We start from the raw sequence: 279,018 nt of genomic DNA, 5'->3' as shown, positions 1-279,018 counted from the left end.
CTAGGTGGTAACATCTGATTCCTCTGTGTGACCCACAGGGCCCTTTGGGGTTGTGTTTGGTCGTTTAGGTTGGCATTGTCGCTAATCCGGGCCCAAGGTGGACTCAATGGTGGACAGGACAGGACGGGGCAAGACATCGGGGTTACAGGGATGACTGGTAATCCCTTAGTTTTATCTTGGAGATGGAGAACCTTCAGCTTCAAGAAATCCTCAAAAGTACAGAGGCCTTTGCATTCTCTGTACTGCAGACAGATACTTTCCCTCTCGAATTGTAAGCTTGAGGAATACCACTGCAATACTGTATCAGTCCCTTATAGGTGTGTGTGGGTGTGTGTGCTAGAGATTGAACCCAGGTGTTCTATAAGTCTGGAGCGTTGTCTATGGAAGCTTATGTCCTAGTTTGTTTCTCGATTGCTATGCTGAAACACCCAAAGAACTTGGAAAAGATAGCCCATAGGCGCCCTCTAGCTGTGAGAGTGTGTGATCTGAGCCTCCGTTTCCTGCATTGCCCTTGATAAATGGATGAGCAGGATTGTCAGACAACCATATCCACTGCTATAGTTTGAGTATGAAGTGTGCTCCCCCGACCACAAAGGCTTACCCATCAAAGGCTTGGTCCTCAGCTGATGGATCCAATCATTGAGAGGTGCTTGGATCATGAGGCTTCTGACTTAATCAATGAATTAATCCCTCCAATTTGGTGGCATTATTGGAAGGTGGTAGAAAACGAGCAGGTGGCAGTTAGTTGAAGGAAGTAAGTCATTGGAAGAGGTACCCTGGAAGATATAAATGCCTCGACCCCTTCCTGTCACCCTTTCTGCTTTCTGGCAACCATGTGGTAAGCAACTTTGTTCTGCTACACTCTTGTCATGATGCTCTGTCTCACCACAGCCAAGAAACAAAGGAGCCAGCTAACTGTGCACTAAAACTTTTGAAATGTTGAATCAATGAAATTTTCCACCTGGGTTTGGTGATGCAGGCTTCTAATATCAGGAGGCTGAAGCAGGAGGATAGCAAGTTCAAGGTTTACTGGGCTAGATAAAAATTTAGGGATAATTTTGGCCACTCAACAAGATCTGGCGTCAAAATAAAAAGGGCTGGTGATGCAGCCCAGCCAGGAAAAGCTTGCCTTCCATGCACACGGTCCTAAATTCAATCCCCATTACAGTAAAATAAATGAATACATAAGTAAGTCTTCTCTTTTAAGTTGCCTCAAGTGTTTATTACAGGGACAAAACCCTGATAACCCTATTGGGCTGGCCAAACCTGTGAGGTATACACCTCTCCCTTCTATTTAAATATGTCATTTGAGGATCAAGGATTGGAGGCTTCCACAGCCCAATTCTTTTTCCTCATCTTCCCAAGATGTGAGCACCTACTAAATTGTTTGTATCCCTCGTTGTATCCCATGGCCTCTACTTGGAGGACACTTGTTGACACAATTGGTGCCAATAACAGTCTGAGAAAGCTGACTATAGGGGAAATAAGTTAGTGACTCACTGTCCCCTGGGCGACGAGGAGCCCGCTGGGTAGCATGTGAATTGCCTTGTATACAGAGGCAGCTCATCAGTCAGACTTTTACTGTCAACAAACTGAGACGAGATTATGGTGATATTTTATTTGTACTGAAATGTGATTTTATTTGTATGTTAATAAATAAAGTTGCCTGGGGGTCAGAGCTAATAGCAAGCCATAGCAGAGCTGGCTTTGGCTTTAATTGTGGCACATGCCTTTAATCCCAGCACTTGGTAGGCAGAGCTAGGTAGATCTCTGTGTGGTCAAGGATACAGCCAGCATTGGAGACACACGCCTTTAATCTCAATACCAACCATAGAAAATCTGGAGGTCTGTACAAACAGGCAGTGACGAGGCGGTCATGTGGTTGGGTTTACAACCAATGAGAAGGCAGAACAGAAAGTCTATATAAAGACAAACACACAGGAAGTAGGTCTCTCTTGGCTGAAGAGGCTAGCTGCAGCAGGAAGGGTAAGGCTCTTAGCTCTGATCTCTTGGCTTTCTTCTTTGTATTGGTTCTGTGTTTCTTATTTAATAAGACGGTTGGTTACTTCTACACAAGATGATTGGTGCAACAATGTGAGCTTTAGGAAAAAGAGTGTATTTGTGGGATATAGAGAATGCTCCACCTGCTGTTCAGTTGCATTAGCACCCTATTAAGGGATCATGAAAAGTTGGAAGCTGTCAATAAAATGTCAATATTGGTGTGAAATCTGGTGCCACTTTGGTAGTTGGTAGGCACATGGTCTCTCACAATAAGAGCAAAGGAAAAGCAGTGCCAGAGTGTTCACTGACCTCTAGCAATTCAACCAAGTGAATCTCGGTTGAACAGGCTTACCGCAACTAGGCCATGGACTTAACTTGTGGACTAATGCTTGGGACTGTGGAGTGGGCAACCAATGGATGTTCTTCAGTATTTGGTTGTCCTGACTCTTCTGAAATGATTTCAGAGCATTCAAAGGAAGCTCCTGCCTCACTAAGAAGAGGCAGCACCCCCAAATGTTCATGAAGACTCTGTAGAGGTCTCCCCCAAGGGGTAACAAGGTTCCCTTTGCTGTGTGTCTTTATCCTTTCTCCTGGTTGCCATAAGGGACAAGATACTCTCTAGCCTACTAATAAATAAATTATACAGTAGACTGCTGATTTGGACTGACCTCCCAGGCCCCAACAGACCAGATCAAACCAAAGTCAGTCACACTGAGGTTCCATGTCACCAGCAAAAAGTGGGGTGTTTATTTGACCTGAGAAACTGGGAGACAAGTGTGATACCCAAGGAATTTCACAAGGATGAAGGCAAATAAATCAGGAAATGAGCAGGGCAATGGTGGTGCATGCCTTTAATTTCAGCACTCGGGAGGCAGAGGCAGGCGGATCTCTGTGAGCTTGAGGCCAGCCTGGTCTCCAAAGCAAGTTCCAGGAAAGGCGCAAAGCTACACAGAGAAACTCTGTCTCCAAAACAAAAAACAAAAAAACAAAAAAAAATCAGGAAATGTTTCACTGTTCCTCAAATTTCTAAACAGTCTTCTAATAAAAAAAAAAACAAAACCCAGAGCCAGATATTGGGGTAAATGCTGAAAGATCAGACAGACAAAGGAACAAGCCACTGCCATGTCTTACCCCTTGGACTCCTCAGCCTGAAAAGCTCTCCAGTCAGAAGGCCTTTAATTCCTGTCTCCTTACACCTTATATACCTTTCTCTGCCCATCCATCACTTCCTTTCTAGTGCTGGGATTAATGGCGTGTGTGCTTCCAAGCAAAGGCATGAGATTTCAAGTGCTGGGATTAAAGGTGTGTACCACCATTGCCTGGCTCTGTTTCTCTCCTAGTCTGAGTCAATCTCATATAGTCTAGAGTGGCTTTGAACTCACAGAGATCCAGACCGATCTCTGCCTCCCGAGAGCTAGGATTAAAGGTGTGTGCCACCACTGCCTGGCATCTATGTTTAATCTAGTGGCTTGTTCTGTTCTCTGATCTTCAGGCAAATTTTATTAGGGTACACAATATATCACCACATCTCACCAAACAGATAGAGATAAGACAGGTGCACCAATGACCTAATTATCTACGCCTAGGGAAGCTGGCTGTTGACAATAAAGGCAATGTTATGGTATATAAATTATTGGCAATAAAATCGTTCTCATTTAAGAAATACTGGTTAGGTAGAATCTCTGGCTCAGTTAATAGACTGTTCGCCTAGCACTCACAAGTCCCCGTATTTGATTTCCAGCATAAACCAGGTGTGGGGGCACAATACCTTTAATCCCAGCACTTGGGAGACAGAAGGATCAGAAGTTCTGAATTACCCTTAGTTACAGAGTGAATTTAAGGACAGCCTGGGCTACACGAGACCCTGTCTCAAAAAGCACAAATTTAAAAAGGGTGTGTGTGTGTGTGTGTGTGTGTGTGTGTGTGTGTGTGTGTGCTAGAGAGATGGCTCAGAGGTTACAAGTGCTTTTTCAGAAGACCTAATTTTGGTCCTCAGTACCCACACTGGACAGTTTACAACTGCCTGTAACTTTAGCACCAGGCTACTGGATGCACTCTTCTGGTCCCTGAGGGCATCTGCACATACATGGCATACATATGCACAGACGTCACATATATATGAATAAAAATAAAAGGTAAGTAAATAAATAAATAAATTAGGGGCTATAGAGATGGCTCTGAGGTTAAGGGTGCTTGCTGCTCTACTAGAGGATCACAGTTAGGTTCCCAACACCCAAGTCAGTCACTCAAAAACCTCTGTAATTCCAGCTCCAGATCTGAGGCTTTTTTTTGAACTCTGAAGCCACATGTACTCACAGATGTGTACACACACACACACACACACACACACACACACACACACACACACTTTTTAAAATAAAACAAATATTCAAGAAAAATAAAAATTTTTATTTATTAATTTTATTTTGTGTGTATGGGTGTTTTGACTGTGTATATATATATACGTGTGTGTGTGTGTGTGTGTGTGTGTGTGTGTGTGTGTGTGTGTGTGTGTACTACATGCCTGGTGCCTTTGGGGTTCAGAAGATGGAGTCAGATTCCCTAGAACTGGAATTACAGATGTTTGTAAGCCACCATGTGGGCACTGGTAACTGAATCCAGGTTGTCTGTAAGAGCAACAAATGCTCTTGAGTGCTGAACCATCTCTATAGGCCCTAAAACAATTTTTTTGAATGGAGATGAATTGGCAGTGTAATTCAGTGGTACAGCAATCATATAACATGTGTGGAGCCCTAGCTTCAACCTCCTGTGCCGCAAAACACACAAATACATACATACATGAAAAAAGGGGCCGAGTGGTGGTGGCACATGTCTTTAATCCCAGCATTCAGGAGGCAGAGGCGGTCAGATCTCTGTGGTCCTGATCCTTGAGGCTGGCCTGGTCTACAGAGCAGGTTCCAGGACAGGCTGCAAAGCTACACAGAGAAACCCTGTCTCAAAAAAACAAATCAAAACAAAAAAAAATTGGAAATTTCTGTTTCTTTCCTCATATCTAGAACAACTTTAAAAAACTGAACAAAATATATAATACAATAGCAATTCTCAAGTTATTGAACAACAGAGAACCAAGGATAATGACCTTGAAGATGGAACGTGCATAAGGGAGCCCACCTTATTTTTATGTCACCATGACAAAACGTCATGATGAAGGAACTTTATAAAAGAAAGTTTTTAATTTGTGGCTCACAGTTCCAGAGGGCTAAAGTTCATGATGTCATGTTGGGGAGCACAGCAGCAGCGAGGCAGACTGGGGGCTAGAGAAGGAGTTTGAAGCTTATATCTAATCCACAACCACGAGGCAGAGAAAAAGAGTACTGCGAATAACCTGAGTTTTTGAAACCCCAAATCCAGTCCTCAGTGACACTCCTCAAAAAGGCCACATCTCTTAATCCTACCCAAACAATTCCACCAGATGGGGACCAAGCATTCAAATATATGAGCCTATGGGGGCCATTCTTGTTCAGACTATCACGGAGCCCTCAGATGATGCCAACTTCTACTGTGGAAAGTTTCCAGGCCATGTCAAAGCAAGAGAGCAGTAATGAAGGAAAATAGATAATGTGGATTATTTAATAAAGATTAAATACTCTGGGCCTTCAAAAGTTTGGTTGAAGTGAAAAATAAGTAGAGAAACCCCAGACTGGGTGAAGATATTTATAAAACGTCTTTCTAAAACAAATGTAACTACTCAGTTCAACAAATGGAAGGCAAATAACCTCATAGTTTTAATTAGTAAGAAATTAAAAGAAAACACCTAAGCACTCACCACCTTAGTCATTGAAAAAAAATTCACATTATATCTGCAATGAGATACCTCTTCTTAGCTGTAGATTGGTCCAAATTAGAGATTTGGAATGTTAAGTGTTGGTGAGGAGGTGAGGCAACATGAAATCTCACACATCTCTAAATGGTACAGCCACTTTGGAGAGCAGATTGGCAGTCTTTTATAAACTAAGCATTTGTTCCCCTAAAATCCAACAATCCTACACCTACATATTTATTCAAAAGAAATGAAAACATATGTCCACTCAAAGACTTGTACTTGAATGTTCAAAGCATTTTTACTTATAATAGCCTAAACTGGATACTCAAATGACCATCAACAGGTGGGAAGTTAAATTATACTCAAGGCAATACAACTCAGCAAAAAGATAACACTGATGGCTAGACATGGTGGTGCACACCTTAAATCTCAGCACTCATTAGGCAAAGGCAAGTAGCTTTCTGTGAGTTCAATACCAGTCTGATCCACATAGCAAATTCCAGGCTCCCCAGGGCTACATGGTAAGACTCTGTCATCCATCCCCACCCCTCAAAATGCTGATGCATGCAGCAACAAATGTGTGGTTGTTTTCAGCTCTGCAGTCAGATGTCACCTAAGGATTCAGGGGGCTCAAAGTTCACTAGGCATTACCCACTTCCAAGCTTACTGAGAGAGAGGGACAGGATTTAGGTCCTCTATCTGGGGACTGGGGCCTATGTTCCTCCTGACTATGAATATGCCAAAGCTGACCTCATTTCCTGCTCTGCCATCTGTCAGCTCACATTGAGCAAGGGGCTCCATCAAAGAACAGAAACATCAGATATGCTCATAAGACTTAAGCCGATGGCTTTTATGACCAAGTCTGGTGATTCCTTGTCACCCCAGGGATATCATTACAATTTGCTGGCTCCAGATCATACAACAGGAAATGAGTTCTAAAAACCAGAGGCAGGATCGTTGGAAGCAACTTTGGAAGGCTATCTATACCACTTTCGTACTGTGTGTCTCCATTTATAAAGTATGAAAAAAATGACAGAAATTCTACTTTAAATGTTTTTTTAGACAGGGTCTTGCTGTGTAAACTAGATGTCCTTGGACATGCTATTGTAGACTAAGTTGGTCTTGAACTCTACTGCCAAAGCCTCCTGAGTGCTAGGATTGAAAGAATTCACCACCAAGCCTAGCTAGAAAACCTTCTTTGACTTCTCCAACATCAGCATACATAGTCAAAGAATCCAGGTCCAGAAGACAGACTAACGGTAACCCTTCCTCACAAGGTGCCCCAGGGCAGCCACAGAAGTTCCAGTCTGATCTCCTGTATATTAAGTCTAGTGTTGGATCTCCCTAGCAGCCATTTTTAGGAGTTTTTGTGACATAGACTCAATCATGCTCATATCTAGTGTAGAGTTTTTCTCGATTGATTGACAGCTCTTTTGTTAGAAATGTTAATTTGTGTCTAACATTTTCTATCATGTGAAAGACTTCAAAATGTCACTTTCCTTTTCTTCTTCTTCTTCTTCTTTTTTTTTTTTCCCAAGATAAGGTTTCTCTATATAACAGTCCCAGCTCCCCTGGAACCTGCTCTGTAGCCCAGGCTGGCCTCAAACTCATAGAGATCTGCCTGCCTCTGACTCCTGAGTGCTGGGATTCAAGGCACGTGCCACCACCGCCCAGTAAAATGTCACTTTCAAAACAAAATTTGAGAATAGAATTCAAACTTCTCTACATTAAATTCAAGTAATGGTACTTTGATGCCTGTCTTGCTCTAGGCAGAAACAAATTTCTGAGTGTCCCAGAAAACTCTTCAGTGGTGCTTGAGATTGAGATTACCAAGGAAATGACAGCTAAGCCCTCTTCTGAGTGGACTGCATGCCTTCTTTGAATAGACTATAGAGTTTAGTCTGCTCCAAGTATTTTGTACGTGATCCTTTCTGCCAAGTTTTTCCTGCTTATCCACATGAACAATCTAACTAAAAATCACAGGATTAATAATTACACTCTAGGCTCAATGACACTCTATTTGTATCACTGTCATTTTTCTCTATTTAGTACATTTTCCCAGGAAAATAGCAAAGCAAATTCACAATTGCATCAGACAAGGACTTTAAATTTAAAGAATGTAGTTTCCTCTTGCAGGCTGTGTGACTCACCTCGACCTCCTGGGGCCAACCTGCTGCAGTAATGGGCTTAGGCCAGCTCACACTTGTTCCCTCCCTTCCCATGTGCTGGGTGCACCAACAAAGCGATCATTGAAACCTATGGCAAGGAAGACTGCAGGCCAGTCATGATTGTTGAGCTCCCCGGAAGACCATTTCTCTGTGGCTTTATCAGTGCCACAAGGGCCTTGCTATTCACAGATAAACTGAACTGGTGACTCCTGTGGCTGCCTAAACAGGCAGGATTTTCAACCTTCCAGGTTTCCTGCTCAGTCCCATTTGGGGAGAGCAACATGCCTCCTTGCCCAGAACAAAGAGATACAGCAGTCATTGCCAAGCAAGGGTTCTCAATAGATTCTACCTGATTCATGTCAAATACATAGTAATGGAGGTGTATTAGTAGGTCTCATTTATCTGACAAAATATCTGACAAGGGCAATTTAGAGAAGGAAGGGTTTATTTTAGTTCACAATTTAGAGGCACAGTCCATCATGGTGGGGGAAGCTTGGCAGGAAGAGCAGCTCTAGCTCTGGTGTCAGCAGTGAGGTAGCTGGTCATGGTGCATCTGCAGTCAGAAAGCCAAGAGAGATGCTTGTGCTCAGCACTTTGCTTTCTCTTCTGTTCTCTTCTATTATTCAGCTTGGGACCCCAGCCTATGGAACGGCGCCACTGACATTCAGGGTGAGTCTTCCATTTGCAGTTGAACTGTTCTGAAAAATACCTGCCTAGAAACTCCCAAAGGTGCATCTCCTAGGTGATTCTTAATCTATCAAGTTGACAAGGAAGATGAATCATTGATGCAGATGCCTGAAGAATGAATAGTGAAGGGATCAAACAAGTAGGCTTGAACTCCCAGTTTCTTTTTCACTACTGTTCTTTTTTTAAAGATTTATTTGTTTTCATTTTATGTGTATGAATGTTTGCGTGCACATATGTTTGTGCACTACATGTGTGCCTGGTTGGGCTATGGACCCCCTGGAACTAGATGGTTGTGAGCTGTTATGTGGATGCTGGGAATCAAACCCAGCTCCTCTGCGAGAGTAGCAACTGCTTTTAACCACTGAGCCACCTCTCCAGTCCCACTTCACTACTATTCCATCAGGGTAGCAGGTCTCCTAATCCATACTCTAAGTGCACCAAGACTAGAAGAGGGCCTTCTTGAGGTACTAGGAAAAGAGCACACACTTCTGAGATGGGCAGCCGTTCTGTGATAGAGGCCTTGTAGTGGCAGACAGTGAGTGGGGCTCTCCTCAGAGCAATGACGGGAGTAAAGTGGAGTGGAAAGCCTGTGAAAACAATCTGTAGTGTCTTCAGAGGAAAAAGCAGGCCGAGCATGTTAGAAACAGCCTGAGACTCTAACAGACACACAGGGCCAACTCTCTGTTTCCTCTCGGGTGGGTATGCTCCATGGTTGTCTTTCCCAGTTCCCTTAGTAGAGCCCACATGGCGAGGAAGATGGAAAGATAACTAGTTACACATATTGGCCACGAGGAACCAAACCTCAGAAACTACTTTTCAGAAATCTTGGTAGGAACAAAGTTTTGAAAGCTTGTAATCCCAGGACTTGAGGGGAAACAGGATGATCAGGGTCTCAGAGTCATCCTTGGCTATATAGCAAGTGGCCAACCTAGACTACATCAAGCAAAACAATAAAAAATGTCTAAGGAATGCCTTGTGCTAGAAGCTCCATAACTCATCTTTTTCTATACATCTCTGTCTGGCCAGTCATCCCCAGGGAACTTAGGCCACTTGAGTTTAAGACATTCTTGCTACATTCATTAGGCTGGATCTAAACAACTCATCTTCAGCTTCAGTCTCCCAAGTAGCTGGAACTACAAGTGTAGTGTACACCATTGGTAGGCTGAATCTGCCCATTTTTTAAAAAATGTTTATTTATTTTTATGTGCATTGCCTCTGTAAGGGTGTCCAGTCACCTGGAACTCTTGTTACAGACAGCTGCGAGCCGCCATGTGGTTGCTGGGAATTGAACCTGGGTCCTCTGGAAGGAGAGTCAGTGTTCATAACTGCTGAGCCATCTCTCCAGCCCTGAATCTGACCATTATAAAGTGTTTTGTGTGATCCCAGGCACCCAGTGAGGTCAGTAAATGAGGCTGAACAATGACTAAAGTTTGTGGTTAGCTTTTAAAGGGAATCCTCCAGGGCTGGAGAGATTGCTCAGCAGCTGAAAGCACTGGACCCAGAGGACCCAGGTTCAATTCCCAACACTCACATGGCCACTCACACCTGTCTGTAACTCCAGTTCCAGGGCTTCTGACACCTTCACACAGACATACAGGCAGGCAAAACACCAATGAACACAAAATAAAAACAAATTATGTATCTTCTTAAAAAGGGGAATTCTCCAACACTTCGTAGTCAAAAGAGTTAAAAATGAAAAATATGTCCAAGGAAGAGCACACTAATTGGTTATCCAATAGCTAAATGATCGTCTCTGAAAACAAAATACAAGTAACATTATACAGACTGAGCAGGTTATATTTAGGAATATATATGTATACACATGTATACATATTTGCATGTAACAACAATTAATGAAATAGAGACCATAAATTTGAAAGAGAGAAAAGAGGAATATATGTGAGAGGTTGGAGGGAGAAAAGGAAAGAGGAAAATGATAGAATTATATTATAATTTCAAAAGTAAAAGAGGTAATTTTTTAAAATGGAAGATGTGTGAGTCTTCTGCTTTGAGGGTCGATGTCAGTGTCAGGAAGGACGTGTCCTAATTGGTGTGGACAGGAGAGATGGGGCCTGACCATCCAGACTCCGTTATTAGTAGCCTCTCTTGTTCAGTAGGGTTTTTTTTTTGTTGTTGTTGTTATTGTTTTTTTGTTTGTTTGTTTGTTTGTTTTTTTACCGCAGCTCAGAGACAGTCAATAGTACCAACAGCTTTCTCTCTCATGGGGGAGGTCGTCGGATGGAGGGTGTCCAGGGAATAGGATGCTTTCCAAGTGCACAGCAAGCAGCTGATGCTACTAAGTGTGTGTGTGTGGTGGTGGTGGTGGTGGCGGCGGGGGGTGGGGGAGGGGGAGCAGGGGGAGCTGTTCCCTGATAGAGAAGATGACTGCTTCAGGGACGCCCCCTGCCTAGGCAAACCAGGCCTGAGACCCCTCAGGAACTGCCCAAGCAAGCGCCACCTCAGGAACACTACCTGTCCGACGAAGTCCACCCAGGTCTTGCGCCCTAGTCGCTTGTGCTCCGGACAGACACGTGGAGGAACCTGTTTGTTGACAGCAGGGGCAGCAGTTGAAGGGTCTGGGGCGCCACACTCCTGGCGGGCAATGGAGAGGACAGGGAGCGCACGCGAGGCTTAGGGAGCGCAGCGGAGCGACCACAGGGTGTTTTGGGGCGCGCAGGAGCCTCCCGGGTGCGGCGGGGCGCGCAAGCGGGGGTGGGACTGGAGCGCGGGGCGGGGCGGGGCGGGGCGGGGCGGGCTCGATGATCCGTCCTTCCCTCGAGCCCGCGCCACTCTCCTTCGCGCTCCCGCCCTTCTGGTGCCGCCGCGCGGCCACAGGCGAAGCAACTTTGCTCGTGCCGGGGCTGGCCGGACCTGTCCCGCGCAGAGTCCGCAACGCCATGGACGTGTTGGGTTGGCTGCTGCCATCGCTTCTGCTGCTGGGCGCGCAGCCGCACCACGGCGCCAGGTGAGCGCCTCCCGGGCCGGGGACGATGTGGGGCGGGAGGGACTCGTCCTTTGGCGGGCGTCCTCGGCGGGGCAGAGTTCGGAGTTGCCAGGACCCTGAGTCTTCACCCCCAGGTCCACCCAGGTCTGCTTTGCGCGCGTGCTGTTCTTCCAGTTCTGAGGACCCCGCCGACCTCTTTCTGATGCCTGGGTGCTGTCCGTCGTCCCCGGTGCTGAATGCTGCGCTGCGGGGCGGGTTTGGAGCCTCCAGACCAGGTTAATATGGACAGCTCTCTTCATCCTTGGCCTTGGCTACTGCTCACTGAGCTGCTTCTTGCCCCCCTGGTGCCTTTCCAGGTGCTGAGCTGAATGAAGCTTGGCAGGATGAGCTGAGGGCAAAAAGAAGGGAAAGACTTGAGAACTGGGGGGAGGGGTGTTGGGGGTCTGCCCTTGAGAGAATCGGGAGTAATGACCATCCATTGCCTCTTGCTTGGATGGACGCCTCAGGAATGTTTGTCCCATCCCTGTCAGTAGGGCGGAGGCGACTGTGTGTCTCCTTTCAGGAGTCGCTTCAGAGTTTACAGACTGAATCCTGACTGCAGGTGAATGGCATCCAAGTAGTTCCATCACATACCCACCATGGAAGGAGACTATATTCTTGGGGAAGAAGGAGAACTGTTTTCCCCAGAGCAAGGAGAGTCTGAGAAGGAAAGCCTTTTGCTGGAGCTCCCTCTCAGTAGCCTCCAACACCTCACAGTCCCTGTCTTCTTTCTCTGCTCTCTGGAACCTAAAACCCAATCTTGGTCACCTTGGTCACTTTGGGCAGAGTCAGCTTCCATGAGAGTCATGAGTGGGGAGGGGTTGTAAAAATCATTTGGATGAAGAGGCAGTAAATGGTCCAAACAGGTCTCTTGTGCTCTGGACTTGATGGCTAACTAACTGACTAATGGACAACAGATATGGCTGCATGCCAACTGTATTTTGGCCATAGGTATCCAGGAAGCAGGTCATGCAGGTGTCTGAGTTTCTCTGTTGGCAGGTGGGGACAGGTCCAGAAGGCCTAGGTCTGGCTACAAATGTTATAACTATGTTGGAGACCAGAGAATGGGCACTGACCGTGAGCCTCTGATCAGCCGGTGCCCTGGAAAGGGCTTTGTTCCTTCTTAGTCTCTGTGGGCTTTATTTCTCTTCTTTTCAGAAAGGAGGGTTAAGCAAAGTAGAGCAGCTGAAGCTGTGCTGTCTGAGGTTCAGGGGTCAGATGATGGCCCTGTCCATGGCCACATGGCCAAGAATCTGAAACTCAAGAGGCTCTGACACCCCAACATTTTAGTCTGAGCATGATTCCAAAACTCGTTTGGTGACAAATCCTGTCCTGTGCTGAGATGAAGCTCATTTTGTGTCTATTTATTCTATTTACAGGACCTATTTATAGGTTGCTTGCTGGGAAATTCTCCAGACCCCTCCCTCAAATCTGCATGTGTAGCCTATCCCCTTCCCTAAATTTAAAAAACAAAAAAGAAATTATAAACCCTGGCTTGTGTGAAGCTTCTGAGGTGTTGGGTAGGGGGTTGTGTACCTGTTTTCTTGGGCAGAAAAGCTGAGAGACTCAAGCCTGCGACTTGTCATTATCCTAATCTTCTATGGAACAGCACCATGCATGAAGTGGAGGATGCCACTGCTCTGCCCAGCTTCCATTTCATCCTCTAATTGAAAATAGGTATTGTCTTGTCGTATTTTAAAAGTTTATCCTTAGAAGGCTCTGCCCAGACTTCTTCTTGGCCTGACAATAACACAACATGGAGCAGTGTGGCAGGGCTAAGGGATGTCTCCAGGGTGGAAAGGAGCCAAAGACACAGCTTCCAGCTCAGTCCTTGTGGTGACCTTCATGTTTAGCAAGGTGCTGACCATGCAGGGCCTCCCACCCTCATCTATTCTGGCCTTTCTACTTTAGACAACTTCCCCTCTTCTCTTAGTCTCCAGATTCTCTCCTCAGTCTTGACCTCAGTGGTTCTTTGTGGGAAAGACTGTGTGATAGGGAAAAAGTGTATATGTCATATTTGTGGGCTGGGCACAGAGTGTGAAGACCTGCATATATAGTGGGCACTGAGCTTGTCAACTGCACACCCGTGTGGGTGTCCCTCCCAGGCTGCTGGCACCTCCATCTCCCTGATGCTCACAGTGCGATGGTCGCGATACTCTTCTTTGCCTTGGTAACTGGGATGCTAGCAAGGAGCATGCTGCTCTAAAAGTGGAGCTGTGGGATCCGTGGGCTTGTGTGTGCGCAGTGGATGCATGCTGCAGTGAGGAGCATCCGCTGCCTGGCTCAGCTGCACCCACCTTCCCTTTCTGTCTCCAGAGGCATAGGGTGGGTTCATTTCTCAGTGGGGGAGGAGGGAAGGAGTTCCCATAACACACCAGAAGTAGTTCAAGGGGGCAGCTAATATGTTTTCACTGCATCTGCTCTGCCTCAAGACTTTGAATCTCTAAATCAAAGCCTGATAGGTGTCTGAGTCTCTCTGTCCATTTATTCAAATAATATCCCAATCTCAGGCTATCAATGGTCTCCAAGGGAGCTTGGAAGAACCAGCAGCTCTCTGCCAAGATACTTGTAACTTAATAGTAAGAATGGAGACCTTTCCACCCCCTGTTATGTTCATTGAGTGAAGAATGTGTGTACTCCCTGCCCATTAGCACACCTGCTCTATAAAACCTGTCATGAGCCAGTGAATAAGAGCATCGCTGTAGGGACTGTGGGCTTCAGATCCCAGAATCTGGCAGGTAGCTGAGCCTTCCTCACACCCTAGTCCTCTGTACTTATTCACAGCTGGAAAATGGGAGCCATTTTCCCAGCAGGGAAGAGACACAGGAGTGAGTGAAGTCTCCTCCTTTCTTGCTCCTAGAACATAGTTAAGTGCTTACTTTCATGTTCCAAGCAGATCTAGGATAAGGAGAGAGGAGAAATATGCACACGTGTGCCACTGCCCTGAGACTGCCCTGAGACAGGGCTAGGAAGGACAGTGTCTCCTGATGGCCTCATTCCACACTGCCTAGATGACATCTGGGTAGTCCAAAAATAAAGCCCATTTCAAGTCCCTTCACATCTGGCCTTCAGGATGACTTCCATTTGCAGTCCTAATTGTACTTTGTTAGAGGCTAGGGCTTAATTTAACTGTTTCATACCTTGTAATCACACTGTCTCATCTCCAGCTCCATCTTTCACTCTGGGGGACAGCTAGGGAGCAATCTTTCTCTCTCTGTTTGGAATAAACAATAGACCCAGACATTTTGTCTTGTCCATCATGATGGGCTAAAGTAGTAGTACTTGGTAGGCCAGAGATTTGAAAAATTTTGTTAGCTAGAAAATTTGATACCAAACAACTTCTTCAAAGTCTGGTATATGAAGCAGAAAAATGAAATATGGGATGGAAAGTGGAGCCTTGGACCATCTGCTACTGGTGCCTCCCCAACTGGGGAAGACTTTAGGGCTCCTAAGACACACCTAAGAGTAAATAAAGTCATGGTCTTACCATGTGCAGAGAAAGGCAAAGCTCTGTCTGGCTCCCCAGACCACTTTAGCTCTAACAGAACTGTGTAGGGTTTTGTTGTTGTTATTGTTTGTTTCTTCTCCCTGCCTCCCCCTCATTTTGGTTCATGTAGCCCAGTCTGGCTTTGAACTCACTATATATCTGAGGCTGGCCTTAAATTCCTGGTCCTCCTACCCCCACCTCTGACATCATAGGCATGCGTGTGCTACCATACCTGACAGAAGTGTGTGTTTAAAATGTGAATTTAACTATGAGACCTGCTGTTCAGAATCCCTGCCCTGACTCCAGATTGAGGCTTTTCCTGTCTCCAGGGCCCTTCATATCTACCTGTGCTTTGCCATGGCCACTGATCATGTCCTGTTCACAATCCAGAACCTCTCTGTCCCATTGTCACTTTCTCCAAGAGGCTGCCCCTCTGTATAGCCTCCAACCTAGGCAAAAGAGATCCTGAGACCTCACCTGTAGAATTAATTATTATTATTATTATTATTATTATTATTATTATTATTTTGGTTTTTTGAGACAGGGTTTCTCTGTGTAGTTTTGGTGCCTGTCTGGGATCTTGCTCTGTAGACCAGGCTGGCCTCAAACTCACAGAGATCCTCCTGCCTCTGCCTCCCGAGTACTGGGATTAAAGGCGTGCACCACCGTTGCCTGGCTAGCATTTTTCTTAACACCACTTGCATTGTCTCCTCCCATGAGACTGGGCCCTCTGCCTAACCTGGGCTATGACTATCTCTCTGTGGCTCAGCCTTAGAGAGGCGTTGCTTGATGGTCTGGAGCGATGGCTCAGTTGGTAAAGTGCTTGGCACATAAGCATAAGGTCCTGAATTTGAACCCTAACACATAAAAATACTGGGGGGAGAGAGAGTTATCCCAGCAATCTGAAGGTACAGACAGGATCTCTGGGGCAACCAGCCCCTAGGTCACCAATGTACCTTACTAGGTGTGTTCCAGGTTACTGAGAGACATTCACATAGAGAAGCAAGCAATGTACAGAGGAGATCCAGGCATTCAGTACCCAGGAGGGCTGAGGGGCTGTTGCAGTGGCCTGATGGGGCGACCCAGCAAGAGGCCTCATTTCTGGTAGTGCCAGGTAGAGCTGGATCAGACTTTCTCCAGCATCCCAGACCAAGGCCCTGGAGGCCATATCCAAAGTTACTCTCCTGTCCCGGGAATAAGATGGTCAGAGTAACAAGAGGTTCACTGCGTGACTGGTCTCTACCGTTAAGGAGATCTGTTGGTTCTTGTCTTCTTGAAGGAAGGAATTCTGTCAAGAGACAGACAATTTAAGTAGAAGTTTATTTAGTAAAGCAAGTAATCTAAAAGAGACTAGAGCTGGCCGCACAAAGGCAGAGAGCAGCTCAGTGGTTGGGGATTGTGGATTTTAAAGATGTTTTTTATGAATATTTATGTGGTGGGTGGTATATTCATGGGAGGTAAGATAACACTTTTTCCCTCCCAAATCATGGTGGGCAGGATCTTCCTTTTAGGATATTTCTTCTCATGACTTGCACAAAAAGGAATGTGTGAGCATCATAATGCAAGAGATATTATAATGACACGGGGTCTCTTGAGGATGCAGACCCTTTGTTTGTGCACATGTGTGAGAGAATGGCCTGGTGCTTTTGTTTCTGATATACGGGGAACAGCCTCACTGAACCTTCCAGGGTATTTAACTACAAAGGGACATTCTGACCAACAGCAGACAATAGTCACCAAGATGGCAGCTACATTTTCCTCCGTCACCTCACGTCCAGCTCCCTGCCTACCTAGTATTGTTCCCACGCCTTTTCAATGGCGGACCACTCCCCTGGGGGCAGGAGCACAGCACGCATTAGTGTTTCAGGCTGCCACAACACATTACACAAACTGGGTGGCTTCAAACAACTGAAATTTTTTTCTTTTGTACATCTGAAGGCCGGAAACCCCCAACCCTCTGGAATGTCTGTGAGGACAGTCGCCCTCAGCTTCCCTCCTGCCTCTAGTGGCAGCAGCAGGACTCAGTACCCTTCATCTTGTGGTGGCACCACCCAGCCCACTTTGTCTTCACCCGCCTTCCCATCCCCGCCATCGTTTGCTCTTGTTTTCTCTGCCTGCCCTTCTCCAATGTGGCCTTTTCCAAATTACTCTCACAAAGACCTTCTTCTCAGGCAAGGTCCCAGACTGAGGTTTCAGGTGGAAACAACAGCTGGGAAGGCAAGAAAGGGTGGAGGACTTGGTTCCAGCAAGCGGAAGAAAGTATGGAGAGGCTGCTTAAGGCTCCATGCTCTGGCAGTGTCTGGGTTGGTGACAGGATGGGTCCGTCTGCTTCACAGTTTTGGATCTGTTGGAGGGAAGTCTTCACTGCCGCCTCAGCAGCTGAGGAGTTCCCCTACACTTTTAGGGACCTCAACAACTCAGGCCAAGCTGGTGTTTGTTGCTTCAGCACAGAAAAATTTTAGCACTAGCCAGTTTATTAGGTAGAGATGGAGATGGTAGGCACTTATTTACTTAGAGACAGGGTCTCATTGTATAGCTCTGGCTGGCTTCACTGTATAAACAGGTTAGACTTCCTGAGCTCATAGGTATCTGCCTGCCTCGGCCTCCCGAGTGTTGGAATTACAAGGCCAGATTTTATTACCGATATTTTGTTTTTGTTTTGTTTTTTGAGACAAGGTTTCTCTGTGTAGCTTTGCGCCTTTCCTGGAACTTGCTCTGTAGCCCAGGCTGGCCTCAAACTCACAGAGATCCGCCTGCTTCTGCCTCCCGAGTGCTGGGATTAAAGGCGTGCGCCACCACCGCCCAGCCTTATTACCGATATTTTAATATAAGTTTAAACACGAGGATTGAAAACTCACTCAGAAAGAAGGCCATAACTAGTGTGTGCATGCATCCCAAAATCAAGCAAGGGAAAGTAAAATGTACAGGTGTCTCAAGGGAGAGTCTCAATTAATTGTCTTGACATTAGCCATAAATACCTTTTTTATTTTTTTGTGGCTTTCAAGTTGCATCTCAAAAGGTTGCTAAGAAGCCTTTTTTTCTTTTCCTTTTCCTCTCTTGGCAAGTGAGATTATAGGGTGGCTCAGGCAATACCCTGGATTATAACCTGGGAGGTAAAACCAGAAGCCACCAGGATCACACAAAGGGTTTAGGACATGTTCTTTTCCTGTAAATGGAGTTTCTGAATGAGATTTCTAAAAAATTGCAAATTTACTGCTGGGAAGAAAAAAGACCTTACACCATTGTTAGTTGTATGGAATTCTCACTTCTCTGCTGGCTGAGAAGCTTCAACTGCATTCCAGAGTGAGTGGGCTCCTCTCTTCTCTCATGTCCCCAAGATTTTCCCTGCCTTTCTGTCCCACCTAGTAGTTCTGCTGGGAACAGCAAGGCCAGCACAGGCTGTTGTATTCACCTGCCCCCAGCTGCTTCAATGTCAGGCCGAGTTCTAGGTGTGCATGGCCACCTGGAGGGTTCGGGGTCCTCCTGAGAGGATAACGGCCCACCCAAGTTTCTGGGTACCTCTCACACTTCTTTCTCTCAAGCCACATCCAGGGAAACTTTGCTGACAGGAAGGCCATGTGCTCTTGTTGGGTTGGGGTCCTCTGCTCTGGGGACAAGCCCTGGGGATTGGGACACAGGTGATTGATGGCTAAGCCTTTGGTTTTCCTCCATGAACATGTGGAGGAGGGGGACTAGGGAGATCCTCGAGGAGCCTGGGATCTCTGCCTATATCATGAGATGGCACAGGGGACAGAAAGGTACCTAACACTGGAAGGTAGCAGAAGTATGGAGGACCTCTATGCTGTCCTGTGTCTTGCCTAAAGGGCACAGTGGGGGATGGTACTTGCTTTTCCTTGGCATGTGTGCTGAGGACAGTGCTCCACCCCCAGGCCCTGGTGCTCTGCCTGCTGTGACCAGTTGACTTTGTGTTCCCAGAGCAATGAATGACATCGGGGACTACGTGGGCTCCAACCTGGAGATATCCTGGCTCCCTAACCTGGATGGCCTAATGGAGGGCTATGCCCGAAACTTCCGACCAGGCATTGGAGGTATGGGCAGCTGTTGGGGGCAGGGGCACAGGCAGGAGGATTTGCTGTGGGTGTGGGTTCTAATGGGACTAGTTTGGCAACTCCAGGGGTTCATTGGATTTCAAGCCCCAGCCATCTCAGATGGAAGAGGAATCTCCCCAGGCACTGTGGGAAATGTGTACCGACTCCAAGTTCCCAGAAAAGGCTTTGGCTGTTCCTCTGTCCTGTCTGTCTGGGCTAGCCTCGAAGGACAACTGGGGTGCCAGGCTGCGGTTTCTACTACAATAACCTTAGCAGGCCCCTGCTTCTTACAGGTCCCCCTGTGAACGTGGCACTTGCCCTAGAGGTAGCCAGCATTGACCACATCTCTGAGGCAAACATGGTAGGTGCCAGTCAATACTGCTCCCTGGGCTGTAGGCTCCAGGAGGGCAGCAAGGGACAACAGCATCAGTGCTGGCCTCCTTCTCTGCAGGAGTACACCATGACAGTGTTCCTGCACCAGAGCTGGCGGGACAGCAGGCTCTCCTATAACCACACCAATGAGACCCTAGGTCTGGACAGCCGCTTTGTGGACAAGCTATGGCTTCCTGACACCTTCATTGTGAATGCCAAGTCTGCCTGGTTCCATGACGTGACTGTGGAAAACAAGCTTATCCGCCTACAGCCTGACGGTGTGATCTTATACAGCATCCGGTGAGCTGGGCCTGCCTTCCCTGGCTGCTCAGGCACATACCCTCATTCTTTCAGGACACAGAGACATGAGTAGTAGACAGTGTGATGCTCATTGTACCCTCTGGCTTTCAGAGCCTGCTTAGTGGGCATTAGCTCCAGATGTTACAGGAGGCAGACAGGTGTTTTTGTTTTTTAAGTGAGGCTAAATCCGTATACTACACATTCACCATTTTACAGGGAACAGTTTAGCACAGCCGACCTCTGTAATCTTACCCTAAACTGCCTTTGTGACATTCAGTTGCTCCAAAGGAAGGACCACTTTCTGGGGTGCCAAGATGCCTATCCACCGAGCAGCCACACTTCAGCTTTGTGTACGCATGTTTGCACGTGTATGTGCTGTAACACATGTAAGGAGGTCAAAGGTCAACTTGTGGGAGTCAGTTCTCTCCTTCCACCAGTAGTGACAAAGGCCTTCACCTGCCCAGCCGTCCTATCAGTCAGTTGGTTTTTGAGACTCGGCCTCATGTCGCTCAGGCTGACTTTGAACGACTTACTATGTAACCAAGACTGACCTTGAACTCTTGGTTCTCTTGCCCCTCACCTCCCATGTGCTAAGACTGCAGCTGTGCACCACCACACCTGGATAGCCCGAAGACCTTGGCCACCACCCATCCTGCTTCTATCCTCACGGATTTATGGGTATTTCTCGGAAGTGGATTCATATGCTGTGTGGCCTTCTATGTCTGGCTTCTTTCAGTATTGTGTCTTCAAGGTTCATCTGTGCTGTAGCTTGTTAGTGCCGCCTGCAGGGCTGAATGGTAACCCGTTGCATGGATGGACCCCATTGTCCATCCCCTTATCTGGTAATGGATATGCTGCTCCTACCAGGTGCCTTTAAAAATTGAGGTTTCAAGGCCGGGCAGTGGTGGCACACGCCTTTAATCCCAGCACTCGGGAGGCAGAGCCAGGCAGATCTCCGTGAGTTCAAGGCCAGCCTGGGCTACCAAGTGAGTTCCAGGAAAGGCGCAAAGCTACACAGGGAAACCCTGTCTCGAAAAACCAAAAAAATAAAAAAAAATTGAGGTTTCAAAAACAAACAAACAAACAAACAAACAAAAAACAAAGGCTGGGCGGTGGTGGCACATGCCTTTAATCCCAGCACTCTGGAGGCAGAGGCAGGCAGATCTCTGTGAGTTTGAGGCCAGCCTGGTCTACAGAGCGAGATCCAGGACAGGCACCAAAACACCACAGAGAAACCCTGTCTCAAAAAACAAAACAAAACAAAACAAAACAAAAACAAAATAAAAATTGAAGTTACCATTACTTTAAAAAAAAAATCAAGAGTTTTGTCAAGTGTGGTGACATTTGCCTTTAATCCATGCACTCGGGAGGCAGAGGCAGGTAGGATCTCTGTGAGTTCAGGGCCAGTGAGTTTCAGGACTGCCAGGGTTCAAAAAAACAAAAGCAAGCAAGCAAACAAACAAACCAAAACACAAAAGGATCTAGAGATTTACACAATAATCTGAATGTTGGTCTGTCCTGGAAAAGCAGATCATTTGGCAGCATTGAGCCCACCCCGCTGGACTTACCACTGTCCCTCAGGCTAGTACCGGTGAGCCCACCCCGCTGGACTTACCACTGTCCCTCAGGCTAGTACCGGGGGAGCTGAGGCTGGTTCTTGCCTCATAAACCTGTAACTTGGACAAATAGTCAAGCATTTTGAGGAGAATAGAATAAATGAAATCCATTTCTTGGTAGTTCTAAAGGCAGTTACAAATATCTACTAAGACTACCCTAGTTTTCAGTTTTTGCCCAGATGCCAGAATTATGCTAAACAAACCCAAGAGGCAGCTGGAGCTGCATGTGGCTCTTGATGAGCAGGTGGCTCCTCTGTGTTGATGCAGGGGGATATCTGCTGTCTAGGGGCAGGGGACTCGCCAGCTTCCAAAGGGCACCATGACCTCACCAACCCACTTTGCCTATACAGCATCACCTCCACAGTGGCCTGCGACATGGACCTTGCCAAGTACCCCATGGATGAGCAGGAGTGTATGCTGGACCTGGAGAGCTGTGAGTGCCCTCCCCAAGGTGGGGTAGGCCCTCCCCAAGGTGGGGTAGGCTCCTTTCTGTTTGGGGATGTGCTGGCTCCTCCAGTGGAGCAGGACACTCAGGGCTGAGGCTGCACAGCTCAGGGCCAGGGCCAGGCTGACCTGGATCAGAGCACAGGGAAGCTTCCAGGATAGGGCTTCCCTATGAGCCAGTAGTCTGTATAGGAGAAGCCCAGGCTGAAAGGCCTAAGGGAATTTAGCCAGCACAGGTGGAGAAGAGCCTAGAAAATCTGACTGTGGCAACCAGGCTCTCCTAACACAACAGACCTGGGCCCCTTTGCATCCTCCATCAATGATGACTCCGATTTTGTCGGCACCTCTGGACCTATCAACCTTCTCAGTGATGTAGAATACTTTGCCAGAGCCAAGGACACTTCCCCAGCTGAATCTGAGTGGATGAGGTCTCCGTGGCTGTCACCTGGTCAGCCATACTCCTCAGGCTCTTTATGTAGATGGGGCATGCCCTCTGAGACTGCCAAGGGCTAAGCTAGACTGTACTGCCCGCTGGTGGGCTCTCTTACAGATGGCTACTCTTCGGAGGACATTGTCTATTATTGGTCAGAAAACCAGGAGCAGATCCACAGGCTGGACAGGCTGCAGCTGGCCCAGTTCACCATCACCAGTTACCGCTTCACCACGGAGTTGATGAACTTCAAATCGGGTAACTTAGGGGCATGCCTGTGAGCTGCCTGCAGGTTCCTTGTGCTTTATAACAGAGCTGCCAGCCAGTTCTGAGGGCTGAGGATGCAGCTGGGAAACTGCTGAGTTAGGCATTAACTGAGTGTTGCTGGCTGTGCTCACATGGAATGGGAACACACTGCTATGCCAATAGCCAGGTCTCTGCCTTCTTATTCCTGGGATATGTCTTCCCAGTACTCTAGGCTTAGAGAGAACATGGAAGTGGGTATTATAGGCCCTTATCCTTAGGACTAAACCCCTTCCTTGGCCACCTTTCCTTTCAGAGAGTGCATATGCATAGAGTGGGGCAGAAGGCACAGAGATGGGGGCAGCTACCCTGCCATTAGCTGGACAGGTTGCTCAGAACCAATTCAATGAACTTGAGCCATTCTCTTCTTTGAGTGACCCAACATCTTTGTGGCCAGACCTATGGCAAGGTATGGAAGGTGGGTTTTCTAGGATCTTCCATCTGAGCCTCATAGTGGGACAAACAAACAACCAAGTCTGCTCCCTGACACCTGTGGGGTAAATGGAGTGGTGGGGGGAGGAGTTGATCTGACAGTGGGTTGTCTCCACAGCTGGCCAGTTCCCGAGGCTCAGTTTGCACTTCCAGCTTCGGAGGAACCGGGGTGTCTACATCATCCAGTCTTACATGCCCTCTGTCCTGCTGGTTGCCATGTCCTGGGTCTCCTTCTGGATTAGCCAGGCAGCGGTGCCTGCCAGGGTATCTCTAGGTATGGGGCTTCTCTCTCCTTCCCATGAGCTGATAGAAGGAAAGGCTATACAAGGACCACATCACCCTGATAGCTGTGAACTAATCCCTTGGCCTCTAGACCTCATTCTGTCTGCCCTGTGCAGTGGCCAGTCAGAATAGGGTTAGTCTCGGGAGCTTACGGTGGGAGTAGAGGGCTGAAGAACTCCCCTCTTCCTGGGACCCAGGCCCTGATGGATAGGGTGGGAAAGAGATGGGAGGGCTCCAGCAATGGCTTCCCTTCCCACCAGGCATCACTACTGTGTTGACAATGACCACACTCATGGTTAGTGCCCGCTCCTCCCTGCCGCGGGCTTCTGCTATCAAGGCCTTGGATGTGTATTTCTGGATCTGTTATGTCTTTGTGTTTGCTGCCCTGGTGGAGTATGCATTTGCCCACTTCAACGCTGACTACAGGAAGAAACGAAAGGCCAAGGTCAAGGTCACAAAGCCAAGGACGGAGGTGAGAGGTTGGGTGGGCTAGTCTCACGGTTCAGAAGCAAGGATGAAAACAAAAAAAACAAAAACAAACAAAAAACGAAGATATATTTCTACCTGGAACAAGGGAGCAGAAAGAGCTGTTCTTCTGCTGGCCAGCACTGAGAAGGTCACTTTTGACCCCTGAGTCCCTGCCCCTGGGACTGGCTCCTGAGCAGTCTACTGTAGGGTTGCGGTGCTGATTGCTAAGCATAGACAGGAATACTCCCATTGGCTTGAACAGGGTACTGTACAGAAGCCCTGGTCAGTCAGGGTATCCTCAGCACCATCCTCCTGTCTCCCCACCCCACCCTCTGCAGATGGATGTGAGGAATGCCATTGTCCTCTTCTCCCTCTCGGCTGCTGGGGTCAGCCAGGAGTTGGCCATCTCCCGTCGTCAGGGCCGTGTCCCTGGGAACCTCATGGGCTCCTATAGGTCTGTGGAAGTGGAGGCAAAGAAAGAGGGGGCGTCCCGCCCAGGGGGCCCAGGAGGCATCCGTTCCAGACTCAAACCCATCGATGCGGACACCATCGACATCTACGCCCGAGCTGTGTTCCCTGCAGCTTTCGCAGCTGTCAACATCATCTACTGGGCAGCATACACCATGTGACAGCAGTACAGTGGCCACTTCACTCGCCCCGCTGCTGGCGTGGTGGTGGCCAGAAGCTCCTGGAGGAACGGCCCTCTCTGTGGGTCTCAAGGTGGGACAGAGAGGAAGCTGCAGCTTCCTGAGCTTCACCTCAGCTTTGCCCTAAAGACCAACCAGCGTTTCTTGCAGATGGAGCAGGATTGGTTTTGCACAGCAGGCCACAGCTGACCTGACCCTGAAGCTGAGCCTGGTACTGCTGGGCCCATGGGAGCTGTGAATTTTTAGACTCAGAATGATCCCGATTTCTAGGCTTCTGCTCTGTGGGACCAGGATCAGAGAGAAGGAGAGTGGAAGTAGATGACCACTCTCGCGGTGAACTGGGGGAGAAGGGCATTGCAAGGCCTCTTTGGTCCCAGCATGAAATAAAGCCTTGCCCTGGCAGCTGGTTGCTGTCTTTGTTGCACACGGCAGTTGCACTGTGGCCTTCTCTGCCTATGCTTCTTGGCCACAGGGCTAGATAAGAAGGAGGAGGGTAGGGACAGCCTAGGGAAACCCGTAAAATCTAGGGTAAACATGCTCTGTGTGCAGGGAAAGCAATGGGGTCGGGTCCCCAAAAGGAGGCTGACTAACAGGATGACCGTGGGGGAGGGGGTCTGGGAAGGAGAAGAAGCAGTACTGATGACACCAGCCTGATGCGTTGGTATCTATCCTGTCCCTGTCACCGGGCTACGTTGCAGCCATTTTCACTAAGGCAGACGCAGATCTGGGAGCATGAGCTGAGAGCCCCAGATTCCAGAGCCACACACCTTTGAAATGGCTTCCTAAAAATCTCAGAACTGGGAACACATCTGGAGGCAGGGAAGCTCGGGGTAGCATCCCAGAAGATGAACGATGTGTCTGTGTCTGAGACATCAGTAAAGGCAGAGATGCAGGAACCTGGGGATGGTTTAAGAAGTCATTACTCCCTTGATCACCTGGTGGAGGTTCAGACCCAAGGTGCCACTGTGGTGCCTTCTTGGATGAGGTAATAGAAACTCAGAGGCCACCTCAGGCCCTACAGACACCCCTTAGCTACATCCCACAGCAGCCTGAAGACCCCGAAGCCATCGGAGCATGTGATAGGCAGCTGCTAATAAAGGGGTCCAACTTTCCCATACACTGAGTCTTCCATGTAGAAGGAACAAAGGGTACAATTAGCAGAACAGCTTTTCATCCTGGGTCTGCTCTAGGGTCCTTCACAGTCAGCAGTTAGTAACTTAAGAGGTGACAGAGTCAGCCAGGCCCACTGCCCTGCTTAATCAGGTGGTGCCCAGACCATGCCCCATTGGTCCTGTGGCACCCTTCTGGTGGGCCCCCACTCTATACCATTAAAGAGCTTGGAAAGCGACTGTGTGAACCAGTTAGTGTCCATAGCAGGACCTGGCCAGTGGCCCTCCACAGCCCCAAACCATTGTAGGTGTCAGTATCATGAAGTCACTCCCAGGTTCATGAGGGACACGGGGCTGCATTGTTCTCAAAGGGCAGAGGAAGGCATTGGCTCCCTTGGCTCAGACCACAGACTAGTGCTCATTCTTTGTCTCCATCTCAAAGACCCCTGACCTAAGGACTCCTCCTCCTGGGACCGTGGCTGCTTGGTGCCAAAGGATGAGGTTGTGTGGCTTAACAGGACATCCAAGGGTGGGAGCGCTGAGCTCTAGTATGGTCAGGAACTACAAAGATAGAATGGGCCTAGGAGCCAACAGAGAGCTGGTGGCCAAGCAAAGCCCGATCTGGGCCAGCTGGCATCCCAGCTCCTGACAGCAGGAGAGGCAGTCCAAACCCAGCCATCTTGGGACATCCACAGGGAGGAATATCCTTACTCAGGCCCAGGGGCAGGCTTTCTCCCCATCTCTGCTCTTGAAGCTTCCTACATGGCTACTGTTTCCACCTCTACAGGTTCAGAGAGTTGCCCGAGGATGAGGACCCAAATCCTAGATGATGCACACTGTAAACAACCCAAGACTACCTACTGTCACCTCTCACCTTAGTGCAACCTAGGTCCCACCCCCAGGAAACCAGGCAGGGTCAGCTCCAGCTCTCTGGGCCTCAGGCGAGGGGTGGGTGGGTTCAAGTTTTCAGAGCTGCTGAGGTCACCTGGACCCAGAGGCCAGCAGCCTACTCTTCTCCAATTGCACAACCTGCCAGCTTCAGCACCCGCCTCTGCCCTGCCTCCTGCCGCCTGCAGTCTGCCCTCTTTCTGCTGCATGTACCCACGGGGAGCTATTTAAAGCGGCCTTTGCGATTGCCTTGGGCACCCACGCAGCCAGGCCCACCCGGGCAGCAGCCTTCGCCTGATTCTGCAACCAGCAATCACTCCCTCCAGCCTGCAGGCTGCTATTTCTGCCCACATGTTTACAGGGCAGGCGGAAGGACGGGAAGGACTGATGCTTTTCAAACACCAGCCTCTGTTCCGGTGGTGAGGGCAGGAGCTGACTGAAGGCTAGGGGTGGATCAAGGGCTGCAGCTGAGAAGAGCCAGCTTGGAAAGAGGATGTCAGTGCCTCCTGCCTGTGATGGCACCAGGGACAAAGGATGAGAGGCAGGAGGCTTTTCATCCTGGCAGGGATAGCTTCTTCCTCTGCCCCAGGCTGGAGTGCATGCTTTGAATGTGGGCTACTCCTCCCCAAGGCTGGGGGCTGATAGAGCTAAGGGGGCCTGGATGTCAGGAGACAGAGCCCTCTGGCAGTAAGGACTGGACAAGAGCCCAGGTTCAGAGATCCAAACTTGCCCTTCTCCTAGTGGTGGTGGTGGGCAGACATGCAGGGTAAAAGGAGTCCACATGGAGGGCTGACTTTTAATATGTTCCTCTCAAGCAGAGCTAAGACAAGTCTGGGGCTTTTTAGAGCTACACACCTGTTCTATCAGAGCTATGGAGGGCAGAAATCCTAAACCTAGGAGTAGGTAGGCTTGACTCCTGGGAAGAATCTACCATGACCTCCCTCTGCTCCCCATGCTGCCTGCACTTCTTGGCTTTAAGATTTATCACCCGCCAGGCGGTGGTGGCGCACACCTTTAATCTTCACACTTGGGAGGCATAGGCAGGCAGATCTCTGTGAGTTTGAGGCCAGCCTGGGATACAGAGCGAGTTCCAGGACAGGCTCCAAAACAGAGAAACCCTGTCTCGAAAAACCAAAAAAAAAAAAAAAAAAAAAAAAAAAGATTTATCACCCTGACCTCTGCGTCCATCATCACATGATTTATTTCTGTCTCCCTTCTTTCTTACACAAACACCTGCCACTGGACTTAAGAGCTTCCATACTTGAGTATGGTTCATCTTAATCATAATCGTATATCTACAAAAATCCAAAGAAGCCACATTCTGAGGATCTGAGTTTGAAGCATTCTAAGGGGAAGTTGTTCAGCTCAGTACAGATGGCAACCCCAGAAGCAGGAGACATGGAATGTAATGTAGGGGGAGAAAGGGAAAGAGGAAAAGCTGGAGTGTGCTTTATGGCCCGGGGCAGTGAGCAGCGATCACACAGGGCATCTGTCCGCCATCTCCAGCTACCGCCCATGAATGACTGCCCCAGCACCCCAGTGTTTACAAGTGAGCATCCCCAGTGTGGCACTACCAGAAAGCAAGAACTGGCCCCTCAGCTGCTGCTTAAACTAGGTGCAGCCTCAGGATCCCCTGCACACCCCTCAACAATGCTCACGTATGCTTAGGTACCACGTTAAGCCCGTCTATGACTGGCTGCAAGGTGGTAGCTGTCATTGTGACAACATCAACCAAGAAAGACAACGGGAGGCTGATGAGATGAGCTCAGCTATTCCTTCAGTTACAGTAGCCCCATGGAGTGAGGCCATGCCTGGATGAGTCAGTTCCCTCCCCACCTACTCCTGGGGAGCAGTGACACATGCCCTTCCAGGTGCTGGCCTTGGTCACCTTGACCATACATCAGTCACTAGGCAACTATACCTATGGGAGTTCGTAAGTCCTCTAACTTCCACACCTTCTCTTCCCAGCTTCTGTAAGTCTCTCATGTTAACCCCCAAATATTGAGAGCCGCTGGTAGCAAAAGTCCATAAGAGCATACAGCAGTGACAACTAAAGTTCAGAAGGTCAACCTATCAGAACTAAGGGTTCTGTTAGAGGAAACAATCATGCAAGGTGTTATGGAATTACTGCCTTTTGAATGAACTGGCTGTCTCTTGTTGTGAACTTCTTGTGCAATAACAGCTATGATTCTCCCCATTTACCATGATCTCCATGTCATATGTACATGTAATCTCACGATTGCATCTCAATCTTGGGCACAACTTTCCCTATACATTTGGGGTAATTGGACAACTGTCCCAGCTGTGTTTGTTTTTCATAACATATATCTGGCCAGGGCCATTCTCCAGACAAAAGTATTTCAGCAAAAATACCTTTTTCCAAGGACAAAACTGCACATAGGTAAACATTAGCTCATCTCACTCACAGATAGAGAAAAGAACCACTAACAATTAAATCCTCAACCCCTCACCTTCACCGTGGGTTATTTACATAAGACCCTAACTTACTAGATTTACTGCTCACATTCCTGGGATGATATTTTAGCCATTTGCTAATTACTGAGTTAAAGCAGTTACTTCCCACTGACCCAAGGAGATTGCCTATAAGGCCAGACAAGTGATAGGTGCCAAGCTTCTTTCTCATGCAAATTAAGTTTTTATTCCTCCTCAGCCAGGTGCTATTCCTAGATTTTCTCCTCAGCAATTACTCTGAGCAAAAGCGCTTTTACTAATCAAATACTACATGCTCTGACAGAGGTTGCTTAGCCACCTAACATATGTCCCCCTCCCTATCAGAAAGCAGCTGCAGCTGGGACTAGTAGGAAAAGTGGCTCCAAAGACAGTTTACTGTCTAGTGACTTACTGACCCCTAACATTCTACCTAGCCATTTATAGATTATAGTTTGAGCACATAAATTCCCTAATTGATCTTAGCCTTTAGTTGACCCTACCAGAGAACTCCCCTTTAGTCACTCCCCTTTTGGGTTGTAATTGGAAGCTGACAATTAATTGCTTTATATGTGGGTCCTTATCACCTCTCTCTGCGACCCTGAAAACTTCAAGCCTCGCATTGCTTTACCAAAGAATTACTGTGTGGGTATATATACTGGTTCTCTGAGAGCACGGGGAGGATTGGTGGAGAAGAACAAAGATGAGGACGGAGATGGAAAGAACTAGGTAGAATGATGAGAGAACAGCAGAAGGGACTGAGAGCAGGAGGGACCGAGAGGAGCTAAGTAAGAGAGCAGAAAAGAAACTGTGCAGATAGAATCGCCATAGAAGAATAAAGTGAATGGACTAAAGAACTCAGTGTGCTTAGATTCATTGAATATCCCTCAGATTAGAATCCTCAGCTGGTTGGTAGACTCTTCCGCGGACCCTGGGAGCAAACAATATAGGCTGGACCTAATATTGTTCGCATTACCAAACCACCGAGACTCTGGCTTGACTTCTTCTATCGTAGATTTTTTTTTCTACAGTTGGAGAAAATGTGGGAGTCCACAGAGGTTTCCTAGTAAGATCTGAGCTTGCTTTACACAGCAGGGCTGTATTAGGAGATGGCTGGACCATGTGCAAGGTCACCAGGTGTCTGGAATGGTCTGCACTCGGCTGTGCTGGGGGGAGGTCTTTTGCTCCATCCCTTGGCATTCCTTTAAAAACCCTTTAGTAGAGACAGAAGGGGCTGGTGGATTGAGACCCAGACCCTCCCAAGGCTATCCTGTGTTTTCTATCTGTCTCTCTCTATATATATATACTTCTAAATACAAATTCCTCATTTCTCCCTGCTCAAGAGTACCCTGGGGGAATAGGAGGGAGCCAGCCTCCCTCAAGGAAATAACAACAGGGCTCTGCTATTTGAAGTATACTGGGAACCAGGATTTGACCCCACAGTGGGCCCACAACCTTTTAGGTTGACAATGAGACAGACGTGGGTGAGGACCCCATCTGTCTGTCACTTGACATTCATTAACCACCATCACACAGACAGCAAAACATGTTGGCTCAGCTCAGAGCCTGTATCTGAAAGCCCTTTGAATTTCAGGTGACCTCTCCAAAGGACACATTCTGACAAAAAGCAGCATGGAAAGGCTTTAGGGGATCCCCATCACTTATGTGGGGAGGTATTGTGGGGTCCTTCTCTAAGATGGTCAAGCCTTCTCTTGAACTAAGGGCTCTGTCTTAGTTACTGTTCTGTTGCTGTGATAAAAGATTCTGGCAAAACCCAGCTTAAGTGAGGGGTGTGTATTTTGGTTCACAGTTCTGGAGGGATCTAGCCCATTATCATGTCAGGAAAAATGTAGCTAAAGGGAGGAAAGGCATGATATCAGGAGGGAAGCTGGCTTATACTATATTCATACCCAGGAAGCAGAGAGCAATTGACTCATGTGCTCAGTCACTTTCTACTTTTTATTCAACTTAGGACCAGGACTACAAGGAATAGTACTACCCACAGTTGAGATAGATGTTCCCACATCAGCTAATCTAATCAAGGTAATCAAGGGTCCTCCAGCTCTTTCTTTCATCACCATAACTACATCCACCCTATCCTAGATGGTTGATGCAGCTATGGCATATGGCAGAAAGAGGAAAATGACCTCTCTGGCCTCTTAGAAACCTTATCATGGGCTGAGCCTGGTGGCAGAGGCTGATAATTCCAACTATTCAGGAGGCCGAGGCAGGAGGATTGAAAGTTCAAGGCCTTATCTGGGCGGTGGTGGTACACGCCTTTAATCCCAGCACTTGGGAAAAAGAGGCAGGTGGATCTCTGAATTTGAAGCCAGCCTGGTCCAGGGACACACAGAGAAACCCTGTCATGAAGCAACACACACACACACACACACACACACACACACACACAGTTCAAGGCCCACTTGGGCTACAGAATGAGTTCATTACCAGTCTGAAAAGTGAGAAGAGGGCTGGAGATAAAACTCAGTGAAAGACCACTTGCCTAGTAGTATCAGTGAAGCTCTAAGATTCACCCTCAAGTATTACAGGAAAGGACAGAACAGAAAAGGAAGGAAGGATGCTCTAAGGAGGGCTTCATCCTCATGATTAACACATCATGAAGCCCCACTTGCAAATTCTATCCTACTAGGCATTGATTTCAACCTATGAATTTTGGGGGGCATATAGATATTCAATCTATCGGTCCACCACAGACCCTTTCCTTACATCTTTCCAGGTGCTCCAGTGTCTTTATTTCCTGCATGCTTCCTATCATGTCCTAGCTTCAAAGGCCCACTAAGGTGTATTTGGACTGATTCCACCTCTATGAGAAGTTTAATTCCTGAGTCATACATGAAGGATACCCTATTGATAAGCCCTGCCCCACCCATCATCCTCTGAACCACTTGCATAGCTGACCCCTGGACTCTGCCAGAGCAGATGGCTCAGGACTATAGTAATAACAGGCTGTTAGCCAGAGCAGAAAGTGCTACACCCCTGTGTTCAGGCTGTGCTGAGGACGGGTACCACCTACTGTCTTGGATGCAGTGAGAGACATTCAGACTTCTCTCCTCCAGAACTTTGAGAGGATACGTTTGTGTTGCTTTAGATCAACTGGTCTGCAGCTATTTATTGAGCAGCTGTAGACAATCAAGGCAACTAACATTGTTAAGCAGGGCATTTGTGGGAACTTCAGCCTGGAGAACCTCTCTCCTCTACCAGTGAGGTAAAATCAGTAGATTCTTTGAGAATTACTCCATCTGGACACCTATCAATCAAACTCACAAGACTCCTCTGGGTCAACAGTCCTCATGATCAGTTCTTGGGCCTGATTTTCAGCACTGTCTGCTCTCTGGCTGCTGGAGAAAAGAGTATCTTTAAATATGTCCTGGAGAACTTTCTGACCTTCATGCATCCCTGAGGCCATAGCTGGCTACAGCACCAGCCTCAGGGAAGGCTCTGTAGGCTGGCATCAATCACCTCATGTCCTACTAGTGCAGACCCTTGTTGTCCTTGCGACAGTGACATACCAACTCCCTACTGGCTTGGGGCTACTTTGAGGACCACCCATCTTAGGTCAAGAGTCTCCAGAAACAGAGGTCTTTGAGACCTGTAGAAGTGAGGGAGGGGGAGACAGAGGAGCAATGACAGTGGGCGCCACAAATGTTCCAGCCAAATGCCATTCCTGTCTGTGACGGTTCGCTCCTGGGATGGCGAGAAACTCACAGGGCAGAAGTAGGGCTTCTGGATTAGACACTGCCCACACATTGCTTAGGGACTGTCCTCCAGCTGCTCTGAACTGTAAGGATAAGGGATGAGGCACCAGAACATCTATAGCTAAGAAGTCATCATTTCAGTATAACAAGTACAACTCGGGGGAATTGAGCCTGCCTTCTCTTGTGGGATACATGCCTTCTCATTAGTTGAGAGTTCTAATACCTAGCAGCCTAGAGTACTGGCTCTGGAATAAGCCTTGTGTCTTTTTTTTTTTAATTTAACTTTATTTCATGTGCATTTATTTTGCCCACAGTACTAGGTTTCCTGGAACTGGAGTTACAGACAGTTGTGAGCTGCCATGTGGGTGCTGGGAATTGAACCCGGGTCCTCTGGAAGAGCAGCCAGCGCTCCTAACCGCTGAGCCATCTCTCCAGCCCCTATGCCTCGTGTCTTACTCTACTACTGTCTCTATAACCTTGAGCAAGTCTCCCAGGACCTCAGCATCTTCATTTATTTAATGTTTGGATTTTAATCCTCCAGAGACCCCTGAGTTGAAGGCTTTGTCACCAGTCTGTGGCTCTACTGGGAAATAGTAAAAATAAATTTAGGAGGGAGGCTTAACAGGAGGAAATGAGGTTCCTGGGGGTGTGCTCTGTCCTGTCTCTCGGTGTCCTGGTTGCTATGAAGGAAAAGCTTTGTTGTACCATGCTCCCTGCTTGATGCTCTGCCCTGCTGTAGGCCCAAAGCAACAGGATCAAGCAACCATGAACTGAAACCTCTGTGAGCCAAAATAAATCTATCTCCTTTGCTTTGCTTTTGTTTTCCTGCCAGGCATGGTTTGTAATACCAGCATTCAGGAGACAGAGACAGGAGGATTGAGGGTTGAAGCTAAGAGCTTCATTTCTTCGGCTTTTCTGTTGAGATCAGGCCATTACTCCATGTTGTTATAAAACATTGTTTTGTTTTTCCAAGCTGTGTCTTACCCTGAGAGACTTGTTTTACAAGCAGCATTTGATTTCAGTGTGAGTGTAGCTTCTGAGGCAGGAGGACACTGAATGTTGTTATGCTTGTAAGTACCACTTGTCTATCACCACCTGTGAGGTAAAAATTGATAAGTGACTTATTCCCAAGAGTAAATTAAACATGGTATCACACTAAACATTCACCCAAGCAAACTTAGACCATGAGCATAGGGGCATATTAAAATTGTGTCAGGAAAGCCAACCTGATAACTTATCAAATATACCACATTGAGAGAAGGTGCGGCATCCTCACTGGGGTCCTGTAAAGAGGAGGACATCTCATACTGCAGTGGCAATGCCCCCCCCCACATGCCTGTCACCTGATCGTCTAGTGGATGCTTCAAGAGACCATCAACCAGAGAACTCCCAACTGTCCCAGGGGCTTCAGCTTGGCTCTGCTCTTGCTGCTAACACAACCTTCTCAAACTGTCATCTGTCCAACTACCCAGTCATCAGTCATCTGTCTGAACCCAGTTCTGTTCTTTTGTTTGTTTTCTAACCTCTGTGTCTTCTATGGTCCCATCCCTCAGTTTTGCAGGTCTATTCAGCCTTAAGGGGGGAGTCAAACCTGTGACCCTGAGGTTTGTCCCTGTGGCAGGGCCGTTAGCTGCAGAGTTCATGATCTAACTCATAGAGATGCTACATGTCTCTGAGTCTTGTGCCTTTGCCACCAGAAAGGCCTTTTGGAACCCCTTGGGCTCTGTCATAGCCTCTTTAACCCTTTTATAATGTGTGTGTGTGTGTTTGCACACACGTGCGTGGGCGTGTGTAAAAAGATTTACTATGTGATGTGTACTTTGTATCTGGGAGTTAATATTAGTAATTAAGTTATAAAGAATGTTTGCTAATAGTCAGCTATCAAGGGAAATCAGGACTACTTAGCAAATTATAGCCAACAAAATCAACATAACTTGTGAATTTATTAATTATTAAATAAATTCAGACATTGGGGAAAGATACCAATGTATCTGTCCATCTATGTTTCTAATATAGTGTGCTCATGATTGCTCCATAGTGAGTTCCAGGCTACCCTGGACTACATAATGAGATCCTGTGTGAAAAATCCAAGCTGATTTTTTTTCAGGCATTTTGTCACAACAACAGGAAGACAGCATTTCCCATAAAACCAGACAATATTGCTTCTTCCTCACAGCGTCTAGAACATTGTCTGTCTCTTGCTGCCACTCAGTGGATACCATTTATTTTTATTAATTGACTCAAGTCTCCTTTTTAAGTGCCAATAGCCTTTGGGAAGAAATGCAGGAAGATGGGCTTCTGGCATAGATCTGACAGGGCACCACTGTGCATGGCAGGCTTATCTACTCTGGATGAGACAGAATAGCCCCCACACCACATGTGGGGAATTCAAGACCCGGAAAGGTTGGGGTAACTCCTGGCCGTGTGGCAGGAAGACCCGGAAAGGTTGGGGTAACTTCTGGCCGTGTGGCAGGAAGACCCGGAAAGGTTGGGGTAACTCCTGGCCGTGTGGCAGGAAGGACTCTGGTGTAGCTAGAGTTTTCCTGCCTGGCCCACGGTCAGGGCAAATCTCTCTCACCTGCCAGTCCCACAGCCGCTCAGACCCGACCAAGTAAACACAGAGACTTATATTGCTTACAAACTGTATGGCTGTGGCAGGCTTCTTGCTAACTGTTCTTACAGCTTAAATTAATCCATTTCTATAAATCTATACCTTGCCACATGGCTCGTGGCTTACCGGCATCTTCACATGCTGTTTCTCTCATGGCAGCTGGCAGTGTCTCTCTGACTCAGCCTTCCATTTCCCAGCTTTATTCTCCTCCTTGTCCCGCCTATACTTCCTGCCTGGCCACTGGCCAATCAGTGATTTATTTATTGACCAATCAGCAACACACTTGACATACAGACCATCCCACAGCACTCTGGTCCGTCTGGCTCTTCACTCCTGCCCCCTCTGTTCATGTCGGATGAGGATCATGTCTGCATGTGCCCCGCATTTACAAGAGGCTATTAACCCCTTGTTCTGGGACTTCCTCAGTTTCCTTACTCTCAACAGCCCAAAGACGGAAGTTCCATGCAGCTTCCTTGGCTGGGGGTTGGGGTGTGGAGGCCCTGAATTCATATGCCTAGGATTGCCCCACAGCTGTGATGTCTAAAAGAGACAAAGGAATCTACATTCCTAGGAAGTGTTCACAAGGCCACCCTGTCAGGGGAAAGGTAAAGGGGCCAGCAGGCGGCTCCTGACCTTGGGTGATATGAGATTTTGATGACCTGCTCTCTGCAAGAGAAAGCTCAGATGCTTCCAAAGAGAGAGACACCTGGACACAGCCAAGCTGCAAGGCCTCAGTCTGGAGCCTCCCTGCAGAGCAGCAGCTTCTCCTCCATCTGCTGGTCTGCTGGAGCCAGCGCCACCCAGCAGGGGCATGCCTCCTTACGTCCTGGCAGGGTAGTTCTTGCCTGGCCCAGGGCCACGTGTGGGGGTGGGTTTATGTGTTCAAATGTGCAACCTTCCATCTCAAAGGCCATAGGCTACTGGTCATGTGAAGTCCATGGTAGCTTTGGGCTCCCCTTCATTGCTTGCCACAACCACCTCCCACCTGGCCATCACAGAAACTTGCTGACAACACATGGTACAAGAGCTGTCTGTACTTCCAGGTCTTTCCTTGGGTCCAGTCCCCAAGGTGGAACTATCAAAAAGATGATATGGATGCTGCTTAGGTTCTGCTGCCTCTGTTAACTTGCTTTATAAAACTAGTACCTAGCAGGGAGCTGGGAAGTGGGGCTTCTCCCATCCCACAGCCTGGCCAGACCAGAGGACCTCCTAGACAATGTCTGGCTGTCTGTGCATCTACAGCCTGCCAGCTTGACCCAGGAATGGTTCATACATATTCTGAGCCTGAGCTCGGCTTGGTTGACGGCCACCCCACTGGCCCCAGGCAGCTTGATACCCAAGCCCCCAGAGCTCGGGTTGCATAAAGCCATTAAGGGGCTCAGGCTGGGGGCTGGGAAACCTTTTAGCATTCTCCTGTGATTGTTTGAGTTAATGTGACTCTATTTTCATGGGGCTAAAATAGTGCATGTAGTCCTGGAGCTGTTGCCGTCATTGCCATGGTGACATGGTTCTGGCAGAGCCTCCTCATCCTCCACTGGGTCTTAAATAACCCCAGTCCTCAGGAAGGTGCAGTGGGACCCAGCCTGTTTTCAGAGGCCTCCAGACTGGTGTAGCACAGTAATCCCTTGTGTTCTTATGCTCGGACAATGCCCCTAGCCTCTAACTCAGGCTTGGATCCTGGTCCCAAGCAGGCCTCAAGGCAGGAGGAGCCCCACTCTGTGCTCAGCCAAGGTAGAGAAAAAGAAGTGAATATATGTGTGTTGCACTGTTGTGGCCTGGAATACCTGCAGGGACCTTGAGCCTCAGCTCTGCTTTCTATAGCCATGTGACCTTGGAACAGGTCCAGTGCCTCTCAAGCCTTAGGCCTGTACCCTGGGAGCATGTGACCAAGAAACAAGTACAGAGCCTCCCAGACCCACAGAACAAAGTCACAACTCCACATCCGAGGGAGATGCTAAGGCCCCAGAGCAAAGGGAGACAACTGTGCCCTGTGCAGGATATGGGCCTCTCTTTCCAGTTGGGCTGGTAAGTATGTGGGAAGGCTCTGGTTTGCTGTTAGTTACTTCACAGTCCTTCTTCCCCTTCATCTAGCTTTTCTTCTCTCTAGCTTCTTGACCCAGCAACCCACAACTTTTCTTAGCTCTTCTGCCTTTGCTGACCTAGCGTCACCCACACTCAAAACATCCAGATACAGCACACACACACACACACACAGAGGAATTACACATACACATTACACATGCAGGGGCGTGTGTACACTCAGTGTCATAGGGTCTAGAGCCCACAGGTTTTTATTTTCTGAAAAAATGTTTTACTTAAAGAATTACGTAAAAACAGGGCTGGTGTGATGGCTCAGAGGATAGAGGCACTGGCCACCAAGCCTGACAGCCCAATCTCCCTCCCTGGGTCCCACATGGCAGAAGGGGAGAAGGATTCCCACAAGCTGACCTCTGACCTCCACATGTGCAGTGTTACAGGTACACACCCCTCCATACTACACACACAATAAACAAATAAATAAGTGAAAAATTTTAAAGGATTACATAATTTAATTTGGAGAATTGCAAGATACACAGGGTTCCAGCTCATCCTTTGACCACAACCCCCTAAGTTAATATCTCACATAGCCATGGCATGTTTATCAGTACAGAATACCTAACACTTCCATACTATTAAGGACATACTTTATTTGAGTTTCTCAATTTTTGAACAGTGTTTTTTTTTCTTTTTTCAGATTCCATATTGCACTGGCTTATTTTTCTTTTTTCTTTCTTTCTTTTTTTGTTTTTTCGAAACAGAGTTTCTCTATGTAACAGTACTGGCTGTCCTGGAACTCACTTTGTAGACTAAGCTGGCCTTGAAGTCCCAGAGATCCGCCTGCCTCTGCCTCCGGAGTGCTGGATTAAAGCATGCACCACCACACCCAGCTCTGGCCTATTTTTTTTTTTCAACAAGTGTATTGACAGCCTGTTTCGAGGTGAGATACACTTAGTACTTGACCTCTTAGGAGTGTCACACTGCATCCTGAGAGCTGGGATTGCAGGTGTGTACAACCATGTCTGGTTCATGCAGCGCTCAGGGTTGAAGCCCAGGCTTTCTACGTTCTAGGCACTCTGCCAACAGAGCTATATCCCCAGAAGTATTTTATGTTTAGTTTTGATATAAGTATAAGGCTATAGTATAATTCTTTGCAATAATTTCTGGGAGAGTTTTAATAGAACAAATTTCTGGTGACATAGTAAATAAAAGCCAAAATACTATTTAAATCAAAAGAACAAAAATTACTTTGCTTCTTGTGGTATTATTGAAAGTCGAGCTTATGACTTCATTATGAAAGTCAAGCACTCTGCCACAGAGTTACATTTCCAGCCCCACATTTTTAGTTTTTACTGAGTCAGGATCTTATTAAGTTGTCCAGTCTGGCTTTACATTCATTGTGCCACTCAGGCTGCCTTGAACACTCAACATTCCTGTCTCAGTCTACTAAACAGGTGGGATTTACAGGCTTGCACCCAGAGGCCTGTCTTAGCAGTCCATAGATTTAAAAAACAAAACAAAACAAAACAAAAAACCCAGGGACGATCAGCACACAAAACTGTGCTGTGGAGAAAAGGACTACAGTTGGAAGGACAGATGGCTGGAGAGACAGAACTGAAGACACAGGAAACATCCTATGAGCCTGGAAGGTGAAGAAGTAGGATTGTGTGGGGATGGGTACACAGAGCCCACCTGACAGTGTTGGGAGACCAGTCAGCCATAGCTGTGGTCACTGAGGAAGTAGGACACGGTGCCCCGCCTCCCAGGCCAGCACCAGGATGGGGTAAGGAAGAGCCAGGCCCTTCCTCAGCGGCGTCCCTCTTGTGCCCCCTTCTGGAAATGCTTGGTACTACACTTGCCAGTGGTGGACATCGCCGGCATTGTAGGTGAACCGCAAAGTCGAGACAAAACTGGGTTTGGACACATAGAACTTCTGAGGTGTTCCCCAACCATTTCACCCACTCCCTGTCCTCCTCTTCCCCGCTGCTTCCACAGACTTCCCAGGGGCACAGGCCTTAGCATGTCTATCACGTCCTTCCCCTGTAATATGTTGTTAGGTTCCCATGCCAGCCTTTTCCAGGGCCTGGTCACACACCCTACAGAGCTGCCATCCATTTAGTTAGTTAGTTAGTTAGGTTTTGGGGGAGGATTTTGTTTTTGTTGTTATTTTGTTTTTATGACAAGGATTCTCTATGTAGCCCTTGTGCTGTGGGATGTTCTGTATGGCAAATGTGTTGCTCTGATTGGTTAATAAATAAGACACTGTTTGGCCAGTAGCCAGGCAGGAAGTATAGGTGGAACTAACAGAGAGGAAAATTGAGGGAACAGAAAGGCAGAGGGAGAGACCTGCGAGCCGCCTCCATGACAAGCAAGATGTAAGGTACGGGTAAGCCATGAGCCATGTGGCAACTTATAGATTAATAGACATGGGTTAATTTAAGATAGAAGAAGTAGATAATAAGAAGCCTGCCATGGCCATACAGTTTATAAGTAATATAAGCTTCTGAGTGATTATTTTATACATGGGTTGTGGGACTGTGGGAGTTTGGTGGGACCTGGAGAGAGGCGCTCCAGCTACAAATGGCGCCCAATGACTCGAGTTTCCACCTTAAACCTGACAATATTTAATAACCAATTCAAAACGGAGCTAAAAACAACTTCTGCGGGGGCTTGGTGGGACCTGGAGAGAAGCGCTCCAGCTACACCCTTGGCTGTCCTGGAACTCACTCTGTAGACCAGGCTGGCCTTGAACTCACACAGATCCGCCTGCCTCTGCCTCTCTAGCGCTGAGATCAAAGGTGTGCACCACCACACTGGCCCTGCCATCTGTTTGTTTACGTTTGAGTGTATTTGTACGTATGTTGGTTTTCTATCAATTTGACAAAGCTTGAGTCATTCTGAGAAGAAATTTCAGTTGAGAAAATGCCCCCATTAAACTGGCCTGTAGGCAAGCCTGTGGGCATTTTCTTTTTTCTTTTTTGAGACAGGATTTCTCTGTGTAGCCCTGGTTGTCCTGGAACTCCCTCTGTTGACCAGGCTGGTCTGGAACTCAGATCTGCTTGCCTCTGGATTAAAGACATGCACCATCACAGCCCTGGGGTGTGGGGCATTTTCTTGATTGCTGATTGGTGTGAGAGGGCCCAACCCACTGTGGGAGGCACCATTCCTGGACAGGTGGCCTTGGGGTGCATCAGCAAGCAAACTGGGCAAGCCAGGACAGCTGAGTTCCTCCATTGCTTCCTCAGGTTCCTGCCTTGGCTTCCTCGATGGACTCTGACTTTGAACGATATCTAAAACAAATAAACTTTTGGTCACAGTGTTATCACAACAATAGAAAGGAAACCCTGACCATGTGTACTTGTGTGCTATTGAGGCAAGGTTTCTCCCTGAACCTGCAAGTTTTCTTGGCTGGGCTGAAAGCCAGCAAGGCTCGGTGTTCTTCCTGCCTCTAACTTTCTCACAGAGCTGGGCTGGACAGCCAGTTTGTAATGTGGGTGCAGTCCTCATGATTGTGCCGCAAATGATCTTAACCACTGAGCCACATCTCCAGTCCCACAGAACTGACAGGGGCCAGTCTCTACTGGCATGCAGGTTGCATGAAGAGAAAATCCTGGCTTATGACTGCACTTAATAGGACCTCAAGCAACATCCGATGAATGAATGAATGAATGAATGAATGAACGCAGTAGTTGTCACATCTGTTGGTTTCTCTAAATCCCATGATCCCTAACAGAGAAAGGAAACATCTGCTGAGGTGCCTCCCTCAGCTGAGTGCCCAGCACCTGTCAGCAACTGCTCTGGGCCCTTCCTGTAGCAGATGGGTCCCTGCCAGACACACCACACACACACACACACACACACACACACACACACACACACACACACACACACGCAGCCCGCTCAGGTCAGCTTCACATCTGGAAGGGTGAGCAATGTTTCCCCTCCCCCACAGACTCTGTGAGAATTAGCTACCAGAGACCCAGAGGGGAGCCTGGCCAGGGTCGAGTCATGCCTCCCGGGGAGGTGGGAGAAGCCCTCACCCACACCTGGTGGAAGTGTCTACCCTGTTCCTCTGTGGTTTTATGTCACAAGCTACAGTCATCTGAGGGGAGGGCACCTCAATTGAGAAATTGCCTCCCTAAGATTGGGCTGAAGGCAGGCCTGAAGGACATTTTCTTAATTAGTGATGTGGGAGGGTCCAGCCCATTGTGGGTGGTGCCACCCCTGGGCTGGTGGTTCTGGGTACTATAAGCAGTCTGAGCAAGCTAGTAAGCAGCACTCCTCCATGGCCTCTGTAGCAGCTCCTGCCTCCAGGTTCCTTCCCTGTTTGAGTTCCCGCCCTGACTGCTTTCAATGATTAACTGCTAGATGAAAGTGTAAGTGAAATAAACCCTTTCCTCCCCAAGCTTTCTGGTCATGGTGATTCATTACAGCAATAGTAAGACACCTCCCATAAGCTGGTCCCAAGAGATGGGAGTGAAAAAACAGACAATTGGGTCCTCCCTACGCAGCCGGGCCTCGGGGAAGGGGCTTCATTGGCTAACTCACCTTCTCCGAAACTGAATCTGTAAAAATCCATTTCTATTTTTACCACCAGCTAACATTCTTCATTTGGGAAGCAGTCTGTGTTTGTGACTATGGGAGTATACAGTGTCTATGGAAAACTGGGGAACCACAGAAACTGTTGGAGGTGGATCTGAAAGGATCTGGCCTCACCTGCCCAGCCAATTCCCTCTATCTGCCCTGGGTCTGCTTCAACTCACTGGTTCCAAGGGTCACTTCCACACCCTTCCCATCTTGGAGGGAGTTCTTGAAGCCTGCCATTCTACCACATTGTGACTGGTAATGGTCTCATGTCCGTGGAAGCTGGTGGTAACCCTGCCCTCCCTTGGTGGACAAAGCCTGAGGCCCTGGAGCCCATGTGGCCCCAGAAATCCCATTCATTACAACTGGGTGCCAGGTGCCTGGAGAGACCATGGGAATATCTAGCCAGAGAGGGGAGTCACCGGTCATTTGGGAACAAACACTGTCATCTACTGCCAGGCAATACACCGACTTCATTCACAGGGGAAACCTGCAGGTCCCTTCACCTTGGAGCCTCACAGGTTGGGATTTTGACTGTGGGAATTACAGCTATGACCTGTCCCCATAGGCCTGGGGGTGCTTTGCTTTGCAAATACCAGCATCAGGACAGGAAGGCCAGAGGGAGGGATGGGTGGGTTCTAGGGAAGCTTTTAGGACACTGGGATTAACCCTAGGGCTCTCAGTCCTTTGTTCTGATGACAGCCTTTAGTATATTGCACACCTCTCCTGGCCCCCCTCTGGCTGTACAAGGTCTGAGACTGGGACCTGGATCCACTGCCCTTCCTCACCCTCATGGAAAACAGAGCCCCTCCAAAAGCCAACAAGCCCAGCTTTGCCTCACCAGGACTAGAGGCTGTCAGTAACCCCAGTCTCCTTTCCCAGAACTGAGGCTCCCACAGAGACTCCCTTGGCCAGGGCCACCCAGGCTGGAAAAACTCCCAATGGCTTCTGCTATTGTGTCCAGTGGGACCTAGTTGGGGGACACACCCAGTAGCCCATCCTGCCTACTGGGACATGACTATTCTGTTTCTTCCAGTGGTCAGCTGGCCAGGGAGGAAATTCTAGAGGTGCCATCATCTCTCCTCATCAGATTGCCTCGCTCACCAAAGGCCTATCTCATTCTTCCCAATACATCAGGGAGTACCAAAAACTGTACACTACAGTGGGTTCCAGATGGCTGCGGGGACAAAGGTAGGACTCTGCATGGGGAGCTGTACTGGTGGCCAGCAGGACTTTCCTAGAACCACGATTGGGGTCCCAGGTCCTGTGAGCCTGTCTACCACGGTTTTCATTCAAGAGCAAGGGCGAACAACTGAAGACTTTTAATTATAAAAAAAATAAAATAAAATGATGTGTGTGACTGTTTTGCCTGCATGTATGTATGTGTACAAGTGTGTTGGTAATCGTGGAGACCAGAAGAGGACCTTAGATCTCCTAGAACTGGAGTCTTAGATGAATGCTAGTGCTAGCAATCGAAACCTGGGTCTTCTGGAAGGGAAACCGTGCTCTTTACGATTGAGCCACTTCTCCAGTTTCTACCAGAGGCTTTTAAACGCTGGGCTACAACCCCAGCATGGACTGGTTTGTTTTTTTTAAGAACCTGGACACTGTACAATGGTTCCAGCACAGAGAGGGAAGCCAAAGGATCATAGTGAACACAGAGGGAGGTCTAGGATTAGATTGCAAGAACATGTTGTGTGGTGATATTGTGTTCCCCAATATATTGTGCCCCATAATAAACTTATCTGGGGTCAGAGAACAGAACAGCCGCTAGACAGACATAGAGGCCAGAAAATGATGGCACACATACCTTTAATCCTAGCATTCTGGAGGCAGAGATCCATCCAGATCTCTGTGAGTTCAAAGCCACACTGGAAACAACTAGGCATGGTGACACACACCTTTAATCCCAGGAAGTGATGACAGGAAGCAGAGAGGTATATTAAGGCGTGAGGACCAGGAACTAGAAGTTGTTAAGCTTTTAGGCTTTTAGCAGCAGTTCAGCTGAGATTCATTCCGGATGAGGACTCAGAGGCTTCCAGTTTGAGGAAACAGGATTGGCTGAGAAGTTGTCGAGATGAGGTTAGCTGTGGCTGGTTCTGTCTCTCTGATCTTTCAGCACACACCCCAATACCTGGCTCTGGGTTTGTTTTTTTTAATAAGACCTTTTAAGATTCATGCTACAATGTTGAAGGTGAAACTATGAGAATTAGCAGGGGGTATGTAAGGTGCTGGAGGGGACCGGGGTTGGGGGTTGGGGGGGGGCCTTTGGTATAGAGCCTTTGGAGGAAAGGGATATCCATGGTTGCCCTGGGAATGAGGATGCTAAGGGAACTTTCAGGAGCATGCAGGTAGAAGGAGGCCTGGAAAGATGTGGAGGAACATGAGGCTTGGTCAGGGCTTGGAGAGCATCTGCTTGAGAAGCCACCAATATCTGAGGGCCTGGGCACCCAAATTGACAGGTCATGTGACAGGGCATAGCAGTACTTAATGAGTCAAGAGGGTCACAAGTTCTAGACCAGTTGGGGCCACATAGGGAGCCCTTGTCTTAAACAATCAAAAATAAAAAGTAAAATATAAAGGCTGTGTGACCAGAGGAAGTAGGTGGAGCTTTGGAGAATAGCACCCTGTAGCTGCCTGTTGCTGTCAAAAGTAAACTGGGCACGGTAGAGCATGCCTTTAATCCCAGCACTTGGGAGGCAGAGGAGGCAGATCTCTGAACTCCAGGCCAGCCTGGTCTACAGAGAGAGTTCCAGGGCTACACAGGGAAACCCTCTCTCAAAAAACAAACAAGGGGCTGGAGAGATGGCTCAGAGGTTAAGAGCACTGCTTGTTCTTCCAAAGGTCCTGAGTTCAATTCCCAGCAACCACATGGTGGCTCACAACCATCTGTAATGAGATCTGGTGCCCTCTTCTGGCTTGCAGGGATATGTGCAGGCAGAACACTGTAGACATAATAAATAAATAAATCTTTAAAAAAAAAAAAAAAAAACAAAAAAGTAAAAAAAAGTCCGAGCAGCAATGCCTAATTCAGACCTGCCATCTTACTTGGAAGACTGAGGCACACAGATTGACAATCCAACGTTGGCCCGGGCAGTTTAGTGAGGTGCTGTCTCAAGAAATAAAATAAATGTTGAGGAGCTGCAGTTGTGGGAGTCTGTGGGAGTCCAGCTCCTACCTTTCCCACCTTTTTTAGGGTTCTTAGGAGGAGGAGAGAGGGATAAGAAAATATCAGATAGAAAGAGAGACCTAGATGACGAGAAGAAAGATAGAAACACAGGATAGCTTCGGGAGGGCCTGGATTAATACCCAATAGCCTCACCCTTTATTGAAAAGAAAGGGCTTTTTATAACATGCCAAGGAGAGAGGCAAAAGACCTTCCACTTTCAAGATCAAAGCACACCGTACAGCCAAGTACAGGACCCTTCCAAACACCTGGTAACCATCCCCATGACCAAAGCACCAATTATGCAGCCCTGCTAGGTAAAGCAAGCCCAGATTCTCTGAGTAAGTTCTCACTAGGAAACCTCTGTGGGTCTCCACATGCAGTGATGGTTCAGTGATTAAGTGCACGGGCTGCTCTTGCAGAGGATCTGAGTTTGGTTCCCACACTCACATCGCATCTCACAATTGAGTGTAACTCCCGTCCCAGGGTGGGCCTGATTCCCTTTTCGGGCCTCTTCAGGCACTGCATCTACGAGGTGTGCAAATACACACCAAGACACATGCTGGCAAAATAATATGCATATACGTAAAATAAAACTAAATCTTTAAAAAATAAACAAAACAAAAAGATAAATAAACAAAACGTTGAAAAACAATCAAGGGATGTAGCCTGTGGTAGAGTACTTGCTTAGTATGTGCAAGGCCCTAAGTTCAGTTCCCAGTACTAAGATAAACACATGTCTGAGAGCTCAGTGTGGTCGCATACATCTGTAATCTCAGCACTTGAGAGCCTGGGCTGCATGGTGAAAGTCTGTCCTATAACTTTTTTTTTAATTGAGAGTTGATGGTTATACGTATAGCCTTGGAGTGAGTGGTGAAAGTGAGGTGGAGCAGTGTTCTAAAGCAAGCAGAGATGGGGTGAGGATAAGGAGTAGTATACAGCTCCGGGAGACTGTACAGAGGTTACTGAGAAACCATCAGGTTTAGAGTCAAAAGGTTTTTTTTTGTGTGTGTGTGTGTGTGTGTGTGTGTGTGTGTGTGTGTTTCTTTCTTTTCGAGACAGGGTTTCTCTGTGTAGCTTTGCGCCTTTCCTGGAACTCGCTTTGGAGACCAGGCTGGCCTCGAACTCACAAAGATCCGCTTGCCTCTGCCTCCCGAGTGCTGGGATTAAAGGCGTGCGCCACCACCGCCCGGCCGGTTTTTTGTTTTTTTTTAATTATCTGAGACACTCCTGGGATGTAGCCCAGACTGGCCTATGGCTCCAGGTCCTCCTGTCTCAGCTTCTCTAATGCTGGGATTACAGGTGTGCCACTATTTTTTTTTTTTTTCTTTAAAGGACGAAGCGTTTAAAAAGTACTTGAAGCTGGGCGTTGGTGGTACATTCCTTTAACTCCAGCACTCGGGAGACAGAGGCAGGTGGATCTCAAGTATTGGAGGCCAGCCTTGTTTACAGAGTGAGTTCCAGGACTAGGGCTACACAGAAGAACCCTGTCTCGGGGAGTGGGGCGGGGAGTAGGGGGTGTGTGTGGCAGCACTTGAAGTAGATGACCAGCAGGCTGCCAAAAGGTGTTTTCTAGTCTTGGATCCTGTGTTCTCCCTAGAAAACACCTTTTGGCAGCCTGCTGGTCATCTACTTCAAGTGCTGCCACACACACACGCCCCACTCCCCGAGACAGGGTTCCTCTGTGTAGCCCTAGTCCTGGAACTCACTCTGTAGACAAGAAGACTAGGGCGGCTGCGTCTCTTCGGCCTTCCAGGGTCACCCCAGTGCCTGGCACCAAGAAGAACCAGGGACGTGTGGAATGTAAAACGAAGAACTAAGAATGCCTTGCGATTGGCCAGATCTGTCCGGCCGACAAGTGAACTGGAGCAGAGGCAGCGAGTGTAGACAGGCTTTCCCTGTCTGGGATGTCTCCCGGTGCAATTGGGGGGCTGGGACCGGAGAGCCAGACCAGCTAGCATCTTGACTAGGTGCTCAGCTCCTTGCGGTCTCCGGGATCCCGCAGAGTTCACACGCCGAGGGTCTGAAAGCGCCGGACAACTTGCACCTCCAACAAGTTTGCCTGGCTTTTCGGCACCACAGTCCCAGGAGACTCAGAAGGACTGTGCCGAGGGGCCAGGCAGTCCCTGGGCAATACAGGTCGCCGCTCGTTGCCGGGCAAAGCCACACCGCGCGCGTTCCCATTGGCCGCAGGTGGCCGCGCTCCGCCCGACAGGTAGTCCGTCCTGTGCGCTCATCATTGGGCCGCGGCCGTGAGGCCCCCCGAGGATTGGCTCAGGTGGAGGCCCCGAGGAGCTTTCATTGGCTACAGGTGCCACCCGCCCCGTGGATTGGCCGTCTAGACGGCCAGGTTCCGCCCCTGCCCAATGCGCCCCCCGCCCCGCACGCCTCCCAAGTTCCGCGGAGTTGGCGCGGCCGGCGCCGTCGGTCCCGCGCTGCGCGCTCCCTTCCGCGTTCCGCCGTCCGCCCCGCCTGGCAACCCGGCCCTTTGCCGGGGCCGCTAGCCATGGCCCGAGCGACCTGGACGCGGCGCTGACGGCGGCCGGCGGAGCGCGCCATGCCCAGCCGGACGGACTCCAAGATGGACGGGAGCGGCGGCCGCGTCCGTCTGAAGGCTCACTACGGCGGGTGAGCGCTCGGCGCCCGACGGTGGGCAAAACGGGGCGCGCGGCGGTGGAGCCCTGGGGCCGTCGGGGGTGCTGCGCGCGAGGGAGGCAGGGAGCTGCTGTGGTGCCCTTGAATGTGGCCGGAGGGAAGCCTCGAGGGCGGGGCACGCTCCGGGTCTCTGTTGCTCTCTGGGCGCGCGCAGTAGGCCGAGTTGTTGCGCTCCTCGCCATGGTCGCAGTTGGTTAGGGACTTTAAGGACAAACTTGCATGTCAAAAGTTTTCATCAGATTGTGAAAACTTCTGGTGCATTAAAAAAAAAAACCCAACAAGATTATTTAAATCGGTCTCGGTTTAAATGTAAGGAAAACCTTTGAGCCAGGTGAAGGCATCCACAAGAAGAATGCCTGCCCTTGTGGGAACATAAGGGCACATTTTCGTGACTTTTGTTTGGGGGACAGGAGAACTTTTGGAGATGTCCAGAAAAAATACGGTCCTACGCTGTCTTTAAGGACACGAATGATGGACTATTCCGTCACTTCCCTGGAGGTGGTTTTGATGGCTGGCCTCGGTCCTGAGCCCTGGATTCCGCCTTGTTTTTAGGGGAAATGGAGGCATTGGGCACTTGACAGTGGTCAGTATGGCTGCCCAGGAGCATTGAGTGATGGGAGCGGAGTGATGGAGCCTGTGTTCTGGTGGCTGGTCAGCCCAGGCTCGCCTGGAGAATCCCATGATCTTGTTGCTCTGATTGTGTAGACAGAAGGCGGTGGAGGCCTAACGATTTGACTGCTTCCAATGGTGCCGGTGCCGTGTCTCCTGGAACTGACTTGGATACTCCCAGGTCAAGGGTCGAGGGTCACTGCTCTTGGAAAGGAGGAAGGGAGTGGAGTGGAATGCTGGCCCTGTGACTGAACTGGGCTCTCGGCATTCCTGAGAGTTTTACAGAGTGGCTGATCCCAGCCACAGAGACAAGAGGTGATTCCTTGCCTGGGCAGAGGTTTGCTTTCCAGCCTGAGGGACTACCTGGCCCCACAGTTTGTTATGGAAATATTCCAGACAGTTCCCTCTCACTATGGCTAACTTCTGGCGATCCTGGGCTTAGAGGTGGGGTTTCTGCTAGAGCCAGAGGAAGAAAGATCTCTGGGGGACTCGCAGCCGCCCCATCTGAAGATGTCAAGTCTGCAGCCTTGACTCAGGCCTGCAGTGCCCCTGCTAAAAGGGACCGCTTAGCTGTGTCCTCAGACTTGTGGATTCTGTAGTGAGCCTGTTAATGCTGAGACTGTCCCTTCTGCCTGGAACCCCCAAGCTGAGCAACACATGTTCAGGGTTGGTTCTTTAAAGCCCAGGGCCTTGGGAATGGGATCCACCCTTCCCTTAGGGCAGCTTCAGCCACTACCTTGGGGTCATGGCTCACCTTGAACAGTGTCCCTGTCCTGGACTTGTCAGTCTTGCCCACCCCTCCCTCCCTTGTGCCCCTGGGGAGCACTTTGGTTACTGGCAGTGTAATTCAACCTGTTGACTCCAGTTTCCTCAGCGGACAAAAGTGGAGCCCCCCCACCCCTTCCTCTCCCTTTCCCCACCCCTTCCTGTCCTCTTCCCTTTCTGCCTACTCCCCCACTCCCCGCTCCCTCTGTACCCCTCTCCTTTCATCTTCCCCTGGAAGGGGCTCCTTTCCAGCCTTCCTCCCCATTTACCCTGGAATCGGCCAACTGGGTCCCTCTCTAGAGCTTGAGACCCTGGGCAGTGATGTAAGAAATGCAGAGATACTGTCTGAGCTGTGAAGGTTGGCTGTGTTTGGGGGGGGGGGGGGAGTTCTCTCCGGGAAGGCAGTGTTCTGGGGGCATGGGGTAAGATCAGCCCTGAGGAAGGTGACGGAGCCACAGCTGAGTCATAGATACAGTCCGGTCCTTAGAACAGTAATGTGACGGCCGTTCGCCCTCCTGTTGTCCCTCGGTCCCTTTGAGGCTTGAGATCAGAGTGCTGCCACCAGTGGTCACCTCTGTTTGGGGGGTGTCAGGCAACACCGTGCTCTCAGGGGATTACAGGTGACATTCAAAGTGGAGGTGCCTGCTTTTCTGAAATTTCAGACATCACAGATGGTGGGTCTTCCCTCCTGAGGCTCTTGTTACAAACTTTCATGTTGGAGGGCCTGCTATGGTCCTTGAAGGTGCAAAAGTCAGGAATGGGTGGTCCATCCAGGCTGGTCCTAACTTCTGTGAGACACTCTTGCTTAGAGTTTTGTCATGAGGCAGGTTCACCCTTCTGACTCAGGTGAGATGTGACCAGGGTGGTAGTTCAGCTTCATGTGGCACCTCCAAAGCACCGAGGTCTCACACCTGTCCTCTGGGCACTGAAGGGTGTGGGTGGAGGATAGCTTCCAGTTGGGTTCAGGCAGAGGTCCAATGTGGTTGATATATTGTGCACCCCAATAAACTTGTCTGGGGGTCAGAGAACAGAACAGCCCTAATATTAAACTTAGAGGTTTGGCAGTGGTAGCACACGCCTTTAATCCTAGCATTCCAGAGGCAGAGATCCGTCTGGATCTCTGTGAGTTCAAAGCCACACTGGAAACAGCCAGGCATGGTGACACACGCCTTTAGTCCCAGGAAGTGATGGCAGAAAGCAGAAAGGTATATAAGGTGTGAGGACCAGGAACTAGAGCGGGTTAAGCTTTTAGGCTTTTGACCAACTGTTCAGCTGAGATTCATTCTGGATGAGGACTCAGAGGCATCCAGTCTGAGGAAACAGGATCAACTGAGGAATTGGCAAGGTGAGGTGGCTGTGGCTTGTTCTGCTTCTCTGATCTTCCAGCTTTAACCCAATACCTGGTTCCGGGTATGATTTTATTAATAAGACCTTTATAAGATTCGTGCTACAGTCCAAGAGAGGGATTTCAGACCTGATTTCCAGAGTTCCCAGTTGCAAGGCTGGCCAATGCTGAGTATGCTGGGCAGTGTGGGCACTTTGTCAGGGTGACATCAGGTGACAGGTGCCTGGGGATGGGGGCTTGGTGTTTGGAGTCTCTCTGTTCCTCAGTTTTGTTTCCTGCCATGATTCTACAGGCTGTGGCGAGTAGGATCAGGATCAGTTCCTGTGGCAAGTGGCGGGGAGGGGGGCCTGTGCAGGGGTTGGCTGGCTGGTCTTGTAGGAAAAGGGGGCAGCTGGGACATCTCTCCCTGGTCCTACAGAGTGGGTGAGATCCATGGGCCAGGTAGGACCCTGAAGGCCCTGCTGGTTTGTTGGGGGCTGGGTAGGTGCTCTGAATGTTGTCAGTGGACAAAGACTTTGTTTATAGGCAGTTGTGTGACCCAGTTTAGATAGCCCAGTGGGGAAGTGAAGGGGTCAACAGCAACCCTGGCTGGCATTTCCGTTTCAGGGCTTTTCAGGTTTCCTTCCTAAGCCTTCTCTCCATGGATGTGAGACATGAGTTGATTTTTACTGCAGCGTCAGTGAGGGTGTGGTTCCTGCTTAGTTTCCATGGAAACTTGTTGCCTGCCCTTCCTTATAAGGAGTAAAGGGGAGCAGCCTGTCCCCCCCCCCCCCACTTTTCATTTTCCTCCTCCATGGCATGTCTCTGAGCCATCTCCTACTACAGAGGTCTAAATCCTATTTGGGAATGACAAGATAAAAGACAATGGCATTCTGAGATTTGATTTGCCAAGAAACATTCCTTCCAGAATTGTTACTGCTACACTGGGGTGGAGGTGGGTCAGGTCCTACCAGGATGTTCAAGAGCTGCTTTAATTAATCAATTATTCTCCTCTCCTTTTTCTGGATGACATGCCCTGGTTTTCATCTTCAAGGTTTTGGGGAGAGGCTTGACTATGGTGTTTTACGCAAACGAAGCTAACAGATTTGTGTCTGCATCCTGGAGTTCTCTTTGGGTGCCCAATGATGCGGTTGCTTGGCCCCAGGCCTCCACTAGGGGGCACCTTCTGTCACTTTAACTTGGTTTTCTATAGAGTCATGGAGGTCTTTTTTTTTTAATTATATTTTATTTGCATTGGTGTTTTGCCTGCATGTATGTCTGTGTGAAGGTGTCAGTTCTTAGAGTTGCAGACAGTTGTGAGTGGCCATGTGGACACTGGGAATTGAACCCAGGTTCTCTGGAAGATGAGCCATCTCTCCAGCCCATGGGGGGGTCGTTTTTAAAACTGGTCACTGGTTCTATTTTGTGTTGGGGGGGGGAGGCTGTCATATTGTCTTTGGGAAAGATCTTCATTTTTTTTAATCAGTAACTTGGCTAACTAAGCAGCGTTTGGTCGGATTCAGATGTGATCCCCATGACAGATATCCCTGTCCTCTTTGTCCCAGGGACATCCTGATCACCAGCGTGGATGCCATGACAACATTCAAGGACCTCTGTGAGGAAGTGCGAGACATGTGTGGCCTGCACCAGCAGCACCCACTCACCCTCAAGTGGGTGGACAGTGAAGGTAGCCCCAGTCTTGGGACGGTCAGCCTGAGCTCCAGGGCTTAGGCTAAGCAGCCTCCCCCAAGTACAGCTGAACTTGTTAGAACCAGCTACCTCAGTACAGTGGCTGCAAATGAGTGAACAGGATCTGAGACAGCACTGAGAGCAAGGCAAAAGGGGGTGCTCCTGCTGTGCGGGGTGCCTCGAGCTTGCACAGCGCCTTCCCTGACTGTCCCTCTCCTGGGGTGTTCTGGCAGCCGCTTTAGGAAGGACTAACTCTTCATTTCAGTTTCCCACCTCTTGATCTCTCTCGCTCTCTCCTCCCCACTTTCTCGTCTCTCTTACTTCGTCACACCCTTTTCTCTCTTCTCATCTCTCTCTCCTCTTTCCTTTCTCCTCCTCTCGTCTCTCCCTCCTTTCTGCCCCTCCTCTACCTCTATTGTTTTCTCTGTGTCCCTCTGTCCTTGTCTCTATTTCCTCCTTTCTCCTCTTTCTCTCCCACATTCAGACTCATAGAAAACTGGGTTGAGATGGGACGGCCAGGAGAGACCCCTTTTCACAGCTGACAGATTAGGCAGAGCACATGCACACGCCGCTCCTGTTTCAGCAGAACTACTGGCACATGGGCTGGCTGTGTGCATCTCTGCATCCATCGAGACTTTACCTAGGCCACCTAGGAGGAAGTTCTAGGGCTGCCTAGCAAGCTCTTAGAGCTCCCAAGGCTTTGTGTGAGTGAACATGACTTCCTTCTGGGGATTGAAAGGTTCTTTTTTTTTCTTTTTTTTGGTTTTCGAGACAGGGTTTCTCTGTGTAGTTTTGGTGCCTGTCCTGGATCTCGCTCTGTAGACCAGGCTGGCCTTGAACTCACAGAGATCCTCCTGGCTCTGCCTCCCAAGTGCTGGGATTAAAGGCATGCGCCACCACCACCTGGCGATTGATAGGTTCTTACATGGGACACTCAGGTCCCATGAGGGGAAATTAACTCATTGGTTTGGATGGCTGTTCTGGAATCTCCCACCCCTGCTCAGTGCTGATCATGAACAATGAGACTTTGAAGTGCTGAGTAGCTCAGGCCTCTGCCTTCATACTTCTGTAGCCTCATTGGTGCCTCTTGCCTCCACCCGCTAGGTGACCCATGTACCGTGTCCTCACAGATGGAGCTGGAAGAAGCTTTCCGGCTGGCCTGTCAGGGCAGAGATGAAGTGCTCATCATCCATGGTAAGTGAGAGATCTAGAGCAGACTTTTCATCTGTCCACTTAGTCTGTAGAAACAAATGGCCTATCTTAGTTTGCTTCCTGCTGCTATGGCAAACACTGTAACTGAAGCTACTTGGGGAGGAAAGGGTTTATTTAGCTTACACATCCTGATCACAGTCCGTCATCAAGGGAAGCTGGGGCAGAAACCTGGAGGCAGGAGCTTATGCAGACATACCTACCCAGGGGTGGTATTGCCCACAGTGGACTGGGTCCTCCCACATCAATCAAGAAAATGTCGCACAGACTTTCCTAAGGGACAATCTGATGGAGGCATTTTTTCAGTTGTAGTTCCCTTACCCAGATAACCCTGGCTTGTGTCATGTGTACAAGACTAACCAGAACACAGCCTGAGGAACTCTCCTCAATGATGGGATCTTTGTCTGACAACCTAAGGGTTGGGAAGCCATGTGGAGTCTGTCACTATAAAACCTTTTGATGGAGCTGGAGAGATGGCTCAGCGGTTAAGAGCACTGGCTGTTCTTCCAGAGGCCCTTTGTTCAATTCCCAGCAACCACATGGTGGCTCACAACCATCTATAATAAGATCTAGTGCCCTCTTCTGGCCTGCAAGTATACATGCAGGCAGAACACTGTATACATAATTAATAAATAAATAAATCTTTAAAAAAAAAAGAATTAAAAAAAAACCTTTTGATGTTCTTATGTGCTTTTAAAAGTAAATTTATGGGATTGAAGAGATGGTTTAGTGGTTAAGAATACTTGTTGTTCTTGCAGAGGACATGGGTTCTGTTCCCAGCACTCACATGGTGGCTAACAACTGTCTGTAACTCCAGTTCCAGGGGGATCCAATGCCTTTTCTGACTTATGCAGGCTCCCATGAGCATGGGGTGCACCCACATTGAATCAGACACACACATGCACATAAAAATAAATTTACTTAATTAGAAATGTATTCTTGTATTCATTTATTTGTGCATGTACGGATGTGCATGGATGCCACAATCCATGTGTGGAGATCAGAGGACAACTTACATGAGTTGGTTCTTTTCTTCATGATGTGGGTCCCATGGATCAAATTCTGTAGCTGGAAGTTTCTCTGGTCCCACCCAGCCCCACAGTCCCTCAGACGCTTATAAAATAATCACTCCGAGGCTTATATTAATTAAAATATTAGCTAGCTCTTTCATCTTAAATTCACCCATTCCTATTAATCTGTGTGTTGCCACGTGGCCATGGCATTGCCAGTCTGTTGGCATCTTGTTGCTCCTTTGGCGGCTGGCAGCTCTCGACTCTGCCCTTCTTCTGTCTGTATCTCTGCTTCTTTTTCTCACCTGGCTGTAAGCTTTCTTGCCATAGGCCAAAACAGCTTTATTTATTATCCAGTGGGAGTCACACATTCACAGCACACAGAAGACATCCCACAGCAGAACTCAGTTCCTCAGGCTTGATGATAGGTGTGTTTACATACTGAACCATCATGCTGACATAGAAACTTAAGTTTTGCCGAGCCTCATGGTGTAGGCTTGTTGAGAAATGGAGGTAGATAAACTGAGAAAGTTCAAGACAGACTTGTGCTATAGAGTTAGTGAATGCCAGCTTAACAAGACTTTGTTTCAAAATAAAAAGTAAAAAGGGCCAGGGACGTGGACCCTGTGGCTCAGTGGAAGAGAACCACCTAGCATTCTCAAGACCAGGTTTAGTTCCTAGTGCAGCTTTTTAGAGTCAATTTTTAAGATACTTGCTGTCCTTTGTTGTGTCTGGGCTACTTTATTAATGAGAACTGCTAGTTTTCCTTTGACAACTCTGCCCTCCAAAATCCTTTTCCCTGGAACCTTACAAATGGGGTTTAGCATGGACATGTTCTCGGGATTCTGAGGTTCTGCTGCGGAATGTCTTCCTGGTCCTCAAGGGGTCTGTGGGGAACACTTTGGCTCAGGGCAGGACTTTCCCCGAGAGACAGTGTTAATGGCACAGTGATCACTAACTTTATCATTTTGTTTCTTTTTATCCAGTTTTCCCAAGCATTCCAGAACAGCCAGGCATGCCTTGTCCTGGAGAAGACAGTGAGTGTTCAATTTTTTTAAAATGTAATTTGATTTAACTTTATGTATATTGGTGTTTTGCCTGTATGTGTGTCTGTGCACCACATGAGCCCTGGTGCCTGCAGAGGCCAGAAGAGGGCATCAGATCCCCTGAAACTGGAATTATAGTTATCAGCCACCATGTGGGTGCTGGGAATCAAACCCAGGTTCTCTGCAAGAGCAGCCAGAAGTCTTAACCACAGAGCCATCCCGTCAGCCTGACTGCTCCATTTTATGTATGTATGTATGTATGTATGTATGTATGTATTTATTTTTCAAGACAGGGTTTCTCTGTATAGTTTTGGAGCCTGTCCTGGAACTCACTCTGTAGCCCAGGCTGGCCTCGAACTCACAGAGATCCGCCTGGCTCTGCCTCCCAAGTGCTGGGATTAAAGACATGTGCCACCACCGCCTGACTCCAATTTTAAATTTCCTTTTAACATGTGCCAGGTGCTACAGGTAGAACTGCTGATCCATTATGTCAGGGCAGTGGGTGAGTGCCTTGTGTGAAGCAGGGCCCTGGGACCCAGAGTCGTTTACCTTGGTGAGGAATCTAACTGCAGCGTGAACAGTACTGTAACTCAAGAGCTCTTTGCACTTTGGCTGGCTCCCTCATGGTTTCCGTGGATGTGATGTGGCTGACTGGTGCTTTGTTGGCAGTGGGGGAGGTGAGGGTAGGAGGTGTGGTGGGCTTGGTTGTGAGGTGGCATAGTAGAAGGCCCTGATTTGTCCCATGAGGAAAATGCCCGGGTCAGAACACGTGGACGCTGCACCTGTGCATCTGTACCACCGCCTGCCCCGTGCGGACCATCCGGGCCTGGAGTTCTTGTCCTCTCCCTGTCTTGTGCTGATCTGTTCATTTCCCCCTTTTGGTCTGTTGGTAGGAGATGAGGGAAGCAGGTCTCAGAGTGGTGTTATCCAAGGGGAGCTTTGTCTTTGCCTCTGATTGTGTCCTGGAGACCATGCTTAGGTGTTAAGGGGTGGCACGGTCCTGGAAGTGACAACTTTGGCTTACCTGGTCAGTGAAGGAGAAGTACCTGAAGTTGCACAACCCAGTGTGATTAGAGGGAGGCGGGTGCTTAACCTATGTGTTTTGCCTCTGGCGAGAAGGGGAACCAGCCCAGGGACACAGGGTAGGAAGCCAAGAGAGAATATCGGTCAGGTTTGTATGTGTGTATATGGGGGTGTTGCCTAAAGAGGCCTTTGACAAACTGGGTGGTGTGGAACCCAGGACACGGAACCTTCCAGCCCAAGTCCCAGGCAGCCTGTGCAGAGTTCTTAGGATAAGTGGCCAGCGTGTTGTGTTTCCAGGTCCTGTGGAGTACTCCCTGATGCTCCAGACCCTCCCTCTGGGGTGCCCATGTCCCACGGAGGGACAGGTATCTAGACAGTATATCTTTTTGTTTGTTTGTTTGTTTGTTTGTTTTTGTTTTTCGAGACAGGGTTTCTCCGTGTAGCTTTGCGCCTTTCCTGGAATTCACTTGGTAGCCCAGGCTGGCCTCAAACTCACAGAGATCCGCCTGGCTCTGCCTCCCGAGTGCTGGGATTAAAGGCGTGCGCCACCACCGCCCAGCTTTAGACAGTATATCTTTATGAGTATGTAAAACAATAAAATAAGGCAGAGGCTGGTAACATGGCTCAGTTGTTGCCTAATGACCTGAGTTCAATCCCTGGAATCCATGTAAAAAAAAGCAGAAGACAGCCAGTTCTACAGAGTTATGCTCTGACCTCCAGACACACACCGTGGCACACATGTACCTGTACTCACACACATCATACACACACATATATCACACTATGGCACCCATGTACCTGTACTCACACACATCATACACACATGTACATCACACTATGGCACCCATGTACCTGTACTCACACACATCATACACACATGTATATCACACTATGGCACACATGTACCTGTACTCACACACATACACACGTGTACATCACACTATGGCACACATGTACCTGTACTCACACACATCATACACACGTGTATATCACACTATGGCACACATGTACCTGTACTCAGACACATCATACACACGTGTATATCACACTATGGCACACATGTACCTGTACTCAGACACATCATACGCACATATACATGCTCACACAATAATAATAAAGTTCTAAAATTTAAAAAAAAAAAAGAACAAAATAAAGCGGCTCAGGAGGGAAGTTGAGGTTTTCCTGTCTGTCTTATTCCTTGACTTTCACACTGCTCGTCAGCAGGTGTGTTTCAGGTGGTGTCTGTATGTTACCTGGATGACTTTTTGGTTGTGGTGACAAGATTGTGTTCATATGTTCTACCTTATATCACGAGAGTCTCCGTGCGGCCCCTGTGACCACAGGGCAAGAGGGTAGCCCAGATGTGTGTGGATGCTGTAGGGAGGGTGCCTTGAGTTGGTGGGATGTTGCCATACAGTAGTGTCACTGGATGTCAAGAGCTTGGGGACTCTGCTGAAGAGTAGAAGTCGGGTGTGACAAGGTAGGTCCATATCACCCTGTGGGCATGCAGGAAATGTGGCTGACCTGGCCACATGAGTAGGTCCTTGAGATGCTTGCTGGGGTGGCTCAGTCTCTGATAGACACTCAGTTTTGTCAGAACATTCCATAGAACCTTTGCTGAGATCAGAAGGTCTTGAACTGAGCACCACAGAAGATGATTGACAAGCCAGGGGCCTTCTCTCCAGCTTATGGATCATGCCCTGGCTGGCTGGTGTACTGGGGTGTAGAAAGGCTCTAATCTCTCGGGGCCTGGAGTGTATGAAGCAATAGGATCCTGAGAGAGGGTCTCCCGGTCTGTGTTGGTGTCCTGTCTCCCCAGTGTGTAACACTTGCCCCTTGATGTCTGTTCCTGTCACCCAAGGGAACTGTGTGACTTTGCTGCCTACAAGGACCTTTGTGTTTATAGTTTTGCTGAGGGTCAATGAAGAGGCTCAGCCTGGTGGGATGTAAATGACAAGGGTGAACCTCCTTGAGTTTCGTTAGGACAGTGTGAGATGGACGGACAGACACATGGATAGATCATAGCCAGCGGTGGATACAAGTTTGAAAACTTTGAAGGACCTGGTTGACATGGAACAAGGGAGTATCTAACTGAGCGTGCCGTGCTGGCCAGTTGTAGCAGGCCTTTTTGGTCTGCCAGCCTCCAAATCATGACATTGAGACTTATTAATTATGAAAGCTCGGCCTTGGCTTAGGCTTGTTTCTAGCTCTTATAACTTAAATTAACCTATTTCTATTTATTTATGTGCTGTCACATGGCTCATGGCTTTTTTACCTCTCTTCCTGCATGTCCTGCTTCCTCTGCATCCGGCTGGTAACTTCACCTTTCTTCTTCCCAGACCTTTCTTCTTCCCAGACCTCTCTGTCCAGAAGTCCCGCCTATACCTTCTGCCTAGCTATTGGCTGTTTAGCTTTTTATTAAACTAGTCACAGTGACACATCTTCACACAGTGTAAAGGGATATTCTACATTTCCTCCTTTTCGTCTAAATAAAAAAAGAAAAGTTTTAACTCTAACACTGTAAAACTATATACAATAAGAACAATTTTCAGGTAAGAATTACATTTAGGCCGGGCGGTGGTGGCGCACGCCTTTAATCCCAGCACTCGGGAGGCAGAGCCAGGCGGATCTCTGTGAGTTCGAGGCCAGCCTGGGCTACCAAGTGAGTCCCAGGAAAGGCGCAAAGCTACACAGAGAAACCCTGTCTCAAAAAAAAAAAAAAAAAAAAAAAAAAAAAAGAATTACATTTAAATGTCCAGTTCATTTGCATTTGGCAAATTTAGAAAAAATACTCCGTTATCTATCCTAACTTAGACCAAAGTTTTATACCCAAACCATTTCTTGTCACAACTTGTATTACCATCCTAAAAAGGTCTTTTTATACCTTAAAACGTCTTTTTAGATAAATAACTTAAACTTTTATGTTTCTCAGCCTTATAAACTTTACATCTCTTTTGTAAGTTTCTTCAACTTCTGAAACTATAGAAATGACAGAGACATTTGGCTGCCTGGACAGTCACCCAAGGTTCCTCTGCAATGTTGGGGCATCTGTCTTCAGCCTACAGGCCTAGAATGTCTGACAAACTTTTCTGTGAAGCAGGAATTTTTTGAAGGACTGTCCTACCTTGTCTTGGCAAAGTTGAGCAGTTGCTTTCTTTTGTGTCCTGCTTGTTCAATTTGGACAGCATACTGTTAGCAGTCAAGGCAAGGACAGTTTCTTGCCCAAATGGCTAGCTTTCGCCACAAAGAAAGCAAACTCCATATGGAGGTTCTTCAGTGCCCATCATCATTTTTTGAAGTAAATTGGTGCTGCCAGGAGCAGATATGTCTCACTGTCATGAAAGCCTTATGTTATTAAAACAGAATTGAACTCAGGACCTCTGGAAGAGCAGTCAGTGCTCTTAACCTCTGAGCCATCTCTCCAGCCCCCTATTAAAACATTTTAAATGCCATATTCCGTAGGTCTTTGAAGTGTTTGAAGATCATCCATCTATCTAAAATGTATCTCTGTGTAATCTTGAAAACATACCTAACATGACTATAAGTTTGATGTTATAAAAAAACTATTAACCTGCCTTTTTTCTATTATCCTAAATAGCTTTCAAGGACTAAAACTTTATATTACATTTTTAAATGAGCTGCATAGGTACAATACCTAACTTCCAGCCTGCTTTCTGTCTCTGTGGGTTTGTCTGTTGGACATTTCATATAAAGAGACTCACATGCTCCACGGACTTATGCCCAGCTTCTTTCTCTCAGCATCATCTTGAGATTCTTCTGTGTTATAGCATGTTAGCACTCCATTCCTTTTGTTTTTTTAATTTTTAAATTTCTGACAAACACATAATTAAGTTTTGTTTTGTTTTGTTTTGTTTTGTTTTTCGAGACAGGGTTTCTCTGTGTAGTTTTGGTGCCTGCATTGGATCTCGCTCTGTAGACCAGGCTGGCCTCGAACTCACAGAGATCCAACTGACTCTGCCTCCCGAGTGCTGGGATTAAAGGCATGTGCCACTGCTGCCCAGCCCATACTTAAGTTTTTAATTACCCAGTTTTTTTTTCTTTTTCCTTCCTTCCTTCCTTCCTTCCTTCCTTCCTTCCTTCCTTCCTTCCTTCCTTCCTTTCTTCCTTCCTTCCTTCCTTCCTTCCTTCCTTCCTTTCTTCCTTCCTTCTTTCTTTTTTATTTCCCCTGACATGGAGATCTCAGTAACCCAGGCTACCACTGAATTCTTAGATTCATGTTCCTGCCCCAGCTTCTGGAGCAGCTGGACTGCAGCATCCTATGCCTGTGTTTAACTGTGCTGTTTTGGTTGGTGAGTGTGAGGAGCTGTTTGTATACTCTGGATCTTAATCTCTGGTCAGTGTTGATTTACAAATACTTTCTCGTTCTTTGTGTTGCCTTTTTTGTTGAAAGTTCCTTTTGACTATAGGCCATGCTTTCATAATTAATAAGTCTCCATGCCTTTTTTGTGAGCTGGTGCCCCCCCCCCCCCAATTTGTCTACATATGGAGTCCAACATAGGTCCTGTATTTTTTGTTTTGTTTTGCTTTGGGTTTTTTTTGTTGTTGTTGTTGTTTTTTGTTTGTTTGTTTTTTGGTTTTTCAAGACAGAGTTTCTCTGTGTAGCTTTGGAGCCTGTTCTGGTACTTGCTGTGTAGACCAGGCTGACCTTGAACTCACAGAGATCCACTTGCCTCTGCCTCCCAAGTGCTGGGATTAAAGGCATGTGCCACCACCACCCAGCAGCTCCTGTATTTCATGTCTGGTAAGAGTCTAACTTTTTCTCAAATTATTGAAAAGATTCTCCTTTCCCTGGTAAAGGTCTTGTCATGCTTGGTTTTTCATGTATATGAAAAGATTTGTTTCTGGACTTTCTGTTTGTCATGGTTTGCATATGAAATGCCAACCATAGGCCCAAGTGTTTGAAGACTTGGTCCATAGCTGGTAGTGCTGTTTGGGGAGCTTTTGAAACATTTTGGACACTGTTCCTAGAAGGCTTAAGTGGGGCTAGAGCATTATGGCTCATCAGGTTCTAGTATGAGCTCTCTGTTCCCTGGTCTACCAAGGTATGAGCAAGTTGTCACACAGTCCTGCCGCCATGGAGCCATCCATTACCATGCCTTACCCCACATGGTGGGCAAAACACACCTCTTCTCCCTTACATGGTTCTTATCTGGAAAGTGGTGACCAACCTCACTCACTGTCCACTGGTCTGAGCATAAAGTGACTGATATGGTTACTGTAACCTTGCAGTAAGGTTTTTGTTTTATTTTTTATCCCTTTGAGACAAGGTCTCATGCAGCCAAGGCTGGCCTCAAACTTGCTATGTAGCAAAGGATGATCTTTCTGCCCCTTGGATTATAGGTGTGTGCCCAGATTGGCAGTAAGTTTTTTTTTTTTTGCTTTTTCGAGACAGGGTTTCTCTATGTAGCTTTGGAGCCTGTCCTGGAACTCACTCTGTACCCAGGCTGGCCTTGAACTCAAAGATCCACCTGCCTCTGCCTCCTGAGTGCTGGGAATAAATGGCGTGGGCTACCACCGCCTGGTGGCAGTAAGTTTTAAAGGCAAGAAGTGTGGGGTGCTGGGCATGTAGCTTGGTGATGGAGTACTTGTCTGGGATGTGTAAAGGCCTAAGTTCAGTCACCAGTAACATACACACACACACACACACACACACACACACACACACACCACACACACACCACACACAGAGTCCCCATGCACTCTGACTTGTCAAAATTGTTTTGATTTCTGGGAACCTTAATATTTCATTTTTCTTTTTTTTCTAAATTTTAAATTGGGATTTTTTTTCTTTTTTTTTTCTTTTTTTTTTGGTTGACTATTTAAGATACTGGATTTTGTCAGTTGGTTGTTCTGTACCTATTGAGATGATCATGTTTGTTTGATTTCAAAATTCTTGTTAATGTGTCTATTACACTGACCAATGTTGTTCTTTATTTTTATTCACATGGGGGTGGGGTGGGGGTGGGCATGAGTACAGGTACCTGTGGAGGCCAGAAAGGTCAGATCCCCTGTTTTTGGAGTTACAGGAAGTTGTTAGCCACCTAATGTGACTGTGGGTGATGGGAACCGAACTTGGGTCCTCTGGGAAAGCAGGAAGTTCTCTTAACCACTGAGTCATCTCTCCAGCCCCAAACCGAACAATTTTCTAATTTGAATTTTCTTTGGATCCTGTGAGTAAGTTCCTCCTGGTCGTTATGTATAACATTTTTTACCAGGTGGCTAAATTTGTTTTGCTAGTGTTTTTGTTGTTGTTGTTGTTTGTCTTTTTTTCTTTTTAATGGTCATTGATGCTGGTCATGAGATTCAGGGCCCATTGGGATAATATAAAGACATCCATCTTGGACTTCTGACTTAACCACATCTACAAATTAGGTCTTACCAGCAAGTTTTAGGGAAAGGATATGGGTACATCTTAGTGGGCACATCAGTGTTCAAGCACCCTCAGTTGGTGGCTACATTTGAGGTCCATTTGCCCTCTGCACCTTGTAGGTTGGTGGGGCTGGTCTGACTTCTTTCTCCATCCCACTTTGTGGGTGGCCTTACACTGTTGTGCGGGAGGCTGTGTGTGACCGGGGTGACCATGGGGCACTTGGTGGGGGTTGGGTCCCTGGGGGTTCTGAAGTGGATGTCAGGTTCGTGCAAGGCAGGAAAATCTTCCAGGTCTGTGTCTTGACTCAGTTCAGGGGCCTGTTTGTTTCTGATGAGCTGCTGTGGTTGCTGTCCTACCTGTTCATGTGCTTCCTAGAGACCGTCAGAGCAGTGGCAGCAGCAGACCTGGGCAGGTGAGGCCATGGCAGGAGTGTGGTCACCAAAGGAAGCTGAGGTGGTGATCTGTTCAGAGAATAGCCTGAAGCTGTTGGGGCATGATGTGTGTGTAACCAGAAGGTGCTGGGAACAGGCTGAGGGAGTGGCTCAGTAGGAGGGTAGTGGCCTGGTCTTCAAAAGGCTTCGGTTCCATCCCCTAGTATTGGAGAGAGAGAGAGAAAAAAAAAATGAAGTAGTTTGGTATTCATGTGGCTACTGTCTTATAGGCTACCATTTGTGTCACATGACTTTGGGCAGGTAGGTGAAGTGTGTAGTGCCTCAGTTTCCCCCTCTCTAAGTGGGGACTATGAAACTAATGACATTTAAAAGGGTATATTCCTGTATTCCCAGCACTTGGGAGGTAGAGGACAGGAGGATCAGAAGTTCAATGTTATCTAATGAGTTTTAGGCCAGCCTTGACTAGTCTACATGAGATTCTGTCTCAGAAAAACAAAACAAATAGTCATAAAAACAAAGGAGTCACTGGAACATGCTCAGGGAAGCCAATTCTCTCTGATAGTTTGCTGTAATAGTCACCTACCAGCTGGTGATCAGGTACAAATGCGAGTTCCCCACCAAGTGCCATTAAACCTTTGCATAGTCCTCCCCTTGGCCTGGAGATGGGGAGGAAGTGAGCCAGGCTCAGGGTATGTGGGAGTTATGGCTCACCAGGTGGTTGGCAGGGAAATTGAGGTAGATCTTGGTGGGCTGTTGCCCTGAGCAAACATTGCAGAATCTTTTCCAATTCCCCGAGACTTACCAGTATTTATAGGTAGGCCTATTGTTCTGTTAAAAAATCTACTTTCATTCAGACGTGTCTCAAATAATTTGCAACAAATTGAGAAAGCTGCTTTTGCACCTAAAATAGGCTTCTAGCAAAATTAGCAATCAGCCCATTCAGCCTGCATTTTCTAGAGTTTTTTGCAAAACTGGATATTTTGGGCTAGCCTAGAGGAGAGAAATTGGCCAGACAGTGTTTGTGATGTGGTGCTAATTTTTATGTTAGACACATTTTTCTTGTTGAGGTCCATCATGGATGTCATGGTTCAATTATTATATAGTTTTATAATCTTAGTCAAGGGCTTGCAAACTTTATACTACAGGACCAGTAACTAAATATTTTTGGGCTTTGTGGGCTGTGCAGTCTCTGTGTTAACCTACAGCTCCTGTCACTGTATTATACTTCAGTGAGTATCCCAATAAAAATTTTACAGACACTGAAGTCTATTTCAGATATATTCATGTTTTTCAAAATATTATCTGATCAATTAAAAGTGTAAGATTTTTTTTTTCCGAGGGCTGGAAATTTAGTCCACAACTTTGTACAAACTAGGCGAGTGTTCTACTATTGAAATACACTCACAACCCTTGGGGGTTGGTTTGTTTGTTTTTGTTTTTAGACAAGATCTCACTTTGTAGCTTAGGCAGGCTTTTCATTTGCAATCCTCCTGCCTTAGCCTCTCAAGTGCTAGAATTACAGGTCTGCTACCACCACAACTGGCTCAAGAGTCGTTCTTACCTTGCTTGGCTAGAGTACTAGGTGCTGTGCTCTGTCATGCCTTGTTTGCAGAAGAGGGGCCGTAAGTACCATGTTTATAAGTTTCACATTTTCTGAAGTGCCTTGCGCACAGCTGGTCAGCTGCCGAAAGAGGGAAGCTTTGTCCCTGGAGGAGCGGGCCCCCAGTCAGTGTTTGACTGAAGGAGCTGAGATTTGAACCCAGAGCTTAGGCAAACAAACACAGATCTCTGAGTTGATGATATTGTGACGCAAGTGTGTAAGTACCAGTGTGGGAGGCTTGGGGGTCAAGCAGTCCGTCACTGGCTCCCAGTCTGCCTGGCACACTAGGTTGGCTGTCGCCCGGCAAGGCACAGCAAGCAGAGCATGTTAGGTCCTACACTGGGCTATGGACCACCTCCTACCTTGGCCTGCGTATGTGTGGTTCCAGGCCAGTGAGAGCTGCTCAGGTCTCTGGGAACTTGCTTTCCCCTGTTTCTACTTTGGCTATTACCCACTGTCACCCTCCATGTGGTGGGGTCCGTTTAGTGGATGCACTTACAATTTGCAAAGGCCATTTGACCTAGGATTTGCCTGCACTGAATGGCTCATAGTCCTCCCTTCCTGAGCACAGGACAGTCCCTGGGTGCTTGTGACTATTGGGCTTTTGTGTGGAGTCCATCCTGAATGCATATCCATTGCCATCCCTGGAGTTGCTGCACCCAGAATCCCAGCCTGGGGCTGATTGGGAGGACCTAGCCACCTGGGGTGATTTCCAGATGTGACATTTTAAAGACTACTAAGTATGAGCCCTCCTTGGCTGGGCTCTGGCTGGCTCTCATCCTGTCCGGCAGGCTCAGTACAGAGACGCTTGTTTTCGTGTGACGTCAGCTCCTCCGTATCCATGCCGTGTTTTAGTTTGTGCCTCAGCTGCCGGCTGTAGCTTCCCAGGGGAGCCGGGTACCACCCGGGCCTGGAGACATGAGGAGACATGAGGAGGCAGAGATGTGAGAGGCGGGGAGCAGGACAGCCAACCTTCTATTAGATGTCTGCTCCTCCAGCAGTAGCCCACCCTGCCTATTGTCGATCTGGAGACCCACCCTGCCTATTGTCGGTCTGGAGGCCAGGGGACGCAGCATCGGCTCCTTAAAGGGACGGAAGATGCCTCCTTGCACGCCCACCTTCGGTAGAGCATAAAGAATTCTGTGCTGAGGAGGCAGCAGAGAAAGCCGGTGAGTAATGCACGACTCTCCTGTGGATTTTCCGCCAGGCCTGAGGTGGTGGCGTTGCAGGCCTCACGAATGCAGTGGCTGAGGCTGTGGAGCACAAGTCAATGCTTCAGGTCTCATCTCGGCTCTGCCACAGCCTGCGTGTTGCACAGATGTTCCAGCACGGAGTCGACTAGGGCAGGGATGCTGCCGCAGCATCTCACAGCGATGTCGGGGGAAGCACACCGAGAGGCTGTTGTTTTCCCTGGTGACAGGTTTTCAGAAAAATAAGCCATAGCGAAGCATGCGGAGCTGCCTCTGCAGCTGATGCGAATGTGAGGGAAGGAAATGTGCACGGATGGTATGTGCTGGAGGCCTGGGGAGGGTAGCTGCTGCAGAGGCTGGTGAGCGAGCCCTGGGAAGCCTCCAGCGTTGGGAGTGTTGCTGTGGCTGGGCTTTTACAGCCTGGAGTCTGTGTCATGGTCAAAACGAACATGCATCTCTGTTGCTTTCTTCTCACCCTGCATTGCTGCAAGTGGATGGATCAGTGGGACCACAATGGTGAGGTCTGGGCTCCCGCCCGGCACTCCAACAGCCGGCACCTGTTTCCATAAACAAGTGCATCTCTGGCTTGTAGTCTTCCAGGGGCAAGCCTGCCCTGCCTTTCTGAGCTGTGGCTTTGCACTGGCAACAGCCTCGTGCTGGAGTCTGGGTGACAGGAAAGGCACTGACGTGCACCGGGGTCCTCGGATGTCGGCAGGCAGCGCGGCCTTGGTGCCCGGTTTTCTGTCCTGAAATGGTTGGAGGTAGATTGAGATGGGTCTGAGGGCTGAACGGGATTGAGGGTGAGGGGCATGCATGGGAATGGGGATGCCTTTCTGACAACCATTTTGCAAGGTTTTTTGCTTTTTTGTTTTTTAAACAAAAACAACTACCAGTTTCCCCTACCAAGCTGGCAGGGGCCTTGGGGCCTGGAGAACCAGGCTGTCAAAAGGTAAATCTCCCTCATTTGGAGTGTGCAGGCAGACACCCCCCCCCCCCGGGGGGGGGGTGGATATAGCGTGCCCTTCCCCCAGGCATGGGCTGTTCGATGCAGCCAGAATGGGTCTTAAGGGTGGGCTTGTTTGTTTTGGGTCCTTGAATTATAAAATGTGACCTGTGGATGGGTTTGAGAGAAGAACAGCTAGCAGGGGTGTTTGGGAGGAGAAACGAGCTGTGTCATAGTTTTCCGGGACGTATAGGTGTCGTGGCCTCTTTCTGTTTGTGAGACTGCTTGCCCGCAGTGCATAGCCAACTTGAACCCTCAGCAAGTGGACCTACAGCCGGGAGACTGGCCCTGGGTCTTGAGATCTTCCTGGTGGGTTTTGGCCCAGTGTTCCTTGGTAGTTTTCACAGAACCATGGTCAGGGACAGCTTGCAGGAACCAACGGGCCCTCCCCGCAAAGCTATCACTTACGGATGCTGGCAGAACACAGAATGGGTCGTGACTGCATATTACCTGTTTCTGTGTCTTGGCCAAGTCTGCATAGAGACCACCCTCTTGTCTAAGCTGCATCAGCCTTCAGTGGACTCCTTTTCCCATGTCTTTGTAAAGTTCAGCGGCACCAGTGGTTATGTAAGAAGTTAGCTGTGAGCTCCGTTCTTGCCTCCCAGACTTGGTCCCTGAGCCTCAGGCCGCTGTCTTACAGCACTTGCTGGCCTGACTTTCATTCCTGTCATGCAGGTCAGAGTGCCCATGGGGTCCCTGGAGCCCCTACGGTTCATTCCAAGAGCGGCAGGTAGGTTCCCCAATGGCTTCAGACCTCCAGCTGGGGTGTAGGAACTATTGGAGTTTCTCTGTGGGGCCAGTGAATGTTCTTGGAAGTTTTCCCACATCATGTTGTCTAATCTCTGATAGGTCTGTAGAGTGACCACATGAGCCAAGGTCTGACCACCAGGAGGACTGTCCAGGGGTTTGGGCTCCAAACTGCTGGGAGTCCTGATAGAGTGGTTATTCCCTTTGCTGATCTGGATCTGTTGTGAGGATGTACTGAGCAGAGACCATCTTGGGTAAGAGGAGCACTTTTGAATGGGCTGTTTTGTGGGGCAATATCTGAAGAATCCAGAATATTTCATTTTTTAACTAGTCCCTTGGTATCCTAGGCATTGATGGTTCTGGCATCATCTTGTTCACTTACTGCCCTCTTGCTATCTCGTGCCACAGGGCCTTTGCTTATACTGTGTCCTCCCTTTCTGGTAGGATAAATGGTACTATGGCCATAGTTCCCACAAATTTACTTCCTAGGAAAGTCAAGAACCCCGAGGAGTCTTGCTCTCAGCTAAGGGGTCAAGCAGGGAGCAGGCTCAGTGTGTGTTGCTTTAAGATGGATCAGAAAAGCCTTGTCCAAAGTGAGCTGTCTCAGTCTGTCACTTTTTCAGTTCAGATAGATCTGAGACAGCCTGGCATCCCCCTGCCCCCGTATGTTTGGACACTGGTTTATTTTTAGGACTATCCTAAATATGTGGAGTAGGGCACCTCATTATGACAAGCTGCTTTCCTGCTTCTGTCTCTGAGGCCTCTGCAGAAGCTGCCAGATTCCACCCCTCTCCAGGTGGCCACAGGGAACCAGGTGCCGTTTGAACAGAGAGACAGGTGTATGACAGTGTGAGAACGTTTCCGTCGCCACGCTGTGACAGGAGGCTGCCTCAATTTCCATTTGGTTCTTCATTGTTTTGTTTTGTTTTTACAGTGTGGGGGTTTGAATGTGTTCTGATCTTGTGTGTGTGTTTGTGGTGTGTGTCTGTGGAGACCAGAGTCCGCATCAGGTGTCTTCTCTTTTGAGAGAGGGTCTCTTACTGAACCTGGAACTCATCAGTTTATCCAGGCTGGCTGGGCAGTGCGCTATGGGGACCTGCCTGTCTCTGCATCCCCGGCACTGGGCTTGCTACTTCATGTGGCTGTTGATGTGGGTGCTGGGAACCCAGACTCAGGCCTTTGTACTTTTGTGACAAGTACTTTACCAACTGACTCATCTCCTTTTCTTTTTTTTTTTTTTTTTTTTTTTTTGGTTTTTCGAGACAGGGTTTCTCTGTGTAGCTTTGCGCCTTTCCTGGAACTCACTTGGTAGCCCAGGCTGGCCTCGAACTCACAGAGATCCGCCTGGCTCTGCCTCCCGAGTGCTGGGATTAAAGGCGTGCGCCACCACCGCCCGGCTTCATCTCCTTTTCAAATGTCTCTTTTGTTGGAGATTCTGAAAAGTCTGGTTTCCAACAAGATGGAGCCACCATATGCTGGCAAGCAATGAAGTGTCCGAGTGGGATACAGGCTGCCTCTGGCTGTCCTGGTCGCGGTCCCTGGACCATGGCCTCGATTTGCTCTTCGGTAAAATAGTGTTGAAAGCATCAATTCACGATGAGCAGAGCAGTCCCGGTCAGAAAACTGTTCTGGTGAATGCTCATTTGTAAACTCAGCATTGTATATTATTTTTGCCTGGTTTTTAGGTTTGTTTGGGTTTTCTTTTTTTGGGGGGGGGGTGTCTCACTGTATAGTCCTGGACTATCTACTCAATATGTAGACCAGGCTGGCCTCAAACTCACTTCTGCCTCCTGAGTGCTGGGATTAAAGGTATGTATCAGCATTCTTGGCTGTAACTAAATGTTTATATTGAATATGCATATTTCTGTTTTAGTGTGCCTGGAAAGGGACAGGACCCCATTTCTCTCAACCCAGTCTGACCCTTATTTCTTCTTGGGATCATTTCGACCATGGCAGTTTCTTTTTGACATTTATTTCCAAGTTTCTATGTAACACATTTGTGTAGTAGACTTTTTAATCTAAGTCAGTTCTTGTTTGCCATGCTCCCCAGTTCAGTCAGTTCAGCTCTCCCTGTCTTTTCCCCCACCCCAGTATGGTTGGGTCTTTTGTCTGTTTGTTGTTTAAAGATTAGTTTATTTTTATTTATGTATATAAACGTGTATGTGTATGTGTCCCATATGGATGCAGTGCCCAGGGAGGTCGGAAGAGTGCATCAGAGCCCCTGAAATTACAGTTAAAGACAGTTGTGAGCGGCCATGTGGGTGCTGGGAACCAAACCCAGGTCTGCAGGAGCAGCAAGTGCTCTCTAGCTTCCCAATTACTGTTTAACCAATGCACACCATTAGCCGTACAGTTACTTTCCCATTTTTAGAAAAATTTTGGTTTTCCTTGGAACATTCTTGATTTGTCTTTCAGAGTTTTGTTTTATTTTTACTGGTTTGGTTTAGACAGGGTATCGTGCATCCCAGGTTGGGCTCAGACTGGATGTGTAAGTCAGTCGAGGATGACCTTGAACTTTGGATCCCACTGCCTCCATCTCTGCCAGCTGAGCTACATCCCTAGCTTCTCTCAGTTTTTAAATTTTAAAAATTTGTTATTATTGTGTGCCTATGAGAGAGATGATGCATATGATGGGGGGGGGCGTTAGTGTGCCACGGCACATGTGGAAGACAACTTTTTGGAATCAGTTCTTTCTTTCTACTTTTTTTTTTTATGTAATCCAATTTTATTTTTTCTTTTGTCACTTATAGCAAACAATACTTCAAGCCAATTCTGTGGTTCTCCTCACTGATGCTTTTGAGAGAAAAAAGAAATAAACTCCTATCCCAACTATGGTAATGAGTATGCCTCAGTTTCTCAGCCTGTAGGAGCAAGCCCTTTGTCCAGTCACTTGCCCTGGCAGAGTCAGCACATGAGGTTAACAGAAACCCTTTCTTTGCATACTCGTGCTAAAGAAAGAGTTCTTTCTATATTTTTGTTTATTGTTTTATTGGTGTCTGGCTGGGCTTTATTTTGATGGTGGTCATTTTGGTTTGCTTGTTCCTGTCTTTTTTTTTTAATTCTTCTCTCATATATTACAACCCACCCACAATTTCCCCAGTGTGGCATTAATCCCAGCACCCAGAAGGCAGAGGCAGGTAGATTTCTGTGAGTTCCAGACTAGCCTGGTCTACAAAGTGTGTTCTTTCTACTTTTGATGTGGGTTGTGACTCAAACTCGGGTCTCCAGCCTTGTGCAGCGACCCACTGAGGCATTTCATCAGATACTTTCAGCGTTTTTGAGAAATCCTGTTTTCCCATTGTGGGAGCCTTCCCTCTGTTTGTCCAGTTCTTGGGCACTACCACCCGCCCCTTGCAAGTTTCAGGACCTTCTGAGCCCAACCCAGAATGCTGCCACCTCCTCTGCTGCCTCTCTTGATCCAACTTGTCTCCTTTTCCTTTCTTGGTATGACTTAGGGTTGAGGGACATTCCAGAGATCCAAGGAGGAGGACAGGGGTGGTAAAGTTTTAAATTCTCAAAAAAAAACCTGTGGTGTCAGTTCACCTACGTATAAAATATGTTTATGATGACCCTCACGTTAGCTTCTGGCTTACCGTGTGATTCAGAAGTCAGGCATTTTGGAGGGTATGTGGGGTATGTGGGGTGTGTGTGTGTGTGTGCTTCTCCTCAAGGATTTTAGTATCTTTTTACTTATCTGTGTGTTCTCAAGTTTCTTGGTAACATCCCTTGATGTAGGGCTTTTGGGTCTATAGGAACTTTGAGGGAGGACACACATGCTGTTTGGATGTAAGAAGCTTCATAGTTGTGTTTTCTTGCATGACTGACTTCCTTTCCGCTGTCTTTAGGGGTCCCCTCTGGTCATTGGTTGGGCCTTCTAGACTGGTCCTCCAGTCTTCCCTGTCTCCTATCTCTGTGTGTCTTTTTTTTTTTTTCAGGTATCCCCGGTCTTCTTGCCCAAACCATCCCTTAACTCTTCACATGCCATCCCATCCCTCCTCGGGTATTTTGTAGAATCTTGATTTATATCCTAGGCTGCCCCAGTACTTACTGTGTAGGCCAGGCTAGCCTTAAACTTTAACAGTCCTCCTGCCTCAGTCTCCCAAGTGCTGGGGTTTGCCGCTGCTCCTAGCCCATTCTTACCTTTGAGCTTTCAAGAGATCTTTGATTTGTCCTTTTTAAAATCCTGTCCATCTCTTGGGCTGGAGATAGAGCTCAGTTAGCATGTAGGTGTCCTGAGTTCAACCCTCAGGACCCCATGAGACTGAGTGTTATGTCGCACATCTGTAATAGCAGTATTTGGGAGGTGGAAGATCAAGACCCCATATTGCAGTCAGTTGTCTCCTGGCTTTTCTTGGCAGGGACAGTTTCTCAGGTGGGCTTGTTTCTGTTTTGTGAGAATTAGAAGGTGCTGGCTGGGTGTGCGACACCCTCCAATTGGGTTTGTCTGGTTCTTTCTCACCTAGTCTGCTCAGGTTTGGGAAGGAAGACTTGGAGGTGAAGGGCCACCTTGTCATCATCTCAGACTGTCTAGCATCCACACAGCTCAGCTCTGCTAATGTCAACCACCTGGCTAATGTCTCTCCACCAAGAAATGGCCCTCCCTGCTCCTCACTGTGTAGAAGGATGTTGGCACAGCCCATGCACAAGGTGGGTCTCAGTGTTCTTCTTGAGAGGGGAGGTGCTATACACATGACACTCCATCTTCTGTGTGAGAATCTTGTCTTTTCTCCCATGTACTGATTTGCTGGATTTACCTCCTGTCAGAGTGTCATGTTAGAGTCCGGGTTAGAGTCTCCTACATGTCCTACCACCCCAGGTGACCTGGCCTTGGGCTTTAGAGCTACTTCGGGTTTGCTCTGATGGATGGTGACGGGGCCGAGCAGACACGGATCTCTGGGTGGATGTGGTGGCTTGAATGAGGATGGCCCCCATAAGCTCATACGTTTAAGAGCTTGGTCCCCAGTTGGTGGAATTGTTTGGGAAGAATTAGGGGGTGTGTCACTGGGGACAGCCTTTAAGGTTTCAAAAGACTCCCTCCATTCCCAATGCATGCCCTCTCTCCTCTACCAAGATGTGAGCTCTCAGCTGTTCCACGGTGATGTTCTCTGCCCCTTGTCCCTTCTGTTCTGGATGCCTTTTCCTCCTGAGGATATGTGTCAGGGAGGGGGGATATGCGGCTTCATGTGTGTCCAAGTGTGCGTAGAGAGGCTGCAGGCATCCTGAGTCCTTCAGGACAGACTTGATAAAGCTCAGCCTTGGAGCTGCTGTTTGTCTCGCTGCCTTAGGCCAAAAGGCAAGAGGGGAGGATTGGCTTTGAGCGGGGACTGTTTTTAATCATTTTGTGACTATAAGACACTTGATTAAAGTGTCCGTACTTGGTGAGTGTTCAACACAGACTGGGAGTCAGGAGTTGTACTTGTGGCCTGTCTCCCTGACTTAAATACTTCCGCCAGGCAGACTCCAGGCTGTGTACACAGACGGACTCAAACAGTCGGCCACCAGGGGTAGAGCCTCATCTCAGGGGCTAAAGACTTCAGGGAGGTGACTGGCTTCCCTCTGGTTTATCACCTGAGGACCCTTGCCTGTGCCTGTCACAGCACGTCAGGGTTGTATCTGTTTGGTTACATGGACTGTCCCTCACCTTCATAGCACTTAAAAATCTGTACGTAGGTGGGTAGGGGGTTCTAGGGGTGGCCAGCTGGGTGGCAGGTGCCTACCTCAGGTAGCTCCTTTGTTCCTTTTATCTTTTTTTTTTTTTTTTTTTTTTTTTTTTGGTTTTTGGTTTTTGGTTTTTTGAGACAGGGTTTCTCTGTGTAGCTTTGCGCCTTTCCTGGAACTCACTTGGTAGCCCAGGCTGGCCTTGAACTCACAGAGATCCGCCTGGCTCTGCCTCCCAAGTGCTGGGATTAAAGGCGTGCGCCACCACCGCCTGGCCGTTCCTTTTATCTTTTGTCTCAGTCGGTTTGGAGAGGGAGCTGCCTTCCGACTGCCATGCTATTGAAGTCAGTTTTAAGTTCCTCAGACCCAGTTCTCCATGGCACACTGTAGGTAGAGTTTTCCTGCCTGGCTCACAGTCAGGACAAATCTCTCTCACCTGCCAGTCCCACAGCCGCTCAGACCCGACCAAGTAAACACAGAGACTTATATTGCTTATAAACTGTATGGCCGTGGCAGGCTTCTTGCTAACTGTTCTTACAGCTTAAATTAATCCATTTCCATTAATCTATACCTTGCCACATGGCTCGTGGCTTACCGGCATCTTCACATGCTGTTTCTCATCGTGGCGGCTGGCAGTGTCTCTCTGACTCAGCCTTCCACTTCCCAGCTTTATTCTCCTCCTTGTCCCGCCTACACTTCCTGCCTAGCCAATGGCCAATCAGTGTTTTATTTATTGACTAATTAGCAACACATTTGCCATACAGAACATCCCACAGTAGCACACTCTCTCCTGTAAGACTGGCCTAAAAAATCTTTAGACCCCTTTGAAATTACAGCAGGTCCTCAGTTTATAATGGGCTTGTGGGGCCCATTGTACAACCCACTGGTGGCACACCCCTAAAACCCCAGCAATCAGGAGGATCGAAAGTTCAAGGCTACCCTGTGTTGCAAAGGATGAAACTTTAAAAAAAGAAAGAAAGAAAGAAAAGAAAAGGAAGAAAAAGAAAAAGGAAAAAGAAACTTCAAATAAAAAGTGTTTTTATTTATTCATTTTAAACGTGTTGCCCTAGGATTGGAGAGATATCTCGGTGGCTATAGTACACAATAGTACACATTGCTCATGCAGAGGACTTGGGTTCAGTGACTAGTACCCATATGGTAGCTCACAGTCATCTTCTTCTTACCTCTTCTGGCACCATGGTGAACATACATACATGCAGGTGAAATACTCATACACAAAACTAATCCTTTTAAAAATCTATTATATATTTATATAAATAACATTAATAGAATCTGTTCTCTTTTTATTTATTAATTTTTGTAGTGCAAGGGCTCAAACCTGGAGTTTTGACATGCTAGGTAAGTGTCCTACCACTGAACTACACCTCAGCTCTTTTTACATTTTCTAATTTGAGGCAGTATTTTCCTAAGTTGCCCAGGCTGGCCTTGAACTCTTGATCCTCCTACTTCAACCTTCCCAGTAGCTGAGATTTCGGGCCTTTGCCACCAGACCTGGCTGTACAATTGTTTTCAAGCACAAACAAACAAAAATTAATGACCACCAGGAGCAGATAGATTCTTGTTCCTGCCTCTGTGTCCAGTCTGTTTTAGATGTTGGTTTCAGTTGGAGTCGAACCAGTATAAGAAGCAGCTCAGAGTATTTTAATCCTAGATAAATAAATGTGGATATTCTTTGGTGTTTCTCTAAAACCCGCCTGTTGGTTCCTGTAGGGTAGTTCAGTATTGGGGTTATTTCTCACCTTACCATAGAGCCCAGGGCTCAGTCTTTCATTTGAACAGGCCATTAACGTGTTGGCATTTTGGTCTGGGAAGGCGGCACTCTCTGTAGGCCTCACCAATTCTGGCAGTGCCACAGAGGGTTCCTCTGCCTTCATGAGAGGATTCCATCTATTGCCATGCTCACTGGACACAGTGTGAACTCATGGCTCCCTCACAGGATCGTAGCGATCTAAGGGTCCCCATACCTGGCTGAGCTTAACCAGTTGCCTCTGTCCATCGTGTTCCCACACGTGTCTGGCCACAGATGTGCCATCCTTGTGTCAGGAGTCTGCAGCTCTATAAAGGTCAGCTGAGCCCTGGGGACTATGGGTAGATGAGCTGGGCAGTGAGGCATTCGGAGTCATCTGTCCCTGGGTCCCATCTCACACAGGCTACCCAGTCCTGTGCCCGTGTGGCTACACCCCATCACCAAGGAGAGCCAGGCACAGTGTGCAGGGCAGATGTCATAGGTAGGTTGTAGGTGGGGGTCCCCTCTCAGCTGGTCTAGGAGTCTAAATGAACTCAGGGTATGCCTTGAGCCAGGACAGTGGAAGGGGCAGAGGACCTGGATACCATGTCTGAGCCTTGTCACCCTCAGCTTAGGTTGTCTGTGGCCTATGAATAATTGCAGGCTGTGGAATTGTAATCCTTGGGAAATATATGTTCTGGCAAAAATGTATCAGTAGCATTTTCAAAATCCTTGCATACTCATTTAAAGAGAAGTCAAGGATGTTGAGTGCAGATGCAGTCTGCCCTTCAGGGATGTTCACAGTGCACTGCACAGCTGCCCTACCTGGAGCCATGCTAGGTGGCACATGCAAAAATTCCATGTTCTGCACTGCACTCAGAAAACAGGCCTCTTACCCACTGTCCCACTGCTTGCCAGCCAGAGAGTCCGGGATCAGCTTTCAGTGCAGCCAAAACCCAAATAGCCTGCCACAGCACTTATATTTCCCCCGTTTGCCGTGCATATACGACTTTGTTTTTGCTTGTTTGTTGTTTTGGTACTTGACACAGTCTTGCTAAAAAGCCCAGGCTGGCCCAGAACTCCCAAGCCTGCCGAGCACTGGGATTATAGGCTATATATTCGTTAAAAAACAAACAAACAAACAAATCACCTGTCATCTGTCTAGATGCTTAGAGCCTACATGCATAGTGATTCTGTATCAAGCACGTAGGAACATCTACAAGTGCAGAGAGCAAGACTGGATGGCGGGGAGGCTGCTGACCCCAGTTCCCTGCCCCCTTGGCAGTGTCAGTATTGTGGGGTGGGTTTTCCAAATCCTGCCTGGCTGCTGTGGGCTTGCAGAGCAGATTGGGTTTCTCTTCTGCCTTCACTTGTATTGTGGTAACATTGTCTGTCATTCGAGGAGTTGATCTTTCTCTCCTCCCTGTTAAAAATGAAAACTAACATTAAGTCAGGATTTCGTGTGTGTGTGTGTGTGTGTGTGTGTGTGTGTGTGTGTGTGTGTGTGCCTGTGGAGATCAGGGAACAACTTTCAGGAACTGGTTCTCTCCTTCCACCATATGGGGATTCAGTAATCGAATTCAGGTAGTCAGTTTGTAACAGGTGCCTTTACCCACTGAGCCATCTCATCTGAGGCATTAATTTCACCATATTTAGCTGGTAGGAGCTCCCTTCACAGCCCGTGTGCATTGACATATGTTTCTCTATTTTCTGACATGACGATCACCTTGCACTTACCTGCTCCATCATGAAATGAGCCTTGCCTCTGAAAAAACCTGGTTTTCTTCTACTGGTAGAGAAAGGCATTTAGAAGCCGTCCTGAGTGTTACTCGCTGCTGGGCCTTGTGGACTGTTGCATGGTCTCCCCTCCTGTGCTGGACCACGACTCCCCAGCCTAGTTCCTCCGCTCTTTGCTTTAATCTCCCAGCTCAGCCATTAGCCAGCCACATCCACCCCTGTAGCTAGAGTTTTCCTTCCTGGCCCACAGTCAGGACAAATCTCTGTCACCTGCCAGTCCCACAGCTGCTTAGACCCAACCAAATAAACACAGAGACTTACATTGCTTACAAACTGTATGGCCATGGCAGGCTTCTTGCTAACTGTTCTTACAGCTTAAATTAATCCATTTCCATAAATCTATACCTTGTCACATGGCTCATGGCTTACCAGCATCTTCACATGCTGCTTGTCCTGGTGGCGGCTGGCAGTGACTCTCTGACTCAGCCTTTCACTTCCCAGAATTCTCCTCTCTCCTTGTCCTGCCTATACTTCCTGCCTGGCCACTGGCCATTCAGTGTTTTATTTATACAGAACGATATCCACAGCACTTCCCTTTTTCTTTTTTTCAAAAAGGAAGGTTTTAACCTTAACATAGTAAAATTACATATAATTTGGGAATTTGGGTGTAGCTTCTCTTACTACTTCCTGCTGGAGGGTGGTGCTGTATCTTATGGGGACACAAAGAAAATTTTAGGATTATGGAATAGTCCATGAGGCTGTATTGTCTGAGCCAGTTGCCTTGAAACGGTTCTGGATGTTGGATCATCTGGGCCATGGTGTCATTAGAGACCTTTCAGGGGGTCTTGGTTGGTCAAACCTGATGTATCTTAATCTGGAACAAATCCATAGCCTCTGGCTTTCTGTGGAAACAAAAGCAGAGTCTCCTTTCCAAAGCAACATATCCTTACATCCAAATTTTGAAGTCAAGGTATCTTTAAAATATACATACTGGTTTAACTCAACATCTTTTACGATCAAATGTTTTTCTGCAGTTAAAAATCCCAAAGACAACACAATCCAGATTCTCTGTGTAATATTCATCTTTACGTGGCTTATTTTTTATATTAATTTTACTGTCTCTTTAAAGACTTTATTTTTTAAAACTATGTATTTGTTTATATAACTGTATATATCACCTTTTTTTGTCTCTTTCAAGCCTACGTATATTTTACACACATTGTAAACTATTACATCTGAATCTGTCTTATTGTGAATCTATTGTTTAAACTGCAGCAGCTGTGGCTGCTGGCTCTGCCCACCTCAGCTTCCCAACATGGCGGCGGTATGTTTACTGTCAGCTCTGGGAGCTATTGTGGGTCTCTATGCTTTTATCCAAGCAGCGTGTAGCCCAGAAACCTCTTTTTTTGTTTTGTACTAGCAAAGGCAGCTTAATGTGCCATTTGCAGGGGCCTCATTCCCGCCATACTGCAGGTCAAGTGCGCACGCTAGGAACCCACCAGTAGCTCAAACCGGCAGCTGCCGCTCATTTGAGAGAGACAATTAGGAAGCTGTTTTTAGCTCCGTTTTAGAATCTTTTTTCAGGTTTTAGGTGGAAACTCTTGCCAACACGTTGGGCGCCATTTGTAGCTAGAGTTTTCCTGCCTTGCCCACAGTCAGGACAAATCTCTTTCACCTGCCAGTCCCACAGCCGCTCAAACCCGACCAAGTAAACACAGAGACTTATATTGGTTACAAACTGTATGGCTGTGGCAGGCTTCTTGCTAACTGTTTTTATAGCTTAAATTAATCCATTTCCATAAATCTATACCTTGCCATGTGGCTTGTGGCTTACCGGCATCTTCACATGCTGCTTGTCCTGATGGCGGCTGGCAGTGACTCTCTGACTTAGCCTTCCACTTCCCAGAATTCTCCTCTCTCCTTGTCCTGCCTATACTTCCTGCCTGGCCACTGGAAAATCAGTGTTTTATTTATACAGAACGATATCCACAGCACACCCCGGTGCTCTGGTTCCATAGGCAGACCCAGACATTCTGGAGTAGCCCCACCACTGTCTACAGACCTAAATTTATAGGGCTCTAGCCTGGCAATACTTCTTGATGTGCTTGTCCCAGGATGCTCTGCCCTGGAACTGTCTGTCTTCTCAATGGCCCTGCCCTGGGCCTCATGGTCAGTTGGGTTCATTCATCTGTTTGCAATAGTTTTAGTTGTTTCCCCATTCTTATTTTATTTGGGAATTGTGTAAATCATTAGCAGGGTTTAAAAAATGAAAACCTAGCCAGGTGGTGGTGACACACACCTTTAATCCCAGCACTCAAGAGTCGGATCTATGTTTGAGGCCAGCCTGGTCTACAGAGTGAATTCCAGGACAGCCAGGGCTACACAGAGAAACCTTGTCTCAAAAAAACAAAACAAAAATCACACATATGTGTGCACATTTGCATCTTTCTGTTCCATAAAGTGTAGCCTAGCATTTATTCTTGTCTGTGTTTTACTTTCTCTCATTTAGTTAAAAAATTTAGTTGTATTTATTATTTGTGTGTGTGTGTACATGTGTGTGGATATGCTTGCCACATGTGTATGTGGAGGTCAGAGGACAGCTTGCAGGACTCCCCTTCCACTGTTGAGTCCTAGGAATCAAACTCAGAGCCTCAGACTTGACAGCAAGGGCCTTCACCCACTGAGCCGTCCCATCTGCCTGTCAACTTTTTTTTTTAAATTATAACTGTTTGTATGTATTTAGGTAGGATGAGAACCTAAACCCACAAGTTTAAATACCAACAAAGACCTCAAAGTTAATGTAATCTAGGAAAATGGCATTAATTAGACCCATCATTTATTGTCTGCTTGACATATTTCTGTATTTTCCCCAATATTTTCTACTGGTGAACAATTTGATTTTTACTCAGCTGACAGTTTTTCAATATTTTCATTTTTTGCAAAAATCTCCAGAGAATTCAGCCTTTTTTGTAATAGGGTAAGCAAAAGGAAGAAAAAATTTACTTATGACTATTTAGAAAATCTTTTCAAACTGGGCATAGTGGTGCATGCTGGTAATCCCGGCTCTTCGGAAACCGAGAAAGGAGGATCGGTAATTCAAGGTCAGCCTGGTGTGGCACAGAGTGAGGGTTCAGCAAAAACAGTTAATGCTTCATAAAAAAAAGGTGTTTAAGATGAGTCATTACCTGAGAAATCTCAAAATACCCTACAGACCTGCAGATCTTCAGTAAAGAGAATGAGTGAGATTTTCCCTGAAGTATGAGGGGGCTGTGGAGGTAGCTTAGTCTGTAGGGCACTTGTTGTGAGGCATGAGGACATGAGTTTCTTTCAGAACTGTCAGAATAATAAAAAGAAAGGAAAGCTGGGCATGGTGGCACACTGTAATCCATCACCAGAGAGGCACAGAAAAGAGGATCCCCGGGTCTCACTGGCTGACCCATGTAGCCCAGTTGGTGAACCCTAAGTCCCAGTGAGAGACCCTGTCTCAAAAAACAGGTGAGCAACTCCTGAGCAATGCTACCCAAGGTTGCCTCTGGTCTCCAGATACATGAGCACACATGTATATCTGAACATACATGACCATGACCATGTACAGAGAGAGAGAGAGAGAGAGAGAGAGAGAGAGAGAGAGGGAGGGAGGGAGGGAGGGAGAGGAGTCTTTTCCCCAAATTTGAAACAATCCTAAAATTTTGTGTCTCACCATATTACCTACCACTGTTAAGGTTGGAGTATGGGGAAGTTTTGTTTTGTTTTGAGACAGGGTCTCACTATGTAGCCCACACTGGCCTAGGACTCACAATCCTCCTGTCTCAGCCTGATGAATGTTGGGGTTAGGTATGTGCCATCGTTTCCAGCTCCTTTTTTAAAATTTCTTTTTCTGTTTTTTTGTGAGGGGAGGGTTGTTTTGTGTGTATGTGTCTGTGTTTGCATGGTGGGGGCATTGTCCACATGTGTGTACATGCATTTAATGGCAAAAACCCCACAAAAAACAAAAAACAACAACAAAAACCCTCTATCTCTCTCTACTTTATTCACCAAGACATCCTCTTTTTTGAGTGGAGCGAAGTTTTATTTCAGTGTGCCATCTCTCTCTCTCTTTTTTTTTCTTAATTAAGAGATTTTCTATTCACTTTACATACCAACCACAGATTCCCCTGTCCTCCCTCCTCTTTCCTCCCAGCCTTCCCCCCTAACCCACCCACCATTCCCACCCCCTCTAAGGCAAGGTCTCCCATGGGGAGTCAGCAGAGCCTGGTACATTCAGTTGAGGCAGGTCGAAGCCCCTCCTCCCTGCACCAAGGCTGCACAAAGTAAGACATGCTCTCATTCAAACACAGAACTTGCTCACTGGCGAGCTTGCTCAGGAGAATCCCATCTTTGCCTTCCTGAGACTGGAATTATAGTAGTGGCCATGCCTGCCCAGCTTTTTTGTGGGTTTCTGGGTATCCAAACTCCAGTCTTCATACTTCATCAGTCACTTAACTACTGAGCCTTATCTCCAGCTCCTTTTTAAATTTTTTTAATAGAACTCTGGGGCCCTGTGCATACCAGGCAAGTTTTCTAACCCTGAGCTGTATCCTGGCCCTTCATTTAGTTTTAAACAAAGAAGATTCTGTAAAAAAAAAAACAAAAAACAAAAACAGAATATAGGATAGGTTTGAGGTGTCACCATGTTGGGGGTAAAGACAAGACCTGCTGATAGCTGGGACTCTGGTGCCATCCAGCACCACCACATCAGCATGTTGGCCTGTGTCTTGAGATGCCAGGTAGTTCACGTGGCTCATTACCCTGTTCATAAAACCTGTGCTCAGAGGGGGTTTAATAATGCCTTCTTTTTACATTTATTATTTTGTTCTCATCCCACCTTCTGTAAAAGTTTGATGTCATATTGCCAAGAAGAATATCCCAAGATATCTGAACAACAGGTGATTTTGTCACCCATAAAAACTATTGCATAAAGAATAAAGCATAGTTTGGATAGATTTGGGGTTTTGTTTGTTTCTTTTCCTGAAACAGCCTCTCAGAGAAGTTACTACTTTTTGCTTCTGTTTTTAATGAGCTGACCCACTATGCAAAGCATGGCTCTCTTTTCTCTGAGAACCTGCATTTAGCATTGTGTGATGGTGCAGTTGGTCAGAATGGTCAACACTTGTACCTCGGGAAGGCCCAGCCTTGAGGCTAGGGGCTGCTGGAGATGGGTGTGAGGGGCAGGCTGCTTGGTGACTGGCACGTGTTGGCTGCCTGGATTCTTGGCTTGAAGGCATCCTTTGTTCTGACAATAGTGCTGTCAGCTCTGAATAGTGCTTTCTCTCCTGCTGTGTGCAGAGGGGGCTCAGGCCCTCAGGTTTGGAGTGGTGATTGCGTGGCCTCTGTTTCTGCAGCCTTAGGAAGGTCACTTTGCTGGTTCCTTAGCTAGCTGGTTCAGGTCCCTCCCTCTCCTTGGGTCACCCGTCCTACAGTGGATCCTATATTAAGGGAACCAGGGCTGTAGTCCATCCTTACCAGAGTCTGTGCCCTTCCACCTCCATAGGGGTTAGTCAAGACAAAACTGGGCTTTCTGCTTTTGGCTTTACTGTTTGCTCAGCCAGTTTCTCCACAAGAGATCGCAGCGCACCTCCACCCTGTTCTATCCATTCTCTTCCTCCAGAGTCTGCTCAAAGACCTTGTTCTCCAGGTCTCTTTTTGTGAAGTCTCACCCCCTAGTGTGCCCCCACCCTGTGAAGGTTTTCAAAGGATGGGATCCATCTGCTTTGATCTTGATGCATCCTTAGGTCTAAAAGTCCATGCCTGGGATCCCCCACAACCACCCCTCCTCAGGCTCCCTACCTTGAGCTAAGCATCCTTCAGTGAAGATGGTCTGGTGAGTGATGGCCTACATCAGGAGCTGCTTCCAGAGTCAGGTCTGCCAGGAGGAGCTGAACCTCACCTTTCCGCTGGTCCACGTGCAGAGTCACTTTATCTAGGTCAGGCTGTGGGCACTGTGGAGCCAGGCTGGAGTGGGTTACATGTGCTCATCTCACATCTCTAGGGGCCATAATAGCAGCAGAGGGAAAGGTCTTTTACATTTGTATTTTAAAATTGTAAAAACTCTACATGCTGATGACACAGAGTCTGAAATTCACAGCCAAGTGTTAGAAGAAAACTAAAATCGTCTATCCTGGTACCCTCTAGAGGGCACACCTTTCTTTTGTTCTAAGAGAGCCTTATGTACTTATTACTTTTTAAAGAAAACTCTAGTGGTACAATGTTAGTTAAACCTCTCAGTTATTGGCTAACAGCTCCTGAGTCCTTGGTGAGGGCCCTGCAATCCTTCCTCCCAGTGAGTATTCCATGCAGCTTCCTTCCCTGGTTATAGGAGCTCAGCTTCTCTGGAAGGACATCAGTGTGTTTTATTTTTCAAAGATTTGAGAATGTTCTGAGGATCTAGTTCAGTGGTAGAGCACTTGCCCAGCATGTACTACCTGGCCCCGTCCACCACCAAAAACTGAGAAAATGAAACCAACCAGTATATATAGTTAACTTGTCTGCAGCAAAGCAGAATATTGTGATTTCTCCATCTTCCCTGACCCCCCACCCCAGGCTGGGAGAAAATGACCAGGACTCTGGATAGGCTCCGATGTCCCTAGGAAGTTGCCATCTGTGGTGGTTTGAATGAGATGTCCCTCATGGTCTCAGGCATTCATATATCCCCAGTTGGTGGCACTGTTTGGGGAGGCGTAGGAGGTGCGGTTTTGCTCAGGAAACATGTTACTAAGGGAGGACTCCGGGGTTTCAAAGACTCATGCCATCCCCACTTTGCTCTCTGCTTCCTGCTTGTAGTTCAAGATGTCAGCTCTTCCCTTCCAACTCTCTCTGTCATGCCTCTGCTCTACCATCATGGACTCTTACCCTCTGGAATAAATTCTATAAGTTGCCCGGGCCACGGTATTTATCACAGCAATAGAAAAGTAACTAATACGCCATCTCATTCCCTTATGAGACTTTGTAATGAAGGTGTCTTGAGTATCACCTGCTGCCTACCTTCCCAGCAGTGCCCTATTGGTGGTCATCCTGAGTCCTGTGTTTGCACCTTGGCGGCATTCAGTCACCCCACCTAACCCCTGTGACCATCTTCTTGATGAATTGAGACGGGGAAGGATTTAGCAAAGTAACTTCACTCTCTTCCTGGTTTCTCAGTATATAGACTGTATGGACCCTGGAGACCAGGAAGGACAGTTGGAGGGTGGCCAGTTGTTTAAAAAGACTGGATGTTAGCCAAGCAGTGGTGGTGGTGCATGCCTTTAATTCTACCACTTTGGGAGGCAGAGGCAGGAGGATCTCTGATTTTGAGGTCAGCCTGGTCTACAGAGTGAGTTCCAGGACAGCTAGGGCTACACAGAGAAACTTTGTCTTAAAACAACTATATATATATATATAGATAGATAGATAGATAGATAGATAGATAGATAGAGAGAGAGAGAGAGAACCAATTGAGATGCTCCATAGAAGTAAGAAAAGGGGAAGAGGCTGAGCCAGGGGCTTATATATATACATGGGTGGGTGGGCAGAGTGGCACCCTGGGGTTTACATGGTTTGGATTAATAGGGAGTTGGAAATGGCCTTCAGATTTGATCCTGGAATACCAATGTGGTAGTCTGAGTTAGCATGGCTGCCGTAGGCTCATTTATTTGAATTATATGTTTGAATACTTGATCCCCAGTTGGTAGAACTGTTTGAAAAGAATTAGGAGGCGTGGCCTTATTAAGGAGTTGTGCCACTGGGGGTTAGCTTTGAGGTTTCAGAAGCTTACTCCATCCCCAGTGCTCTGCTTCGTGCTTGTGGATCAAATGTAAGCTCTCGGTTACTGCTCCCTCTCCATCCCGTCTGCCTGCTGCTGTTCTCCCCTCCATGTTCATCGTGGCATCCAGCCCTCTGGAACTCTGTGCCCCAGATGAAATGCTGTCTTTAAAAAGTTGCTTTGATTGTTTTGTTTTGTCACAGCAGTAGAAAAGTAACTAAGATAACCTGCAGAGCCACATTCACTCCCATCTTTTCTGCCCTCTGTCCATACTTCTTCTTAAGACAGAATCCAGGCTGGTAGTATCCTCTTTTTTTTTTTTTTTTTTTTTTTTTGGTTTTTCGAGACAGGGTTTCTCTGTGTAGCTTTGCGCCTTTCCTGGGACTCACTTGGTAGCCCAGGCTGGCCTCGAACTCACAGAGATCCGCCTGGCTCTGCCTCCCGAGTGCTGGGATTAAAGGCGTGTGCCACCACTGCCCGGCCAATACCCTCTTCTTGAAAGGGACCACAAAGGGCTTTCAAGCCATAAAATTTTGTACAGATCAGAGAAACCAGAATTGTGTTGCCAAAAAGAGGACCAGTTGTCTGCATCTGGGCACCTGAGGGGGTCACTCTTTGTAACCCAACACAGTTCTACAAGAACCGCTTGGGGACCATCAGAGGATGTTGGAGGACTAGGGAGGCTGGGCAATGTGACCACAGTCAAAATTATGGGGCTTTGTGGCCCTTAGGCCCTGGTGTTCACTGGGCCTGCAGAACAAGGTGATACTGTGAGTTGGCCCTCCACTGGCCTGGGGCTCAAAGATCCCAGTTTTCCAGTATTCCTGTGTTCTTTGAACATGGTGCTACTGTGCTTATGTCTGAGTGTAAGACCTGAGCTTGGTGTCTGCCTCAGGAGTCAACATGTCAAAGATAGTAACTCAGGTGAGTGGCTTTGTTCTAAATCTGTCTGCTCTCCTAAGAGCAGTGGCACTTACCGAGTAGAGCTTTTTACCCAGAGTCAGTTCTGAGGTTTACTCTCCTTGTCCTTTCTTCACGGTCCCAGGCACAGTTGTTCCCGTGGAGGTGGGGACACGAACAGAGTTCTTTCCAGGACTGTTGTGTTCAGAGCCTGGAGTAAGGTCTGAGTGCAGATGCTCAGAGTGGAGGGGGCAGGTGGTGGAGTTCCCGAAATAAAACACCACAGCTGGATGCTGAGAGATTGCACACAGGCTGAAGGATGGCAGTCCAAGGTCAGGGCCCTGGCACTGGTTTCTAGTGAGGTCTGCTTTCTAAGGACCCCTTTTATAAGACAATCCCTCCCTAAAGGGTCCATTACCGTGGTCTGCTCATCTTCTAAAGATCCTAACACTGTCACAGGGGGTTAGGATTTGACACAGACTTGTGGATAGTCGCACACTCAGCCACAGCACCAAGCCTGCAAGAAAGAAGGGGTACGCAGTCGGTGCCACACCAGCAGAGGTCTTGCCTCCTACATCACAACAGAAGCCTAAAATCCAGGTGTGGGCAGGGCTTTGAGGAAGACGCTTTCTTTTTCCTTGGCTTGTAGATAGCTGCCTTTGTCTTCTCATAAGTTCATCTCCTAGGCTGGCCCTTGAGAGGTGAGATACCCACTGGTCATGTCATGGGCTGAGAAGTCTTTCGTCCCAGCTGCCCCAGGCCTTCTGTTGGAGATGCATCAAAACTGTCTACCCATCCCAATGATCATGTAGCTGGCCATATACTGTTCCCCTGAGGCAGGGCTTGGCTCAGTGTCTCTGTAGTGCACTGTTGACCCTTACCCCATCATGAGAACACTGCTCTTTCCCCTCAACCAGCTCCCTTCCTCCTAATGCTGTCCAAAGACTTCTCTGGATACTTAGAAATGGACCCTTGAATATTTGTTCTGTTTTTGCAGTGCTGAGGATGAACACAGGGTCTTGCATGTGTTCGGCAAGCATTCGCCATTGTATACACCCACCTAAAGCTGTATCTTCTACAGCCCCATTTCCCATTCCTGTCCCTGTGTCTGTGGTTTTGCTCAGCTGACATAATGTGTCCTTCGAGTCAACAGAGCATGTGGGAGCCAGAACCAGCCCAGACAGACTTGGCAGTCTAGGGTTCTAGGAATCCTGGCTGTGGGATTTAGTTGTTTTGGTTTAAGGGTTTAGGTTTATTCATTTTTAAGTTTTGTTGCATGCAAATATTTTAACCATATTAAACAAACTCTCCACATCCAACTTGCTTTTTCTTTTTTCATTTTTCTTTATTAAGAAATTTTCTACTCACTCTACATACTATCCACAACCCCCCCCCCGACTACTTTTTCTTTAATCTACACATTTTTTTTTTAGATTTTATTTATTTATTATGTACATAGCATGTATGACTGCAGGCCAGAAGAGGGTACCAGATCTCATTACAGATGGTTGTGAGCCACCATGTGGTTGCTGGGAATTGAACTCAGGACCTCTGGAAGAGCAGTCAGTGCTCTTAAGCTCTGAGCCATCTCTCCAGCCCTAATCTACACATCTGATCCAAGCAGGTGACAGCAACCACTGTGTAAATGTCACATAACAGTGTGCCTTCCCACAAGTGTGCTGTAATAGAGACTTGTCATTTATGTTGGTTGGCCTGCTAATTGTGGCAAAATACACATAAATAGGAGCTGGAGAGTTAGGTGGCTCAGCAGTTAAGAGCACTTGCTTGGTTTCCAACACTCACATTGGTCAACCTACAACTACTTTTAACCCCAGCTTCAGGGGATCCAACACCCTGTTCTACCCTCCCTGGGTATCTGTACACACATAGTGTGCACTCACACATATACAAATACTAATAAATAAATGTAAATGCTAAAAAATACACATAATATAAAACTGACCATTTTAACTAGGTATAAGGTTATAACCAGCATTATTGTACAGTCAATCTCTAGAAGTTTTTAATCCTACAAAACCCTAACCAAACCCTTAAGCACTAGGTCTCCTCACACGGCCCTGGCAGCACTGGTTTGCATTGTGGACTAATTGGCATACTCCCGTAAGGCCTCACACAGGACCTGTCCTTTTGTAGCTGCTTAGTTTTAGTGTAATGTCTGCAGGGCTCATCCATGTTGGAGCTTCTGTCAGAATTTCCTGCCTTCTTAAGGCTGAATAGCATTGCATTGTGTGTGGACATCACATTTTCTGTATTCATTCATCTGTAAATAGATGCTTGGGTTGCTGCCACCTCTTGGCTGTTGTGAACAGTGCTGCTGTGGACAAGCGTGTGCAAACAGCTATTCAAGACCCTATCTTCTGTTCTCGGGCACATATGCCCAGAAGTGGAATTGCTGCATCATATGGTGATTCTATTTTTAGTTGTTTGAGGAGCTCTGTACTGTTTCCCATAGTAGCTGTGCTGTTTGACATCCCTACCCACAGTAAAAATTGCAAATAATACAGCTTCTTTGTAGATACTTTTTATAGTATGAAAAATCATCTCTAAGAAAAGAACAAGGTTCAGCTGGGCAGTGGTGGCTCATGCCTTTAATCAAAGCATTTGCAAGTCAGAGACAGGTGGATCTCTGAATTCGAGGCCAGCCTGATCTACAGAGTGAGTTCCAGGACAGCCAGGGCTACACAGAGAAACCCTGTCTTGAAAAAACAACAACAAAAAACAAAAAAGAAAAAAAAGAAAGAACAAGGTTTGTATAGAGAAGTGTTGTCAAGTGGCATTTCATAGCTCTCAGGAATTACTGTGTCCTCAGGAAGTCATGGATAACTTCTTCCTTATCCATGGTATAGTTGCAGTATAGAAGTGAGATGGAAGGAATGTGAATATTTCATCTCTCCCCCAGATACTTGATCTCATGCACAATCCTGTCAGGAACAGCTGCTCTAGGAACTCCTTGGCCCCCTTTTTCCCTTTCTAATACGTGTTCTATATGTTCTGTTATCCCGTGTGCTCCTTCCTGATGGGTAGAGCTATGTAAGGCAACCCCTGTATTCTGTGTGTGAGGTGATGAGAACAGCCCCGCCATTCCACAGGGAGGCTATGCAAGAAAAAAACCCAGTGTAGTAGTAAGGAGGGAGGTAGCTACATGGGTCACCTGAGTTCAGGACACCCCATGGGGTGAAGCAGCAGGTTCCTGAGGTGCATTCACTTCTAGCTCATTCATTGGGCAGCTTTTGAGCCTGGGCTGGAGGCTTAGGAAGATCATTCCCTCCCAGTCTTAGCCCTTTCAAAAGGTGCTGTGAGGCCAGGGGGACGCAAAGCTTTGTGTGTTTTTTCAGCATGTAAACTTCAAGCTTGGGGGTGTTCTTCCAAGATTTAGCTGTTGTGTTTGTTAGGGAGAAAAGGGGAGCTTTTTAAATATAATTATTTTTAAGCATTAAAGGAAGGTTTACCTAGGAAGCCAGAGGTCCGTTCTCAGCATGATCAGACACGAGAGGGCAGGTGTGAACAGTTAGAGCCTCTTGCTCAGATTATCTGGAGTAAGCAGGGTCATAACCGTGGACGGAGTGGGTGGAGGCTAAATGCATCAGGATCAGATGGTCAGGCAGGGTTGGGAGTCGGGATAGAGGGGAGTGAGTGAGGGTGACTAAATTTCATTCTCAGCAGCACCATTAAAAATAGCCAGTACATTATACATAATGGGTCCCGGGTAACTGTCTTGCACAGGGCAAACCTGGCACCAGGAAGGCTGGTCAGGCACCATGCAGTGCTGTGGAAACTTTGGTGAGGGATTATTCTAAGAAGGCAAAAGGGACGTTGCAAGGCCTGTGAAAGGCTGCTTATAAGAGAACGTGCAGCTGAGTCCCAGGACCCCTGAAAGCCACCCCCTCCCACGTGTGCACATTGTGGACATGGGGTGAGGGGAGACCTCCACCCTATTTCTCTGGAAGCACTCCAGTGATTACACAGCACTTAACATCCTGGGTCCCACTGGCCTCTGTCTTTAGTGCTCAAGAGTGACCAGCACTCTCCGTGGCATGCAGAAGTTGTTTCCCTTAATGCTCAGGCTTAGCTGCTGCCCTTGTCTTTAAGTATAGTGTACAAAGATTAGGAGGACACAGGAAGACACAGGGCCCCAGCACCTCAGAGGGATTCCAGCCTCTCTACGCTGTAAGTGGATGGGCTGAGCCTGCCTGGATGGGGATGGGGAGGGGAGGGCAGATGAGTCCAGATGTAGATGTGAATGGTTGCTTCTAGTCAGGATTGCAGACACAACACAAGGGCCCAGGGCAGAGGGTGGGAGTTCCTGGGAAACCGCAGCCACGTGGGGACTGTAGCCACGTGGGGAGCACCAGGGCCTGCCTGTGAGATGATGAGGCACTGCCCTGATCTACATGTTTATTTCTAAATTTGAGGTGCATATTGTTCTCTTCACACCTCCTTTCCTTCCCTTCCCACTACCCACTCCTCTTAGATGTCACTGTAAGAGGCTATGGCCACTGCCCAGTAGCTGAGAATCAAATGCTCACTTTGGAGCTGGGGGAGTAAGACACTGAAGTGGCTGGGAACACAACTCTCCTAGCACTGTTTTCCACTTGGAGCACAAGTGACTAAACAATGACCAAAACAGGATCAAAACCTGGTGTCTCTGCCTTCACTTCATACCTCTTCTTGTTTTTAAGATTTATTTATCATGTATACAGTGTTCTGCCTGCATGTGTGCCTGTACACCAGAAGAGGGCACTAGATCTCATTATAGGTGGTTGTGAGCCACCATGTGGTTGCTGGGAATTGAACTCAGGTCCTCTGGAAGAGCAGCCAGTGCTCTTAACCTCTGAGCTATCTCTCCAGCCCCACACCTCACTTCTTTACCTTTAACTTCTGCACACACAGAATACCTCAAGAGGATTCAGGGGTACCTAACGTAGCTCATGTCCCTTCAGGCTCAAAGAGCAGCTGAGGCATCTTACCATCAGCTTTTGCAAGATGCTGTTCTACTTCTCAAAAGGTTCCCAGAGGCCTCTGGTCATCTTCCTAAACCTGCAGTCATCAGGAAGGACTGCCCTGAAATGAGGGCAATTATCCATGATGGAAAGGCTACACCTGGAACAGGAGCTATCATCTCACGTGAGCCAGATTGCTCCCCTCAAGCAATAAGAACTTTTCAATGTCCACCTTGCAGAACCAGAACAAGATAATGATCAACCAGACCACACCCTTACCAGAACAGCGTAATTATACATGCCTTTTGCCCCGCCCTACTTACACCTGAAGCTGATGCCCGTGACCCAAAGATGGGCTTGAGGTCACTGGACTCCTTTGTCTGTTTCTCTCTCCAGTGTTTTTTTTTTTTTTTTTTTAATTAAATCTCCTCCATTTACTTGTGTCTACACGTGGCATGCTGGGACAGCTGGCCATTCCTGCCCTACTGGGGCTCTCAAAGCCACAGCTTTCGCCCTGAAACTCCAGTCGGAGATTTCTGCTTTACTGTCATTACTGGGCACCTGAGGAAGAGCATGTCTTGTGATTTTGTTTGCGATGTGGACTCAGCGGGTGGTGCCTCTGCTGGACCTCGAGGTACCCGAGCCGTGCCCAGATCCTCAGCATCACTGCATCACTTGCATGTTAGTTGCTTGTCTTGCTGTGACTGACAAAGTTTGAGGGTGGACTCCGTCGTGGTAGGGAAGACACCACAGCAGAAACATGAGGCAACAGGTCACGTTGGTCCAGTCGGGAGCAGAAAGAGACGGAAGGCAGCTGTCCAGTTCACTTTGGCCGTTTTATTCAGGCCAGGACCTCAGCCCATGGAATGATGCTGCCACATTTAGGGTACATCTTCCCACCTTCGTGGGATGTAACCTAATCCAGAAAATCCCTCACAGATAGGCCCAGAGGTTTGTTTCCATGGTGATTCTAAATCATGTAAAGTTGACAGTCAAGATTACCCATCACCAAGTGTTATGTTGTACCCAGTTGGACTTTATTCTGCGTCCTTGCGGTCCTTTTCTTTGACCTAGTCAGAGTGTGTATTGCCTGGTGGTTATGGTATGACCAGGGGTTGGGGCACAGCCTGGAGTTCCCTGAATAAATGTTGTGTGGGGGCAGGGCCCATCCAGGTCAGGGAGGCCAGGGTGGTACTCCGATTGGACCAAGTCTCTTATCCAGTCTGGTGGTGTTGGACTCTGTGCCCAGGAGGTACAGTCTGAGTGTTCTGGTGACATCAGAGGCTGATTCATGTTCAGAGTAGTTGCTGCCAAGCAGCTAAGAATAGGAGCAACACCATCCAGCTGACCCCACTTCTTCTCACTCAGACCTCAGGCAAATAACCTCTGTCCTCTGGGCCTCGGGTTCCTCAGATGTCAGGTGTGAAGACAAATAATTGTTCGGGTTTCCTAAGGCTCAAATGTGTAAAAGTGCCCAGCCCCTAGCTGGTCTTTAATTAAAACATGTCCCCAGTGCTTGTGAACAATGACCATCTACCCCCAAGTCACTTCACAATAATTCTAGAGCAAAACCAGACCTGTGATGTGGAAATAATAGCTGCACTGCAGCTAGCTATGCTTGAGGTCCGGAATGGAGTGGGCACATAGGAATCTACCCATGTGCCCAGTAAGACCTCGGATACTACTGAGGGGGGAGGGGCTGTGGATATCAGCCCAAGTTCAGTCTTGACCCTGCTGTGAGCACAGTCCGAAGCCAGGTTGCCATGCAGTCCCAGGAAAGCTCCAAGCAGGTTCCTGAGAGGCTGAACTCCCTCTGAAATTGGGTGTTCATGGGCCAGACTCACTTGTGGGCCGGACAGGGACTTCTATGCTGGAAGCTGCTATTTCTACGTATATTACATATTGCAGCATTTGGGGTGGGAAAGCAAAAAGAAAAATTAACTAGCTAACAGGCATGCAGAATTTCGCTGTGTAGGTAGTCACAGAGGTCAGAACAGGGAGTATTTATGCTACTTTGATATCTCCAGCGGCATCCTGACTAACAGAGGGCAGATCTGGGCAGCTCTTTGCTGTGGTGAGAGTGGGTACTAGCACATTCTGACCTTCTTTTCCAACAATTTGTGTGTGTGTGTGTGTGTGTGTGTGTGTGTGTAGATATTTTGCCACCATTGGCTCCTGGTAGGGCGTACTGTAGGTGTGCCTGGGCTCCAGGCTTGGCATGACGAACCTGCCTCTAGAACAAAAGCAGTTGTGGCTGAGAGATGTCTGGTGTTTAATTTTCAACATCAGGTCCCTACTCCTGGCCCTGGAACTTCTGGTCAGTTTGACGACAGTGTCTGAAGTTCCTGCAGATGCTGCTGAATCGAGTTCCACTCAGCCAGCAAGAAGGGTCGAGAGCATTGAGATGGTGGGGGCTAATGTTGCTGCTGTGACCTAGGGGCCGTAGAGAAAGGGCCTTATTCGAACACCCCTGTTCTCACTCAACCAGAAAGTGTTTTAGTGTTTTGTACCTGACTATACCCTGCTGCTTCTGGGTTGTTTCTTAGATGGAGACCTAGAAGCTTCCTCATCCCAGTCATTAGCCGAGGGGAGGGGGGTAGGCAATATCTTATCCTGAGCTGCTGGGGAAATAAATGTGACTTTGTAGCTTTTTTTTTTTTCTTTCTACAGCTACCCTCAGGGACATTCTGAGTTTTTCTGCTTAGAGCCCTGCCATTCATTCACTCCATCCCTCCACATAGTTTAATGGTGCCCCCTGAGGAATACTCTCCTGAACTGTCCCTTGTTAAAAAGTAGACTGGTGAAGTACAGAGCAGAGATCTCTTACACAGACAGGTGGCTTAAGATTCCAACCGTGATTAACATTGGCCACTGCGGAGGATCCGAGACAGGCAGGGCAGAACCTATGAGTGATGTCAGGGTGAGGCTCAGTAAACGAGATGACCCGACCATGGCAGTATAATGTGGCTGAGGGTTCATAGAGGGGCAGCAGGTCCAAAGGCCATGAGGGCTATGGCCTGTTAGGTTAACCAGGGAGACTTTGCTGGACAAACCAGCCATGAGGAGTGAGGGGAAATGAGGCATGCATGATGAATGAGGGAAGTGAGAGAAGCATGGGAGTAAGGGGGGGGGGGTGGAAGCAGCCATGACAGACAGGTAGTGGGCAAGGCAGCCATGACAGACAGGTAGTGGGCAAGGCAGCCATGACTGACAGGTAGTGGGCAAGGCAGCCATGACAGGTAGTGGGTTAAGGCAGCCATGAGGGGTGAGAGGATGTGGTAGCTGTGAGTGGGAAGGATGCCTCAAGGGGTGAGGGGGAACAAAACAGACATGAGGGATGGAAGGATGGAGAGCCCCTCAGGAGTTAATTCTGTAAGACCTAAGGAGTTAATTCATTGAAACCTAACTGCAACCTATTTTCTGTTCCAATTAAGTTGAAGGTCGTTTTTCAGGTTAAATGGGATCACTTGCAAGGAACAGAAAAATTTTGTTAACAGGTGCTCACTAAGGGTACTCTCTGAGAGTGAAGGCAGGAATCAGGACTGTACCTCCATCGTGTAACACAACGGCCTGCTTTGAACCTGCTTGTCCACACTAGGACTTCCTTTTCATCCTTTCTGTGACTGTGGGGTACCCACAGACTTTGGATGCTTGGCCATAGCTCTTTCTTAAGAACACTGGCCTAAGGAGAATGAGGGCAGCCGGGGACCCAGATGGCCCTGCGCTCACCAACACCTCCAGCCTTTCCTGGGCTTAGTGTTACTTTGCTGTGGTAAAGTTACTTTGCCAGAACAATTGGGAAATCTGCCACACAGACACGTCTGGGCACTGAGGGTTCTACTAAGGCAGCAGTTTGTGTGTGGAGGGTCACCAGCTGCCCGTGGGGTTTGTTCTCTGTTCCTGCTCAGCAGCCCCACCTGGTGGTACTTTACCTTATTTGTCTTACTGGCCTGTGAGGTCCTGGCTTGGCTCGGTATCTAAATACCATATCCTCTCTCACTTGGCCATAAATGAAGTCAGGTTCTGTGAACAGTGACCACAGTGACATCAACATGGGAGCTTGCAAGTGGCTTACACTTCTGATCCCCGGGAAACTAAACAGGAAGTGGAGACCTGTATGGTAATACAGGAGCCTTTATGGCCAAACCTGACCTAGGGGGAAACGGAACAGAGAGATAGGCATTCCCTTTGGTCTGCTCTGGTAGCATCAGTCCTCAACACTGCTGCTTTCCTGACCACAGATCAGTCAGCTCAAGTGTCCAGTGCAAGTATCCAGTAAGGCTTCTTTACCCCTATAACCCCAAACTGGGGCTGCACCCATGAGGCAGTCCACTCCACAAGCTTATGCAAGGAAGGAGCTGCTGGGTGGAGCCATGGATTACTCATATTGGCCAGACAGGAAGGATGGTAGTCACAGGTCCGTCCCCTTCACAGAACCCTCTTCCGTCTCTCATTATTGGCTTTTGTGTACCTCAGTGTCCCCATGCTTGTGACACTCATGCCTTCATGGGCAGGTGTCAGAATGCACCTGCGTAGAGGGATATGTATTCAGTGGGGGTTTGGGTCTTACTAGAAATTCCATGAAACAATCACATCTTTGTCCTGTCTACTTGGAATATTTTCCCCCATACAGCTCCCCTTCTGCTAGCTGGGCCTGGTGAGTGTGCTTTGCATCCTTATGTCTGATTTTCTTCATCGCTTTTTGAATTGAGAGAAAAGTTCACTTTGTAAAAAGAGATTAGAGTTGTATTTTATAGAGAGGTTTTCTGGGAGCCTGAAGGGACCTCTGGATTGGGGTCATTATGTACCTAACATCTTGCATCTCATCTTGGTTGTGGCATCTGAGGATTTTATTTTTAGTTTGAGATAGGGTCTCACTGTGTGGCCTAGGGAGGTCTTGAACTCACTGTCCTGTCTCCACCCCCACAAAACAACACACCACCTCCCCAGTGCATTCTTTTTATTTTTTGAGATATTCTAGTTTTGTTTTGTTGTTTTCTTTTATGTGTATAGGTGTTTTGTCTTCATGTATGACTATTCATTGTCAGAGGAGGCCAGAAGAGGGAGTCGAATCCTCTGGAACTGGAATGACAGTTGTTAGCACCCATCTGGGTGCTAAGAACTGAACCCAGGTCACCTAGAAGACCAGCCAGTGCTCTTAACCTCTGAGCTATCTCTCCAGCTCCCTGCCTCCCTCAGTACATTTTAAAAAAACCTACTTAGACTACATTTCAGAGACGTTTAACTCCTTTTCTGTGCTTGGTTTTCCAAAAGCTGTTTTGATTCTCACATCTGATAAATATAAAACCACACATTGGCCACATCTGCCATGTGGAGGGGGACTAGTGAGTACCCCTCTGATTCACCAATGGTCTCACTCCTCGGCCTATTTCCCCTTGCCAAAGTCCTCTTCTGTCAGTCCTTGGACTTTGTCCACCCCGAGGAGAAGCTCTACTGGCGCTCTTGCTGAGTTACCTGTTCTCGAATTAGCTCTCGTGATATGTCATTCATCCCTTTGTTCTAGCTCAGCTGTCTGCACCATGTGCTGTGGCATTTCTACAGTTTCTCCTGGGTCAGACACTGAGGACTCAGGGCCCAAAATGGCAGATCCACGAGGCTTCAGTTCCCTTTCTTGTAGAAAGAGGATGGTAGGCGATCTGACTAGCCAGTAAGCTCAGTACCAGTGCCTGTTCGTGAAAGCTGCCTTCACCTGCTCTGGCTCAGCTCTTTCCCAGAAGTGGTCATAGTTGCTGTCCTTTGATCTCAGTAGACCAGGACTCAAGGAATGGGGGAAATGTATGCCAGGACCCAAGCCTGTGCTCAGCCAAGGTGATGAACTTCAGCTGGGGTGGGTGTGTCCTATGTGCTGTGCAACCTTTGTCCCGTATGCTTGTTGTTTGAAGTTTAAGGATCCGACCAGCTTTGAAAATACAGGTCTAACTTGTAGTCCCGGCATGGCTCCTGTTGTATGGCTCTGCAGACTTGCCTCCTAGGAGACTGTAAAGTGCATTAGTTTGGTGTAACCTCAGTCTAGAAGGGCATTTGATACACAGTATCAATCTAGAAGGGCAGGTGCACAGTAGATACACTGTAGGTGAAGTCACCAGATACATAAGATACAAAGTCGAATGATAATTGGTACACAATAGGGATACACAGTAGACACTTGGTGAATATATTTGCAAAGCTACAGGACAGATACACAAAAGATACATAATGAGCACCTGGTAGATCAACCCATGCTAACAATAATGACTATCCCTTTGGGATCCAGGAACTAGTCTCACAGGGGAGGGTTGTAGACCTGGCACTGTTCCCAGGTTAGTGGAAGTGGCTTTACATTTCTGAGCCATGTGGGTACACTGTTGAGTTGTCACTAGTTGTAGGGGGAACAGTGTGAACATTGGCATGCTTAGATGCTAGCCATTGCTCCCAACACTCCAACTATCTCTGAATTGAGTCAGTGTGATAAACAAACCCTGGACTTGTAACAGTTTTCCAGATGTTTTCTCTAGAGGCCTGTCTCAGCACCTGGAGCATCTTAGCAACTGACAGGTATGGCTGTGTCAAGACAGCAACCGGGTTTCCGTGTAACACACACTGAGAAGCACTGTGTAAGCAGAGGTATAGATACACCTCCTGCTCCTGAGAGGCTCTAAGATGGGAATGCCAAGTAGAGGGCAGAGGGACAGGGGTGGCACAGCTCCTTTCTGTAGGGCTGCAGGCTAGCGTTCAACTCTAGGCAGCAAGGAAGAGGAGCAAGGGCAGCTCCCCACTTCTGAAATACCTGGACCCTCCAAAGTTGCTTCTTCATCCATGGTCACTGTAGGGTAGGGACAGGCCCTGGACATTTGGCTCAAGGGTGCCATTTACAGTGAGGGGAGAAGAGTTTATTGCTCCATAATGAGGCCTTCTGGGGAGAACAGCAGCTTCCCAAGCTCGTCCTGAGTGGCTTGGTAGGACACCCTCCTCCCCCTGAAACAGAGCAGATAGGCCCAGGCTTGCTCATCAGCTGCAGATGGGTGGGGGAGATGCTCAAGAGCTGTCAGCTGAGCATCAACAGTGGAACCAGGCTCTGAGCTTTTCTGCTAAAACCTCACCTAGTAAGGAAGGTTGCTGAAGGGAGACTGTGGTCAATGGCCAGGTGGACGCAAGTGCCCACGCTGGAGCTACAGGGGAAGAGCTGAGCTTTTGTCAGCCAGAAATCACCTTGACCTCGAGGCTGCATGTATACAGGGGCCAGATGCATCACCTGATCCCAAGGAATTTGTGTCTTAGGGGAAAAGAATGAGCAACCAGAGCAGCATTGAGCTGGTGGGTGGCAGGAAGGGTCATGAGCAGGGACCCATGGTCAGCCATTAAAGCCAGGAGTGGGGATGAGGAGAGGGCAGGAGAAAGGTCACAAAGTGGGATTAGCTTGACCCTGGGTGTGGGACAGGAGACAGCCTGGAGGTTCATGTGAAGGATGCAGCACTTGGAGAAGGCAGGGGTTGCATTACATTCCTTTCCTACCTAGTCAAGGACTGTCACCATAAAGGGTTCAAGAAGAAAAGCAGGCTGCAGGAGTGATTGACAGGAGATAGGAAGACTGGAGGCAGATCAGTATAGATAAGGGGGTGTGGACAGGTGCCATCTTCCAACAGAGGAGAACAGCTTTGGGGTAAAAGGTATTTGTCCTTCATGCATGGCCCACGTGTCTAGCTTACAGTCCTGTCAAATCCCTCAGACTGTCCTGTGTGCAGATGTGTCAACAGTCAATACAGAGAACTGTCCGAACTCCGCAAGGGTCCACCTCCTCCTGTCCCTTAAACAGCCACTCCCTTCACCCACCATCCTTCACCCTGTCAGCCACCCACCTGTTCCCCCGGTGTAATTTTGGCATTTTTCAGCAAGTCATAGAAACAGAATCAAGCCGCCCAGGGCTTCAGAATTGGCTCTGTACACGAGCCCCAGAGACACACCCCAGGTTGCTGCTGTGTGCTCAGGGCTAGTTCCTCTTCAGGGCCATGACATTCATGGGTGGCTTGCCCACACTAAGCTGACCATTAGTCAATCACTCTGCTTTGGCATTGGATCCCCCTCCCTCTTGCTGAGGGCTGCATCTGGTCCTGTGACTCTACAGTGTATGAGCACCTACTACTGCGGGCTTATGGGTGTGATGTCCTTACAGAGTTTTTGTTGCTGTTTGGTTTGTTTGTTTTTGTGTGACAGAGCATGCTGGGGAGTCTTGGGAGACACTGAGCCCAACTCTTTTTTCAATACTTCTTTGGGGTGGACCCCTAGAGGTGGGATTGCTGGGTGTGTGAATACAGTGACCCCCAGCATCATCTGATCTCTACATGGGAGTGTGTGCTTTCTCTCACATGCACCAGCTGAGGAGATAGGAGATTCCTGCTGTGGCTTTGTTTTCAGACATTGGAGTTTATTCTAATTTTGTTTCTGTTGCTGCGATAAAATACCCTGGCAGGAGAAAGGGTTTATTTTAGCTCAGTTCCAACAGGGACATCAAGGTGGCAGGAACTTAAAACAGTCAAGAGCAGAGAGAGAACCAATGTATGTATGCTCACTTGCTTTATTTCTTTACTCTCATACAGTTCAGGATCCCCTGCCTAGGGAATAGTGCTGCCCACAGTGAGCTTGGTCTTTTTGCATTATTAAGACAGTGCCTGCTCCCAGCACTGGGGAGACAGAGCCAGGAGGATCTCTGTGAGTTCGAGGCCAGCTTGGTCTACAGAGCGAGATCCAGGACAGGCACCAAAACTACCCAGAAAACACTGTTCGAAAAACCAAAAAAAAAAAAAAAAAGACAGTGCCCCCACAGACATGCCCACAGGCCAACCTGATCTAGACGATCCCTCAGTGAGATTCTCTTCTTGACAATAAAGCTGACCTTCACAGTGCTTATGATATTTGAGTGAACACCCTTTTCTGTGTCTGTAGAAATTCTGGGGCTAGGAGACACATTCCATTAGAGCTTTCAAGAAGTATCAGGGGTGACACCACATGACTCCCTCCTGATCCCCAGGAGCATCATGTCCACCTTATATGTAGCCTTAGTACTCAGTGCGGTCCACACCATCTCCATTTCCTCTTCTTCACTTCCCCCTTAGAAACTCAGCTCTTCTTCTCCAGGAAGCCTGTCATGCCTTTCTGGCATAGGGAAGCAACCTCTCTATTTCCCACATATCTCAAGTCGGTGTGTCCCTTGTTCCTGGAGACACATGTTGATTTTGGTGGTTGGCTCCTGGAAACTAGGCAATGTTTTCACAGGCACACACACACACACACACACACACACACACACACACACACACACACAGGTTGGAGGGGAACAAGGACACCCTGACCTCACAGAATATGTTGACATCCTAATAGCTTGAGTGAATGGCGGATGAAGCCAAGTCAGTGAAGACTTGTGGCTTTGCTGAAATTGGCAAGGTAGGGTTGTGTGCAGGTTTGAGGCCTGCTGGGCAGGACTTTGTTCTGGGCTTTCTGTGGCATCTGCATTGGTGTGGACAATGTGCCAAGGGCATGTGATGTTATAGGGTCTCTGGCCACTTGCCATGCCATCACATAGCCAGACTGACAGTAGAGATTTCTCCAGCCTCCTGTCCAGACTATCAAGACTCTGAAATAGTCTCAAGTTGTCAGGGCCATCATTGGAGATCAGTAGATGCCCTGATTTATGACACCCTGCACTTTCTTCTGACCTGGGCAGCTGGGTAGGGAACAGCTTCTACTAGCTGCTGCAACAAACTAGCCTTACTTGATGGTTTAAAACAAGACAAATTGATTTTCTCAGAGTTCCAGAACCCGCCCCCACCCCCAGTCATTTTAGGGTACTCCTGGAAGTTCCTTAACATAGGCATGGGATCACATGATGAAAGTAATTGGGCTGGGGTACTGGCTCAAGTCACAGCTCTAATGGTAGCTGTGTCTTTGTGGGACTAGCAAATCCTGAAGAGTCTGAGGACCTCTGAGCCCTGGGGATAAGAGTAACCTTTGTGTACCATACCCTCCCTCTCCAGATCCACATCCTTCCTGCAACTCTTGGTTTGGGGCAATAAACCAAGACTGTGGCCCTAAGGAACTCTGGCTCATCACCCTCAAGGCTGATCTACTCTTTGTTTTGTTTGTTTGTTTGTTTGTTTGTTTTCAAATATATGAACCTATGGGGGCCATTTTTATTCAAACCACCACATTCCACTCCTCGGCTCCCATAGACTTGTAGTCATATCATAATGCAGAAATGCATTCAGTCCAACTTCAGAAGTCCCCATAGTCTGTAACATTCTAAAACTTATTTAAAAGTCTAAAGTTCAGAGTCCCTTCTGAGACTCATGCAATCTCTTAAGTGTAATCCCCTGTTAAATCAAAATCAAAAAGCAGATCATACATTCCAACATATAATGGCACAGGATATACATTACCATTCAAAATTGTGGTGAAGGAAGCGTGGCAAATAAATACTGGACCAAAGCAAGACTGTAAACCAGCTGGGCAGACTCCAAACTCGGCATCTCCATGTCTGATGTCAAAGTGCTCTTCAGATCTCTAACCCCTCTCAGTTCTGTTGACTGCAACACACTTCTTTGTCTTGGGCTCCTTCCCCTCCCTGTTAGCAGCTCTCCGCGGCAGGTATCCCACAAGGCAATGCAGGTTTCACCTTCACAGCTTCACACAATGGCTTCTCTGGGCCTCCATGCAGGGACGCCTCTGACACACACCTAGCCTCAGCAGCTTTCCTTAGTCACAGAGGGAGATTCCACAACCCCTTTCTTCTATCCTCGACTCTAAAGCCAGAACCATGTGACTGAAACTGCCAAGTTCTGCTGTTTTCTGGGGCTGGAACATGTCACCCCATTCACATACATTTTCATCAGCTTTGTTTTCGATGGTTTCTTTCACTGTTTAAGCTCCGCACACTGTAATATTGATCTACTCTTATACTATACTTCTGGCTATTTAGAATTCTGTTCTGTGAACACACCTGTTCACATTTTATTTCTTTCTACCTTTTTCTTTCTTGCCTTTTTTTTTTTCTTTGATTTTTTGGTTTTTTAAGACAAGGTATCTCTGCATGTTGCCCTGGCTGTCCTAAAACTTTCTCTGTAGACCAAACTGGCCTCCAATTCAGAGATCGTCTGACTCTGCCTCCTGAGTGCTGGCATTAAAGATGTGCACACCCAGCCATGCCTGCCCATTTTCAAAGCTGAGTTATATCAAAAGACAAAATTGTCATAGATTTAAAGTCTTTGTTTTTGTTTTGAGACAGAATTTTAGGTTCCTGGGTTCCAACTTCTGCCTGAAACTATAGGTACCAGGCCCAGCCAAAGACATGTGTTAATTATGTGCAGCCCTAGAATCCCAGGGCACTTCATCCCATGAGACAGTAAGTGTTCCTATCAGCAAAAGAAAGGGACGACTGTCATTGCAAAGTTGCTTTTGTTGTAAGGTGAGGACAGGGAGCGGGAACTAAATAAAATCCACAAACTGATGTAGACCAGGCAGTCCAGGTCACCTTTGTTACAAAGGACAGGGGTTTGTATCTAAAGCTACAACACTGGATACTTCTTGGTTATTTCTAATCTGTCTTCTTGGGGGTCTAGTGCAAGAGCCTTCTGTATTTTTTTTTCTTGGTTTTGAGACCATGTCTCCTATGTAGTTTAGGTTGTCTGAGAACTCCTGAGTGCAGAGATTACAGCTTCCTTTAATTATTTGTTGAGATAGGGTCTCACTATGTAGTTTCTGGCCTAGAACTCCTGCATAGACCATGCTGACCTCAAACTTAAAGAGATCTGCCTGCCTCCACCTCCTAATGGAATTAAAGATATGCACCACCACACCTGCCTTTTCTTCCTTTTACGTGCGCGCAGGTGCAGATGCTAGCCATGTCAGCGTGAATCTTCAAAGTTCTTAATAAAATCAAACCTGAGCCAGGTATTGGGGTGAACACTGGAAGATCAGAAACAGAACAAACCACAGCCACCTCACCTGGCCAACTTCTCAGCTAACCTTGTTTCCTCAGACTGGAAGCCTTTGTGTCCTCATATCCCAATGGCTCTCAGCTCAACTGCTGCTCAAAACCTAAAAGCTTAACCAGCCAAATGTTCCTAGTTTCTCGTCTTCACGCCTTATATATCTTTTTCTTTCTGCCGTCACTCCCTGGGATTAAAGGCTCGCTTTCTGGGATTAAAGGCGTGAGTCACCATGCTTGGCTGTATCCTTGAACACATGGATTTCTGCCTTTGGAATGCTAGGATTAAAGGCGTGTGCTACCACTGCCTAACCTCTATGTTTAATATTGTGGCTTTTCTGTCTCTGACCCCAGATAAGTTTATTAGGGTGCACAGTATTTTGGGGAACACAATACCACCACAAGATCCTGTTGGAGCTGGACTTTTAGTTAGTTGTAAGCTACCTAATATGGGGGCTGGAAACCAAACAGTAATGCATTTTAACCCCTAAGCTGTCTGTCCAGCCCCTGAAGTCTTTGATTTTGTATTACAAATATCTCTGCTCACTCAGTGGCTTGCCCTTCATTCTGATGATATCTTTAGATGAACATAATATTTAGTGCTTTTTTTTTTTTGATCCTGCTGAGGAAATGCCCCCTAGTCCAAGGCCACTAACATATTCCATATTCTCCCATACTTTGTGGGCTTTAATGAGTTCTCCAAGTACTAGGAGTGAGTTTTCTAAATGGTGTAAGGTGTAGGGTTCTGGCTAATTTACTAAGGGCCATCTTTACCCATGTGCTTTAGTGGGCCTGTCACTAACGAGGCTGTCTGTGGGGCCTGTTTGTGAATTTCCTCAGCCTTCCCACAACCACACTGTCTTAACTGCTCGGGCTTTGTAATCAGTGACCCATGATTTTTTATCTTGTAAAGCCTTCCAGTTTTATTTTCTCTCAAGATTGTATTTGCTGTTCTTCATCTTTGACATTTCTATACAAAGTTTACAATTGGCTTATTAGTTTCAGAACACCAGCCAGGATGAATGAAGATCAGTGGCAGAGCACTTGTCCAGCACACGTAGGGTCCTAAGTTCCATTCGATGGTAACACACACACACACACACACACACACACACACACACACACACACATCTTCTATTTGGAAGATGGACATGGTAGTGCACACTAACAGTCCTAGCATTTTGGAGGTGTTCAAGGCCAGCCTCAACTATATATCTAGTTTGATGCCAGCCTGGGCTCCATAATACCCTGTTTTTAAGGTTTGTTTAAATTGCAGATCAATTTATAGATCAATCTGGGAAAATCGGCATCTTTGCAATGTTGAAGCTTGTAATCCATGAGTATATACTTATGCCTTCATTAGATTATTTCAGTGACATTCGTAATCACATGTGATATGTCTTCTGGGTAATGATCCCAGCACGTTTTCTGTTAATGTAGTGATATTTTAATGCTATTTTACTTATAAAATTGTGTGTCCTATTTGATTACAGAGTTGTGTAGAGAGATTTGGCCATTTCGTTCTGCCCTTTTGTCCCACTTCACAGACCTGACGTAGCAGTCAGACTGGATCCCACTGCACGTCCTACAGATGCTGTCATTTCGTCAGCAAATGGCAGTTTTATTTCTCCTTCTCTTTGTTGCCTGTCACTGTTCACTTTCCAGAAACAACGTGGGGCAAGACTGGTGACCACCAGCATGTCCGCGGTGGCTGGCTTCAGGGGAAAGCTGTCAGAATTCACTGTTAAGGAACCTGTTAGCAACGCTGTGTTTGTGGTAATTCCCCACTATCAAAATAAGGAGATTCTGCTTTTTTCCTTTGTGAAAGTTGTCTCAAATGATGCTTCGTTTTGCCAACTGCTTTCTTTCTTCTTCTGACATGATGGAAGTCTCCTCTTTTGTTCTGCTAATACAGTAAATTATATCAGTTGGTTTCTAATGCTGTCTGACTGGCTTCTTTAGCGTACATTATCCATCTCATACTTCAGTAGATTCAATTTACTAATACAGTGTTTGGAGTTTTTGTAATTATGTTTATGAAAAGGTTGAGCTGTAATTTTTCTTTTTTGTAATGTTGTCAACTGTTGGGGTTGTTGGCCTTACAAAATTAAAAAAGAACTCTTTTTTTATATTCAGGAAGGTTTTTTTTTTTGTTTTTTTTTTTTAGAACAGATTAATACTCTGCTTTCTTTGGGGGGGAGGGCAAGTTTCACCCATGAAGTCACATGAGCCCGGTGTACTTTGTGGGTATGTTTTCTTTAAATTGCAGGCTTGGTTTTTCAAATGGAAGTCAACTATACAGATTTTCTACTTCATTGGTCACATTTAGTAAGATGTATTCTCAGGACCTGGTGAAGTTGGAGTCATTATGTTTCCTTGCACAGAGTACATTTCCTTCTTTTCTTTTAAAAGGCCACGAGGCCTGTAGAAGCCACGGCAGCAGCCGATTCCCGCTTTCAGTGCTTTGCACTTGGTCGCTCTTGTGAGATGTTTATCAAATCCGGCTCTTTTCTTTTTTTTTTTTTTTTTTTTTTTTTGGTTTTTTCGAGACAGGGTTTCTCTGTGTAGCTTTGCGCCTTTCCTGGAACTCACTTGGTAGCCCAGGCTGGCCTCGAACTCACAGAGATCTGCCTGGCTCTGCCTCCTGAGTGCTGGGATTAAAGGCGTGCGCCACCACCGCCCGGCAAATCCGGCTCTTTTCAAACAGCCAGTTTTTCTTTTCTTCTGGGGAGGACGGGGAGTTCAAGACAGGGTTCTCTGTGTAGCCCTGGCTGTCCTGGAACATGATCTGTAGACCAGGCTGGGCTCGAACTCACAGAGATCCACCTGCTTCTGCCTCCCGAGAGCTGGGATTAAAGGCGTGCACCATCACCACCCAGCTCTGTGTTCTATTTCTACTCTGCTCTTTGTTATTTTCTTCTTTGGGATTAAATTGTTTTTTGGTTTTTGTTTTTTTGGGTTTTTTTCCCCCTTAGATAAACTGACCTCCAGTTCACAATCCTCTTGCCCCAGCCTCCCACATTCTGGGGTTACAGGTGTGTACCACCAGGCCCAGCCTATTTGTTGTTTTCTACTTATACAGATTGATGATGCGTAAATAGGTTTGTTTTTTTTTTAGTTTTCCCCCTTTCTACCCTGTTTTTTTCTCTAAGTGTGCTTTATCTGTGCCCCATTTTAGAATAGCTGTCATCGTGTAGTTGGAAATATTTTAGTTTCTTTTGCCCTCTTTCTCCGACCTCATTTGAGGGAGTTTTGTTTTGCGCTTTTGTGGCATTTTGAGACAAGGTCTCGCTGTGTAGCTCAAGCTGTTCTGGAACTTGGGATCTTCCTGCCTCAGCCTTCCCAGTGCATAATCCAACAGGCCCTGTGTCTCAGTTACTTTTCATTGCTGTGACAAAACACCGTGACCGAGGTGACATATATAAGAGAAACATTTAATTGTAGTTTAGGCTGGCATGGAACTCTCCTTCTCCTACTTCAGTCGCCTAAGAGCTGGGGTTCCATGCATGCTCCGCCACATTTGGCTTCTGTGTCCTCCTTTTGATGGACACTTTCATCCACATGAAGTGTCACATATGTCCCTCCAGCGTGATATATTTGTCCCAGTAAACCCATCAGAAATTGAAATTACTGTAAGTTGAAATTCAGTGGGTATACCTGACCCACAGAGTTTCTTCAGGTGCTCATGAGCTCAGGTAGACTGGGAACTGTTTGCTCGCTGCCATGTCAAGTGTTACAAGAGGATTGGTACATCATCAGCCAGAGGGACGTGCCAAGTTCACACTCAGTTTCCTGCTGAATTTGTATCGACCTCACTCCATTGTAAGTCAGAAAGTCTTAAGTGAGCTCATTTTAAGCTAGAGGGTGTCGCATGTCCTGTCCTTAAAGTCTCACTTGCCTGAAGCCTCACTTGTCCCATAAAAGGATAACTATCCAGGTTGCTATGTGTGTGTAGTGAAGAAAGGGGGACTTACTGCCAGTGTGGCTTATTTTGGGGATTTTCTCTAGCTCCCCACCATCTGGATCTGCAGGTGCTCAGGTCCCATGTGTAAGACACCATAATATTGAACCTACCTGAACCCTCTCATGCACCTCAGCTGTAAGCCTCCACAGCCCTTCCAATATGCAGTATTTCATCCTGTCTGCCTGTGAAAATTTTCCTTCTGCCTGAAATATCTTGTTAGTAATTTTTTTAAAACCACCAATTTGCTAACAACTAGTTTTCTGAACTTTGTGTGACGTGCATTTCCCTTCCTGTAGGAGTGAACCATGTTTCCTGCTCAGTTTGGGCTCCAAGTAGGTAGCACTTCCCGCTCCAGATTTAGATCTCTACCTGAGTTCACCGGGTCAGACATGCTGAACACATTATTTTCAGTTTCTGGCAAGTTTACTGGGACAAGACCCTGTCACAGTGGAGGGACCTGTGTCATGCTTTCCATCTTGAAGAGTGACATCTCCTGGGAATGGAAGGCCCTGCAGACAGCACTGCTCTTCCCTTGCGGGTACCCTCTCTTTCTTTCCTCTGGTTCCTGTGGGAAGAGGTGGGGAAAGCAACCTCAGACTTAACACAGGGGCTGGCAGGGTGCAGTGAACATGTTTTGCCTTTGAGGACATGAGTTTTGGGAGTCTTGGGGGTGGAATGTTAAGGACTAAAGGTGTGTGGACTCCCTCATTCATATTTTGAAACTACTTCTTTGTGGTGGTGCTTAGAGATGAGGCCTTTGGAGGTGATGCAGGTCATGCTGGTGGGTCCGCAAGGAGGTTGGTGTCCCTACAAAAAGAGACCTGGAGAGACTTTGTTCTCACCTCACTCCCTACCAGGAAGGACATAAAAAGGCAGTTGTCTGCTAGTCAGTGAGAGGCCTCCCCTGAACTCAGTCCAGCCTTAAGCCTCTAGAACTATCAGAGGAGTGTCTGCTGTGGAAGAAGTGCCGGCCCATGGCCTTCGCTGTGGCGCTAACCTGGCAAAGACAAGCAGGGCTCTAGGTCTGTCCTGTTTGTCTCAGTGGCCAAACTCCAGTTTTTGTCTCCAGTCAGACGTCCGAGAACTGAGCCCCAGCCAGTGCTTTCCATGTCGTATTGCTTTCCATGTCCGCCCCAGAGAGTCAGAAAGCAACCTTTGTTTAAGGCCCCACGTGCCTGCCAAGGCCCCTTTCCTCCAGTGTGGCTTTGGTTTTCCAGCTTTCCCCACTCACCCTTGGTTGGAGGGTTAGACCGGTGGAAGCTACGTGGTTTCCCCACCGTGGTCCTCAACAGCGGCTCAAAGCAGCATTTCAACATAGCAGCAGCTTGTTTCTCCCCTCTCTGCCCTGTGTGCTGCCCATTGTGGGCTTCACTGTTTCCAGATTCTGGCTCCCGAGCTCTTGGCCCTCAGATCTAAGGGTTGAATCCAGTCCGTTGGCCATGGGGGAGGTGGGCGGTGATGTGCCTGTTGTGTGTGTCTGTTCCCTCTTGGTACAGGAGCTGTACTTAGCATGAATTGATGGTAAGTGAGCTACCTGGAAGTTGATGTTTTCCCATTTAAAAAAAAACTATGAAAATACTGGTCAACCTCCCAGCTGGCCGTTCCAGTTTATGTCACAGTACATTAGTGTCTTTGCATCAACTATGCCATCAAGTGTGATGGTGGTAATGTGATGAACTTCTCTAGACCTCTCAGGGTCAGCTTTCTTAATGATTACTGATGACAAGAGGGTTGTTCTACACAGAACTTGTACCAGGGTTCCTGGGACCCAGAGGCAGCCCCTCCTCTCACACCCCTACTTGGTTATAGTAGGTCAAGAGGTAGCATCAAGCTCCTCATCTTCTGGACCTGTGTGGGCCGCTGTTACATAGGAAGCTGACCAGTCACTTCAGCTCCCCACACAGCCTCCCCAAAGCTCAATTTCCTCACTTACAACCCTTCTGAGACTGTCCCTTAGTCCTACCCTGCTTTCTAATCCCGTTCCTTGGGAGAGGCTCAGACACAGGCAGACTTTCCCCGAGAGGTTTGGCCAGGCACCTTCAGAAACCCTCTCAAGACATGACCTTCCAGCAGGGGGCCCCCAAGATCCAGCCACAGCACCACTATCCACGTGGACAATTTTCCCTCTGGAAGGGGCCGCCCACTGTCTCACACCAACGTAAACCTTTCTCTTTCCTTCCCTTGGTGCCACAGAGCAGCTGTTCTGGGATTCATCCCACCGCTCCCCCAGACGGCAGTGTAGCTTGTGGTGGTCCCCTAGTCTTTGTGATGATGGCCTCACAGAGCCTGTCTGCAATGTCTGGCTGCTGGGGAGGGCATCTGGTATCTTCCTGCAGGTCGAACTCTGGAGGCTTAGGGACCTCACTGCCTGGTTACTGTCGGAGGTCATGGGGTCCTTATGTGCCTGCACCAGGCGTCTAAGAAACAAGCTCTAAGTCTCATGTCCTTTTCCCTGTGAGACAGGCTGCCTCACAGATTTTCATCTGTGACATGGTAGTGTAGCCTAGTAGCGAGGGTACTGATGCAGTTTTGGTGTCGTGGGATAGGTGCAGATGTCACAGACAGGTTGTTGTGCCTGCAGGCAATGAGCAGTGACCACAAGGTTGCCCAAACTCACTCTGCCTCTTTGCAGTCCCACGCAGTGTGTGAGCATCCAGGGTGACCCACCATGCCTAATCAGCCAGCCTAACCATCAGTCCTTATCTTCGGGACCTGTGCTGGCCACTGAGATCACTAGAACACTCTTCTCTTGACTAGTGTAGATGATAAACGTGCAGTCTCAGGGCTGGGGTGGTGGGACCACCAGGACCTGTGACCGTGGAATCTGTAGTAGCTGTACACTCGAAGGAAGGGGCTTTGTCCCTGTGTTCTGCCCAAAAAAGGAAACTGAGGCTAGAGGGCTGACTCTTACTAGGAACCCACCAGCCCTGGTTCAGTTTATTTTTTAACTTTTTAAGTGTTTTCATTAGCACATACCAGTTATTCATAGTAATGGGCTTTATTATAACATTTTCCTACGTGTGCATAGTGTAGCCCATGCATATTCACCCCCCTGTTTCTGTTAAACTCCCCCCCCCCCCCGTTTTGATTTGCTTTTTTGTTTGTTTTGTTTTGTTTTGGATGGGGTCTTGCTATGCAGGCCAGGCTGACCTTAACTCATGGCAATTCTCCTGTCTTAGCCAACTAAGAGCTGGGGTCACAGGTGTGAGCCACCATGCCTGGTATCACAACTTATCTTCCTCCCCACACCATCTGGGTCCCTTTCCAGTGTGTGTGGCCTAGGCTAGTCTCCACTGAGGCTCGTGCATCATGCTGGGGAATCTTCCTGTCTCATTGCTGTCCTTTCCACCGAGATCCCATGTTCATGTGTGTCTGTCCCCATCTTCTGCAGGGCAGCAGCGGGTGTGCTTCTCACCCATCGCTAATGCACCGGCTCTGTGTAGATGAGGGACTAGGGCAGCTCCCCTGTGTGGGTCAACTGTTCGGCTGTTTCTTTGCTCCGTGTTTTTCTACATCCTCCGGTGTATTGTGGTTGCAGAGGGACACACCCTAGACACGAACGACGGAGTAGCTGAAAGGGTGGAAAGCCTGCGTGGGAGCCCTGGTTGTGCCTGCTGTTCGCAAACAGGCCCATCTCCCACGCAGCCATAGCTTCCCACGGCAGCAGTTCCCATACCTCTATCCAGGCCTGTTTTTGTGATTTCAATGTTATTCTTCATTTGCCTTTCAAAGCATGGCATGTATAAGTCATATTTTCAGCTAGGAAATAGATCAATGGTTAGACACAGGAAGTTCGAGTTGAAAGCCTGGGATGGGAAAGTCCCTAGCGGGAGGAGGCGAATGCACACTCAGATGTGCTACCCTACCCAGCTTTCCCACCTTTGAAAGACCACTCCACCCATCACTGCTGCTACCCCCAGCTCCTGGGATGGTGCCCACCTGGCAGTGTGGAAGGAATGAAGATCCTTATTCTGATAGCCTTCTGGGAGCACCAGATCCTGAAGTGCTGTAGGCCCGGATACCTGCAGTCTTAATGAAACAGCCTGTGTGGCTCCGTCATTGCCTCTTTAACTGGACATCTGAAGTCCTAGGATACGTTATTTGCATATGTGTACAATAAAGACAAACAGAATCCCGGCAAGATCACTGTGACCCTGAGCTGAGGCAGCAGTGTCTCTTCCGCCCCTGCCCTCCATGACGACATCTGGTCTCAAGCTCTGTGGACCCTCTTTGGTCCTCAGGATTCTAACTGGCTTCTTATCTTTGCTGACCACTGGCCTAGGGATGCCACCAAAGGCACCAGGCTCTCTCCCTAGCAACACAGGGTCACCCTTTGGCACTGCTGTGACCTGTGCTCATTACACTGTACATTCCACATCCCACAAGCGAGGAACCCTCCAGCTTTATTCTGATCTGCTGCCGCAGTTCAGCCCACCTGCTCATCCCCAAGCCTGGAAGAGGCGGGTTTGTCCACAGTCAGTTGATCGGAGTTCAGCTTTTTAAAAAGTGGGTTTCTTTTTTCACCTTGTCAGTGCTCAAGATGCTAGATTACCATGGAAACGGAGCTTGTTAAGATTCCTGTGACCAGCCTAATTATAGAATTTCAAAGACAAGCAGAGAGCTCCCCGAGGTTGTCAGGCAGCCCACACACTCTCCAGGACTTGCTGTTCACTGTGTGCCAGCACCCAGGGAGGTAGCAGTTGAGTCCCCAGTGGCAACCTCACCCAGAGTTCGGGCTTCTTACCAAGCCAAGGCTCAGCTTTGACACCTGCAGAAGTCAGGTGTCCCTGACAGAGGTGCCAGACCACCACAGACAGCTCCCACACTGTGCAGGGAGCAGGCTCTGTCCCCATCCTCCAGCCCTTCCTCACAGCCTGGGCTTACCCTAGGGTCCAAATTCCATAGATGTTTCCCTTCCCCAGAGGGTAGGTACCTAGCATACCTTCCTCTTCAGCAAGCTTGACTCACTCATATCCTTCTGTGTGCGTACTGGTGACCATCACTTAGGTCAGGAGTAGAGCTTTCATTTTCCAGGAAAAACCAAATTCTGAAAGTAAAACTGGCTTGCATGTGGCAGAGGCAGCTGGAATCCCCCAAGGTCTCCAGGGTCCCAGCCCACAGGCCTAGAAAACCATAGGGGACTCTGTGTGGCTTTGTCCAGGGCCACGTTGCTCTTAGGGAACCTTTTAGTAAATTCTGTACAGTTTGAAAGTTTGGGTTTTAGCAGCTCCAGTTGTGGGAACTCGGATTTCTAGAAAGGCTCAGTTGATTTACAAGCCAAGGGCGTTATAACCCTGTCCACCCCCAAGAAACCATATGTAGTTAACCACTGGAGAATGCTCCATAGGTCCCTGGCCAGAATCCTCAACACCAGCAAGGCTGTTAAGAGCAAGAACTCTGAAAAACAGCCCCAAGGAGATGGGGGACCGTGTATACTGTGTGAGAATCCTAGATGGGGTTCTGAGAGGGAAGAGGACAATTGGAGAAAGTAAGGAAATCTGAACAGTGTGGACTTTACTGTACAAAGCATCCTTTTTGCTTCATTGAGTGTGACAAAGGTAACAATCAAGAAGGGGGTGAGCATGGTGGAGCCCAGGCAAAAAGTCTCACGAAGACTGTGCTCTCTGTAGGTTTCAAAAACCGAAAAAGGAGCTCGCTGAAGGAAGTTGAGGAGGCCTGACTGGCACCAGGCTGGAAAGGCGAGAGGCTGACACTAGTCTTAGTTTGCATGGATGAGGGCACAGCACATGTTCTTGGTCAGTGTTCTGTTGCTGCAAAGAGACACCAGACCACAACAACTCAAACAAACAAAAAACCAAAAACATCTAATTGGGGCTGGCTTACAGTTCAGAGGTTTAGTCTGTCGTCACCATGGAGGAAAGCATGGCGATGCACAGGCAGGCATGGTGCTGGAGAAGTAGCAGAGAGTTCTACATCTGGATCCACTGGCAGCAGGAAGAGACACTGGGACTGGCTTGGGCTTTGAAACCCCGAGGTCTACCCCCAGTGACACACTTCCTCCATAAGGCCGCACCTACTCCATCAAGACCACACCTCCGAATCCTTTCAGATAGTGTCACTCCCTGATGACTAAGCATTCAAATATATGAGCCTATAGGGGCCATTCTTATCCAAACCACCACAGCACAAGAATTGTCCCATAGCCTTTCAAAGTATCCCAGGGTCTAGAAAGATGGCTCAGCAGTTAAGGGCACTTACTGCTCTTACAAAGGACTCAGTTCAATTCCCAGCACCCTCATGTTGTATCACAACCATTGTGACTCCCTTTTCTGGCCTCCATGGGCATCAAACATGCATATATATTCAAGCAAAACACACCCACAAAAATAATTTTTTTTTTTGAGCTGAGGATTGAATCCAGGGCCTTGTGCTTGCTAGGCAAGCGCTCTACCACTGAGCTAAATCCCCAACCCTAAAATAATTTTTTTTTTTAATTTAAAGTGCGGCAAAAGTATTTGAGGTATTTATTTTATTTTATTTTATTTTTTTAGCTTTGCGCCTTTCCTGGGACTCACTTGGTAGTCCAGGCTGGCCTCGAACTCACTGAGATCCGCCTGGCTCTGCCTCCCGAGTGCTGGGATTAAAGGCGTGCGCCACCACTGCCCGGCGAGGTATTTATTTTTTACATGAAGGATAACTGACTGTTGCTGTAGCTCCTTCTCATTCTCCTGGTCATTATTCTCCCAGCAGTGACACAGGCATGATCTGCACCCTGGGGCTCCCTTGATTTACTTGGGGTATCCACTGCCACAACTGTGAATTACTTTCCTGTGGAACTCCAAAGTATGTAGCTCCCCAAGAGGGTCCTGTGTAAGTCAGGGTGCTCTAGAGACACCCAACAGGATGTATATAGTGAAAGGAATTGACCCACAGGAATATGGAGGCTAGGAAGTTAGTCATCAAGGTAGGTGTCAAGTCAAGCACAAAGCCCACATCCACCCAAGGATGGTCTTCAATCTTTTCATTGCTTTGATTGAGTAGATGAGATCCACCCATTAGGAAGGGCCATATTCAAAGTCGGATTTAATGGTTAGCCTCATCCCTATACACACTCATAGAAACATCAGAACAATGTTAAATCTGACAGAGTTACACGTGAACTCTAGAGGTCTACCTTTTATCAAGTTGGCATTCATATGCAACTCTTTAAAGCACACTCAGCCTCCAAATAAAGGCTAATCAGGACAGACTGTGTGCACATCTACATGCCTGGACCATTTCATCAGAAAAGGGCATGGTCATCTTGGGCCTTCTAGGCAACCCCTAGTAAGAGGTCATGGCCTCTCAGTGGTTTTCATACTTTCTTTCCTCTCACAATTTCAGCTTTGCTTTCTAAAGTGGAGGAGCCAACATTATAAGTCTTGTGGCTCCCCCAGAGCCTACCCACCCTGACAGAATCCTGAGCAACCTGAAGCACACTGTCCTGGCCTACAGGTGCAGGGCATGCTTCAAATCCTGCCTTTACAGTTGCCATTCACAGCAAGTTTTGATCCATTTTGCATTGCTGCTCAGAGTGCCTGATATGTGGTAGTTAGCAGGAAACAGGGTTTATTTCAAATGTTTTAAAAGGTGTCGACGGAAAGCTGTGTCATCCTCTGGTGAGGGCCTCGTGCTGTGTCATCCTGTAGAGCCACGTGGGAGACAGCGCAGCTTGCTAGCTTGTGTCTTTCCCTTTGTAAAGCCGCTAATGCCCTAGTATAGAGTGCCCCACTTACACCTAACCTCATCTGACCCTAACTGCCTCCCAAAGTGCCAGCAGCCCGTGACGTTGGTGATTGAGATTCCAGCACTTGAGCTTTGGGGGATGAACCCAAACCATAGGAGATCCTTAAAGTTAAAAAGTGAGATGGATGCCACTCTTCTGTAGCCTGCTGCCTTCTTGCCAGATGATGATTTTTTAAAATTTCATTTTATATCGGCTGACTGTGAAGCTATCCATAGTAGGCTGTGGAGGGTGTCAATTTTCAGAGTGCATGTTAATAATTAAAAGGGGACCTACTTGATATGAATCATCCCACAAATACTGTTTTGCCCTAATAAAATATTCAGAAATAGAAAAAAAAGTGAGATGGGGGGCTAGAGAGTTGACTCAGCAGTTAGGAGTTCTTACTGCTCTTGCAGAGGACCAGGTTCAGTTCCCAGCACCCACATGGCAGCTAATAACCATCTGTAACTCCAGTTCCAGGGGACCCAGTACTTTCTTCTGGCTTCTGTGGCCTCCTACATGCACGTGGTACACATATGTCCACTCAAGCACATAAACATACACATTGAAGAAGGGAAAAATGAAATCGGGAGCCAGCAAGATGACTCAGCAGGTAAAAGCACTTGCTGCCAAGTCTAATGACCAGAGTTGGATCCCCAGAATCCACATGGTGAAAGAAGATAACCAACTCCTTCAAGTTGTCCTCTGGCTTACATGTGTGCCATGGCATACACATACTTATATACACATACTAAATAAATAAATCTGGTTTTTTTCCCCTTGGATTTTTGTTTTTGTTTTTGTTTTTTTTTCGAGACAGGGTTTCTCTGTGTAGCTTTGTGCCTTTCCTGGAACTCACTTGGTAGCCCAGGCTGGCCTCGAACTCACTGAGATCCGCCTGGCTCTGCCTCCCAAGTGCTGGGATTAAAGGCATGCGCCACCACTGCCCAGCTTCCCTTGGATTTTTGAGACAGAGTTTCTTTGTGGAGCCTTGGCTGTCCTAGAACTCGCTCTGTAGACCAGGCTGGCCTTGAATTCGTAGAGATCCAACTACATCTGCCTCCCGAGTGCTGGGATCAATGGTGTGCACCACCACTCCCAGCAATAAATAAATAAATTTTTCTCCTTTTGTTTTTGTTTTTTGAGACAGGGTTTCTCTGTGTAGTTTTGGTGCCTGTCCTGGATCTCGCTCTGTAGACCAGGCTGGCCTCAAACTCACAGAGATCCGCCTGGCTCTGCCTCCCAAGTGCTGGGATTAAAGGCATGCGCCGCCGCCGCCGCCGCCGCCGCCGCCGTGGCCACCACCACCCTAAATAAATAAATTTTAAAGCATTAAAAAAAAAATCATTGTTACTGGGAGGTGGTGGCACACACCTTTAATCCCAGCACTCGAGAGGCAGAGGCAGGTGGATCTCTGAGTTTGAGGCCAGCCTGGTCTACAGAGCAAGTTCCAGGACAGCCAGGGATACAAAGAGAAACCCTATTTTAAACAAAGCAAAACAACAACAACAACAAAATCATTGTTTTTGTTTGGTTGAGTTTTTTTTTGTCTGTTTGTTGTTGTTTTGTTTTGTTTTAGAGAGTCAGTCTCCTTTTGTAACCCAGGCTAGCCTTGACTTCCGATTCTCTTGCCTCAGCTTCCTAAGTGCTGGGATTATGGGTATGCCCCATCCCACATGTGGCCTGAAGCATTCTCACAGGCTTGGGAGCCACTGTGGGAGCTCTCCACAGGCTGTGATCGAGCAGTGATGGAATTTCTACACCACAGGAGCAGATGTTCCTCTTCACAGACCTGTTTTTGTGCCAACCTAAGCCTTCCCCAGAGCATGAGTGATGGCCCTGGTACCCTTCTTCCTTGAAACCATGGCAGATTGTGTGATGCTAATTTAGCTGATCCCTCAAACGTTGAGAGAACCTTTTGTGTTGGACTTCTATTTCTCCTGTGTATGTGTGGTGTGTGTGTACATTTGCATGTGTGGAGGCAAATGTGTGTGTGGGCGTGCACACACCTTCACATGTGTGCATGTGTACATAGGCTCTGTGTCATCTAGCTCACTCTAATTTATAATAAATATGTGTATAATTATATATATAAAACACCTGATATATCATATATGAATTGCTACTTCCAGCTAGTCTAGCTAGCCAGCTTGTCCCAGGGACCCTAACTCTGCCTCTCACATGCTGGGATTTCAGATGTCCGCCATATCTGCCTAGTGTTTCTGTGGTGGGCTCCAGGGACCGAAACTCTAGTACTCATACTTCTGCAGCAAATGCTTTATCCACTGAGCTGTCCCCGTCCCCAGTGTACATTCTTTTGTGGTTTTAGACATCCTTCAGCATCGACTACTTAGGCCTGGTACTGAGGGGGGCATGTGGCTGGTCCACTTGGACCTACACATGTAAGTTTTCACTTGTGCTCACCTGCCACTCTTAGAATCTTCAGAGTCTCCCCACAGGTTCAGCGTTCCCTACATCCTCTTCTGTAAGATCTCAGTCATTCTGCTGTTGATGCTCACCCTCTTATTCTCTAAAAGACCGAATGTCTGTATGGCAGAAAGCAAGGGTCTTAGTCCATTCTGACTGCTGCAATGAGACACCCCATGCCAAGACATACACCATAGGAGCTTGCCTTCCCGTGGTGTAAGTCTGGGGGACCAGGGTCAGGAGCAAGCACGTGGTCATCTGGTTCCAGCTCTCAGACAGCACATTTTTGAGTGTCCTTATGTTTTAGAGAGCTAGCGCTGCTCTCTTCTTGGGAAGGCACTAACTGGAGCGCCGCCTCACCCCCTCTTCACCTTCTCAGCCTCGTCTCCAAATACTGCCCCGCTAGTAGTCAGGACTCCATCCTGTGTGCTTGGTGGATAGAGCCATCCCTCGACAGTGAAGTCCAGGCTTTCTGGGTGACAAGGCACTGCTGTCAGCCCTGGTCACTTGTCACTTCTGTGCTCCAAACCCTGGGGCTAATACAGGGTTCTCTTTCCTGTCCCCTGGGAAGTTTGTCCTGTTGAGGGCTCTCTCGTCTGCCTTGGCCTCTTCTAGGGTACCTTAGATTCCTTTCACTGCTCTGTAGTCCAGGATAGCATGGAGCTGCCCTTCACTTTTCAGTGCTGTAGTTGAGCTTGAAGACTTTAATGGAAAATACAGTACAAAAGGACTCAGTCCTGGTTTGTCCCCATGTTGCCTCCCGAGTTTGCATCTCTGTCCCCTGGTCACTTCACACTCTTCCCCTTCCTTTAGATATGAGACGGTGTGGGAGCCGTACAGGAGCACAGTAAGGCTGGTTGTTTGAGCCAAGGACCTGAGCTTCCTTGGCTAGGTTTCCCTAGGAATGTGGGTGAGCCAGGGGAGGTAGGCCATGCCATCACCATAGACAAAGGTGCATGGGACTCATCAGGGGCTCATCAGAACCGTGGGGCAGGCAGACGCTAGTTTAGCCCCTCCCACTAGTATATACCTTCCATGGGCCTGATTCCCCCCCCCCCCCGTGGGTAAAGTGGTGGGGGGACAAAGGCTGGCACTGTTCTGTCCTGGTCTTATCTGAGGCTGGAACCCTATAGGGGTCACCAGTCAGTGCTTGGCTTCCATCAAGTGTCACTCAGGCCGCACTCTGGGAGCATCAGAGCCATGAACAGGGCCTGTGAGGAAGCTACACTTGGGTGTGGTGGGCGAGCCTTCGTTCTTCCTGACCTCCCAGAGGAACTGCGGCTTCCGGCTCCTCACTGAATCTCTCCTTTAAAGAGAGAGAAGCATGTTTTGCAGTTACTGTGACCTGATTTCAGCAGTTTCCAGCTAAAGCTGGTAATTTGCTTGTTTTAAAAACATTCCGTTACGCTCTCCACTTTGGAATATTCTCAGCACTTTCATTAGGGCTCCTGAAAGTCGCTCTTGCTAACGGATTTTATAAAAGCACAAAGCTTCCCATTGTACCTTGTGTTTCTGGAGGTTTTGTCTCTGTATGCCGGTCTTGTGGCATTTGGGGGTCGTGAATAGCATCAGGCTATGTATGGTTCTGGTTGGAACTTCAGTGGTGTTTTTAAAAAAGAGCTATTCTAGTGTGAATAGTGCATGTCACAAAGTGATGTTTGGGGTAGTTTTGGACTCAGAACAAATACTCAAGAAAATTGGACCTTCCTCTGCCCCAAGGTCTGTTGGGTGAGAGGGACCTTGGGCCTGGGTGAGTCACTGAAACAGTGCTGGTGTACTGGCTGACTGTAGCCTCCAGCCTAGCCATCCACTTTCCCTCCTTGGATGGTCATATGTAAATATCATGGTCCATTTGAACCTTTTCCCTGTATGGAAAAAAAGGGCCTGGTTTTCAGAAGCTGCCCAGAGGGAAGGAGGGTGAAGGAAAACAAGTTGGGAATAAGCAGTCTGGGAACTGAATGGCCCAGGTCGGAGGAACTGATACCCTACTGCTGTAGCCTGCCTGTTCCTGCCAGATGCTGGGTATCTCCTCTACCCTGCAGGGCCTCTCCTACATGAGCTGCCTTCTCCAGCAGCCACAGCTTTGAGAACATAAGAATCATGTGAGGAGAGGTGAAGGGGAGCCTCTACCTGGAAAAATTGTCATTTTAGTTCCGGCATCCCTCAGCCGGGACTGTAGCCACAGCTCCAGCCAACCTAGACAGGAATGGCCTGTCCCCATCTATACCTTGGGCTCGGAGGCAGGACTCCTGCATCACAGTGCTGCTTCCTTACACAATTTCCCCATCCTTTCTAGAATCCATCTACCGCCGTGGAGCCAGAAGATGGAGGAAGCTGTACCGCGCCAACGGCCACCTCTTCCAAGCCAAGCGCTTTAACAGGGTGAGTGTATCGCTCCAGTGACTCCCGAAAAGGGGTCATTTTTATTGCTTCTACAAGTAAAGAAATGCTGTGGGATGTTCTATATGACAAATGTGTTACTCTGATTGGTCAATAAATAAAACACTGATTGGCCAGTGGCTAGGCAGGAAGTATAGGCGGGACTAACAGAGAGGAAAAAAGAAAAAACAAAAAGACAGAAAAACACTGCCAGCCGCCACGATGACAAACAACATGTAAAGATGCCAGTAAGCCACGAGCCACGTGGCAAGGTATAGATTTATAAAAATGGATTAATTTAAGATATAAAAACAGTTAACAAGAAGCCTGGTACGGCCATATAGTTTGTAAGCCATATAAGTCTCTGTGTTTACTTGGTTGAGCGGCTGTGGGACTGGTAGGTAAGAGAGATTTGTCCTGACTGTGGGCCAGACAGGAAAACTCGAGCTACAGAAAAGGCAAGAGGTGCCCTTGCTCTTGCTGTGCCGAGCTGAGCTTCCTTCAGCATGCCCTGGAAAAGGTCCTGAGCCACCAGCTTAACCAGTATTGCAGGGCTGTGGAGATGAGCTAGGGCTACTCCGAGCCTGCTGAATTCCTCTCCAGCCACTCCCCTGAATGGTAGCCACTGCATGAGAATGTGGCTGTGTCTTGGATGTCCTTTCCTGCCCCTGATTACATCGTCTTTGCTCATTGTCTCTGGCCCTGCCTTTCCACTCTGAGGACCTGCCTGCCTGCCTGCCTGTTTGAACACATGGTGCTTCGGGTGGGCTGTAAGGGTATCCTTGGATCCCAAAAGTCTCAGATGCCTCCACTTTCTTATCTGCAGTACTCCAGTGGCCAGTCCTTTCTGAGTGGCACTTGGCTTAGTCCCTCAGGTCTCTTTGTCATAGTGCTTCTTTGTTCTCCAGTGTGCAGTGACTGGTGACTCTGCAGTGGCTCCCTTTCACAGTGAAGGGCAGTACCTGTTGTCCTCTGTGGCTAACAAGCACACCCTAGGGTGGTGTGGGTCCTGTGAACACATGGGACTACGTTCACTGCAGGACTGTTGGAACCATTACACTCCAGTGCCGCTCCCCAGCTAACCCTGCGCTTTTCCACTCTGTCCCATGCTGGGAAGACTCTTTAGCACTGAGTGACCACAGGCCTAATGATTGGGAGCTGTGGCAACTAAGCTATGGGGTCAGCCCCAGCCTGGCTGTTCCTTAGACAAGAGTTCCCTTCTGTCTTGTTTCCTAACATATGAATGCTATAACATATGAATGCTGGTAGGAGGGATAAAGAAGGAGCACAGGTCAAGTCAGTATTTGTCATAGTGTGAGGGCCACATGGAGGCCACTGCCTCTTAAGGGCAGCCACTGAGACTTCCTTTATACTCACTGTCATGTGCCTCTCTGGTCTGTTCTCCAGGCACATTAGGTAGGTTAGCCCAGTCGATGTAGATGCTAGCCTCTATGTTCCCAGGTAATTCTGGGAGTGTGAGCTGTACCTCTTGGACCTGTGTACTGGGTGCCCATCATGTGTCAAGAACTTGGGACTGCCCTCGCCCCTACCCCAGGAGCTGATGAGGCTTGGAGGGCAGAGGGGCAGAGGAAAAGCTCCTGAACAACTGCAAGGGGTATATGTATACTTGATCTTGGCCAAAAGGCTGAGAAGCAATGAACAGACTGTAGACAGCATTGGGCTCAGGGGAGACACGGGCCAGTGCCTGGGAAGACAGCCAGGTGCTGCCTAGAGATCCTAGAGACTTCCTGGAGGAGATGGTGTCTGGAAAGTCAGCCTAGAGAGGATGCTGGGAATCCAGGATACAGCAGGCACAGTAGAACCCAAATAATGTCAGGGTACACTGACCCAGGCTGGGGATGGTCCCAATAGCCCTGTGTCTCTGCTATCCCATTAAAATGCTCCTAGTACTCCCCGGGCCTGACACATAGCAGGTGCATACCGAACACTGCCTTGTTCTTTACGTGACTAACAATTGAAAGGTTACTTTGGGAGCCTGGGGGTTGGGGGCTGGGCGGAGGACAGTGGGGAACAAAAAAATGAACGGATTGTAAGAGCAGAATTCTGGGAGCCACGGTGGACAGTAGAGGAACCACAGACTGTCACTCACCTTGGAAAGGCCTAACGTCATCAAGACAGAGAGGTAAAAGGGTGCCACATGTCAAGTGCTAGCACAGGGTGCTCAGAGGACAGCAGGGCTGGAATGATGAGTCTTGTTACCCTTCTGCTGCCCAGCAGGATGTGTCCATGGAATTTTACAGTAAGCCAACCAGATAGCCAGGATAGAAGTTGTCTGCTGGGAATGTGGAGAAATGGAGACATCTGGCCTTGGAGCACCCGGTGCCAGCCCCACATTTCTCTGTGAAACAAGCAACTGGCCATCTGTACAGCCAGGTGCCCTCTCTCCTGTGAACCTGTCACAAGCCAGAGCAGGAGTCTCAGGCAGCCCAACAGCCCACCTCCTCTCAGGGTCCTGGAGAGGAATCTGGAAGTACTATTATAACTTATACTTGTTTCCCTCATTGATGGATGACTAATGGCCAAGACAAAGCCTGTACACTTGTGTATCCACCTGGCACACAGGCCAGGACTCTGGCATCACCAGGAGCGTCTCACTGTAGTGTGCGTGGTCATGTGGATGTGTGTGCACATACCTATGTGGATACACGTGCATATAGGTACAGGTTTGGGTGGAGACCAAAAGTTGGCATCAAGTGTCTTCCTTTGCCATTCTCCACTTGGTTTTTTGAGACAGGGTTTCTCTGTGTAGTTTTGCGCCTTTCCTGGATCTCGCTCTGTAGACCAGGCTGGCCTCGAACTCACAGAGACCTGCCTGCCTCTGCCTCCCGAGTGCTGGGATTAAAGGCGTGCGCCACCACCGCCTGGCTCTCCACTTTAATTCTTGAGACAGGGTCTCTCGGTAAACCTGGAACTCTCAGTTCACCTAGAGCGCCTGGCCAGTGAACCCCAAGGGTCCTCCTGTCTCTGCTCCCAGTGCTTGGATTATAATCATGCACCACCACACCTACTTTTTTTGTGAGAGTGCTAGGGGGTCAAACTCAGGTCCTCGTGCTTATATGGCAAATACTTTACCTACCAACTAAGCCATCTCCCTAGTCCCTTCCCATATTTCCCTTCTAGTTTATTGGCAAACTAGAAGGATGTGATGTGAGTCCTAGAGGAGCTGTGACCCCCACATGGCCCTGTGTTTACCATCCAACCTCACTTTGGCTTTCAGAAGGAAAACGTCCCTTTATGAGACCCAAAAGGAGGATCTAAAAGTGACGCTGGGCCTTCAGCCATCTGACAGAGGGGTAGGACCTGCCTTGTGGACCCTAGGTCTAGCATTAATATAATGAGAGAAGAACTCTCCTCTCCATTATGCTGAGAATGTTGGTTAAGGGAATGGAACATCCAAGCTTTCTTGCAGAGAGAGTGAGGTTAAAAAAATTATAAAAACTAGAAGTGACATAGCCTCTAGGGAAAAGCAGGCACTGGAGACCAATGGGATTTTTAGAATTAGCCACATTAGACAATTCAGATTTCCTTGGTTTCTAAACAAACCAAATTTAGAAACCATGTAGGAAAATTTGTCTGCATGTATATGGGCTTTCATGTTTGTGGGTGGGTGCAGGGGTGTGGTGTGTGTGTGTGTGTGTGATAGACAGATGCGTGGGTGAGTGCACCAGAGGACAACTTCAGATACCATTTCTCAGGTGCCCATCTACCTTTTTATTGGGATAGGGAATGGCCAGATTTCATAATGTAGGCTAGCTAGCTAGCCACTGAACCCAGGGCTCTGCCTGCCTCTACCTCCCCAGTGCTGGGCTTTTTCCCCCACATGGGTGATGGAGATCAGACTCTCTGTTTGCAAGGCCTTACAAACTGAGCCATCGCCCCAGTCCTAGAAAAAAAAAATGTGTAATAAATAAAACCTAAAGGAATAAAAGATCAAAAGAACACAAATGGTTGCCATTTTGGAGTTCCTGCAAGTTACCCCCCCCCTTTTTTCCCTTTCTTTCAGATACTTATTTTTAATTTTTATGCATGTGGGTGTTTTGCCTTCATGTATGCATATGCATCATGTGCTTGTAGTGGCAACAGAAGCCAGAAGAGGGAGTCAGATCCTCTAGAACTGGAGTTCTAGATGGCTGTATCTGCATCTTCTACAAGAGCGACCAGTGCCCTTAACCACTGAGCCATCTCCTTTGTTTGTTGTTTGAGACAGGGTTTCTCTGTGTAGTTTTGGTGCCTGTCCTGGATCTCGCTGTGTAGATCTCAAACTCACAGAGATCCACCTGCCTCTGCCTCCCGAGTGCTGGGATTAAAGGCATGCGCCACCACCGCCTGGCCAAATCAGCTTTTGATAAATGCCAGGACAGAGCAGAGTTGTGAGTGTCTAACAGGTGTGATTGTGTGTAGTGCAGACATTTTTCTCAGACAGTGTCAAGGGCATTGAATATAATAATTGCTTAGGGTTAACTGTGTGAGCTGCAGTGGGGTCTGGGTAGCCCCAGGGTGGACTCTACTGTCTAGAATGTATTCTGCCCTACTTCTGTCCAAAAGAATCTGCCTCCAACAGTCAGCCCCATGCTGTTCTTTCACAGAGGGGCAACCCACACTCGGCATGAACCACAGCAGTTGATAGTGTCTTTCTTGTGGTGGCCACATTACCCTGTGCTGGTACACATGGGTCCTTGGGCTACAGGGCAGGCTGGGTAGATGATACTTTGTCTTTTGTTGTGAGTAGATAGAAGCAGTAGAGCGTGCTCTTCAGGATCTCAAGAAAAGAAGCTTCTTGGAGTGGGCAAGTGTAGGAGATGCCACCCGGTAGGACCGTCAAGGATTTCTTCTGAGATCTTTTGTCTGAAGCAACTAAATTGGCTAACAGACATTTCCTACGAAAGGCCAGAATTTATGTTTTCAGTTTTTAAGGACACTTGGTGCTGCCATTGTGACTCAAAAGCCACAGAGAGTATGAGTGCCAACAGGTACAGCAATGTGCCAGTAAAATTTCATATACCAAAAAAGGGGGAGTGGTGGTCATGAGCTAGGTTGACCTGCCCTGGTTTGCACACCCTTTCACAGAGAACTTGGAATTGGTATTTACTCCAGTAATTGAGGCCCTGAGAGAAATGGGTTTGGGTCTTCCCATGAGCCCCACCCTTCCCAGGTAGAGCAAGGCAGAGGAACAGGAATACTCCTTTGGAGAATTTGGAACCTCACACTGGACCTCATACATATACCCTCTAAGGGTCCAGCCCAGCAGTGTCCCCAGGCGGCTGGCAGAAGCAAGTACTGTCCCTCTTGAAGGCACCTGAAAGGATACCCACAGATAGTAAATTGGACATCTGGGCTCACAATCAGCAACTGAAAAAACATAGTAGGAAACTAGTCATTCTGGTCAGGGGCAGAAACTGAGGAGGAAGGCTTGGCCTGACTGAATGCAAAAACAAGTGTTTGATATATTTGAAAAATTAAAATACGTGATTGAAAAATAAGAACAAGAAACAAATTAGCAGCATGTGAAACAGACTTTAAAATGTTTTTATCCCATTAATCTATTTCCTGTGAGTTCCTGAGAATAGAAGCCTGGAGCTTTGGTTTTGCTTTATTGTTTTAATGGCTTGTTTTTTGAAATGTTGATGATTCAAGTATAGACTTTTTCAAATAAAGAGCCACTAGCCAGGTGTGGCAGTGTACGTGTACCTTTAATGCCAGCACTCCAGAGACAGAGACTGGAGGCTCTGTGACTTCGAGGCCAGTCTGTTCAACACAGCGGGTTTCCAGCCAGCAAGGCGACATGGAGATGACATGTCTCAGAAAAAAATAAGAAGAAAATAAAATAAGGAAAAAGGGCATTGGTACAGTTCTGGTAGCTCCCCTAGGAAGCATGAGTGTGAGGTCTTAGTCCAGCCCATGTTGTCAGTTCCGTGCTGCCCTTGGTCAGCAGTTGCCCTGTCCTAGCCCTGGTAAGAGTAGCTCTTATTGTCCAGATATGGTGATGCAGATCTATAATCACAGACCTGGGGAGGCTGAGGCCAGCCTGGGCCACGTGTCAAGACCTTTTCTCAAAACGATAAGAACCTGGGAATACCTCTCAGTCAGTGGAATGTGTGCCTAGCATGCACAAGACCCTGAATTCCACCCCCAGCACCACATGACAAGGCAGGCATTGTTGTGCATGCCTGTGATCCCAGCACTCAGGAAATGGAGGCAGGAAATTTTAAGCTTGGCCTAGAAAGATGGCTCAGTGGCCATGAGGGCTTGCTGCACAACCATGAGCCTGAGTCTGGATCCCAACACCTGAATAACAAGCCAGGCAGGCATGGTCATGCATGCTTATAACCCCAGCACTGAGTGAGACAGAGATAGAAGGGTCAGTGGGTTTGCCCAAATGAGTTCCAGGTTCAGGGAGAAACCCTGCCTCAGAGGAAGAAGGCGGTGGGGGGCGGGGGGGGGGGGGGGCGCGAGGGGGGTGTCAAAGTCTTTTTTTTTGTTGTTTTTGTTTTTGTTTTTTTTGAGACAGGGTTTCTCTGTGAATCAGCCCTGGCTGTCCTGGGACTCATTCTATAGACCAGGCTGGCCTCAGACTCACAGAGATCCACCTGCCTCTGCCTCCCGAGTGCTGGGATTAAAGGCGTGCGCCACCACCGCCTGGCATCAAAGTCATTCTTGATAACATAGCAAGTTTGTGCCTGGGCTACATGAGACCCTGTCTCAAAAAGGTTAAAAGAAAGCCAAAACACATAAGGAAGCTAATAATTCTGAGACAGCAGAGCGCCCACATTTCTGTTTGTAGATGTAGATGCCACAGAGCTGCAAGAGGTATGTCATTTGCCAGAGTGTGACTAGATTCTGAACATAGTTCTTCTCACACAGACTTTATAAAATTACAAAAGTCTGGACATACCACCAGTGGGGCTGACAGTTATTACTTTCAGATTCATTAGAATCATGAATAATAAAGGACCGTTTAAAATTCTGGAAAATAAAACCCTCACATAATTGCCATGCAGCCGTTCACCGTTTTTCCAAGTCAGAATGTCAGCAGTCACCTTTGGGATGACAACAGTCAATTTGAAAGAGAGTCATCAGGAGCTTCCTCTCGACCTGGACTGCTGGACTCTTGGCAGACACCACAGCCTGGTCTCACAACCTCTGGCCTTCATGTGAGCCCAAGAAGGGAACTACTGAGCTGGAATGGGCCTGCATTCAGAAAGGAGGTGTCAGGCCCCTCTCATGTGGTGTCTTCTAAATCAGCAAAGGTGTTGTCTGCCTGAGTTTTCAGCCAGACTCTCTAAGTGTGGCATGGGCTTCTGGGAGGGCCAGCTGGGCCTGATAGCTGGCATTCCCATCCACAGAGAGCGTACTGTGGCCAGTGCAGCGAAAGGATATGGGGTCTCGCGAGGCAGGGCTACAGGTGCATCAACTGCAAGCTGTTGGTCCATAAACGCTGCCACGTCCTCGTCCCGCTGACCTGCAGGAGGCATATGGTGAGTGGGGTGTGGGGAGGGGTGGCTTCCTCTGGGCCTGTGGCCAAGTTGACCTTGGCCATCCTTGGTCCTTTTCTTTCCATGGAGCTGTGACACTACATCCTACCTCCAGACAGGAGGAGGCCTCTGTGCTGCAGCGATGACTGTGGGCGGAGTCTGGAACAGGACCTCTCATCCCAACATCCTGTGGGACCGGAAGGGCCCAGTCCCCCTAATGTGTTGTTAACTGAGTTTTCTGTCACTTGTACTTTAAGCCAGTCTGCCCGAGCCATCTAGCCTAGGTGTAGAATACTTTCTGGCCCTACCCAATATTTGCCAGATCCAAGGCCTCCGCCCCCAGGAAAGCTGTTGGCTCATCTGCATCTTGCCAGTATGAGGAAGAAAGATGCCCCTGAAGTGGCATATCCATATTCCATATATCGAATAAGAACAGGATCCAGATTGGAGCATGAGTTACCCACAAAACCACTCTCCCTAGAGATCCTTTCTGCTGTGTCTACTCTAAACCCTGAAGGCACATAGGACCTTTCACCCTACAGGTCCACATTACCTTAAGATAATGAAATGAGCCCAGAAATGTGACCTGTCAGAGCTCAGTGAGGCCAGCACTTGGACCCTAGGGGCTATCACTATAAGCTGTCTCTATTATAACTTCAGCTACGTGGGACCCCAGAGCCCTTAGACTGATCATCGGAAGCCTGGCTATCAGCAAGATGTCCACAGTGTGGCAAGGGGGTATTTCCAAGCATGCTTAAAGCATCCCTTCTATCAAACATCTGCTGGGAAGGCAATAACCTAAGATCCTGACTGAGTGACCACCTCAGCCTGTAGACTCATAGGTAACAGTCATCATATATTCTGTGCTCTACCCAGCATCACATCGCCACACACACGGTGCAGTTTGTAGTCATGACATCAAAGCTGGGTTTTAACTCCTGCCCCATCACTCCAACACCATCATTTTCTTGCAGGATTCTGTCATGCCTTCCCAAGAGCCTCCAGTAGATGACAAGAATGATGGTGTAGACCTTCCTTCAGAGGAAACTGATGGAAGTAGGTGCCCCCTTCCCCAGCTGGGTGGGCCCCCCTCTTCTGAGCCCTGCAGTGCCTTCCTCTCCGTCTTCCTGGCCTTTCCTCCTGACTCCTTCCTACCTGCTCTCCAGGAGTCAATGTGGGTGAGCTGGGCTGGGGACAGTACTGTGCACAGCCACCCCTCTGTCCCCACGGAAATGGGTGGGGCCGCTGGCCTTCCCTGGTAGCTGCCAGGCGGTAATCTCATCTCTGGGAACCTGGGGCTGAGACCCTCTTCCTCTGTGCTGATTTCAGTTGTTCTATACAACACTTGATGTGTGACCCCCCACCAGGCCAGGTACCTCCCACACACTGGGCACTACACAGAGCTGACCTCCATGGAGGTGGCTCCATACGACCTGTAGCTGCTGCACAGGTGTTGTATTTGGGGACAGTACAAAGGAGGAAAAACTTCTTTTTAAGGTGAAAAAAAAAAATTCAGAGTCAGATTTGGTAACACATGCCTTTAAATTCTAGCACTGGGAGGCAGAGGCAAGAGGATTTCTTCATGAATTTGAGGCCAGCTTGGTCTACATGGCAAGTTCCAGGCTAGCCAGGGCTGCATAGTGAGACCCTGTCTCAAAAAAAAAAAAGTGAGATTCTTCCTTCAGATACTCTTCCTACCCACTCACCCATCTGTCCATCTCTCTCTCTCTCTCTCTTTCTCTCTCTCACACACACACACACACATACACACACACACACACACACACACACACACACACACACACATCATCTATCCATCCATCATGTATCTATCATTCACTTATTCATCCATGTAGCCACTTATCATCCATCTATTTATCATCTTCCCTCCCACATATCCATCCATCCATCATCTGCTTTTCCAACATCTACTTCCCACCCCTTCTGCCATGAACTTATGTCCCCCTCCATTCACACTCTCCTAAGAGAAACTGGAAGGTGGTATACCTTGTGCCTCCACATGGTCCCAGACTTTCAGTGATTTTACTTGAGATTTTTCACATTATGGTTGTATGAAAGAAAGTCTACCTACACAACCGCATCTGGGTATTTTCAACGTAGGTATACGTTCAATCGTTATTTGATAGTATACTAAATGTGTTTCCTCCTCTTTCTCCTCTGACTGTATGTACACATGTGCGTGCACACAAGAGTGTGTGTGTATCTACGCCGTTGCTAGGGATCCTGTCTCCAGTCCCCCAGCACTGGTGTTACAAGCATGTTCCACCACACCTGTCTCTTATGGTGTGCTAGGGATCCAAACTCAGATCTTCACAGTTGTGCAGCAAGCATCACCCCATGGTTTTGATTTTGGGGGCAGGGTTTTATGCAGCCCAGCTTGTCCTCAAATTCAATATATAGACAAGGATGACCTTCAATGTCTGATTCTCCCGCCTCTGTCTCCCAAGTGGAATGCTAGGATTACAGGCATATGCCATCTTGCCCACTTGCTTTCTGTGGCACTGGTGATGAAACCCAGGGCTTTGTGCATATTAGGTAAGCGCTTTACCAACTGAGCCACATCTCCAGCCCTCTTTTTTTATTTGTTTGAGACAAGGTCTCACTTTGTAGCCCTAATTGGCCTTGAACTGTACAATCCTCCTGCCTTTACTTCCCAAGTACTAGGAATATGGGCATACACCACAGCACCAGCCCTAAATGAACTGTGCACACTGCATTTTCAGCATATAATACTTGTGGTCTGATGGATTTATAGGTTGTGACCTCGTCATAAGTAAAGGAGCTTGTAGCTAGCTTCTTCCCAGTGTCCCACCTCATGTTCACACAGCCAGCTTGGTTCAGCCTAGCACTCTTTAAACTAGGATCTGGTGTGGCTGTGTCCTGGCTTGGCCCCTGAGCACTGCTGTCCTGTCTGAGGCCCCTGCCGTGGGACGAGGCTCCCCTGGGTCCCTGTGTGCCTGTGACGTTTGTAAAACCCTTCCTTCCTTTTCTCTTTACTAGTTGCTTATATTTCTTCATCCCGGAAACATGACAACATCAAAGATGACTCTGAGGTAAGTGATAAGATTAATGTTGCCAGGGGCTTTTCAGAAAGCCCATTTGCTTCTGGGACAGTTACGTGGATTTCAGTGCAGCCCAGGTGTATTAGGAAATTGTTGTGCCTGGGTCAGATGAGACCAACGGCCTGACTGTGACTTCGCCACACTGTATCTGCTCCCAAGCCTCACCTCTTAGCTGCTTCCCTGTCCTTCCTGGTCTGGCAGGCCCTCAGCTGCTCCCCCAGTCAGGCCTTTTCCCAGAATCTGACCCACAGGCTCCATCTGGCTCCATCCAGCCCCATACCTGCAGCCAGCTCTGGTGATAAATCTGTGTGGGGAAACAGAAGAACGTGCTGTGCTCACAGCCTTTGCTGATCACTCTCTGTACCCTCACTTTCACCCTGAAAGAGCGGACTCTGCTCTCTCCACCCTCGTGGAGCAGATCCCCCACCCCACCCCCAGCTCACAGAGCATGCACTACTTTCCTTACCCTCGTGGAGCAGGTCCCTAAGCTTCGCACTCTTAGAGAACATGCCCAAGTTTGCAGCCCCACAGAACCCTCATGCAGGCACTGCTGTATTTCTAGCTCTTTCCTTGAGAAGCCCACGGTCTTGGTTCATAGTTTTTCTAACCAGAGTTAGATGGGGCTAGAACATGAGACGTGGCTCCATGCTGAGGGACAGGCCTCGTTGCCTTCCATACGAGGGTGAACAGTTCTTGGATTCTGGCAAATGGTGCCCCCTCCCTTCTCTGAACCTCTCCCTAGGACCTTAAGCCTGTCATCGATGGGGTAGACGGTATCAAAATCTCTCAGGGGCTGGGGCTGCAGGACTTTGACCTCATCAGAGTCATCGGGCGTGGGAGCTATGCCAAGGTCCTCCTGGTACGGCTGAAGAAGAACGATCAGATTTATGCCATGAAGGTGGTAAAGAAGGAACTTGTCCACGATGACGAGGTAAGTGTGTGTCCTACCAAAGTGTCTGTGGGATTCAGGATGTGCACATCTGTCCCCTGATATGGATGTGCAGGAAGACATCACCAAAGGGAGTGGGCTTTAGTGAACTGAATGCTACACTGAGTCATGGCTTCTCACTTTCAAAGTTTGCAGCAGCAAAATTAGAACCTTTGAGTGTAATGATGTATCCCGCTGTTCATCTCTTCATGGACATTTTCTCTAGAGTATGGGACTTTTTGCACTGTTGTGAACAGTAACAGTGAACTTTCACAGGCAGGAGTTTGTGTAGTCCATTTCCATTCTTTCTATGTATTTTTTTTTTTTTTTTTTTTTTTTTTTTTTTTTTTTTTTTTTGGGGTTTTCAAAACAGAGTTTCTCTGTGTAGTCCTGGCTGTCCTAAAACTCATTCTATAGATCAGGCTGGCCTAGAACTCACCTGCCTCCACCTCCTGAGTGCTGGGATTAAAGGCATGCGCCACACCACCCACCTCTTTTCTGTGTATTTCTAGGAATGGTCATGTGGTAATTCTGGATGTAGTTTCTGGAGAAATTCCCAAACTGTGTCCAACATGGTTGCGCCATTTTATCTTCCTGCCAGTGGGGCACAGGGCTCTATCTTCACCAACACTTATTTTCTGGCTTTTTTGTTTCCCTCCAGTACGTATGTGAGTACCCACTGTGTGCCTTTCCCTCTCAGTACGTATGTGAGTACCCACTGTGTGCCTTTCCCCCCAGTACATATGTGAGTACCCACTGTGTGCCTTTCCCTCTCAGTACGTGAGTACCCACTGTGTGCTTTTCCCTCCAGTCTGTATGTGAGTACCCACTATGTGCCTTTCCCTCTCAGTACGTATTTGAGTACCCACTATGTGCCTTTCCCTCTCAGTACGTATTTGAGTACCCACTGTGTGCCTTTCCCTCCAGTATGTGAGTACCCACTGTGTGCCTTTCCCTCCCAGTACGTATGTGAGTACCCACTGTGTGCCTTTCCCTCCCAGTACATATGTGAGTACCCACTGTGTGCCTCCCCTCCCCAGTACATATGTGAGTACCCACTGTGTGCCTTTCCCTCCCAGTCCGTATGTGAGTACCCACTGTGTGCTTTTCCCTCCCAGTCCGTATGTGAGTACCCACTGTGTGCCTTTCCCTCCCAGTCCGTATGTGAGTACCCACTGTGTGCTTTTCCCTCCCAGTCCGTATGTGAGTACCCACTGTGTGCCTTCCCCCCTCAGTACGTATGTGAGTACCCACTGTGTGCCTTTCCCTCCCAGTATGTGAGTACCCACTGTGTGCCTTTCCCTCCCAGTATGTGAGTACCCACTGTGTGCCTTTCCCTCCCAGTATGTGAGTACCCACTGTGTGCCTTGACTTGCAGCTTCTCTGATGATGGATGAGGCTGACACGTTTTCATACGCTTGTTGCCTCAGGTCTGTTTGCTGTTCTGCTGTTACACTGAGTGCCCACTGTCTCTCCAGAGCAGAGGAAAGCCGGTGTGTAGATAAGAGACGCTGCCCGTTAGCCACTGCCAGCACTAAGCATTGTCGTGTTTGTCGGGTCATAGAAAGGATCTCCACCCCTACCCCAGCCATGAGGACTTGGGGCTGTGGTTGGTTTGGGACCTTCACGTGTAGGGTGCATTTGTACAATGCATAGCCTGTCAAGCTGGCCCTGTGTCCCTGGATGCTGAGTGAGTGAGTGAGTGAGTGAGTGAGTGGGCGAACCCATGACTCAAGCCTGTCCTCACCACCAGGTGTCTCCTCTCCTCACAGTCTTGAGGCGCCACTGAACCCTTCTGAGCTGAAACTGGTTCTCTTTCTGAGTCACCTTTGCCTCAGGGCTCCACCATAGCCACTGCTTCCCGAGCATCTGCCTCCTGCCTTCCCCGAGTTGCTTTGTCTAGGATGTGGCTCTGAACAAGGCCTGAGGGGGGCTGCCCCGCTGGCTCCTGCTGTCCTTGAGCCTGGCCCGCTTGCTTGGAGCTGAGGCTCCTGGGACACACAAGCCCTTCTCCCTCCTCTCCAGTGGAACTCACCTGCATTGTCCCTCCAGGCCCCAGGCATTGTTATGTGATGCTAGTTTGCCAGGGGCTTGGATGGTAGGTTCTCCGAGGTGACCTTCCCACTTGCTCCCTGCTGAGTTGTGGTCAAGCCTCTCTTTCCCCCCCACCCCCCCCACCCCCCCTGCACTGCAGTGTCAGCCCAGCACAATGCCAGGTGTTCCTATAAATTAGAACCTGTCGGTGATGCTGCTGGTGCAGGGTGGCCCAGGCTTGGGAGAGGTGGAAGACAGCCAACCCACTGGGTTTCCACCAAGAATCTGGGTGCCCTGGCAGCTGCTTGAAGTGTGAGCCGCCTGAGTGTGACAGTCAGGTCAGGCAGCAGTTGGGTGAGCAAATCTGGAGTCTGGATGAAGTGGAGCTAGGTGTCCTCTGCATGGAGAAGGGCTGAAACTGTTCCACCTGGTGGAGCCCCTGGGGATCAGAGGTAGCAGAGGGCATACCAGGGGGAGTGGTGGCTGTCTCCAGCTCACTAAATGGGTGCCAACTAAGAATTTGGTCATTTGCTTCTCCAAAAACCTTCAAGACAGTACTATTTGAACATGTCTCTACCCTTCTCACTTTTCTACACATCAAGATGGGGTTGGGAGCCTCATCTCTCTCCGTCCCGGGGGCCGTGGTGGAGCCAAGCCCTGGTCTGACTTTGCAGCATCCCACTGAGCTGCTCCACAGAGTTGGAGGAGATGGCCCTGTGGTAGCAGCTGAGCTCTGGACATGACTGTGGCCTGTGTGCAGACTCAGTGGCTTCGGGCCTTAGGGAATCTGCTTAGTCCTCCATCCTTACTTTCCTGTGTCCTAACTGATGATGATACAGCCTTTCAGGAACCTTCGTGGGGAGCACAAGTCAGTGTGTGGAGAGCCAAACCCAGCAAGCATCTTGGGATGGGGAGGTGATGAGGGTGATGTTGGAGATGGTAATGATGGTAATGACAGAAGTGGGGGTGGATGGATGATGGTAGTGATGGCCGTGGCGATGATGGTGTCAGGATGAGGGTTATGGGGCAAAGGATGATAGTGTGGTGATAGTTTGGTATTTGTTTTTTGTTTGAGACTGGATCATTCTGTAACACAGACTGCAGGCTGCCTGGGAACTTAATGTGTAGCCCAAGCTGGTGTTGCCCTTGCCAACAGTCCTGGCCTTACCTTCCTCAGTGCTGGGACCACAGGTGCTGAGCCACCACACCTGCTTGTGATGTGTTTCTTGATAGGCGGTTCCTTTTCACCTCCAAACTGCCTTCTCAAAAACAGAGGGGAAAAAGCCTTTCCCGTCTTGGCCCTGCCCTCTCCAGGGCCCTGAGCAGTGCTTGGGAGCCTCACCAGCGCTGCCCGGTCTCTTTCAGGACATCGACTGGGTGCAGACAGAGAAACACGTGTTCGAGCAGGCGTCCAGCAACCCCTTCCTGGTTGGCTTACATTCCTGTTTCCAGACGACGAGCCGGTAAGGAAGGAAGTGTTTCCTTGGGTTCTGCTGCTTCCTGATAAGAACCCCCAGAAGCCAAGGTGAACTGCAGTCCCAGGTGTCCTCTATGGGCCTCCTCCCATGCAAGCCTGGGTTGTTTTTAGATCCTCAGACTTACTTTGTGGTTCCCGTTGGCTGGTGTCACATGCAGTGGACTTCCCACATCTGAATTTACACGATGCCATTTGTGGGATCTTCTTGAAGGCATCCTACCAAATGCAGGTCTTAGGTCTGGTGTGGGGTGTCAGAGCAAGCATTGGGTATCCTGTGCTGCTGCTGTTCACTAAACAGAGACATGCATTAATAAACACTAAAGGTGTCACTTCTAAGCTTTACTATATATGTTGAAATTCTACTGCTTTTAAAATGTTTGATATCGGGCTGGAGAGATGGCTCAGAGGTTGAGAGCACTGGCTGTTCTTCCAGAGGTCCTTAGTTCAATTCCCAGCAACCACATGGTGGTTCACAACCATCTGTAATGAGATCTGGTGCCCTCTTCTGGCCTGCAAGCATGTAGGCAGAATACTGTATACATAATAAATAAATAAATCTTTAAAAAAAAAAAAAAGTTTGAAATCTAGTGGCCTAAGATCACAACAGTACACTGTTAAGAATCTGGGGACCAGCCCAACTGGGCTTGGTGGCACACGCCTTAAATCCCAGCACTCGGGAGGCAGAGCCCGGCGAATCTCTGTGAGTTCGAGGCCAGCCTGGTCTACAGAGCGAGATTCAGGACAGGCACCAAAACAACACAGAGAAACCCTGCCTGGGGAAAAAAAAAAAAAAAAAAGAATCTGGGGACCAGTTGACTTGGACTAGTATGTTTCTCCACCATGTCCCCCAACCATCCCCCTACTCAGCATGTCAGTAGCAGGACTCGTGGGGGCTTCACATCCCCTGCTCAAGGTGATGGCTTCTTGTACCAAAAGGATAAATAAAAATTGGCAAAGCTGAGCCAAGTGTGGTGACACTTCTGTAATCCCAACACTCAGAAGACTGAGGCAGGAGGATCATGAGTTTGAGGCCAGCCTGAGCTAAATAATAAGATCCTATCTAAAAATAAACTGGGCAAAAGGAAAATGGTGCTTGAAGCAAATTCTAGAAAAAGCAAGGCACAAATCTCAGAACGCTGTCCCCAGTCCTTCCCAAAGTCCTGATCTAGAAGTATTCAGCAGCCAGTCTTCTCGTGGGCCGTGAGCTAAAGACCAGAAAAGCCAGCTGTGGGGTGCAGGCTTGCGACTCCAAGGGCAACAATGGACCGCCCAGCCCAGCCCCCAGCCCCGCCCCCAGCCCCTGTGGATGGGTGGCCACTGGTTCCCATCTCCCACACATGGGGAAGGACCTCTGCTTTGCATGTTCTGTGTTTTCACATGTTACCTCTAGAAGCATCCTCAGAAGCACACCTACAGACGCTGCTTAGCTAAGTTAACATAAAATCATAAGCTAAAGCTTTGCTGTGTGCAGTCTGGCATGGTGAACCCTGCTGTCTACATCGGGCACATTTTATAGGAGCCAGTTTGTAGTTCAGGTTCTTCAGCTCTGGCCTTTGTGATCCTACCTGAGAAGCCCTGGACTGAACTGGCCTTTTCCCAAACCAGTTCAGGGTTATGTCCATTGTGGCTGGTGGCATTCCTGTCATCAAGTGGAAATTCTGTTGTCATCCCTTCCCTGCATCTAACTCCTGAATGTGTGTGTGTCTCGGATGCTCTCCTTCTTCCTGCTTGAAGCCTGGCCGCAGGATGCCCAGTCCGCAGGGCTCCCTTCCCTTGATCGGGGCAGCTCTGATGACTTTGTAGTCCCCACTGGGAGGAATCCAAGCTTCCTGTGCATGGGGAAGAGGACTCTGTAGTCATCCCCTACCCTTGCCTCACAGAGTCCTTTCTCCCTATTTCTTCCCCTCCCCAGAGCCAGAGCCACCAAAAAGGCTCAGCAGTCAATGGTCCCCTTTGTGCATTCCCATGGCCCTGTCTCCACACTGTCCTGGCCCTGACCATGTCTCTGGTGAATAGGAACAAGCCTGAGGGAAGGCAGCCCAACCCAGCCTTGGAGTTCCCAAAGGGTGAGGTTGCAAAAAGATGGTCGTGCTCTAATCAGCATTTGCAGGGATGCTGATAAAACAAAGACCAGGAGTTCCAGCAGCTCCACCCAGGTCACCCAAGTGCCGAAAGTGACGCTGGGACAATGTAGCAGCCTCAGCATCCCAAACTGCAAGGCCTGGTCCCAGGAGTAATGCCTATGCATGTCAAGTTTCTTTGCCTGTTTTTCTTTGTACTGGATCTGTCACTGACACTGAAAGTGTCTGCCATGGGTGGTTTACCGTTTGCAACTTTCCTTGGGTGTTTTCCTTGAGTGCATCTGCTTTGACCGTCAGAAAATGTGTATGTATGTCTCCCTTTCTGGCTGTGAGCTCCATCAGAGAAGGGCTTGCTATGTGTTTTTGTATCTCCAGCGTTTGTCAGTAAACCGTGACGGTCTGAGAGGGGTGAAATTTAAAGTAAAATCATGTTTCCTGTAGAAATATAAAATGTGCACCTGTAAATTTCATGACTTGTTGCTGGGTGGTAGTGGCACACACCTTTAATCCCAGCACTTGGGAGGCAAAGGCAGGTGGATCTCTATGAGTCCTGGCAGCCAGGACAGCCAGGGTGGTTACACAGAAAGACCCTGTCTCAACAAACAAACAAAACAAAATAAAAATTTCATGACTTGTAAGGGAACCAGTAAGTTGTTGCAGCCAGCCCTGATGTACTGGCAGCTAGGATGTCAGTGGGTTCACTGTGAACTCAGAACAGGGTTGGCAATGTTCTTTCACTCAACAGACCTAACTTGCAGGTCTAGAAGCTTCTTTTTTGTTGTTGTCCATGGAGTCCCTCTCAGAGTTGAGAAGTAACTCAGATGCCACAAAACTCTAGAAATAGGTATCAGAAGAGCACAAGCCACATAGTGCCTCATCCCCTAAAAAGATATCGTGTCATCGCTTGGGTCTGCCCTAAAGGTTTGCTGACAGCAGTCAATCAAGACCACAGCCCACACTTCCTGGCTGTTTGTTCCTACACTGCACAAACACTTCATGTGTTTCCTCTGGGAACAAAGCTGGGAAGTTCTGGAAGGTACTTGATGTGGGAAGCCTTTCTCCTGGTTGATGTTGTGTCTTTGCACAAATGGCAGCATTGTGTACCAGCCCCAGCGTCTCCCTCAGTCAGAGATAGAGGGAGGGCTGTTCCAACTGTCCATATGTCCTCACTGACCTTGCACAGTCGAGGCAGAGCCACCAGGAACAGAAAATCTGGTGCCTGCAGTTGGGTACGGGACACATCTGATGCCTCGCCTCGCCTATCCCACTCTTAATGACCACAGGGTTTATAAAGACTTCTCCTAGAAACTCACCCTGAGGTCTTGCTGAGCCTGTTGCTAGGGACTGAATGAATGTCAGTGTGTTCTACCTCCCAGCAGATCATACACAACAGGAAACCGGTGGAACTCCAGGCAGGATGCTAGCACTTGCTGGCAGCCGTGAGTGGAAATCTAGTAAATAAAAGACAATGGTTTCCACATGTGCCTGGTGATTATAAAGAGACCTCTGCAGGGTTGGGGGATGGAGGGATAAGGATTTCTTTCTTTCCTTCCCAAATCCAGCGGTGCCTATTCTGGTGGGCCTCGCAGAATTCTTGCTCTCGTAGGCCCGGACCTCTCCCATGGTATGTGTAGCATGCTGTGAGACAAGGATGGGCATTTTAATACTAAGCATCTGTTCATGGCGCCACACCCCGTGTCTACATGGTCTTTTCCAACAGTAACCAGAATTAAAATGTTGCCACAAAAACCTCTAAAAACAGGGAAATCATTTCAGCTTACACTATTCCAGGAAAAATGGCAACCTAGAAAGACTACCAAAATGACTCCTTTTAAGCCCCTTTGTGTGTGCCTCCAATTTAAGTGTGGCCTGGGGACAGGGATGCAAACTGCTACTGAAATATCTGCTGCTGGCCAGAGAGTTGCTCGAGATAGAACGTGGTCTTGACATGTGCAGAGCCTTAGGTTCAATCCCTAGCACAAAAAAAGAAAACAATTTAGTTAGCTTGGCCTGCTGTGGAGTAGCTTTCACTTTCTTTTTTTTTTTTAACTATTACTGTTGTGTGTGGGAGGTGGGGGTGTGCTAGCCTGTCTGGAAGTCAGAGACCAACTGTGTAGAGTTGTCCTTCCTTCCACCTTCCTGTGGGTTGTGGGGTTCAAACTCAGGTCACCTGGCTTGCTCCACAAGCTGCCTTGCTGACACCCTGCTTTCACTTTTAAGGAGGGGTAAACCTGCTGACAGTTGTCCTTGGAGAGGCCCCCAAAAATATCTTGTCTTAGACACTTGAGGAAATTCATCCTGCCTGAAGCGGCTTATGGGTATTAAATGCCACTTGATCCTTCATGTCTGTTTATAGAGAACTATAAAATCTGCCACGGTGCTGAAGAGGGAGGGAGCTTTTTCTCTTAGATGTATCAGGAGGGGCCCCAGAGGTTGGCACCCAGACTAGGACATGGGAGTGAAGAAGTTGGTGAAACTCAGCTGGATGGCACATCGGAGCTGAGCAGCCACAGGGCAGCAGGTGATCGCCTACCCCCTTGCCATAGTGGAGAGGGAGGAAGTACCGGGCTCAAGGACCTCACCCAGCCCCCCCAGGAACAAGCAAAGCAGCCCAATGACCCTGGGCAGGCCTAGGTTGGATATAGAGAGGAGAGCTTATTGGGTGTGGGAGATAGAGCAAGCGAGGTCATTATGGTAAGAAACCGGAAGTGACAGTGAACGGTGTGTACCAGGTCCAGCCCTCAGAACCACTTCCTGTGGCCTCAACAGGGCCCACTTGCTGTGAACTGGGCAAGAATCACTCAGGCCGTGGGAGGGAGGATGACTCAGGCTCTGTCAGACTCCTGTCGTCACGCTGGAGCCCAGAATGGAAAGAACTAGTGTTGAGTGGCAGCTATGGAACTGAGCGTGGGAGCCATGTCAGCCTTCGTGATGACAGTGTAGCGTCTCAAAACCCTGGAGTGGTTCTCGTACAGTTCCAGCAGCCCCTTACTCTAGAACACAGCTCTAGACACTAGGCTTGGGCCAGGGGTCCAGAGCGGGTGAATTGCGCTCACTCAGATATAGGAGTTCCAGGTATATTTTTGTTAAATGTTGGTTCTCTCTGCCATCTTAAGAACACTGGGTAGCTATTGGTGAGTCATCATGAAGCCCTGGGCAGCAAAGGGACCCCTGGCACCCTGTGACATCGCTTGTGTCCACTGAATGACAACACAGAGGTGTTTCTCCCATTAGGGCATGCCCTCCACCATCTATGAGAGAGATTTAGCTGTCTATTCCCAGCTAGGAAGTGACAGGCAGCTTTTGGGTGTATTGCTGGGGGGTGGGGCTGGGAGTGAGGTCACACTCCCCACAGCCAAGTCCTTGAGCCAGTGGCCTTGACTGACAGACCTAAAGGTGGTTGTGCCGTAGTGGGTGGATATGAAATTGTCACGTACCTCTCCATTCAGAGCTGAACACCCTTCTTGCTGTGTTCTGCCTTGCTCTGGGGACAGTGGCTGGCTTCACAAGGATGTGGGACTCCTTTTGTTAAAGTAGCTCTCAGGATCAGCTCTGAAAGTCCATTTCTCTCCCTCCTCCCTCTCCTTTTCTCCCTCTTCCCCCCCCTCCCCCCACACGGTCTTACTATGTAGCGTAGGCCGTCCCTGGAACTTTCCATTCTCCCGCCTCCATCTGCTGAGTGCTAGGTTCACAAACACACATGTGCTACCATGCCTAAGTTTCAATTTTCTCTTGTTGTTTATTGGTTGGTGCCGAGGGTCAAACCCAGGACCTTGCCCATTCATTGTGGGGGTGGGGACATACGCCTGTCTGTGCTGGTGTACTTGCCTGTGTGTGTATGAAGGCCAGAAGTTGACTTCCAGTGTCTTCCTCAACAACCCCTACACTTTACTTTTTTGTTTTGTTTGAGGCAGACATTGCCCTCCCCCACAGGTTGGTGTCTCATCTTCCCCAGGCTACTGATGTTAGCTGGACACTCCACCTTCCAGGTGACTGGCAAGAATGACCAGCACTGTCCTCTTCCTTGCCAGGGATAGAATACTAAGATGGCACACTGCCAGCCACAAGCATCGGTCACGTGCCATCAGAAAAACAGAACCAAGAAAGACAGAAAGGGGGTGAGAGGTGCCCTCCAAACCCTAATACCCTCCAGCAGATGCACCCTGTATGGGGCTGGAAGGGACGATAGAGAGCGCCACCCTCAGCCCTTGCTCCGGCTTCTGGTTCACAGAAGCTACTGCAGTGGGCAAGCTCTAAGAGACAAGAACCACCCCTCCAGTCCTAGACCTGCCGCCTGAAGTCCTGTGGGTCACCAGCAGGTGGGAGAAGGTTCTAGAGACACTAAGAGGGCATGTGGGCAAGAAGAGGAACCAGTGACTGCCTCGGAAAGGTATTTATCTTGTCAGGGTATCTGCATCTATTTCTGTTTTACTGTCAGGAGAGCATTATGGGCTGGGGAGATGGCTCAGCAGTTAAACACCTGCTGCATGGGCCCCGGGGACTGAAGTCTAGATCTCTGGAACCTGTGTAAATGTCGGGTGGTGGGGCTGTTCACCTGCAATTCCAATTCAGGCCTTGGAAGGTGGAATGAGGAGCTTGCCTAAGCAAGCTGGCAGCAACAGGAGCAGTATCAATCAGTGAAATCTGGGTTTGAGAGACCCTACCTGAGTGAATAAGGTGGAGGAGAGGAATAGAGGAAGAGTTCCAACATAACTTCAGAGCTCCAAACACACACATGTACCTACACGTATACAAACATGTGTACACATGTATACACACACCATACATGAAAAAGAGCCCCTCCCCCAAGAAAAAAAAGAGCATATTGCCTTGAGAGATCACCAGTTCTGAAGATGGCTGAATTTTTACTCCCTTGAGCCCCCTGAAATGAACTGTCACCTCAACACTGCTAAAATGGTCCTGATGCTAGACTGTCCCTGGATGCCTGGAGAAAGCCATGTCCTGTGTTAGTCTGACACTGTGCTTTCCAACTTTGCTGATATTTACTATTTTTTCATTGCTATTTGTAGTGATGTTTGGTTGGTATGTAGTTTTCTTAGGCAGTCCTTATTGGATTTCTAAAATGATATCTTTTATTCTATGGAAAATCCTGGAAATTATCAGCTACAACTGCTTTTAAGATTTAGTGTGTGTGTGTGTGTGTGTGTGTGTGTGTGTGTGTGTGTGTGTGTGTGTGTACAGGTGCTCTCAGAGGCCAGAAGCAGATCCCATGGAGCTGGAGTTAAAGATGGTTGTGACCCACTTGATGTGGGTGCTGGGAACTGAACTTGGGTCCTGTGCAAAAGCAGTATACACTCATAATCACTAAGCCGCCACTCCGCCCCCATCCCTTTTTGGTACTAGGGTGAGAGGCCAGCGTCTCATATCTGGCAGGTGAGCACTCTCTGAACCACAGGCCCAGTATTACCTCTTGGTGGGTACTGTGGGGTTTTCCTCAGAGCCTTTGCCAGTGTTACTGTTTTGGGGTTTCCAAATGGTAGCATTCTCCCCAGCCATTCAGTTGCTTTCTCCTGTCCCTCAGTTTCTCCATCAGACACTGTGTGGGGCTGGTATCCTGTGGTGTCTGAGTCACACTGACCGACAGTTAGTTCATGGCCTGCTCTGCATCTGTTCCTGCAGACATCTAAGCAGTTTGCCCCCTCCCCGCCCCAGTAGAAGGTTCTTTGGAAGAGATAAAATCCTCTTGTTGGATCAGCTGTGTCAGGTTTCCTTGTCTGTCCACATCTTTCTTAGAACACAGCTTTTTCTGCGTCAAGGACTGGGGTTTAACTCTTCCTTCTCACTGTGCGCTGCTCCTGGGCTGTGTCTGCAGTGTGGCCGGTGTTGGACCTCACCTCTGTTCTCTTAGGCCTCAGTTGAGAGTCTGGCCTCTTGTTCTCTGTGACACTGACCAGATTCTAGGCTGACTCTCTCAGGTCTATATAGAGTGTAAGCCATCAAAACTTGTATCATTGTTACTATTTATACCAAGAGTTAGCAACCTTTTTCAAATAACTATATAATCAATGTAGCACAGTGTCTTGACAGCAGGGATGTGATCTGAGAACTTGTCATTAGACAAGTGTGTTCCTGATTATCATAGCTTATACAGACTAGGCTGTGGTGTCGCTCGGGGACAGCTGTGGCTCTTGACTGACTTCACTTTCTCTGCTGTATAGTCTTTACTGTGGCACAAAAGCCACAGACAAATGTAATAAATGGCATGGCGGGGCATGCCGGTATGTACTTGTAATCCCACTCTGGAGGCAGACGTAGAAGATCAAAAGTTCAAGACCTGCCTGGGCCACATTAAGCCCCACCCTACCACCAAAAAAAAAAAAAAAAAAGCAAAGGAAAATATGCATGGCTGTGTTCAAATAAAACACAAGGCAGTAAACAGCCAGCCGGTTACTTCTTGATTGGCCATCCCATCCGTCTTCTCTCTAGGCCAAGGTCAGGGATGGGTACCTATGTTGCTGGGGAACAGGGGAAGTGGACCTTACAGAGTCCCTCTTTCTCTGAGTCCTCTCCTGGTGAGGGGAGCAGTGGACTTGGCTACTACCTACAGCTTTCTCTGGCTCTGCATCCTGGAGCTCACTGCTTCTCCTTATGCCCTTTCTCCCTTTGTTTGTGCGGACGGATCCATTTCTACTGGGTTTTAGTAACTTCTGCACATTTTGTTAAGAATAAGTGATAATATCCACCATCTGAGCCATTAGCTGCTTCCTTCCTACAGTGGTATGGCCTTAAAAGCATTAGGAATCTGACTGCCCTCAACAGGCCCCTGCCCGTCCTAATATGTCTCCCCTGGGGGTTGCTATGGCTGTGTGACCAAAGGAACTGTGGACAGTGGCCGGTGCTTATTGTCTGATGCACAGACACCTGTGCATAAAGTCTGTGTGTTGGCTTCAACCTGGCTGAGAAACATAGCCGTGGCCCGAGACAGAATTTGAGGCTAAGAAACTTGGTGTGGGAAGTACCTGCCAAGCACACAGAGCAAACTGCAGGAGCGGATAGGATCTCGTATTTTCACAGCCACAAACCCCAAACCAACCCAAGTTGCCTACAGGCCAGTCCACACAGTACTCCTGGGGGATTTCTGTTTTGAAAAAAGCATTGAAAACAGTACTGAGGTTTTGTCTGTAGAACACTCCCCCCACACAAATCCTTAGTTTCACAGCTGATTTTATAACAGAAACAGAAAGAAAGTGGGGGGGAGCAGCAAGATGGTTTAGGGGTAAAGGCACCTGCCTTACTTCTGACAGCCTGACTAGGCGGAAGGAGAGAACTGACTCCTGAAAGTTGTTCCCTGACCTTCACATGCATGATGTGACAATACACCCCTAGAAATACCACACACACCCCACAAAATAAATGAAAGAAAGTTAGGCATAATGGCGCACACCTGTAATCCCAGGAGGCCATGGCTGGAGGATGAAAACTTTGAGAGCATCCTGGTTTGTGTTGTGAGACCCTCGAGAGAGGGAGGGCAGGAAGAGAAACAGCCCCGGTACAGAAATGGCCTGTGTAGAAATCCACTGTGGCCTCTCTAGACAGAGATGCTACTACCTTTCTGCTTTTGTGGGCCTTAACACCCTCCAGGCTAGGATGTTTGCTTACGTTTTCTGGAAGTGACCGAAGTTTCTCCCTGGTATGGGACGCTGTTATCACCAGTGTCCACTACTTGGCACCTGAGGAAAGGGCTCAACCCTCCCTGATGGCAGGACTCGTTGAGTTTGTGATTCTTGGTAGGTGGAAAAATATCCGTGCTGGGCTTTGTAGTCGCCCAGAGAGTCTGGAAAAGATCCCTGGGACTGATTCTGAGATGTTAGATGTCTTGTGGAGTCTGATAAGAGTCACGAACCCACCTCCCAGGGCACCATGATCATTATGTGAGTGGCACTTGGAGGTACTTAGAGCTTAGAGCGCATTGCAGCCCAGGGGTGAGTGCTCTGCTTGTCTGCACCAGGGAGGCTGCCTCTCTAAGGGCCAGAGGGCAAATGCCTTTGTTTTTGTGGAACAATAACAGAAAAGCTGCCACAGGTGATTCATAGTTGGTGTGCACCGGTTCTGCCTCGTACTGCTGGTTCTCCTCTGCAGCTTCAACCTGGGTGTGTCAAAAGTCCTTGTGGGGAGCTTCTGTCTGTACTGAACATGTACTGGCATGTGTGGTGCTGAGGGTGGAGCTATGGCCCCACACATGCAAAGGCAAGCTCTCTGTCACTGAACTGTACCCCAGGCTCAGGTTCTGACTTTCCTTGTTATTCCTTAGCAATACAAGGTAACAATTTGCATAGTTTTCTCATTGTGTTGAGTAATGTGAGCAATCCAGATGTGATTCACACTATAGCAGAAGGTCCATTTTATATACAAACCTTGAGCGACAATGATTAAGTTTGGAGGAAGGTGGTATCCTCAGCCCTCACACAAGCACACTAGAATTTTCTTCGGGATCAGGACACCTGGGGCTGGCTGCCTAGGGGAAATACATAGCTCCTCATCTGGTGCTGGGGGCTTTTGTTTTGATTTCCACCTATTAGGAATTGTTTCTCATCTAAACATGTAATTCGAATTTAGTGAGTAGCTTATAGCTAGTTGACTTGCTATGACAGTATTTCCTGTCTTCTCTAGCTTCTTGCCAGAGCTTTGGAGGCCAAATGCAGACATCGCCCCACAGTGGATTCACAGTTAGCAGTGAGGTACATTCAGTCCCGTGTGCTGAGAGTTCTTACAGGAGCCAGGAGATGAAGGGTTTGCTGGCGCCCACCCTCTGCTGGTAGGCAGAAAAACCGTGACCAGCAAACTGCAGATAAACAATCCAGGCAAATGCTGCCAACCCAGATGTCCCCAAGGTGCCCTCAATGGGGCATCTCGGGAAATTATTGTGAATTGAATTTTGAAAATTAAGTCTTATTAAATGCAGCAAAGATCTTATTAGTGAAAGAAAACACATGGCCAGTGTTAGGAGACATGAGGGCTGTGTGCTAGATCCCAGTTCCTAAACTCAACGAGACTTGACCTCTGCCTGACCCCTGCTGCCCTTCCCCTTACCCACCTGCTGGGCTGGTGGCATCTGAGACTCACTGCATCATGACCATCTCCCTCTGGACCTACGATGCTGTCCCCACACTGGAGTGTCAGTACCTCAGCTCCAGCAGCCAGGCTACCCCCATTCTTATCCCTCTTCCCTATGTCCAGCTACTGGCAGATCCATCCAGTTCAGCCTGGCTCCTCCTCATCTCTTCACTGATCCACATTGACCCTCTCTCACCAGGCAGACAGGCACCTGTGTGGTTCCTGGGCCTGCCCTTTTACACTTTCCTGAGGTCCATCCACATACAGAGACTAGAGCAGCCCACCCCTAAACCATGTCTCCTGACATGTTTCCGCACCTGCCCCATGGATCCTCTCCTAGTCCGTCTGAGCCAGACTTGCTCCACCTCCAGGATGGCCCACAGCCTGTTCCCCTTACCCTGTGCTCCATTAGTCCTCTGCCCCTTCTTTGGTTACTTGTTCACCTATCCTAGGGCCTCTGACACTATCTCTCTGATGTGTGTGTGTGTGTGTGTGTGTGTGTGTGTGTGTGTGTGTGTACACACTCACCCTAAAACAGACCTAGCACCATTGGGAACATGTGGAAGCCCACAGAGGCTTCCTAGTAAAACCTTACTCAGGGTCAGAGAATCTGGGCCAGCTTTACCCAGCAGGGCTGCATAATGGGATGATTTGGCCATGGGCATGGTTACCAGGTATTTTGAAGGGTCTACACTTGGCTGTACATTGTGCTTTGATCTTGAAAGGGGGAGGTCTTTTGCCTCTCTCCTTGGTAGTATATAAAAGGCCCATTAGAATAAAATCTCAAGGCACTGGGTATTGACCCAGGGCCTTCCCGAAGCTATCTTGTGTCTCTGTCTATCTTTCTATATAATACTCCTCATTCCTCTCTCCTCCCCCCAAGAACCCTTCCACAAATTGGAGCTGGACTCTGACAGGAACACAAGAGACAAAATGATAGGCAAGTGAACACCTGAATGTATTTCTTCTTTCCTAAAAACAGTGTCCTACCTTGGTATCATGTGATAAAAACCACATCTATTATCCAACATGGTCTTGGACGCCAAATGTCAGGATCTGAAACCATGCCTCATGCCTCACCAATCCAAATGCCAAACTCAGCCTCCACCTCCCTTTCACCTTGAGTTTTTTCCTACTGGCCCCATGAGCTCCCAGGTGGCCCGTCACATCCTTGTTTTAGGCGTGTATGATTCACTTTAAGAGGCAGCAGGTCAGCACCCAGAGGTGACTCCGCCTGCTGCTAAAAAGTGACCCTCTGTGGAGGTTCTACTCACTCTGGCCGCATTGCTGGTGCCTTTGACTAGAGCGAACCTAGCACGAGCTTCAGGGCACTTTCAGCTCCTGATCCTTTGCCCTTCTCTCCTGCCAGGTTGTTCCTGGTCATAGAGTACGTCAATGGGGGGGACCTCATGTTCCACATGCAGAGGCAGAGGAAGCTTCCAGAGGAGCACGCCAGGTAGGTCCAGATCCACGGAGAGTGTGGCCTGGGGACCTTCCTCGGGCCAGCAAGAAAAGAGGGGGGTGAGATTTGGGCAGAAGGTGGCAAAGATGAGACTTTGCTGTGGTGTAAGGAATCCCAGAACCTCTGGGGGAATGTAGGAGCTTTGTGCCCAGGCTGGCCCCTCCTCAGACTGCCAGCAGAAGCCCCTCATCCAGGAGGGCAGGCTCTCTGGGCTGTTTTGTTTTCTCTCTGAGTTCCATACTCCTTCAGTGGTAGAGTACAGCAGGTCTTTATTAGTGTCAGGAGAGAATCCCCCGGTTCTGCTCCTGGCTCTGAGCAGCTGCCATCCAGCCCACTATCCTGGTGCTTCCCTTGCAGCCCACGCCTTGCAGGAAGGCTGGGGAAACTTAAATTTGGATGGCCCCTTCTTATTTATCTTAGTTTCCCCCCATGAAGTCCTGTGTATCACCTAGGCTCCCTTTGGGGAAAGTGGACAGAAGTAGCAACCACTTATTGCCTGTCCACTTGCTTTTTATAGCACTCGTGGCAAAATGCACACAGTATTAATGTTACCATTTCAGCCATTTTAAGTATACAGCTTAGTGCCATGAAGCTGACACGCGGCTGTGCAGCCGCCACCACACACAGAGCCTCTTTCTCTCTCACACTGGAACTGTTCTCTGTGAATGCTGACTCCCCAGGCTCCTGACCCCAGCCCTGGGCACCTCCCTCTGATTCCAGAGACCTCCCTAAGTGGAATCTTGGATTATCTGTCTTTATATATTTGACTTGATATGATGTCGTCTTTGTGATTCACTATGTAGCCTGTCAAAAATCCTTTCCTTTTAAAGATTGGATAATATTTCATTCTACTGATAGGCCGCACTCTCTCCCTAGCCCCTAGTTCTCTTCTCCTTCTTCTTCTTCCCACCAGTGGTACACAGGGCTCCAGCTTCCCATGTCTTCATCACTTACTCTGGCTATGTTAAGTAGCCATTCTGTTGGATAGGAGGTGGACTCTCGCTATAATTTGAATTTGCACTTCCCTGGTGAAGAGGATACCTTGTGGGGCTGTGTGTACCAGCCTCTGGCTGCCTGCCACTGTCCCTCTGCTGACCACAGAATGCCCCCACCTCAGGTTCTATGCTGCTGAGATCTGTATTGCTCTCAACTTCCTCCATGAGAGAGGGATCATCTACCGGGACCTGAAACTGGACAACGTCCTACTTGATGCCGACGGACACATTAAGCTGACGGACTATGGCATGTGCAAGGTGCCTGCCCCACCTGTCCCCCACCTGGCCTGTCTGCCCTTGACACCCTGCAGACTGGGCACAGCTCAGTGGTGACCATGCTGCAGCACCCCTGCCTGTGACCATCCCACCTCCTAAGGAGTACCACTGCCCGTGGGATTCACCCTCCTGTCCCCACTGTGTCCCCACAGGAAGGCCTGGGCCCTGGTGATACAACAAGCACTTTCTGTGGAACCCCGAACTATATTGCCCCTGAAATCCTGCGAGGAGAAGAGTACGGTGAGTACAAGGCACGTAGCCGGTGTATGTAGGTGGACACTTTCCAGAAGTCTTCCCCCACCTGGTGATGTTCACTCAGAGCACAAACCTGCCCGACCAACTCCTGCAAGGGCCCTGGCATTCTCAGGCCCACCAGACAACCCTGAACATTCCTCTCTGAGGAGCCATAGGGAGGAGGAAGAGGAACATGAAGCAAAGACAAACAGACCCAGGGTCAGGTCACAGCACCCCAAGTTGATGGCTGCTGGCTATGCATATGTGGAAGAAACAAGGTCTCCTTGGGAGTGGTAGCCGGGCCTCAATCAGGATCCAAAGCAGAGGGTGATTTAGGAAACCCTGTAGACACAATAGTATATGTCTGCTCCTGCTCTTTCTCTAGGTGGAAACAGTCATGTGCATCCATGTGTGGGGATGGGGTGGTGTACAAATACAGATACATGTACATCCATGTGGTGGAGGAGAGTATATAGCATGTAGTGAGTGTGTATGTGTGTGTGTTGTGTGCATTTGTTTACTGTGCACACAGGTTTATTACATATGTTGTGTGTGTGCTTGTGCACACACCCACTTTTGCATCCTAGTGTTTTCTGTCATGCAGGTGGGATTACGGATATGTGCTATTTATCCCTGACTCATGATGGTGGCTTCAGTGAAACCAGTCATAAATACACCTTCACATAAATGAGTGTGCAGCGTGTGTGGGTCACTGACCCAAGAGAGTAACTGGGCTCCTAGAAGCTGCTTCAGTTGAAGTTGTTCAGTAACCAGAGAAGGAAAGATGGCAAGTTGGAGCCAGAGATCAGTCTAGAACCAGCCAGGGTTCTTACTGGCCCTGATTCCATGTGTGAGCAGATGAACTGCAGGGATGGCCAGGCTTTCTAGGACAGAGCTGAAGGCAGGTCTTCCCTCCTGCTGCCTAAAAAAACTTAGCATTTGAACATAAAAAAGAAGAAAGAAAGAAAAGAAAGAAAGAAAGAAAGAAAGAGAGAGAGAGAGATGGGGTGGGGGGAGAAAGGAAGGAAGGAAGTAGTGACAGCAGAAGGAATTATAGAAAAGTGTTTTCTTACCTCGGAGAAGTGGGTTCTGGCTGGTTCTGTTTGGGCACCACTGGGGATTGAAGCTAGAGCTTTGCGTGTGTGAGAAAAGTGCTCTACCACTGAGCTACATTCCTCAGTGAGAAAGGAGCTTTGTAACTTTAAATGAAAGCATGCACTCACCAGGCTGAGGCAGGAGGGTGACAAGCTGAAGGCCAGTGAGACCCTCTCCATCATCGTCATCGTCGTCATCATCGTCATCATCATCATAAAATAATGATGATGACAAGAACAAAGCAGGGTCCTTTCTTGGACCCATTCTGCATGATTGTGTAGCAATCCCAGCAGAGCTGGAGGGCCAGGTAACAGCCTGGGTAACCCACAATGCAGCTGGAGAAGTCACAGCCACACACCAGTTCTGTAGCTTCTGAGGAAACACATGCCCAGCACAGTAAGTGAAGGGCAGTCCAGCCACCCAGGGAGATGGATGCTGACTCCCTTTGGCACATTCACATTCATGCACTGAGTGAGGTGGCTTCCCAGCCACCTCCTGCCTAGTGACTGCCTGCTTTTCCCCAGGGTTCAGCGTGGACTGGTGGGCGCTGGGCGTCCTCATGTTTGAGATGATGGCTGGGCGCTCCCCCTTTGATATCATCACAGACAACCCTGACATGAACACCGAAGACTACCTTTTCCAAGGTTGGTGGCCCGCCGTGCATCCACTCCCTCCTTGTGGATGCGGGGCATTGCCCGGGCTTGTGCCTTAGCACTAATACAGCACATGTGGAACCATTCCTCTGGCAGAGAATGTGAAGTGAGGTGACCATAGTTCACCATAAGTCACCTAGAAAGAGACTGCCCTGATTTAGCCAGAGCCCCCCTCTGCCTGGTCACGTGCATTCCCTATATCCCCAGACAGGTTCCCCCTCTTACTCCTCATCAGTTAATGGCCACTGTTATGTCCCTCAGCGCCCTCTGGTGACTGGTGTGCAGAGGCCTCCACATGCCTGTGACCAAAAGATAGTGCCTGAGGAGCTGTTGGTTCATACATGGTTATGTGATATATACCATTGTATGCCACCGGGAGGTTCCTAAAAAGTCAGGAGTTCAAAGCCAGCAGGATACATAGCAAGATTATGTGCTCCCCCCCCCCCAAATAAAAGAACAGAGTTCAGGGGCCCTGTGGGCTGCTGGGAAGAGTAAACACTACCAAGGAGTCTTCTCACCTGGCTCCTGTCCGCACAGTTATCCTGGAAAAGCCAATCCGGATCCCCCGCTTCCTGTCTGTCAAGGCCTCACACGTCTTGAAAGGATTTTTAAATAAGGTATGCTCTGGCTGTGGTGACAGAATATTTCTTTTGTGTCTCTCTGGGATCGAGTCACCCATGGGATGGAGTGGGTGGGCAGAGTCCCTCTGCTGAAGGTTTTGTCATTGACTGCCAGCTCCTCTGTGCAGGTTTGATCATATGCTTTGGCACTGGGGCTCTGGGTTCTGTGAGTTTCTTTTTTCTTTTCTTTTTTTTCTTTTTTTTTTTTTTTTTGAGACTTTTTTATTTATTTATTTTTATTTTATGCACATTGGTGTTTTGCCATGAGTGTCCAGTGCCCTGGGGTTATAGACAGATGTAAGCTGCCGTATGGCTGCTGGGAATTGAACCTGGGTCCTCTGGAAGAGCAGTCAGTGTTCTTAACTGCTGAGCCACCTCTCCAGCCCTGAAAGAATGAGAGTCCAAAGTTCGCTTTGTTGTTGTTGTTGTTGTTGTTTTGTTTTGGTGTTTTGAGACAGGGTTTCTCTGTATAGCCTTGGCTAGAACTGGTAGAACTTTTCCTAGAACTGGCTCTGTAGACCAACCAGCCTGGCCTCGAACTCACAGAGATCCCCCTGCCTCTGCCTCCTGAATGCTATTAACAGTATGTGCCACCACTGCCCAGTGAGTTTAATTTTTATTGATACTTAGCATAACAAACAGTGATAAAATAACCCTTTGGGGAAGGGCTCCCAACAGGGGGAGGTTATACCCTGGACAAGCAGGAGAGCAGCTGGGGCCAGTGGGGAAAGCTGGGTCATCCTGTTGGGTAGAGCAGCTGGGGACAGTGGGGAAAGCTGGGTCATCCTGTTGGGTAGAGGTTGAGTCAGCGGTTTCCTTGGGAGTCCTGACTCACCCTTATTTGAACTCTGACCTCCAGGATCCCAAAGAGAGACTTGGCTGCCGACCGCAGACTGGGTTTTCCGACATCAAGTCCCATGCCTTCTTCCGCAGCATAGACTGGGATCTGGTAAGCCTCAAGAGTTACTCATGCCCATTCCATAAGGTGGGCTGGTCTCATAGACAGAATGTAGGCCCATGTGCACTTGGGTTCCTGGTAGATGGTGTTTGGGCCCCAGGGACATTTTCTTTAGTGTGGTTGGTTTTCCAAAGCTGCCCAGACCGTATCTGTCCTACTGCTAGTTACTGGCAGGTAGTAAGCACAGGCTTCAAGGTTCTGAGTTGAGTCCATTCCTGATATTAGGAGAAAAAAAATAACTTGTTCCAAAATAAGTGATTGGAAAGTTACTGAAATGTGACCTATAAAATACGCTCTTTTAGCTGGGCGGCAGTGGCACACGTCTTTAATTCCAGCTCTTGGAGGCAGAGACAGGTGGATCTCTGTGAGTTCGAGCCCAGCCTGGTCTACAGACTGAGTTCCAGGACAGGCTCCAAAGCTACACAGAGAAACCCTGTCTCAAAAAACCTATCTATCTATCTATCTATCTATCTATCTATCTATCTATCTATCTATATATGTTCTTTTGAGGGAAAATATGAAGTTTAGCCCATTGAGTAAATCTGGAACTTGCCCAGCTTGGGGACACTGGACACTTTCCTCCCCAACCCTACCCTGACCTTTTTAGATGGTCCACAGCCAGCACTGATGTCTACATCCCATCCCCAGGGAAGAGCAGGATCTTGTCATATAACCAGTCACTTTTTCTTTTTGATTTTTCAAAATAAGTTTTCTCTGTGTAGCCCTGGCTGTCCTGGAACTCTTTCTCTGTTGACCAGGCTGGCCTCACACTCAGAGATCCACCTGCTTCTGCCTCCCGAGTGCTGGGATTAAAGATGTGTGACACCACCACCCAGCACAACCAGTCACTTTTTATTTACAAGACTGTTTGTGTCTGGGGTACTGTGAAGAATGGGAGGGGCTAGGGTTCAGGGGCAACAAGTGATCGGGACAGACTGTGCCCCACAACCCCTGGCCTTCCAGAGCCGCCCAATCAGAACCTCTTGTTCTGTCCCTTGTTTAGGTGTAAATATCTATTCAGTATACAAAACATTGACACTTTTTGACATTGGTGTGTGTGTGTGTGTGTGTGTGTGTGTGTGTGTGTGTGTGTGTGTATGTGTGTGTGTATGTGCGTGTGCATGTGCGCGCGCGCGTGCATGCACATATGGAGGTCAAAGGACAACTTCCGAGAGTGAGTTCTCGGCTTCCACCATACAGGTCTAGGAACAAACTCAGGTCATCAGTGTCAGCAGCAAGAGCTGTTCTCTGCTGAGCCATCTCACTGGCCCTTGATCCTTAAGAATCAATTTTGTCAGCTTTTAATTTCATTTTCTAGCTCTGGTAGCATCAGAGAGAAGCAGTGGGTTTCTTTCTGTTCTTCACAATGCAGCCATACCTGGCTTGGCCCAGGCCCAATAGTGGCAGCTTTACCCACAGGCTTACTGCCTGCCACAGTCTCTGAAACCCACCACCCCCATCTGACACAGAGCCATGTATTGATCTAGCAGATCCATGAGTGAAGTACAGGGGAAGTTCTCCATTGTCCCAGCCACCCTCCTCATGGCTTCTCCTCCAAGCCTGCCTCACTGGGGTCCACCTCATCTGAGCCTGTAGGGTCTGAGTTGTTCTTATGTCCCTGCCCCTGGCCCTGGGCTCCCACATGGCATCAGAAGCAGCTAGGCCTCATCTCCAGTCACTCTTGCCTCACTATAAGTGAGCGGATATGATATAAATAGTGTTTAATTTTAGTCCAGCTGCCTCTAGGCTGGCCAGCCAAGTGGTTCTAAGCAGCAAGAGGGGCTGAAGAGGTCTTCCTCTGCATCATACACGTGGCACACATCTTGTGGGCCGGGAGCCATTACCACAGAGCCTTTCCTCCTCAGCCCAGGAGACTCATGCCATGGGTCGTCACACCCACCTTACCATCCCCTTCCCTGGCCACACCCATTTGTGCTCTATCTTGCAATTTGACTTGCAACTCTGCCTTGAAAGGAGGCCCATCCAATAGGTGGTCTTGCATTCTGGCCCGCATTCTGGCCCGCTTTGCTTGGTGAAGCATCTTCAAGGATCGTCCTTGTCATGGTGATATTCATGTGACATGGCTGTCTGAAGTTGCCTTGCACAGATGAACCATGTGTTTGTCCGCTCACCCACTGATGGTCGCTTGGGTGGGGCCCACCTTCTGGTTCTCAGGTTGTTGGGCAGCGTGCATAGCCTGTCTGTTGGGACTCACGTCTAGTTTTCTTGGGGACATTCCTCTAGATGAGCCACTGTTCGGGTGGTCACTTGGTGTCCCGCCTCTTGAGGGGCTGCACCCCAGGACTTCTTGGGACCTTAGGACCGTACAGCCCAGTACCAGCTTCAGTGATTGCAGCTTCAGGACTGTTCATCTGAGGTGGGAGCTCAGGCCCAGAGGTGTCACCATGGAACCCAGGATGCTGGTCCCTAGTGCAGGTCTGGTGCCATGAGGAAGAGGATAGATGTGGGCAGCAAAGGAATTGGAACTGGGCCCTGCCCTGAGCCACTGTGACAGCACAGGAGAGGCTACTAATTCCAGCCCTTTCCCTAGCAGACCCACTCTGCTCCTGTCAACACCACCAGTGCAGCCGTGGTGGTGACTGGTGTGTCCACATTCTTGGGCCTGAGGCCACCTATGCTGCTCTTTAAAGATTTGTACAAAGCTAGCTGATATGGGTCTCATTCAGGGATTATAGGCTGTATGGTACTACTGTGTGTTGTATGTTTGGAGCAAGAGGGGGCCAGGCTTATCTCTGATTCCCCCCTCCTTTTTTTTTCCCTTGTGGGCTTGGGCTTTGAGAGACAGAAATGACAGCCAAACTCCTGCTGTAACTTGAGACTCTGGAACACCTGAGTGGAGGAGATCTGGGCTCTGGAATGGCTTATTTGTGGGGTGAAGGCCCTGTAAGTAGGCGGGTAGACTGTCAGGAACCAGCCCACCACACCTACCTCCTCCCTCAACTAGCACTGTTCCTATGGCACATTCTGTTCTGATGTCCCCCAGGACCATCCTCTATCCCGAGTGTCATGAGGCAGAGGGAATCGTGATGAGCTCAAGCAGGCATAACAGTGGCTGCCCTTACAGATGTGGGGAGGGAGGTTCAACCTGATTCCTGGGTTTCTGCTTCAGACAAATCCACTAGGATGGTCTTGATGAATGTAAGGGACTAGAGACACAAATGAGACCCTCTTCTGCCCACCCCAGTGACTGATCTGAGAACTACTGTCTGCATGGCACACCACCCCTGATAGTGACCTTGTGCTACCAGATCCTTTTAGCCTCTACTCTCTAGACTCACACCAAAGGCCACCCCAGAGCTTGGTGCTCAGGGTCCTCCCTGGGCCTTAGACATAGGCTCCTCTTCCATCCCTCTGCACTGCTCCAGAGAAAGAGTAGTCAGAAGGGATCCACATGCCAGCTGTCTCTAGGGGCACAGGGATGGCCTGTGGGGCCAGTCCTCCTGCCCCTCCCTCTGGGATGTCAGGGTAGGAGTATATGCTCCACTGAGCACACAAAGTCCACCATGGGCCATCCGGCACATCCTTTGCTGCCAAGTCTCCACCAGAAAGTTTGGATATTGGCATAAAGGGAAAGTTGTTGGACACAGTCCCAGGCAGAGTTGTGACTGGTCAGTAAATTGATTCTGAAAGAAATGGGTCCGTACAGCAAAGTCCTGGCTCCCTCCAGAAGTTTGGCTAGGGCTGCTTACCACAAGAGTCTCTCCACAAGGGTGCTCCATCAGACATGGTTTGACAGCATGTCAGATTTTTCCAACGTTCCCAATCCCTGACCCATCATCAACTAGAGAGAGCTGAAGTGGCCATCTGGGCATTGTTACCATCTGCCATTAAACCTGCTGTGTTCCAGGCTGCTGGCAGGTGCCATGGCAAGGCCACCCTGAGGAGTGAGTCAGACTGTGGCTAAAATAAACTCCCTTGACATCAGCGAGACCTGACCAGTGAGAGCTGACAGGAAGTTGATGGCCTCTGCTCCTGCCCCGGGTCAGGCAAATTAAATAGACCTAGACCAATCAGTGGGTAAGGGTACTTGCCAGCAAGCTGACAGCCTGGGTTAGATTTCCAGGATGCCTGTGGTGAAATGTTGTCCTCTGAACTCCACGCATGTGCCATGGCTTGTGCATGCCCACCCACTCATGCACACACAGATAAATAAATGTAATTTTTTTATAAAGTGTATAGGTTCAAGGCTTCTAGAAGAAAGACTCCAGAGAGGGAAGCAAGTAGGAGGACAGACTGTCACAAAACCTTTTGGTTTCCCAGGCAACCTACTACAGAAAAAGGAAAGGACGGGTCCTTGGTCGTGGCATGTGCCTGTGGCCAGGAGAGAAAAGAAAGGAAAATACAGGATAAAGGGCCACACTCAGGCCCATGCATGTGGCTCCAGAGACAAACAAGCAGTTGTGGGAACCATGCCAGGTGGAGGCATCAGAAATGGGGTTACAACAGCTACTAGCCCCGGGCACACCTCCCCGCCCTTGAGTCTGAAAGGACCACCTACCTTTACTGCCCAGGACCAGCCTTCATAGCCCAGACTTCAGAAGGCGAAAAGTGGCAACAGCACCCTGGCCTTTGGGGCATTTCTTTGTGTGGATACCAAGAGCCAGAAGTCCATCTTCTCTCTGCTAATCTCCTCACCCACAGCCATGCTGGGAACTGACTCCCGATTGTCCCTCTGTGCTGGCTGGTGTATTCCGAGCAGACTTGCCAGGCTTGGTGCTGCCGTCTCCAACTTTTACTATTTAGAAGTGGACCCTCTAATCCAGCAGGGAATACGCAGCAGTCAGAAGGGACTCTAGTGTCACCACATGGCACCACGATGCATGTGGCAAGGAGTCCTCCTTCATTCCCACACTCACCCCCATTCATGCTTGGTAACACAGCCAATTGTATTCTAGACAGCTAAGTATGTCCCTAAAACTCTGCTGGGAACTGCTGGGGTGTGGGAGTGGTTAGGTCTGGGCCAGTTAGGAGCCTGAAAGGCAGTGAGTGCTTCAGGCTTGGGCTCAAGGTGCCTCATTAGAGGTAAAGAGTCACCCCCAGAACACAAGGACAAACTTCTGGTCCTCTTGTTACCCAGTCTTGGGTCTTCTGTTGTACTAGCAGGCTGGGACCCTTACTTGCTCTTATTCTCTTACTCATTCATGAATCCACCCACTATTCACACCTTCTTCATTCATTTCCTCATTCACTAGCTCACTCACTCATTCACCCGTGTATGTTGTACTCTGTAGGATTAGGTTTGTTTCTAAGAACATTGAGAGGCAGCCAGGCCGGGCGGTGGTGGCGCACGCCTTTAATCCCAGCACTCGGGAGGCAGAGCCAGGCGGATCTCTGTAAGTTCGAGGCAGCCTGGACTACCAAGTGAGTTCCAGGAAAGGCGCAAAGCTACACAGAGAAACCCTGTCTCGAAAAAAACAAAAAAAAAAAAAAGAGAGAGGCAGCCAGAACCGGGGGGGGGGGGGGGGGGGGGGGGGGGAAGGGTTACACATCAGCTCCCATGGCGGCCATATGTGAGTTTAAGTGCAGACCCATGCGGTGTGTCTCTTCAGGGCCTGCATCCTAGCTCATGTAGAGCACTGTGGCTCTTGGGACAGATCTGTACATTGTTCTGAGACCAGTTGTCACCCATCTTCCCTGGAAGAGCTGAGTGAATGCTGGAAAGAAGGCTCTCTCACCCTGGGCACTAAAGCTCAGAAATGCCCTAAGTGTGGCCTAAGGGCCCTGCTTGATGAAAAACAGCTGTATTGTGTGTGTGTGTGTGTGTGTGTGTGTGTGTGTGTATTTCTCTGTGTATCCTTGGCTGCCCTGGAACAACTTGCTGTGTAGACCAGGCTGGCCAAACTCACAGAGATCTGCCTGCCTCTGCCTCCCAAGTGCTGCAATTAAAGGTGTGTACCACCACCACCCAGCTGAACAGCTATATTATACATAACCAATCCATCTCGGCACACCATGCTCCTCTCTCTTTGTTGGAGCCCAGAACAGTTTATAGCAGCAGCAAGATGCTTGGAGCAAGGGTTAGAAAGGAGGGCAATGGGGACTGGATATGAACAAAGCATAATAATGTAAATGTATGAAAAGCTCATAATGAAACCCATAAGTTTATGCCATTTTATGCTTTGTATCTCTGGCTGGCCTGAACTGGCCATCTAGACCAGGTCTTGAATTCACAGAGGTCCATGTCACACCTAGATGCCTAGAATGCAGCCATGTTACCAAGCATGAATGGGTATAGGTGTGAGCCTGAGCGGGGATTCTTTGCACATGCATCATGGTGTCTGCTGTACATTCCCTGCTGGACTAGAGGGTGCACCTCTAAATAGGAAAAGATGGAGCTGACACTTCAGGGTGGGGAGAGGACTGAAGATGGGTTCTCCAGTGATCATCTAGGAGGGGATGTTGTCAAGCCCAACTACAATTATGATCAGGTTCTGGGGGGGGGGGGCAGAAAAAGGAAAGAAAGGAAGAAGTGTCCAGCCACTGGCAGTGACATTGTTTCCCCAGGCACAGGTCTCCAGGGCCTGTACACCCATCACTTTTTAACTGAAGCAGACTTTTCCTGGCATTGGATATTTTCTCCTAGATTCTATGCTTTAAGGGGAAGAAAAAAAAATTGGCATTCAAATACCAGGCATGTTGAAAAGCTGAGCTTCCCATTTTATTTTGTGATTTATATGCATACAAAGAACTGAAGCAGGCAGAGGGGATGCTTAACACCCATCTGACACTCCCTTGTCAATATTCTCAGCTGGAAAAGAAGCAGGCCCTGCCTCCCTTCCAGCCACAGATAACAGATGACTATGGCCTGGACAACTTTGATACGCAGTTCACCAGCGAGCCTGTGCAGCTGACTCCAGATGACGAGTAAGTTCTGGGCACAACACTGCAAGGCTCAAGACACCCTGACCTGCCCCCACAAATGTCACAATGGAACATGTCCTGAGTAGCCCAGCTCCACAGACAGCCTGTGTCTAGACTGCTGTATGGTTTCATGCCTGGGTCCCTACTTCTGCGGTGTGGGCTGGTGGGAAGGATGGTGCCTGAGGGAGGGACACAGCTACCACTCTTCACCTCATTCCTATGCTTCTAGGGACGTCATAAAGAGGATTGACCAGTCTGAGTTTGAAGGCTTTGAGTACATCAACCCGCTTCTGCTCTCTGCTGAGGAGTCCGTGTGAGGCCACGAGCGTCTCTGTTGTGGACACGCCTGTGAATGACCCTGTCACTTTACCCTTAACCACAGCATATGCATGCCAGGCTGGGCACGAGGCTCCGAGCAGCCAAGGAGGGATGCTGGCCACCGAGACCGCAGAGGGGCATCCAACAGGCACTTCTAGACAGAGCAGTCTCTTGTGTCCAGACCCCAGAGGCTGGCTTTGTGCTGGAGGAATCGCTTCCTGTGCCCATGGCAGCCCGACCAGAGGGCGAGACAGTCAACGCCGTTTTGAAGGTGCACATTTTCCACAGAAACAGAACTCGATGCACTGACCCGCTCCAGGAAAGTTAGCGTGTAATGCCCTGAGGAATAAAATGTACCGATGATGTCGAAGCTTCCTCTGATGCCTTTTTTCTGAGTGGCACCCGCCTGACGTCCCCAATGCAGCCCCCACGTGAGGAGGAGCTGCGTTTTCCAAGCAGGCAGAACGTAGGCAGGGGACGGGCACCCAAGTGCCTGCAGGGATGCACTGCAACAAGAATTGTTACAGATTCGGAACGTTTTCTAAATCCTGGTAAGTTCTGTTGTTAATATTTAACAAGTATTTTCATACCTAGTGCAGCTAACCGTGGTAGTCCAAGGCTGAAGTGACATCCTGGCTAAGTTGGTGGCACTGTTCCCACCAGCCCTTTGGACTCTGATGGGGGAAACTGGATTATAGAGATTCTAAAACATTGCTCACCAAAGCACCAGTAAACCAAATAAATAGGTAAATAAATAAAAAGGGAAAAATAATTGAAAACTAAATCCGCACAAAATATATTTCTGAAAACACTAGCCAGTGCCTCCAAGATGTCTTGTGTTATACATTAGATTTTTGGAAAATATTTTTATCACTAATACTCCAGATTAGAAAATTTAAAGACACGTGTGTGATGGACCCTAGCCTTAAAGCGACAGAATACCCATAATCCTGTACTCTTCCTGAGGAAGCAAGTCTGCTTCCATAACTGTTGTGCTCAGCCATCCTCCTCCTCCTTAGATTAGAGGCAGTTCGGGAAACCAACCCAAGGCTTCCTGGAAAGAGGTTAGCTAAGTCCTTAGCAGGTCAGATGTGGCAGGAGCCATCATTTCAGCCCTTGGTAGTGCGGGAGACAGCTGCACCGCAGTGACTGAGCACCCCAGCTCCACTCAAGCCAGGCTGGCCCATGTAGCAAACGTGCTACATGCCCCCAACCCTGCCGGAATGAGGCCTCGGGTCTCCATGTGAGGCAGGGTGGAGTCCAGCCTCCGGTCACAGCTGCTTCATGCCTCGGGGCTGGTGGCCCTGTCACATTTCGAAGTTAGAGAAAATGAAAAGTTAGAGGCGCTGTTGCTGTGCTGCCCTGTGGCCGCCCGCAGCCCTCACCCCAATACACTCAGGTTTCTCAGGCCATTGCCATGTCTGGCACTGAACACATCAGAGCCACACCCAGGTCCACGGTGCTGGGACAGAACAGGCAGCCCAGGCTTCTGACATCATACCCCAAGTCCAGGCTTCTGGGTGGCTCTGTAACTCCTATTGAACATGGACACATTTCAACCAGCACTCCCAGTGTCCATCAGTAAGACTTGTCCCCAGCAACTGCTCAAAAAAAAAAAAAAATGCAAAGAGCCTAAGAGCCAATTTTTTGGGCCTCCTAGGGGTGTCCAGCCCAGCCTGGGGATGTCCAGGTGGCTGGAGCCCCAGTCTGAGGGCTGTGCAGTCACACCTGCCTATGAGCCAAAATGCTAAGATGAAGAGCCCACAAGTGGTCCAAGAGCAAACCGGCTCCTGCAAGCTCCTTTCCTCCCAGTGTGCTGCCTAGGGACAGCAACAACTCCTTTGCCCAAACAGCACAGGGGCCCTTGGTTTGTTAGAAATGGGGTTGTTTATTTGGATACTGCCCTATTGCCAAATGACTTGCTGGTTACTGGTTCGGCTGCTCATGTACAAATGTGTGAATAACATTGTGCCCACCAGAAGGGGAGATTTTTATATATAGTAATTTGTTTTATAAATTAAAGAAAGTGAAGGATGTAATGAAATGTGACTTGGGGTGGGTGGGTGGGAAATACCTTAACGTTTTGCAAACGGCTCCAGGCAAGATAGCGTGTGTCTTTTGAAAACGGTTCAAGAACACCGGTGACTTTCATGATTGTAAAGCAGTCGCCATAACCATGTGGTTTTGTACAATTGATCAGTGGAGCCCATCGCCGGCCGGCGTTCCTTCTGTGGACGATGTTCTCGCCCTCCACGGCCAAGGTCGTTCGTATTCTTGCACATCTATTAAAGACTTTGATGAAAATGCCCTTATTGTTACTGTGTTTGAAGTAGATATTTGGAGAAAACAAAGGGTTTTATTCCGTTTTCCTAAGAGTCTCTTCCTAGAATATATTTAGGCTCACAACACAAAGCAGTAGTGTCCCACGTATTCACTGCCACTGTCACCGTCCCCATGAAATGAGTCTGTCCTCATGACTGAAGATTCCCGTAACATGCCCTCTTTCCTCCTGATATGTTCGATGGGTTTGGACAGACGTACCACTATTGTGTCAGATTCCACTGCCATACACCCCTGGCTCTCCCCAGCTCTGTGCTCTCTCAGGTGATAGCTTTGGGATTGCAGTTAGAACAGTACCAGCCTGACTAGATTAGGGATTTCTGGACACCTGGGAGAACAGAATTTTGGGGCATCTGTGAGGGTGTTTTCAAAGACAGGTGTTGAGTCTCACTGGACCAGGAGAGAAGAGTTCTCCTCAGGAGATGTCATCTAGCCACTCACATCAGAGCTCCAGGTTTTATCTTTCCCCCTGTTCCCGGGGACACACTCCTGGCCCTCTGACTGAGACCATCACCTTTAGTGTCTCTGGTTCTGGGGCTTTTGCCTAAGACGGAGTCAGCTACCAGCAGCCCAGGAGCTCTAATGTGCAGGCAGCCTAGAGAGACTCTTCAGCCCCTGTGACCAGGGTTCCTCTCTCATCTGTCTATACCTATCTCTTGACTCCCCTCTAGGAGAGCCCTAATGTAGCCTTTTCATCTGGCAACTGAGTTAGTTTGGGTAATTTGACTTTTTTGAAGGGTTGCTGGACACTGCATGCAGGCCTTACACCTATCAGGTGAGTCCTCACCAACCACGACACTGTACTGTGGCCCCCTTCACGTGTTTTTATGATTTATATGAAACCCTTCCTGTTTGTTTTTGAGACAGGGTCTCTTGTAGCCCAGGTTGGCCTTGAATTCATTATGTAGGAGAGGCTGGGCATGAACTACTAATCCTTCACCTGCCAAGTGTTGAGATTCCAGATGTGCGCACCATACCCAACTCACTGAAACCATTTTTCAAAGGAAAATACAGATTTTCTGGTTGTCTCAGGCTTTCAAACCATGCCTGTCCCCAACCATAGGCCAACACTTGTTTCTGTCCACAAGAATGTCAGGTGCAAATGAGCTTAATAGTGGATATTGTAATCCCAGCACTTGGAAGGTAGTGGTGGGAAAATCAAGTTGTCCTCAGCCACACAGTTCAGAACACAAAATAGGAGAAGAGGTACACCAGGTCTAAGCAGGTTATTGGAGCTTACTATCCAGAAGAAAACAACATTTTTACTTACGTGTCAGCCAGAACATGTGGATGAGAAGATATGCCCCCTACCTCTCCCTTAAATTCCCTTCTTTGGGAACCACTTTTGGTGTGCAGTGAAATGGCTTTGAGCCCCACCCCTTAGCGGTAAGGTTGCAGAGACTACACACTGTGCAAGTCAGCTCTAGTTGCCAGGCTGGTTCAGGCTGAGCAAATGCTATACCACCAAGACACTCCTCAGCCTAGGTAGATAACGTACTTCCATCTTAGTCCTGGAAACCAAGGAGCCAACAGTTCTGGTGACAGTTCATGTGGACACTAGGGACAGGCATTTTGCTATGTCCTGAGTAGTCCTGGGGTTCCTGTCTCCCAAGGCCCCTTCAGTACATAACATTAATCCCCTTGAGGAAGCTTCATCTTCATGACCTGTCACCTCCCAAGGGTTCCATCTCCACATCATCGTCTTGCAAAGGACCCAAGTTTGGTTCCCAGCAGTTCAAAGCTGCCTATAACTACAGCTCCAGGGAATCTGACACCCTCCTCTGGCCTCTGTGGGCAATTACATTCACATGCACAAAACCCCCAACACAGACACATACAAATACATATAATTACCTTTTTTTTTTTTTATTTATTTTTTAATGTTTGTGGAATGTAATCCAGTATATCACTCTTGCAGTCAGGAGAAGGTACCAGCCTGTGTACAAACACTGACTTGGGTAGAGATACCCTGTTCTGTCTTGTGACAGATCCTGGCTCACCTGCTTGGGTGGGGTTCTCCCTGCTATGACAAAATACTTGATCAAAGCAACTTAAGATGGATTCTGGCTCACGGCTGACGTTACAGTAGCAAAAGCAGCTGTAGCTGTGGTGACAGGTGAGAAGCACATCACATCCCCAGTCAGGAAGCAGCTCAGTTTCTCCTTTTCATTCAGTGAGACCCCAGGCCACAGGATGGTACCACCCACATTCAAGGGGGGTCTTCCTTTCTCAATTAATCTCTGGAAACAGCTTCACAGACACACCCTGAGGTCTGTCTCTTAGGTGATTCCAAACCCAGTTAAGTTGACAAGAAAGGAGCCATCACAGAGGACCTACTGACGTCGGCACCACGGTGATCAGCATTGTGCCCAGTGCCCACACACAAAACCAGAGGAGTCTGTGCTCAGGTGTCCACACGAAGACACATCTCAGCAGTCACATCCCTATGTCAGTGTGTGTGCCGGAAGGAGGGGACAGGAGAGGCATCCTGCAGCTCACCACACTATGTCTTCTGTGCTTTCAGCCAAGCACTGAGCAAGGTGGCTATCCACATCCAGCTGGGCCAGCCTGCAAGGGAGAGGAAACAGTCACCAGGCCTCCTGGGAGAGTGCTGGCCACAGGAAGGGGGTAGTTCCACATATTTCTAAACCACTGAAAAGAGTCCTGAACTCTTCCATAGCTGGTCAGTTGGAGGACACAATAAGTAAGGTTCACCATGACTTCAGTGGGTTAAGCTCGGCCTTCCCTGTTACCTGAGAACCCTTCTTTACACCAAGGAGTCTTAGTCCTACAGACTCCCACCCTGACCAATGTCATGAAGCTCCCACCTCATCTGTTGGCTCACTCACCCTGGACCATGCCAAAAGCTAGCCCCAAAGACTCCCTGGGGCCAGCAAGATGGTTCAGTGACTTCAGCGCTTGCTGCCAAACCTGATGACCTGAATTCAGTCTCTAGAACCCACATGATAAAAGAACCAACTCCTGAAAGTTTCCCTCTGACTCACTGTGGTATGTGTGTACATACACACATACACACACACACACACACACACACACACACACACACACACACGGTAAATTAAGTTTAAAAAAAAAAAAAAGCAAGACATGATGGCACATGCCTTTAATCTCACCACTCAGGAGGCAGAGGCAGGCAGATTTCTATGAGTACAAAGCCAGCTTGGTCTACATAGTGAGTTCCAGGACAGCCAGGGCTACGTAGTGAGACCATGTTTCAAAAAACAAAAACAAAAAGCCCATCTCAGGCAGAGATCGGCAGGGAAGCTAGAGCTTCCCGGCTCTAGAGATCCAGTGCAGGACCCTCCTCAAGCCCCGCGCCTGTCTATAGCAGGTCAGGCTTATGGGCTGGACAAGCCTATCAGGTACGTCCATCAGCCAATACAAAAGGCAGTTCTCATCAAAGTCCAACTCACTAGGCTGCCCAGAAGAAATACACATGAAGGTAAGAGTTACTCCAGGACAGCCACCTACCATCCTCCAAGAGGCAAACATCACACCCAGGAGGGAATGCTTTCCTTTGGGGAGTTGCGGGGAGGTTGTCTGTTTGTTTGTTTGTTTGACAGAGGGTCTCCTATATAGCCCTGGCTGTCTTGAAACTCACTATGTTGACCAGGCTGGCCTCAAACTCAGAGAGGGGATGTTTTCTTGATGTGGAAAGACCAAGCCCCATCATGTAAGATTCAGTCATCTGGCTTCTGGCCCTACATTTCTGGAATGCCCACATAGCACCTGTACCTCAAGAGTCCTGTGCCAATGGCCCTGGGAAGGGTATCACAGCCAGAGAACAAGGGTAGTGCATGGACTGGCCTTCCACCTAACTTCATCCGGCCATCAGAGGGAGGAGGTGAGGAGGTGACCTAGCCAGAGTGGTCAGTAGAGCTGCCAGGACGACCCTCGGCAGCCCAGGACTTGATGGAGGCCATGTGGCCACCAACCTGTTAGAGTGGCCATCTCTTACATTTCGCCACCAGGAGACTGGCAAACATTGGTCTCCTCTGCTCACAGGGCCCTGCTTCCTTCCTGGCACCCCACAGCCTTCCATCCTCAGACAGCAATCCACCAAGCACTACTTCTCCCTCAGACGCTGCCTTTCGTCCTCCCTATAGCTCCTGAACCCAATGCACATGACCAGTGAGTCCCCTTCTCCAGACCAATGTCAGACAGTCCCATCAGAGCCTGTTAGATCAGGGCCGCCATCTCCTAATGAAGAACAAACCCCGAACCCGTGACTTATCACAATGCCCTGTGTCTCTCCCAGCAGCCAGCTCACCGCTAAGGCTGGTGAACTTAACAACAGAAGTCCTGAGGTGAAACCCACAAGTCCTGAGAATCCTCTGGACATCCTGCTGACCAACCAGATGCCCATTACCTGCCCTCCCAGGCACCCTAGGCCTTGGCTTGTTCACTGCATCCTAGTTAACCCACACCCAGGTCAATGACCATAATGGGAACAGAATTCCCCTAAGATTTGCAACAGAGAATGGACAGCAAAGCCCCTCACTTGATTCCCAGGTCCTGTGATTTTCAATGGCTCTCTAACTTGGTTGTCCCCAACAAATGGTCTCTGAAGTCCTTGAGAACCCCTTAGCCAATCTAACCAAGGTATTAATACTTCCCTCCCCCCAGCTTTCTGTAAGACACCTCAAGTTTCTGTATGGATCTCGCCCATCTGTTGGGAGTTTTCAGGCAGCATCCCTCAAGTGGGTTCTCAGGGATTCCTCCAGATACCACCCCACAACAAAAGAGCTGTTTCTGTAGAACTCATTTCACTGCTGGGCTTCTGCTAACTCCCAGACACAGTTGAGCCCTGGCTATGGCTAACCAACATGGATTCGGGGACTTCAGCCCCAGAATCTGAATATGAATAAACTATTAGAGTCACAACCATGAGCTAGGCATGGCACACACCTGTCATCTCAGCCACTCTGAAGGCTGAGCAAGAAGACTGTTTGGCCTCAGATGTTCAAGGCTTAGGTTACATATTAAAATAAAGGGCAGGAACACATACACATACACACACACACACACACACACGAGAGAGAGAGAGAGAGAGAGAGAGAGAGAGAGAGAGAGAGAGAGAGACAGAGACAGAGACAGAGAGAGACAGAGACAGAGAGACAGAGAGACAGAGACAGACAGGCAGACAGGGAAACAATCACAACCACCAGGTATCACTGTATCAATAAAGACCAAGGAAGGGTTTTGGCATCCCCAGCTAATGGACTGTCTCACCAGTTGCCTATCTGACACATAGATATCGGAAAACACAGCAGTTTCCCTATCTGTGGGTCCTACATCTGCAGATTCAAACAACCACAGATAAAAAGTACTTTAAAAATTGGTGACTGTACTAAATGTAAAAAGACTTGCCCTTGTCATTATTCCCTAAGCAATATAGAGTAACAGTTGCTTACATAAAGCCACCTAGATATGTAGGGTTTATGAAGTAACAACTGTTTTTTTTTTTTAAATTTATTTTCATTTTATGTGCATTGGTGTTTTTGCCATGGGGGTCGGGTCCCCAGAACTGGAATCACAGACAGCCTTGAGCTGCCATGTGGGTGCTAGGAGTTGAACCCGAGTCCTCTGGAAGAGCAGTCAGTGCTCCCAACCACTGAGCCATCTCTCTAGACCATTAACAACTGTTTTATGTAAAAAAAAAAAAAAAAAAAGACAAGCCAGGCAGTGGTGGCACATGCCTTTAATCCCAGCACTTGGGAGGCAGAGGCAAGTGGATCTCAGTGAGTTCGAGGCTAGCCTGGTCCAAAAAGAGAGTGTTCCAGGACAGCCAGGACTGTTACACAGAGAAAGCCTGTCTTGAAAAACCAAATTAAAAAAAAAGAGGAGCATCTACAGACTGGTACACTGGGAGCACTGGACTCAGTCCCCAGTAGCGAGAGACATCTGTATGAAGTATTTGAATATAGCAGCAAGATCTAGGAACAAAGAACACTGTATGCATGTCAGCCTAGTATCTAGTACCTGTCATATTTAGGAATCAAACAGTGCTCCACCGGGCTCAGACGGTGCTAAAGGAAAGAAGGAGTGGTGTGGTCCTCCCTGAGGGGCGCCCCCAGCTCACCTGTACCAGCTTGGGTGGGCAGCAATGTTTGCACACACTGCCCTCAGAGGACAATACTGACACATCAGCCTAAGTCTAGCTGCCAAACTGACCTGCCCAAGGCCAGTCTGCCTCCCTGCGTGGGTCTTGCCTTTCATGACAACATCCCTGCCATCTAAGACCCAGAACATCCTGTCTTGTTGCAGGAATGAAAGGGAGCTCCTTTAAGGGCATGGAAAGAGTTCCCCCGGGCAGCCTGATGATGTGGCTGCCACCTCAAGGGGTGAGTCTGGCCAATACATCCTCGCTCCTCTACAGTTCAATGTAAGAACACGTCACTGCAGACTTAAGCCTACCTTGCTGATACCTACTTTGGAAAAGTAAAGGCACTTTGCCAAGTCTGATACAGCCACTTGAAAGGTGCCCGACGGGCAGAGCTTCCATCTTCAATAACCCTGTCTTCAGGAGTCTTTCCTTCAACTGTCTAGAAATGCAAGGACAGCACAAAAAGCCCCCTGGAACAAGAGGGGAGTGGGAATCCTGGCAAGATCTTATGGGCTCTGCAAAATTGAATTTCCCAAAAGGATTCCCAACCCCAGCTTCTGCCCCTGGGTCTCTTGATAGGTGAGAAGCATGGAAATGTCAACTTTACAGTGCATTCAAGGTCACATAAACAGGACCCCACTTGGGGACAACCACAACCTCACTCAAGCCAGCCCACACTTAACATCTCTTTGTCTGAGCTATGTGGCTATGAGTAGAGAGAGTTGTTGCTGAGGGTTGGGATTGGGGCTCCTCTCAAATTCATAAAGGCTTGATTCTGATAAAAAGCCACATGTTGGAGGCTTGGGAAATGGTTCCATTGATAAATGGTTCCATTGTTCCTGCTGTGCAAACATTACCCACAGAAAAGACAAGCACTGGCAGTATGCATAAGTAACCCATGCACTAGAGGTGGCCAGAGACGGTTGGATCCCTGGAGCTCATTGGCCAGCCAGCCTAGCCAAATCAGTGTTTGGTTCAGTGAGAGACTCTGTCTCAAAACATAAGGTGGGAAGTGATCAAGAAAAACACTTGACCGGGCCTCCACATGCATGGGCACCTACCTCTGTACACAAACCTACATGAACATATGCATATATCACACAAACAATAATAAGCACATTTTGTTTTGTTTTGTTTTGATACAGGGCCTACATAGCACTGGCTGTTCTAGAACTCACTATGTAGACTAGCCTGGCCTCGAACTCACAGATTCTGCCTCCTGAGTGCTGAGATTAGAGGTGTGGACCTCCACTCCCAGCTCAGCACAAATTCTTTTAAACAATATTTGGAGGGGCCTGTTGGGCTCTGAACTAGGGCTCCAGCTGCATTATCCTCTGGTAACCATTTAATCAGGCTAACTCTGTGCTTCACTTCTGGTTCTGTCATCTTAGCAGCTAACTTTGAAGAATCCATGCCCTCCCCAGGCCATTTCTACTTCAACACATAGGATACATGTGCACCTAGCTACACACCATCTAAAACATACTGCCCTTGAGCCCAGCAACAGTGGGCTCAAGTTCTACAAGTTCCTGTGTCATTTTAAGTAGCCAAAGCTAACCAAATGTGGTGGTGCAGTCTTGAAATCCCAGCACGTGGGAGGCCGAAGCAAGAGCATCACTGAGAGTCAAAAAAAAAAAAAAAAAAAAAAAAAGGCTAGCAAGACGGCTCAGCAAGTAAAGGTACCTGTTGCCAATCCTGAGTACCTAAATTCAATCCCTAGGATTCATATGGTGAAAGGTGAGAACAGACTTCAAGTTTTCCTCTGACCTCCACATGCATGTGTGCCACGGCACGTGCCCACACACTCGCGCACACACACATATTTTAATTTAAATATTAGTTAAATAAACCAGTCAGTAGTGGTCCACGCCTTTAATCCCAGCACTTGGGAGGCAGAAGCAGGCAGATCTCTGTGAGTTTGAGGCCAGCCTGATGTACAGAGCAAATTCCAGGACAGCTGGCACTACACAGAGAAACCCTGTCTCAAAACAACAACAAAATTAGTTAAATAAGCAAAAGGCCAGAGCCACGTCTAGGCACTCACTCTTAGTCTCCCAAGCAGAAGGTTTTACAGCGGACTAAGTCTTAAGCCTGAGGTCTGGGATGGAAAACTCACGTCGGATCAAATGCCTTCTGGCACAATGGGCAGCTCAGCAACACAGGCGTACTCTGCACAGACACACATTCTTGGGGGCTGGGAATCTGACGGGAATCTGGTGCAGGACATCTTTTCAAGGATGGAATAGGTGACCCCAGGGAGCCTCCAGGCCCATGGAACAACTGGTAGGAGTTTCCAGAGCCACCAAGGGCAGGTGGAAAAGGCGTCCAGGAAAAAGTCTTGGATCCCACAGTGAAGACCTCAGGAGGCACAGTGAGCTCTGGGTCAGGCAGAGACTCCTAAAAAGCAGACGCCCATGAGATAATAGCCACCAACACCATGACCTCCCCCAGCGCCCCGGGGAATCCTCTCCCAGGCCATTCCCCATTAGTGCTTCTGGACACACCTGGCTGGAAAAAGCAGGCAGTGGTGGCAGCGGCTGACCGTTCGGGGTCAAATCCACGTCCCCGCTCACAGTGCTACGCAGCAGAGCAGCCCATGGCTCACTCTTACTGCCCTCCATGAGAAACCAGGGGCGGCAGCTGGGGGCCCTGGGAAGCATAGGAAGTGTCAACCCGTGGATCCATGGTAGAGTGTCCCCCGAGAAAGAGGTCTCACAAGGGAGGTCACAAGGGGCTCTACAGTGAGGGGCAGCAAGACTCCGGGGGACAGTGGAGTAAGGGAGGGATTAAGCATGCAGTTCACGTTGGAGGGTAAGTGTGGGCTCTAGGGAACAATGGAGCATGGGGCTGAACAGGGAGAGTCTAGATAGAGACGGAAAGAGGGGTGGAGGAGGTGGGGGAAACCGCAGGGTTGGGGCGGAAGAAGCGACCGCGCCCGGAGAAAGGCGGAGCCTTTCTGGTAGCAGGCCTCACATTTGCGGGGTGCAAGTGTGCGAGGAACCCCGCACCTAGACGGGAAAGCCGAGGTACCCCCATTGTCTGCCCGCGGCCCCACCGCCTATCCAAGCCCCCAGCGCCCCACCCTCTCGGTCCCATCCCGCCTCACCCGCCCCCTGCGGGCGGCCTGCGGCGGCTCAGCCTCCCCCGCAGCCTCTGCTCCTCCTCCATCCTTCTCCCAAGAGCGTCCGGCGGAAGTGAGACTTACCACCCGACCCGCCCTCCGACCGGGGCCAGCTCCCGTGGCCTCCAGACCTCCACTACCCACTCTGCCAAGTGCCATCTCCCCTTTGTGACACTTGAAAACTAAGGCGCCGGGATCCTAATCTTTGGGGACACTAGGCTGCCGCCTTGAGGGAGAGGCTTTCAAGGGTACGAGACTGGGCCCACCCGATCCTGTGCAGGCAGCTCTGGAGCCTGTGTTCCCTTCTGTTAACACGTGCAGATTAGCTGTCAGGCTTGCCCTGCCAATGCCACCTCCCAGCGGTACTAGACAATGCTCTGCCTCAGTTTCCAGTTCTTCAGCCTTTCCCAGGATGTCCCCATGGACAAGACTTCCAAATCCAATTTTACACCATTTTCTTCTTATAAGAGGAACGGGTTTCTCTACCAAAGAGAAGAACGAAGCCGCAAAGCCCAGGGGACGAAGCTCAGAAACCCGTGCTTCCTGTCTATCCAATAAACCCGCCCTGCAATTCTGCAGCCCGTCACTTGGTGGCAGCAGACGCCCAGGCACTTTAGTATATGTATTGGCGTTCACTAGTGGCTTTCTATTTCTCCACAGCCCCCAGGAGTTAGGGCTGTTTCAAAAGACCGTCCTGCAACCATCTGACTCCCTGACCCCTCTTCCTAGGTCCTCCTCCCGTCAGAACCTTGCCTCTCATCCCTAGGCGAGGTCACCCCCACCGTGTGTGGTCCAGCCTGGTAGTTGTGTCCAGGCCAGGGTCTAGGGATGGATTCTGGACTGAGATTGTCTTTTATGTCTGCAGACCTGAAGAGGATGAGAAGTTTAATCTCCAAAGGATCCCAGAGCACACACCAGGGTCTGTTCAGCCTTGAGGTCTTTTGGAGAGTGGCCATCTTGGGAACCTGCCTAGGCTGAAGAACCCAGAGTGATGGCCAAAGGTGCAGCCAAGGAGCTGCCCATGCAGGAGCTGCCAGGGTGGGGTAGCGTCATGCTGCACTGTCAGGGGTGACCTGGGACTGGGCCACCCAGGTGGGAAGGCAGTTGTGATGAGTCCCAGGGCTAAGAAGAGCTTACTGATGGAACACTCCCAATCGGCCTGTCCCTAGTCTCCACTGGCCTGGCTCCTGGGCTTTTGTTGAAAGTATAACTGTATTTTTGCAGGGGACCTTGAGGTCTAGGAGGTCTGGCACCAACTCCCAAGCAGGAGGAAGGCCTGAGGAGGGTGCCTAGCCAAGTGCTGAAAGGGCCCTGTGTGGGCAAGAAGGCTCAGTTCAGCCACATGCTAAAACCAGAGCACAGGGACTTTCCTGAGATCTCCAGCACACCTGCCTCTCCTGTACCCCTCCTCTACAGAGGTCAGATGCCCTGACTGCCTATACAGGTGCTATAGCCACTTGACCCCAGAGGTCAGAGTGAAGCAGAGCCAGAGCCTCTGTGGCTACCCAGGCAGACTTACTCCAAAGCTGTGGGCTCCTGAAGGAGTTCTCTCTTCAAGTACCTTGAGGCTAAGGAGGTGCATGCTCTTAGGGCACAGAACGTGAGGATATTCCATTATCTTTTGGCTGTCGTAAGAAAGGGGCACTGAGCCCAAGAAAGTCTGCGCCAGCTGCAGAACACAAGTTCTCCAGGCTTAGGACTCTCAAGCAAGTGTGGATGCTGTTCTTCGGGGACTTCATTCTCAGGATTGTCTCTCTTCCCTCATTGCCCAGGAGGGGGCCAAGTGTGTCTGGTGCCCACAGAGGTGGGAAGAAGGTCTTGGATCCACTAGAACTGGAGTTAGTTGTGAGCTACTGTGGAAACCCATTTTCAGGTTCCTAGTGGCTTTGCCCAGCAGGTCTGCATAGAGAGGATGATCAGGACCAAGGGCATGAGTGCAGGTGTCTGAGATTGGTCTGCACTTGCCTGTGCTGGGGGGAGGTCTTTTGCTTCACCCCTTGGCATTTCTATAAATACCCTAGGGCAGAGATAGTCAGGGCCCTTGGAATAGGTTCCAGGCCCTCTCAAGGCTGTCCTGTATTTTCTGTTTATCTCCGCAATCTAAATCCTTCTAACTAATATTTCCTGCTGCTCTCAGTCAAGAAAACTCTGGGGAACTGTGGGGTTGGTGGGTAGCTGCCCTACAAGCTACCATGTGGGTGCTGGGAAATGAACCCGAGTTCTTTGCAAGAGTGGCAAGTGCTCTTCACCGCTAAGTCATCTCTCTAGGCCCAATCCAAACATTTTTAGAACCTTAAGAGGTAGAAATGGGGGTGATGGGCAACCCCAACAAACCTACCTTGTGCCAGCTGTCTGCAAAGTATTATCACAACGGCTTTAAAAGTTTGGGCGGTGGTGGTGCACGTGTAATCCCAGCACTCGGGAGGCAGAAGCAGGCGGATCTCTGTGAGTTCAGAGCCAGCCTGGTCTACAGAGTGAGTTCCAGAACAGCCAGGGCTATGTAGAAAGACCCTGTCTCAAAAAAAAAAAACCAAAAAGTTGGATTTGGGCTGGGGAGATGGTGTGGTGGGTAAAGTGCTTATTGTGTAGGATGAGAGCCTGAGTTCTGTTCTCAAAACGCACTTGAAGCCAGGCCTGGCAGCATGAGTATGTAATCCCAGTGCTGCTGTGAGGGGGACAGGGACAGAACCCCCTGACGCTTTGGGGTCAGCTAGCCTCGTGTACACAGAGCCAAACAAGAGACTGTCTCAAACAAGGTGGACAGTGAGGACCAAGAGCAGAGGCTGTCCTCCGATCGCCACACACCCTCACACCGCAGAGGGGAGGGGCTTCTAAAAAATAATAATTAAAAAGTAGAAGTTGAACTTGATAAAAAGATCCACTCTCCTGGAGCCATGTGCTGTGGTGACAAGGAATTAACTTTATTGGAAAATAAACTCTGGTTGGGACTGACCCTTGCACTGCAGAAACAACAAAGGAATATTTCAGTCCTTTGGAGGAGACACATAGGGAAAGCAATGAGGCCTCCTGCATCCACAGAGTGCTCCAGGTTGGGGACCACCTCCTTCTCTTGAGCTTTGTCACCATTAGACCATATTTTTTTGGGTCTACCCTCCCTCTGCCTCCAAAGCTAGTCTCAGAAATGAAGAGGGTCTGTCAGCCAGGTTGGTGTTTTTCTCAGGGTGATGTTAACAGGGTCCTAACTTCTCACTAGCAAGGCTGGTCCCATGATTGATCTCTGCCACCAACAGGAGCTTTTTAGCTGCTGGACTAGGTGAATCTGTCCATCAGACCCCAGTCTTCAGCTGTTGGGGTAGTCCAAGTCCTGCTTGGCTCCCTATACTCCCCTTGCCTTCTTGGAAACTGGGTTTACCATCAATTTATCTGACAAATGGATCATGAAAGCATCTGCCCAAGCCAGGAAAGGAACACAGGCTCTACTTTTCAAGAGGGACCTGTGGTAGGCAGGCGCGCCTGGGTGCATGGTCTTGGCACTCAGCTATCCTCAATCTTACTGTGTGGCAGAACATCAGGACATCTACGTGGGGTATCCCAGCAATACTCACTGGCTGTATGAGGATGTCCAAGAGGCCTGGGCTGCCTTCTCTGCCTAAGTGGCCTTATGACACAGCCAGGCAGCGGGCTACGTTCTCCACACCTGCTGGCGTGTAGATGCCAAGCAGGCAAGGCTGCCTGGAGCCAGGCGCGGCGGCATTTATGGGGTGTGGGAGTGCCAGGCAGACAGGCTGTATGAGACAGTTGCCTGGGAAACATTGCAGGATCCGTCAGGCAGCAGAGTGGTTGTTCAGGCCCGCACATGGGGTGTGGGGGCAAGGGTGTGCGGGGGAGGGGGAGGCACAGACATTGCAGCTCCCTTTTGGTACCTCCTCATGCCTCCAGTTGGGGATCATGGCCATACCTGCACATGGTCAGCGGGCCAAAGCCAAGGATGGGGCAACCTAACCCAAAAAGCCACGGGACACTGGGAGAGAGGGCACTGGAGGAAGGGACCTTACCCTGTTTCAGCTCTCACCTTTGGGCCACCCTTCTGGCCAACATCTCCACCTGGCACTTCTGTCTGTTCACAGTGGTCCTTCTGACATACTTTTGCGAACCCTCTTCTGGCTCAGCTCATGTTCAGTCCAGGGCCTGTGACTTTGTTGGCCCTTTCCCCAGGAGGCTAGCTCCTGCAGCCCTAAGGCCCAGCCTTCATGTGAATCCTCCCAGCCCTGCCCCCTCATGCCCTCTAGGTTTTTCTGAAGCACAAACTGTAGGGTAATTTCCAGAGGGCAGTCCTGTATACTGTGCCCCAGGCGTGTCCAGCGCTTCAGAGGGACCACAGGACCACAGGTACAGCAGAAACAGGGACAGAACCCCAGCGAGCAGGGGCGGCAGAAGGGGAAAACTTGGGGCCCCTCCTGTGGAGACAACCACTCAAGCAGAAACCAAGCTTTCCTGGTGTATGGGGTGAGTGGGAGGCCCAGGGGACTCCCCAGGGAGGCTGTGGTTTTTCAGCTCCCACAGAGTCAGCCTTGACCCGTATCCAACAGCATTTACAGGAAACCTGCTCATGGGAAGGCCCTTGACCCAGATGCTGGAGGTCCCTTAAGCTTCTGGGCCCCTCGGCCAGGTGGGGTTCAGGTTTCCAACAGCGTCTGAAGTACACAAATCATGGGTGTAGTTTATCACAGTCGTTAGTTTCAGGCTATGACCTGCTACACTTTTAACTTTCTTTTTTGTTGTTGTTGTTGTTGATTTTTTTTCCTCTCCTTGCTCCTGAAGATAGAACCAAAGGTATGCTAGTTGAGTGCTCTGTTGCTGAGCTGTACCCCTACCATATATTTTGACTTTGAATGGCTCAGATTCCTTCACATGGCACCATGTGAACACCCTGGATACTCATTGCACTGGAAAATCAAGCAGGTGGGCCATCCAGACCCAGCACACAGCTCAGGCTCCTGAGGTCCAGGGATACAAGGACAAGAGCAACTTCTCTGGGCTTCACAGCACTTTCTAGAAGAAACAGAACACAGTGAGCAGGGATTTGAGAAGGTACTGCCTGGGAGACTGTCTTGTGTTTGCTCACCTGGAAGAATTGTATGTTATAGAAATAAATGACCTGAAATGTATTTGGCTCAACTGGTGTGTGTGTGTGTGTGTGTGTGTGTGTGTGTGTGTGTGTGTGTGTGTGTGCAAGTGTGCATTCATAACTGTGTGTATGGGTTCCGTGTGTGTATGTGCTTGTCAAGGTCGGGGTCAATTACAGTAGCTCAGCAGCTGCCCATCTTATTTTCTGAGACAATGGGACTGAGTTTGCCTGTTAGGCTGGCCAGTGAACCCAGAGGATCCAGCTGTCTCTACCTCCCCAGTGCGGGCATTACAAACATGCCTATCTTTTTAGATGGGTTTTGGGGATCAAACTCAGGTTCTTCCATGCTTGTACAGCAAGTACTTTTCTGATTGAACAATCTCCCCAGCCACTTGGCCCACATTTTTATATTTCCCTACCTTTGTGCTCCTTGTAGACTGTTTGGAGAAGCAGGCTTAGTTAGGGCTGTCCCAATAAACCTGAGCACCGTGTGACTCCCAGATCTTGATCCCAGATACTATCCTGCCTGCCCTCAGCCACAGCTCTTCCCTGGTGCCCAACGAGGTCCGTCTCCCAGCTTACTCTCCATGTGCCACTCTGAAAACCCAGCACCAAGAGTATCAGGTCTATGTCACCCCACCTCTGTGTAAGATAGCTTTTGTCCCCCTCTCTACGGGCCTCCTGTATGGAGCTGGTTAGGGACTATGAGTAACCCTCAGTGGAGTAAATAACAGGGCTCTACTGATGCCCTCTCTCTTCTCACAAGGCCTGGACACCTTCCCCTAAGAGGTCAGCCAAAGATCATTAGGACCTCAGGGGCTGTCTGTCCACAGAGAGTGGTGCCCTGATACCTGGCTGAATCTATCACCCTATCTCACAACTGTTACCAACATACAGCCCAGAATGGAGTCCAAATACACCCTAGAGGGCAGCAAGCAGCCACCCGTGACGGGACACAGAGCAGCTCTGCCTTCCATTCTACTGCTTCCTTTTCTTCCATGGGCTGTTCTGTGACAAGGCCAGTTCTCATTACAGATCTCTGCACTTAAGGCCACTCTGACTTGACCGATGTCAGAGTGACTGACTGACGTGGCTGAGTCAGGGGTTCATGGCAGCCATGGCCTATGTAGATAACCCTTCTTTGTAGTCAGCTCCATTCAGCATGGCTGTTCTCTCTCAGGTAAATCTGATGCTGACCTGCTCACCCCTTCAGCGATGATGGACTGCTTGGATATGAGCAGTCCCTCACCTTCCAAATTTGGAGCTGGCCTGTGCCCCAAGAGTTTGCCTGGGATGGAGGTAGGGGCAGTACCCTAATTCCTCAAAATAGCAACAAGTAAGAGTCTGCATCTGGGACCTGAGGCACCTCCTATATGCCCTGTCCCCTGGGATCTCAACCCTCACCACAGCCATGTGGCCCTCTTCCAAAGAACCACTGTTCCCTACCACATCCAACCTTGTGATTTAACACGACCTATGTGTACTTTCCATGACCTATGTGTGATAGAGGTACTGTGGATTGATGAGTCCAACTGAGGCCTAAGGCATGCACCAAATGTCACAGGACACATGACAGTAACTGGCCAAGCTGGCGATGAAGCCAGGTCTTCCCATCTTATTAGCAATGAGTGATGTCCTGTTGGATAGTGAAGTAGCTCTCTCTAGCCCCTAAGGATAGAGTCTCCATTCTAGAAGATCCAGCCAAGGTGTTCTGGTTAGTTTTAGGTCAACTTGACATCAGCTAGACTCATTTGGGAAGAGAAGAACCTCAATTGAGAAAATGCCCCCACCAGATAGGCAACCTATGAGACATTTTTTTAAAATTGATGATTGATGTGGGAGGGCCCAGCTCACTGTGGGCAGATCCACCCCTGGGCTGGTGGTCCTGGATGCTGTAAGAAAGACTGAGCAAGCCATGAGGAGCAGGCCAGTAAGCAGTGTTCTTCCATGACTTCTGCTTCAGTTTTGTCTCTGTGTTGCTGCCTTGAGTTCCTACTCTGACTTACCTGGATGATGGACCACAAGCGGTAAAGTGAAAGAAATCCTTTCCTTCCCAAGTTGCTTTTGGACATGGTGTTTTGTCATGGCAATAGAAACCCTAACTACAAGGCTAGGTAGCCTGTGCGGCTGAATCCTGCCGTCTGGACTCCTTACATGTTTTATGAGCTGCCTTTCAGGTTGTGGAAGACCCTGTGCTCCCCTGCCTAGCTGCCCCTTGTCATCTCCACAGACAGCCAAACTAAGCAATCCCAAATGTTCACAGTCCACCACCTCTGCAGCCAGGTCACAGGCTGGTGTCCTTCAGTGTCCCCAAGCCTGAGTGCTTGGCATGCCATTAATTCTGCCAGTGCTGTGGTCCTGTGCTGGGTCCTGGCCATAGCCTGGCGTCCTGGTGCATACTGAATGAGCTTGTGGAAACCGCCCTTGCATATCCTCTGCTTACCTCTTTGAAGGGACCCCGTTCCTTGGGGACAATCAGCTCCTGAAATAGTCTCCCCCCTTTTTTTATTTGTTTTTTCAAGACAGGGTTTCTCTATGTAACAGAGCCCTGGCTGTCCTGGAATTTGCTTTGTAGACCAGGTTGGCCTCAAACTCACAGAGATCCACCTGCCTCTGCCTCCCAAGTGCTGGGATTAAAGGTATGTGCCACCATTGTCCAACTGAAATAGTTTCTTTACACAATGAGTTCACCTGGGTACAGGAGGTGGGAGCATCAGGGAAGAGCCCTAGGTCATGTGATCAGGGACTTAGAAATCCTGAGTACCCAGGACTTCAGGGGGTCCCACCTTCTCTCAGGGGTCTGCTTACTGTGACCAGAAGTTGGTGGGCACTCAGCAGGTGTGAAGGCCTACTCGCTGCCTTCTTCCCACTGCCCAGAGTTTTCTGGACTAGCAGCTAAAATGGCCTGGGGAAGCCCTGCAGGGTGCGCACTAACGGAAAGAGGCACTGAGCAGGGCAGCCTTGGCCAGCCTCTATCCGTGGTCACCTGCCGGTGCTGCCTTCTGTTGACTGGCCAGGTTTTGCACCCCAGTCAACCTCTCCTGCAACCTGTACTCACTCCCAGCCTTCGGTCCATCTGCTACCGTGTGCCTCCCACACTTAGCTCTTCTCCAGCACCTTCCATACCTCACCTCTCCCATAACCCACCCTTTCTCAACAGTGTGGATCCTGTGGGCCTGGGAGCACCAGATGGGGCAGTTCACCATACTGTAAGACTTCACAGCTCTAAGTTCCTTTAGGTCCAACACCTGAGTCTGACGTCTTCTTGCTTGGACACTTCCCAATCAGAAGCAATCCCGAGACACCTTGCACAGTAGAAACGGAGAGCACACATAGGTCATGTTAAATTTAGTACAGTCACCTTTAGAAATAAAAGGAGGTAGGTGAAGTTAACATCAATTTTGGTGTGCACGTTGAACATAGTATCTGACATGAAGCGACGAGTATACACATTATAAGCCTGTTCTTATGCATGCTTTTGTTCTCCCTAGGATTTTGAGAATACAGTGTGTTTTGCATGTAGAGTGAAATTCACGTTGGCCTGAATTTGGACATATTTCAAGGGCTTAATCATGAGGGCTGGCACTAAGTGACCATCAACTACAAGGCCAGTACTCTCTACAGACCTGTAAGATGAGGGGCTCCCACTGGGGTATAAATGGTCTTCTGTGTGGACTCATTCTACTGCATGGATGCCATGGGTGTCTCTCTGTCCCCAGAAGTGCCACATTAATGTGTCGAGGACTCTGTTCAGGACCACAGAAGCCCTAGGCCTGCAGTCCACCTACCCTGGGCTCTATTCCTCTATGTGTGTGTGATGTGGAGGTAGTGGCTGGTTTTCCTCTTGAGAAATAAAGTGTGAAGGATGAAGAAGGGCCCTGGGAGACCCTATCCTGAAGACCAGCGAATCAAAAGCCTCCTTTGAGGGGAAAGGCTTTATTTGTCCAGCCCTTTTCAGGCCGAGGGAGGTTCTGCTCTCATGAATTGGAAAGCTGTGACTGAGATGTAGCTCCAAGCTGTGGAGTTGAAAACAGAACAGTTCACCTTTCTGAAACAAACGGTTGCAGAGGGCAGTGGTAAAGGAGTCACAAGGAAGGGCATCTCCCACCTTGTGGGTGTGACTTTGTCACACCGAGGCTCTGGAAGTGTCTCAGAGTATGTCCCGCCTGAGTAAAGATGCAGTTTCTACTCTAATGATGTACCCAACAGCCAGTGACAAATCACAGAGTCCCAAGGTTGTGGAGGAAGAATTATTCTCCCTATGAAAGTACACATCATTGAAAAACAATACCGTTCAAAAACGTAGGTATAGGGCTGGAGACTTGGGTGCACTTAGGAGGCAGGTGGATCTCTAAGTTTGAGGCCAGCCTTGTCTACAGAGTGAGTTCCAGGATAGCCAGGGCTATACAGAGAAACCGCGTCTTGAAAAAAAAAAAAAATTGTTACAAGGCAAAAAAATTGTTACAAGAAAAAAAAAGAAAAGAAAAACAAAAACCAAAACCAACCAAACAAATAAAACCCACATAGGTTTGCTACACTCTGGAATAGAGGTGAGTCTGTGATAATGAGGCAGGATGGAGGCAGGCATTCTGAGGCTGCCAGAAGAACTGGGGGTTGGTAGTCCAGGCCCAAGCAGTCCAGAGACCCAGGGCAACCTGCCCTGGTCCTTTGGGCAAGGGCCTTCAGCATTAGCAGCTGAGGTCTTGTGGAGGCTACAAAATGGCACAGGCCTCTTTCCTCTTTTCTGAGTAAGAAAGCACCCCAATGCCAGGAAAGAGCTCCTGGGTCTCTCAGGGAGTTTGGTTGGAGTCATAAAAGCTTGGCACTCCTGACTCCTAGCCTAGCCTTCCCCTCCCCCTACACTCATGTGATGGCAGCCTGACCTGGCTTCCAACTTTCACTCATCTTCTATGTTTTGGAGGGTACATTGTGCCAGGCAGGTGCCAGAGACATTAATGCAGCAGTCCCCCCACCCCCAGGAATATCCGTACTGTTTCCTGTGATAAGTGAAGGCGCATGGCCATAGCCTTGACTGCCCAGGTCTGTGGCAGTCAACTCTGGAAGTGCTGGTCCTCTGCAGCAGCCTGTCCTAGCGCTGGTCTCACTCTTCCCAACTCCCCACCCTCTGGGCGGAAACTCATTTTTGCTGTAGCCTCATGGATTTTTCCAGCCTTGTGTTAAAGCCTCAGAGTTACAGGCAGGGGTGTGTGTGTGTGTGTGTGTGTGTGTGTGTGTGTATACACGCACGCGTGCACTGGTGGTGGTAGTGGTGGTGGTGGTGGTGGTGGTGGTGGTCTGTGCCCAGAGTTAACTTCCCAGACTTCTCTTTAATCCATCGTGGTTTCTGCAGGGGAAACTAAGGCTTGGCAGGCTCAGTTGCAAGTCCAGTGTGTGTCTAACCACTAGTTGGCCTCAGAATCCCCACTCCTGAGGTAAAATGATCCTGTGGCCCTGGGCCCTTGGCTACACTCAGACCACAGCCCTGAATTCCCTGGCTTGAGCGGTCCATGGAGCCCCGTCTCCATGCCCTGCTTCCTGCCCTCCTTTCTTCCTCTCAACTTTGTCCTCTCTTTATGCCTCTCCCTCCCTCCTCTCCTGGCAAGCAGACTGCAATCCAAACTTGTTATTAACTTCTCCCCTGCAGTTGTCCCAGGGCCCTTCCAAGTTAAATATTACTCATGGAAATGGGAGGCTTGCTGGGCAGCACTCAGCCTGGAAGTGGACTAATCTCTGGAAGGTGCTGGGTGGAGGCAGATGCCATTCCTGTGAAGACCCTGCAAACTGTTGGTTGTGAGGCCAGGTGCACCCTGAGCCAGGGTCTACACCGGGCTCCTCCAGCCTCCCCTCTGAGTTGCTAAGGCGCCTGTTTGCTTAACCCCCACTCTCCATTCTGCAGGTCCTGCAGGCCGGTGGGCAGTGGTTCCGTGGGCAAGGTAGAAGGAGCTGGCTAGGGGCCCCAGAGGGGCTTGAGCTGGCCAGATGAAGGCCTTCTCCTTAGCTGCCCATTCCAGCCTTATGCCAAGCTAGGGGCAGAGCCGGGAACAAAATGTTCAGGAAAAACAGCCTTGTCCACCCCACATAATTTCTCCATTACCCCATTGGTTTTCCTAACAGGGAAGTGCATGCATGGGGATGTGTTGGTTCAAGTACCTGGGAAGCCCCAGTAACTGGGAGGCATGAGGACCTGACTCCCATTCTCCTCACTCAGCCTGTCCACTATGGTTTTAGGGATGAAGTCCAATTTAGTGCCCACTCAGGCCCAGGTCTCCCAGGGAGTAAAACTATATTGTCTGACTACCCAACTCACACTTTCTCTTCTGCCACCCTGCCTTCCATTTCCCTGAGCCATACAGGGACCAAATGCTTCCTGCCTCAGGATCTGCTATCCTGCCTACCCAGAGTGCTCACTCCATCTATTCTGGAGTATTGGTCAGATGAACCTAGGAGTAAGACTTTCACTCTAGACTTATCCCTGTAGGCCCTCTCCTGATTCCACATTCTGACCTGGCCAAGGGTCTACCCCAAGGATCAATGTCCCTTCAAGACCATGATTCAGGTAGAAGAGGCTGGCCAGTACTTGGACTGCGGCCTCCCATTAGGTTGTTGTGCACCTAGGGTAGAAGAGAAGAGCTGGACAGGGCAGTATGATCCAGGAGGCCTTGTATAAAAAGCCCCAAGGTGATGGGGTTACCCACATGGCTGATGAAGTGTGGCCCTCTATTTCATCCTGGATGCTGCTCATCTGTGAACTTGACTTCCTCAATGTGAAGCCTCCCTGCTCTGCTCACGCCTTCCCAGGAGTCTTTGGAGCTTGGAGTGGTCACTCTACCAGAGAAGCCACAGCTCTTCCTTACAGTGGCCTCTTCCACTCCTGAGAGTGGAGCCACCTGGCTCAGATACTCCGGCCCTCACTGGCTCTCTAATCCTGTCTCAAGAGGCCTCTTTCCCAGCACTTTACCGTGGATACAGCCTTAGGACAGGGCTCCCAAGTGCCAGGCTGGCTGGAAAGACCCAGCTGAACACCCTGCACAGCTGGTTGGTGACTGTGTGGGGCTCTGGAGAGCCACCCACCTGCCTGCCTCCTGCCCGGACCTGTGGTTGTGCCTGCCGATGTCAGACGGAGGCGAGTTGGGACTTCATTCCTGGAATCAAGCAGGAAGGCAGGAATGTGAGCTTAGAAACCACGTTCTCTGTCTCAGTCCCTCACTCTCTGAGGACTGTCTTTTCCTACTAGGGTTCAGCAGGACAGTGTGGGGCCCCAGCTCCAGCCCTCAGTGACTTTTATTCGTTTTCATTTTATATGCATTAGTGTTTTGCCTGCATGTATGTCTGTGTGAGGGTGTCGGGTCTCCTGGAACTAGAGTTATAGACAGCAGTGAGTTGCCACCTGAGTGCTGGAAATTGAACCCGGGTCCTCCGGAAGAGCAGTCAGTAAGCGCTGAGCCATCTCTCCAGCCACTTGAACCCTAAGACCCGATTTGGGTGGTAAAGATGGGTGTGAGTCAACAAGAACCCTGCAGGCCACAGGAAAAGCAAGCCCTGTTTTGGGGAACAGAGACCCAACATCCCTAGGAGAGGTGGTAGGCAGCATGTCTGGAGTGAGTGGGACTCTGACTGAGAAAGTCTCCTTGGCTGCAGGGAGAGAGGCAGAGTTCTTGAAGCCAGCTTGTCCGTGCTTTCAGGAAAATTTAAGACTTTTTTTTTTTAAAGACAGGGTCTTGAGTAGCTCAGACTGGCTTCTGGCTTCAAACTATATAGCCAAACACAACTTTGAGCTTCTGATCTTCCTATCTCTACCTTCTGAGGGCTGAGATTATAGGCTTCTGCCACCAAGCTGGCTTCACAAGGTGCTGGGATTACAAACTCAGGGCTTCATGCTAGGCAAGTACTCTCCCTGCACATCCACAGCCCCCAGGCACAGGAAAGACTTCTCGGTTCTTTCAGTGAATGTCTGAGCCATAGTAAGACATAATGTTCTCTTCCCACAGAGAACACAGAAGGCAGGAAGCTTACCTTCCTCCCTATCTTGATCACAGGTGTCCGTGCTCTCAGTTTGGGCTGAGATCGCCCCAGCTGGGAGAAAGGTGGCCCCTGAAGAGTCAGGCTGACTACAGGAAACCTGGGCTGTGGGGAGGGATGTGGCCATCTTTGCAGCCTGGCAAGGACCTAAGGTTGAGATGGGGCCCTGCAGGGTGACCTGTTTTCAGCCTCACTTGAGGGGGTTGGATGCACATGGGCACCCCTGCAAGCTCCTGGCAAGCCAGCTAGTAGGCTGTTTCCCATTCCAGCTTCCCACAAGTCTGTGGGCTCCTCAGCCCCCTGCTGAGGTAGCTGCCTCTCTTGGGAACTGGCTTCTGATGCAGGGGCCATGGGGAGCTTCCCAGGCCAGACAGACTGCAGGCTGGCGCCGGCCAGCCCCTTCCTCTCCAGCCACTAGGGCCTGCGGCAGCTCGGTAGAACAGGGCAGCCGGTGTGGCAGAGAGCCCAGAGTGGGAGGGAGGCTGCTTCTGGGTCACCTCCCCTGGGCTGGTGCCCTCTGCCAAGGGGCTCTGGCAGAACCACTCCAAGGGGCATTTAGAAGGATGGACGCTCTCCCCCAGACCCCCAACTACTGGGCCAGCAGGAAGCAGAGAGGTTCAGCTGTAGCCCGCAGACCTTGGAGTCTTGGCTGAGGACTGCTCTGAGGGGGCACAGAACAGGGCAGCCCCTGGGCCCCAGGCAGCAGCGCCTAGAGGCCTGGGCGGCAGGAAAGGGAAAGGTGACGTCATTGCCGCCTGGAATCTGCTGTTTGGAGGCGTCGCCATGGAGACCGGAAGGCTCAGGGTGGGTAAAAATAGCAAACCCAAGAGGGTGTAAGTTCCAAGAATCAGAGTCTGAAAAGAGAGAGGAATACATGTTCTTGTTGCTCACGAGGACAGAGACTCCATCCTAGAGACTAATGAGAGGGAGCCATGGTGCTTCCAGGCCTCTGCCGCACACAGGCTTGTGATCTAGCTGTAGCTGGTACTAACAGGAGATTGCCCCCACTCAGGGTATGGTATGAGACAGGCTCCCAGCAGGGGACATCTGCAGGCATATGGCCTTTGCTGGGACATAGAAAGCTGCTCCACTGGGGTGTCCCTTCCTCAGAAAGGGGAAGTGGCCAGCCTGCTGGAGGAGCTCAGCTTCCTGCTTCTTCAGGCTGAACTCTGGCCTCAGGCAGCCTCCGCAAGGTGGGGGGGCACAGAGACGGCTCTTTGGCTTGGGCCCAGGTGTACTTTTCCTGCCCTGATGCAGCAAGGAAAGTGGCTATGTGAGGGACACAGCCTCTTCCCTGCAGGAGCCAGGCTTTTCCTCTGGAACAGGCTGGGATAGGGCCCAGCACTCAGAAATATCCAGTGCATACTGTTTGCATGTCTCTGCAGCTGTGCTCCCCACTCCCAGGGGGCTGCTGTGCCCTAACAGGTTCTCTTAGGCCCAGGCCACAGAAATACAGCAGGGGGCTTGAGGGGCCAGGGCCTTGCTTCCTGAGGTCTGAGAGGATTCCTGGGATCTCTGGGCTGAGCCATTGGAATCAGCATTTAAACTTGGCACCTGAGGGCTCCTCCCTCAGCAGGCACTTTTCAGAGTCCCAAAGGAGACTGTAGTTGCCAACTAGATAACACTGAGCTTGAGGGCCCAAGAGGACTTAGGTGCCCTGAGATGGACCAAGAGCCTTCCGGGATGAGTGGCAGAGACAAAAGTCTGTCCTATCGTTGGTGGCTGTGTGCCCTGGAACCCATGCTGTCCTAGCAGTCTGGAGTGCTGCTTCCTTCCTTCCCCTCCCTCTTTCACTCCTACTTCCCTCTTCCCCCTCCCTCTTCCTTCCTTCTTTTGCGTCTCTGCCCTGGGCCCCCTGAGGTGGCTTGTCCCGGGCATCTGGGCTTTATGTGTCCCTCTGTTGCAAATACCATTGTTTTCCCGTGGCTGGGGGCCCCTTAGGCGGGAGCAGGGGCAGCCCCTTCCCTGAACAGGGTCTGTCCTTTCATGCCCAGACCTCCTTTGGCTTGGCAGTTGGTGGTTGAGAAGAGTGAGGGTAAATGGAGCCCCATGGAGGGGGAGCCGTTCCCCCAAGAAATAGCTCGAATGCCTTATGTAATGCGTGAGCTCACTGCAAGGGCCTGCCAGAAATGACGGCTTGAGGGCGGGCTGGCGGGAGGGGGCCTGCTCAGGAACCAAGTGTGGCTCAGATTTACGAGGAGGCCCTGCTTCCATGAGAGAGGGGCCTGGGGCCTGTACAGGGGAGGAGGATGCTGCGCCAGCCCAGGGGTGTAAGGGCAGCAGGGATACAAGCTGGGTCCTTAGGGGGCAGGAAGGGGCCCAGAGCCTGAATGTAGGGGTGTGGGGGAGGGGTGTTGTGGCTGGCCTGGGGTGTAGGGTGTGTCAGGCAGCTGTGTTGGTTGGTCATTGAGCAGCCATAGACCCAAGTCCACCCTGCTGCCTCCACCATCCTGATGCCAGAAGGACCGTGATTCAGAGGAAAGGGCTCCTCCTAAGTTACCTAGGACCCTCCCTAGAGAAGCTCTGGAGCGTGTGGAGGGGTGGCAGGCAGGCAGGCAGGGCTCTTTCTTACAGCTCCAGCTGCCCTCTGCCTCCTGACTTTTCATTCACAGGATCCTGAACCAGGACGTGTGCTTGCTCTAAGAGTGGCTGGCTCTGGTGGGACTGGATTCCAAGACCTATGGCTGCCTCCCTCTCCTTCCTTCTCTTATGGTATCTCAACCCCACCTGGGGCTCCTCCTTTGCCTCTCTGGGGCATGTGAAACATCACCTTCCTCCTATAGCAGGCCTAAACACTAGGTGTGTACCTAGGATGGGGTCAGGGCAGCATCTTGGTGATCATTCTCTGGAAGGATTTTAGGTCCAGATAGAGGGTGCTTCAAAGAGGCCATGCTGGAGGCCATTGGTGCTTCCTTGGGACCAGGGCGATCAGTAGGCTTACAGAAGTACTTACTAGCCACACAGGAATCTTCTCCCAGGGCAGACCTGAACAGCCATCTTACTTGCACAACTTCTGCTGGGACACTGAACTACTCCCTAAGATGTAGTGAGAGTCTCCTGCCTGCTCACAGCCTGACAACCAGCAGCAGAGTGAGGGTACACCAGGCATAAGGGATCTGGGTCATCAGTCCGGCCAAGTCTTGAGAGGTAGGCAGTTCCTGGGGAGGGTCTTATGCCCTGCTTTACAGGTCTAGGGGAGGAGAGTGCAAAGAGGTTGGGGCTGCCTGAGGTGCTCAGTACGGGACTGACCCACTAAGGGGAAAAGCAAGGAGGAGGAGAGGAAGGCTGTCACAAGGCTTAGTCTGGGCCTGAAGGCTAGACTCCCTCTGCATAAGATGAGGATAGATTTTAGGGCCTTACCTGACTGCTGGGAGGCACAACAAGTATGTCTCATGAGTAGGAATCTGTTGTAGGGGCATCTCAAGAACTCTGGGGTCTGACCCTGAGAATGTACCCTGCCCTGTACTCTCTCAGTAATGCTATATGAGCCCTGTAGGCAAAACTTGCCTTGATTTCCAAGCCCCTTACTAGTGTCCTCGAATGCTTTGTGTGCTGTATAGATACTAACACAACCCTTTGAGCCTCAAGGTGAAATAAGTCTGGCATCAGGGCTCTTGATCTTGTGGCACATGAAGTTCTATCATTATTCCCAACAACATTGCAGCTTTGGGGCCTGGGAGAGGCATTGAGAAGTGGCCTTGAAGGAGCAGTTTAAACCTTTATGTGACAAGGACAGTGCCACTGTCACCCATGTGCCAGGCAAAGGGGCAACAAAAGGAGCCCAGAGGATGATAGGGGATGCATCGATGCCGCCATGATTCCTGCCCCCTCTGTCCTGTAGCCCCTGGGCCTTCTGTCCTCATGTTTTACACATGATCCCTTTAACCACTCAGGACCACAGCTTTAGCCTTGGGGCTCAGGCCTGGCAGAGTGCTGCGGGCCATGGGCATGAGACGGCTATGCTGTGATCATCACAGTGTGGCTGGTGCCTAAGGCAGGCTATTGCCAGCTAGGTACACATTCCAGAGCAGCACAGCATGCTTCGGGGGACAGGGTCCAGGAGGCTTTGGTGGGACTGTAGGGTAGGGTGTCCATATATGAGCTCCTCCAGGCTCAGTGTGCAGCTCCTCCAGTCCAGCCTTTGCTGGAATGCCCTGCTAGCTGTCCACAGGCTTTGGACACAGCGTCAGCTCAGGCCCCAAGCTGCTCAGGATGGGAGCCCTCTTTCCTACTGCTGCACCCTCAGCCTTAGAACTATGTACAGGGCAAATGGGGTTGGATAAGGGTCTTCCACAGAGAAGGGTCCAGGAGCTCACCCCACCTCCCAGCCTAGGTCCTGGATCATTGGGTTCCTGAGATTGGCCATTGTCCTGTCCTGAGCCTCAGAAACTGGTGACCCCATGGTTGCCCTTCTAGGTTGGCAGTGATGTAGGCACTTCTGTTTGACACAGGAAAGAAGCCCCACTTTTCTTTTTTTTTTTTTAAAGATTTATTTATTTATTATGTATACAGCATGTATGACTGCAGGCCAGAAGAGGGCACCAGATCTCATTACAGATGGTTGTGAGCCACCATGTGGTTGCTGGGAATTGAACTCAGGACCTCTGGAAGAGCAGTCAGTGCTCTTAACCTCTGAGCCATCTCTCCAGCCCCAAGCCCCACTTTTCTTTCTTTCCACCTGCAGGATGTCAAGGACCAGAGGTTGCCCAAGGATACTGCTGCAAGTGGGAGGATGCAGGAGCTGGGCTTGTGCTGACTGAGGTGGTCAGCAGCTGTAGGACTATCGCTGCCGCAGCACGTTGAGCTCACCCTCTAACTCCCACATATCACAAGTACAGTATAACCCACAGGTGTGACCCTATGACAAGCCTTCTGTTCTCGCTTCCTGTGTGTTAAAGGCAGGCCAGGACTTCCTGTGGATGCTGGGACCCATAGAATGACTATCCAAGGGGATGCAGGCATATACCTAAGACCACTCAGAACAAGTGACCCTGTTCAGGCCATGTGCCTGACCCTCCAGAAATTCCCACTGTGGGGGAAGTTCCTCCCACCTAGAATGGTCTAGAAAGAAACAACAGAGAAGATCAACAAAACCAAAAGCATCTTTTTTAGGAAAGTAAGAAATCCAGGTTTACACAAAGAAGAAAATTTAAAATACCTATGGCTCCTGCAAAACACACTTTCTTGGTTTTTTTGTATGTAAAATAAAAGCTGTAGCATTTCTAAGTAGCAGACTGGTGTTAATCACAGTGTTAGAATGCTGTTTAACATTCAACACCTTGAGTTTGATTCCTAGCACCACACAGACACATAAAATGAAAGTACAGTGTCAGTTTTGTCCAGAAACATTGATAATGATTGATTTCAGTTTAAAACATTTTATGGAGGCTAGAGAGTTAGCTAAACGGTTAAGAGCATTTGTTGCTGTTGCAGAGGAGCTGGGTTCTAGTGTGAGCACCCACAAGGCAGCTCACAATTGTCTGTTAACTCCAGTCCCAGGGGATCTGACTCCTAATTCTGAATTCAGCAGGCACCAGGTATGCACATGATGCACAAACATACATCATACATGCAGGCAAAACACTCATACACACAAAATAATAAAATAAATACATCTAAAAATTTTTTTTTTTTGAGACAGGGATTCTCTGTGTAGTTTTGGTGTCTGTCCTAGATCTTGCTCTGTAGACCAGGCTGGCCTCAAACTCACAGACATCTGCCTGGCTCTGCCTCCCGAGTGCTGGGATTAAAGGCGTGTGCCGCCGCCGCCGCCGCCGCCGCCGCCGCCGCCGCCGCCGCCGCCGCCACCACCACCACCACCACCTGGCTTACATCTAAAATTTAAAAAAAAAAAATTATTTCCATTTGATATTTCCTTCTCGCTGCCCCACACAATTCTGGGGGTCAATCGTAGAACTTTGTATACACTGGGAAGCACTCTACCACTGACCTGTACCCCAAACACTCTTTTCATCTTTTATTTTGAGACAGGGTCTCTGTAATGTTACCTATACTAGTCTTGAGCTCACTCACTCTGTAGCCCCATAACTTTCAATTCTGTCTCTACCTCCTAAGTAGCTAGGATTACAGGCCTTGTGCAGCCAAGCCCCTAGCTTCATTCTTTGTTTAATAAATGACTTATTCAGCTGGGCAGTGGTGGTGCATGCTTTTAATCCCAGCACTCGGGAGGCAGAGGCAGGTGGATCTCTGAGTTCGGGTCCAGCCTGGTCTACAGAGCAAGTTCCAGGACAGACAGGGATACATAGAGAAACCCTGTCTCGAAAAAACCAAAATGAATAAATAAAATGACTTATTAAAAGTATGTTTTGTCTTGCTCCAAACTATTGTGCTTTTATGCTGGGAATGTTAGCTCATTTTCCTGTTTGCTTATTTGTTTTTAATTTTAAAATTACATTTATTTTATGTGCGTGTGTGCGTACGTGCGTGTGTGCGTGCGTGCGTGTGCATGTATGCATGTGCATATGTGCAGCAGCATGCACATTGAGGTCAGAGAACAACCCTGTGACTCTCAGGTCATCAGCCTTGGCAGCAAGCACCTTTACCCTCTGAACCACCTCACTGTCTCATTTTTAGCTTAGAATTAGGATTTTTCTTTATTTAATTATTTTTATTTCTTTTTAATTTAATGTTTTTATCTTTAATTTTTGCTTTTTGATACAGAATCTCATGTAGCTCAGGCTGGCCTCAAACTTCTGATCCTCTGCCTCTAACTCCAAGTACTTGGGTTGCAAAGGTACAGCACTATGCCAGCACTGTTTTGTTGTTGTTGTTGTTGACAGGGTTTCTCTGTTTAGCCCTGGCTGTCCTGGAAGTAGCTCTGTAGACCAGGCTGGCCTCAAACTCACAGAGATTCACCTGCCTCTGCCTCCCAAGTGCTGGGTTTAAAGGTGTGCACCACCACCACCACCACCACCACCACCACCACCACTCAGCTTCCTTGCACATTTTTTGCAGAATGTTTAAACAGCACATTTTTTTTTCTGGCATATTTATTTTTTGTATTTGTGCTTGGACTGAGAAGGGGACCTTGTACTGTCTTGGTTGAGCTGTAGCACAAGCTCTGGTGTCCTGTCTGTTTCCACAGGGCTCCACTAGAGGACTTTGTCTAGCCTTTCTATCCTGTTTTATAGTTCATACTCAGCAGACGTGGAGGACTCAGCCTGCCTCATCCAACACTTTTAATAATGAAGTTTGTACTCTGTACTCAGACTTGCGTAGATGCTGCAAGAGTAGCAGGTGTTCATCACTCCTGACAGTCAGCGGCCAGCATGGCGTTTCACCACACCCAAGGACAGTTTTTGTAATACCCTAACAGGGCTATCCAACAGGCCATGTCGGTCTGAGACCTAATCCAGGGCTCCTTGGTTGTCCTAATAATGTCTCTTGTTGGGACAAGATAGATCAGCCTGGTCAGGAGCATGTGCCAGACTGATCTCTCTCTCTCTCTCTCTCTCTCTCTCTCTCTCTCTCTCTCTCTCTCTCTCTCTCTGGTTTTTCGAGACAGGGTTTCTCGGTGTTGTTTTGGTGCCTGTCCTGGAGCTCACTCTGTAGACCAGGCTGGCCTGGAACTCACAGAGATCCACCTAGCTCTGCCTCCCAAGTACTGGGATAAAAGGAGTGTGCCACCACCGCCCAGCTGAAATCTCATTTTTTGTCTGTTAGCCTTCAATATGCCTGGCCTTTCCCTGTTTGCAGTGGCCCTGGTGCTTATAAAAGAGACCTTCTAGGGAAAGTCCCCACAACTATGTTTGAATGTTTCATCACTGAGGACCTGTCACAGTTAGATGGAGGTTGTGGGTCTTTGGAGGTAACTGACAGGGGTAGCTGCAGGTCTGCTCACACTCTTATTGGTGGGGTAGGAGTGTCATGAATCCTGTTACTTACAGGATCCACTCTGGTGGCTCAATTAAGGTAGCAGCATTCAGAATCTCTACTGGGAAATTGCTCTTTTTCCTTTGTAACAAACAAGCAGTTTTAGGGGAAATACTTTTAAATATGCAAATAGTTCTCATTTAGCTTTTAACTCACTATTGTATTAAATATTAAACATGTATGACCTTGTGGTTTCTTATCTCAGTCTGTGATTATTACCCTTCCCTGTTATCTTCTACTACTGTTACACTGTCTGATCTGGTCAGCTTCTGCAAACCCTCTGTGTCCCCTGCTCATGCCTTTCACCCTTGGAGGCCCTCCCTTGTCCCAGACTCACCTGTTTCTCCCCAGGCTCTGAGTCTTTTCAGAAGAATGTAATGCAAAAGCCAAGGTTTGTGCCTTGCATTTCTCACTGATGCTCAGAGTCCTTCCTCCAGTGAACAAAGCCAGGAGTGATGCCCGTGTTTATATCTCTGTTCTGTTTATGGACACGATGGGAGGTCACACAGTATCACTGATTCCAGTCCAACACCACACAGTTCCGATCCTCAGTAGCATACGAAGTAATGAGTTTCACAGCGTTTTCTTTCATGCACTGGTCATCCCCTTTGTTCTTACTCGCCCTGCTTCCCCACTGCCTCTGCCACTCTCTCTACCTTCTCTTATTAGTCCCCGACTTTCCCCAAGCAGTTCCCACTTCTGCTTTCATGTCACATTTTTTTCGTGTATGTGTCCATGCACGTAAGTGTGGGAATGCATGCATATGAGTGGAAATACATACATTTGTCAGTATGCATACATGTGTGCACATGCATGTGGAGGACAGAGGTCAATGTGAGGTGGCTTCCTCAATCACTCACCATTTTTAAAATTATTTTTTAAATATATTTATTTACTAGTGACTGTGCGTACCGTTAGTACACCCATGTACCACAGTAGGACACAGGTTAAATGATAACTTGTTGGGTCAGCTCTCTCCTTCTACTTTGTGGGACCACAAGAATCAAACTCAGATTGTCAAGCATGGTGGCAAGTGTCTTTACCTGCTGAACCATCTCGCCAGCTCCCAGCAAGCCCTGGAGCTCTTCCTGTCCCTACTTCCCCAACACTGGGATGACAGGTGGGTACTACTATAGCTGGCTGTTTTATTTATTTATTTAATTTATTTTTTGATTTTTCGAGACAGGGTTTCTTTGTATAGCTTTTGGAGCCTGTCCTGGAACTCGCTCTGTAGACCAGGCTGGCCTCGAACTCACAGAGATCTGCCTGGCTCTGCCTCCTGAGTGCTGGGATTAAAGGCGTGTGCCGCCGCCGGCGCCGCCGCCGCCGCCGCCGCCACCACCACCACCACCACCTAGCCTACAACTGGCTTTTTCACACTGATAGTAAGGATCTGAATTCAGGCTCTTTTTTGTTTTGTTTTTTTTTTCAAAGCAGAGTTTCTCCCTGTAGCCTTGACTGTCCTGGAACTCGCACTGTAGACTAGGCTGGCCTTTGCCTCCTGTGCTGGAATCAAAGGCGTGCGCCGCCGCCGCCGCCGCCGCCACCACCACCACCACCCAGTCTAAATTCAGGTTCTTATGTTTATGTAGCAAACTCCTTATAATTGAGCCATCTCCCAAGTCGCCCCTTATTCCATTAAGAACATTGCCTATTTCTAACAGTGAGAAACTGGCCTTGGTTCTCCTCATATATTCTCTGTACGGAATTAGTCTCTCTAGTCCTGGGCATGTCTCTCAACCTTGGGCCTCTGCCCCTTGGGTGGCTACCCCAGGGATGGCTCTAAATTCCTTGCAGGTGAGGATTCTGCTGCTCTTGTCCAATGCGTTAAAAGCTTTGCCCCATACTCCCTGTGGCCTGGCTCCTCTTTCTTCTCTTATAACCTTGAATCCCATCTGTGCTTTCTGGAATGGCCTCCTAAACAAATGAGTTACATTTAAATCTGTCTTCTTCTTTTTCTTTTCTTTCTTTTTTTCTGGTTTAGTTTTTCGAGACAGGGTTTCTCTGCTTAGCCTTGGCTGTCCTGGAACTCCGTCTGTAGATCAGGCTGGCCTTGAACTCAGAGCTTCACCTGCCTCTGCCTCCTGAGTGCTAGAATTAAAGGTGTGTGCCACCACAACTGGGCTCAACTCTGTCTTCTAAGGGTCTGTTTTTAGTGGATCCTGAACTAGACAGAAGTCTAGGCAGTTTATGCCAGAGTGCTACAGATCTTTTCCCATCCCAAGGAGGGGTGGTGGGTTCAGGTCCAGGAGCTTTGCCCTGCCCTCAAGATCTGAGTTCTGGATGGGAAGGTTTCTGTGGAGCTGTTGGCCTGGCCCTCACAGAGCATTCCTCTTGCTGGGTCTAAGTCCCCTTAGAATAGAAGCATATCGGGACTCCCTCTGATCCTGCAGCTGTCAGCCAGTCTCCGAGCTACTTGCTTCTTACTCCCAGGAATCCACCCCCTAGGAAGTTTTCTCTGTCTAAAGCCAGTCCACCCCACTTCTGCTCCTCAGGCCCTCATGAGCTTTCGTCTGTCTGGGCAGGCTTGTCGCTCCATTGTTACTCTCACACAAGAATGGAAGCCACGCAGGTCAGAATTGGTCTCCTTCCCACTTGCAGAGGGAGATTGGCAAGTGTGTACGTATAGAGGAGAGACAAGCATTTGACCAACTGTCCAAAAACACTAGTATGACAAGTCAAGGCAGTGGGCTGGATGTGCCTGTGCAATTGGGTCCCTTCCTCCGCCTGCATGCTTGAGGTTCTCTAGGCAGGCACCAAGCCTCCAACCCTTCACCCAACATGGTTGTGGCTGTGGTCTAGATGCTCCATTTACCCATACGGTGGCCTGGCCCATAGCATGACTGTGTAATGGGCCAGAACAGCTGTGGGAGGGGTTGAAGGAAGAAAGCCAGCAGGTGGAAACCCTCCACTGAGTTCCGAGAGAGCATGAGGTCCTGCTAGCACTATCTGTCACAGCTACCCTGACACTGGGTGCTGGACTGCTTCAGAAGTCGTCTCGAGCATAGGGAAAGCCTTTGAGTCCACTGAGGTTGGAAGCCACAGAAGCCAGCCTGAAGCCCTCCTTGCTTCCTAGGGCTCTTTACCCTGTACCTCCTTCCTATATGCCCTTTAGGGACAAGTACCTTTACACTGCATCTGGTCACATCTACTTCACTGGGTTCTGCATCTAGGGGCCAATGCTAGTCCCTGGTTTGGGCCTTGCATCAAGATAGCCATATGATGCATGTAGCATCTTTGAGAGCACTGGCCACTGAGATTGGTGTTCAGGGCCCCACTAAGATAAACAGCATAACTTCTTTGCCTTTTTTTATTTTTTGAGATGGGTCTCATTAGGTAGACCAGGTTAGTCTGGAACTCATAGAGGTCTGCCTGCCTCTGCTTCCCTCCCAAGTGCTGGGATTAAAGTGTGTTTTACCATGCACAGCTCATGTGATGGCTGTCTAAGCCATCTTCTTTGGATAAAATTTGCCTGAACTGTATAGAATACAATCCCATGCAAGGAAGTCATTCCCTCAAATGCAACATTAATTTATATGGGGTCTACACGTGGGCCGACAAAGCTATCTACAGGGATACAACTAAGTCTCTTGTTTTTCAAATATTCCCCTAAGGAATAATCAACTGTCTTTAAAAAAAAACTATTTACTACATTGAAAAAATTTTTTTGAGTAGCGGGGAGGCTCATGCCACAGTGTATGTATGGAAGTCAGCAGATGAGTTATGGGAACCATTTTTCTCTTTCTTCCTTTCAGGTTGTCAGGTTTGGGGTAACCATTTACCTCTGAGCCATCTTGCCAATCCCTTACCAGTTGTCTTATGTCCTGACAGAAGAGGTAACTAAAGGTGCGAACTCTCCATTATGAGTGAAGTCAGAAGAGTGAACTTTGAGCCTGAATTGTGATAAGAAGGAAGGCTGATCCCCTGGGTACTGTGGGCAAGCATAGGGAACTTAGGAGTGGACTTGTGTCTCCACATTGGGAACTATCTAGTTTTCAGACAGGGAACCCTGCTCTTTGAAATATCAAGCCCTGCCTTGAGGCAGGGGCAGCTGAAGCTTGCACAGAGATGCCTGGCCAGTCCCAGGGTAGGAGCTGTGTCTAGGAGTGTTGGTTTGTGCCTGTTCTGGTCTTACCCAGGAGGTAAGAAACAGGTCACAAGCTGGAGGTAACCCAGGCTGCCCTATGCATGACTTTCTAGCTTTTACCAATCAGGAAAGGCCTATGCCCAGGCCAGTTTGAGGTCCAGTTCTTTGGGTGAAGGGAGAGAAAGTTCCACTTCTTGACTTAAACTGTCCTTCAGGGTTTGATTTTGAATTCCTGTGCCAGGCCTTCTGTTGTATGTCACCTACTTTAGGTGTCACTCTGCAAGACTGTCCTACTGTGATCCCATTGTACAGCCAGTACACGGAAGCGCAGGCAGTGGTGTCTTAATCTGGCCATAACCTGGATACCTGATACACAGATGGATATTTGGTTCCCAGTCCTAGAGGCTGAAGGGTAAGGGTCACACCGGCAGCCAGCCTAGAATCAGAGATCTGCTGTCCAAGCTGCTGGCTAACGGGTGGTGGCTCAAGAAGGGGCAATAGCTGATAGGCACGGCTTCTTCAATGCAGAATTGTGTCCCAAAGTCCCCACCGCACAGAACAGGGTCTAGTAGACAGGAGCTGCTGGTGGCAAGATCACCTGTGAGAGGCTGGGTCGTCACAGTTCATGGGGTGGTCGATGTTGTCTTGCCGGTGACACAGGGACTTTCCATAGCTGTGCCTTGGCATCCCTAGGTCATGCTGTGAGCTTCTAGGTTCTGCAATTCTAGCTAGCTGTGTGGAACTTGGGTGTGGAGCTCTGTATATCAGGTGGCATCCTTACTACACATGGAAATCCAGATGTACTTTGGGCAGTCCTTCTGCATCGGAGCCCTTGGGTGGTTCTTTGTGAGGTACTGTGGGTACCTGGATTTTTGTGGTATTTTCTCATCATAAGGACAGCCCGGTGTTGAATATTTTGCGGTGTCCTTATGCAGGGACCTGGAATGCGTGTTGTGGTGCCCTTATCATATGGGAACAGGGACTTCGGTCCTGTGGAGACCCTAGGGTGCTTTAAGACGCTCTTGTATCCAGACCCCAAGTTTTGTGGCATCCTTGTCATGAGGGCACTCGGGGATTGTTTTGTGGTGTTGCTGTTATGAGTGCACCTCCGGGGTGTCTCATGGCGTTCCGGTCCTGTAGAGCATGATGTCCAGCAGCATGGGGAGTGGAGGCTATTTCGCAGTATCTCCGTAGAAAGAGGACCCTGGGACGTAAGGCGGCAGCGGCGCAGGTCTACTGCGGACCGCTACTCAGCTGGCCTGCGGTTGTGGCAGGGGCCTTGTGGGTTTCGGGGCCCCAAGACCTTGGTGGCAGCAGGACCGGAGACTTCCCAGCCGCGCAGGAAGCGGCCTCGGCCGGAAGGGGGGCCCCAGGCGCCTCCGCTGTGGCCGCCTCCAGCGGCCTTCACAAGGCGGGGCCGAGGGGGACCGAGTAGGGCCGAGCGGGGCCGAGTGGGGCCGAGCTCCGGCCCGGGGGACCCGAGCAGCGTCGAGCTGTGGACGGACGGAGCCGAGCTTGGCCGAGTACGAGCCGGGCGTAGCCGAGCGCCTCCGAGTCCGGGAGGGGGAGCGCGCGTTCTTGGAAGAGCCGGCCCGGAGCTGGTCACATTCCTGGCCCGCACTCTGGCTGAGGCGGACGCACAGCAACAAACAACGCAGGAGGCGGGGCCGGCGCGGGCGGGGCGGGGCGGTACGGGGCGGGGCGGCGCGCGGCGGCGTGAGCTCAGCTCCCGGCGCTCAGTCCGAGCCGGAGCGAGCCGCCCGAAAGATGTGCGCCGAGTGCGCCGAGCCCCGCGCCGCCGCCGCGCTCTGAGGCCGCGGGCCAGAGGCGCCTCCGCCGCCCCGGGAGCCGCGCGCGCGGGCCGGCGGGCGGCCGGGAGCCGGCGGGCGGCCGCGCGGGCGGGCAGGCGGCCAGGGGCCGGCGGCGGGCGCGACGCGGCCGGCCAGCACCGCCGGGACGAGCCGAGCGGGCGCCGCGCGGTGGGAGGAGCGGGGCAGCGGCGGCGCGCCGCGCGAGGACGGCCCGGCGGGCCCCGCGCCCGCGCCCCCGCTCCTCCCGGGCCCTTCGGCCTCGGCCGCCGCGGCGATTCGCGCCTCGCGGCGCCGGCACCTGCCCGCGCGCCCCCCGCGAGCCCCGGGCCCGCGAGCGTTGGCGTTGGCGTTGGCGGCGCGCGCCGGGGCATGCCCCGCGCCTAGAGCCCGGGGGGCGCGCGGGGGGCGCGCGGGGGGCCCGGGCGGCGGCGGCGGGCGCGGCGCGGGGCGCGTGGATGTGGCGCCGGGCCCGGGTGGCGGCGGGCTCCAGCGGCGGGACCCTTTCGCCCCGCCCGCCTTCGCCTTCGCGCCCCCGGGCGAGGCCGAGGCTGGGGCCGTGATCGGCCGTGATCCGGCGACGGGGGGCGGTCGGGGCCGCGGTCGCGGTAGGCGGCGGGGTGCGCGGGGCGGCGGCGGAGGCCGTGGGGGCCCGGGCGCACGGGAGCGGGAGCGGCCCGGGGAGCCCGATCGCACCATGGAAGCGGCGGCGGCCGGCCGGGGCGGCTTCCAGCCGCACCCGGGGCTGCAGAAGACGTTGGAGCAGTTCCACCTGAGCTCCATGAGCTCGCTGGGCGGCCCGGCCGCTTTCTCGGCGCGCTGGGCGCAGGAGGCCTACAAGAAGGAGAGCGCCAAGGAGGCGGGCGCGGCCACAGTGCCGGCGCCGGTGCCTACTGCCGCGGAGCCGCCGCCTGTGCTGCACCTGCCTGCCATCCAGCCGCCGCCGCCTGTACTACCCGGGCCCTTCTTTATGCCGTCGGATCGCTCCACCGAGCGCTGTGAGACCGTGCTGGAAGGGGAGACCATCTCTTGTTTCGTAGTGGGAGGCGAGAAGCGTCTGTGCCTGCCACAGATCCTCAACTCGGTGCTGCGCGACTTCTCACTGCAGCAGATCAACTCAGTCTGCGATGAGCTGCACATCTATTGCTCACGCTGCACCGCCGACCAGCTGGAGATCCTCAAAGTCATGGGCATCCTGCCCTTCTCCGCGCCCTCGTGCGGGCTCATCACCAAGACGGACGCCGAGCGCCTGTGCAACGCGCTGCTCTACGGCGGCGCCTATCCGCCGCCTTGCAAGAAGGAGCTGGCGGCCAGCCTGGCGCTGGGCCTGGAGCTCAGCGAGCGCAGCGTCCGCGTGTACCACGAGTGCTTCGGCAAGTGCAAGGGGCTGCTGGTGCCCGAGCTGTACAGCAGCCCTAGCGCCGCCTGCATCCAGTGCCTCGACTGCCGCCTCATGTACCCGCCGCACAAGTTCGTGGTACACTCGCACAAGGCCCTGGAGAACCGGACCTGCCACTGGGGCTTCGACTCAGCCAACTGGCGGGCCTACATCCTGCTGAGCCAGGACTACACAGGCAAGGAGGAGCAGGCCCGCCTTGGCCGCTGCCTGGACGACGTGAAGGAGAAGTTCGACTATGCCAACAAGTACAAGCGGAGGGTGCCCCGGGTAAGTGTCCCCGGGTCTTGGGGGTTGGCAAACCATGCCCGAGAAGGGGAGGGGGCGGTCCTCCTGGGCTGAGCATTCTGGGTTCTAAAGGTTAAGGCTCCTGGTTCGACCTTATCTGGCCTTGGGTTGTTTTGATTTCAGGAAATTAGGGGCCTTGTCAGTCTCCTGTGGGTAAGGCCGTAAGGCCTCCTTCGTGCTGTCTGAGAACTGTACTCATGGAGTAGAGTGAATAGAAAAGCCCTCTCAGGGCACATAACCCTTGACCACATAAGCTAAGCGCTAAAGGTCCGAGAAAGAGGTTACCTCAAGTTCTGAGAGGTTATACTGCCTGGACCCAGGCTGTGACTTTCTGGCTCAGATCTCCATGGGACCTTGGCAGAGATGTTTAGATGAGAATGAAGTTTCCCCCTTCCTTTCTGATGACAGGGATGTCTTCTCGTGGTCCCCAGCTGATTAGCCTTGTATGCTTATTGGCTCTCTTGTTTTGTCTTTAAGTTGTTGAGCACAGACACTGAAACGAAGCTAGCTAGTTGTCTTGGCAGAGACTTGGCACTTGCAGCCCCTGGAGTCTCCGTTTGTGCACCTTGAGGGGCACTTGGCCTGGTCAGTGGTAGCAGAGTCCTGCCTCTCGGAGTTGCTGATGGTCTGCAGTTTATTTGGATTCACCCATTTCCTTCTGTTGCTCTTGAACTTGGTATGGAGGCATGTCAGCCCAGACGGTGTTGTATGTGAGTCAAAGGCTTTATGGGATCTTCTTGGGCATTTCCTGGGCCACTTAGTACCTGAACCTTTCACTGGTGTCCATAGGAAGTTTCTTTGCATATGCATCCTAAGTATCTGTAACTTTTAAATATCCATGCTTATTAAATTGCACACACAGAATGCTGCATTGGCTCAGCTATTCTTGGGAGACCTAATTAATTCAGCTATTGCATCAAACTTTTTTTTTTTTTCTAAATCTGTGAATAGATGCTGCAGCCCGGTTTTCTCTGGGCGCCCCTCCAGCAGAGTGTCAGAGTTGTGGGAGGAAGGGGCTCTGAAGAAGGGGACTGTTGCCTCATTCTCTAGGGGTTGCAGAGTGTGCGTGTGCTGTATGTTGTGTGGCACTTCTGCCCCAGCCAGGGCAGTGCATCTTTGGGGGAGGTTGCAGGGAGCTCTTTTCAAATGGGCTTGGCAGTAGACAGGCTAATATGGGAGAGGCCTGTCTGTCTGGGATGTCTGTTTCCTTGTCAGCTAATGTGGTCTGAGGTAGTCATATGTATGGTGACTAGTGAACTTGCTGGGACCACTGTAGAGATATGGGACTGTCGAGGCTGTGCTGCTGGGAAGCTTTCACACCTCTTATCTTGGGAGCAGGCAAGGAATCTTGTCCGAGTTGGGTGTGTCTGTGTTTGTGTTTGTCTGCTCTGGGTCATATGTGTTTGTGGTCTTTCCATCTAGGTTTAGGGGACTGGCATGGTCCCTTTTCCCAGCCATTGCTGAATTGGGCTAGGCTCCTGCCTTCTCTGCTTACAAGCCTGGTGGTTCTGGGTATCAGAGTCTTTGGGCTCATAGGAGATGGCTCAGATGCCTGTGCCAGCACCAAGGGGTTAGAAGACAGAGTAGTGCACCGAGCCATGGTCATGTGCTTGGGTCATTTCCGCCATGGTTCGCAGCTGCCTTTCCCTTGGTAGCCACCCTGGCGGTGCTCTGATGCCTCATTTACTGAGTGAAGAAATTTCTCAAGTGATTTGTGTCTCTAGCTCCACTCGGGCAGTGGTGGCATCAGCTTGGGTTCTTATATTTTGGCCAGTTCCTGAGAGCTTACATGATGAGGGACTGGTAGACTGTTTCTTCTTTGTGGGGTGCACCCAGCCTCTGAGTGACCCCAGCTCAGCCATCAGTGTCTTGACTCTGTGAGTCTATAGTTGAGGGTTTGGGCTGGACAGTGCTCTTTTAGTCCCCATTGGACCGACATGTGCTTATCTGCGTGAACCATAGGTAACACCCAGGAAGGGGGTGTCAGTCTGGGTAGTTATGGACCCATGGCTGCTCAGACTTAGTTTGTCCTACGAGGAGTGGCCTGGATGCCTGCACTCATTCACTGGACTTTATGATTCCCTTACTCTCTTCATAGATTATTTTAATATTTTTGATCTACTGAGGAGGAGGGAACAAGGAACAAAGAATGTGCTGGAACTGTTTTGCAGGGCAAGTAGCTTTTGACAGACCTTTGGACTCTCTTGAACTAAAGGTGAGCTGAATGCTTTGTGGGATGGGGTGGGTTCTCAAGCCCATGGTGGGAAGGTGTAGAGAGGTCAGTGGTTTTCCTGAGTTCTTGATGCTCTGATGACATTTGGCTGCTATGCTCTATGGCAGCCTGACTGAGGTGGCTTCTGTCTGACTGAAGTAGGGTCTGCTTGGATCAGGTGGAATTGGCCTGGTTGAGGTGGAGTTGTGGTTTCTGTGGTCAGCTGAGTGTGTGTGGGAGTAGGAGAGTTTCAGCTTTGAGCCTGAAAACCTTGGTATAGGCCACTCTACCCCAGGCCTTGGCATGCCAGCGCTGCTATGATGATATGAGGGCTGGTGGAAGTCTTCTGCAATGCCCTCCTAATGTCATGGGGAAATGGGAAGTGTTCACTTCTCTCTTGTGTGTCTATCAGGCCCAGCTTCCCACTGGTAAACCTTTGAAGAAAATGCAGGCTGCCTGGATGCTCAGTGAGTCTGTCGTCCTAAGGGACCCCTTGGCTACTTTCCTTGCAGATCAATGGGGAGCCAGTTCTGTGGGACCTCAGGGAATTGGTCTCACATTCCCACTCCATTCTTCACCGGCTGTGTGAGCTTAAGCAAATTGCTTGGCCCCTGTGCCTCACTGTCCTCATGTAAATTGAGACTAACACTTGGTTGAACCTGTCTTAGATTCATATTTCTGGAGACAGTACAGATGAATGGGAACCTCTGAGTCTTCCCTTCCATCAAGCAGCTGCCTGGACAGTTCTCTCTTCCTCTTGGGTTGTCTGGTAGCTGTTGGACTTCCACAGAGTTCAGTCTATCAGCATAAAAAGGAAAACGGACAGTGGTACTTTGAGCTGCTACTCTGTGTGTTTTGTGGGATGTGGCTGCTGGTCCATAGGAAGATTTGTAACCATGAGCAGCTGCCTTTCCAGGCTGCCACAGGTGCTGCAGTGTCTCCTCCTGACCATAGCAGGACCCCATCTGTGGGTCTGAGAAGTGGGCTTTGGTGTGGAGGAGCTTGTGTTATCTCTGTCCTCTCCTGAGCTTGGATTCTTAGGACTTTATTCTGTCAGCTGATATAGTCACTCTATGTGGACTGTTGGGATAATAGGACTGAGGTCATGTTTCTTGGCCACTCCCCCCCCCCCCCCCCCCCAAAGACAGGGTTTCTGTGTGTAACCCTGGCTGTCCTGGAACTAGCTCTGTAGACCAGGCTGGCCTTGAACTCGGAGATCCATCTGTCTCTGTTTCCCAAGTGCTGGAATTAAGGGCGCATGCCACCCCTGCCCAGAGGTCATGTTTCTAAACTGGACACCTAGCCAGGTGGTCAGCTTTAGGAAGCACTGAGCCCTGGGTATGTTTTGGGACATGGTTATAGTTTTTGGGTGCCGAGCTGGGTGCTGGGTTCAGGAGTTGTCTCAGTGGGTTGTGGTTTGCTCTTTTGGTTTTCTTGGGATAGGGTCTTACCTTTTGTGTGGTGGGATCACATTTGTGTACCACCATGGTCAGCTGTGGTTTGTTCTTATGTGAAGATTGCTATAGGAGAGGACAATGTCAATATGCTGGGACCCTGTCTCCTGGACACCTGCAGGTCTGGGTGTTCTTCCAAAGATCAGCTGCCCTTTGTCCACTGGCATTGTTTTGAAGAATGTTCTCTGGGATCATGTCCTGTGCTGGGCTTTCTTAGAGTTACTATTGATTTTTCCCCTCTGGACACTGGGGCCAAGTAGGTGGGGTGCCAGGTCCTGAAGTCAGGCCCTGGTCCAGGAGGGGGCTCTTTGGGATGGTTGCCAAGGTGGTGGTTCCAGTCCAAGGCCAGTGGGTCTTAATAGGGTAGGATAGCAGCTTGAGAGTGGGCTCTAGGTTCTACACATACCATAGCCAGCTGTGGGTGGGGGTGGTAATGAGTATTGGTGCACATCCATCTCTGAGAAGGCCAAGTTCTCTTAGCATAGCCTATCTGTCCATCTATCCTGCCACTTTCTGGGGCTCCTCTGGGAGCCATCTGGGTCCCTCCCCATCTGGAGGAAGCAGGGTCATTGAGTAGCCCTCACCTCTGTCCCTGGCTGCCCACTGGAGGCCCTGGGTCATCAAGAAGCTTCCCAGGAGTAAGGTCATTGACTCTGTCTCAGCATTTCTCAACCTCTCCTGCAGTCAGTTTGTGTAATGTCTGTCTGAAGTGTCTAAGGGCAGACAGGATGTAGAGGGTGAGGAAGTCTGGGCCAAGTGTGAACCCAGCCCTGCCCTGGAGCCGGGTGCCCTCCCCCCAGGGGTGGGGGGCAGGTCTCAGCTGCTGTCTCTGCAGCCCCAGGAGGGAGGCTGCGGTTCAGGGGCTGGCCTGCCCCGGCTGTCTGGCAGGAGGTGAGGTGGCCATGGCTGGGGCTGGATTCTGTGCAATAGTGTCTCTTTCTAAGGATTGCGAAAGTTGAGGGAAGGTTTCTACTTTGGAAGAATTATGCAAGTTTCAACTGAAATGTTTTTTAAAAGTTTCTTTGTTTTGAATCAAAACACAGGCTAGATTACTTCTGTGAGATCTAGGAGAGCTGAACAGAGGGGGGCCTCTTGCCTTTTTTTCTATGGCTGCCATGAAAGGGAAAGGAGTCGTGGGTTTGGGAGCTAAATGCTATTTGGATGGGGGCTTGGGATCATCAGCTGGGAGGTGCTCTGCTCTTGGTGCCTGCCCTTTGTGGTCAGGAGCAGGTTTTGGTCAGTATCCCTTGTAGCCAGTGACAGCACCTTGTGGGTCCTGTCATGCTGACTTGCCTATACTACTCCAGCAAAGCTGTCTCCTGCCTTCTCTTGTGACCCAGTAGGCCTTTTCTAGACCAAGTATTGTGTACCAACAATCTTGCTGCCTGTCGAGGTACTTTGAGAGGTTATCCTGGGTCACCCTCAGGAAGCACTCATGTCACCAGGGGCAGAGAGTAGGACCTGATTGTTCATAGAGCTGCTCTCTCTGCAGATGAGGCCCTTCCCCAGGCTTTTATGTTGCTGCCTAGAGATCCCTGGGTTCTAGATTAACTGTTGCCAGTATCCTCTTACTTCCTGAAACAAGGACCAATAATTGGAATTATTTTAAGTGAGACTGGAAATAATAGTAAAGTGAGGGCAGGAGCCTGTGGCCTTCAGGGGATGTGTGCACCTGGTTACACAGTGACATTACCAAGTGTCCTCTGAGTAGATTTGGCTATGCTTGTCTGTGCATTCTTTTGAGTCACTGACCTGTTTGTGTGGAAACAGATAGAGGGATCTTGGCAAGAGCCCAGAGTCACCTGAGATCTGTCTTGGTGTTTGGCATTTGTGCTGTCTCTGATTTTACTTTTTTGGCTTCTAATGACTGAAAGGATGCCAGGACTTCAGTAACAATGGGGAGGAGGTGTAGCACCATACCCACCCAGTCTCTTGTGTGTACTGTGGGAGTTGTCTGCTCTCTGTGGTGGTATGGTATGTTTTGTTGTTAGCTTCTGGGAATAAGTCGGGGCTGATCACAGCTGGGTCTCTGGGCAGTGGGAGTGGAGGAATGACTCAATGGGAGCAAGCAGTCACTGCTGGCAGGGCTTAGGGCCCAGATCGCCAATGGCTGGGAAAGGGAAGGGAGGGAAGGTTGGAATTATCCTTGGTGCTGTTCTTCGCCTATCCATCTCTCTCATCCTGTGCTTTGAAGAAGACTGATTTGGGGGATACCTGGACCCTGCTTCCAGTTCGAGTGCTTGGAAAGCCCTGGAGTGTTTCCCTTGGCTGGGGCCGACTATGGCTTCCTCTGGAACGTCCGTCCACTGGTCACTGTGAAAGAAGCAGCTCTTGTTGGGAACAGCTTCCTGCAGCTCCCACTGTGCTTGCTGTTTCAGGGAAATGCAGTGGCCTTGCAGGCATAGGTGTTGGGAGCTGGTTTTATGCCAGGACCTGGTGGAGGTGATGGGCTGACCTGGGGGCCAGGGTGATAATTGGCCTCTGATGTGGCCCTTCCCCTTCCTGACTTCCCCTGAGTGTGTGTGTGTGACGTGACAAGGGTTAGGAGGACAGACCATCATATGTGAAATGACAATAGTTGGGGGGATGGTGAAGTTCCCCAGAGTGGTCTTCCAGTTCAGGTGAGGAGTTGTGGCTGTACCTCAGGTGTAACTGGTGGGTGTCATGTGGCACTGTCCTGATGTGGTTACATGTGATTCTGTGGTCCCTGTACACTGTGTGCTGATGGTCTCCTTTGGTATCAGCTTATTCCAGTGCTGTGAGGAAAACCATTGTCAGCTGACAGGTTGTTTCTTAGTGTTGTCTGTGCACAAGTAAGTCTGTAAGCAACTGGAGTGAGGAAGTGGCTGTTGCCCTGTAGACCCCTCAGCCTGTACTCGGCATTGCTGGTCTAGCTGCTGGGAAGGCCAGTCAGAGTGGATGGCTACCAGCAGTCTGTTGGCTCTGCACTGAAAGTAACATGGGAATATTTTTGTTTTGACTATGGAATGTTGCCTTTTGCTTGTAGACAGAAGTTCTTAGTGCTTGTTTTCATTTCATTTTTATTTTTTGTGTGCATGGTGTGTGTATGCACATGTGTTGACATGCCTGTGTGTTTGTGTAAGCTTTAGGTTGATGTTAGGTGCCCTTCTCTATCCTTCCCCACCTTATTTTGAGATTTGGTGTCTCTGAACCTCAAATTTGCTGTGTTTTGGCTAGACTAGCTGGCCAGCAAGCTCTAGGATCTGCTTATCTCTCCCATCCAGTGCTGGGGTTACAGGCGCATGCTGCTAGTGTGGGTGCTGAGGATCTACACTCAGGTCTCATGCTTGTGCAGCAAGCATTTTACCTGCCCAGCCATCTCCCTGGATCTTGGCGTCTGTTTTTAGAGATGAGGTTGATGAAGTCCCTCTTGCCTTGCTGGGGTGCCCTTTCTTGAGGTGTAGGTAAGGTTGGCCAGGCCTCCCGAAAGTTTAAGGGTCTCATTCGTGAATGTTCTCAACCCTGGAAGGTGTGTGACCTGCAGGAGTTGGGGCACTTAAGGAAACCGATGTGTTTACACAGCAGATCTGCTGCCCCTGTGTATGCTGGCATAAGGGACTTCTCTGTGCCAAGGCCAGCTTGATGGTCCCTCTGGTGCAGTCTGAGGGTGGGTATACCTGGGTCCTCTCTGTATAAGTTATGGGTGGACAGCGTAATCTTGAAAGGGGAGGACAGAGCAGCTTGTTCTGTGCTTACCTTCTGCGGGTCCTGTGCCCATCATGGCTGTGGAGAGGCCCTTGCCTCTGACTTGCAGTCTCTCTGGCACCTTGTGGTTCTGTAGATGACCAGGTGGCATTTGGCCCGTGTCTAGAATGTGCTGTTACACTGTGCCACCCTGAAGGATTGGCAACTCTGGACCCCTCATGCAACCACAGGCCAGCCAGGCTTGGTTTCAGCACTCTGTCCTTCTATGTTCCAGTTCTGTTTAGGCTGTTGGGGCAGGGTGCTCCTTTCTCCATCTCCTCCATCCCTGGCACCTGAAGGTAGCAGCCTGCTGTCTTGAGGTACAAACATTGGGGCACCTTTCTCTGGAATTGAAGAGAGCCCTGGGTTGTCAAGAGAGGGACTTGTTTTTTTGGGGAGGTGGGAGGGCAGGCTCTTGCTGTGTATATATCACAAGCCAATTCTTGACTTGTGATCCTCTTGCTTTGGTCTTTTGAGTTGAGTTTACAGGTATTTACCACCACTCTGACTAATGTACTTGTTCGCTGAAGGTGAAGGCAAGGCCTGGACTTTGATCTCTAGTTCTAGCAGGAGGTAGACCAGGCTGGGATGGCAGGTGGGGGACAGCTGGGCCATACCATAAGAACCAGTGGATAGGCCCTTGTTCCACATGTGGTGCTAAGGGTTTGCTTGGCCCCTGGTCCTGCAGAAACTAAGTGAGATGCACATTGGAACTTGTGCTATTTGTCCCTGGGATGTTGCCACAGGGCAGCTGCAGGAAGTCCTCCCCTGCTGGACCTTGCTGGAGGTCTCTACCAGGGACCTCTACCCTGGCTTGTTTGGTTCTTTTGGGGTGAGGCCTTCGTGGGAGATACCCAGATCTCCATGGCTGGCATAATGTTCTGAGATCTCAGCTGTGCCTTTTCTGGGTGCTTGTGGAGACGTTCCCTGTCATACTGCTGGGGCTGCCACCTGGTGTTTGATGGTGTTGGCTGTCTTTTTTCTGCTTCACCTGCTGCCTCCTGCTTCCTGGTGTTACAACGGTGTTGCCCAAACCATTAAAAGAATTATACTCCCAAGTTGAATGATATGCAAATGTAGTCAATTAAGCGAGGGGATTTTAATTAGCAGTTTAAGTTCATGTGTGAAGTGCCTTGCCTTAATTACTTGACAGTTTTGTTGTAAATTTGCTAAGTTTTTTTTTGCAGAACTATCAAAACTGTGATTTTTTTTTTAACATCCTTCTATGCAATAAGTGTCGCCCAGCTTGCCTGACCCTAGTGGGTTTGTCTCAATTTATAAAGCTCTTTACACTGTCAAAACAAGGTGGACCTTGTGGACTGCCTCCACACGGCTCAGTTAGTTAGGTCATGCTCCTTGTTTTCCTGTCACAGGCTGGCAAGGTGACTCCCTGGGCTTCCCTGGTAGATGACAGGAGAACCCTCCTTTGCTTGGGTCTAGTGTTAATAGAGCACATGTATTCTACCCAGGGGTAGCTGGATGCCTAGAGTGGGAGTCAGGAAGGTTAGACTGGGTTGGGGAGCTGTGTGGATATGGGACAGCAAGGGGCCTGTGTCCTATTAGGTGAGGTATGTATTGCATGCAGTTGGCCATCCCTAGACACTGTTTTCAGAGCCTTGGTGTTTACAGTTCCGTTTAGAGAAGGTGAAGAGTACTAATTTTTGACCATCTTTGTCTGGCTACCTGAAAGCCTTCAGGTCTTTGCCTTGATTCTCCTGAGCTAGAGAGTGGTTTGCATGGTACTGCAGTCCAGATAGCCTGCTCACGTCTAGGTTCTGTCTACCAGGTTCCCTTTTCAACCACTGATTCTGAATCCCTCCTACCTACCCTACCAGGATGTTTTAGTGTGTAATGGGTAGTTGTTATTATTGGTTCTTTTGGTTGGATTTAGAATTTGCTTTAATTTGCCTGTTGTTGCTATCATCTCTGTTAGGAGGAAAGAGGTTTCCTCTCTAGCTTGCTTGTGTGTGTGTGTGTGTGTGTGTGTGTGTGTGTGTGTGTGTGTGTATGTATGTATGTATGGTTTTTCGAGATAGGATTTCTTTGTGTAGCCTTGGCTGTCCTAGAACTAGCTATGTAGACCAGGCTGACCTCAGACTCACAGAGATCTGCTTGTCTTTGCCACCTGAGTGCTAGGATTAAAGGTATGTGCCACCACTGCATAGCTCTCCTTTCTGGTTTATAATGCCCCTCAGATTTAATTCTAGTCATATGATGCCTGATGATGCAGGTGTGTTCTGAGGAACATAGTATTAGGTGGTTTTTGTTGTTGGGTGAACATTGTTAAGTGTGCTTACATAGATCTAAGTGGTATGACTGACAACATACTTGGGCTCTGTCATAGCCCAGTCTGCCAAATCTATAGACTGTGTACCTGTACCTGTGTAGGCAGTCAGAGAATGATGGGTAAATTCTCATGCATCTAAATGTGTCTATGCATACAAAAGGTACAGTAAAAATGTTAGGTGGGAGCTGAATGTGGTGGCATAGGCCTATAATCTCAGCATTTGGGAAGCCGAGGCATGAGGATGGCAAGTTTGAGGCCAGCTTTGGCTGCATAGTAAGACCCTGTCTCGAAGAAAGGAAAGGAAGAAAGAAAATACCAGGTGGTAGGAATTTTTGAGCTCCATCATTATCTTGTGGAACCGATTTTGTGCATGTGGCCTGTTATTAAAACATTGGCTTGAGGTAATAGGCCTGCACCTGCCTGGGCTTGGTCTATTTTCTAATTTAAATATTTAATTTGGATTGGGTTTTAGGTAATTTAGCTGACTCTAAAGGGAGAAAGTGATCTTTTCCTCTGTAGAATATTTGTTTGTGGGCTGAGGATGGTGGGCCAGGACTCGCAGGGTTGCCCTGCAATGTGAACCACCACTGTCCACTGGTTCTGCTCTGTTCTGGGTATCGCAGCCTTCTGGCTAAGGTGTGTCTGGAACACTTTCCAAAAGCAAATGTCAGTGATGAGGAGGAGCTGCAGAAGGGGATACCGGGTTCCTGCATCTGAGAGGATGTTGTGCTAGTGAAGAGAGAAGACTTGCAGAGCTGGGCAGGTCTGGTGGTAGATTTTAAGCTGGGAGTGTCTTTGGCTCAAAGAGATTATCTGATAATGAAAAAAAGTAGGTGTTTTATATATATAAAGTTCTTTTTCTTCATTAGCAAGATGTTAGACCATCATAGTAATATATAGCAAGGACATATTGAGGCCACATTGTATTGTTGGAACCTGGCTGACCACTCATGTTCCTTGCTGCAGACCATGTTAGTGGTGTGTCAGGAAGAATTGCCTCATTCTGTCCTTTATGAGGACATCAGGTAATGGGTGGAGGGTTCTTCTGCATGTTCTGGGTCCTGTCTTTTCCACTGGGAGAGATGATCTTCCTTTGGCCTCTACCTTCAGCCTCCGTGCTTGAAATGAAGCCCTGAACAACTCCATCTAGAACAGTTACGGAATTGTGTAGCTGTGAACTTTGCTGGCTGTACCTAGACCCTGCAGTACGTTGTGTGCTCTAGATGACAGTTGGCATGGGTGCTACCTCAGGGAAGGGTTTGCTCCCCTCCTCCACCTCTGTTGCTTTCAGCTTCAGCTCATAAAGTTTTGGAGATTCTGAAAGCAAGGCCTTGCTTGCTGGGTTCCTCTTCCCCTGTCCAGAGCATGGAGAACTCAGAGCCCTTGTGCACTCTTTCACTGATTATGTCAATCACTTTCACTGATTACGAGCCTCTCACCAAGCCACTTCACTTCCAGGCCTGCTCCAGATTTACCTGAAGCTCATGCCCAAGACACACCTAGCTGCATTCTGTATTCTTGTTTCAAGAGCCCAAACACCATCAGCATAAGAACAGGGACACAGCAAAGCCACACAGCAGTGACACAGCCTGCCAGTGAGACAAGAGTACCCTGAGAGCAATATTGCTGACTCTAGGGACCAACCCACCCTCTACTCACAGGAGCTGGAGGTGGGAACGAAGTGGCACACAACGGGAAGTACCAGGGTATGCTGCATTTTTTCCTAGTTCTGGAGACGACGTTGGGCCCTGAACATGACACATATTCCATCACTGAGCTACACCACAGGATCACATGCTGCGTTTTTTGACAGTGCACAGGCATTGGTGATATTACATGTTGCCATATTGAAGCTACTGCAGTATATGTAAAACAAGGACTAAAGCATCATGTACAATTTAAAAAAAATAAAGTGAGCCCTTGAGGTGACCCATTGGGAAAAGATGCTTACTGCCAAACCTGATGGGCTGAATTGGATCCCTGGCCTTGAACTTGCTGTGTAGCTGTGACCATTCCATTCTTTATCCTCCTGCCTCTGGTGCTGTGGTTATAGGTGTGTGCTGCCATACTTAGCAGCACCATCCCTCCCACTTCCCCGAGACAGGGTTTCTCTGTGCGGCCCTGGCTGCCCTGGAACTCACTTTATAGTTCAGGCTGGTCTTGAACTCAGAGATCTGCCTACCTCTGCTTCCTAAGTGCTGGGATTAAAGGAGTTGTGTCCCGTCCCCCCCCCCCCCCCAAATCTCCGTCTTACCGATTGGTAGGTCTGCGGTTATGGGCATTAAGCATACTGCCTTATTCAGTTGTCACCACAGTCCTCCAGTTAATTTCAGTCCCTTCAGCACTGATCCTTCTGTTAGCCCTCACACCCACTACCCCTTGAAAGTCTGCATCTGTCAACCCAGTGGCTCTAGGAACCTCAGCTAAGCACAGCAAGTTAGGACTGCCTGCTGGTGACTGGTTTTGTTCTTTGAGCAGGGTCTGTCTTCAAGGTTTATTCATATGTATCAACCAACCTACCTTCCTTCCTTTTTCCCTTTTTTTGAGCTAGTATCTGGCTATGGCCATGTAGCCCATACTGGCCTCAAAGTCAATGAACCTCCTGCCTTGGTCTCCTGAATCTGGTCTCCCCTCCCATCCCCTCTCTTTTTTAAAAGACTGAACATTCCATCATCTCATTGTATAACATTTCTTTTATCTGTTCATCTACCTGTGGATCCTGGGGTGGTTTCCACTTTGACCTGTTGTAAATAGTGCTGTGACCAGGGTTGCATAGACAGAGTCCCCACTGTCAGCATTCAAGTATTCTGGGGTATCCTTGAATGAGGCTGCTAGGTCGCTGTAGTTGCATTGTTTTATTTTCTACTCCCAATACATACAGTTGTATTTTTTGTAAATCTGTGGGTGTTCTTGAATATATGTGTGTGCGCGCGCACGCACGCACATGTGTACTGTGTATGGTGTGAGTACATATGTACCATGACATGCAGGTGGAGGCCATAGGACAACATTCAAGAGTCAGTTCTCTTGTGTCACCATGTGGGTTCTAGGGATGGAATACTCAGGTTAGTGCGTTTGCCAGCAAGGACCTTTTCCCTGATTTTTCTTGTTTTTGATACTAGCCACCCTAATGAATGTAAGGTGGCACTTGGTGGTTTGATCCATGCCTCTGTGGTGTTTGGTGATGTTCAGCACTTTGCCATTTTGTCCATTTTGACTGAGGTGTCTTACTGATTTTTTTTTTTTTTTTTTTTTTTTTTTTTTGGTGGGAAGGGTTCGAGACAGGGTTTCTTTGTAGCCCAGGCTGTCCTGGAACTCACTCTGTAGACCATTCTAGCCTTGAGCTCAGAGATCCGCCTGCCTCTCCTGGGATTTAAGGTGTGTGCCACTGCTTGGCTTGGGTTTTTTTTTTTTTTTTTTTTATGACTATGACTTTTTATTTGCATGTGTATGTGAATGCCACATATGTGGTGCCATGGAGACCAGAAGAGGGTGTTGGATTGGATCCTCTGGAGCTAGAGTTTCAGGTAATTGGTTGTGTGCCGCCTGATGTGGGGACTGGGAAATGAACTCCTCTTGCAATACATGCTCTGGCTTCCACCTAGTCACTCTCCATCACTCGGTCAACCCTCACTTGGTTTGTTTGTTTGGTTCAGTTTTAATTTTTACCTATTTTGTATTAATCGCTTATTATTTTGCCTTTGCCTGCTGGCATGGACCATAGTTTGTCTTGTGGCCAGCAGGGTATATCCAGTTGTCTTTTGTGCACCACAGACAGTATCTCTCTGAGCTGGACCATTCTGTGTTATGGAGATCCTCTGTGCCTGTGATGGGTGTGACTGCCACTTCCCTGTCCGAACAGGGGCTGTGCCTGGGGTTGGCAAGGGTCATGGAAAGGATTCTTGTTTGATGTGGAGCTGGTGGCAACCTACCCTGTGACAGGCTGGGAGCATGGCCTTGAATAACAGGTACTGGGAGGTGGGCCTGAAAGTAGGTGCTGCTCTGGGGAACACGTCTATGTACTTGGCTTATAGCTGCAGGAGGGAATGTGCAGTAGGCTGCTTTTGTGTCTCAGGAAGCCTGTGCAATAGCTATTGTGTGCACATGTTCATGCATGTGTGCATGTGCATGCCTGCTTTTACTGGCACGTGTCTGAAGGGGGCAGGGCCTGGATGATAGCCACTTCAGCTTGGGAGAAGAGGACAGCAAGAGGGCTTCAGGCTGTGAGGGCCTGTGTCTTGTTGCATTCTGGAAAAAAATTTTTGAAGCACACTTCCTTTGGTTTTTTCGAGACAAGGTTTTGAACTCAGTATAGTTTTGGTGCCTGTCCTGGATCTCGCTCTGTAGACCAGGCTGGCCTCGAACTTACAGAGATCCACCTGGCTGGGATTAAAGACGTGAACCACTGCTGCCCAGCTGAAGCACACTTCTTACCACAGTTCTGCATTCCTTGTTGGTAGGGATCACCACTGTCTCAGCCCTGATTTCTAGAAAATGGGAGAGGAGTACAGGGCCTCCCCTCTGGGTCAGAACACATTCCCTCACCTTCCTTTTCTCTGGAGGGAGCATCTGTCTGTCCAGTTTGGCTTTAGGAAGGAACTGGCCAGAGCCTGCCCCTCCCTACTGAGTGTCTTGGCTCCAGGTACCATTTCATGTGCCTCAGTATACTTTCCCCCTTAACCAGGGTTACTTCATTAATGGCCTCCTCTTGGGCCATGCTAGACTGGTTTGGTTTTACTGGTTAGGGAGCCTGTGAGTGACAGGTGATCCTGCTGGGTGTGTCTGCTGTTGGGCTCCAGCACCTCACGGTGTGAAGAGGCTGTGTGTGCTGTTAACTACCGTAGTTCATGTACATACCCCATACAGAGCCCCTTTGTTTCTTCCTGAAGACTGATAGCCTGGCTATCAGCACCACAACCAGAAGCTGGGAGTATCTTCTAGGGCCTGACTCCTATCCTAGGGTGGTTCTGCACAAGCTGGTTACTCAGCCAGGCCAGCTGCCATTCCCAATGTTGGTTTATAAATGTCTCTCTTGACCTGGTAGCCTGGTAGCCTGGCAGCCTGGCAGCCTGGCAGCCTGGCTGAGGTGACAGGACAGTTGTGTCAGGCTTGATCATAATTGTTGAATGTTATTGAGGGAAGCTAAGAGAGCAGGCCAGGATGGTTCTTGAAAACAGGGCCCTTGCCTTTTGTTTTGCAAATAATGTTAGGATCCCCTGCTAGCAGTGGGGGTGGTGATACTAGTGGGATTCCAAAGGCAAGCCTGGTGCCTAGAGTAGGGGCTGGTAGCCTTTGACCTGCAGCCACCAGGATGGTGGCTCTTTGTGTTTGGCTTTTTAAAGAAGGAGAGTTGGTAGACTATTATTAGGCCAGCACTTTCTCACTAGCTCTGCCTGTGATTGGCTGGTTGGTGAGTCAAAGTCACTGACCTCTTGTTGTTGTGGGATGAGGTTTTCACCTCCTTTCCTGTGAGTAGTAGCTCAGCAGTGTTTTGTGTTTCTAGCCAAGTATCAGCTTCTTGGAGCTTAGAACAAATCTGTTCAGTGGTTAGGGATGTGAGATCCTAAGTCATAGCTGGGCTTGGATCACTCATTCTGTGATCCTGGGTCATGACATTGCTGTACAGAGGAATTTGAACACCCTGCGAACAAACACCTAGACAATGTTGTGTTGTGTGGCATCTTGAGGACTTAGTTCTTTTGGCCTTTTTTTTTTTTTTTTTTTGAGAGCTAGCTATATTCCACTAGCAATCTCAGAAGCCACAGTGACCTGAGCACAAGTGATCCTGGCTTGAGTGCAGGTGGTGTGACCCAAAGCCAGCTGGGACACCTAATCAGTGATGGAGACCAGCAGGCACAATGAAACATGGAGTTCACTAGGCATACCAGGCCAGAATCCTGCCTGTCCATTGGATCCTAATTGTTTCCTCTAAGGTAGAGGCCTTTTGTTAGGTGCATCTGATTGGGATACTTGGGCCATTCCTGCCCTTGGTGCTCTAGGGGCACAGGTTGAAGATGTTGTGAGCTCTGGGGTCTAGGTGACCAGGTGGGTATAGTTGCAGCTAGCTGCTGCTCCTGGTAAAGGGACTCACTTCTCTGAGTTCACATGGTACCTACCACAGTTTCAGAGCAGGGACTGTTGAGGCATGTCCACTTTTACTGTTCAGACAGTGGTTTGGAGATGACCTCACAGTGAATGATACTTGCTTGATCTTCATGGGGGAATTCTCTGGAAAAGTGTTTTTCCAGGAAGCAAGCTAGGCAGTGTGGGCAGCACCTTAGAGATGTCTGTTTCTGCCTGCTGGACTGGGGCTGAGAGCTCGGGAGAGAGGAGCCAGTGAGAAAGACCCTTTGCCAAGTTCTCAAGGGGACTATAGAGTCCCACCTTCCTGCCCACTGTCTGTACAGGTTACAGTACATTGTGCATTCATCAATCGCTGAGCTGGAATTTAGTTCTAACTTTAGCTGGGGTTTCTTTATAATTGAGGAAATTTGGTTTTTTTGTAGTTGGACGTTGTTCTGTTTTGGATCTGATGCTTCTGCCTGTTTGTGAGAATTCGCTGACTATGGCTCACTGAATGAAGGGTACTCATTGTCATGCTAGGGCCCTTCTCTGGTCCTGACATTGCTGCAGCCTGATGCTGTTTTGTGTGTGCTGTCTGAGGCTGAAGGAGGAGAGGGACTGACCTGTTAGTGAGCTTGCCTGTCTTTTGTTTAAGACTTTTTGTTTTGAAGAATCTTCAAATTGTTAGGAGAGCCATGTGGGAAACCTTTGTGTGTCATGATCAGCTTTTGCCTATGCTCTGCTACCTCACTTATTTTGCCTAATGTAGTGGTTCTCAACCTTCCTAATGCTGTGACCCTTTAGTACAGTTCCTCTTGTTGTAGTGACCCCCCACCATATAATAATAATATACAATAATATAATTATTATTGTATATTATTATTATTTTGGTTTTTCAAGACAAGGTTTGTCTGTGTAATAGCCCTGGCTGTCCTGGAACTCACTCTGTAGACCAGGCTGGCTTCGAACTCACTGAGATCCACTTGCCTCTGCCTCCTAAGTGCTGGGATCAAAGGCATGTGCCACCACCACTGCCCGGCATAAAATTACTTTTGTTTTGGCTTTATAACTGTAATTTTGCTACTGTTATGAATTGTAATGTAGATATTTTTGGAGGTGGAGGTTTGCCAAAGGGGTCATCACAGGTTAAGAACCTCTGCCCTAAGGTATCGTTTTATAGTTGCTTTGAAAAACAGGGCTTTGTTGTGTAGACCAGACAGACTGGCCTTGAACTCTATCTGCCTGTCTTTTCCTCCTGAGCAGTGGGATTAAAGGTGTGTGCCACCATTCTTGGCAACCGTCCCCCCCCCCCCTTAAATTTTTTTGGTGATAGTGGTTAGGTTGTTCAGGCAGTGGTATCCTTTCTCTAAGACATATGACTGAGTGGGAAACTGTCCTACTGCTGCCCTGCCTCAGCCACATTTCTCCTGAGCCTTGCTAAGCCAGGTGTTCAGGAACTCTATGGCACTTGAGGTGTTTGGGGTGTTTGTACTCTACTTTGGGAACCTTTCCCATCTGTGGTTACTAAGTAACTAAGGAAAAGACTTTTGGCTCTTGTAGTCCCCTGTCCTCATGAACTTTGTTCCTTGTGATCCTGCCTGGCCTGCTGCTGCCTTTGAGGCATAGCTCTCTGCTGCATAGAGTACCCCATCTTCCTGTCACCATATCACAGTCATTTTACTGTGTATATTGTCTTGTCTCTGGTCCTCCATTGTTTCTGTTGATAATTCTTAGAGAACTAGCACCCTCCTCCCCCAGTGTCCCAGATTCCCTTTCTTGGCCCATGCTGTCACTTGCTTACTTCTAACTGGGAGACTACATGATTCTACTGTTTGAGACTCCACCCCACTGTTCTCCCTGGAGAGCCCACGCTGTCGCCATGGGAGCTGCCATCCATGGTGGCTGATGCTGGGCCACTGCATTGCTGGTGAAGCCAGTTATCTGATATATTCTCAAGTCTCCCATCACTAAGTTTGGGTTGTACAAATGGCTGCTTCCAGCAAAATCTTCTGCTGAATATCTGATCTGTGTGTGATTGTTGGTTGTCTTTATAGTAGTATCCTTGATGGTAAGAACCATGGGCTCCCTCTCTTTTCTGTACTTCCTCCTGTCCCTTGGTTCTATCAGTATGGCCAAAGTTACAGCTTACCTACCTGATACTGTCTCTGGAAGCCGTCCATCCTGTTGTGCCAGTTGGAATTTCACTCTCCCTGGCAGTGGCTGTGCCCAGACATGCATATGGGACTCCTCCTCTTCTGTGCTGTGCTTTTTGTACAACATACAGGGTACTCTGGGGTCTTCAGGAAGGTGGGTGTGGATGGCTAGTGAATGGATGTGAGAAGGGAAAGAAGGTCAGGATACTTAGGTGCTGAGGATTTCAAAACTCTCCTTTTTTCAGATTTTATTTATTTCCTAATTAAAGTGTAAGTGACTGTGATTGTATCTCTGTATATATGCACATTAGTGCCAAGTAACTGAGGAGGCCAGAAGAGGGTGTCAGATCCCCTAGTGTAGCTAGAGTTTTCCTGCCTGGCCCATGGTCAGGGCAAATCTCTCTCACCTGCCAGTCCCACAGCCATTCAGACCCAACCAAGTAAACACAGAGACTTATATTGCTTACAAACTGTATGGCCGTGGCAGGCTTCTTGCTAACTGTTCTTACAGCTTAAATTAATCCATTTCCATAAATCTATACCTTGCCACATGGCTCGTGGCTTACCGGCATCTTCACATGCGGCTTGTCATGGTGGTGGCTGACAGTGTCTCTCTCTCAGCCTTCCACTTCCCAGAATTCTCCTTGTCCCACCTATACTTCCTGCCTAGCCAATGGCCAATCAGTGATTTATTTACTGACCAATCAGCAACACACTTGACATACAGACCATCCCACAGCACCCTAGAGCTGGAGTTACAAGTGTTTGTAAGCCATCTGATATGAAATCTGCAAGCACTCTTTACTGAGCCATCTCTCCAGCCAAGGGTGACCACAGACAACTACCCACAGTTCTCTCTATCAACTTTGCTATCCAAGACAGTTCCCTTTAGTTTTTAAAATAAAATGTATCTCACTTTGGGCTGTCAAGATGGCTCATCTGGTAAAGGTGGGTAAAGACTCTTGTTACCAAGCTGACAACCTGAGTTCAGTTTCTAGAACCCATGGGGAGAAGAGAAAGAGAAAGGTGTCTGTCTCCTGTAAGCTGTCATCTGACCACCATGTATGCCATGGCATGTGTGTTCTACTTCTCAAAAATGTAACAACAACAATAAAATTAAATTTATCTTGCCTTGAAATTTTGAAAGTGTTCTAAAATAAATAAATATTTTATTTTATAAAATAAAATAAATAAAAGTTCAGTTCATTCTTAGTTTCCCCAGGAAAGCTAAGAAAGTTTTGAGTGGATCCCTGGTTTCTAAAACAGTCGCACGGTTGAGTGTCCACTGGGCTCTGCAGGACTCAGAGCAGATGTCTTCTAGCCCGGGCAGCTAGAAAGCTCATGGGCTTTGGTTTCATTGGCCACCACCTGCCTAGGCCCTGACCTCCTACTCATTTTTTTTTTTTTTTTTTTTTTTTTTTTTTTTGAGACAGGGTTTCTTCCATGTAGTTTTGGTGCCTGTCCTGGATCTCACTCTGTAGACCAGGCTGGCCTCGAACTCACAGAGATCCTCCTGGCTCTGCCTCCCGAGTGCTGGGGTTAAAGGCGTGCGCCACCAGCGCCCGGCTTCCTGTTCATTTTGTTGCCTGTTGAGGATGTTCATCTTCTGAGCTGCCATCCCCTGCATGGCACTAGACAAAACCAGAGAGCTCAGTGATTGGTGTTTAAAGAAGAGCCAGAAAGCACGCCAGCCATCTAACACGGCTGCTCTTGGGCCTTCCCAGCACACTGGGGACTCTTCCTTCAGGCCCAGCTGGTATCCTTCCTCTGATTGTAGAGCATTTGGTGATTGTAGCTCCCCAGGAGAGATTAGAATAAGAAGAAAGGGAGGTTTGCTGAAATTCTAGATATTTTTATGATGTGATTTGGTTTAATTTGCTTTAGTTGCTATGTGAACCACATACACTGACCACACTGTCCCAGACCTCAGTTCAGAACACTGAGATGCAGGCAGGCCAAGATTGCTGGCTCCAACACCAATGCCACACTGAACAAAATGGGCCTTAATGAAGGAAAGGCAGGAGGCCCCAAAGGACAAAGGAATCTTGAGCCCTCTTTAATGTTTTTATTTTTTATTTATTTATTTTTTTCCAAGACAGGGTTTCTCTGTGTAGCTTTGTGCATTTTCATTTATTTTTGAGACATGGTTTCACCATGTAACCTTGGCTGTTCTGGAACTCACTATATAGACCAGGCTGTCCTAGAACTTCCAGAGATCCTCTTGCTTCTGCCTCTGAGCACCAGGATTAAAGGCATGTGCCACTATGCCAGACTTGAGCCCTCTTTTAAAGGAGAGTTTGCTGAAAGTAATTCTTTGTTTTATTTTTTAAACATTGTAGGTTTTTTTTCTTTTCTTTTCTTTTCTTTTCTTTTTTTTTTTTTTTTTTGTTCTTTTTAATGTTATTAGATGGGGCATACCCTTAGTCCCAGCATTTGGAAAGGAATTGGAGGCCAGCTTAATCTACATGGTGAGTTACAGGCCAACCAGGTACACAATGAGATCCTGTCTCAAAAACATTGTTATTGAACTGGGTGGTGGTGGTGCATACCTTTAATCCCAGCGTTTGGGAGGCAGAAGCAAGCAGATCTCTGTGAGTTCAAATCCAGACTGGTCTATAGAGCTTGAGTTCCAGGGCAGCCAGGGCTACACAAAGAAACCCTGTCTCGAAAAACAAAACAAACAAACAAAAAAACATTGTTATTGTGTGTCTCTGTTTGTGTGTGGGGGGGGCCCATTTATGTCCAAGTGCCAGCTTGTGTGCAGAGAATCAGAGGACAATTCTTGCCCCCCACCGTGTGGATCCCAGGGATCAAACTCAGATTGTCGGGCTTAGCAACAAGTTCCTTTACCTGCTGAGCCATCTTTCCAGCCCCCCCCCCCCCATATTATTTCTTTTTAGCTTTTTAAGACAGGGTCTCTCTGTAGCTCAGCTGACCTTAGACTCTCAGTGATCTTCCTATTTCAGCCTTTAGAGTGCTATAGGTGTGAACCATCATACTTGGCTCAATTTTAATTTTTTGTTTCCAAAAGTTTATTGAGGCTAGGTGTGGTGGTGGCACATACCTTTAATACCAGCACTCAGGAGGCAGAGGCAGGCGAATCTCTTCAGTTTGAGGCCAACCTAGTTTACAGAGTGAGTTCCAGTACAGTCAGGGATATGTAGAGAAACCTCTGCCTTGAAGACGCCTCACCCCTCACACCCCCCCCCCCCCCCCCCCGCCCCTGCCCTGCGCGTGGAAAGAAAGAAAAAAGAAAAGTTTATTGAGGGGGCAGTGGATTGAGGAGTTGCTAGAGTATTGCCTGTAGCTTCAATTTAACTTTTGATATGTCTTTCTGTTATTTCTCAGACAGAAGCCTAGAGGGATTTTCTGGGAGTTGGGGAGAGGAGGGTGTGGCCACATAGCAGCTCTCTGGGGATCTCTTCACACAGTGTACAAATGCCCCACAACAATCAGATGTATGAGGCAGGTGTTGAGAAGAAGTAGTAGGAAGTCTATAAACAGCTGAGCAAAGGCTAGCAACATTGTGCTCAGTGGCAAGTATCAGCCTGGCAGGCTGTGAGACCAGCTGGGGCTACATAGTGAGACCTTGTCAAAAGGAAGGAAGTGGGAAGCATAGATCAACATGCCTGTGGCCAAGTAGTTAGACAAAGTGGGGTCCTGAATGTCATCATCTGACCATTGGCACTCAGGGTCTAGGGCATGTAAGAGTCCTTGACTAAGGGTAAACACATAAATAGAAAGCCTATACTTGGTACAGCCAACTCAGAAGCAGGAACTGACCTAAGAGGAATATTGCAGGAAGGGGCTAGTGCATGGAAGCAGTCATACGGCCACTGGGCAGTCCCAGGCAGTCACCACAAAACCACAACTTAGGCTCATTCAGTTTTCCAGTGAGGTGACAAAAACAGTTTACAGGTTTATTTCGGCTCATGGTTTCAGAGTTTTTGATAAGCCTGTAACAAAGCAGAAATATCATGGCAGAGGAATGCTGTTCACCATGTGGCAGCTAGGAAGCCAAGACAGAAGGAAGAACCAGGAACAAGAAATCCTGCAAGGGCCCTTCTTTAGTGACCCACTTCCTCCAATTAAATCCCTCCTCCTAATGTAGTTTTCACCACCTTCTGATTAATCCAATGATGACGCAAAGGATTACTTCCCCAAAACCTGGGTTTCAGGGTAGTGCTCTGTCCTCACCTCACTTCCTGTCTGGGCCATCAATTTCTGCCCTGAAGTTGCATGTCTGACCTCATTTCCCCTCTACTCTGTGTGTTCCTGGAGTCAGTCGTCTCTACTTTCTGCACATACTGGGTTTTCTCAGGACCTCTGGCTGCTCCGCCTCTGCTGTAGTGCTGTCCTCTGACTTTGAGCATCGTTCTCTTTGTGGTAATTTAACTATATGGCCTGCATCCCCCTGTCTGCAGCTAGTTGTATTCTCAGGGCTTTTCTTCATTCTGAGTGTATCTGTGTCTTTTCTGATGTGAAGCTCCATGAGTCTCTATTCCTTCATCAAAGTGACCATAGCATGCTGTATGAATGGGAGTCTGGGAGGTCAGGCTTTCGGTGTTGCCTGGTTGGGCTTTTTTTCCAGGCTGGCCAGAGATCCATCTGCTTCTGTCTCATGAGCACTGGGGTTAAAGATATGTGCTATCATTCCTCGTGCATAGCTGGGTATTTAATTTTGCACCCAGGGTTGGTTGGATTGGAAGTAGTTTGCTTGCCTGACACTCCTGTTAACATTAAGCCTCCAGTGTCCTTGTGGAGAAGACCAGTGCCATCTGACATGAGCCTTTGCACATGACCTGCCTCTTTGTATTTATTGGGAGCTTCTGAGACCTCTGGGCTCTGAAGATCATGTAATGGGCCCAGGGCTGGGAGGCTGTCTGTGTGCAGCCTGTCATTTCCTGGCTAGTGGTCTTTTCTCGATTCTTGAGCCTCTGTTTTTCTTTTTCGTTTTTTGGTTTATCAAGACAGGGTTTCTCAGTGTAGTCTTGGCTGTCCTGGAATTCGCTCTGTAGCCCAGGCTGGCCTTGAACTCACAGAGATCTGCCTGCCTCTGCCTCCCAAGTGCTGGGATTAAAGACTTGTGGCACCGCTGCCTAGCGAGCTTCTGTTTTCCTTTGCAGCCCCTTCTGATTGGATATTGGTCTTCTTGTGTGGCTGGTGCTTTTTCCTCATTGCTTTCTTAGTACTGTTTTCTGGAGATTACCTCAGCCTTATCATCTAATACTTTCAGCTGACTACTTTAGTTTCTGGAATTTTGTTTCAATTTTTAAAAGGAAATTCTCTCTATCCCTCTCTCTAAAAGCTTCTGTTTTTAGAATATATTGTACTGTTTCCTGTCGTCACAGTTTTTAATGATACTTTTCTGGCTTCCTCTGACTCCTTTTCCATGGTTAATGTTGCATCTCCTTCTGTGCATCTCTTTCCATGTTGGCATTTCTTGGCCTGACAGTCTTATCAGGGCTGAAGTAGTCAGGGCCTGCATGTGTGTGTGTGAGGAGTGTACATATGTTTGTATGCACACTTGTGTGCACTTGCTACAGGGTACATATAGAGGCCAGAGGACAACATGAGGGAGTTGGTTCTCTCCTTACACCATACAGGTCTCCCTGGTGGAACTTAAGTCATCAGACTTAGTGGCATGCACCTTTACTGGAGCCATCCCGCCGTCCTGTGAAGCTAGGGGTTTTTTGTTGTGGTGGTGGTGGTGGTGGTGGTGGTAATGGTGGTGGTGCTGCTGCATCTTATATCACATGCAGCTGGATTTGCAAGTTTTTAGGTAGGTGTCGTTACACATTTTTTTTTGTTACATTTTGCTTTATTTTGTGCATGTGTGCGTGTGCCAAAGCATGCATGTGGAGGACTTGTAGGAGTTGATTTCCTTCTTCCACCATGTGGATCCCAGAGATCAAACTCAGGTTGTAGGGCATGGTGGTGAGTGCCTATACCTGCTGAGCTATCTCACTGGCCCAGGTAACATTTTAAGCATTGGAGGAGGAGGTAGTGATTTGAAATGGCAAGTACATTATTGCCATGTATTTGTGACTTTAACCAGAAGTCCTCAGATGATCAGGACTTCTCTTTTCAGAATGTCTTATGACTTTCGTATTTGTATGCATGTGTGCATTCGAGGTTCATGGTCATTGTATTATGACCTCAGTGTCTGTAGCAGGCACAATCTTGGTGATATTTGGAGGAATGACTCAAATATCCCATTCTAGGATTCTAAGATTTAACAGTCCTCAGAGCATAGCTAAACAGTAAAATCTTTTGTTTATGGTGCAGAATTAAGAAAAAATGGCAACTATAAGACACGTGGGTATGGTTTCATGAAAAGGGCTCAAACTCTTGCCAGAGGCTGGGGCTACAGTTCAGTGACAGAGTGCTTGTCTAGTGTGCGCAGCTTCTGTCCCCAACACGATCCTCAGGATAAGAACCAGGAACAGCCGTTTAGTCAAGAGCATGGATCACAGTGAATTTTGGTTTCCTTTTTTCTTTTCCTGTTTTTGACTCTCTTCACCCCTTCAGTGCTCTTGGTTGGTCTTATCCCTTGATGATCTCCTCTAGGTGGAACCTAGAGTCTTGTACTTATGAGGCAAGTGCTTACCTCTGAGTGGTGGACAGAACTGATTGTTCAAGGCCCAGTATGGCTGTTAGCAGGCTCTTGGTCCAGGGTTGTTCCTGCTTGAGTCTGGATCAGTTTATCCCATGTTTTTCTGGACCAAAGGCTCAAGTGTGAGCTTTGGAGTCATACCATGGCTGCTGCTGCTGCTGCTGCTTTTTGTTGTTGTTTTTTTAATCAAGACAGGCTCTCTGTGTAGTTCTGGCTGTCCCAGAACTCACTCTGTAGACACAGGCTGTCCTTGAACTCAGAGATCCACCTCTGCTTTCCGAGTGCTAGGATTAAAGGTATGTGCCACTTTTGCCAGACAAAATATGACTTTTTTCTCTTTTTTGGTTTTCCAAGATAGGGTTTCTCTGTGTAACAGTCCTACCTATCCTAGAACTTGCTTTGTAGGCCAGGCTGGTCTTGAACTCACAGAGCTCCACCTACCTCTGCCTCCTGAGTGTAATTAAAGGAGTGTGCCACTACGCTGGCCCACAATGTGGCTTAAGTGATATGTTCCAGATTCTTTGGTTGGAGGTGAGGCCTGAAAAATGTGTATTTCTGACAAGTTCCCAGGAAATGTGGTAGTGACTACTGCTTTGTGGGCCACAGTAGCCCTTCCTGCTTAAGTAAACAGATTTCAGAGGCCCAGGGCTGTGCCTGCTCCTGCCTGTACTGTTTGTAGCTGCTTTTGTGATACCACAGCAGAGTTGGAGCTGTGAGTCAGAACACATGTTCTCAAAGTCACACACACTGATTTGGCCCTTTACAGTGATCTAGAAAAGATGTGATTGCAAAACTGTGCTGCCTTGTTTTTGTGAAATGTTTTGGGATGGAAAAGGATGTATTTGGAATTACTGTTCATAGAAGAAGAAATGGTGACTTTTTGCTGCTAGGGTCTTGACCTGTGGAGAATACTTAAAGCTGTAGAACAAATCAAAATCTAGCTATGAAGGGTCCAGCTGGGGTGATAGCTACAGAATTATTTCAAGGGGTTTTTTGAAGTATAACTAACAAGAAAGAAGCTACAGTTCATTCAGTTATTAATTTAGGGTGTCTTCTGTAGCCAGGCTGTTGAATTCTTGAATTCTGAATATAGCCCATGGCTTAGAACTCCTGATTCTCTTGCTGCTACCTCCTGAGTATACTGGCATTACAGGCATATTCCAATGTACCTGGTTTATTTGGTGATGGGGGTCTAACCCAGGGCCTCACTCATGCTAGGCAAACACCATACCAACTGAGCTCCATCTCCAGCTCTTTATGCATTTGAAGTCTATCTCTTTGTACATACATATTTGTAAAACAGTAACTATAATGAGCCAGCCAGCCAATCTAGTACCTGGACTCCTTCTTGTGCCCCCATGACTCCTGTATTCATTGAGACCTGGCACCTCTTACCCTTGCAGGTGTTTTCTTCATTCCTGCCGTATGCAAAACGCATCCATATAATAATGGTTTTTTTGATTTGCCTTCGGTGTAATAACTTCATTTTTTGAGAAGCTTTGAAATACTGTGGAAAGCGTCAGTGGTTCCTTGTTACTACTAGGTAGAATCTGGTTGTATGGATACATGTGTCCATTTTTAATTCATTCACTTGTTAGTAAGTTTGGTTCTAGTTATTTGTTGTCCATTTTCTTTCCTTCTGCCCCCCTCCCCCACCACCACCACCAATTTTTCAAGACAGAGTTTCTCTGAAACAGCCCTGGCTGTCCTGGAACTTACTCTATAGACCAGGCTGGTCTCAAACTCAAAGAGATCCGCCTGCCTCTGCCTCCTGAGTGCTGGGATTAAAGGCGTGCACCACCACCTCCTGGCCTGAATTATACTTTTGTTTCTCAGTATGTCTTCCAAAATAGTCATGTCCTTTCACAGTTCCAGGTCCTCTCTCTAGCTCTCTGTTAGAGTCACTTAAGTTTTCTTGGTAACAAGTGTCTGGTGTTATTTTTGAATGTCTTACTGTTCTCTTTGCAGAGTCTTTGATGAGGTGTTTGTTACCTTGGTTGTTGCTTAGGCTGGCCTCTGTTTTCTGTTGATTTCCTTGGTGGAATCCAACTGTAGCCCACGTTTGTGTTTTCTCCCTGCCTGTGATATGCCTCCCCTCTGTCCAATTTTTCATTTGTTCTTGAGGCTAGTTTCCCAATTTGAGGCATCTTTCCATGGTTTAAGGTTTCAGGGAGTGTTGTCTGTGCTCTTTGAGAAAGCTCCCCACTCCCCTTACAAGGTCTCTCTGTATAACCCTGGCTGTTCTGGAACTCACACTGTAGACCAGTCTGACCTTGAACTCACAGAGATCCCACCGCCTCTGCTGGCATTAAAGTTGGGTGCCACCATCGCCCGGCAGAAAGTGTAAAGCTTTTAAGCTTTTCTGCTTAGGCCTGTGGTCTGCTTTGAGCTTATTTTTTGTGTGTGTACAAAGTGTGGTCTGGGTTCATTATTTTGCATCTGGATGTGCAGTTGCGTGGGCACTAGAGCCAGCTGTTGTGGTCACTCCTTCACCTGACTGCAGTGGTTCATGTGTGTCTGTCTGTCAGTGCCACCCACACTTGACTACTGGAGCTTTTAAAGCATTAGAAGTCAGGGACCTTTCACTCCCTCACTCCTTTTCACATTTGCTCTGTCTGGGACTCTGCATTTCCATATGAATTTTAGGATCTGTTTGTTGATTTCTTTGAAAACAAACAAACAAACAAACAAACAAAACCAAAAACCACCCTGCTCAGGTTCTGTGTTGGTTTTGTGGATGGATTCAGGATTCGGGAAGAGCGGACGTCCTAACTGTTCTCTGTCTGGTGATAGAGGGCAGAGCTCTCTTTCCTAGGCTGCTTTCCATCACTCTCAGAGTATTTTGTAATTTTCTGTGCACAGGTCTTCCACACTCTTTGTCATGCTGATCTCACAAGTTCTCTTTCTCTTAAAAAAAAAAAAAGAAGAAGAAAAATCAATGATTGATGTGTTGTGGTACAGTTTACTTTGTGTGTTGATCATGTGACCTGCACAGCCTTGCTAAAGTCCCTAACTCGAATAGGGTTTGTAGGTTTCCTTTTTCTTTTCTTTCTTTCTTTCTTTCTTTTTTTTTTTTTAAAGATTTATTTATTTATTTTGTATACAGCATGTATGACCAGAAGAGGGCACCAGATCTCATTACAGATGGTTGTGAGCCACCATGTGGTTGCTGGGAATTGAACTCAGGACCTCTGGAAGAGCAGTCAGTGCTCTTAACCTCTGAGCCATCTCTCCAGCCCTCCTTTTTCTTTTTAAAATTATTTACTTCTTTTTATTTTATGTGCATTGGTGTTTTGTATGCATGTATGTCTCTGTGAGGGTGTCAGATCCCCTGGAACTGGAGTTACAGTTCGTGAGCTACCGTGTGGGTGCTGGGAATTGAACCTGAGTCCTTTGTAAGAGCAGTCAGTGCTCTTAACCACTGAGCCATCTCTCCAGCCCTTGTAGGTTTCTTTTTGGGTTGGAGTCTTCACTGTATAGCCCAGGCTAGCCTGGAGTTCATGATCATTCTGCCTCAGCTTCCCAATTGTGGGAGTGTAGGTGTTTGTCATCATTCCTGGCCACTGGTGTACTTTTTATCATGAATGGATGTTGGAGTTTGTCAGATTGATTATGGTGAGTGGTGAAAAATCTATTTTTGTTTGCTTATTTAAATTTATTACATTTATTTGTTTGTATGTATGTATGCATACAAGCCATGATGTTTGTATGGAAGTCTGAAGACAACTTGGGAGTTGTTTTTCTCCTTTTATCAAGTCGGTACCAGAGAGTAAACTCAGATCAGGACTTGGAAACAATGCCTTTACCCTCTGAGCGACTTTAATTTTCATGAAGGACATGGTAGCTGGTCTGTAATTGGAATGTTTTTTCCCTCTGAAATTTTAATTTTCATGAAGGGCATGGTAGCTGGTCTGTAATTCGAATGTTTTTTCCCCCTGAAATTTTGGATTTTTGAGTTTTGGATTATTAAGGAGTGTATTTGGTAAAAAACTGGTAGGAAGCTGGGTTAGTCTGGTGCTATAGGCAGGTTTACAGCTTCTGCCCATAGGTTAGCTATTCTTATGATAGTTAAGCCGGTTGGTGGTGGCACACGCCTTTAATCCCAGCACTTGGGGGGGGGGACCACGACACGGATCTCTGTGAGTTCGAGACCAGCCTGGTCTACAGAGCCAGATCCAGGACAGGCACCAAACTACACAGAGAAATGTAGCTAGAGTTTTCCTGCCTGGCCCACGATCAGGGCAAATCTCTCTCACCCGCCAGTCCCACAGCCATTCAGACCCGACCAAGTAAACACAGAGACTTATATTGGTTACAAACTGTATGGCCGTGGCAGGCTTCTTGCTAACTGTTCTTATATCTTAAATTAATCCATTTCCATTAATCTATACCTTGCCACATGGCTCGTGGCTTACCGGGATCTTCACATGTGGCTTGTCATGGTGGTGGCTGGCAGTGTCTCTCTCACCCAGCTTCCTGTTCTCTCAATTCTCCTCTCTGTTAGTCCCGCCTATACTTCCTGCCTGACCACTGACCAATCAGTGAATTATTTATTGACCAATCAACAACACATTTGACATACAGACCATCCCACAGCACTTCCCCTTTTCTTTTCTTAAAAAGGAAGGTTTTAACCTTTACACATCTCCAAAGTCAGCTTGGTATATTTGGGAATTTGGGCGTAGCTTCTCTTACTACTTCCTGCTGGAGGGGGGCGCTGTATCTTATGGGGATACAAAGAAAATTTTTAGAATTATGGAATAGTCCATGAGAGTGTATCATCTGAGCCAGTTGCCTTGAAACCATTCTGGATGTTGGATCATCTGGGTCATGGTGTCATTGGAGACCTTTCAGAGGGTCTTGGCTGGTCAAACCTGATGTATCTTAATCGTGAACAAATCCATAGCCTCTGGCTTTCTGTGGAAACAAGAGCAGAGACTCTTTTCCAAAGCAACATATCCTTACATCCAGACTTTGAAGTCAAGGTACCTTTAAAATATACATTTTGGCACAACTCAACAGCTTTTGCAATCAAATGTTTTTCTTCAGTTACGAATATCAAAGAGAACATAATCCAGATTCTCTGTGTGGTAGCCATCTTTACGTGGCTTATTTTTTTATATTGGTTGAGCCTATTGCTTTAAACTGCAGCCTTCTAAGCCTGAAACGGCGCTGGCGCTATGGCTGCTGGCTCCGCCCACTTCAGCTTCCCAACATGGCGGTGGTACGTTTTCCGCCAGCTCTGGGAGCCATCAACTCTCAGAAATAGTGGGTCTATGCTTCTATCAAAGCAGCATGTAGCCCAGAAACCTCTTTTTTTTTTTTTTTTTTTTTTTTACTAGCAAAGGCTAAATCCACCACACAGCTTAATGTGCCATTTGCAGAGGCCTCATTCCTGCCATACGGCGGCAGGTCGAGCACACACGCTAGGAACCCGCCATAGTAGCTCAAACCAGCAGGCTGCCGCTAGCTTGAAAGAGACAAGTAGGAGCTGTTTTTAGCTCCGTTTTAGAATCTTTTCTCACGTTTTAGGTGGAAACTCTTGCCACCACGTTGGACGCCATTTGTAGCTAGAGTTTTCCTGACTGGCCCACAGTCAGGACAAATCTCTGACACCTGCCAGTCCGCCAGTCCCACAGCCACTCAGACCCAATCAAATAAACACAGAGACTTATATTGGTTACAAACTGTATGGCCGTGGCAGGCTTCTTGCTAACTGTTCTTACAGCTTAAATTAATCCATTTCTATTAATCTATACCTTGCCACATGGCTCGTGGCTTACCGGCATCTTCACATGCGGCTTGTCATGGTGGCGGCTGGCAGTGTCTCTCTCACCCAGCTTCCTGTTCTCTCAATTCTCCTCTCTGTTAGTCCCGCCTATACTTCCTGCCTGGCCACTGACCAATCAGTGAATTATTTATTGACCAATCAACAACACATTTGACATACAGACCATCCCACAGCAGAGGAAGAAAAAAGAGAGAGAGAGAGAGAGAGAGTGTTAAGTAACATTAGATGGTAATTTGGCCAGTCCACTGAGTTGCCACTCTTGGACATGACCTACTCCCCACCCCACTTGGTTGGTGCGTCCGTGCGTGCGTGCGTGCGTGCGTGCGTGCGTGCGTGCGTGCGTGCGTGCATGCATGCGTAGACTGGAGCCCTAGGTCTACACCTCTCCAACACAGATTTTGGGGAATCAAATTCAGGTCCAGGTGCTTGGTTTGTGTTCCCAGCCTGATCCTCCTCTGACTACCGTGGAGTGGGGTTCAGCCTTCCACTCTTGTGCTGAGCTCCTCTTGCCCTGCCTAAATTTTATTACCATCAAGGATCTTTCAACGAACTGGCTTTTGGTTTCATTGATTGTCTTTAATTTTTCCTATTTCTTTGCTCACATTTTGAACTTTATATTATACTTTCTTTGGTTAATTTTATTCTTTTCTCTAGGTTGTTAGTTTTTTTTTTCCTGGTTTTTTTGAGACAGGTTTTCTCTGTGTAACAGCCCTGGCTGTCCTGCAACTCACTTTGTAGACTAGGCTGGCCTTGAACTCATGGAGATCTGCTTGCCTCTGCCTCCTAGCTTTAGTTTTTTAAATTGAATACCGAGTCATGCTTCTTTCTCCAGTACAACATTTGGTGCTTTCTCTCCCTCCCCCCTTGGTAATCCATTTTATTATAATTTAAATTACAAATAATGTATGCATTCCATGAAAGTTTTCAAACAGCCTATATTTCCCCTGCTTGCTAAATTCTAGCCCAAGCAACATACAGTATTTTTTATTTAATTTTTTTCTTTTTTTCCCCATTTTTCTTTATTAAGAAATTTTCTACTCACTCTACATACCACCCACAGATCCCACCTCCTCCTTCCTCCCACCCCCCAGCCTACCCTCCCAAGCCACCCCACATCCCCTAAATCAAGGTCTCCCATGGGGAGTCAGCAGAGCCCCCCTCGCTGAGCCTAGGCAGGTCCAAGCCCCTCCCCACTGCACCAAGGCTGCACAAGGCCTCACACCACAGGCACCAGGCTCCCAGAAGCCTGCCCATTGGTGCTTTGTCTTAAGAATTGCTTCGTGGCATTGCACACATCTCTTGTCATTTCCACCCTCTTCAGGGTGCTCCTTTGGTTGCTTCTTTTCATATGTGGGCTGCTTAGAAGTGTGTGGTTTAGTTTCCATGTATTTGAGATGTCCAGTGATACTTGTTACTAATTGCTAATTGAATTCCCTGTGGTCAGATAACATATTTTTTCTGATCCAGAATCTTTTGAATCTGTTGAAGGCTTTTGTTTTGTGCCTTGAAGTTGATTATTTTAGCAATAGACTGTGTTTGCAGGATAACTTGTGGAGTTGGCTGCCTTGGTCTTTTTGAGTATATTGTTTCCAGAGGTCAGCTCTCATCGTCTTGCCCTTTGTACCTAACACCTCTTTACGGTCCACTCTGAGCCAACAAATGAGCTCTGATCATGATTTCCTCCACTGTGGGTTCTCTTCAGGTTGTATGTTTGGGGTTTATAAAATAGGTTAAATCTAGAAAGTTTTTTTGGATACTGTTTTAGATACTATTTCTACAGTTTTGTTTTTTCTCTTTTTGTGCACAGGCACACAGCTGTCTTTTAGGTGCCTCAGTTACTTTGTGCATTGGGCTGTATTGGAGCAGTGCTTGTCTTCCGGAGCCTCCTCTGTTCAGTGGGTGATTCTGTTGCTGTGTGTGTGTGTACAGGATCTTGAGTCTTCTTTTCTGTGGTACCCCTGTTATTTTTATCTCCATTGATTTGATTTTGGGGGTCTTACTATTAGTCATTCACTGGTATTTAAATACAAGGAGCTCAGCTGGAAGTGTAGCTTTACTTAGTACTGTCTGTGTGTCTGTCACTGTGCCAGCTCTGGCTTTTTTCAGATGATGACCATTTTCCTTGTTACAGTTTACAGTCTTCTCTTTCTTGGATGCCAGTATTTTAGAATTTACCTGTTTGCATGGAGAATCTCTTTTATTTACATAAACCTCTTGAGTTTCATCTTGGGATGCAGTTATTTGGAGGAATTTCAGTCTTTGGGTTTTGGTTTTATGATTTTTGTTTTAGGTGGGTCTAAATGTGGGTTTAGTAGTGCTCTTCCCCATTACCATAGCAGACCTTCCAGAGGAACAAGACCCTGTGAATTTGAAGGGTTTCCTGTTTTCTGGTGAGGACAGACCACTCCCAGCAAGTGTGAGCCCCGGGCCTGTTCTCTATTTCCTAATCTCCCAGAATGCCTGTACACACTGGGCCAGGATTTTGTTGAATTCTAGAGGACCTTGCAGACCTGGGACCCCTGTGGCTCACTTTTTGCCCTGTCCCATGAATTTTGGTGCCACTAATCTCTGGGACCTTCTGTTCCACCTTAACCTGGGATCCTCTGAGTCTTGCCAGTTGAGTTGCATGATATGTGATTCCTCCCTGCTGCCCCAACCTACAGATTGTGCAGGTGAGAGGGAATGGGCTCCGGCTGGCGACTGTCATCCTAGTGTGGCTGTTTCCTCATCCAGCTCTCTAGTCAGGCATTCTTTTCATTACTGTCATCACACCTGGTTTGGACATTTGCAGCCACCAGGCCTCTCTCCCTGGGCCATTCTTACAGTGTTTTGAGCAAGTTGCCCAGTTACTCTAGGACTGAAGACTACAAAACCCAGGAATAACTTGAGAGTTTGGAGAGAGAGGACCTTTGGATGAGGGTGGGGGGTGTTGGTTTGATGTGGAGAAGGTAAGCAAGTCATGCTCTGCAGTAGCAGGTTTAAAAAAAAAAAAATGCCTGAATTGTGCTGACTGGCACATCCATTCTGAGTGGAATGTTTTCCTTTTGCAATAATTTTGGCTGCATTAAATTCGTTTTGTTAACATCTTCATTACTGCCTTTTCAGTTTTAGTCGAGATTGATTAGGAACAAAGTGCCATGATTTTGACTATTCAGGCTAACAACTGCATTGAGCCACTGCTCTGTTGGTTTTTAACAAGTGTGGGGTCCAGTAACATCTGCAAAAACAGGCAATGCTAATGGTGGAGCTGGTGATAGGAAGGGGGATCACCGAGTGCCATTTGAAATTCAGCTTGAGCAGAGATGAAATAGAATTTTTTTGGTTTGTTTGCAGAAAATTCCAGGCAGCATAGTGCCTTTCAGTGTGGAGCAGGGGTTCATCTATGCTGCATAAATTGCTGTGGCATGATGAGAAGGTCTGACCCAGCCTGTGGTGTGTTGCTGGGGATGGCCCTTTGTGATCACATACTACATTCATTGTCAAGGTCTTTTCAGAGTAGGAGAGTGGGTGACTTTAGGATTAGGCTAGACCTGAGGATAGCACTGTATTATGAAGTGTTCTGAGGGAGCAAGAGCTTTAAGGGGCTGCAGGGCAGCCCCAGTGGCAGAATGGTCTTGTTCTAAGGAGGTGCCAAATACTCTGTTCTACTTCCAAACTGGCTTCTGGGGCCAGAGGCGGTGGTAGACCTTCAGGGAACACTAGTGTCTTGGGCATCCAGAAGTAAGGGGTTGATGTGTGGTCTTGCTGCTTCCAGACTATTCTAGAACACTGAGTGCAGTGACAATGAGTTGGTTCTCCAAAGAACACACAGATAGATCCTAGGTAGCCTGCAACACCTTTCAGAGGTACAGTTTGGTTCCATTCCTAGTTGGGACCTCCTGTGGTAGGAGGCTGTAAGAAATCTGAATCAGGTCCTGTCACTTTGTGCTATTTGGTACAGGTTTTGGAACCTAGATGAAAGCCTTGCAACCAGTCCTGTGCCTTCTGTGGTCCCCCAGTGGATGTCACTCCCTTTTGCGAGAAGAAGGTAGACATGCATAGTTGGTCTAACAAAAGTTATATTTTACTGTGCTGAGTGTCGTCACACAGAGTTCATGGCTCACTGTGGTCCTAAGCCTCTCTCCTCATGGCTGCTCACCTGTGTGACATATCTTAGTTAAAGGACAGGTCTACTCTCTCTTGGAAGGTAGTTTCTGGTTCAAGGGTCAGGATCCTGGGGAAGAGTCTAGCTTCAGGGCAGATCAAAGTGGTATCTCTCCAACAATCTCTAGCAATTCTGAAGATGTACAGAGCAGAGCATTGCTCTTGGTCTCTGCTTATAGATTGTGAGTTCTAGTCATGTGTTTAGTTATCTTGAGTAAATGATGTCCTAGGTTCTGGTTATCAGGTACAGCCTTGGGTGTAGTTAGGTTCCTGACTAAGATTTTTTTTTTTTCTTTCGAGACAGGGTTTCTCTGTGTAGCTTTGGTACATTTCCTGGATCTCACTCCGTAGACCAGGCTGGCCCCGAACTCACAGAGATCTGCCTGGCTCTGCCTCCCGAGTGCTGGGATTAAAGGCGTGTGCCTCCAACGCCTGGCCTAAGCTATTTTTACCATGTCTAAAGGCATACTTTTTAACTATGCTCATTACAGTCTCTCTTTAAAATTTTTTATTTTTTATTTTTGAGACAGGTTTTTTCCCCCTAACTGGCCTGGAATTCATTATGTAGAGCATGCTGGCCTTCTAAACTCAGAGATCTGCCTGTCTTTGCCTCCAGAGTGCTAGGATTAAAGCCTCTAGGACCGGCTACTCTCTTGGGATCTCTTTCCCAGAGCTCAGAACACTTCTTTTGATACTTCATAGAGAGGGTGCCTGTGCTCAGGTGTGCCTAGTTTGCTCTTGGGCTCTGACTCTTATTCTCTGCTGTCCTTGGAGTCAGCTGGATGGTCTGTCTAGCCATGTGTGGCCCACAGAACACTCCTAGAGGTAGAATAAGGTTCTGAGTGTGTGGCTACTTACTCCATGCTGGATAAGAGGTGCTGTGTATGTTCCTGAATGGGTGACCTGGGGACAAACAGCTCCCCAAGGGGACCTGCAGGTTCAAGGGGTTCGTGAGAGGTACATCCCTAGTGCACACAGGAGAGATGCATCCCTACTGCACACAGGAGAGATGCATCCCTACTACACACAGGCTTTCTAGTCCCAGCTTCTCAAATAAGACAACTTACTACAGGGCAGGCAGGGGCACTGTTGCAGTAGAGACCACAACAGGGAAAGGTGAGGACTGGCTGTGTGTCCTGCTGTGCTTTGATTTCCTTCTTCAGTGGGTACAGAAGAGAAGGGTATGATTTTTTGCTGTTTGGACAAGATAAGCCAAAAGAAACATCTTTTTGGGATAATAGTGAGTTTTTCAGTGATAAAAGGCAGTATGACTTAGATGGGGTAGTCCAGCAAGGTCTCTGATGCTAGCCAGGGATCCAGGTGAGCTAATTCTTTTGAGGCTGTTTCCTGTGTCAGTCATTTCTTGAAGTAGAGTTGGTCCATGAGCTAGAGTTGGGGTGCCTTTAGGAGCATGTGTTTCTTGGGTGTTATGACGAGGTTTGTTGCCACGGAGAGTGGCACTCAAGAAGGGAGAAGGAGGTATTGCTGGTGAGCCTTAACATGGTTTGCTGATAGAAATAATCTCTGGTCTACATAGTGAGTTCCAAGCCAGCCAAGACTACATAGTGAGGCCCTGTCTTTTTCAAAGGGGCGGGGGTGGGGGTGGGGCGGAGATCATGATTAGCCAGTGCTAGATTACTTGTCAGACAGAAGGAGAAACATGGGAAAGTGGGGGTGAGGCACATTTTGCAAACCACGTTTGCATGCTCACTGAGCCTCTCCAACAGACTCAGTGAGATGATTCCTACAGACTTCGGGGAAGCAAGGCAAGCAGTGAGACTGGGCTGATTGGCGATGAGAAGGATCCACAAATGGTGTGTGCTCAACCCCAGCAGGCTCTGCACATGCTCATTACAGCCCAAGGAGACCCAGGGGGTGCGGGTGTGAATTTATCTGTCCTGTGCTAGCCCAGCTGGAAAATCTTGCCAAGTACTGACTAGAACTTCCACAGGCTGACCCTCCCAGGCCTCCAGGGTCCAGGGAACAGGAGGAAAAACTGTGAGGAGTGACCAGCTAGATTCTCTCTGCAAGACTGCCCCACCTCCAGCCTCTCTGGGGACTGGACAGCCTGAACTTTTCACCTTGGGCACAGACACTGGAAGAAAGGCCACAGAGGTGTCTGCCTGGGAGGCACAGGGGTAGAGGGCCCTCCTGACCCGTCTGCAATTTGTTCCCTACCATCCCCCCTCCAAAAATGTGGATTGCCCCTTTTACAATTGCCAGATGGCAGCCCCGAGGGGCAACAGGCCTCCCTCCCTCATGTGGCCGGCTGACCTCCCATAAACAGAACAAAGCCTACTACTGTGGCCACACCTCCCACCCTCCAGGGACCAGTAGAGGACGCTTAGGTTACCAGGGCTGCATCTGAGACAACACCATCCCTGGGCTATTCCAACCCCTGACATCAGGATAGTGTAACCAGCTTCTTCCAGAACCCCCTTGGGAGACCCACAGAGAGTGGAAGAGCCCTGGGCAGACTGACAGCTTGCCTTTCGGGCAAGTGCTCTCAACTTAGTATAGGGAAACCTCCCCTCTGGCAGTGAGGAGCTAACAAGACCTTACTGTCTTGGTCACAGGGAAAAACATGGCCAGAGTACAGCTATAACTGTGCAAAATGACCTCCATGAGGACATGCAGAGAGAGATGCAGGCAAGTCTGTACAACGGAATAGGCATGGGAGGATACAAACTGCTCCTGTCACTGCCTGCAGGAGCTGCCTATCAACCCTGAGCCTGGTACATGGCCACATCACAGCCAACCTCCGATGCCCAAGGCCAGGCAGGGGAAAGGCTCTTCACAGGGGCAGATCTCCAGAGGTTCTTTCTTTTTTCCTTCCTTAGACTATATTGACTATTTAGGCAGTGTTAAATTTGGTCTTTGTGTGTGTGGGGGGGGGGGTCTATTTTACAGATTGATTTTTATTATTTTATTTATGTATTTGTATGTCATGTATGTGAGGGTGCCTGGAGACAGAAGAAGGTGTTAGATCCCTTGGAGCTGGAGCTATAGGCAGTTGTAAGCAGGCCTAGCATGGGTGTTGAGAACTGAACTCTAGAAGAGCAGGAAGTATTCAGCCTCTCTTTTATCCCCAGAGGTTATTTCATCATCTCCTCTTCCTCCACTTTTTTTAAGACAAAGACTTGCTAAGAAGCCTTGGCTAGCCTGGAACTCACTATTGTAGACTAGGTTGGCCTCTCACTCAGACAGACAACACCTATCTCCTAACTACGGGATTAAAGGCATGCACCACCATACCTCAAACTTTTGATCTTCAGCTGACAAGCACTGACCCCACTGCCGACTTTTAGGCTGATTTGCTCTGTCCCTACAGAAACCTTTGTCCTTTTAAGCCCCCCACCCACCCCCTCATGCCTGGGGGCTTTGGGGACACCAACTGCTCCCTTCCCTGATATCCAGGCCAGTTACTGAAGGACATGGAAGTTTCAAGAAACATTTGTGCTGATGGCTCAGGAGGCCAGCACCCTGGGGAGGACTGGCAATGTTTCTAGAGAGTGGTTTTTAAGACACACCTGGCCCACAGAACAACTGGGAGGGCAGAGTCTGTTTGCTCTGATCCTTCTCTGGGGGAGAGGACTTGCCCCCATGCATGCCTCCTCCACTTGCAGGTGCAGGGGCAGCCAAACTCTGGAAAGAGGTTGGGGCACTGCGTGCCCCTGGCCACTGTTTTCTCCAGGCCTTCACCCTGTAAAGAGTCCAGTTCAAAAGGTCACTGCCCTGATTTTTATTGTGTCTTTCAAGTTCTCACGACCCTTTGCCCTCTGCACAGACCATGGGGAATGGACCTTTGACAGGGCCCAGCCTTCAGGGGATTAAAAATCCACTGAATGGTCCGAATCTGAAGCCACCAAGGTTAAGTGTTTCAGTAGCCTAGAAATGATGTTAAAAATCAAGCAGACTAGCTGGTAAAGTGGTGCAGTGGGTGAAGGTGCTTATGGCTAAGGCTGATGACTGGAGTTTAGTCACTGGAGTTTATTTGGTAGAAAGGGAAAGCTGACTTCAGTGTGTGTATGTTTAAAAAAATTGAGCAAACTTGGGGTACTAACAAGTACCGGTTAGTGGTAGTAAAGGTAGTCAAATAGCCAGGACAGCACCTGAAAATGGAGACATTTGTTAGTGCCACCAGTTCAAAGGCTGGCCAACAGAGGCAGAGGTTTCCTTCTAAGACAGAGCATCGAAATGTAAAAGTGAGTAGTCCTCAGTCTTAGTGGGGCCGCCTTTGCTCCTAGTACCTGATGGACACGGCTGTTCCTAGGACAGCTGTGTCTCCGTCTGCTCTGGACTGCACAGACTGTCTGTGACTTCTGTAATGAAGAGTGAGCTGGTTCATACTTTTGTCCCAAGCTCCTTAAGTACTGTCTCACAAATATTGCCCTTAAGGGAAATGCCTGTTTTATCATGACCAGAGCCTTTTCCTGTTTTATTCTAGCATCTTGACTTGTCAGTATTATGTCTGGGTCTTTTTTGTGCCTCCTCCTGCCCTGAGAGGCTCCCTGGGGTCTGTTAAATGTTGAGGGTACTCTTTTTCTGAGTCTTAAATCAGGGAAACTGCCTTAGTGGTAGTAAAAATAATCAAATAGGCAGGAGAACACCTGAAAACACAGACATTTGTTAGGTTGCCACCAATTCAAAGTGCTAATGTCATGGGGGCAGTCTTCCTGAGGTGACCCCTGAAACCATTTGGCCCTTTGTCCTGGTGACAGATGAAGAAGGGGTCTTCAGCTGGCTGCAGGGATGTACTGGAGTGTCTGGCTTCAGCTCTGTCCATTACTTTTAGCAATAGGAGCTGGCTGGGGCCTCTAGCTAAGACCCTGCCCACTTTCCCCAGTTCAGTGGATTGCTATGAAAGAGATGGGTGGGGTGAGGGTGTGTGTGTGTGTGTGTGTGTGATTTCTGTGATCTCTGCCCTGCTAGCTCTAGTTTTTTAGTGGGTGGGACTCATAACCTCATAGGCAGTGGATCACTTCTAAGACCAGCCTGGGAACCTCAGTGCTGGACCTGGGAAGGCTTCCTCAGTCAGGGAAAGCAGGAAAAGGCCAGTGTGGCTCTTTGCTTATTCTTTCACCTGCCTGGAGATGGAAAGTCCAAGCCCTGCATCTGTTGATGGGTATAATAAGTTGGTAACCTCTGATTAACGTTCCTGCCCTAAACCAGGGCAAGAGAAGAGCTGAGTCGAGGCTGGTGGGCAGTAATGTTTAAGATAAGAACTGATAAGTTCTCTGTGAGGATGTGATTCTAGAGATGGGACCTTGATCCATGATCTTTTCTTAGCTTTTTGTAGGCACTTCCACTGGGTAGAGAGGGGGTTGTGGATTGTAGCAACTTTTCTATCAAGAGCCTGAGGAGTTCCATTTTGTAGAAGATCTCAGGGATCATCATGCTGCTGTCTGACCCCTAGGAAGGGAAGGGCTAGCATTTTGCAGTGTGGCAGCTTTGGGACATGATTTCTGGCACAGTGGTCTCACTCATCAGGGTCATGGCCACAGTGAGCACCTCTGCACATTAGTAAGTCCAGTTAGCTCCCCATTCGTGCCCAGCCTGCATAGGCAGGTGACCTCTGTACCTAAAGAATGCTGGAGACTGATAGATTAACCCAAGGCCATGCACATATAAGCACACATTTTACCATGGAGCTGTACTGCAAAGAAAAACAACAGTTTCTGTTCTCCTTCTCTTCCCCTCTACCATTCCCCTGCCCTGGTTCATGCTCCCCCCGCCCAGGTTTCCAATAGCCCAAGCTGGCCTAGAACTCAATCAATTTATAACTGAGGATAGCCTTGTACTCCTGACCCTCCTGCCTCTGTCTCATGATTATTGGCATAGCAGGTATGTATTGCCAAGTCTTAACATTTTTGTGGTGAGGCTTGATTTGGTTTATGAGTTCTATTTTAATCTTTGCCTATTTCCCTTATTGAAGATTTTTATGGAGTAAATAAAAACATATAAAGGTCTTTGTGAGTTTTTAATCCTTTCTAGTCTTGGAGGTACTGTTGACACAAAGCCACGTGAATTTGACGACCCCTACCAGAATCTTATAGGGAACTGAGAAAGAGATGGTCACAAGGTCCACTGGATGGCAGCTGCTTTTCTTTTTCATGCTGTGCCTTCCTTGCCACTGTCCTCTGCTTGATCCCGGCCCATTTTCAGTTGTGAAAAGAATACTGTTAAAGCTTTCTGGAAAGGAGGAGATAGTTCTGGTTAGGGAAGCTGCTTTGCCAGTGGGGACCATGGTGGTTCATGCCTGTGTCCCACCATAGGCTCTGTACTTCTCTTGTGCTCATGGTGTGTCCCAAGGTGCTTCCAGACCCTATACTACGAGCAGTTTTCTGACTGCATTAGCTTCCTTGTCAGGGATTGGGAGACCAGTTGTATGTGGACTTGGAAGCTGGGTACTGTCTCTGCATGCTGTGATTTGTCAAGTGACAACACCCCTTACTACTCGAGGGTCAGTGTCTCAGATCGGAGCCATCTTGTGTTCATTCCTGTCACAATTGGCAATCTCGGTGATGACTGGTTGTGGACCTTCCTCTAGCACAGCAGTTCTCAACCTGGGGTTGTGACCCTGCTGGGGGTTAAATGACCATTGGAAAACACAGATATTTACATTATGATTCATAACTGTAGCAAAATTACAGCTATGAAGAAGCAACAAAAATAATTTTATGGTTGATGCTCACCACAACATGAGGAACTGTATTAAAGGGTTGCAGCATTAGGAAGGTTGAGAACCACTGCTCAACCTAGCATGTAGAAGTGAGATTCCAGGTTGGGCTCTCAAAGGCTGATGGGTCATTGTGCCAGCTGGACTCATAATGATCTGTTTGTGGAACTTGAAGGGGCCTCAGGATTGCCATGGCCCCACTGCTGAACCCCAGAAGAACAGTGGCAGTGACGGGGGTACTAGAGTGAGAAGCTATGAGGATACTCTCAGAAATGAGGGAAGCCAGCTCGGTTCCTTGCTCACCTCTCTAATCACTGCCTGTGAGTGGTGTGTGATGACACCTGTCCCATCCCTGGCTCTTAGTGAGGAGATGTGTTCTTTGTGAGGCAAGCACAGCGCCCTAGTTGTCTGAGGTTTTGGCTGTCCTTTGCTTTCTGTAACAATCTTCTCAGGTAACTGCATAGTCTTTGTGTGTCATCCTGCTTGGGTTGTGACAGGGAGGCTTGGCCTGTTGTGAGCCCTGTCTCCTCCTCTGTAATAGGGCTGCTGCCCTGTGAGAAGGGCCTTGAGAGATTATGCTTAACTTGGGGAATGATGGCATGTTCTGGCTTCTGGTCTATTTTGAAAAGACTTTGAACCCCCTGAAGATTCAGAACAGTGGCCTGGGGCAGATGGCCTGTGCATTGATCTTGATGCCCCAGAAAAGTTGTGTAGTTTGCTTCTTTGAGTTTGATGCAGTCCTGTGCAGCAATTACAAGGTCAAACTTATCTCCCTCTACCTGGGGGTATCTTGGCTGTGCTCTTTGTCTGAGACCCCAGTCTGGTGTAAAAGAGAGAGCTTGATTTGGTTTGTCCACTGGTCTTGAAATGGCCTCATTTCCAGACTTGGCCCCACCTGTGGGAGGGTGTTCCACAGATCCCCTTCCCAGGCCCCCGAGAGTACCCTGGCTCTCAGCCAGCCTCCATATAGGAATTTTACAAGCCCAGGAGCCTGCAGAGAAATTGGGGCTGAGCCTAGGGGAACTCCTCAGGTCTCCTGTTGTTTTATTTTTTTTCCCTTAGTGCTATAAGCATGCGCTGTTTCCTTGTGCTCTTTCTAGCTTTGCTTCCCCACCCCACCCCCTTTCCTGTGCAGAGGGAGGTGCTGGGCTGTGAAATCTCAGCTCCACTGAAGCCCTCTGCTGAGCTAGGGCAGACTCTGCTCATAGACAGGTACATCTTCTGTCCAGTTTACTGAGGAAGGAATTACTCTGTACAACCAGGCCTACGGCAACCCCAGAAAGCATCCCCACTCTGAGATTCATTAGTCAGAGGCTATTTCTGAAATGTAAGATACTTATCTCCAAAAGAAGGGCTAAGGACCAAGTACTGAAGACAGCAGGGCTGTCCTAGGCAACCTGGTTGGTCCAAGAACTGTGAACCTGTAGCTGTTGTTCTCCTGGGTCCACAGAACCTTGTTTCTGAATCCTGGGGTGGATATTTGTACTTTGAAGGTCTTCCTGGACCCTACAAAATGAGTGTCTGAGCTTTTAGTTTATAAATAGAAAATTGAGGTACTCATGGGCATGCCCTTACCTGGACTGGTCCATTTGTCCTACTGAGAAGGGCTTGGTGAGTTCTCACCTGCTAGAGCACTTGAGTGTGCTGCCCTCCAAAGCTAGCTAGTTCCTTTCCGTGGGTTAGAGCAGTTATTGCTCTTGCAGAGGACCTGGATTTAGTTCCTAGCACCACATGATGGCTTGTCCATAACTCCAGTTCCAGGAGATCCAGTGCCCTCTTCTGGCCTCTGAGAGCACTGCATGCATGTGGTATGCATATGAACATGTAGGCATTACTCACACACAAGAAAATAAGTCTAAAAACTTTATTTATTGCATGAAGGAGCAGAGGTCAAAGGACAGCCTGTGGGAGTCAGTTCCCTATCATGTGGGTTCTGGGGATTGAATTTGGGTTGTTAGGCTTGCCAGCAAGTGCCTTTACCCACTAACCCAACTAACCAGCCTACCTTTTGTAAGTTTTAACAGCTTTTGAGCTGGGGTTATAGCTTAGTGGTAGAGTGCTTGCCTAGCATGCCTGAGGACTTCAGTTACATGTGTCCCTGCTCTCACCTGCAAGATGTGAGCTGCTGCTTTGTGTAGCTGATGTCTTGATGGTTGGGGCTTTCCCTGGAAGTCTTCCTTTTGGTTCTTGAGTTCCAGAAACCCCTGATGTGTTTGCATGAGTCTCTCAGCCGAAAGCTGCTTCCTACACAAGGACTGGGTGTGTTGAGAGAATTGCTGTCCCAGGGTTGTATGTTTTTCAAAAAAGACTACTAAGTAAATCTAAATTTGAACTGTTTAGGACTTGGGAATTGCCTTTTGCTCTCTGTCAACACTGTCAGGTATTCTGTGTCTCCAAGATGGTTTATAGGAAGGGGTGATTTGGCTGCACTTGGTAGCATCATATCTACTCAAGCATGGTGTACTTGTGGCTTTCATGAGCTGAGTGCTTGCTTGTTTCTCACTGGGATTAATACAGTCTGGGAAGGTACTTTGGGTGGGGCTGGCAGCAGTTTTGTCATCAGGATCTCGGGCAAGGCCTGAAGTGGTCACTCCAGCTGTCTCATTGTCTAGGCTGGAAGAGGTTTTTACTGCTGAGGGTGAGTCACATGGCTGTCTGTGTTGTGAGGGAAGTAATTGGGCATCCCTAATGTGAGCTAGGGTGTGCTGCTGGGTCAGTTGTGCCTTCTGTGCTGGGGTGGGGTTCAGCATGGAAGTAGGCCTGAGGGACAGACTAGTGGCCTTTGTGGGATCTTAGATCAAATCTGCAGTTTGAGACTCACTGAAGGTGATTTCTTCTAAGGAAATCTGTCCTTATTAGTGGACAGAAAAGCATCCTGCATCTATCTGCCTTTCTTGAGCAGATGACAGATTCTTCTCTCAGTAGTGGGCTTGTCTGAGGTTGTAGAGGTCTCAGTGTCCTTGCTGTAGTGCATGCTGGGTTCCTTTGAATACATTGGAAGGAAACTGAACTAAGGGGAGGTCCTGGGTCAGGGCCTCAGATAAACTTGAGGTATCCTACATTATCCAGAAGGCCAGTCTGTCATTTGCCATCTTGGAGAAGCCTGGTGTTAGGACCCCTAAGAACTCTGAGCCTTCAGAGCAGTGGCCTTTACCATGGGTATACTACTGGATCCCTTGGGACAGCATCCTAGTCTGTTGGCATCTACTTCTCTCACCTGTGTGTCCAGGGGCATCACGTGCAGATTGCTTGCCTGTGATCTACACTGATGTTGGAGTGAGAACTTAAGTTGCTACTCTACAGCTGGATTTGTCTTGGAGATTTATAGGTGTGTGCCAGTCATGGTCAGTACACAAGAGGCATTTCCAGGCTTTTTTTTTGAGGGGAGAGTATAGGAGGCAGCGGTTAGGTATTTATTGGATTCTCCAGGGCTGCTGTGGGAGAAAATAAGGTAAAAGCAAAAATTAATGAAAACAATTATGTCATATCCCCCCTCCCCCCTTTCAGTATTAGGGAATTGATTCTATCGTCTCAAATGTGCTGGACAAGCACTCTACTACTGAGCTGTACTCTCAGCTGTGTTTTACTTTTTATTTTGTGACAATGTCTCAGTAAGTTGCCCAGGCTGGTGTTGAACTGTCTCTGTAGCCCAGGAGATCTTGAATTTGTGACCCTCCTGGCTCAGTCTCTTAATAGCTGAGATCAAAGGCCTAATAAAGCAGAACTGGTTCTTTGATGACACTACTAAGCCTAGGAGCATGGCTCAGTGGTACAGATTAGACATACAAGACCTTGGTTCAATCCCCAGCACCTCAAAAGTAATTTTTAAAAAGGAAGACTGGTGAGGAAGATCTTGTTAGGAGCCTGTGAGCACCTAGAAAAGAGCCTTGTTGTGGGCTGGAAGCAGTCCTACCAGCCTCTAGTTCACAGCTGCCCAGTGCCTTCAGTTCTGTCCCTTGGCACCTCTGGGAGAGCACATCTAATGTCACCTGTGTAGGTGGCTATGGTGGTTAATACCCTCAACCTAACAGTATCATGCCTATGAAGGACTCTGTAGACAGGTTAGTTCAAGGCATGCCTGTGAAAGATTGATTAAGCCGGGCAGTGGTGGCACACACCTTTAATCCAGCACTCAGAGGCAAAGGCAGGTGGCTATCTGTGAATTCGGGCTAGCCTGATCTAGAGTGAGTTCCAGGACAGCCAAGACTATACAGAGAAACTGTCTCAAAAACAACAACAAAAAAGCAAAACAAAAGATTATCTGTCTAAGGTAAATTGAAGTAGGACAAGTCACCCTAACTGAGTTGACTCACCTTGACTGTGGATGGCACCATTCCATGGGCTGAGGCCCTGGACTGAATAAAAAGGAGAAAGCAAGCTGAGCCACCAGCATTAGTCAGTTTCTTGACTCTGGATGCAGTGTGACCAGCTGCTTCAAGGTTCTACCGCCATGTCTTCCCTCCCTGCCGTACCTCAGCTGTAGCCAGAATAATCCCTTTCTCCCTTAAGTTGCTCTGTTATCACAGCAACAAGGAAATTTTCTAATACAGTGGCCAAGTTCTCTTGATACACACTTCTGTTAGCAGGAGTCATTGCCTGGAAGTCCTAGACTCATTCATTTTGAGCCAGGACCACCCCTACCTATTAGCCTTCCAGCAAATGCTCCCCACTCCCATGAAAGTTGAGCTAATTCTCAGTTCATGATGTGGAAAGGGGGCAAATATGGAGCATTGCCTCTAGCTTTGCTGAACTTCTGAGCTGCCTTCCGGATAAGCATAGTGTGGAGTCAGGTGTCTTGCCTGCTGAATCCATCCCTATCCACTCCTGACTCCAGGTGAGTACTAGAGGAAGATATGTTAGAGGGAAGCAAGCAGCTTGATCGGAGAACGCCACAGCAAACTACACAATGAGCTGGGTGACTTAGAAAGAGCAGAACTTTATTTCTACTACTATTGGAGGCGACAGACTCCAAGATCAAGGCAAAGGCTCACATCTCATAGGAGCTGACCATCTTCTTCTTATGGCCCAAAGGGGAGAAGAGAGATCTCTCTGGAGAATCCTCTAGGGTTCTCATTCACTAGGGTTGCCCGTTGCCTTAATTTGACTCCTGTTCCCTGGACCAGGCCCTTTTGCTTAAGGCTAGCCTGGGGACAAATGTGACCTCCTGAGTAGTACTTTGCCTGATATTTGCCAGGTCCCTGATCTCCATCCCTAAACAAAGTCTGGGTTCCTGTGAGGAACCCATCCAGGATGAGAAGGGCTTTTTTTCTAAATACATAGTGTGGAAGTGTGGTGGTCAGTAGCTCTCTGCTCAGCCAGTCTGCTGCCCTGGTTTCTTTCCGCACCACAAGCTCTTTATAGGCAAGATGTAGCTGGTCTTTGGGGAATGAGTAGCCAGTGACTATCCCAACAGGTATCCCTGCTTTGTATCCTGGAGGGACCTGACCACACCTCTACACCAACTGCGGTAATCATTCTTTGGAAACCTGTGGCCTCTGTTGTGCCTAGAGGAGGGATTTCTCCAGTCTTTCTATCTCCAAGGTCCTTTTTTTGTTTTTTTTTATTTTTGTTTTTTCAAGATAGGGTTTCTCTGTGTAACAGCTCTGGCTGTCCTGGAACTCAATTTGCAGAGATCACCTTGTATCCATGATGCATGTCCCTTCTGTTTGTTCTCTGGCTATCTCGCCCCCACTTCCTTCCTAGACCAACTCTTCAAGGCCCGCCCATATGTGGCTGCCTGACTTCCCTTCCAGGGCTTGATGGTCCTCTCCTTGATTCTTAGTTTTTCTCCCTTTGGGTCACCAAGAATGCAGGGGAATTAGGGGGAGGGGATACAGGAAGTGTTGTCTTTCCTATGATTCCACTCCAGCTTTGGGGGAGGGGCAAGCAAAAGGGGGCAGGAAAGGGGAGACATGAAGGTGGCTAGGGTACTTGGTCAGGCAGTTTTTCCTCTCACACCAGGCATAAAACAGCTTAGCTACCCAGATTCTTTCAACTAATTTTGGGCCCTTGCTAATGCCCTGTGATGAGGGCGAATTGGGAACCTGTAACGGGATGGTCCTTGTTGGCATGCAAGCCTCCTGAGCAAGACTGTTGTGATTGTTTTACAGTAAAGTTTACTTAGAGCAGATTAAATCTTGGCCTTACACCAGTAATGCTCTCAGCCATTCAAGAGTAATAGTAACTTTTGAACCAAATTCATCCCCAAAAGACCTCTTCAGGGGGCTGACCCTGGCCCCTTCTAGATACCAGGAGGCCTAGCTGAGCACTCTTGACCTCTGCTTTTTCTTACTGGCTCCAGCATTTTGAGGGTGCTGTTTACCCACTTATGGGAGGTCAGAACTTATTCCAGAATTGCTCAACTCAATGTGTGTGTTGAGTGTGTGTATGCATGCACATGTGTGCACATACACTCGTTGAAGTAAAAATCTGAGGACAGGCTGACCACCGAGGCCTTGATGCCTTAATTAAGTGGCTGGCACAGAGTAGAGGTAGGAATGATACAGACCTGGTAAAGTTGTTGCTGTTCATTACTGAGTTTCCAGCAGAATAGAAGAGAGTGGCTGGAATCAGTAGCTAGGCTGAAGCCAAGGAGTAGTTTCTAGGGGTCCCTAGTTGCCCAGCATGTGCTTTGTATACCAGAGTCTTTGGTGAAGTCCTGACCTGTGGCCATGATGCTGACCTACAAACCTTGGCAGATTCACTCACATTCTCAGCCACTTTGGTCCCTGAGAAAGAAGCTTGAGGTCCCAGATGGCCAGTTCACTGTGTTAGTGTTACTCTGGAAAAACTAGGCCCTGGGCTGACAGACCAGTCTAGAGCCCTTGAGTAGTTCCTGAGGAAGGCAACTCTGTGGGTCAAGTTCTGAGAAACCATATACCCATAAGATCTGGTGCTGCTCTCTATCTAGGTCATTGGCTTTGGAGGCAACAGGTAGAAATATGTATTCTGGAATCCTTTACCACCCTCTCCTTTAGCCTACCCCAAGAGGGGTGCTAACTTGGAAGCTCATACTGGAGGACTGGGCTGCTTTGGAAGGCGTGTGTGTCTGTCAGAACAACTTTCCCAGTTTACTTGGAGAATCCATTGTTGTTATGGAATGCCTGGTGACCTTGAGTTCCTGTGCTCGGATGTGCTTTAGTGCAGTCTAGGAGCTCCTGGGTTTGAGCGTCTTCATCTTCAGGATACATTCATGGCTCTAGGTGCTGTGAATGGTAATCTTACCCAGTGTGCTGGGGTGCTACCCAGTGTGGGGTTGAGGGGCTGGAGAGATGGCTCAGTGGTTAAGAGCACTGACTGCTCTTCTAGAGGGACCTGGTCTTGTATCCCAGTACCCATGTGGTAGCTTAACAACTGTCTACAACTCTAGTCTAAGGTGATCCAACACCGCCTTCTGGCCTCCATAGGCACTGCATGCACGTGGTTCACAGACACATGCAGGCAAAACACCCATGCATGTTAATTAGAAAAAAAAGTTGAACAGCTGCCACAACAGCTCTGAGCTGCCTGTGGTTCTGGAGGGCCATCCACCCTGTATTGTGTCTGTTTCTATGGAGAGAAAGAAAACAACATGGGCGCGGTTGGGGTGGGAAGGAGGAGGCTAAGGGAGCAAAGCAGACTGCTGGTTGAGGGTGGTACTGGCTGTTCCTCCTCTTCCTGGTGAGGCAGGGAAAGGACTCCAGACTAGATGTCATGTGGGTAGGTGCTGTGCCTACGCCACTTCCTCCTGTGTCCCCTTCCACAAGAATAGGGGTTTGCGTTTGTGTGCTTTTCTACTCTCATCTTAGGACAGCAGCTCCTTCAAAAGTAGAATGCTGGTAGCCTTGGGTTCCATATATGCAGGTCCAGACACAGCAGCCTCACTAGCCTGACTGTGGGTTCATAGGGGCCTCTGGAAGGCTACCCTCCTCTTTGGGCCTAGGTGGCCTGTGACAGTAGTTTCATGCTTTTCTTGTGTTTTGACAGAAATTTAAGGCTTTGTTTCTCTTTGTCAAATAAAGATTGTCTGAAAGAAATTTGTCCACATTGAGTGAGGCAGATACTGGAATACATGAATCCTATATAGGCTCACTCATTGTCCCCTTGGACCTAATGAAACTTGGGAGAAATGGGTGGACACACTGTCTGCTTTGGACTGACCATGAGGTGCTCCTTCATATCCTTGGCCTTCTTCAGACAGAGAGGGAGCAAATAGCAGAGGAGGCACTTGGCCACAGGCCCATACTGAGGCCCTGGTGTAGGGTCAGTACCCATAATGGTTCTAATGACTTGTCTCCTAGGCCATCAGTATAGAAAGACTTGGGCCATATTGACAAGTCAAACTGTGTGTGTGTGTGTGTGTGTGTGTGTGTGATTTAATTTGCAGAAGAGAGGGCCCCCTTGTACCCTCAAATAAAACTGTTCTCTGATATTGGGTGGGTGTCCTTGAGCCCAGTAGGCATGCTGTGGGCTGATGTGGAGCTGTGCATTGAGGGCAGTTTGCTTAACCCAGGCACTGTATCCCTTCTGCCTGGTGAGTTTCTATCTCTTAACCTCAGCTGGCTTCTTGACATGCGTGTGGAAGGTGTTAGCAAACAGGCTTAAGACTTTTCCTTTGACAGATTTTTCGGTAATAGACTAGTAATTTGTTTCTAAGTTCCCATAGCCAGAGTGAATGATAGTGAGTCCAGTCTTCAGGCTAAGGCCTCTCTTATGGTGTCTCCCAGGAGCTCTGGGCTCAGTGGTGCTGCTTGGTATGGTGCAGACCAGCACATTTTGGATGGCTTTAGTTTGAGAGAAATTCTGAACAAGTACTTTAGAGGGCCTCTTGTTCATTAAGCTCTCTGCCTGATGAGTTACTGGTAAGACAGTAGAGCCTAATCCATGCTGTACAGGTGCCTCCTTCTGTGTGGGATTAGGTACCACAATGTGGCTGAGTTGAAAACCTTGTGTCTTTTCCCTCTGCCAGCTGCTATCTAGCTTTCCTGTCTGTAGTATTTACTGGCTGGCCAAGCTAGGCTGTGCAGGGCTGTCCATGCTGTACCCCTGCAGAAGTAGGGGAGTGTTAGGCCTGTGAGAGGAGGGGCAGAGTTGTTTGTTGACTAGGGCTTGAGGTGGGAAGGAACACCTCCAACTCAGCAATGCCCTCAACGCTTCAAGAGAATAACTAGGGAACAGTATGAACATGGAGGTGGCTACTTGTCACTAACCCTTGTCTGTTAAAGATGAGAAGCATGCTGGGATAGAGCCTATGAATTCAGAGTAGGTAAGAATGGCCCAGGAACACTGGTTCCTGGGAGGAGGGCCAGGGCTGACAGGAGGGCAGCTGGTTTCAAGATGTATGTAGCTGACAGAACCCTGGCTGCTCTCTGAGGCTCAGGCTGGGGCACTGCTGGGACACTGCAGCTGGCTGTCTTTGGGACTCTGGTCCTTGTGCTTTAAGTTCTTTTTGTTGGTTGGTTGGTTGGTTTGGTTTTGGTTTTTAAGACAGGGTTTCTCTGTGTAGCCCTGGCTGTCCTAGAACTCACTCTGTAGACCAGGCTGGCCTTGAACTCACAGAGATGCGCCTGCCTCTGCCTCCAGAGTGCTGGGATTAAAGGTGTGAGCCACCAGTGACTGGCTCATGCTTTAAATCTTTTAACAGCTACTTTCCAATGACCATGTAGGGGCATCCCATGTCTGTTTGAGGACTTTGATTATGCTCTGCTTCTGAAAGAGGTTTGTAAGGCTTCAGTGCCTTTAGGGTAGTGCCAGAGTGTGGTTCACGGGACCAGCACATATGTCTAATACCTTCTTGGAGTTCAAGCACTAGTCTCACTTTGAGGTGCTTGTCCCCTAGCCCTTTGCTGGCTTCACACAGGCAGGCCACGACTTAGCTTCGTCCCCCCAACACCACCAAGAAATCCCCTCCCAAGGGTGAGTGTAGCTGAAAGTTTTCCTGTGTCCTGCCAGGTCCCCAGCCGCTCAGACCCAAGTAAACACACAGAGGCTTACATTAATTAAAACTGCTTGGCCATTAGCTCAGGCTAACTACTGACTAGCTCTTACACTTAAACTCAGTCCATTTCTATTAATCTATATGTAGCCATGTTTTCCATGGCTTTACCTGTGTGCCATTACATGCTGCTCTCTGGACAATGGGCTGGCATCTCCTGACTCAGCCTTCCACTTCCCAGAATCTCCTTGTCTGCTTATCCTGCCTATACTTCCTGCCTGGCTTACTGGCCAATCAGCATTTTATTTATCAATCAATCAGAGCAACATGTTTACAGCATACAGAAAGACATCACCCATCATTTCCCCTTTTCTATTTAAAAGGAAGGTTTTAACTTCAACATAGTAAAATTACATATAATAGAACAGTTATCAAGCAAGAGTTACAGTTACAATATCTAGTCTATTTGTATTTTATAAAATTAAAGAAAATATTATCTATCCTATATTTGTGAGTCTAAAGTTTCATATCCAATTAATCTTTTATCATAACCAAGGAAAATTATAACTATCTAGTCTTTACATCAAAGACCCCAGAAAGATATAATATTACCTAAGTAAACAGGAAGAGCATTGTAAGAAACTTCCAAAAATCTAGAATGACAGAGACGGCTGGCTGCCTAGACAGTCACACAAAGTTCCTCTGCAACGTTGGGGCATCCATTCTTGAGCCCACAGGCTAGAGTCTCTCAGTTGCTTCTTCCTGTGTCCTGTAGAATATTTGTCAGTTTCTGCAAAGCAGGAACCTGAAGGACCTTGCAAAGTTCAGTGGTCACCTTCCTTGGGGGGTCCTGAATGTCCAGTTTATACAACATTTTGTCAAGCAGTCCAGGCAAGAACAGTTTCTTGCCCAAATGGCTAACTTTTGCCATGAAGGAAATAAACTCCATAGAGAGTGTCTTTGATACCTATCTTTCTCTTTGAAGTAAATGGGCGCTGCCAGGGCAGGTGGGTCTCACAGTCCCAAAAACATTTTAAATGCCATATTCTGTAGGTCTTTGAAGTGTTTGAAGATTACCTACCTAATTGAATTATATCTATGTATATCTAGAAAACTTAACATGACTATAAGTTTGACTATCATAGAAGACTAATTATTAATCTGTATTTCTTAATTATCCATTACAGTTTAAATGAGCTGCATAAACGTAATACCTTAAACGAGAGTAGAAATATATGTATAGTATAACAAAATTAACTTTAAATTTGTATCAATAAACTAAAATCTATACCAATGTAAAACATTTTAAGCTAGTTGCTCTTTAAAAGTAGGTTCAACAATCCACCCTTTTATCCTATCATATCTATATCCTATATTTCCACATCAGGTGGGTTCTTGCCATTTTGACAGACCCAGGTCCATGAGAGGAGCTTATCGTCATACCCAACTACTGAGGCTCTTTTTAGAGATTGGTGAGCCCCTCACCGATGTTCAGTGGAGCTTGGGAGGGGAAGGATTATTCAATGGGTCCTCCCAAGAGGGAGAAGGTAGGCTCTTGATAACTTAGTTTCCTTGGAGAAGTCTTGTGAACAGTAGAGAAGTGACCTACTTAAGTTAAAGGATCAGAGTCAGTATTCAAAACTGGTGCTTCTACTGCATTTTGGGGGTTGGGGTTGTCTTAGAAATCCAATCTGCTTCCCCAGTAGCACAATAGTTAGAAAATAGGTTAATTTGAGCATGATGAGAAATGTGAATTATCAAGTGTAAAATATTAATGATGATTACAAAAATAGCTTTGAAGCTTGTAGAGCTGTGGAATCTTCAGAAAAGACCCGTAGCTCAAATTAAGCCAATTCCAGAGTGAGGCAATACAGGGTTTACCTTAGAAGTAAGTGGCTTTAATGAGTCTTGTTGTGGGACTTCCAGCTCTGACTCACCCTATGGGAAGCTTTTGCTGCGTTGATAGTGTTCAGCTGGGGGTTATCCATGTCCTGGTGGTTTTGCCTAAAGGCCTCACTGTAAGTTGAGTGACGACATTATTCTGGCTGTGGTCTGCTCTTTGAAGGATTAGCAGGGGACATGATGATTCTCGTCTGGCTAAATGCTCATTAGGGACCTGTTGTGGCTAGACTGGTGTCTTGTGCTTAGAGTTGGCTACGAGCATTTAGAACTCTGGGCTGGCCCTGCTAGCCATGGACCGACCACTGTTTTCTCAGGACACCTGGCTGCACTCTAGCACAAAGACTACTCCAGTCAGCCCTAAATCATGTGGATGTGGTCTACAGCACCTGACATCTTTTTTTGGGGTGGTGGTGGCTAGAACTCCCCATTCCCACTAGACTAGCTATCCAGTGAGCCCCTGGAATCCACCTGTCTCCACCCCACAGCTTTGGGTTTACAGATGTAAAATACCATGCCCAGCTTTTATGTGCATGTTAGGAATCAAAACTCAGGTCCTTAGGCTTACATGGCAAGCACTTTACCCACGGAGCAGCATCTCCCCAGCCCCAGTTAGTTGGCTGTTCGACAGGAGCATTGTCTGAAGAGTAAGGAAAGGAAGGACTCTGGACTAGGCTGTGGCAACTCGCCAGAGTCAGGCAGATCCTGGCCGTAGGGGAGCAGATGTTGATGGGGCCTGCAAGATACAGCAATAACCTTAAACCTAGTTAGAGCAGGATCAGGGCTGGGTGTGGAGTTAGTACTGAGTGGAACAAGGACTTTGGACCGTGGTGTTTTGCTTCTGTGTCTGATGGTGATCAGAGTTCTCCTCATTAGATTAGAGCAGGTTTGTGGCTGGGCCCGATAGAGGATACTCTGAGCCATTGGGCTACAGGCTGGCAGTGGTGAGGGAGGTCTTGTAATGCTGGCTTGCAAGGTCTGTCAAAGACCCACTGACCTACTTTGAAAGAGAGGAGCCAGGAGAGACCACATCTTAAGCCTAGGGCTTCTCCCCTGGAATTACGGGTCCTTGCTGTTGCGTCTGTGGCTGTTTTCATATTCTCATTTGGTTTTCCTCTGTTCTACATTTGCAAACTTGCTTGGAAAACTTTTTTTTTTTCTGTTGACATACCTGGTCTTCTGGAAATTTCCTCTTGTTCGCTTTAGTGATCCTCTGTTGAGCCACTCATAGATTGGGTTCCCTTTTTGTGTGCTTGTCTTGAGTCTGTCCTGTACCCCAGGCATGGTGGGTGAGACCTTGTGGTCCCTCTGAGATTAGTGTCACAAAAATTTCCAAATGAATTTTTTTTTTAAAATTTTCACAGGACTTTTGGGTGAGTAAATAAATGCTTCTAACCTGAAGGTGTTACAAGTTTTAAGTCTGTGGTAAATTCTGCCTTATGGGGGAAAAAGGATGGCTTAGAGATGAAGAATTCTTGCTGCTCTTATAGAGGACCCAAGTTTGGAGTGGGCCACTGTAGACCTACTTGTGCGTTTTAGGTGGCCAAAGGGAAAGCCTTCACCTTGTGTTCTCTTTCCCGTGCAGCCCCATGATGCTCCATTCCTTCTGTGGAGTGAATCTCTGAGCTAAAGGACATTATCTGACATTTTGAAGTGTGATGCATGTTAAGAGTCTGGGGAGATCCCAGAATGTTGGGGTGACAGTACCAACCATAGAGACCTAGATGTCTGTACAGACAGGCAATGGCAAGAAAGTGAGGTAGCTGGGCTAAGATAGCCAGTGAGAGGGCAGAACAGCAAGGCAATAAAGGCACAGGTATGACAGGAAGTAGCCCACATTTGGAAGCTGCAGAGTTGGTGAGGTAAGGTTGGCTGGTGGCTTCCCCTATTTCCCTGATCTCTAAGGCTTTCACCCCTAAAAAAAAAGAATGTTGGGGTGATTTGCAGCCCTCCCCCAGTACAGCTTTCAGACAGCAGCCAGGAGATGGCTGTTGGGACAGTTAATAACAGGATGTGGAGTTGGAAGAAGGGACTATTTTGAAAGCCCAGTGTCTTCCTTGTTCAAAGTGACACGCTACGAATAGTTTCCATCTGTTTAACCCTCTAGACGAAAGAAAATCACAGAGTATATGACAGTTGCAGAGTCCACAGCAAGTGACAGAGTGTGAGGCTGTCACGAGATGGACAGCTGTCCCCAGAAACCCCACACCCTCCTTGTAGTCTTGACCCTGTATGCCTTCCTGGGCAGTACATATGTAATGTAGTAACGTAGTCATTACATATGCTTCAAAACCATGTGCACATAAATGGCAGCTCTGGGCCTTTATCCTGAGGGGACTTGGAAATCACTTGAGATTGATGTGAAAAAAATTTCCAATTGAATTTTTTTTTTTTAATTCTCACAGAACCTTTGGGTGAATAAATGCTTCCAATTTGAAGGTATTACTGGTTTAAAGTCTATAATAAAGTCTGCCTTTTGGGGGGTGGAAATGGGGGCTGGAGAGATGGCTTAGAGGTTAAGGATGCTTGCTGCTCTTACAGAGTACCCAAGTTTGGTTCCCAGCACCCATGTTAGGTGGCCCACCACAGCCTGGAACTCCAGCTCCATGGCATTAGACACTCTGGACACTTTGGCTTCTTTGGTCACCTTCTTTGTACCCATATTAAATACGCAAACATAAGTATACACATGTACATAATTAAAAATAAGTATTTTAAAATAAAAACTGGAACAAATTTTAAATTGAATCATTACTAGGAAATAATTTACTAAGGATATATTTTTATATTTACTAGGATGTATTTTGCTAAGGTTTCTAAGTGAGCCAGATGTGGTGGAACATGTGAATCTCAGGCCAGCTTGGGCTGCTTCAGATTACTAAATTACTCTTAGGCCCATGTCAAGAATGTCTTTTTAACTTCCTACAGCCTCCCAGGACTGGTTCCCAGGTTGAAATTTTCTTCTTGTGGTTCATAAAATGGTGGGACAAAGAAGTACCAATGGAGGTACAATGTGGGGCCCCTGGGGTGCTGGCCTGGTGTCCAAGTGGAACAGAGTGGAGAAAAATGTCCTAGGAGAGAGCTGACTGGGGAGGGTACTCTGAACACAGGAGGCATGGAAGTCAAACTTGAGTGGAGGGGGACAGTGGTGTAGGTCTCTCCTGGCCTCATCATGTGAGCAATGGTAGTCTCTACTAGTGGTGTTTGTTCCGGCCTGTGATCGTCGTGCATGGTGAGAGTGAGTTTGTTGCCCAGGAGGGGCAGTGAGGGGTGGCTATGGCCCCTACACACACACACACACACACACACACACACACACACACACACACACACACACACGAGGGATTCCATGGCATACCTGGAACCCTTGGGTGACTGTTTTAGGATACCTATGTGTTACAGCTCTGCCCTTAAGGTTTTTGACTATGGTAGGCAGATGCTTCTGTATAGGATAGGAATCTACCATGGGATCCTGGTCTCTGCTCACCTCATAGCAATGCCAGAATGTTCTGTGTATTTGTTTGAGGAGTTCCTCTATGGTATGAAGTCTAGAACCCTGTGGTGTATGCCTTATGAGAAGGTCTGGAATGTTCCTTGAACCAGAAGTCAGGCTACCCGCTCTGAGGGTTTTCTCTTCCTTGTTAGCATTGCACTGTAAACCTTACGAAGAGAGTGCCTGTTGTTCACCTAGATGTTCATACTGAATTCTCTTGTCTGTAATGCAGGCTTTGTAGATGGCAGCAACCAGACCTAGAACATGCCTGTGGTCTTATCGTTAGCCCCTTGGTGTAGGTCTTTCGGGCAGTGGCATCTATGGTGTGCCACACCTGTGTTTTACTCTGAAGATTGCAACTCTGTAAACCTCAGCCTCAGGCTTTGGTTTTCTACCAAAAAGGCATTAGCACAGGTTTGGTTTTTTTTTTAGTACTTTTTTTTTTTTTAATTACAGCATCATCTATCTCTCATAAAGATGTGGCTTTCACCATATGCAACCATCACCACTGTCTAATTTTAGAACGTTTTTTATCCCTCCAGTATGAAATCTGGTATCATTAGCTGTCATTCTAGAGGCCCTCCATCCTAATCCTATAGCCACTGGCCACCACTGATGTAAATTGTCTCTGGGTGTTCCTGTTAGAGAAATTTTCTTCAAACAAAATCAGAGTGTGTGGGTTTGTTTTGTTTTGTTTTGTTTTGTTTTTCTTTCTGTAATTGGCTTTTGTCACTTAGCAAGATGTTTTCTAAGGTCATCAACATTGTAGCTGTAGATGCTTCCTTGTGAGGGTTGAGTAGGGTCCCCCCCCAGTTTGTTTGTTCATCCATTGTAGTTCCTGTTTCTTGTCTATTACAAACAGTGGTACTATGAACACTTGTACACATTTGTATATTTATGTGTGGATTCTGTTTCCGGTGGTCTTGGGGACAGAGCCAGAATGGGATTGCTGGGTCATGTGATTCTTTTCAGGTTTTTTTTTTTTTTTAGTAATTGCCACACTGCTTTAACATACTATATTCCCACCAGCGGCACACATGTCTCCACATCATTGCTAATACTTGTATTGTCTGGGCTTTAAAAATCACAACCATGCTTGTAGGAACACATACCACCTCACTGTGCTTTTTTTTTTTTTGGTTTTTCCAGACAGGGTTTCTCTGTGTAGCTTTGCGCCTTTCCTGGGACTCAATTGGTAGCCCAGGCTGGCCTCGAACTCACAGAGATTCGCCTGGCTCTGCCTCCTGAGTGCTGGGATTAAAGGCGTGCTCCACCACCGCCCAGCTCACTGTGCTTTTTAATCAAAATGTTTATCATGAGACACTTGTGGAATTCTAAGCAGTTGTAAGAAGCAATGCAGAGATTTCCTGCCTGGACCTGGAAATCTCTTAGTGACAGCACCTTGCAGGAGCATAGGACAGATGCTCAATCATGAGATTGCTAGTCATGTGGCCGCTCTGGTTGGTTGGTTGGTTTTTAAATTGTTTTGGGTTTTGGTGCTGGGGAGCAAACCCAGGGCTTTCTATTAGCTAGGTAGACACTCTACAGCTGACCACACTCACACCCTTGGCCGCATGAGGATCTGGGAGACTGCTCTATGGTGGCTTTACAAATTTGTGTTTCTACCAGTGGGTTACTAGGCTTCCTGTTCGCTACATCCTGCCTCTTGCCTGCTGTTGGCTATGGTTTTCATCCTTGCTGTCTTGATGGGCATGAGATGGTATCTCATTGTGCCTGACGAATCCTTAACCAGGCAGTAGAAAGTACTTGCTGGAAAGTAGATTTATTTGGAGAAACTTTGATACGCACATGTAGATTTGGATCCACAGCACTTTCACTGTTATGATCTCTGAACATTAATGGTTCAAGATGTGCTTGGTCCTAGAGGTTGTGGAGAGCAGCCTTGCATCAAGATGTAGGGAATACATTTCAGCTCATTTGCTGCAACATTGAGGGACAGACCACAACAGTAGTTTACCTCTGCTAGGGTAATTAAGGGCTGGGTGCCTGCAGGGTAGATGAAACTTGTTCTCTGTGGATCCTACATGGGGCACTCTGCAGGGCATGTGCTCAAGACAGTGAGGTCCTGCTGTGGGCCTGGCACTGAGCTAAAGAAGACAATACTGACCCTTCCCTGTTTGATTGTCTGGCTCTTACCTTGGGCTAGCACTCCCCAGAGTCTGTGACTGACAAGAACCTGAGCTGTGTAAATATCAGGTTCTGGGATTAGGGCTGGTGCCATCCTTATAATACATTGGTAGGCTGTAATTCAGTAGGACAAATATTTCTCCAGTTTGCTAAGTTCTTGGTTGGACTATGGAAGATGTCAGCACGGGGTCTGTTGCATTCTCTGCTTTAGAAGAGCTGGCATCCCTCTGTGCTAGACTGGTCCTTCTTGCTCAGGAGTGGTTAGGCTGTGGCTTCAGCAGCCTCACTGCAGCTACCTAAATGGGATGAGAGTAGACATAGTTGTCTAGGAGGTGTTTGCCATTGTGTCCTTTGACCCTCACGCTAGATTAGGAAGGGAAGACCTTGACCTTGAAGCCAGACCTGTGGACCCTTGAAGCAGAGATGAGCAGGTGACACCTCAGCTGAAGTACAGACATTTGGAAATAGATGACACCAACCTTGACTGCTGCATAGACCCACCCTCTGCATCAGTGGTTCTCAACCAGAACTCCTTTGGGGGTTGAACAACCCTTTCACAGAGGAGATATATCAGATATCCTGCATATCAGATATTTATATTACTATTTAAAACAGTAGCAAAATTACAGTTTTGCAGTAGCAGTGAAAATAATTTAATGTCCAGGCAGTAGGGGCGCATACCTTTAATCCCAGGACTCGGGAGGCAGAAGCAGGCAGATCTTTGAGTTGAGGCCAGCCTAGTCTACAGAGCGAGTTCCAGGACAGTGGGGGATACACAGAGAAACCCTGCCTCAAAAAAACCAAAACGAAAAAAGAAAATAAATTTTATGGTTGATGGTCACCACAACATGAGGAACAGTATTAAAGGGTTGCAGCATTAGGAAGGTTGAGAACTCCTGCTCTCTCTACATGGGACCCTTACTTCAGTAATTACAGAGAGAGGTCTGGAGATAGAGCTTAGTGGTAGACCATTTGCACAAGGCTCTGGGTTCAATCCCCAGAACCAAAAAAAGAAATTATAAGAATTTGGCCACCTACCCTGCTGACCACATGTAGTTTCCTTGGCATGCAGACCCCATGCCGGCTATGTCTTCAGACTGTGGCTGAGCTGCATGTAGACCCTGCCCAGTGCCTCATACTCTGGGTAGAACATTGTGTCTTGTCTCTGGGTCCTTCATGGAGCTGATGCCCCAGGTGTATCTCCCTAGCATCCCCTCCAAGTAGGTGCTTCAGAAACATCCATCATGGGATTAAGGCATTTCCACTTTCACCATCTAGCCAGTGGCCCTCTGCTGAGTCTTGACAGACACAAATGGCATTCTCCACTCTGAGAGCTGTTTTCTGGTCTTGCCATCCGCTAATGTCCTTTGGATCTATGTCAGGGCCAAAACTAGAGCTTCTCAAGGCTCACCCCACTGGACCATGTGAACCTTTCAAGTCTAGAAGAGACTTATTCATGAAGCATGCCTGGGTCAGCCTTACCACTTCTCTCCACTTCTTGTTAGGAAGCAGCTGTCAAGGACAGAAGCAACTCAGGAACTGCTTGTTCTCGGACGTAAGCATGGGTTAGTTCTGTTTACCAAGCCGTGTGTCCCCATCATTGAGTTACTTCCAATTCTGTGTGCCATGGAGGTCCTCACCCTTGAGAGGGGGACCAATTGTGCTGTCCCTGACTGCGGTAAGATTGCTTGATATTGTCTCTGGTTCCAGAGTTGAGGTGACACCAAACTATCCTCTTAAAGGTTTGCCTCACACTGGGGAGATCATGGACTCCCAGATGGCTCCCATATGTTTCTGTTTGTGCCTGGTATGGATGTCAAACCCCAGTGGCCAAGAGGTTTGAGGTGGTAATCAACAGCACCACACTGGCAAAGGATCTTAGCCAGAGGGACCATCACTGCCTTGGAACCACATGAGGGAACAGAACCCTACAGTACCAAGGTGAAGGTCACAGTTACAGGTAGACCACTAATTTAACCCCTGAAGGTCTTGATGCCTTCAGCAGAGTGTCACCCAGGGCCCAGTCTATCTCAATCTGTCTGTGTGTTGGCAGGCAGGCCCCAATATTAGGCAGAGACTACCTGTGACATAATGTTTCGTTGGGTCTTGGCTTCTGGTCAGTCTTTTATATGTGTGGCAACTCCTACCAGGACCAGCAAGGTGAAACTTCCTTTTGTTCTGGGCTGTTGGCATCTCCTTGTATCTGGCTCTAGAGTTTGGGAGAGAACAGTCAGCACTTTGTCCATATGAGCCAGGGTTTTGAGAGAGATGCAGCCCCCACCAGCCTGACCTCCCTCTCTCCTTCTCTTCCTTCCTATTTGGGGAGAGGGCTAGAGAGATGGCTTAGTGGTTATGAACACTTCTTTTGCTCTTGCAGAAGACCTGGATTCTATTCCCAGTAACCACATGCGGTTCACAAACTGTCTATAACTCCAGTTGCAGAGGCTCCAACAGACACATATAATGCACATGCATGCAGGCTGAACATTCATAGCTGGGTAGTGGTGGTGTATCTCTTTAATCTCGTACTCAGGAGGCAGAGGCAGGCAAATCTCATAAGTCAAGGCCAGTGAGTTCCAGGACAGCCAGGGTTACACAGAGAAACCCTATCTCAAAAACAAAAAACAAACAAACAAAAAAATACTATACACATAAAGTATTTATTTTCAATGTTTGCCTGCATGTATGCATGAATGTATGTATACCACATGCATGACTGGCACCCATGAAGGCCAGAAAAGGGCATCAGTCTGAAACTAGAGTTGCAGGTGGTTGTGAGTCACTGTGTAAGTGCTGGGGACCAAATCCAGGTCCTCTAGAAGAACAGCTAGGGCTATTAACTAACCACTGAGCCATCTTGTCAGTCCCAAGGGAGATTCATTATTTCTGAGAGCTTCTAAACAGTCATTCCTTGATGTCCCCACAGCAGAGCTGGCTCCCACCTAGGAAAACTGTTCCATCACAAGCAGAATCCCAAGTCCCTTCCTATCCTTACTGTTTAGTCCTCAAGCCTGGGACACATTCCTCAAGGAATGCTCAGGTATGAGGCACTCTGAGACATCGTAGACTTCTTCCAGACCCTTTGGATGGCACAGAGAGCAGTGCTTAGCCTGCCTTATTGCTGTTGGCAGCTGTTGAGTTTGGGTGTTCCCTTGTAATCCATCCTGTTGTATTTGTGTGTTTAAGAGCCTGAGTGACAAGAGACCCTGGCACTAGATAGGCTGAGAACATGGCTGGAATTAGGCCAGTCTCACTTCCTGACATTTGTTTCTTCTGTTGGCCTTCCCGCCTCTGTCCCTTAGAAGCATGTCTGGGGTGTACCCTGAAGTGTGGGTACTGTCTACACAGCTACGGACATGTAGCAGGGTCCCTGTGTGCTCCCATGGCTGCTTGGTGGTCACTTGAAGATGGTTGGCATCTGATATGGTGACCAGAGCACTATAAGAAGTTAGGCTGCATGTTCTTATCACACCCTGCTATGACTCTGAGCTTACCTCGTGCCATCGGCCAGCATTTGGGATGATAATTCTTGTTCCACACACCAAAGACAAGGAACTGGATATGGCTGGAAGGGTGGCTGGGCAGGCCAGCCTTGGGGACAAGTTCTGAGGCAGACTCTTTGGTTTTGGTTTTGAGACAGGGTCTCTCGGTTATGTAGCTCTGACTGTCCAGGAACTTGCTATATAGACCACGCTGACCTTGGACTCCCAGTTATTTCCTGCCTCTCTCTTCCTAGTGCTGGGATTAAAGGTGTGTTCGTGCACCACAACTCCTCACTCTAAGGCTGACTCTTGACTAGTGAAGTTTCTTAAACATTTGGATGAAGAATGGCAATAAACTTATTCTTTCAGGACTGGGGCTGGGTAGGGACTGCCAGAATTCTGCAGCCTGTGGGGTGAGCAGATGCTCTATAGGGGCTTCCCTGGGCCCCTGTGGGTCTCAATCTCTGCTGTGGGTATTTAGTTACTATGGTCTTAGCACAGTGTGTGCAGGCCTCCTTCAGTGCCCCCAAGCTCACTCTCCACTGTCTCCAAAGCACTAGCCAAGGGCCCTCTGCCTTTGGCAAGTTGCCATGCCTTGTGAGGGTTTCTCCAGCTACCTACTGTCTTTGTTTATTGGGCATAGGCATCCACAGGAAACACTGCCTGTCTGGTTTAGAGTCCCCAATCTGTGCTGTGTGACTCCTGCTGGCCACAAATCCCTGAGGCTCTGCCTGACTGTTCTCTGTACTGTCTGAGGCTAGAGGCAAGTGCTACAGACAGCAGCCACATTGGCCACAGCTCATTTCTTGAATGCCAGGTTCTACTGTATCCCATGGACCCATATTGTCCTGCCCCTGTTTCTGTCTTGGTCAGCATGAGTGTCTCAAGTATTCTTTGTGAGGTGGATGTTTGGAGGTGGGGGTGAGGAATTTCTAAGTTCCCTATGGGTCAGAGTACACAGACCTCACAATGTAGAGTATGGAGGTGTGGAGTGGGGTGGGCATATGCAGCTGGCTCTTCACTTGCTTTGGGATCTATGGTATCCACAGCCCTGACTGGCCCTGCCCTTCCTGCACAGGTGCAGAGGCTCACACTCAGTGGCACCTGTTCTCAGCATGTCTTTGCCCTTGGGATGTGGGGGAAAACAAACATCCACTGTCTGAAGCCCCAGAGAGGAAGTGGCCACAGGGCACTGCTGTGGCCAGCCCAACTAGCTCCTCCCCTGATACAGCCTGATAATGGCTTCATGGTATTGGACTTTTGGGGGCAGGGCTGCCTCTTGTAGACCTGTTTAGGTCCTGGTCTTGGCATGTGGGCCCAGAGCCCACTTCCTGACTGGTAGGTGCTGTGGGCTGTTTTTGAGGCCACACAAAAGGTCAGAAATCAGAGGTAACTGACTGGTGCTCCTACAGGGAAAACACTATGGTGTGTCATAAGGTACAGCTTTGTCCCTGACCATTGGCTGATTTCTAGGATCCCTGGTATCTCTAATGTGGACAGTGATATCCCAGGCCTGACGAAGCCTTTGATATCTCTGCAGCTTTGAAAGTAGAACACGTATCAGGCAGCCCTTCTTCAGGGTCCTCTTGCTTGACAAATGCTCTTCAGCTTCACCCTCACTTTTGCAACTTGGCGTTAGCTTGGTATTAAAGGGGAATTCCTGTCATCATCTAGTTTAAGACTTCCTTGTTCTGTAAGAGTTCTTCCTGCCTTTGGGCTTTTTATGAAAATCTCAGGAGAGTTGTTCCAAGTACCTGCAGACTCACTCCTCCATTAGCTCCAGGGGCTTCCCCATCTCATGTCTGAAGCAGCTGGGTTGCCTTAGGAGATTTTGACCCTAATACACTAATCTGGTGCGTACACACACACACACACACACACTCACTCACACACCCTTTTGCACAGGAAGCAGCCTCATCCAGTGGTCCTATTCTCCAACCTTTTCTGCTGGGTCACAGTCTGGCTTATGAGGCTCCCTGAGGTGTCTCATACTCCCCACCCCCAAGGTCTCTGGAGTTTTCAAGTCAGCACCAGACTAGACTTGTGGCTTTCTCTGTGAAAGAATAGAGCTCACTTTCTGCACCTGCTCCAGCCAGTGTCTGCTTAGGGCAGGAAGCCCCACCCTGGTGTGCACCACCACCACCCTTCTGCCTTCACTGTGGGAGGGATCCTTGCAATTACGGAAGTGGGTTCTTCTGCCCCAGCCAGCATCTTGGGTGTCTACCCCTGCAGGGGGCACACATGGCCTCCACTGACAGGGCCTCTGCTGAATGACACTGTGACGTTGAGACTCATTTCCTCTAGAAAGCTACAACACAACTGGGGTGGTTTCGGTGTCTCTTTTCTTGGTTATTTCTGTGTCTTTGAGGAACGTGCACCCCAGCCGAGCCTGTGTTTATCTCTGACAGTGCCCCAGGAACAGTACTGCCTCATCCCTAGGTAGCTGCTTATTTGGGAACAACACCAATGTAGTCCCTCCGGTGGTTCCCCCTACCAGGTCCTTCTCTTTCTGAGCACTAGAGGTGGCCCCAATAAGGATTATTCTTGGAAGGGCAGCAGACCTCTCAGGTACCTGGGATGGGGATCCAGCACAAGCACTAGACACTACCTGGGCCTTGGTGAAGGCCTCCACTAGGGCTGATCCATCCCTCCAGTCTAAATTTCATGGAAGTTGGCACCTTGACTGCCTGCCTCTTATGCCCCTTCCAGGGGGCAAGGTTTCAGCCTCACTTCCGCTGGGCAGTTGTGTGGTAGGGAGTTTCCCCAAGTATTCTGGAGAAGAACCCTGCTCTTCTGTATACTTGAGGCCCCTTGGCTAAAGGCCAGAGACCTCACTTTGGCTTCATCCCCGCCCCTGCCCCCACCCCAGGTAACTTCTCCCTAGGTGCAGCTGTGCCTGGGATCGAGCTGACACCCTGTTATGTCTGTTGGTTCTTATGCCCTAGGGTCCCTATCATCTACTTAGGCCCTAGCTGGGGGATAGTATAGCCTAGCTTCTGTAGGCTTCTCTGCTCTGGGTGAGGCTCATGCTGTGATTGTCTTGCAGATGGAATGTCTCTGGTGGGTGACATTTGGGTGGAGGGTCACAGGCTTTCCCACACAGATTGGCTCAGGTGTGTGCCACTTAGTGCTGAGTGTCAAAGTAGACCACAACTGGTGCCTGAGATAAGCTAGGGTGCTGAGTAGCTTCTGTAAGCTTCTGACAGCAAAGCTAACACCTGGTAAAGCTATTTATTTTGTGCAATGTGTCACAGTCCTTCAAGATGAATGTTTCTTTCCTCTGGGGGAGGGGGTGTCTCTCTAATGCTCCCTAATGAAGCAGTGACAAGGGCCGAGGGCAGCCCTCCCAGGCTCCTTCTGAGCTTGAGCATAGCTGCTTACTGGCTCACGTTTGAGCCTGTGGTCACTGCTGGGTCATTTAGCCCGTTCCTGACATGGGCCATGGAGTGGGACTGGTCCCTTTCAGCCTTTCCAGCAACATATGTCTGTATTCTAAGGAAGTAGTGTAGACTGAAGGCAAAGAACCTAAGGGTCAGAGCACTGTGGACACCAGTATGGATCTTGGCAGATCCACGCAGAGCCTGCTGCAGCTGTGAGTGAGGTCACCTCATAGCAGCCCACAGCTGCACAGTGTCCTCTCTATTCTCATGTGATGCCCTTGCCCCTCAGCAGAGGCATCAGGCTTACCTTTCTGCACAGGGCCAAGGGTACACTATGTTCATGGCTCCGTATATTCTGGGTACTTGGGGCTCCTTCATAGCTTCATAGGAGTTATGATGATCCAGTGGGGAGCTTGCTGCCATGGAGCTGGTAGGAAGACTAGACCCTGCCTGGGCCCAGGGATCCCAACAGGGCCTTTTGTGTTGATCACAGGTCTCAGAGCCCCCAGCTTCCATAAGACCCAAAGCAGACGACACTTCCTCACAGTCCCCTGCGTCTTCTGAGAAGGACAAGCAGTCCACTTGGCTGCGGACCTTGGCTGGTTCCTCCAATAAGGTGCTATGTGGGAACCTGTCTGGGGTCTTTGGGGAGGGTATCAGGCCCTTCTTGGAGCCAACTCCGGCTCTACCTGGTCTCAGGGACACAAAGTGGCCTGTTTCTCTGTAGTCACTTACATAGGGGACTCTCTTGACAGAGCCTTGGCTGCGCTCACCCTCGCCAGCGCCTTTCTGCTTTCCGGCCCTGGTCCCCTGCAGTGTCAGCAAGTGAGAAAGAGACCTCCCCACACCTCCCAGCCCTGATTCGAGACAGGTGAGTGAGGAGTGCACAGGAGAACCAAACTCCGGTTTAGCAGGCTGCAATGGTGTTGGTGCCTTTAGTCCTAGGATACACTATCTAGAACTTTGAAGTCTTGGGTAAGGTTACTGTGTTCACAGACCTATCTATTAAAGTTAGCTTCCCAGCAGGGCACAGAGATCCATGCCTTTAATCCCAGCATTCAGGAGGCAGAGACAAATGAATCTTTGTGAGTTTGAGGCCAACCTGGAATATATAACAAATTCTAAGCCAGCTAGGGCTACATAGAGATCCTACCTCACAATAAAAGTAATAGCCTTCCATGGCCATGAAGATCCAGCTGTGTGCCATCCTAGCCCAGCCTATGGGGAAATTTGTGTTTCCCAATCATTAGAACCTTGACCTTGTGATTTAGAGTTGGGAGAAGATAGTTGGCTGTGTCCTGGCTGAGTTCGCAGGGCCCATTCTACAGCTCATATGGGGACTTGTGAAGCAGATGTGCCCCAGCTAAGCATCTATGCCTCTTACAGCTTTTACTCCTACAAGAGCTTTGAGACAGCTGTGGCCCCCAATGTGGCCCTAGCACCACCAACCCAGCAAAAGGTTGTGAACAGTTCACCATGCACAACTGTGGTCTCTCGGGCACCAGAACCTATTACCACTTGTATCCAACCACGGAAGCGGAAGCTGACCATGGAAACACCAGGAGCCCCAGATATGCTGACATCTGTGGCTGCCCCAGAGGAAGACAAGGATTCTGAGGCTGAGGTGGAAGTTGAAAGCAGAGAGGAATGTAAGTATGGATGGGACTCTGCTCCTTTGGACATCAGTACAGGGGATGGGGTAGGGTGGGGGCATATGGTATGACCAAGCCAGTATACTCCAGAATGCCTAATGCTTTGGTTTCTCTGTCCTCAGTCACTTCCTCCTTGTCCTCGCTGTCCTCTCCGTCCTTTACCTCGTCCAGCTCTGCCAAGGACCTAAGCTCCCCAGGCGTGCATGCTCCTCCGGTGGTTGCTCCTGATGCTGCAGCCCATGCTGATGCCCCAAGTGGGCTGGAGGCAGAGTTAGAGCATCTGCGGCAAGCCCTGGAGGGTGGCCTGGATACCAAGGAAGCCAAAGAGAAGTTCCTACATGAGGTGGTAAAAATGCGTGTGAAGCAGGAGGAGAAGCTGACAGCAGCCCTACAGGCTAAGCGCAGCCTGCACCAGGTAAAGGGGACAACAGGCGGGCCATGAAATATAGAAGACCACTTCCCTTTTGTCTGCCCAAGCCCTCTTGGGGAGCCTTGGGGTTCTTCCCAGGTCCTCTGGAGGACCCAGCTCTGTGAGGCACTTCGATATCCAGAGTCCTTCTGTGCTTCCAGGAAGGCTTCCATAGTGGTCTCAGCTGCAGCTTTTCCCTGTGTGTGGGCCTTACTGAAAGAACTGGCATGTTTTCTTGACCACAGTAAATAAAGGCCAGTGACAGTGGTGAGTGAGGAGTGGCTATTCTAGTGATGCCTCTCGCTCTGTGCCAGGAGTTGGTTTATTCTCCACTAGTACGACTTGTGCTCTGCATATAGAGTGCAGGGATGGCTTCTGAAGCTGCATCTCCAAAAGGGACTTAGCAGCAGGCCTTGGGGAATACATGCTTGGGAGGTGTGTATGTACTTACACACTACTTACTGGTTGTCTGTCTGGGCTCCACCTCACTGTTTCTAGACTGTGGCCATTCCTCTTGTACCTTCTTTTCATGCTGTTTTGTTTTTCTGACATGAGTAAGGGAGACCCAGTTCTCAGGCAGCAGGGGCGAGTGAGGAGGAGCTCTTGGCCAGGGCTCAGCATTAAGACTTTGCTGCAGACTCAACCTCTGCTGAATTCACACCTCAGCCTGAGTCTGGCAGCTCTGGGGGCAGCCTCACATGCGTGGGCTTTAGCACAACACAACCCTGTCAATCCTCAGAGCTGCAGGATTTCAGATGTTCTCCTCAGAGTGAGTCTTAGTCATTCCCTCATCCTTTCTTGCCCCCATTCTGGGTGGAGGTGTGATTTCCCACATGACTATTCATGGGGGAACGGGTGTCATACTGCATTCTAACAAGTGGGGGAAGGGCACGGGAAGTACCAAAAGTAAATGGCTCCCTCTGCACCTCCAGGCCTCAGGTGCAGTGCCTGAGACTGTCTGCTTGGTGTTTTCCTCCCCCACGCATGCGCATGTACATTTGGGAGGAGGAGGTGTGAGAAGGTTCTGATGCAGCCTTGATAGAAACAACTTACAACTGGTAATAGGCTCTGCTGGGCCCTGGAGGGAAGCTAACAGTCAGGTCAGCTGACTGTTGGGTGCTGGGCTGGCAATACTTTGAACCTGTCTGCTACATGTCTTCCAGGAGCTAGAATTCTTGCGTGTGGCCAAGAAGGAGAAATTGCGCGAAGCCACTGAGGCCAAGCGCAGTTTGAGGAAAGAGATTGAGCGGCTCCGAGCTGAAAACGAGAAGAAGATGAAAGAGGCCAACGAGTCTCGGGTGCGCCTGAAGCGAGAGCTGGAGCAGGCACGGCAGGTCCGGGTGTGTGACAAGGGCTGTGAGGCCGGCCGCCTGCGCGCCAAGTATTCAGCCCAGGTACTAGGGTGGGTTGGCTGGTAGACTGACCTGCACAGTGAATATCTGCTATCACAGATCCAACGTCCTCGATTTAACCATTTCAGGCGGATCTGTGAGGTGATGATGTGCCATGCCTGGAGGCCCTGAGGTGTATCCAGCAGACCTGGGCCTGGGAACTAGAGACTGTTTTCCATAGCCACGGGTGGAAGTCCAGGTGCTCCCATCTCCCCACCAGGACCATTGTGGCCCCAGAACATAGGCTTCCCTTCCTGCTGCTGGCTTGGGAAGCAAGCTCTAAGCTAGGATCAGGAGATGGACCTTGCTAACTGCACAGAGTGGCAGCTTCCAAACCAGGGAGGCAGGGAAGGTCTTCTACATCTGTAGTGCTGTTTGGTTCCCGCGTGGGTCAGAAGTATAGGGTGGAAGTGGAGCCAGTCCCTGCTCTGATGCAGCAGATGAGGCTCTCCTAAGCCTCGACGTCTGGGCCTTTTCCTGTGAACCTTTAGGTGGGGCAGACATGGCACCGAGGGCTAAATAGGAACTCAGAAGGGAGATGTGGCCTTGAGTGGTAAGTGCTGGTGTTAGGCACTACTGACCACTCAGCATCCCTTTCAGATTGAGGACCTGCAAGCAAAGCTGCAGCATGCAGAGGCGGACCGAGAGCAGCTTCGAGCTGACCTGCTGAGGGAACGTGAGGCCCGTGAGCACCTGGAGAAGGTGGTGAAGGAGCTTCAGGAGCAGCTGTGGCCTCGGCCACGGCCTGAGAATGTGGGTGGCGAGGGCAGTGCCGAGCTGGATCCCTAGCCTGTGCAGTGCCTGCCACTGCCACATGGACCTCCATACGTGCGCAGAGGGCGGCGGGTACGTGGCTCTGCAGACCCAGCCCACGCCTCTGCAGCCACACAGCACAACGTCTCTACTGTGCCTATTACCAAGCGAGTGTTTGTAACCACATACTTTTGGAATCCACTGCAAAATTTTCTACTGGCCAAGTTCAAGTGAGCAAGCCATGTCCCCCAGCTGCAGCCAGAGTTGAGACTAGCTCTGTGGCTTGTAGCTGGTCCTCTGCTTGCTAGAACATTCTAACATTTACACTTTTGTTATAAGCTATTTAAAACCAGTAAGAAGACTTGATATTCAAAAAATCAACATGTTTTTTAATGACTAACTGTAAAAGGCCCCTACACGTGACGCCATCTGGACACCCACTCTGGTGGGGGTGGCACCCACCCACCGCCGTCCTGGGAAGCCATCACCGCTCATCTGTGCCCGCGGCTGCAAGAGGACAGCAAGGGTTTTCTTCAGAGTCTATTTTTTCAGCCACAAGGACCCCAGTCTTCCTGCTGCTGCCAGGAAGAGCAGGGAGAGCACCGCGTGCGAGATGAGCCCCAACACTGCCCGCCTTACCGCCGCTGCCCCGCCCACCAACATCACCACTAACCCTGCCATGCAGGCACCAGGGGTCCTGAGTCACAGTCTGTCCAGGCCCCTGGATGCCCCTGCCCACCTACACCTTGAGGGCCGACCTGTGTTAGGCAGTGGCCATGGTCCAGTGTCATGTTGTATTGTTCCCCATACACACCGCCCGCCCACCCACACGCTGCTTGACCACAGCAACCCCTCTTCAATGCAGCAGACATCACTCCTCTCATCTTGGGACTGAGGCTGCAGCATTGGAACAAAAACAGCATTATATCACTTTTTTCTTTCTCTCTCTTTTTTTTTTTTTGTTGTTGTTCATTTAAACATGTATTTAGAACTGCACTTTGTCAGAACCCTCCCTTCTCTTTTTACTCCCCAGTTACCTGAGGTTTTTACTGATTTCTAGAGCAGTTCAAACCCTAAGTGCTCGAGTGCTTAGAAATCCCCTCTGGTGCTTGGTTGAACAAGGGAATCACAAGAAAATGAAAATGCAGAGACTGAACTTGGGGGTCGTTCTGTGCCTTCCAGCATCTTGTACAGCAAACCCTGACTTGTCTTTTTACCCCCAAAATATCGTCTTCAGTAGCGATTGAATCTGCCACTGTCAAAATACGTTACTTGCATTTATTCCAAATAATCTCGTTTACTCTTAACTGTTTATGCAAATTGTATAAGATTTCTTATGCCCAAGCTTGAAAAATGATTTCCTAGTCGACAAGAGGCCACCACCCATCCTCCAGTTGTGTTATTTACATGAGAAGATCACACAGAAGCCCTCCCTCCGCTCCAGTCCCGACAGGGCAGCCGTGAGCTGAGGGAGGTGGAGATGGCTTGTGCAGGTACAAGACCTCAAGGACTCTCGCCTGCCTGCGACTGGAGACTGCTAAGCCCTGACACTCGGTGCCCGAGGTCGTCTGCAGGGTTTTGCCCTTGGTTTACTGTGGGGGGCTGGGCTGCTGCCAGGTCCCCCCTTCTGAAGTGCAATGCAAAAGGGACGTCATGTATATGCAGCGTTTATTTGGAGTTTTTTCTTTGGCTTTTTTTCCTCTCAGTTATGAAACTTGTATGCATGGATTTCACATCTCCATAGCTAGACCCACCCATGGGCATTATGACCGTGTCTCCTAAAGGGTCAGTTTTGTTACGCAACACGAAGAATGCTGTTTTCAGCCTTGTTTTTCTAGAGTTGTGTTTTTCAGTCATTTCTTCAAGGAAAACTAAATGATTTAGTTGGAGCAAAGCTTTAAGTGTGTTGGTGTGCTTCTGTGTGGCTGTCCCTGTTGCCCAGTTGGAGATCACAGTGATTTGGGCCCCTTTGAGCCTTGGGTTCCAGGGCCCTTGCTTTTATCAGTAGAGCCTCTCCTTGCCACGGCTTTGGTCACCATCAGTCTCCTGGCCTCCTTGGTCCAGCACTGGCCCCATTACGGGAGGAAGTGCGCTGTCTGAAGCGGAGACGACTCCTCCTCACGTGCCAGGATGACTTGGGTCTGGGAAGAGCTTGTCATCACTTGAGTTGTTCCTCCTGAGTCCCTCCTCCCTGCTTCCTGTGAGGCCCTGGCAGGCAGTGGGACCAGAGTGCAGGCTCCCGTTTACCAGAAGCTTGTGATCTAGGTCCTCCTAATGCTTCTGCCAGACACCGGGCCGCCCCGGGTGAAGCTAGCGAAGCACTGGGTGTTTTGTGCGGCTGCCTGCTGCAGGACCTGCCGTGGACTGAGCACAGCCAGGTACTGCGTGCCTGGCTCCCTGTTAGGAAGGCTGCAAATTTCTTTTCAGAGAAAGGGAGGAGAGGTTTCCATCATGTTGGCTGTTGACTCTCCCTGTATGTTAAACCCTTTATCAGTTTACTCATTATTTCTATCCTGAAAATTTTTTAACGAAGGGAAAAAACAACAGCAATAACACTCATTGGTGAGCAGCTAACTCATACACATGACACCCTGCTTTTCATACAGAACTAGCCAATGTAAAAACAACTCACATGTAAATACTTTTTTCCATTTCACACCATTGTATTATACGTGTATAGGGTGATTCCTTTTCCAGAAACTTTTCTTACCTGCTGGTTGTCTTGTTTTCTGGGTTGTTTTTAACTGAGGAAAAATTGCTCATCTGCCAGAGGGGACAGAAGCGTCTTGTGGCATTTCCCATGTGGTGTCCTCCATGGCCACCCATTAACCCCAGTTCCTACTTAGAGTACCCTCCGAGGTCTCTCCCCACATGCCCACCCTAGGGCTTGGGGGTGGGGGGGTGCGTTAAGTCAGGATTCCCAAATGACATTTTCATCAATTAAAGAAAAATAAACCCACCTCAACCTTCATAACTGCCCAAGCCCCTGCACCCTCCAGTCCTGTGCTGCTGCTAATGACAATATGATGGCTTACTCTGCTACTCGAGAACTATTTTTATGTAATTAATGTATGCTTTCTTGTTTATAAATGCCTGATTTTAAAAAGGAAAAAAGAAAAAGCTTGGCATATTTATCTATTTCCTTGTGTACCTGTTAGTCCTTTTACCCCCTCCTCTCTCCCCAAACAGATGACATTGTACAATAAAGGACTTTGAGAGTACCGTGGGCGCTGGCAGCCCCCATACGTGCAGTCAAGTCCTCAGGAAAGGGGGGACAGCATCTCTACAGGTTAGACCTGGGGCTGTGGTCACTCAACTGTTACCAGGAACTCTGGACTGGGAACCTTGACCAGGCTGGGACAGGACTCACGGTGGGCAGTGCTGGACAGATGGACTGGGCATGGCCCTTCCTGACAGGGCTTCCATAAAGGTCTGCTGGATCAAAACTTTCTGGGCCATTACATCCCCCCCAAGAAGCACCTGGGTTGTGTACTATGGAGAAGAGAGTCATAGAACCATAGACCCAATGCTAAGCCCTCACTGCCTCCTGTTAACCTTCATAGAGCCAGAGTCTTAGCCCAGAGTCTGCAGCCTTCACCACAGGAGCCTGTGAGTGGGGCATCGGCCGGCCACACAAGACCAGTACCCCAGTTCTTCCTGTCCCTGTGCCTCCTAGCAGGGAGGGGGAGAGTCCTCCATCTGACTTGGCTTCCCCGTCATACTTGGGGAGGCGGGTGGCAGAAGGTTCTCCTAGGAGCTGCAGAAAGAGGAGCAGAAGCGGGCTTAGCCTGGAAAAGTCCACCATCCTACCTGGGCTTCCCATTCACCAGATCCAGGGGTTCAGAAGAAAACAGTTGGACCCTGGTGTGGTGCCTCACATCTAATTCCAGCACTAAAGAGGCCAATAAAGTTGAATCACCACAGGTTTAAGGATAGACAGGTCTACATAGTTCCAGAATAGCCTAGTGTATTTGTCTTTTGAACCTTGTCTCAAGATGGGGTGCGGGGGGGGGGGGGGTGGATGGGTGGGCCAGCTCACAGCTCATCACTGAGGTTCTGGCAGCCTAGGCATGAACTGAGAACAGAGTTGTGCTGTAGCACTGGGTGACCAAGGGCCTACTCAGGCTGGGGTCTGGACATGTGTTCTTTTCAATGACTGGATGACTGTTAGGAGCCATCTCTATAACTACTGGGATGGATGCATGAAAAATGAGGAATAGCCAGAGGAAGGCCTGGTTGCAGACAACCTAGGCATCGGGTGCAGCAGAAACTATAGGAGCAGGAGGCAGGGGAGAGGCATGTGGCTGGCCCTGGGGCGCTCAACTCCAACAGCAGCTTTCTGCAAGGCTTCAGATCAGCCTCCTGTCACCAGAGTTGACCTAGGCTTCATCTCTGGATATGAACTTAAGAGGATTATAGGTACCCCTGGCCTAGAATACATCCAAAGGGAACCAGGACCCCGGGAAGGGTTGAAGGAGGAGAGGCCTGGGTGAATAAGCCCCCCCATCCCAGGCCTGGCTGAGGTCTCCTACATCAGCCAGGGCCTCTATGGGCATGCTGCCCCTAGACTTAGCTGCAGCTCTTGAAACCCCATCTTGGATGGTACCTGTTTCCAAGTTTCTCAAGACCTAGGGAACCCTGAGTAGAGCTGGCAGCTCTTAGGTGGTCCTAATTCCGAATATCCATGTTCTGTGACGATCCACATTTTCATTTCTACTCAGTCACCAGGAGTCACACCCCGCCTTGCCCACTAGCAGTTGGACTTACTTGTCTCCTGGCCCCTACCTTCCACCCTAGAGTCAGGGGGGCTGGCCCCAGGCCAGACAAGCTGTTATCTGGAAATACAGATCCCAGGCTTCTTCCATGGAAAGCCTAAGTGTTGCTCGAATCTTAAAAGGTCTTACAATAAAAAACCTGGTGCCAGATATTGGGGTAAATGCTGAAAGACCAGAGAGACAAAGGAACAAGCCACTGCCAACACATTTCACCAACTCCACGAATCCTCTGATTGAAAGCCTTACCCGAAAGACTCCAGCTGAAAAAGCCTTCAGTTCCTGTCTCCTCACGCCTTATATATACATTTCTCTGCCCAGCCATCACTTCCTGTCTCAACCTTCCTAATGCTGGGATTAAAGGCATGTGACTCCCAAGTACTGGGATTAAAGGTGTGTGCCACCATTGCCTGGCTCTGTTTCTCTCCTAGACTGAATCAATCTCATGTAGTCCAGGGTGGCTTTGAACTCACAGAGATCCAGACGGACCTCTGCCTCCCGAATGCTAGGATTAAAGGTGTGTGCCACCACTGCCTGGCATCTGTTTAATCTAGTGGCTTGTTCTGTTTTCTGATCTTCAGGCAAATTTTATTAGGGTACACAATAGATCACCAATGTCCTGTTAGTATAAAGCCAGTGGTCAGCCCTTCATCCTGCTCATTCCCACTGTAGTGATAGCCTGTACCTTCTACATGCCCAACTCGTCCAGAAGCCTATCTCCTCCCTCAGGCCATCCAGCCCAGACCCTGGCCTCAGTCTGCCACCTCTATCTATACCTGCCTGGCATGTGCTTTGAAGCCTGTCCTGGGGTCACAGACTTCTCCCTGGCCAGGATGAGGTAGAACCAGGCCCTACCGTGCAGGCCTGAGTTAGAAAAGGACTCTCCCTGCTCTGCAAGAATTTTGGTCCTGTTTTTGGTGGCCTGGGTGTCAGAATCCCTGGAGTCCATTCTGTATAAGAAGGAGAATCCAAAAGCAAAGGGCAGAGTTGTGACTCAAGATGCTAGGCATGGAAACTTTCCCCACAGACACCCAATACGTGGCCAAAATTCATTGTTTCCCCTCCCCCCAGCCAGGTGACCCTGGGGAGGGGATGAGGACAGGGATATTTGAGGCCTAGATGCCTGTCCACCCCTGCCACCCCATGGTCTTGGTGACACATAAGGCCATCTGTGATCAGGCCTGTGCCAGGTTGGTAGGAGTCTTGGCGTCAGGGGCACCAAGCCCTGGAACAGGTGGCCCACTGCAGGTGGGCACAGGCAGGAGGAGTTGGCTAGCCTAACTTGTCTTCATAGCATCCTGTATTGGGCCAGGTGTCCTGCCAGTTTGGGATGGGCCTTCTTCTCCCTGAGTATGGACCTGGCAGGAAGCTGGGCCCAGGCTTTGGTCCACATTGGTCTTGATACACAAAGGCCTGTTTGGGAAACCAGGGACAATACATCCAAGGGAATCGGGGAACTCAAAGTGGGGACCCTCCCAGGATCTCCAGCAAAGACCGACCTGAAGGTGCCCCCTCAGCCCTCCCTATCTGTTCCATGGCAACTCTCAAATGTCGGGGGCCATGTGCTCAGCTCCACAGCTAAAAAGGGAGCTGCTTAGCTTAGCCAGACTCGGGCCACTAACCCAGTCTCACTTAGGCAAACCGGGTTTCTCATGCTTCCTGGGTCCTGTGCTGGCTCTTGCAAGCTGCCTGTTCACCCCCTGTTCACCTTCTGTCAACCCAGTCCTGAATCCCAGAGGATTTCAAGTGTCCGTGACCAGTGGGCAGTCTGTCCCCAACACTCAAGTTTATTCTCTTACCTGCCTAGTCTCAGGCTCTGCCTCCCCTTCCCATCTTGGCTCCTCCTGCGAGTGGGCCCTGATCCAGCAGCTGCTCCTCAGTGGAAACCGTTCCACACTGGCTACTTAAAGGAAAATATAGATCCCCAGATCTCTGCCTGCCTGGTGAGCTGGGAGGGAGCTAGCTGTCCCAGGCTCTTGAGGAACTAGAGGTGACTGCCTCTAGAGAGGGAAACAAAGGGTACCTTCACTCCAGTCCTTCCCCCTGCAGCTGTACTACCAAAATGAGAGGGACCAGGAACACGGCTGTGCGGGCATCCAAATCTACGTACTTTGTGTCTATGGTGGGATATAGAGGTTTCTTGTCCTTGGGACACTTGTCTCTGTTCTAGCATGTGTACATGTGTGCACTGTGTATGCATGTGCAGGGCAGTAGATTGGAGAAGGGACCAAGGACATCTGCAGGCCCTGGGGCAGTCCTTTGTGCCCACCCCCTACCCTTGGGGAGAGGCTCAGACCCAGATGGATTTGTCAGGCAGAGCAACAAGGCCTAGAACATCTGGGAAGGCCAGGCCACAAGATTCAGAGGAAGATCCTGTGTGCTGTGTCTCACTCTGGCCTTGGACACATGGGGCTCCCGCTTGAGGCAGGGTTCACCGCAGCAAGAACCTCACCCTGCCGCCTTTATGGGATAGACATGTGGTCCACATCTCAATTTCCTGTTTCTATGGAGGAACAGCTCCAGTAAGAGGCTCTGGTGGGCAGAGCAACGGTGGTACGCCTTTAATCCCAGCACTAGGGAGACAGAGACATGCATATCTCTGAGTTCGAGGCAAACCTGGTCTACAGAGATAGTTCCAGGTCAGCCAAGGCTAGACAGAAGAACTCTGTATGGGGGGTGGGGGGTGGAGCGGGGAGCTCTAGTGGTTGAGGAAGTTGCCCCATCAAGTACTGGAGGCACCATCGGCCTTCCCCACAGGGTTGGTTCCCCTGCAGCCCTAGTTACCGAGGTCCCAATGGCAGCCCGGCTAGAATCTCCTATTAATAGTGCCTGGTGGCCTGAGCTGGAAGCTCAAGGTCTCTCAGACAAGGGGTTGTCCTCCACCCCAGCATCAGGGAAGGAAAGCCCCGTGGAGTTCACAACCTCTCCAGTGCGGTGTTCACCTACAAAACAGGTTTCTGGCTTCGTGCGGCCGCCTCCAACACACCCCCGGGAGGGGGTAACCATCGCGCCCTTCAACTTCCCACGTTCCCGCCCCTTCGGACCAGCGGGGACGGCCGTAGTCCGTAGCCCCGCTAGGCTCCCGCTGGCCCAGGATGAACGGACCCGGAGACGCCTGCTGCGCGGAAGCACGACCGCGCGGAACTTCCTGCTGTCCAACCGCGGCCTCAGACTGCGGGACCATTTCTGGACGGACACCAAGTCCCGGCAGCTCCCAAAGCTTGGGCTACCAGCCTAGGCAGGGCAGGCGCCGCCTACCAGCCGCGCGGCCTCCGCCCCGCCCCGCCCCGCCTCGCATGCGCTTCCCTTCCCCCGCCCGCCTCGGATTCCGACGGGTTGGGCCTGGGGCTTCCGGCTGCTAGAGAGAGCACAGCCCTGCGGGACCAGCCCGGCGCCGCCCCGCGCGCAACCCGACTTCCTGCAGCGTCGGGCCCCGGGGACTCCCGGCCAGAGTCCAGGCCCTCAGTCGGACGTTCATGATTGGCCTCGGAATGCGAGTTCGTGGTCTAGGCAGAGAGGGTCGCGCCCTGACGGGAAGATTCCCGCCAACCCTGCCATGGGGTGCAGCCTATGTGCTAAGACGGGGTCTGGTCGCCTTAAGCAAATGCCTGCTGCCGCCCTTAGTCACATCACTGGCCCCAGTGAGGGTCCTTCCCAGAGCCTCCCCTCCAAGCCAGCAGGATCCCACGACTGGAGCTCATATTCGTGGAGGTTTTGTTGCCTCTTTGCCGTCGGGATCCTCCCGGCACATGCCACGGGAGCAGTGAATCCCAAGTTACACTTGTCCCCACACTAGGATCCTTGTTCCTTTCCCACTTCGCCCGATCAGAGGGATTGTGTAGAGCCCTACCCAGCCCATAGCCAGGTCCCTTTCACCAGCTCTGAGTCCCTCCTTTTAAAATCACTGCCTTGCCCTGTAGGGTACTGTCCAGTCCCTAACCCAGAACCAGAAGAGCACTTGTTGGAAGCAGTCTCTAGGGTCCCAGGCCAAGCCCGCAGGGCTTCTTTTGCCAGCACCTGACTGCTTCCACAGAAACTGGTCCTTTACAGTTCTCACAAAGAATTGTCCCAAGAAACTCTTGGAAGATCAAGTCAGCCTCCACTTGCTGAGGTCCCTGGGAGGTGGCCCTGGATCTTTGGACAGGAGTGAGGAACAATGGTTGAGTTAAGGTGTGATTCTTAAAGTTTATCCTAGGAGCACCTCTGGCTGACAGCTGGGAACAGCACACCCTGAATTGGTCTAGCTCCACCCCTAACCCCACCTCCACCCAGCACAAAGCACTGGGCCCTTGACCTACAGCCCAGGATCCCCTTCCAGTAGAGGGGTACTGCAGCTCTGTGCTTGGGCCCCTCACTAGTGTGGTTGACTCAGAAGCCAAGGTTCAGGAGCCTGGAGTGGGTCTGTCCTCCTGTGCCCTCAGCTTGTACTAGGTCACCGCAGGAGGGAGGACCCAGACTCAGGCTGCAAACCTGAGGCCTCTGTGGACAAAGATGGGAGAGAGCGGCACCATCCTTATTGCCACGGGGATGGATACAGAAGGCAGCAGGGCCTGCGGCTAACTGGCCTTAGGACTGAGGTCTAACACAGTTGGCCAAATCCTACCAAAGCTTTGGTGGGCATGGACAACTTGGGTGATAGTCTTCATGTGCCTGGCATGGCAACCGGGCAGCCTGTCTGCTCCTTAGAGAGATAGGCTTCATTTTATGTCAAGAAGCGCCTGGACAAGGCCACCCGTACACTCTTCTGTTCCCCATTGCACTGTCTGGTTCCTGAAGGCTCCTCAGTCCCTTCCCCACCTGGCCTCCACACTAAGCCTGAATCTCCCTGCCCTCCCCAGGGTCTCTTCCCTCTGGCTGAGACGCTGCTTGAGGCTGTTCTTGCCCCAAGGAAATCTGAGCAGAAAGGAGCAGACCTGCTAGCCACCACTGGAAATTGTCTCCTGGGTAGTGAGTGGTCTTGTTGGGGGTAGGCCTGGGGACTACCATAATGCTATCCAGGATCAAGGGCTCCCAGTGAACTGGCAGGATTGGCCAGGCCGTGTAGGAACCGGTCTGGCAGGCTTGGCTCTGGAACCTCCAGGAAGCCCTAGCTGGGAGGGGCCCAGGCTGAGCACAGCTGGCCTCACACCCGCCTGGCACCAAGACCAGGCAACCTGCCGGGGCTGTAGACAGGGCTTGGGGAGGCCTCCCCAGAGTGTCCTGAGTGACCAGCCTGGCCAGTGAGAGAGGCTGGGAGGAGCTATGGCCACTTAGCCCAACAGGCCCAGGGTGAGGGCGGCACACACCAGGCAGGCCAGCCTAGTTCCAGGCTGAGTCCTAGTCATGCTGTCCTCTGCTGACCCCAGAGTGTGTGTCCCAGGTGGCCTGGAGGGCCAGCTCTCTGAGGTGCCTCTGGATGCTTGGGTGAGGGGCAGGCAGCTCTCCTTCCCGAGTTGTTCTCCTTCCTCTTTTTCTCAGACCTGTCTCCTTGCCTCCTTTTTTCCTTCCTTGATTGTCTCCTCCCTCTCCTACTTCCCATCCCTGTCTCCCTCTCTATCTTTGTATCTTAAACATGCACATTTGACAGTGCCCTGCCTTGGTGCTCCGTATCTCATTATCTGTTAAGTGAATGATGGGCAGACCAACAGTTTCCTCCCTAGAGGAGTCAGAGGTTAGAAGATATTACAAAGGAGAAAGGCTTTGTCTCATGTTGAAGCTTCTCCCTGTGCTGGGGTTGAGAGGGTGGTTCATGCACTCTAACTTGTCCCCCTGCCAGTCCCCAAGTGACGACAGCATGTCTGGAGTGTTTAGGGATCCAAGAGCTACTGGTTCCCAGGGAGGAACCCAGAGGTTCTGTCACACTCCTGCAGGGTCTCCGAGCAGTCCATGGTTTC

At 48.9% G+C, this 279,018-nt stretch overlaps 5 protein-coding genes and 2 long non-coding RNA genes across 9 annotated transcripts; 4 read left to right on the top strand and 3 right to left on the bottom strand.

The window, feature by feature from the left end:
- The first annotated feature begins 11,537 nt into the window (after window positions 1–11,537).
- Gabrd (gamma-aminobutyric acid type A receptor subunit delta) lies at window positions 11,538–24,435 on the top strand. Its single transcript, XM_059256310.1, is given in 11 exon segments — window positions 11,538–11,605; window positions 11,759–11,778; window positions 11,781–11,859; window positions 19,047–19,159; window positions 19,453–19,520; window positions 19,611–19,831; window positions 21,798–21,880; window positions 22,442–22,579; window positions 23,175–23,330; window positions 23,599–23,810; window positions 24,145–24,435. Coding segments are annotated over 11 exon segments (1,449 nt in total).
- A 22,986-nt stretch (window positions 24,436–47,421) lies between these two features.
- On the top strand, window positions 47,422–158,952 carry Prkcz (protein kinase C zeta). Its single transcript, XM_059255510.1, has 18 exons — window positions 47,422–47,640; window positions 51,931–52,052; window positions 53,159–53,248; window positions 55,260–55,310; window positions 118,836–118,921; window positions 126,283–126,414; window positions 127,386–127,467; window positions 129,433–129,485; window positions 130,237–130,425; window positions 133,822–133,919; window positions 146,459–146,545; window positions 147,669–147,804; window positions 147,975–148,062; window positions 149,676–149,795; window positions 150,342–150,421; window positions 151,284–151,373; window positions 158,152–158,267; window positions 158,494–158,952. Exons 1-18 carry the CDS (start codon window positions 47,570–47,572, stop codon window positions 158,579–158,581), a joined length of 1,779 nt encoding a protein of 592 aa, XP_059111493.1. The 5' UTR covers window positions 47,422–47,569; the 3' UTR covers window positions 158,582–158,952.
- On the bottom strand, window positions 158,036–170,580 carry Faap20 (FA core complex associated protein 20). 2 transcript variants are annotated; one of them, XR_009377733.1, is made up of 6 exons: window positions 170,156–170,580; window positions 169,554–169,698; window positions 169,166–169,446; window positions 162,923–163,490; window positions 160,657–160,874; window positions 158,036–158,921 (listed from the first exon to the last, which is right to left on the bottom strand). XR_009377733.1 is itself a non-coding variant. In XM_059255511.1 (4 exons), the coding sequence occupies exons 1-4, from the start codon at window positions 170,215–170,217 to the stop codon at window positions 163,418–163,420; spliced, it is 561 nt and encodes a 186-aa protein (XP_059111494.1). In that variant the 5' UTR covers window positions 170,218–170,580; the 3' UTR covers window positions 162,811–163,417. The 2 variants fall into 2 exon arrangements, 1 of the variants encoding a protein (XP_059111494.1); XM_059255511.1 differs by lacking the exons at window positions 158,036–158,921; window positions 160,657–160,874 and having other exon boundaries at window positions 162,811–163,490.
- Window positions 170,581–173,155: 2,575 nt separating this feature from the next.
- LOC131904380 (uncharacterized) lies at window positions 173,156–184,063 on the bottom strand. The gene is made up of 3 exons (XR_009377734.1): window positions 183,915–184,063; window positions 178,508–178,564; window positions 173,156–175,183 (listed from the first exon to the last, which is right to left on the bottom strand). It is a non-coding gene; the product is annotated as an uncharacterized LOC131904380 (long non-coding RNA).
- LOC131904381 (uncharacterized) lies at window positions 183,702–188,504 on the top strand. The gene is made up of 2 exons (XR_009377735.1): window positions 183,702–184,082; window positions 187,963–188,504. It is a non-coding gene; the product is annotated as an uncharacterized LOC131904381 (long non-coding RNA).
- An 8,000-nt stretch (window positions 188,505–196,504) lies between these two features.
- LOC131904952 (basic proline-rich protein-like) lies at window positions 196,505–197,765 on the bottom strand. Its single transcript, XM_059255934.1, has 2 exons — window positions 197,006–197,765; window positions 196,505–196,884 (listed from the first exon to the last, which is right to left on the bottom strand). The coding sequence occupies exons 1-2, from the start codon at window positions 197,763–197,765 to the stop codon at window positions 196,505–196,507; spliced, it is 1,140 nt and encodes a 379-aa protein (XP_059111917.1).
- Window positions 197,732–270,267, top strand: Ski (SKI proto-oncogene). Of its 2 annotated transcripts, XM_059255507.1 has the most exons (7): window positions 197,732–198,732; window positions 264,662–264,784; window positions 264,924–265,039; window positions 265,555–265,817; window positions 265,943–266,235; window positions 267,393–267,623; window positions 268,221–270,267. In XM_059255507.1, the coding sequence occupies exons 1-7, from the start codon at window positions 197,764–197,766 to the stop codon at window positions 268,407–268,409; spliced, it is 2,184 nt and encodes a 727-aa protein (XP_059111490.1). In that variant the 5' UTR covers window positions 197,732–197,763; the 3' UTR covers window positions 268,410–270,267. The 2 variants fall into 2 exon arrangements, with proteins under 2 accessions (XP_059111490.1, XP_059111491.1); XM_059255508.1 differs by lacking the exon at window positions 264,662–264,784.
- Window positions 270,268–279,018: the final 8,751 nt, after the last annotated feature.

The sequence above is a fragment of the Peromyscus eremicus genome, chromosome 2 (assembly GCF_949786415.1).
Source record: "Peromyscus eremicus chromosome 2, PerEre_H2_v1, whole genome shotgun sequence".
Lineage (NCBI taxonomy): Eukaryota > Metazoa > Chordata > Mammalia > Rodentia > Cricetidae > Peromyscus > Peromyscus eremicus.
Note: the sequence above shows the minus strand (reverse complement) of the source record. Positions and strands in the feature narration are given on the sequence as shown.

Excerpts from the sequence above, each read along its gene's own strand:
- Prkcz (XM_059255510.1), top strand. The coding sequence starts at position 47,570 with ATGCCCAGCCGGACGGACTCCAAGATGGACGGGAGCGGCGGCCGCGTC. Across the intron at positions 47,641-51,930 it reads CTGAAGGCTCACTACGGCGG|GGACATCCTGATCACCAGCG; the intron begins GTGAGCGCTCGG and ends TCTTTGTCCCAG. Across the intron at positions 149,796-150,341 it reads CGAAGACTACCTTTTCCAAG|TTATCCTGGAAAAGCCAATC; the intron begins GTTGGTGGCCCG and ends CTGTCCGCACAG.
- Faap20 (XM_059255511.1), bottom strand. The coding sequence starts at position 170,217 with ATGGAGGAGGAGCAGAGGCTGCGGGGGAGGCTGAGCCGCCGCAGGCCG. Across the intron at positions 169,447-169,553 it reads TGCCTGCTTTTTCCAGCCAG|GAGTCTCTGCCTGACCCAGA; the intron begins GTGTGTCCAGAA and ends TCTGCTTTTTAG. Across the intron at positions 163,491-169,165 it reads CAGAAGGCATTTGATCCGAC|GCTGGCCCAGCTGGATGTGG; the intron begins GTGAGTTTTCCA and ends TCTCCCTTGCAG.
- Ski (XM_059255507.1), top strand. The coding sequence starts at position 197,764 with ATGGAAGCGGCGGCGGCCGGCCGGGGCGGCTTCCAGCCGCACCCGGGG. Across the intron at positions 264,785-264,923 it reads TGGCTGGTTCCTCCAATAAG|AGCCTTGGCTGCGCTCACCC; the intron begins GTGCTATGTGGG and ends CTCTCTTGACAG. Across the intron at positions 267,624-268,220 it reads GCGCCAAGTATTCAGCCCAG|ATTGAGGACCTGCAAGCAAA; the intron begins GTACTAGGGTGG and ends CATCCCTTTCAG.
- LOC131904952 (XM_059255934.1), bottom strand. The coding sequence starts at position 197,765 with ATGGTGCGATCGGGCTCCCCGGGCCGCTCCCGCTCCCGTGCGCCCGGG. Across the intron at positions 196,885-197,005 it reads CTTTCGGGCGGCTCGCTCCG|CCAGAGTGCGGGCCAGGAAT; the intron begins GCTCGGACTGAG and ends CGTCCGCCTCAG.